Here is a 224,432-nt window from a genome sequence, read left to right on the forward strand (position 1 = left end):
ATACTAGAATAAACTGACTTAAAATATATAATTGTGTTAAATTTTTAAAATAAATTTTCTTTTATACATAATAATTTTATCATTCGAATAAAACTACCTCTAATAAAAATACTTATTTTCGATAAAAAAAGAATATGGTGGGGTCATGGTTGTTGTTAACTTGCCCACTTGTCTTTCATCATGTGACCCAAGATGGCCCCTAAAACCCTGTTGCTATTCCATTATGCCAATAGTCTTTCATGTACGGAAAGCCATTTTTCCCGTTAAAAAGTAATATATTATTGTGAATGATTTGCCTGAGCCCTGTGCCTCACGATTCTTTGCCTTTTTCCTCAATACAGAAAAGTTATACATTTTACTCACCAATGTAAAATTTTATCACTTTTATCAATGTGAAATGAAAATTGGAGGGTCTCTTTAATGGTAACTTTATCTTTCTTACTTGTAACTTGTTGTCAAATGTCAATGTTAAATAACGTCTTTCATATTTTCGTGTCTCCTCTATTTTCTTTCATCTTTTCTCATGCTCCTATATTTTTTAGTGAAGAGCCATCAACCCAACCAAGAAAGAACAAAAAAGTCATGTTTTTGGAAGTGGAAATTCAAGATTAGATGGTACTAACTTAATTATGATTTTGCTATAATGGAAGAAGGGTTGTGATTTGAATCTACCGAAATATAGAGAAACACAAAGGAGGTTATTTTATCCATGTCCTTTGCCACACGTCAGTCTCAGTGTCTATATCTCCAACTTACCATTGTCATTTTTGACAAACCTTCAAGGTTCAACAGAAGTGTGATTCGTCACACCATATGGGCACATTGCGAAAATAAAAAACAAATGTGTAAAAAAATGCAAACACAAGAACACCATAAGAATTAATGGTATAACAACACCCACAAGACCTAATAAGGGTCTCATAATAACACCCACAAGACCTAATAAGGGTCTCATACCCCTCAAAATATGAAAAAACACATACAAAAATCATACGAAAATGAAACACATAACGAATTCAACTCACCCTTCACTTCGCACGAAAAATTGCCTTTTTCCTCATAAAAAAAGCTTCAAGAAATTACTTGAGAATAAAATGAATGCTTTAGTGGCAAGAAAGAATGAATAATAATGATTGACGAGCTCATACATGAAGGGTCACGGGTTAACTAATTAAGGCTTAAAAGGAAGATCATTAACAATTTGTCTTTTACTTATCATTTAGTTCATTGTCATTTTGGGCCCAATTTTTGACATTTAAGTCCCTGATGATGTGTCCTTTATTGTGCCTCCAGATGACATGATATATTACTGTTAAATAGCAACTAAGGTGTTACATTACTACACCTTTAGCAATAAAGTTAGGGTTTGACTAATTAACTTGATTAACAAAATATAAAATCGGGAATTTTTATTTGATTTTTAAAAAAATATTAGAGACTATTATAACAATGCTCATAATTTTAGAACAAATGGCAGATTTTACTCAAATAATATTTATTCTTACATTTGTAAAAATTAAAATTAATTTTATATAAATAATTTTTTCTTTTATTTCTAAAATATACTTTCAAAATGATGATCATTTTTTACTTTGGAACATAATTTTTTTTATTGAATTGAAACGTAAAACTTATTCTATTCAATTTAATCATTTTCATGAAAATTATAAAATTTATTTTATTATTGAACCAAAAATTGTCATATAGTAGTATGTGATAAAAATGAAGTGAAAAATAAATCTAATGAACAACCAAAAAAGAATATGATATTTAGTTTTTTTTTTCTCGTTGAGTTCATTTAAGTAATTAATTAAATCTTTATTAATTTACGTTAACCATTATACTATACTTATTATATTTTATTTGATACTTATTAATATTACCTCCATTCTTTTTATAAGTCCAAACTTTCTAAACTTGTCTGTTTTTAATATAAGATAAAATTATATATTACCTCATGTAATAATTATTTTCAAACTAAAAAACCCCTAATTAAATAAGAGAGATTATAGTAATATGTATTTAGAAAAAAAAACATTAATAACATATTATTTTTAATTTTTTTTATAAATTTAAGATAAATTTATTATTATCAAATAAGTTAATTATTTTTTAATCTTAATGAATTAAATAATAAGGATTATAAATAAGAGGTAGTATATTATTTTATAAAAGAATTGTAATAAACTAAAAATATCTTAAAAAATAATACTTGACTCATTCCATTATTGATGTAATTTATTAGTGACACCCTTATCACCTTTGGGAGATGAGCAGGGAACAGTGTTTCGCCATAAAAGGGTATACTTTTTCCACTTTTGCCACACTTCCACACGCTCATCCTCTCTCTCTTTCCTTCATTGGTGGCTTTCAACCCAAAGCTGAAATCATCTAAACATGGCAAACCAAACCGAACCAAAAACCAACATTCCTAATATCAACGCCTTCCCCCAATAAGGAAAGTAAAAATCAACAAGTACATCCTTACTCACCTCTCTCTTTCAACAACATCCCACCACACACCAACACCAACTCCAACTCCAACTCCAACTCCAAGTCTTCCCCTAACTAACACCACTAACAACAATCACTAAAAAAAGAAAGAAAATTTACCCTGATCGCAGGATCTCCGAACAAAGCTTTGATTTCACAAAAGCTAAATTTAGATAAACACCTGCATATTAAATTTTTCTGCTCTATACATGCATCACATGTCCCTCACACTAAACAAAAGAAAAACACCACCACCCTTTGCTTTTGCTTTTCTATAAGTAGTCAACGGCTCAGCCTTAATTTCTTTGCTTTTTTTAGGTGGGTTTCTTCAATTTGTATGCTGGTTCGTTCTACATATCAGAGATATAAGATATAAGTATAACTCACTTGTCCCAGTAATTAAAGAGGATAAAGCTGTTTACTTTCTTTTTTCTGTTTTTCCTGTTTATCCAAATAAGGATAGGTTAAGGTACATGGTGAGGGAGAAGATTCAGATTAAGAAGATCGACAACGCCACGGCGAGGCAGGTCACGTTCTCCAAGCGTCGCAGAGGGCTCTTCAAGAAAGCTGAGGAGCTTTCGGTTATGTGTGATGCTGATGTTGCCCTCATAATCTTCTCTTCCACTGGGAAGCTCTTTGAGTACTCAAGCTCAAGGTATTTTTCTGTAACTTCTCTTTCTTTTCTTTTTTTCCCACACTATTTATGCCTCAAAAGGGTTGATGGGGTTTCAGTGTTTCTGTTTTTTTGGGGGTAGGGGTTAAGTTAAGATCTATATCTTTATGGTTTGCATAATGAGAATTTTTAGGACAACTTTGCTACGTTAAGTCATTGTAGCGGAAATATAAGGTTGACCAAAAGAGATGTTTTCATTTTTATAGATAAGTGAGTTTTCATTTTTATCTGGTCAACCAAAAAAAGAAAGAAAGAACATAACAATGTTTTGAAAGCTGAGTTAATGAGAGTTCTGACTACTGAGATGGTTCATGCGTTCATGGTTGGTTAACTTGCAATGTGGTTATATAATTGCTTCTAAGTTCTAAGACATTTATGTGTGCGTTTTGCTTAAAACACGGTTATCAACTCACCACTTTTGTTGTCTGTTTCTGTTTACTGTTTGGAATTTCTCCTTTGCTTCCTTGTTCTAGTAGTTTATTGCTTCATTTGGCACTGTTTGCAACGATTCGCGAGTTCTCGGAGGTAGATGAAAAAAGAAAATGATCACAACATCTATGAAAAAGCATGAACATATAGAACATGTGTAGATGAAGTTATAAGATTGACTTGTGGTTTAAATGAAAAATGAAAGAAGAAAGTTTTTAGGTTCTCTCCCTAAGATTCTAACAAAACTAATAACTAATATTTTTTGATAAAAAAAGAAAATATAACAAGTGTAGCTAATTGCTATTATGCTTTTGCGACCTTTTTAGTGTGTGTTTAGTTTAAGTATTTATCACATTCCAATACATCTTGAACATAATTTTACTTAGAGGAAGCTTTGGCCTTCAACGTGCTAAAAGTAAATACAAATACAGCCTAAATGTATGGTTTTGCATGTTTGTTACTGATTCCAAATTATATTATCCTGCTATGTAGCTTCTTTGATGCACTAATTTGTTTGATACTTTACTGGTGGTTTGAGTTTTAGTGGTGTTCAGACAGTAAAAGAAAAATTAGTTTATCCTATATAACCCCACACCATTAGTCTGAAAAAGGCATGGAATCAAACGTCATAATTTGTGAAAGAAGAGATAAAACGAGTCACTAGATCAATTTTATAAAGAAGAATTATATAGTTTGGACAGACCTAGCTCTATCTCTGATCAGAAAACTAGTATATATAAATCTGTTGTATAACCCCAACATAAAATTGCAATGTACAAAATCATCTGAACCTTTTCAGTTTCACATCTTTTGTTAACTATATATATATATATATATATATATCAAGCTATATATATAATTTAATAGCATATATATAGTGAGAGTCAGTTCTAGATCTATCTATTTCTTGTGTTGTTTTTCTCTTTGGATAGACAAAAAGCAGCTAAGTATAAAACTAAGTATGTTATACACTATTCCTCCTCCCCCTCGGTTTTCTATCGTCCTATATTTGTGGTCTTAAGGAGTTAACTTTTAGGAGAATAAATCCACCATCATTAACAATCCAGGAGGTTACTGGTAACCATGAAAGAACGAAGCCACAAATGCCATGGAAACTTGATGAAGTAGTACATGTCACTATCAACCTTGGTTTATGACATTTATTGTCTTCATTTCATTTCGCCATGTTGACACTTAAATTATCTTCATTCATGATTTAGAGAGGCTTCTTGCTTTCAAAAGTTGTAACTATGTGTTAGGCTTCAAGTAACTGGATTTGTTTATTTACATTTTAAGAGACTTCAAGTAACTGGATTTGTCTATTTCATTTTTAGACAATCTGAAAAACAACCTTAATCAATGTTTACGTGGATCGTTTGAGAGAACATACATCAACTACTATACATACATTCCATATTATACTTTGGACTCACTTAAAAACCCAAAGTGGATTGCTTAAGTGAGTAACATTGGAAATGCCTTAAAGATAGTATTATAGGTTGTGGAAAGTGGGAAGAATAGATGTATAAAGTTATTTATAATGTCGCTAGATGTTAAATGAATTGGTTAGATATATTAAGACTACGTTTATTTAGATTTTTTTCCTGCTTAACAGTTGTTCTTTCAAGTCTTCCATTCCAGGGATGCTTAGTTCCAATTCCAATTCCAAGAGAACCCCTTAGTCAATATGATTTTTTTATCGGCAACTGTTAATTGTTAGAATTATTAATGGGTAGATTTGAACTTGTGACCTCCTCATCCCTTCTTTCACTACTACATCAATTTTATATTTTTCCCCTTAGTCAAGATGTAAGAAGATGCCCTAGTTTTACACTAGTGATCTATAAGTGTTATGGAGGGGGGAGTCACTCCGATGTTGAGTTTATTTCAATGGGTTTTGGAATGATCCAATCAAGCCATAGTGTGGGTGGGTACAAAAGCAATTTTAAAATTTAAACTTCAAATTAGAGTTTTTTTAACAATTTTTTAAAATTTTAAAGTTGTTTGACAATTTTTTTCAATTTCTTTTTAACTTAATAAATATTAGTGATGTCCCGAGAAAGAGGAAATGGGAGGAGAGAATGGAGAGACAAGAAGAAAAGAAAGAGTGGGATCAGGGAGGGAGAGAAGTCAGCTATTTTTTAAGTTCCTTCACTTAATTTTTTTCCAAAATTTGCTTTTCTTTTTATATATATATTAAGCTTCTTATTTTTTAATTCTTTTTCAAATCCTTAGCTTTTTTTAAAAAAATAATAATCAAACAATAATTTAGTGCTACAAAAAAGGTAAGCAACCCATATTTGGTTTGTTCTTGTACATGTCACATGGCCATTTAGATTTTGAGGCCTACTTGGGAATATTAGCAACCCATAATAGGTTGGGTAGAGTAGGGACGTGAAAAGAAAACTTTTTTTCCTTAGGAAATTCTTTGAACGTCCTATATTGGTCAACACAGCTCATCTTTTCTCTATCTTTTCCCCCGTAATTCACGAAATCAGGACACACAAATTAATTAACGGCATATATGTGTCGGGGTGAATACATCATGATGTCTAGCCTCCTCCACATTTGATGATTTGATTAATTATTAATTTTGGTTTTGCTCATGTTTATTTCATCTAATTAACTCCACTTTAATCATATTTTTGTTGAAATCAAGTGGGACATATAGAACACCTTTGTGCAGTTAAGTTGGGTAAACTAAGTGGGACATATTAAAAGCATTAGAGTTTTTCCTTAATCAGCAAAGGCAACATGAAGTGGGACATATCTGAAAATTCTAGCCACATTCCATTATTCACTCTTTGTAAATGAAAATGATAGATATGAGCAAACTTCAGTGAAGTCCAAGACATGAGCGAAATCAAAATTCTCCTACTTATAGATACATGATGTTGTTTTGTTAACTTTTAACTTCAAAGTTATATATATATATATATATATATATATATATATATATATATATATATATATATATATTATGTACTTTTATTTTTCTTGTGGGTTTTCTGCGTAATTAATGTGATTCTGATATTGTCTTGTTATGAAGCATGAAGGAAATACTTGAAAGGCATCATTTGCACTCAAAGAACCTAGCAAGGATGGAACAACCATCTCTCGAGTTGCAGGTTGGTATAGTACTTGCATTCGGTACTATTGAATTGTTTTTCGTTACATCAGAGTTTTTTTATTAATAAATAAATTTATAATTGTACAATAGATCTATAAAAACAATATTAAAATAAATTTATTAAAAACTAAAGTCATATACTTTTTTTAGTATATAAACTAATAGTAAAGGTGTAACTTGAGCTGTGGCTTTTGTAAATGAAATGAAGTTACTATACTCCATATTGCAATCTGCGTTCAAAAATAGTAAGAAGTAAAATTCAAATTTAATGTCAATCATTAATTTCTTAAATGTTTACTGCAGCTAGTTGAAAACAGCAATTGCTCTAGATTGAGCAAGGAAGTGGCTGAAAAGAGCCATCAACTAAGGTACAAGTCTCACGAATTTCATATAACTGATTTAGTTTGTTTGTTGAAATGTAAAGTGTCATAACAATGAAAAAAAATACAGGCAGCTGAGAGGAGAGGATCTTCAAGGCTTAAACATAGAAGAATTGCAACAATTGGAGAGGTCTCTTGAAACTGGATTGGGCCGTGTAATAGAAAAGAAGGTCTTCAATAATTGTATTTTCTGTAGTGTCCGCCATAGCATAATTTACCTCATGACTTTCTATGATGAAAATCTTTTTGCTTTTCAGGGTGAGAAGATTATGAGTGAGATCACTGATCTCCAAAGAAAGGTTAGAAACTAGACATTCTGTTATCATTAATTTGAAGATTCACCAATTAATGGTGATACGTTAGTACTATATATTAATTCTTCCATTGGTCCTGGATTCCTGAATGACTTGAAACACCTATCTCGTATTTTATGAAAGCAATTCATGAAATCATTAGATTGTCAATTAATCAATTATTATCGATCTCTCTATATATGCATGTCTTGTTAAGTTTTATTTTCTTTCCTATAAACTAACAAGCTCGAACTGAACCTGCAGGGGATGCTATTGATGGAAGAGAACGAGCGACTTAAACGTCACGTATGATATACTTTTTATTTTCCACTCTTAATTTTTTTTTTTGGGTGTGTGCATATTTTTTTCTTCAAGCAAATTTGTCCCTGAATATGATTTATCTATTATGCAATTAATTATGAGAGCATATAATATAAAATTAAGCTGTATATATAATATGTATGTGTTGCACGTACGAAAGGTGGCGGGCATAATTAATGGCCAAAGGCATGGTGGTGCCGAATCTGAGAACTTTGTTATGGATGAAGGTCAGTCTTCAGAGTCTGTTACGTACGTTTGCAATTCCACTGGACCCCCCCAAGACTTTGAAAGCTCAGATACTTCCCTCAAATTGGGGTGAGTCTTCATTCACTTTACCACAAAATAAACTATAGTCGAATTTGTTCTACATTCTGGCATATCAGTGCAGTGCACTAAAGATATTAATAATGTAGTGTATGTTCTGTTATTTACCCAAAAAAAAAGTGTATGTTTTGTTAGCAAACACGTGAACTTCTCTCTTGTTTTATTTTTATTTTTTGTAAAAGAGGAGAATGATTTAAGCACCAACGTTTATAATGTTAATCAATCATAGAATTATCATGCATGTATGATTATGTTGTTGATTTTTATAATTAATTATTTTTGACAAGATTTATGATTAGTTGATGATATATAAAATTATTTTATGTATACTGACAATAAATTTTAAAGTCTTGTTAAAACGAGTTGAAAAACTTCTTTTTGTGAACTCAATGAAATTGCCAGTGACAAATCTGTTTTGTTGGTTACTTGCAGGCTACCTTATTACATATGCTTATTTATCTTAACTTTACTTAATTTATGTTTTGATTACTTGTAGGCTACCATACTCCGGCTGATGAGAAAGTGTGTGGGGCGATAAAATTAACCCAGGCAAAAATTCACAAGATTATGATCTAATTTTCATTAATGATTATGTCTCTGGTATGTCCCCTTGGTGTGTAGAGTTAGTATTATATATTAGTAAATTGTAAGGACTTATGTTATGGGGTACTCTAATGTCATTCGGAATTAATTGTTTTTAAAATTAAAAGAAACAAATTCCTAGTAATGTTTTTAATAATTGGATTTTTTTTGCCAATGTAATCCTTGCATCTCTGCCTTACACGAGTAAAAGTATTTTAGGCTTTAGATGATTTTTTATTAGTATTTATAGAAAATAAAATATAACATAATGAACTAGATTCTTTTCACAAATTAAAATTAATGTATGTATTTCAGTTTTTAGAGATGAATAAAATTCTTTATAAATGTTAAAATGAATAAGTTTATTTTAATTTTAAAAATATTAATTTATTTATCTTTTAAGTATTTATATAGAAAATTTATATAAATAAGATGTTCACCAAATTGTGGGTGAAGTGCATAAATTAATGTGTTAAAAGTGAACGAACTCGAGCTCCCTTGATCCTCTAGAAACATGACTTGAATCAATGATCTTCAATAAAATGTCTTTCTTTATGGTCTTCTCTATCAAGCCAACGAAGTTGAATGCTCTCTTTTGATTCATTAAGTACTAGTAAATGATATAAGCTTTAAAATCTTCCCTTATGAAGCTGTTTGAGAAGTGACATGGTTGAAAATTTTCATTCATATACAAGACAATGGCGAAAGTGATCCAAAATCTCATGAGGATTGGACCATAACCAAGTTACACCATATATATCAACAAATGGCGAAAGTGATCCAAAATTTCTTGTGTGTATGTGAGTAATTTCAACAAATGGTCAACTATTTCCTTGGTATCGATGCTTCTCTCAGTTTTATTCATGGTGAACAACTTTTTTTTATTGAATCTAAAACTGATAGTGACTTCTCATATATATCAGGATGATAAGCAGCATATATCAGAGCTTTTTTTATTATTATTAAAATTTACACACTTGTTTCATTTCCTATCACATTGTCTTCTCAGTATGAAAACAACAGTTTATTTCTGATTAGAAAATGAGTACACAATTAACTTCATTGGCCATGCATTGGCCAATTTTACGTCCCTTTATTCAATCAATAGCGTTAGTTGGAGGGCCTAAAAGGCTAGAACCATTGAAGTCTTGAATCCCATACTTTTTTTATGTGGACTCAAATATCGTATCTTGCAATTAGATCTTAACAGTGAAATTGCATTAAAGGCTGAAAATTAACACTTTTGTTTCTTTTAAGATAAAAAATGTTTATAAATCTAATCCTTTTAATATAAATTTAGTTTTTTATAAAGAATTAAATTGATCGATATTTTTATTCTTAAATAAAAAATAAATAAAATGGTTTTATCGAATTTTTTTGGCACAAATAGATCAACATTTAAGTCTTCTAACCAAAGTTTAGATTTGATCTCAGTTTGCGCATAAAGTTTAGATATACATTTTATTTTAAAATGGACCGATTTAGTGGAAAATAATTACCAGATTAATGGTTATTTTCTCTTGAATGTGTAGAGCGTTCCCAAAAGATGAAAATTTAAATTTTAGTCCCTGAAAGTGAAAAAATATATCAAACTCATTCATCCATTACCTTTAATGAAAGAGCCTACATGCATGGAGGGATAAAATGTCACAAATAATTGTAAACATGATTGGTGAATAGATTGGACCAATGTCACTAAGTTATTATTAGATCAAGATGTCAATAATTTTCCATTGGATCAAAATATCAGTATTTTTTTTTATCAAAATGTTAATAAGTTTTCATTAGATCAAAATGTTAGTACATTTTCATTAAACTAATCTCTCGGACCCCAAATTTTGTTTCATTTAAGGATAAAATATAATTTAATCTTCATCTTTCCCTTTTTTTTTATCATTGCAATCATAACATTATAATAAATACTTAAAAAATAGAGAAGCAAACATAAGTTAGAAGAAATCTAATAATAAGCATAATATTGATTAATAAGTATAACTTGTCTCTTGTTATGAATTTTCTAATGTCATAGTACTTTATCCAAAATATGAGATTTAAACAAAAATGCACAACCATTAACTTAATCCTTACAAAAAATGAGAGTCAACCTGATTTTGTCACTACTTAATACTGTCACAATAGAAATTTTTTAAAATAAACATTCTACCGAAGTGCAAAAATAAACACTCTAACAGTGTACCAATCATCACAAATTTATCCAAATTATAATAATTAGTCATAATCTACTATAAACAAAAGACAAACATATCTCAATTTCACTTATTCGAATCTTGGCGAATGGCGACGGGGCAACCCTGGTGTGGGTATAAAACTCATGAAATTGGTTCGTCCTATGAGATGGTACATCTGCGAATATAATTCGAATTGGTGCTGAATGCCTAACTGAATGTGGTCTAAACATAGTTGACAATGGCGGAGGTATGAATCTTATTTCCTACAACAATTATAAATAGTGACCAGTTATGCATAACACAATTTAACAATAATTAATCAGTTATATGTAAAAGTCACGTACAACACCAAAAGTTGGAACACTTCGAATGGTAGTTGGAATTGGAGCTCGACCACTTTCAACATTAGGAGTTGGAGTACTTTCAAAATTAACTAGAGGTTGTTCAACATGTGAAACAGATTGAAAGTAGTTAATTTCATCTTACAAATATGTAACATCTAACAAAAATAACTTGTAAGCAACAATAAAGATAATTAATCAAATTTTAAAAAATATGTTATTGGTGTTGTTATGATTGCATTTGAGTTACAATGTTTGTTAAAGTAATTATGCGTATTATTATGTTTGTTCTAACTTAAGTTAGTTTCTCTATTTTTTTAAGTGTTTATTGTAATGTTATGTTTACAACGTTAAAAAAGAAAAAAAATAAAGATCAAATTATATTTTACCCTTAAATGAAACAAAATTTGAGGTTTGACAAACTAGTCCAGTGAAAATGTTTTTAAATTTTGGTTCAATGAAAAATTATTAACATTTTAGTCAAATGGTAATTTAATGACATTTTTGTCAAATGAAAACGTACTAATATTTTGGTAAAAAAAAATTACTGATATTTTGGTTCAATGATAATTTACTAATATTTTGTATTTTGGTCCAATCTATTCAATAGTCATGTTGACATATAAATGAATTTGTTATACTTTTTTCACTCGGATATTGAAATTTGAATTTTATATTTTAGTGACAAATTTGTTAAAGTTGTATATATTTAAAGATAAAAATAATTATTTATCCATAATTAATTGGATGTGAATACATCTGGTAAAAGAAACAAATAAATTGGTATTTATGGGCTGGGCTGCTATGATCTTTTTAGGACTAGCATTTGCACCAAATGTGAGTCACGCAGCTCTTCACTTTGAAGACTGAAGACGGTGGCGTTTAGGGTTTCGGAAGAGCATGCAATTGAACCCAAATGGCGACGGCTGAAGATGCTCCAGTGCTCCCTGAGGACCTCATAGTGGAAATTCTGTCATGGGTTGAAGTGAAGAATCTCATGCGATTCAGGTGCGTTTCCAAGTCCTGGAATTCCCTCATCTTCAATCCCACATTCATTAAATTGCACCTTCAAAGGTCCTCCCAAAACATCCACATCCTGTTAACATTTGACCAAGATTCATCGAACCCCTACCCGTACCATGATGATAACTACATCTCCGTCGTTGCCGCACCCTGCTCTATACAGCGTTTACTTGAGAACCCATCATCCACTATTTATAATATAGTTCATTTTCTCGAGGCTCAGTCAACATCATCATCGTCCACTATTTATTTTGATGTTTGTTACCGATTTAAGCACACTTATTTGTTCTTGGGTGTATGCAATGGGTTGGTTTGCTTGCTTGATTGTTTGTATGAGGATGAATTTGAGGAATACTGGGTCCGATTTTGGAACCCGGCCACTAGGGCCATGTCCGCAGATTCGCCCCACTTGCGTGTCCATTCGAGCAATTATAAACTTGGAGACATTGCTGTGAAGCATGCGTTTGGGTACGATGATTCGAGTGACACTTACAAGGTGTTGGCGATCCTTTTTAACGTTAAATCACAAGATTGGGAGCTGAGAGTTCACTGCATGGGTGATGACACTGGTTGGAGAAATGTTTTGACTTGTTCTGCTTTTCCCATTTTGCAACAAGTTTATGGGCAGTTTGTGAGTGGCACTCTTAACTGGCTAGCACTTGACAATTCGTCGGGTTCTGATCATTATCAATGGGAAACTGTCACTGTCGATCAGTTAGTCATTTTTTCCTATGATCTGAAGAACGAGACATACAGTTATTTGTCGATGCCTGATGGTCTTTCTGAAATCTCTCTTGACGAGCCTTATCTTGGGGTTTTGAATGGCTGCCTTTGTCTTTCTCATGATCACAGGCGAACCAATCTTGTTGTTTGGCTAATGAGAGAGTTTGGAGCTGAAAAGTCTTGGACTCAGTTGCTGAATGTAAGCTATCATCATCTTCAAGTTCTAGATTTTCCACCTTGTCCAGTGGTACCTTTGTGCAAGTCTGAAAATGACGATGTCCTGTTGCTGGAAGACTATGGAGGTGGTGCAGAATTTGTTCTGGTTGATAAGAGAGATAATAGTATAGACCGCATGGAAGGTTTCAACAATGGATTATCGTCTTTCTCTGCATTTGTCTCTCATGATTATGTTCAAAGTTTGGTTTTGCCATATCGAAATTAAGCTACCTGCATTTGCTTATATTATGTAAGTGGTTTCAGAACCGTGGCATTTAACATTTGGACAGGAGAGATAGCTTGAATAATTTTGGTGGTTCCTTAGTTTAATTATTTTGTTGAATGATTCTATATTGGCTATTGCTTATGGTTGAATTTCTTTTGACTGAATAATTTATATTTATAATTGTTAGCTACTGCAATATCTTCCAAAAAGGAAGTTGATTCTCTCCGTAGTATTTTATTCTTGGGTTGGTTTTAAAATGTTTTAAACAAAATACAGAAAATGGGTAGGTATTTTAAATTTTCACTAAATATTAATGTCATTTGTTCTGTTATTTCCTTGTATATATGTAATACCCGAGTGTTATTATTTTTTTGTTCTTATGTTTTATATGTGAAAATCTCATTTTGATTGTATTGCACCTGTTGAAGATCTAAGAAGCATTAAAATTGGCATCATTCTAACATCTATGGGTGCTTGCAGACTAATAAAATTCATTGATGACAAACAATAGGTTCATTAAGCCCTTCCTAATAGCAACATCATATGATACGTAATTGTAATAAGATATTGCAGCTCAAATTGAAGTGTAGATGATCGGTTTTTCCTCCATATAAAGACTGAAGAAAATACAGTGTAAAGTACAGTAATAAACTCCGGCATGGTTCTTTTGCATATTATTTATGCACCCACAAAGTTGGTTGCAATGTCTCATAAGTCCTTATACGAGTCACTCAACTTACAATGTGCATAACTTGAACTAGAAAGAATCGTTTTTAATGAAACTAGAGTGGTTTCAAAGCTAATATAAGATGGTTTGTAACTGTTAAATTTCATAATTTTGGAGCATACGGTTTTTTCACAATGCATCGAAAACTATATCTGATCTATTTTGTGTTTTAATTTGGAATCAGTCCACTTTCTTTGACTGATCATGTTTTTGGCTAGGAATTTCAGATTTGTTCAATCTGAATCTTGTTAGAAAGCTTATGCTGTCTAGTTTAACGTGGAAAATTCTAATCCCTAGGAGATTTAAGAGTCATTCCCAGTCGTAGATTGATATTGAAATAGCTTTATTCAATGCATTTTTATGCTTTTATGGAGAAACTTGACATCTACATTACTTGAGTTATATACTAACCTAAACAGGGAAGTTCCATTGTCTACAGAATGTAGTTTCTTGAGTCGAAAATTTAGGTCCTAATTCCAAACGAGTTTAGTGTGTGGTGCATTTTCTAGTTTGGGACATTGTATTACACATTAGGAGTTGTGACTTTGGCCAAGTATCTATGCTCACGATTTTGTAATGGTTTATGGTATGTTGAAATAAGGTGCTTGAGGAGAACATGCATGCAATCTTTGACTAAATACCTTTGGTTGTTGATAAATTCTGTATCAATTGTGTTTCCATTTTCAATTCCAAACTGAATTCTTCTTACGTGCAATAATTCATGAACTGTTAAAGGTATGGGGCTGAGCAATCTGCCCTGTTCAAGGTATAAGATAGTCTGAGGTAGGGGGAAATTTCCTTTATTCTCATAAATTTTCAAGGGCCTATGATTGTGTATATGATTCATATATCTTATAAAAACCGGCGATTGTTTGTGATTGAAGAGGGTGAATGATTTGGATTGAAACGGGGTCAGAATAGAAAAAAAGATGTTGCATGTTATTGTTCTATTTACACCTAGCAAAATCGTTCTTGCATGTGGGATTAAAGGGGTCAGTCAATGTCCAAAGTTAAAAAAAAGTTGATTGATGTGTATTCTTATGCCTTGATATGTTTTTTTAAGGTTAAACATCTTTTTCGGATAATACATTTTTTGATGTGTATTCTCATGCCTTGATCTGTTGGGTTTTTGAGAAAAATTGTCTTTTATGGTTTAGTTTGAATTTCCACTTGGAGATATAAGGTTGGTTAGATTGTTAAGAAATAAGAAATAAGGGAATGAAAGAAAAAGCATGGTTTGATTTCTTGTGTTAAAAAAATTAATAAATTAATAAATAATATTTACCGATAAAAAGAAGGTGTTGTATCTTTTTAAATGTTGTAAAATTTAAAAAAAGGAACATTGAACCAGTTTGAAGAGCTAGTGTTATTTACCTTTTATGACAATCTTAAATTTTGTTAGCACCTTCATAGGTCTTCCGAAAACACCCATGTCCTATTAACGTACTCGAAGATAGTCAAGGTTGTAGATTAGGGTGATGTCTATAGATTCGCCACACTTACGTGTCCATTCATGCAATTATAAACCGGAATACAAAGTCGTCAAGTGTGGGTTTGGTTACGACGATGAGAGAGTGACACTTACAAGGTGGTGGTGGTCCTTTTCGATATTAAATCACAGTATCGGGAGCTGAGAGTTCACTGTTTGGAACAACAAGTTTATGGACAGTTTGTGAGTGACACTCTTAACTGGTTAGCACTTCCCACCCCGTCGAGTTATGATTATCAATAGAAAACTTTTAGTGTCAATCAGTTGGTAGCTTTTCGTATGACCTGAAGAGAGAGAGACATACAGATACTTGTCAATGCCTGATGGTCTCTCTAAAGTTTCTTTTGAGGAGCCTTGTCTTGGGGTTTTGAATGGTTGTCTGTGTCTTTCTCATGATTACAAGAGAACCTATTTTGTTATTTGGCTAATGAGGGAGTTTGGAGCTGAAAAATCTTGGACTCGGTTGCTGAATGTAAGCTTCCACCATCTTCAAGTTCCAAACTATTAGGTACCTTGTCCAGTGATATGTTAGTGCAAAACTGAAAATGATGATGCTCTGTTGCCGCCAAGCTATGAAGCACAAATTCTGACATTGACATTGTGACATAGTTAAATTCTAAAACATGAAACACGGGAACACAACATATAATAATAATAATAATAATAGACATAAAAAAATTATAATAAGTAGCATTATTATTATTCAAAAAAAAATTTCACAAGACAAAAACTGTTTCTTTAAAAAATAATCTAAAAACAAACTTGTTAATATATTTAATAAAGAGTCTCACCTAAAAAAATATTAAAATAAATCATCATAGTTGAAAAGATAAATTAAAAATTGTTAATCTTAATCTATCTAAGTTCTTCCTCTTCTTGATCATCATCATTGAAAAATACAACTTCTAATTATAGTTAATCAAGGGATAAATTAGCAACTTTGAGAATTTCATTCCCATCAAGTGATCCAAACTCATCTTCTGCAATGTTCTACATTTTAGTTTCTTCTTGATGATATTGTGAGAAATTTCTTGAAAGAAAATGAAGATTACTATGAAAAAAAATACTAGATCCTCTATCCGATGAGGTGTCATCTTATTTCTTTTGATTGAATGAATGAAAAAGCACTCCAGTTTTTTTCACAACATGACGATGAACAAGTTAAGAACAATCTTTTAAAGTGTTGGTGCATGAACACCTTGAATTAGTCACTAAGACTTTGCCTCCATTAGACCTCTATTCCTTAAAGAGTCAATATCATCAAAGCCTTCTCTTTCACTAGAAAGTTTGCAAACTCTACATTCACTTACCTTCTTTCATTATCATCATCAAAATACCTTTTGAAGCATTTCAATCTTTCACGAGCAAGTTCTCCATCTTGGTGTGGAGGAATACTATTCGAATCTTCACTTAACCATTCATGACTATAATATCTATAGTAAAAAAATGATTATAAATTAATATAACACATAAAAAGTATGGAAAAAATAGACTTTATAAATGAAAGAATATAATGTCTCACCTTGGGTTTAAAGAATGGGCTAAACAATGAAGAGGTTAGCTACTCTTAATCCAACAGTCAATTAATATTTCATGCATTACCTTATAAAAGGTAGATTCTTCACCTTCTCCCTTTTTTTCATGTCGATATATGATCTTTTTCACATTTTCAATCATTGAGTCCTACATTTCATACACCAAATGAAGACAAGTTGCATCTGTATCCGTTTTTCTAAGAACATCATAGATAGGAGTAGTGAAAGAAAGTATATAATCAATCTTGTCCTACCAAATGCCATCCAACAATGTCTCTTTCACAAATTTTGTCTTGTTAATATCATCTGCCTTATAAGAAGATCATTGCTCACTAATAACCATCTCTTGAAGTCCTTTTTTCAAATGTTTAAACCTCTTTAGTATCACTATGGTGGAAGCAAATCTTGTGAGAGCAAGAGCTAACAACTTCAATGTGTTGAATGAATTGAACATTGATAGTCTTATAGAATGACCCATGATAAAATTTTTAACATATATGACATCGTCAACAATCAGTGTGATCCAACAACATTCTTCATAAACCTCATTATTTTTTTTTTGTTCTTGGCTGCACATATATTTTTCAATGCAAGATTTAATGTGTGCACAACACAAGGAGTCCAATAGATGGAAGGAAACTTAGCCTCGATGATCAAACCTACTGCCTTACATACAAGTGCATTATCAGTAACAATTTGTATTACATTCGAGTGACCAACCTCCTTAATTACATCCCTCATTTGTTTAGCTATGAAATTCCTATCTTTTACCTTATCAGAACAATCCAAGGCTTTTAAAAACATCGGTCCACTCTCGATCACAACCCTGAAATTGATAAGAGGTCTTCTTTAAGGATTACTCCATCCATCACTTACAATGCTCACACCTTTTTCTTTCCATGTATTTTTTATTGGTTGTAATAGGTTCTCCACATGTCTTTTTTCATTTGCAAGTAAGGTTGTTCTCAACTTATTGTAACTTGGAGGTTGATACCCAGATATACAATTATTGTTGGCAGTAAAAGAGAATGCTTTCCTATAGTGAGGATTCCTTGCTAAATGAAATGATAGTTCTGAAAAATGAAACATTTTGGCAATTTCATAATCAAGGGTCCCTCTAGCTTGCATATTAAAAGAACCTTCAAGAGTCTTTCTCTTTTTTGGATCAACATTGGTTGTCTCTTGGTTAGACACCAGAAATAAAGAGACAAATTTTTTCTTTGACAACTTCTAACTCTTTTTCCTTATATGTTTAACAAGTGTGTCCTTACTCTAATGTAAGACCTATTAAAAACTATTTCACAAAAATTGCATCTAACTTCAAAATTTCCAGCACCTCCACTTAGACCTTTAATCTTTGAAACATAATTCGATAAAGGCTTGGTGTCATCACCTTGTTCTTTAACATGATTAGAAGTACTCATCTCTATAATTAATCAATATAATAAAATAAAAAATAAGAACACAATGATCAATTTAAAAATAAAAAAAAACTATGAATAGTTAACTGTTATATTTAAAAACTATTATCAAAATAGGATGTAAAATTAAAAATCAGAAAGTATTAAATGTATTAGTAGGTAAGAAAGTAAAGAAAAAAATATTAAACTAAAATTTCTTACGAGCTTACAAAAGATGAATAATAAATTATAAAAATTGAAAAGTAAAGAAAAAGTTTCAAAGATGCAAATCTTACAAAGTTACAATGCACCCAGCCAGAATCAAAACAGTAAGTCAAAGGTCAACAATCACAAACACAACAAGTATCAAGTTAGAGTCAACAACTGTAAACGCTATGAAGGCCATAAGCTGAACAAACGACGGTAACAACAAACTCAAATTAGTAACGAATAGGCATGAATAAGAGAACCAATGAAGATGTACTTGAATGAAAGAGTGTTGTTATTCTATTTTGATTTAATCTGAGATATAATATGTTATTATAATTTAAAATATGTTTAATCTTTAAAATTAAATAAAAAAGGAAACGTAAACGACGTGAAGATGAAATAATAAAAAATCCAATCTTTTATAATTTAAAATCTAATATTTTATCTTTTAAGATTAAAAAAAATGATTTTGAAAAGAAAAAATAAAAACCGTGTCATATCTTTTGACTTCTTGTGTCCAGAAGAACCGTGCCGAAGGTTTAAAAAAAAAGTTAGACACGACGAATGCTTGTCCGACATGAGTCTGGTGCGTGTTCGTGTTGTTGGCGTATCAAAAACAGGAAGACCGCTATTTGGGGCCGTGTAAGTGCTTCAGAGCTGCCAAGATATGGGGCTGAACATTTTCTTCTTCTTCTTCTTGACAAGAGAGATAATAGAATAGACCGCATTGAAGGTTTTGGCAACGAATTTACGTGTTTTGTTTCGTTTTTCTCTTATTATTATGTTCAAAGCTTGGTTTTGACATATCAAAATTAAGCTACCATGTATTTTCTTTTATTAAATTATATAAGTTGTTTCAAAACATTGCTATTTAATGTATGAACGGGTTAGATAGCGTGAATAGTTTCGGTGGTTCCTTAGTTTGTTTGAGTTGTTGAATATTTTCCAAAAAGGAAATTTATTTCCTCTCATATTTTATTCTTGGGTTGAGGTTTCTTTATTCTCTTTTTACAATGAACTTTCCTTTCCTTTTTTTTTTCTTTTTCTTTTTTTATGGTGAGATGCTGAACTTTTATTAATGAGAAAACAAGAGTACATCATTATTATTGATGATCTTTCCTCTTAAACATTAGCCAAATCCACTTTTTTTCATATTGAATGTGCATCTTTTTAAACTTTTTTTTTTTTTTTTAACTTTCAATTAGCCAAATCCACTTCTTTTTAATCTGATCTATCCTGTGTTCTATTTTGGAACCTGTCCACTTTGACTGATCATATATTTTTGGCTAGGAATTTCAGATTCAATCAATCTTGTTTGCAATCTTATGCTGTCTAATTTAACATGGAAAATTCTCATCCCTAGGAGATTTAAGAATCAGTCCCAGTTTTAGATTGACATTTAAATAACTTTATTCAATGTAATTTTCTGCTTTTATGGAGAAACTTGACATCTGCATAACTTGAGCTTTACTAACCTTAGCAGGGTAGTTCCAGTGGCTATAGAATGTTTATGGAATGTAGTTTCCTGAGTCAAAATTTTGTGCCCTAATTCAAAACAAGTTGAGTGTGGCGCCTTTGTTAGGTTGGGACTTTGAATTACAAATCTGGAGTTGTGATTTTTGGCCAAGTACCACTGCTCAGTTTTATAATGGTTTATGTATGTTGGATTAAGGTGCTTGACTGAATATCTTTGGTTGTTGATAAGTTTTGTATAAATTATGTTTCCGTTTACAATTCCAAACTGAACTTTTCTTCCAATGATTCATGAACTTTCCAAGGTATGGGGGGGAAGAATGTCCTTTATGGGCTGAGGAATCTTCCCTGTTCTTATTCTCTTCAACCGGATAGTCTGAGGTACGGGAAGAGTCCTTTATTCTCTCAAGAGTTCGTTTAAGACTTGGTTTTAAAAACGGTGATTGCTTGTGTGATTGAAGAAGGTCAATAATTTGGATTGAAAGGGGTTAGAATAGAAAAAGTTGTTGCATGTTCTTACACCTTTTATTGCAAAATCAGCCTTGCTTGTGGGATTAATGGGGGGGTCGATGTCCAGAGTTTTGAAAAAAAAATAATTTTGAGTGATGCCTTGAAGAATTCTATGAAGGTTGAATATCTTTTGCGGATAATACATTTCCTAATGTGTTTTCTTATATCTTGATGGTGTGGGAAAATGTCTTTTATGGTTAAGTTTGAATTTCCAGGGAAGGTGTTGTATCATTTTAGATTAGTTGTCTTGATATTTAAAAAGGAACTATTGAACCAGTTTGAAGAACTAATCTTATTTAGTTGCTGTTTTGATGACCTTCGAGCTAGTAAACGTCTCAAAATACAAGGATAATTGACTAATTATGGAAATATACATTGACATAAATTATATAAAAAGATACAACAGGTATTGAGAATCCTTAAAAAAATAAAATAAAAGGCATTGAGAATGAAAGCCAATTATCAATGAGAATTTAATAAACAAGGCTAATAATTATTGCAATTAATTTTGTATAACATTTTTTAAATTAATAATGAAATACATTAATGATATATAAATAATTTAGTTAATATATGTAAAATAATTTTTTAAATTCTATTTAAAAATTATATTTTACTCTATTTGGATTTTGGATTGAAAATTTATTTATGAAATTATCATAATAAATTTTGTTGATATTTCATTTTCAAATGATAATAGAATAAACTAATCTAACTATATTAAGTAATATATGATCATGATAAGATGCATTTATTTAGAAGAAAATAATTTATTCCTAATACTATACATTCACTAACTATTAATTTTTTTATAAAAAAAATACTTTTGTTACGGTGAGAAAATAATATTAGTAATCTTTTTCTGGTCAAGGTCAAACATAGCCTATTCATAACAGTTGCTCCTCTTTAAATACCAGCTTACCAAGTGTCGCGTCGCTGCTCTAAGCCAATAAACAAATTATAGATACATTATTAATTGATAATTTGATATTACAATTTCACATATTCAATAATATAAAAATAACCGTAAAAAAATCATAGAAAAATATTTTATCAAAGTTTGTATTATAATTTGTCTCTATCGATTTCCTGAAAAGGAGAAAGGGAAATTACAGAAGCTTGTTTCGTGTACAAAAATTGTTAATGAGTCATTTCTCTGTCAAATTGTTTAAAGAATAAAATCATTTAATTTTCTTTCTCTCTAGTGTTTTGAATTTAAGGATACACAAGCAAGAATAATGATTAAAAAAAAAGCAAAAATTTCTCGGATTAGATATATGAATCCAAACCAAGACATGTTCGTATCCTATGTTTGGAATAAAATCAACAAAAGTAAACACTGCAGATGTGATAGGAGCGAGAGGAATGGAAAGAGAAATGCCTTGAATTGGAGGCCAAGGAACCTCCTGTGCTAAACTATACTATTCGGGAATATTCTTTCTATGCTTTATTCATGCCTCAGGATATCCTTTTATACACTGAGTTATGGCTTTAACCAATAATAGCTTTTGCAATAACAACTAACAACTTCTTATGTCGTTATAACAAACAACGGACTCTCTCACTAACTATGGACATGCATGCAATACATCACGTGATCCTAGTTTACACGTAGTCTTCTAAATTCTTTGGACGTGCGATATCCCTTCGTGGGCGTGGACCTATGTCATCTTCTGCTACTTTGCTGGTGCTAACAAGATGCTACTCTACTCTTTGATTTTGATAGAGCTTTCTTCCTCTGTGCAAGCATGTAACTATACATGTGAGGGCTACCTGCATAGAATTATGCCATCTAATGGGAAACAAGCTTAATTAAGAAAAGGAAAATTAGGCAAAGTGCATTAGTGGTGAGAATTGAGTTCAAGCCTGGAACATAGATTCCCAATACAACATTAGCAGCACAAAAGTAATCAAATGAGAAGTTCCATTTGTTAGGCATCCTTATGCAGTACTTCTCAGATGCCTGAAACAAAAAGAGGGTCGGTCATTAACCTTAGTAATGAGAAAACACCATATCAAATAGTTTCACTTTCACAGTCAATCATGAGTGACAAACTATCAAGTCTCTTCCCATTTCTCTATTATCACTTCAGGAATCCCAAGAAACAGCAGGTGAGGTGGTCAAGGTTTCAAAAGACCAAGTAACATGAATGAAACTAAAAGCACCGTGGACATTTGCTGTTTTAATTCTTTACCTTAATGAATGGAAAGGCAATGTATATTAGACCAACTTCGCTGCTGATTCCTGTTGGATATAGCACTAAAAAGGTGCTATATCTGCTAGAAAAAAAAGTTGCAGTCAATATAACAGGAAGTCAGGAATATAAGAATTAACGATTACCATATTATATACAGAAGGCTCAACATTCAAACTTTATACCTGAGCCACAAAAGCCATGATGGGGCAGATCCAAATGCCTCTTTCAAGCCAAAGAAAAAAGAGCAAATGATCTGCAATTGCAACAACAATGATGATCTTTCCCTTCCCTTTTCAATCAATAATTACTTTGCCATCGAATACAAAGAGATATGTTTATCATGAGCAAAAGAAGAATTGTAGGGGGGGCAGGGAACCAGGCCTGAAAGCTTTGCTTGCAGTCACCCAGCTCATTGTCTTACATTGCAAACTGAAGGTTCTTATAACCATTAAATCACTATATTAACATTCTATGTAAATGTTTCTAATTGATGCCACCATGAGTCTCTATTTCACTATTTTTGTTTGTTTCACATCAATGACATCTCAGGACTATGATAGATCCCTTGTCCACTACACATCAATGACATATTTGACAAGGTCCAGGCCAAAGCACGCAGATACAAAGCATGCAGAAGCAGAGGTAGCGACAATTTAGATACTTATGTAATATAATTAGATAGGATTTGGTTCAGCTATTTAGTTTCCCTATTTTTCTAGATAGGATTTTTTTCCAATGGATGGTTAAACAGGAAAGGTGGGGCATATTGATTGAGTTGGCCAGCTTACTATTGTCGACAATTAATAATTGGGACGAGCTGAGTTCTAATATCCAAGACATTCAATTTTGGGACATATTTAAGGAACCCTCTTAGTTACTACTGCCTAAGAGTCAGGATCATTTGATATAATGTTAGGCCATAACGATATTTGTTCACACAGAAAAACACGATTAAGGAGCTTGTGCAAGAAATGTTAAAGGTTGGGGCCATCTGACCAAGTACTAACCTATTCTCAAGCCCATATTGTTAGTGCAAAAGTATCGCGGATGGTGGTTTTGCGTGAGCCGTGAAATACTGTGCTTTGAGAGCGAGTGACCATTTTGGACCAATTTCCAATACCAACTATAGACAAGGTATTGGATGAATTGGACAGTGTCACTATTATTTCCAAGTTGGAACTCAAATTTTGGTACACTAAATCCAAGTCAAACAGGAGGATGTGGAGAAGACAACTTTTCACAATTACAAGGGCCACTACAAGTTTCTCGTCATGCCCTTCAATCTCTCTAATGTGTCACTACCTTCCAATCCATTATGAATGACATTATTGTCCATTTTGGTTTATAATGATAACGAGGTTGAGCACAAGAAGCCCTGTGGAGGACATTTTGTCATATAGACGAGATATTGTAGGTTGTAGCGCAAGGTATTCTAGTTGGAAAGGAAGAAGGACATTACATGTTATGTGGCATTTTTTATCTCCTCATTTGAATCATAACTGAAACCCTACTTTCTCAATCACTTGTGCACACTATGTTATGAAGTTGGATCCACTGTTCTCCTTTCCAACGAACACCACCCTTCTCTGTTTCCGGATTCGAACCCATGACCAACAAGTCACCAAGGCACAACTTTACCGCTGCACCAGCCTTACCAGGGCAGTTTCGTTTAATACAAAGCAATAAATTTACTGTAGTTTTTGCAGTTTCATTTTCCATTATGATAGTTAAAATGAAATTACATAAACAGACAAGTGGAAATGAAAAATGACATGACAAAATACAAACACAATAACAAGCAAGCAATCATGAAAAACTTGCCTCGGTGATAGATCATCTGATAAATAGAGAGCACATGAGTCTGAGTCTGTCATTAACAGATATAGGTAACTTCTCAATAAAAGAGTATGGTCGAAAGTTTAACTAATTTACTGAAGGAAGCAAAATAAAGAAAAAAAGTTCAAGTTTGTCTTAACCACAGGGAAACTCCACAAGATTCCCCAAGCCAGCAACAACCTCGAACCTATCTGTGGCAAGGTTGCTGTTACTGGAGACCGCACCAGCCCTTTGCTCATAGGGGTAAGAAAAAGGAGAGAAAGTCCATAAACAAACAGATATGAACATTAATTCGTTTGTAAACAAAGATCAAGTTCCTTATACTGTTTCCATCAAGTTCTGACATATGAATCTTTTTCTGCATTGAATAGACTCTATTAAGAATACCTTGCGAAATTTTTACAAAAGAATAATAATACTCAATTGTTATTATTTGATTCAAGAAATTCAAATCATAACGACGATATAAGGAAATCGATATAAGCTTCTTTTTTTTTGAGCCAAGAAATCGATATAAGCTTGGTCTATACTTAATTCCCATTTTTATCAACCCTAAGTAATGACAATGAGCAAAGGCTTACTCACCTACTATACCATGAAGAATCTAGCACGCCACGCAATCCAACGCCACACCAAAAACCACATGAAATAAAAGTTGAAACTTAAGCTAATTCCCACAAGAAAACTTGGACTTTTTCCAATCAAACAAACAAAAGTGTATCTCCACAGCTAATAAAAATCAAGTTTTTTTTTAAAAAAAAAAAAAAAAACCAAAATAGAACCTCTAGCACAGCCGCGGTTTGGGCAAAAAGCAAAGGCTTTTCGGCTGCATGGTATATGCTTTCATGGCCCGATTCCTTCAACGTCTTCAAAACGATATACAGAACCTGAAACCTGTGCTACTCGACAGACAAACTTGAGCAGTTACATTCAGAAACGAGGTTGATGATGAAAAGAGAAAATTCTGAAATGTGTTGTTGGTTGATAAGAGAATTTGAGAGTGAGTGTATTATATATGACCATCCAACGAAAAGGGTGAAGTTGTAGGCGGTGAGGTAGAGGCGCCTGAGAAGGGAGAAGAAGCCCGCCATTGAGAGATGTGAATGTGAAGAGAATAAATCAAAGAATGGAAGAGATGAATGTTAAATGATAATAGAGATGTTGAAGTTGAACCGTGTTGATTATTAAGCAGGGGGACAATCCGATATAAGGGGTGATCGACTATCATAGCGAAGTATTGAGCATCATATATCACAATTTATCATGCAGAAGGTGTTGTTGCTTTAATCTTTATTATTACTGGGAGAGAAAGATTGTTGACACTTATTATTACAAGATAACACACATCACAATAGCATTCTAGTTTAAATCTATCAAACTGAAAAACCATAATTAATTAAGTGTCTCTATTTAACTTTTCTTCTAGTGACATTTTGATCAATTTCATGTGTGTCCTTTTGATCCATTTCATGTGTGTGAGTGTGTAACTGTTGCAAAATTTTAAGGTATATTAAATTAATTTTGTAAAGGCACAAGGGGAGTTTAATTCTGATTTCACTACTAGAAAACGCGTATTCTACATCGGTCGAAATCGCGATTCAACAACGGTGCTTGACCGTTTTTGATTATAATAATGGTGTTGAAACTTAAAAATTTCAACAACGATTCATAAACAAACGTTGTAGTAAGCTTTTTTTTTTCTAAATCGGTGCTATATTATTGACTGATGTAAAAACCTTAGTTAGAAATACGGTGCCAAGTTAACAAGCTTAGTTTCTACATCGTTTTTTAATTAAGAAACGTTGTAGTAAGACTAGTTTCTACATCCTTTTTTAATTAAGAAATGTTGTAGTAAGACTAGTTTCTAAGTCAACAAACTTAGTTTCTACATCGTTTTTTAATTAAGAAACGTTGTAGTAAGACTACTTTCTACATCCTTTTTTAATTAAGAAATGTTGTAGTAAGACTAGTTTCTACATCGTTTTTTAAATAAGAAACATTGTTGATCCCCTATTTTCTACATCGGTGCTAACATAGGCACCGATGTAGTAAGACTAGTTTCTACATCATTTTTTAATTAAGAAACGTTGTTGATCCCTTATTGTATACATCGGTGCTGACGTATGCACCGATGTAGTAAGCTGCGTTTTCTAAGTCATTTTTTAATAAAGCAACGACGTGGATCTCTTATTTTCTACATCGTTTAGAAGAAAGAAACGATGTTGAAAAATGATATTTCTACATCGGTGGTGACGTCAGCACCGATGTAAAATCATGTTTAACCTGCAGAATAATTTGAGGTTATTTAAAATAAATAATTTATAATATGATAAAATTATCTATAAATAAAATTATATAAGATATTAAAAAAAAACTTGAGTAGAGAAATTTACTAGCTAGTGAATACGCGATAGAGATGAAGAGGGCCATGAAAATGATAGTGGCATAGTTACTTATCTGTGAAGAAAAGAAAACAAAAAAAAAAGCATTGGTTTAAAGCACCATAAAGTGCATCACATTCTATGTTTATTGTTTAGAGAAATTCTTGAATTTTGTCTAAGCACAGTACCTAAAGCCACCGGTACTACTAATCAAAAGTTAAAGATAACTATATCTATATTATGATTTTAATACATCTTTAGCTTTTTGAGTGGTGGTGCCTAGAGGCTCTGTACTTATGCAAGAATTGCTCCTGTGTTTATGTATTCCTAGGATGTAACTTGAACTCAGTTTGAGGATTGTACTTATGCAAGAATTGCTCCTGTGTTTCAACAATTTTCTAAACCTTTTTCATAAACAACATACAATCATCTGTAATGGCTTTGATAAAATAGATAATAACAAATTTTAATAAAAGAACTAGATCAGATGATGATATCAGATTTTGCAACTGAAACATGTTTTCAAAAATAAAATCAAATTCAAACTCTAGGTTAGTTTAAGGCACAAGAAATACAAAAGACATATAAGACACAGAGAATTATATTTATTCGTCTCTAATGTTGTGTTTATGTCCAGTTCTGGGTAAACAACCAAGTTTCACTAACTTTTCAAAATTATAAGTATTAATCATTGTCACTTCTAACTCTATAAACCAAACTTAACATCAAGCTTAAAAAACCAATACTTTTTTTCTTCCTACTAAACCAGTGTTGATTCTAATATAAATCAAAATATTTGTTATTGGTTGACTCACTAACTAGTTCTTAATCATCTTACAAATAGATATACAATCTAAACACTTTGCCTTTTCACTCAAGATATCCAAAGTGTTTTGAGAGCTATAAACTTTACAAGTATAAACATAAAGCTTTTTACAAAAACATTTTGAATGTTAGCGTGTAGGTTCATAAATCATTTCTTCATAGTTTCTTTTATTTATAGGTCTTCATCTTCACGTGTTTGTTGTCTTTAAACAAATAGAAATAGTCACTTAAGGTCGCGTATGAAGCTTGTGGTTGTTGAAACATTTAATATTTGCATTAAATGCACATCCTTCTTCATGTTGAAAAATCACTCTTGTTTTCTTTCATGTTGAATATTTCAGCAAAAAATCACTTCCTTTGAGTCAGAACAAGTCTGTCACAACAAAACACATCTTTTGATAATGTTTAGTAATTTCACAAAACTTGAACTTCATTTGTTCTTTGTGGGATTTGAAAGATCATGGGAGACAAAGCAAATCTCAAATACATAATATTAAATGAAGTCTTAAATGTTTTCTTTAATGTTGTATCAGATCATACATTAAACTTGCTTCCGTTTGAAACTTCAAATGTAGGATCATGAAACATAATTTGATATCACATAAGACACAACTTTTAACTTTTGTATTTATTTTTATATAATCAGAATAATTAAAGGTTCGATCCATCAAGACACAAATGTATTTTCTCAACGTATTTCATATTAATTATATTTTGCATTAAATAAATAAGTTAATGTGTAAAATAATTGTAAATTTAAATTGAATTGAACTAACAAGTTCAATAGTATTATTCAGAACCTTAAAGCAAGTCAAGAATCAAGCTAAGTCAATTCTCATTAAATCGAGCTCAACTCATTTTCAACGCTAACATAATGTTTGGTTTGAGAGAAATGGTGGGGAGGAGAGAGGAGGGATTTTTTAAAAAAAAATTACGATTGTTTGGTTTAATTTTTAGGAGAAGATGAGAATGAAATTTCTCTTTATCTAATATTTACTCCCCTTCAATATTGGGAAACTAGGAAAGAGAGGAGAACAAGGTTTAAAAAAAATTGAATTAAAATGACTAAAATACCTCAATTTATATTTTGAAATTTAAATACAAAAATAAATTTATTTTTAAAACCCCTTTCTCCTCTTGTAAACCAAACAAAAAATGATTAACTCTCCTCCCTTCCTTTAAAATTCCTCCCCATCTCTCCTCCTTTGAACCAAACAGTCCATAAGGCTAATTAATTTGACTTTATACTTTGAGAACAAAGTATATGCACACTAATATTATTTCCAAAATGTCACCATCTTTTCATATTGCCAACTTTTCACATAAACAACCAAGCTTTCTTTGGAAGAAAAATGTCATATAAATATAGTTCCCTCATTCTCAAAAGTTTTGGTCCCAACCAATACCATATAATTCATTTTAAGATCAAATATGATTTTGATCCCTCATTCTCAAAAGTTTTGGTCCCAACCTCCTATAATTCATTTTAAGATTAAATATGATTTTGATCCTTCAAAAATAATTTCATTATATTTGATCTCCTTCTAAATCTTTTATTTAGTTCTGTTAATTGTTTCTAATAAATTTAAGTTACCTCCACCTATTGCAAACAATGTGACTAAGACTTCAGCTGTTACATTTTCTAATTTGTTCCCACAAATCATGCTCCACCAACAACTATGGTAATGAGTTCAATTATGTACTTTGAAAATAATAAAGCGGTAATCTGATATATTTCCCCTATTCTTGCAAAAAACACTAAATGCTAATGCTGTAAATGAAAACGCTAATGTTGGATTATACCAGAAAAAAATAATATTATTATAAATGAATGACTTAAAAGAATAATTTTAAAAAATTTAGGGACCAAATGCAATAAAATTGGAAGACTAAAACCAATATGAATCAATATTCGAAAGACCAAAATCATATTTAACACTTTATTTTATGTATGATTGCCTTAAGAAAAGAAAGGAAAATTTTGCATTTACTAATGGCCGTTGTACTTTTTTTTTTAATGAATGGAAAAAAATTATGGATGTAACATTAAGCTAACTTGGAGATCAAACTTTAGACAAACTTGTGTAAACGATTTTGAACAGATTTGCTCGAAATAACATGACCAAAGTCGAAGTTAAATCACTCAATACGGTAGTTCACATCACATTCTACCATTTTATATTTAACAAATAGTCTCATGTCCCTTCCCACATGCCAAATCAGTAATTATGGAGTTATTAAGCATTAATAATACAAACAAAAAAGCACAAAAATCAATTCATTTGAAATATTTAAGATCTGCTGCGTCTAAAACTAGTTTCAATTTAAGTATGTACATGAAGAAAAGTGGACCATTAGAAGAAACAATCACAGTCCAATGTATATAACCTACACCATTTCAGCTCTGACCACTATAATTTGGACAGATTTCTGATTTTATTTAATATTCAACAAGGCACTTGAACACCACTGATTTCATAGTGACCAACCGTGGAAATCGACAGAAGAGAACTTGCCAACATTGTCTGCTACTGACCAGAGTTCCCCAATAGCCGTTCAACTGCGGCATGAACATTACCTGAAGTGGCAATAAGGGCTCTAATGTTCTCTTGTGAATCAAAGAATCCCATCTCTTGAAGCTGTGAAAGTTGGGAGGCATACAGCTGCTCCGGTGGCTCTGACAAGACAACAAAACCAGTGAGAGGCTGAGCAGAGTATAAAATTTAGGTAAATAATACCCAGGTCCCTACGTTTTGGGGGGCATTTTTAGTACATCCCTATATTTTGAATGTTTATAATGCGATTGAGTTTCAAAATTTTCAAATTGGGTTCCTACTATTAAAGCACTGTTAAATTGGACCAAATAACAATCTGAGACTCCTTAGTTCAAAATATTTGAATAGTGTCCCGGAGTTCAGCTAACTGTTAGAAGCTTAAACTGCTCCTCTGAGGCAGGAACTTAATTGGAAATTGGAACTTTTTTAAAATTAGGGACCCAGTTATGAGCTTATAAAATATAGTGATGATCAAATTAAAAATCACCTAACAGTATAGGGAGCTACAGATTAAAATAATCTAGCCCATGTTTGGGAACAATTTTTCTCTGGGAAATAATTATTTTGTTTATCCAAGGTTCTCAGGAAGCTGAACAAAAAAAATTCTCCAAAACAAGTGAACCAAAGACTATTTAGAAAAAATAGAAGACAACAATGCTAACCATTTGATCTATTTGGAACAGCTAGGCTACCAGCTCCAAGTCCACCAAACATGCTCGATAACATCTCCAATCCCAAGTTGTTCATTGGTCCTACCAATAAAAATCATTCCATAGCAATTTCAATGAACTATTAAAATTCCATGCTTTAGTCAAATGGCAGTGGCATCATCCAAAACAGTCACCACCAAACTTGAACCCCCCTTCCCCCCCCCCCTCCCCCCTCCCCTTCATTAATAGGGATACAATCAGGCCAAAAGATTTTTTAATGCATCTGGTCCTTCTAATGGTAGCCCATGAATTAATGGGTCATAGCCTCAGGATTTGATAAGAAAAGGCTTAAATTTTATTTGGTTTTGAAAGGATTTTAGGAAGTGTCCTCTGCCACCCACACCCAGTTTTGTTATGAACCACCCAAAAATGAGCAAAGGAAGTAACTGAAGATCAAATTTCCATTCTCATTTTAAACAAAACAGGAATAAAAAAAAAACCCTGCTAACCTAAATATGATCTACATTACATTCTTAGATGTTCAACAGATTTATAAAAATTATAATTCATATAACTCAAGTATGATGATTAAGCAACACTGTAGCAACATCATAACAGTAAATAGTTTATATTAACAGAAACCAAGTGCATATAGGGATGTCTTGCATACCAGTGCCTCCGCCAGTTTGACCAGATTCCCTGCAGAAGCTTAGCAGGTTAATAGAAAATTAAGCAAGCAAAAAATGATGGGAAGATAAAGTCAATAAGGACAAACATGCATGTTGTATTTTAACAGATTATGCCAGCAAAAACATAAATCACCACCAAACTAATCTAAGCAATGACATTAACCATCCCAAACATTAACTGTGCCATCCACCACATCAAGTACTATTTTAAGTTACTGGGAAAAATCTCATTCAAGTGGCACAATGTTGAATGCAGATTTTTTTATATGCTTGTATTACAAGTACATATGCTTTAGTAAGAAGAATATCTAAATTTCAAGATCAAAAAGCAGCTTCACCTTTTAATAACATGTAATAGAATTAAAAACTTTCATATTTTTTACTTCCAAATACCTATGACATGATGCATAACAATGGACATCATCTATTACGGATCTTAAAATGATATCACACACATTAATCAAGCTATCTCTATTTCTGAAATTTCTTAAAACAATGGAAAGTAGAAACAGCCTCTTTGCATATGCAAGGGTAAAGCTGCATACAATGACCCTCCATCATACCTCTGCATAATGAGGAGCCTTCTAGCACCAGGGTCCGTTACTTTTTTACTCTTGGAAAGACAGATTCTTTCAATTAGTTTTACTGAGAAGATGTTAAAAAATCTTGGTTTTCAAGCATAGTATGTTATAAGCATGACCAGAAAAAAGAAGTTATAAATGAATAGCTTTTAGCAAAGTAATCATGAAAAAAAAAGAAGCAAAAATGCTAATACAACCACTTATTTATGGAATGTCAAATGGGGCATCTAGGTCTAAAAGGTCAGCTGTGATGGGTGTGCTAGTCACTGGGTCTTAGCAAATAACTACATCATTGAGCTAAAGGATAGACTTCAACAAATTCAAAGTTTATTTCTTTTCATGGATGAGCATGGAAAGGTCAGGATAGCAGCACTACTTACCATGTTGATTGTTGCTGGCCAAGCTGAGACATAAGAGTTTGCTGGAAAGACAAGAGTTGCTGAAATTATGCAATAAGGCAGAACTGTAAGAATATTAATGGAAATCAAGGAAGTATATAGTTACATAGCAGGCAAATGGGCAATATAGCCTCTTTATCATAATCATAATAGATCACAATTTATAGAATAAAATATTCTGCTGCGAGCCTGCAAATTTGTTTTTTAAAAAAGCCAATTTCCCCCAAAAATGCTTAGGTCCAAGGGTGTTTTCAACCATTTGAACTATGCTTCCCTTGGTCTAATTAGGTCCGGATGCTGATTATTTATTTCATACTAAGAACCACTAGAATTCATCAAAAAGAAACTATAGGCAAACATCTGTGGCAAACGATATTTCATTGAAATTCATCAACAGATATAGAACTTTAAATATGTCTACCTGCAATGTCTCAGGTGAAGAAAACAAACGAAGGAATTCTGGATTTTGCATTACTTCTCTAAGAGAATTTAAATCAGGCATGCCACGCTGCTCAGTATTAGCACCAAGAATCTAAGATGTAAATTAGATATTAGAAGGATCAGTTCAACACATGCACATAGCATGTTATACTTGTACTAGGTATGGTATATAAATACCTGATTCAATGTTTGTGGGTTGGAAAGCATACTTTGCATCATTTGTGAGATAGCTGGATTTTGCATTAGCTGGGTCAATAAAGCAGGATCTGGCATAGCACTACCACCCAGCATGCTTTCAAGGTCTGGCAGACCATGCCCTCCTAAGCCAGTAGGTCCTTGCTGTCTGGCATCCACACCAGTAGTCAACGACCTTCTGCTGTTATTTTGAGCCCCTCCGGCTACAAATAAAAATGTTCACCATCAATAATGACAATATGAATCATATTAGTCACAAGCTATGTTACACAGGTATGATACGTTTATCAGATTAGATACAATAAATATCCGATATGACAATACGATTTTTCTAAAAATATGTAGGATATAATACATGTAATATATCTATTCTAGATATCTAGATATGTATATAAAATATGAAGCATAATGAAATATATAATTGCAACTCTGCAAATCCAAATCAAGTTCATACTTAGAATTACTAAACAGAACGAAATATAAATTCTGATCATAAAATTACTTCCTATTATTTACAAATAAGAACAGTGCTATCAAACTCATTCCTATCTTGAAATCATCCATAAAGAAGATAATTTACATTTTTGGTTCATCAGGAGACAATGCTATTATACTTCTATATTATTCATGCTCATGTAGCAGTATTGGATTTTCATAAAAAAAATTAAAAGGCTTGGATACTTCACCAATACGTATCAATGAAGTATACTTTACCAATATGCATCAATGAAGTATCTAAGAGTATTGGTATCAAATATGGATAAATAAAGCAAATCAAGTATCAGTGCTTCATAGGTCACAAGCAACAAAAATTTGTAGCCAGTATCCTTAAAAGTGACAAAAATGTCAGCATAAGGAAAAATGCTTTTGAAAACAACTGGCGAAAAGATTCACTAAGTCATAGGATTCTGAGAAGAAAAATTTAGTATCAGAACTTACTTCCCGTAGAGGACCAAGGATTTGGAAGCGGGTTAGTATTGGGTAAAGGAGAACCAGCAGTTGCTTCAGAACTAGTGGTGGAGGGATTAGTTGAGGGGTCCCTTGCATGGCCACCATGAGTCCCTGAAACTGCTGCATTATTATTTCCTGTATTACCAGCCATTGTAGTGGCATTCAAAAATGGTTCTTGAATATTTTCATACATGCGCCTCAGCATGTTGAATCCCTCAGGAGAAGATTCAATGTTGCTCATTGCTCTGTCTGTATTTCTCATCATTTCACGCATGATCTCAGGGTTCCTTGTAGCTTCAAGGGTCTGGCGAAGAGTGCTGGGATCATTAAGTATGTGTGCTAGCTCCGGGTTTCGATCCATGAGCTCTTGCATTTGCGGATTATTCATTATAAGATTCCGCACTATTTCAGGATTATTTATTAGATTCTGCATGGTGGGTGAATTCATTATTTCTCTCACTAAATTGGGATTTGAAATAAATGGTTGCTGCATCTGTTCAAGATCAGGAAATCCCTCGCCAAATAAACCATTGCCCCCAGTCCCATTGACACCTAGTCCAGGGAATAGTGAAGCTCCAAAACCAAGCCCTCCCAAACCCTCACCTTCATTCGCACCAGCAACTCTAGCATTATCTGTTGGGATATTGGTATTGGTATTGGTATCGGTGCTACTAGTATTAGTCCCACCAGTTGGATTGGCAAGAGCAGAGCCACGAACCAAATGGACAGTGTGATCTGCCTCCAAACCTATAAAGATAAATAGAAATTTGAGTTATGTTCACTCATTTGAGGAATAGTTTCTCAATAACCTTAGAGTTCAGGGTGAACAGATGTAGGCTGCCTTTGAAGAACACAAAATAAAAATTACCTTTCTTCCTAATACAAGCTACGCCGGCAAAACATTATGTGGATTGTCAAAAAAGTTATCCTACATTATTACTAAGCCACACAGAAGCAAAGAAGAGAGTTGTTGCAGTCTAATGAATCTGTGTGTGTGTGTGACATGTTTGAAAAAATAATTACAATATAAAAACTACCTTAGTTAAAGACAAAATCTTTAGAAATGTGAGGTTGCTGCACGGATAGCACAATGCCATTTAGCTTAGTTAAAGACAAAATCTTTAGAAATGTTATTTATTAACAAATTCCTCCACTGTCCTTTGTCTCCCTCTCCCCCTTGGTTTCTCTCTCCCCTTTTTTATAAGACTAAAAATCATGCAATCTACTCTCCTCAATGTTGCTTCCAATGGCCTTTCCAAACCACCTTAACTGATTTTCTGTCATCTTATCAGTGCCATGCCAATAACTTGTTAGGATCTAATTCCAAAGTATAGTACTTGAGTTCTACATTGTTAGTATGAAATTCTGGTTTGGGGTTTATAAGGCTTTCGGCTCTCCAACTATAACAACTAGCTTTTGTGGTGTGGTTCTCCCAAGGTTCTTATCACAACTCTGCCTATGGTTTCATTTTCATAGTTAGTCCCAATCCAAAATAAAGGAAGAGTGCTGTATTAGGCCCTGGGCAGCTAATGTAAAACTCGTTGATATGTCGTCAAACATGGATCACTTGGAACAGATTTTTTTAAGGAAAAAGGAAACTCAAAAAAAGCTGGACCAAACACTATGTTAACTGAAACTCGAGACTAATCTCCCTCAGGGCGAGAAAATAGGTTAAAGAAACTGATACCATATTCCCTTTAAATCCTAACCCGTCATAACCCATACTCCAATTCAACTGGAGCCATTTTATTCATAAATTTAAATACAATCAGAATCGCATGAACACATTCATGAACTCAACAGAATCTATGGCATCTAACTTAACATCATTCAATTCATAAAAAAAATCATTTGTATTAAAAAAATAAATAACGCTGGCGATGTGGGATTATGGAAATACCGTAGCTTCGGAGGGTTTGATCATCCTTCAAGATGCGACCCTTGTATATGAGGCGTTGTTGCTCGGCAGGGATGTCGCAGCTGCAAGCGGCGGCATCTTTGAAGGAACTGACGGTGGAATCGACGGCAATCTGAACGGAAAACTTGGAACCGTTGGAGCAGCGAACGTTGATGTTGACGTTGACCCCTTCGGATTCCTCAACGGCACTGTCACCTCCCATGGCGTCTCTCGGGAGGAGCGTCTCTTGCAGAAATTGAAGCGAATTGAATAGGGACCTAACCCTAACCCTAGAACGATCGACACGAGGGTGAGGAAACCAGGAATGGGAGACTCTGCGACTGCGAGCTGCCGACTTGAGACACGGATCAACGGAGGAGAAGAAATAATAACAATGAATAACGGAATTAAATTACCCAATAAAATATATAAGAAGATAAAATGTAGTAACTTTCATATCATATTTTAAAAGATTCATTTTAATTTTCAGAAAATACACGGTTCAAAACAATTTTATATTATCAACTGCTTATAACCTTACAAACCTTACATATTTGAAAAAATATTATTTTCTCTGATAATTACTTTAAAGATCATACCGATAATCATAGTGATTTGATAACAATTAAAACTATTTTATACTATATTATTAGATGATTATTAAACTTTTTAATCTTTTATTTCTTAAATTTGACACATGTTTTATGTTTTGAATAAATGAAAACACACTTTACCAATAAAAAAACCCCAATTTAAAATTGAGAGCGATTGTTGTTTCACAAAGATAATATTGACTCAAATTTGATAAATAAAAGACTAAAACTGAATTTTTTGTAAAAAAAAAAGGAACTATATAAAAGTCTTACGGAAGAATATCTCACTCGGCTCTTTAGTGTATTCTCTCAAGATGAACAAAGTGTTTTGAGAGCTTTTTGATCTATATAAGAATTTATAGAAAACTTTACACAAGAAAGAATGAATGAATTTTGCACGTAAGATTGGTTCATGTCTTGTTCTTCAAAGTTTCTTCTATTTATAGTCTTCATCTTTAAGTGTTTGTTGTCTCTTATCAGATTAATTCTTCACGAAAATTCTTCATCTAATGAATTCTGGTCATTGGGGCATTTAATTCTAGTCACTTCTTCTATCATAGTAGGTTTGCATAGCAAAGCACACCTTTTGATAAAGATGAGCAATTTCAAATCTTAGACTTCATTTATTCTTCATATGATTTCGATAGATTCTAGGATAATGTTTTTTGCAAAATAGGATTTTAAACACAGAGTATTAAATGAAGATCTTAAATGCAACACTTAAATGTAGAGTTTGTGGATGACATGCTTAGAAGACTTCAAGTTCTTTTGAACAATCTGAAAGCCCTTGGATAGACATATTTCAAGACTCAAATAAACTTGAAGGTGTCGAACAACTTTCATAAGATGTGGGAACCAAAGACCACAACCATCCAAGAAGCAAGAGACCTAAAAAATCTTACATAAGGTGAGTTGCTTGGTATTTTAAGAGTTCATGAAGTTCATCTGAACATGGATCATTTTCAAAAGAATAATTTCACTACTCTCAAGTCTGAAGAATCAAACTTCAGAAGAGAAGAAAAGAAGAGCCTATCCAAAGCTTTTAAAGTGCAAATGTATTAATCTGATGGATCAAATGACTCTGATAGTTCCACAGATGATGAGGTAGCCCTTACAAATGACTTTGAAGAATGTTCTAAAGAAATCTAGAGTAGTTAGATCGAAATTTGTATGTATGCTTTCCAATGGCTTTTTAGCTCTTGAGTTAGACTCCTTTGAAAAGCTTTTATTGAATTGCTTTCCAAGTGAATATCCTTCACATACTTGATCAGGGTGACTAGTGTAAGACAATCCTTTCACCATTTTCTTCTTGGAGAGCAACTCTAATTCTCCAAAATTGAGATGCTCAAATCGAAGATGCTAAAGCCAATACGCATCTTTGTAGCACATATTGAGACATTTTGCAACATCATTTTGAAAGTTGAGCACAAACATTCTATTTTTGACATTGACACCTTAGTAATCAAGTTACTTGCATTGTCTCTTATAGAAAAGCTATTGCCTTTTAAGCGGATATCATAACCTTTCTCTAGGAACTGCCATAGGCTTAAGATATTACTTTTCATATTTGGCACATAATAAGCATTTGGGATTAATTGACGATCACCATTCTTCAAACGGATAAGAATGTTACCTTTTCCTTTCACTTCTACCTTGGATTCATCTCCAAAGGCCACATTGCTGCTCATCGATTCATCAAGCTCCACAAACATGTTTTTTTTCCCGCACATATGATTGCTTGCACCTGTGTGTAGGTATCATCTATTGTCTTCGTTTCTTTCATTACCCATTCAAGCCATCAATAAATTGTCACCTTCTTTAATTCTTTCTTTCACGTAGTTTGCCTTCTCTTCAACCTTATTGTTGCTAGAAACTCTACATTTGAAAGCATAATGACTAAACTTCTCACAATTGCAACATTTCACATTTGACTTATCATACCTTGTCCACGACCTCTTGCTGAACTTCCTCCTCTTTGAAAGTTGTTGTTGTTGTTGTCATATAGCCTCCAACTTTGTCATCTTCCTCGATCTCCACCACAACCTTGTCCTCGTTGGCTCCTATTATTGTGACTACTTTCTTCATTGGTTGAATTAACTTGTGTCTTGAGTAGTTGCTCCATGATCCCTTTCTTCTTTTTCTTTTCTTCATAAACTTGTAACGAGCCCAAAAGTTGCTCAATGGTCATAGCCTCCAAGTCTTTTGTTTTTTCAATGATGACGACAATATTAATTCCCTGACAATTGTTTTGTGTGGAAATTTCAATCAGTATGAAAGTATATAATAACTTTTTTGTTTTTATTTTCAGGGAACTGATAGGGTAGAGGCGATGCAAATAGATGTTTCTCGAATTCCAGATTTACCTTTAAAAGTAGACACTCTTAAAAAGATGTCTCGACTAAGATTTCTCAAATTTTATCTCCCATTGCATGTTGAGCTTACTGTGGCACCAAACGATCTCAACTTTCAGTCTCCAGGAAAACTAGATGTGTTGCTTTCATCTGCTTGGTGCAAAGAACTCTTGAGAGTTGCAAGCGAGATTCACATAAAATGTCATCACTACCTTCTTGTTTATAGTTGTTCAAATCCTTCACTAATGAGCAATGTTTCAACAACAAATAATGAAATAAACATGCAAATCATAACATAATACTATGAAGTGGAAACAATATTGAACTCATCCATTGGGTACCTCAGCAATCTTGAAAGCACAGATGTGGTTGATCAACAATTTATGAATCTGCCCAACGATGTACTTTGCTTGAGATCTATGTGTTACCTTAAGTTTTCTAAGGACACAGGACAAGACACGGCCAGGAAATCCAAGCTACACATTCTATTTGATGGCTCAAGGTATTATCAACGAATATCTGTCAGGGAGTTGTATAACTCAGGTTTCCAAGTTGCTGCTCGGGACTTATCATTATTAACTCAGTATTTTATTTCATCTCTCTTCCTTCACTAACTCATTATTTTTTCCGTTTTGCTTTTACTCTCGTATTCTTGCTCCTTTTCTTACTGGTTATCTCGTCTACCTACTACCACTATCCGATCCACCCCAATATTTTAGTTTAACATCACCTTTAGCAATATCTTTCCAGATTTTCTGTGTCTCTCTTTCTTTATCTCTTTATAGTATTTTTCTCTTCTATCAATCCTGTGCACAGGGCGAGCGATATTCCCCCAAATTCTTTACACTTTTTATTAACCGGACCAGACAACGGTGGAAAAATCTCTCATCATGTTCAGATATTTTACAATGATTAGATATAGGAGAGTTTAATTCATCGGTTAGGCATACTTTTGTGTACTTTACACTTCTTATTTGTTTCTTTTCACTTTTTTTATCTTCTCTTTTCTGAGTTACCTCTCTATCTGTTTTTCACTTCCTCCTTTTCTTTTTGTTCGGTTGTTCAGTTTTCTGTATGTCGAGGATATAAGGATGCTCTTCTTCCTCCTCATCCATTCTTCTTCTTTGCCCTTTCAAACCTTAGGACTGTCTGCAGAATTTACTCAAAATAATGTGTAACCGGGCTTCTCAGTTTGTATCTGAATATCTTATAATGAAAATAAGTTTGTTAAACTCTTATTTGAACAAAATTAGACATTTGTAAATAAATACAACAAGTGTTGGACGAGGATGAGACATGGAAAATTACTTTCATGAGAGGGATCCATCTTCGTAGATTGGCTTCAAACAAATGTGTTACAAGGAAAGAAAGAAAGAAAGCAAGCATGCAATAATAACACATTATTATGCCAGTATCTAGTATGGTTTTAAATTGCGGTCGTGGTCCGGTGAGCCAGAAAATCTTTACATTACAGGAAAATGCGACTGCAATTGCAGTCATGATGTGATTACGGCGTGTCAAAATATCATGAAGTTGCGATTGCAATTATGGTGGCGGACCGCAATTTAAAACCATGGTAGCTAGGTATATTCACCCTCCTCAATGGACTTGAGCAATTGATGTCCTCGATCAGTTTCAGTTTTGAGTTTGCAATTTTTAAAAACATGTTGCAAATTAAAAATAGATAGTACCCTTTAAGCTAAATAATAACAAATCAAGTGGAATCCTCTACTCCTGGAAACCAGAGAGAGATGTCTGTATAGCAATTGCTAAAGGTGAATGGAAGTGGTGTTTGACATGATGTGTGAAAAATATGGCTTGGTGCTTTCTTTTTAGTTTTTACGCTGCAAATATATACGTTGAAGGCTTCTATTACATAATAGAATTTCCCTGTTAATGTAATATGTTCATAGCACATGTTAGAAGTTGTGTCCAATTTTCAAATCGGAGAGACCAAGCTGAATGGACTTTGCATTGGGAGGTGATCATAACCATTAACAATATCGCAAACAGAATCCAAGGCACCCTCCTGTTCAATTTGTGAAAGCCACCATGACATAAAGTGAAAACCATTTCAAAACCATATGGAAAAACAACTCAACCCAATTTTATCTAAACAGGTTTAGGATTTAGGTTTTTTTTTTTTTTTAAAGAACAGGTTTTGTTTTTAAAAGTGTATTTTAAAACAAAAAAATTAAAAACTTCCGACCATCCCTAATAGGCCTAATTATTTATAAAAATTTACTTACATGTTTTGAAAAAGGAATAGCACGACTCACCCCCCCCCCCCCCCCCCCTCCCTCTTCTATTAAAAAAACGGTGACAAACTCTTAAAGAAAATAAAGCTCAAAATTTTATTTTTCAGTAATTTGTTAAATAAAAAATGGTGTTTTAAAGATTAATTTTTCTACAAAACTATAATAATTATTTATAAATATAAATCCTTTTTCAATTTTTATACTATTAATTTTAAGTTTTTTCCCCTATAAATGTGTTCGGTACAATTTATTTGAAGTGAATGGGTTCACAATCACATGATAGGAACGACAGAATAACTTTTGCGCGTAAACCTTCAGAGAATCCAATTCCATTTACTTTACTTTTCCTCAGTCCAGTTCATATTTAAATAATACAAATTACCACAAACATTCAAGCATAGGAAATAAAGCTTTCCACATTTCTCAAGTATCCATTGCTATATATACAGATTACAGAGATCCTTTCTTTCAATTATTTGGTGGCTTGACCGGTTTGTGTTGATCGTTAACTTTCTAGCAGAGGTATTGATCATTTTTGTAAGATTTTGTTAACTTTAACAACCAGGACAACTCCTTCAAATGTCTTTCTCCAAATCAGTATGCAAATACTTTCCTCTGGATCTAATTTTCACTTTGTGATGGGTTGTTTGCTCCTTCAATAATTTTTTTTTCAGGTTGCGGATAAAATAGAACATTTTTTTATCCGTTGGAATCATAGACATGTATCGGACTTTACAATAACTCACATATTCTGATCAACCAACTGAGTTAAAGTCCCTCAATAACAAAACATACTTATTTGTGTTGAGGGGGGATCAGCACCATTAAGACAGTTTTTGCTCTTGTTTCAGTCCAATTGATGGCATCCTCATCTTCTTGTCATGTTACTGAAATAAAACATGATGTCTTTATCAGCTTTAGAGGTACAGACGTCCGCAAAGGTCTGCTTAGCCATTTGAAAACCGAATTGCGCCGCAGACAGATTGATGCCTATGTGGATGAGAGACTTGACAGAGGAGATGAAATATCATCCTCACTTCTCAGAGCAATTGAAGAATCACAAATTTCATTGGTCATATTCTCAAAAGACTATGCTTCATCACAGTGGTGCTTGGAAGAGCTTGCCAAAATGATTGAATCCATGGAAATAAATAAACAGATTGTACTACCTGTTTTCTTCAATGTAGATCCATCACATGTGCGGCACCAATGTGGAGATTATGGAGATGCTTTAGCTAAACATGAAGAAAAACTCAAGGAAAACATGCTCAAGGTAAAGACCTGGAGATCTGCTATGAAAAAAGCGGCTGATTTATCAGGGTTTCATTACCCAACCAATTTTGAGTAAGTTTTTCTTTTAGTTTGTTTCTTCCGAATACACTTTTAATTAATGTATCTTTTTTACCAATTACTAAAATATGAAAAGAAAAGTGTTGGGAAAATATATTGCATGAATAAGATATATAATTCTTCCTTTTATAACTGCATTTCTAGCTAATCGTTTGGATTTTAACAAAAAATTTAGCCTCTGTTTTATATATGATTTTCTTTCATACACTTTTAATTAATGTATGTTTTCTTTTCTTTTTTCCTTTTCCAAATACACTTTACCATCATTTTTTTTTTCTACTTTTATCCATTATCTTTATATAATTTCTTTACTACTTCAATATGCAAGGGATGAATCAGATCTTGTCCATGGAATCGTCGAAGACATTTGGGAAAAATTGAGCAAGTTTTGCCCACGTGAATCAAATGGTCTTGTTGGAATTGATCAAAACATTGCACGGATTCAGTCCTTATTGTTAATGGAATCAAGTGAAGTTCTTTTTGTTGGAATTTGGGGCATGGGTGGCATAGGTAAGACAACCATTGCCCGTGCTGTTTTTGATAAATTTTCTTCTCAATACGATGGTTTATGCTTCTTGAATGTAAAAGAAGAGTTGGAACAACATGGATTGAGTCTTTTACGAGAGAAACTTATATCTGAACTATTTGAGGGAGAAGGACTCCATACAAGTGGCACAAGCAAAGCAAGATTCTTGAATTCTTCTATCAGAAGGATGGGTCGGAAAAAAGTTCTGGTTGTGCTCGATGATGTAAATACTTCTGAACAAATAAAAGATCTTGTTGGCGAACCAACTTGCTTTGGTGCAGGGAGTAGAGTGATCATAACAAGTAGAGATCAGAATGTGCTTACGAGTGGGGGTGTTCACCAAATTCATGAGGTCAAGGAAATGGACTCGCGAGATTCCCTCAAACTCTTTTGCTTAAATGCCTTCAATGAAAGCCAACCTAAAATGGGATATGAAAAACTAACTGAAGAGGTAGTTAAAATAGCCCAGGGCATTCCTTTAGCTTTAAGAGTTTTAGGTGCAGATTTCCGTTCCAGAAGCACTATAGACATGTGGGAGTCTGCATTAAGCAAAATCAAGAAGTATCCCAACAAGAAAATTCAGAGTGTGTTACGATTCAGTTTTGATGGACTGGAAGAATTAGAGAAAAAGGCATTTCTAGATATTGCATTCTTTTTCGAAGAAGACAGCAAAGACTACGTTATTACGCAACTGGATGCTTGGGGATTTTATGGTGCTGTAGGGATAGAGGTTCTCCAACGAAAAGCTCTGATAACAATTTCAAAAGACAACAGAATACAAATGCATGACTTGACACGACAAATGGGTTGCGAAATAGTTCGTCAAGAATCTATTACCAATCCAGGAAGACGCAGCCGATTGCGGGATATTGAGGAAGTATACAATGTATTGAGACATGAGCAGGTAAAAGTGTGAAAATTTGAATCAATATGAAAATACTTGAGTAATGTTATTTTGAATTTTTCAGGGAACTGATGAGGTGGAAGCCATGCAAATAGATGTGTCTCAAGCTATAGATTTACGTCTGGAATTAAGCACTTTTAAGAAGTTCTCAAACTTTAAAAAGATGCCTCGTCTAAGATTTCTAAAATTTTATCTCCCACTGGATCCTGAGACTGAGCGTTCATTGATGCCGCCAAGCCACGATGGAAACTTTTGGTATTTAGGATGTCAAGTTCCGTTGCTATTATCTGTAGGATGCAAAGAACTCATGACAGTTGCAAGCGAGATTCACGTAAAATGTGTCTACTACCATTTTATTGATGGCTGCTCAGATCCTTCACGACTGAACGAACTTTTAGAAACATCAACAAACTTTGGATGCTATGCAGTGGAAACATTATTGAGGTTATCCATGACGTTGAACGCATCCACTGGGCACCTCAGGAATCTTGAAAGCTCAGATATGCTTGATCAACAATTTTTGACTATGCCTGATGAGCTAATTTGCTTGAGATCTACGTATTATGTTAAGCTTTACAAGAAGACCACGGGACAAGACACCAAGTTACACATTCTATTTGATGGATTTAGGTTTTATGAACGAGTATCTGCCAGGGAGTTGGATAAGGCAGCTGGTGTCCGGGGTGGTATGATGCTGATTCTTTACTGTACAGCTGCTCTCTTTCTATTCCAACTCTTAGAGAGACCCAGGTTTCAATTTCTCTCTTCCTTTTCTGGTCAATTCTTTTTTTTTTTCTTCCTGTTTTTCTCTATGAAGCACGGACACTCTAGTCCCTTGCCGTGTCCGACACGCGTCCGTATCAATGTCCGACACCGACACGAGACCCGTACTACGTTCTATATTTTGAACATTACAGGTGTCCACATATCCGTGTCTGTGTCGTGTCCGGTGTCGTGTCGATGCTTCATAGGTTTTTCTTCTATGCTCCCCTTGCATTTTCCTTATCATGGATAGATGCTTTCTTTCTATTCATTTTCTTTTTTCTTTGTAAGTAAAATACATTCTTGGCGTTTCAAAAAGTTTTAAAATGTTACTTTTAGTTTCTGATAATGTTTTCCCTTAAATATAAGCACTAATTGTGCAGGCAGGGTTGGGGGACATTGAGAAAAGGATTGCTCTGGATAGGGATTGTAGCTTTGATCACATATCTGTTGATGAGGACATGACCAAGAGCAAGGGCAAGGATCCACTTGAAGGACTTGGAGGACCTATGACAAGGGCTAGAGAAAGGAAATCCAAGGAAGCTCTTCAACAAGTGTTGTCCATACTATTTGAATACAAGCCCAAGTTTCAAGGAGAAAAGTCCAAGGTTGTGAGTTGTATCATGGCCCAAATGGAGGAGGACTGAATGACACCACTTTGTCTCAATTTTAAAGTGTTTAGTTTGTCTAAATAATGGCCCAATCCTTGTAAAGTTGGCTGACCAAAATATGTTTTGGGTTAATCAACTAAAAGGGCTTTAGTTAGGTTTAGTTCAAGTTGTAATAAGGGCCCAATTGGCAACCTAGGCATCAGCCTTTTGGGAGACCAAATGGTGGCTGAAGTTGGCTGTTGGGGGTGACTTTTGGTTGCCACAATTTCAGTTACACTCAGCCATTAAGTTTTTTTTAATTCCCTAGGTTAATGGCATTAAATTATTTTAATTCTAGGTTAGTGGGTCATTACTAAAATCTGCTGTAAAGCTTCTATATAAGCTGAACCATTTTATCAATAAACACAAGTTGAGTTTTATTCAGAAAATTAGAGTTTATCTCTTTTATCTTAGTGAGAGTGATTCTCCTAAATTCTTGAGTGATTCAAGAACACATTGGCTGTATCAAAGGACTTTCACAACCTTTGTGTGTTGCCCTCGCTGGAAAGAGTGATTCTTTCCTTCCTTTCATCATCACCCTTGTTCTTTCAAACCACAATTCCAGAAAATCCACCTCTGCCCAGAATTATCTCGTGGCCATAACTCCCATTTTACGCACTCAAATTAAGTGATTCTTGAGCCTAAATTGAATTTCAAAACGAGACCTTTCACCTCGTTTTGGAATCACCTCATTTGGAGCCCTATAGCTTCAGTTATTGCCATTTCTATATTTCTGTTCAGCCACCACTTAACCTACGTTTTACCATCCCATTCATCCATTTTATGCCAAGAACCACCTTATTAAGACCCACGAAATTAGCCACCTTATTTTCCATCCTTTCCTTAATCAATTTCCGCATTTTCCATCAAGGTTTAATCCTAGACGATCCTAAGTCAGCCCTTGTGCCATGAGGGTTCATATCATTTGGTATCAGAGCTTCGGTTCTAGGATCAACACTTCCTTTGCTGGAAATATTGGGTAGCATCCTTCTTTATTCTCTTTGCCATTTATATTACCTTCTTATTCATATATTTTTTTTTTAGGCTGAACCATTGCAAAAGTTAAGCCTTTTGATCTCTTTGATATAAAAAAAAAAAGAAGCAGAATTTCGTATAAGCAAAATTTAAAAAAAAAATTGGGCTGAATGGTTCATGCTTGAAGAACTTTTAAAAAAAAATCTCTTTAAGGTAATATATTGGTTGCATGAAGGATTGTTACTTGAATTCCTAAATTTTGAATTTTATTTCCTTCATTTGTGCCTAAAAACATTGTTAGCCTTTTTCTTGGTTAACCTTTTCCTTGTCTCTAGCCTTACCTTACACATATTGGTGAATTGTTCTTTGTTGTGGCCATAATCTCTTGAATTGCCTAAGAACTCAAGGGGAATTAGAGTGGTAAAAGGCAAGAGTGTTTCATTAGAGAAAAGCCATAATTGTGTGATACACTTGAGTGGGTGAGGTATTCAAACAGAAACTATAATTGTCTTGTTACGTTTGATTTGTTTATTTGAGATGTCAGGTACTAATCCTAATGATGAAGTGGGGCTTTCGCAATTCCAAATGCAAGCTTTGATGCAGCATTTGGAGAGGTTAATGAAACAACGAGATGATGCGCTCCATGAGAGGTTGGATCAAATGGAGAATAGAGATCATAATGAAGAAGAAAGGAGGAGAAGAGGGAATGATGGTGTTCCTAGACAAAACCGAATTGATGGTATTAAACTCAACATTCCTCCATTTAAAGGAAAGAATGATCCGGAGGCCTACGTGGAGTGGGAGATGAAAATAGAGCATGTTTTCTCATGCAACAACTATGAGGAGGACCAGAAGGTAAAGCTTGCCGCCACGGAGTTTTCCGACTATGCTCTTGTGTGGTGGAACAAGCTACAAAAGGAGAGAGCAAGAAATGAAGAGCCAATGGTTGATACATGGACGGAGATGAAAAAGATCATGAGGAAGCGGTATGTGCCGGCTAGTTACTCAAGGGACTTGAAATTCAAGCTCCAAAAACTAACCCAAGGCAACAAGGGGGTTGAGGAGTATTTCAAGGAAATGGATGTGCTCATGATTCAAGCAAATATTGAAGAAGATGAGGAGGTAACTATGGCTCGATTTCTTAATGGTTTGACTAATGATATCCGTGATATTGTTGAGCTGCAGGAGTTTGTTGAAATGGATGATTTGCTTCACAAAGCAATCCAAGTGGAGCAACAATTAAAAAGGAAGGGAGTGGCTAAGAGGAGTTTTACCAACTTTGATTCTTCTGGTTGGAAACACAAAGGTAAGAAAGATGGGGCTGCTACTTCTAGTAGTTCCACACCTATCCCATCAAAAACTCGCTCAAATTCCCAAGAGGAACCCTCTAAAAGGAGTAGAGATGTGAAGTGTTTCAAGTGCCAAGGCCTAGGACACTATGCTTATGAGTGCCCTAACAAAAGGTCCATGGTTCTTAGAGATGGAGAATATATAAGTGAATCTGATGTTGAAGAGGAAGAGGAGAGTGAGTACGTAGAGGAAGAGGAGACTCCGGAGGGAGATTTGTTGATGATTAGGCGGTTACTTGGTGGTCAATTGAAGCATGAGGAGGAGAGCCAAAGAGAAAACATCTTTCACACTAGATGTTTAATCAATGGCAAGGTGTGCATGGTGATCATTGATGGAGGTAGTTGCACCAATGTGGCTAGTGCTAGATTAGTGTCAAAGCTAAATTTAGCTACTAAACCACATCCTAGGCCATACAAACTTCAATGGCTTAGTAAGGATGGGAAGGTGCAAGTGAGGCAGCAAGTGGAAGTGGACGTTTCCATTGGGAAATACAATGATAAGGTACTTTGTGATGTTGTTCCTATGGAGGCCAGTCACTTACTTTTGGGGAGACCATGGCAATTTGATAAAAGAGCCAATCATGACGGTTACACCAACAAGATCTCTTTCATGCACCAAGACAAAAAGATTGTGCTCAAGCCATTGAGTCCACAAGAAGTGTGTGAGGATCAAAAGAAAATGAGAGAAAAACTTCTTCAAGAGAAAAAAGAAAAAGAAAAAGTGAGCAAAACACTTGAGAGTGAGAAAAAGAGGGAAACACTTGAGAGGAAAAAGAGTGAACAAAAGAAGAGTGAAACACTTGAAGTGAGGGAGAGCTATTTAGCCACCAAAAGTGAGGTCAAGAGGTTGTTTCGTGCTAAACAGTCACTATATATCTTGTTTTGCAAAAATCAGATTTTGACCACTAACACTTTTGATGATTTTGAAGTTGTTTATGGTTTTAACCCACTAACTCCTCTTGATCTTTTGCCTATGCCTAATGTTTCTGTTTTTAAGCATAAAGAAGGTCAAGCAAAGGCGGACTATGTGAAGAAGCTTCATGGGAGAGTCAAAGATCAAATTGAGAGGAAAAATAAAAGCTATGCTAAACAAGCCAACAAAGGAAGAAAGAAGGTTGTCTTCGAACCCGGAGATTGGGTTTGGGTGCACATGAGAAAAGAAAGGCTTCCGGAACAGAGGAAATCAAAGCTTCAACCAAGGGGAGATGGACCATTTCAAGTGCTTGAAAGAATCAATGACAATGCTTACAAAGTTGAGCTGCCCGGTGAGTATAATGTTAGTTCCACCTTCAATGTCTCTGATTTACCTCTTTTTGATGCAGATGGAGAATCCGATTTGAGGACAAATCCTTCTCAAGAGGGAGAGAATGATGAGGACATGACCAAGAGCAAGGGCAAGGATCCACTTGAAGGACTTGGAGGACCTATGACAAGGGCTAGAGAAAGGAAATCCAAGGAAGCTCTTCAACAAGTGCTGTCCATACTATTTGAATACAAGCCCAAGTTTCAAGGAGAAAAGTCCAAGGTTGTGAGTTGTATCATGGCCCAAATGGAGGAGGACTGAATGACACCACTTTGTCTCAATTTTAGAGTGTTTAGTTTGTCTAAATAATGGCCCAATCCTTGTAAAGTTGGCTGACCAAAATATGTTTTGGGTTAATCAACTAAAAGGGCTTTAGTTAGGTTTAGTTCAAGTTGTAATAAGGGCCCAATTGGCAACCTAGGCATCAGCCTTTTGGGAGACCAAATGGTGGCTGAAGTTGGCTGTTGGGGGTGACTTTTGGTTGCCACAATTTCAGTTACACTCAGCCATTAAGTTTTTTTTAATTCCCTAGGTTAATGGCATTAAATTATTTTAATTCTAGGTTAGTGGGTCATTACTAAAATCTGCTGTAAAGCTTCTATATAAGCTGAACCATTTTATCAATAAACACAAGTTGAGTTTTATTCAGAAAATTAGAGTTTATCTCTTTTATCTTAGTGAGAGTGATTCTCCTAAATTCTTGAGTGATTCAAGAACACCTTGGCTGTATCAAAGGACTTTCACAACCTTTGTGTGTTGCCCTCGCTGGAAAGAGTGATTCTTTCCTTCCTTTCATCATCACCCTTGTTCTTTCAAACCACAATTCCAGAAAATCCACCTCTGCCCAGAATTATCTCGTGGCCATAACTCCCATTTTACGCACTCAAATTAAGTGATTCTTGAGCCTAAATTGAATTTCAAAACGAGACCTTTCACCTCGTTTTGGAATCACCTCATTTGGAGCCCTGTAGCTTCAGTTATTGCCATTTCTATATTTCTGTTCAGCCACCACTTAACCTACGTTTTACCATCCCATTCATCCATTTTATGCCAAGAACCACCTTATTAAGACCCACGAAATTAGCCACCTTATTTTCCATCCTTTCCTTAATCAATTTCCGCATTTTCCATCAAGGTTTAATCCTAGACGATCCTAAGTCAGCCCTTGTGCCATGAGGGTTCATATCATCTGTTGAAACGGACTCGCAGGAAATGGAATCACAATTTTGTCTTGTTCAAGACATTTTGAGATTTGCAGGAAATGGAATCACAATTTTATTCTCACCATGGTTTTAAATTGTACTTGTGGTTGCCGTTCAAGTGAGTCAGAAATTAAACAAATGTGGCTGATGTGGTCACAATTGCGGTTGTAATTGCGGTACAGTGAGTCAAAATACCTTGTCATTACGGTTGTGAATCACTATTTAAAATCATTTGTCACACACTCTTAGAAAAGGAAACCAGACTATAGATTCTCTCGCAAAATTTGTATTGGCCCTAATGGAGGACGTGTGTTTGAATTTCATCCTAACTTTTTATCTTATGGTCTTTTGGCAGATTTTACCAATGTAACTTTCTTTAGAGATTTTTGAGTAAGGGTTTTTCCCCTTTTGTTCACTAAATAAAAATATAATTTTAAAAAAGTAATATTATTAAATTAAGATATAGTTAATCAGTAATATAATTACATTTTAATTAAAGTAAATTACTTGTAAGAATCAAAGATAAATACTAAAGATTTATAATAATTCACACATGTTCAATCAAATTAAAATCTCTAGGAGATGTTTGTTTCAAGGATTTAATTATATATATTCTCTAAAATGCTATAATTAAAAATATTATTCTCATCAAAGATATTTACTACATACTTCTAATTTGTGAAAATATTTTTAAATTTAATTTAATTCAAAAATAAAAATATTAAATAAATGAGTATAAATAAAAAAAATGAAAAATTATTTTAAACATTCTCATGAGAATATAAAGTTCTGACCCTTTTACAAGAAAATATGAAAATAGAGAACATGTAAAATATGAATTTTTAGGAGAAAGTTACCACTAATTCTTTTATAACTTTCTAACAAACATAAAAAAATATATCATAATCTTCACAATCTAATAAGATTCCGAAAAATAAACGAAATTACGTCACCTTATGTTACATTTTGATTAACTTATTATATTCAATTAATAGTTAATATATTTTGCTAATCAAGTAAGCATCACTAAATTTTCATTTCCCCCATAGTTTATTATATAATGGTTTTGAGATACTTATGTGCGGCACGTGGGGTTAGAGAGGGGCAAAGACAAATATGAACCAAACACCTCCACTTCAGAAAAGGTCTGCAAATCACGTCGTTTCATTGCACTTGACCAACCCCACCAACCCCGTGTAGAAACTAGAATTGCAGTAACGTATTTTTAGTTATTTATTATTACTATTATATTTTGTTGACGCCTTTTAGGGTTTTAGTAAGGTTTTTTCTTAAGCGTGGAAAAATATTAACTTTTATTTGAAAAATGTGTTTTAAAACTATGCAAGTTATTTAATATAACTTTTTAATAAATTTAAAGCATTCAAATAACATTTGACCTCATATTATATTTTAAATATTATTATTAAGGTTAAAGTTAAAATTTAAAGTTTTATTTAATTTAAGTAAAAAGTGTATATATATGTATAAATTGAAATATCTATCCTGAATTAGAAAAAATTTAAGAATTACTCTTCAACAAAACCATTTCTTAGAGTTTTCCTTCACTAATAATGTTTTTACAGATTTTTCTTAATCTCTTATATCTTTCAATTTATTTATTTTTCATATTTATGTCTATATTTAATTTCAATATGTTCTTAAAGAAATTACTAATAGTGAAACACAATCTTGTATCACAATATAAATTATTTATTGTAAATATAAAATATAATTTATATGTTAAAAATATTTATTTATTATAAATTTTAATTATAATATAAATTATATATTTAAAATTAATTTTTTTATTATAAATTTAATTATATAAAATAAAAATTTACATTAAAATTTGCATAAACAAAAATACTAGTTTACTTTTTAAATTAAAAACTCTTGGACAATCTGTTAGTTAATCTTTAAGATTTGGGGTATAAGAAATGAGGAAAAGAAATTTATGAAATTAATTTATTAAAAAAATTATAATTCTTTCTTCATTAAATTTTTAAATTAAATTCTCGTTTTTTTTTCTTCCAATATTTGCAACCCCAAAGAATTCCCCTTCCGCAGATTTAGATCGTTACCAAACAAACAAAGACCTCCAAAATTTATTTAAGGAAACTTTGCGCGAAAAAGTTGTTCAGTTCTGAATCTCCTTTCCCTCATTTCTTTGTCTGCAAAGACACCCACCCTATAACCACCATGTCATCAATCTCAACCTCACCTCACTCACACCTTCTTCTTCCCCAAAACCAGAATCACTTTCTCTCCGAAAGTGGGACCCACGCCTCATTCACACCCTCTCCGCGCCCTTTCCGGCCCATCTCCATTAAATGCACCTCCACCCCGGCCCAAGTTCAGACCCATGACCCCCTCCCGGCCCAAACCCGGGCCCAAGAGCGCGTCTTCAACTTCGCCGCTGGGCCCGCCACCCTCCCGGAGACCGTCCTCCGCCGCGCCCAGTCGGAGCTCCACGTCTGGCGCGGATCCGGCATGAGCGTCATGGAGATGAGCCACCGCGGCAAGGAATTCAAGTCCATCATCGAAAAAGCCGAGTCCGATCTCCGTACCCTCCTCCAAATCCCGTCGGAATATTCCGTCCTCTTCCTCCAGGGCGGCGCCACCACCCAGTTCGCCGCCGTCCCGCTCAACCTCTGTTCCCCCGCCGACGCCGTCGATTATATCATCACCGGCTCCTGGAGCGACAAGGCCTTCAAGGAGGCCCAGAAATTCTCCAAGCCCACTATAATCTGGTCTGGAAAACCCGAAAAATACACAAAGGTTCCATCTTTCGAAGCTTTGCAGCAAAACCCAGATGCAAAGTATTTACACATATGCGCAAATGAGACAATTCATGGGGTTGAGTATAAGAACTACCCAACCCCAAAGAACCCTAATGCGGTTCTTGTTGCTGACATGTCTTCAAATTTCTGTTCCAAACCCGTGGACGTGTCAAAATTTGGTGTCATCTATGCTGGCGCGCAGAAGAACGTGGGGCCCTCTGGGGTCACCATTGTGATCATAAGAAACGATCTAATCGGACATGCACAAGAATCGACCCCAATAATGCTTGATTACAAGATTCACGCCGAGAACAATTCTCTCTACAACACCCCACCGTGCTACGGGATTTACATGTGTGGGTTGGTTTTTGAGGACTTGTTGGAGCAGGGTGGGTTGGGTGAGGTTGAGAAGAAGAATGTGAAGAAAGCTGAGGTTTTGTATAACACAATTGATGGAAGCAATGGTTTTTATAAGTGTCCGGTGGAGAAGTCGGTGAGGTCGTTGATGAATGTGCCGTTTACGTTGGAGAAGCCGGAGCTGGAGGGCGAGTTTATCAAGGAGGCTGCGAAGGAGAACATGGTTCAGCTTAAAGGGCATAGGTCTGTGGGAGGTATGAGAGCTTCTATTTACAATGCTATGCCTTTGGCTGGGGTTCAGAAATTGGTCGCTTTCATGAAGGATTTTCAGGCCAGGCATGCTTAGAGGAGGATGCCTCTTTTTTGTTCCTATATAAGTTTGGCTACACTTCACCGAAAAAGGGTCTTAAAAAGCCGGTTTGGATAGGAGTCATAAGTGCGTCCTTTCGAGAGCTTCTCTTTATAAGTATAAAGTTTTTTTCAGAAGAGAAGCTCTCCAAAACCCTTCTAACTTTGTATCCAAACTGGCTCAAATAGAAGTCTTGGTTTGTTACTTCTTTTTGTGTTATGTTTTGTTGTTCAAATTTGGGTTCTACTAGGTAGTATTTTCATCCACACTTTTTGGCATTGTTTGGGTTTGAGGAGAATTTTACTCTGACCTTAAGCATGTTTAGGAGTTTTGGTTTGAATTTATTAATAAATAATCCTCTGTTGTAAGTTTGTATGGGTTCGGTCCCTTGTGATACTAATGGATGTAAGCTGGAATGTACTCTCAATAAATCGAATGAGGACGCAATATATCGAAGTGTGGATGTGTGAAACGAAGCAGTATTGCTTTCAGCAATGCTATATACGTTAATTCTTACTAAAATTTTCATAATTTTCAAATGATAATATAAGAAAGCAAGGGGTTAGTCTAACTTAATCGATTAGGGGGCGTAGGGGGTAATTGCTTGGGGCCAGGTATAAGCGGTGTTACCAGTTAATCGATTATGTAGGTATGCATAATCTGAGCTTTAACGGAGGGCACTTCTTTGCATATTTGTGAAGAAATGTTTTTGTGTGGACTCTACAAATTTGAACGTTTCTTGCCTAATTCACTGCTACCAAACGAAAGGAATTAACTTTTTTCCCCATACACTTCCATCCCTTCTCTGCACTTCCACTGTGTTTCAATGCATCTCAATCATTCTATTAATTATTCTTGTTTTTGCATTGAATTAAAATACTTGGGAGGTATATTACAAATTTAAAACTGATCAAACATCTACATGACATCTTTTTGAGCTTCATCATTCGATCATTCTATCGATTATTCTCTGGTTTTGAGCTTAAATGGGCCTACTTATTCCTGCTTATTGTACTACTAACTTCTAATATTTAAGTTTGAGAGTTCAAACTTCAAACACTTTTTTCTTTGTTGAAATTTATTAAGAGGGTGATGTATCCTTCAACAATGCAAAGGTTGGGAGATCCCCTGTTGAGAGACTCCAATGCCAAGAATAAGACTCCCCATGACTGAGCTGTGCTCCAAAATTGTAAATGTACCAAACTCTTGTTGAAGCTTGAAAATTCAGTGAAAAAACTCAAGTACTTCAACCCGGGATTTCTATTTGCACTTCTCTTCTCTTGTCTATATTTTTTTTTTCAGCAACTCAAATTATGTAGTCATTTTCTGTGGTTCATCTTTGCTATAGAAAAAACTCCTCCGAAAGATGCTTATTTTCATCTTCCATTCATTTCAAAGTGTTATATACCTTCAATATCAAATAGTATCTTTGGAGAAGTCGTCAAAAATCTTAATTTTAACCCACTTAATAACAATAAAAGAAAGGAATTATCAATATCAATGGCAAGGCATGATCTTATTGCTTACCTTGCTGCATGGTTAAGGATGGATAATGCTCATGTACTCTTCCAATAACCTTTGCTGGTACACCAGCCACAATGCTTCAACAGAAGAAACATGCCCTTTATTACTAAACATATCTTGGTAGAAGTTGCAAGTACGAAACATTGTTAAAATTTCATCTAACATTTACCTGTGAGGAGGGACCTCTTGTAACACAAGAGAGCCAGCAGCTATCATCACACATTCACCAATTCTTATATTCCCAAGTATAGTTGCATGAGCTCCAATTAGCACACCTTCAGAAATTTTGGGATGCCGATCACCTGTTTCCTTTACCGTGCCACCTAAAGTTACACCCTGACAAATCAAATATATCATTGAATTTGTGCAATAAATATGAGAAAAATATGGTATGAGACACCATGTGTTTATAATCTCGACTAATCTTTACGTGACATATAATGAGTTTTATTAACTCTTTCTCGCAAGTTAAGATACTCAGTTATGTATCATGTGGAGATTGACCAAGACCATAAATACATGATGGTCACATATGATATAATGATTTCTTAGCATTTAACTATATCTTTAGTCCAAAATCTAGAAAAAGTTACATAATGAGGAAAAATTCAATTTTAAAAAAGAAAAGATCAACAGAGGAGTGCTAAAATGTTATATTAGATTAATTAGTTTTCAAAAAATTGTTTCAAGTATAATTATATTCATACATGCTTCACAACAGAGGACATAGAAAATTGAATTGAATGAACAAAAGAACTAGCCAAAAATGATAATAGAAGACATGAATGAAAAAACATCACTCACTTGCATCAATGAAACTCTGCTTCCAACAATAACTGTTTCACCAATAACAACACCTGTCCCATGATCTACTAAGATTCCATCCCCAATTTTCGCAGCTATAAAACCAACCATGAAAATGTAAAGTTTAATGAATTAAGTAACCATAATGCTTTCAATATCTTGAATAAGAGATATAGCAGGCTTAAAGAAGAAATTAACTGTTCTATTAAGGAAATTAATTATTTACATTTTACATTCTCCCATATATTAAAACATATAAGCCCTGTATACATAAAAATTAGTTGGCAGTGACAGAAAAACACTTTCTGCCACAATATATTGCAAATGCTTTCCTAGCAGTTCCCAAGAACATTGTCCCTTTAAATGATAAAATAGTCAAAATCATTCTTACTAAAGTATTTCTATGTTTGCATGCAAAGATTAACCTAACATACCGGGATGTATATCAACTCCAAAAACCTGCAGTAGAGAAAATAAAGGGATCGATCATCAGCAACAAAAATATGTAATACCCTTGTGTAGTATTTCTCCATTTTTTTTACCAAGTGCAAGCACTACCTCACTAACTCGACTTTGCAAAGCTGCGGCCAAAACCTTGCGTCCCTGCCTCCACAAAGCGTGAGCTACTCGATATACTTGCAAAGACTGGTAACCCTGTCAGAGAATAAAAATCCAATGAACGAAAAGAAAAAGTTGTGGAAGGGTCACAAAATATAGAAGAAAAATGTTTTGAATGTTCCATAAAGCATGAAGCACCATGCTATTCAATCAAATGCGTCACTATAATGAACAAGTTAGTACAATTATTAGATGATGCGGAAACATTGACTAAAGCACCCTCATCATAGTAAAGTACTTAGGATGTAAAAAGGTGACACTCCTTTGCATAAAAATTTATAGCATCATCAAAATGTTTGTATTTCTAACCTTCATTTTATAGTGGAGAGAGATGTCAATCGAATCCCTTTACCTAATGTTCATACTATAAAAAAAAAAATTTCGTACCCCATTGTCTAGAGGCTCTTCGCTATGCGAAGGTATGGGGGAGGGATGTTGTACGCAGCCTTACTCTTGCATATGCAAAGAGGCTGTTTCCGGATTCGAACCCATGACCAACAAGTCACCAAGGCACAACTTTACCGCTGCACCAGGGCTCGCCCTCAATGTTCATACTATAGGATTTAAAAAAACATAATAAAGCAAGTCATGAGCATAATACTTGAAACTTGATGAAATACAAAATGATTTACCTTCATAAATAAAAGTGCTGAGCAATATAACAAACAAGCAGGATTCCGATCTTTAAATGCCTGGTCAGAAAAATAGTACCAAAATGAATCAAATTAGATCAATATACAATCCAAATTCCAAAATTAACCAAGATGAACATTATGTCCTATTCCTATACATAAAGGGCATAAGTTACCTGAATATCCAAGCGAATCGATTGTTGGATACCTTTATCATGCTTCATCACATTAGAAAATATATCCATAAGCTGAGTAGCCAAAAGAGTAGGCTTTTGGAGACGGTTGGCAAGAGCAAAAGCCAATGCTTCCTCCAAGCAATCATGAGATAGAATAGTGGCATGGAAGAAGCTGCTTAATATTGGCTCCTTTTCTGCCTGCACACAAAATATGGTATATCATGATGCATAAAAAACATGTAAATGTTCTCCAACACTCATCAAATATGCAAAATGAAGCATCTAACTGCATATATCATCATATAACTATATAAAGTTTATACTCAGAGGAAAAAAGAACAGAACAATCCATGAACTTCTCAATTATCCAATTTTCAGCATCCAATATGCTAACAACAACAAAAGTCGTATCCTACAAGGTGAGGTTGATTACATAAATCACACAGCACCATTTGGTTTGATTAAAACTAAATCCTCAGAGATATTATTCATTATGAGATCCATCTTAACAACTTCCTCCAATGTCCTTCTCGATCTCGATCTCCCTCTCCCCTTTGAGTAAAAACCAAGCAATCTATCCTATCAGTGGTGTTTTCAGTAGCCTTCTTTGTATGTGTCCAAACTCCGAACCACCTTAACCGGTTTTTTGTCATCTTTTTTTTCAATTGGTGTCTCACTAAAATTTTCTCCTATAGAATCCTTTTGTATCCTATTCAACAATCCTTTCTTGCATGATCACACATTTATCTTAACATTCTCATTTCTGTTATTCTGACTTTTTTTTTTCTCTTGCTGTCCCTTTAGCCCAACATTCACTAGCATAGACAGCATCCAATCTGCAAGACTAGGAAAATGCAACCAAAGAAAAAGGTGGGGGAACATATAATGCATAAAAAAGAAGAAAAACTTTTATTGGTACCTCTAACTTGGCTTCTTCTCTGACAACATCCCAAATAGGATCAAGACAATCCGAAATGTGAAGTGAAGAATTCAAGACAGGGTTGGAAGTTCCCATGGCATAAACAGGGAAAACATTCTCCAAACGATGAGGCCAAGAAGAAATGGAACTAAGACTATTGGCTTGGCCTTCCTCAGCTTCATGTTCAGGCCTCATTTCAGGAAGATAAACCAAGGTCTTGTGGCTCAGATGAGACATAGTTATAGAAGAGAAAAGGAGATAAGAGAAAAATGAAAGTGTGCTATCTATGCAGCCGTTATTATTATAGTTGTATAATAGTGGTGGAGTTGTGTTTGCTGTTAGAAACAAAGTGCAGCAATTATTTATAATGAACAATGGAAAAGGGGGGGATGAAGGAAGGTACATGCAACCAAAAGTGCCATTTTCAGTGGTCATGGATATGCCACAGCTTGTCCTTTTGAGTTTTAACCCTTTTTTATTCCGACTCATGAATTGAATTCAAGAGGTAGGATGTGGAGTTGGTTTATCTGCGGTTCATGCATAACTTTCTAGTTATATTTTTTTATGGAATGTCTAAACGGATCATGAAACGATTTTAATTTTGTGAGAATAAAAAACATACTCAAAAATTTTAAAATTTTACATAAACAAATTTTAAAATTTTACATAAACAAATTTTAAATGTTTTCATATTTAGTACGAAGTAAAATATATTTTAGCTTTTTATTTATTTATTTATCCACGTATCATCGTTGGAATCGAATTTTATGAAGTCAAAAACATTGGTAAGAATACGGCACTAGTAAAAGCGGGATTCGAGTTTAAAATCAATCTTCCACTTTTTATATATATTTTTTTACAATGCATGCAATTTATCAAAATCGAATAGGAATCATTTACTATTGTTATTCAACTGTATACAATCACACTGAATAAAATAATCTAGTCTTTATGAACAAATAATTCCTTAAATTGACCTTTATATATTTTTTTTCCTTGAGATATTTTTAAGAGGGATTTTGGTGTGTGTGTATATCTTAGTATCTCACCCTTATCAAAGATGCTTGGACAAAGCGATCGTGTTTGATAAAGAAACGGAAATAACTGTTAAATAAGTTAATTTAAGTAGAATCAAAGCAACCAATAAGAAAGGAGAAGATGAATTAAAGTTGAAGAAAAATATATTAATAAATTTTTTTTGTTATTGATTACATTTTTTAAGTAACTAATTGAGTTAATTGTTTAAGATTAATTTTATTTAAAAAAAGTTTTTTTAAAAAAAGATGAATTAAATTAGCAATTTTATGTTTTTATGGTATGTTTCTCCAAATTGCTTTTACTTAAAATAAGTAGTTTTATGTTTCTTTTAATCAGCAAATCTTATTTCCTTCTTAAAAAGAACATTTTTAAAATATTTCTTTTAATTTTTTTTAAGTTTAAACAAACTCACCTATTGTCTAAGCTATCTTATTATAATACTACTCCTTCCTCTATCACAAAATAAGTGTTATGTTAGTTTTTTAATATAATATTAATTTTTTTTATTAATATCCCTAATAAGTATCACTTTAGTTTTTCAATATAATATTAATAATATGGTTAATTTTGTAAAATTATCACTCTTTTTCCATCTATATATTAATTTTTCTTAGTTTGTGTAAAATAAGCTAGGATACTTATTTTGAGACTAGAGAAAAAAATACATATGATACTATGTGAACGAAAAGAAAATTACCTTTTTAGGATTTCTTTTAAGATGGATGATAAAGCAAAAAATAATTTAATTTAACATTTAATAAAATTGATTTTGAGTCGTTGAATGTGATTTTTCATCTATAGAAATTAAACTCAAATATTAAGGTTTATAATAACTTGCATGAGCTGGATCTCCTTGGTAACTATGAGATTGATATTTATAAGAAAAATATCAATGCATTGAAATGTGTTCTTTTATTAGAAAACACAATAGTTTTATAGCTTTAAAATAAATAAGGATTAAAAAATATTTAAATTCATAAATGGTGTATATATAACTATTTTCATAATTTTTGAGTTTAATTATTTGAAAAAAATTATAAAAATATGATTGAAAATTATTTTTAACTTATTTCAAATATCCTTAAAACAAGAATTTATTTCAAATTTATAAATGAATTCTTATATAGTAGTTTTTATTAAATAAGTATTTATTAGTTAAAGTATTGAGTTGATACAACTTATTTCAACCTTGAATACATCGTTAGCTAGAGGATTGATTTGATTATCGTAATTTAATTTTTGGTCTTAAAGGTGATTTGGTGGGTTAAGAGAACATGATGTTTATTACCCTTACTTGTTAGCTAGAGGGTCTATAGTCCTTGTGTGTGACTTAGGTTCTCCTTCTAGCACCAATGTTTTAACATCAAATTTGTTACATGGATAGGGTCACTACTACATTTAATGTATTGTTTGCTTTAGTGTTAGATCTCATGAATTTCATAATCTTATCCTTAAAAGACATCTTTGTGAGTTAAAAAATGAGAATTAAGATAAATTATCATTAGTCTCAGTTCCTAAGCGTAATTATTTTAATATCTCATAACATAACTTAATTAAATACTCATGTAGCAAATTCCATCCACTATAGTAATGATGAATTTGGGTCGTACCGTTAATTTAAGAAATTTTATAAATACAAAAATAAAACATGATTATTTTATTAAATAAATTATTCTTCCACATATAAACTTTAGTGAAATCTTATATTACTATTGAACACTCTAAATTAAAATGAAAATTATATAAATTAGCGACTGAATCAATTTTTTTATAAGATTAAAAATTAAATTTAACTAATATTAATTTGAGTGATACTGAATTAAAAAAAACAATAATTGATAAGAAGTGAACAATAATTAAATATAACTCTTCTTCTGACGGTAGTCGATGTAGAGCCACTGTCCACTGTTTTCACCCATCTGCAACGCTTCAACTTCCTGCAACTCTTCATAACTACGAAATGGCTGGTTTTGGTTATGTGTTTTTTTATGCCTTTGTTTCTTTTGTCCCTTCAGAGTGATGATCTGGTTGTATAATTGTACGTGTACCCGTGCGCAGCAAGAAACATTTCCTCCAAAAGCGAAACGTTATTATAGTATAGAATAATCACACGTCATACGCAACCCACCCATCAACAGCAAATAATTAAAAAACTAAATATATATCTCTTTCTTTAAAATCATTAGTTTTTTTTTATCTACCTTTAAAACCATTTAGTTACAGTAATAGTAAATATATGTACACAAGAAAAAGTAATAAAAAATATATAGTAGTATGTGATACTTTTGATTTCAGTTTCTGAAATAACCAGAAATATATGCATAAAAAAGAATTTTATTGATAAAAGTAATGTTTTAGTGATCTTTATTATTTTTCAGAGAAGTTATCAATCAAAGAATATTTTTTACACCTACAAAAAAAGATCAATTTTTGAAAATAAAGTGATCTTTTAATATAATTTATTTTACATTAAAATGGTTCCCCTATATAATTTAATGTCAAATTTTGATATTAAAAAGTAAGTTTACTTTAGAGATTATTAAAGGACCGGTCATTGAAAAATAAAGTGATGGATTTTTTTATTTTAGTTAGCAAAAAGCCTCCAGTGAATATGATATTTTATGGGTTTAGGATAAATAGTGGATAATGTAACATTTCATTTCTCGTAAAATAAATTAAAAATAATTTTATTTAAAAATAAAAAAAAGTTTAAAGAAAATAATGAAAATTTTATAATTAAATAAATAAGAAGAGATAGTTTTATTAATTAAAATAATAATTTTAAGATAAATAAAATAAATATATGTTATTAGAAAATAAAAATAATATTTTATTTATTCATTTGATAGGGAGTAACATAAATTTTTGTGTTATAAAATAATAAAATAAAAAAATAAAGTAAATAATAGAAAGGAAGTACTCTAACTATAAATATAGATATATTAGGTCCATTTTTACATTTTATCGCAATGAGAGTTAGAATGAACATGTACAGAGATCTTTAAATGATTAAATTATAATTTATTTTGAGATATTTATTGAATTAGAATTCTTCTTTTACGATTTTAATTACGATATTGTTGTGTTTGACGAGTCAATTGATGTCCTGATGCGAATTGATTGATAAAATTGAGTATTATTGGTGTTTTTGTGTTTTTGACCTATGATTTTATTCCTTTGATTTTCATATGATTATGTGAAATTGTTTGAGGGTTTTTACCCCTCATGTTATGAGAAACATTTTTATATAATTTGTTTGTGTTGGACAAGATTTACTAGATTAGCATGATAAATTATTATATTGGGATCATGAAATTGTGATTGAAATTGTGTTGAAGTGATAAATTGAATATGTGATGAATTATGAAATACATGTGTATTGAGATGTTGTGTGCATTGAGTTATGAGCTATGAACCATACAATCACATGACTGTAAGACCCTTTAAGGGCGACAAGTTAATGTGCAACGAGTATTGTGATGGGAACCATTATGGGAACCCGATGAGTTTAATCACTTTGAGGTGTAACGAGATAAAACTATTTTGAAAACAATTGAAGAGTCGTGTGTTTTGTACAGTTCATAGATAGAGTCTATGTGTTAAAATATTTTTTGGGTTGAACTTGAATAAGGAAGGAGAGACCCTACTGGACTCTTCGGAGTCTAGGCCTTGGGGGTAAATACTCCCGATTTGAATGTTCATTTAAGTATGTGTCAATCCTACATAGTTGAAGCATTCTCACAAAACAATGTGATCCTGACTAGTCTCCCTATGATTTTACCTAGTGAGAGTGACCTGACTTACCAGTGTGTGGTCTGTCTTGTCATGTACTCCTAGGCGCTCGAAGAGGTTTTTCATTGACATGGTACCACATTGCATATAAGATTGAGTCTTAGTATATTTATTGCATAACACTTGTGTATTGATCATATTGACTGGTTGAGTGATATTGTGTTTTGATCCTTGAGTACGTGAATGATGTAAAAATGAATGAGACGCGTTGTGTTGAGATGTGATGTTACGCGACAAGTGGTGGAATGACGTGAGCTGTGTTTAAGTAAGTTGTATTTCATTTATATGATTTGTATATCTACATGTTGTCTCGTTTCTCTCTATTAGTTTGGAATGTGATCACTCACTCCTTATGTGCTGTTTGTATTTGAATCCCGTGATGATCTCGAGCCTTGTGTTTGTGATAGCAGATGACTAGGTGGATTGTTTTGAGGAACCTTGTGCTGGAGGACGTCATGACACAATGCTCTGATAGGATGTGACATTGGGACACAGGTTTCTGTATTAATTGCATGAAGTTCTGGACATATAATTTTTATCATTTTGTTTCACATATTGAGTCTTTAATTTTTCATAAGTAAGGTTGTCTTAGAGTAATCAACCATGTTTGAATGTATCCAACTATTCGACTAGCCAAGTCCAAATAATATGGTTGGTTAAATTTCCTTGATACATTAATCAAAGATACCATTATTTCAAATGCTCATTAGAAGATGTTGCAATTCTTTAGCATATTTAAGCACATGTAGGATAGTTGCTCCTACCATAAGGTGTGTGCTCAAAGATGAGGGAATGAGGATTAATTAAGAGCTAGACTAACCAAAATGGCAATTAGTGAATAGTTGGTTTACCTTAAGAATCTAATCCTATTTATACATACCATAATGAGTCTTGGACCATGGACCCTTGTACATGATTACCATTTTGGTTAATCTAACTTTAGTTATTGTTGTAATGATGGTTGTAAGGATAATCTCGATTATGATGTGCCTTTAGTTTGTAATAAGTAAGGTTGTCTTAGAGTATTCGACCATGTCTGAATGTATCCAACTATTCGGTTAGCCGAATCCAAATAATAAGGTCGGTTAAATTTCTTTGATACATCAATCAAAGATAACATTATTTTGGCTGCTCATAACTTTGTATAAGAATTTTAAAACGATTTTTTCAAGGTAGCTATTATTGTGGTTGGTAAGAACCATTTTTATGATAAGGAAAAGAATAACCTTTTTTTTACTAGGAGAGAGTGTCGAAACGTTATAAGTTTTTGAAGTCTTTCATGATCGAGAAAGAGTGAGAATACTTACTTGGCCTTCCTTGAGACACTCCCCCAAAAGCTCCTAGCTAAAGGATTACCAGCTTTGTTTAATTAAGTCTCCCAACTCGATAGTAGGCAAAAAGGGCAAGTTATCAGTTCTTTCTTCATCATCTTGACTAGAATTTTACTTCTACCATAGTGTTATCCTTTTCTTATTCTAGGGATTATGGCTGAAGCATGTGGTAACCCCCTAAACTTTCACAATGCTCGTAAAATCCGGGACATTGTTGTCTTGCAAGTCGAGACTGCTGCTATTGTAAATAAGAATTCACTAGTTGGTGACCCCCATACGGATGTTGTACCTCCTTTAGTGTTCAAGAAGAAAAACAAGGATAAGTTGAAAAGGAAACACCATAAACATCAAAAATCATTCGAGGATTCTTCCGACCACCATCGCTCAAAGTAATTGCATCAATAGACTTAGATGATGGTTGTTGGATTTTTCTCCAAGACTCTTAACCTTGTGGTCGTGGGTTCAAGTCCTATGGTGTGTGCCAAAACGTACTCGCCTAAAGGTAGTGAGGTAGTTTTCCTCACCTCAAATTTATTACGCTCATTATTCAGGAGGAAAACAATTGTTGAGATGTGCGAAGGAAATTACCTTACTACCCTTAGACATATACAATATTAAACATACTAGTCGGATTACCCATATCATGCACAAGTCATTATTTTAAATTATTGGCCATTTAATAAAACTTGTGAATTTCTCTTAACCTAACTACAATATTTATTATCGAAAGTTTTTTTCTTAAAAAAATAATTAGTGAGTATTTTTAGTAATCAAAATTAACAAAACACATACAGATGAAGGTCTTTCAATTTATTAATAGTTATTTTAACCAATAAAAAAAAAGTGTATTCATCATATAGTAATAGTTACAAATGAAAAAGATACAATTTTCTTGAAGATGCCTGAATTTTCAACATAAATGTCAAATTATATTTTGTTGCATACAGTGCCTAAACATTCTTGTCAAAATTCAAACTCATGACATTGATCTTAAAAATTTCTTCTACTTTGTAACACAAAAAAAGTTAAGTTATTTATTTTAAATTATGATGTTTGATGATATTTTTAATTCCTGAAAGAATTTTCATTGCTGTTAAAAATTTATAGCAAGACTGCAAATTTAGTAACATGTCTAAGAATTGAACTTTATGGATTTGTACATTTCTCCATTATATTTGTACATTTCTTTTACACTCAAGATATACAATTAAAGCTTAAGGTGCATTATAAATTTAAATAAATATTTGAATGTATAATTAATTCCTTGTTACTGATTTGTTTTATTAATAAGACAATAATTAATACAGATTATTTTAATAATAATACCAATATGTTATATGATTTACATGAAATTTTGAGCAAGATTTGTATGCAAAAAAAAGATGGAATTTTTTTAGAACTTTTTCTCTTTAATAATAAGAGATGGAGTTGTATTTAATAAATATAATAAAAATAATTTGTCACTCAAGGTTAAATATTGATTCCTTAAAGAATTATTATCATTAAAAAAAGGGATATAATAAATCGAAAAAAAAAGTGAGTCAAGTTCTTAGGAGCCACTACAATTTCCGTCCTTCCAATCATCCCGTGTTCTGGTCAACTTTTCTCTTTTCTCCCTTCTCCCCCATTTGTTCATTCTCCGACACCGCACAGCGACCAAATCCACCATTCATTCTTTTTTCCCTTTTTGCAACAGCGCAATGGCACGAAGATCCCTCCCTCTCCTAAAGCACCTCCTCCTCTCGCGGCGGATCCCGGCCCGATCCGTGACGTACATGCACCGGCCGGGCGACGGGTCTCCTCGGCCTGTGACGCTGATCCCTGGCGACGGGATCGGGCCGATGGTGACGGGCGCGGTGGAGCAGGTCATGGAGGCCATGCATGCGCCCGTCTACTTTGAGAAGTTCGAGGTCCACGGCCACATGAAGGCCGTGCCGCCGGAGGTCCTCGATTCGATTCGGAAGAACAAGGTCTGTCTCAAGGGTGGACTCGTCACCCCCATGGGCGGTGGCGTCAGTTCCCTCAATGTTCAGCTTCGGAAGGAGCTTGATCTCTATGCTTCTCTTGTTAATTGTTTCAACCTCCCTGGCCTTCCCACGCGCCATGATAATGTTGATATTGTTGTCATCAGGGAGAACACCGAAGGCGAGTACTCCGGCCTCGAACACGAGGTCGTTCCCGGCGTTGTTGAAAGCCTTAAGGTGTGCTCTTCCTCTCCTCTCGCTTTCTCACACTTTTTACATATAGGGTCTTGCTAAGGGTACTAGTTAACGAACTAAAAAGAGAAATCATTTACTTTGAAAATCATAAAAGAGCACAAAAAAAGATGATGAGCAGCAAAAAAATCATCAGCAGCCCAATTTTTCGCATCACAATAAAAATATTTATAATTTAAGTTGCGTAGGATTTACCATATATATATATATATTATCAACTTTATTTATTATGTGTTCCTATCATTTTTGTTTGTTTTGGTATCTGCACTTTCTGTCAGTTTTAGTCTTTGTAGTTTAAAATCAATCTGTTTGATCCTGATACTTTAAAAAAAACATAGGCGGATTTAGTCTCTGCTCACTGACGTGACGATTGAGGGACTAAATAGGAACCAAATCCACCCATTTTTTAAAATATAGGAACCAAATTAATCGAAGGACTAAAAACTAAATTTGACCAAAAAAGTACAGGAACCAAAGGCATATTTTACCTTATTCTTTTGTTGACTATGTTATTACTGTTATTATTGGTGCGAAGTACTTACGGCTTGATAATGACTAATAGTTGCTGGACTTGTTAAGTCTTCCCTTTTGACCTTTTTCTTTTTTTGTCCCCAACAAGAGGCTTGAACACCTTGGTTAAGGGATCCTAGTCCAATTCCACTTCCACTCGTAGTATATTTTTTAATTATTTGTAATTACTTTTAGGATAATAAATAGAATGAATCAAGAAATCAAATAATTTGTTATGAAAATTAGAATAAAACTAGAGAAAATAATATATGTACTAACAGTTGAATGATTCAGCTTGCTATAGATAAATAACTTGTTTTTATTTTTTTTTAGAGAGCTTTTGCAAATAATGATTGTTTTCTGGTGATATGTTAGCAAAACGTTCCCTATCGTGCTAGCAAAAGAAAGTGAACATATTTGGTATTCCTGTATTTTATGATTTCAAGAGGGCTAATTCATTTTATGTAAAGTTCTTTTCGCTTGGAATTTCTATCCAGTTTTTTTTCTTCTTTTCCATGTGATCTTTGATGTATATATGTCATGAAGGTATCACCTTGATACTGTCCTGATGCAGTATGGGTTTATGTTTGCTGTTGATACTCATATTTTACTAGGTAATAACAAAGTTTTGTTCAGAGCGAATTGCTAAATATGCATTCGAGTATGCTTACCTGAATAACAGAAAGAAGGTGACTGCCGTGCACAAAGCAAATATTATGAAGCTTGCTGATGGTTTATTCTTGGAATCTTGTCGAGAGGTTGCTACAAAGTACCCTGGAATCAAGTATAACGAAATTATTGTGGATAACTGCTGTATGCAGCTTGTTTCAAAGCCTGAACAGTTTGATGTCATGGTATGTGTATTTACATTTCAATCCTGGCTTGCAGCTATTTATGCACTTATGTAATTTGTCTAATGTATTTGTGCAGTAACCCCCCCGCCCCCCGCCCAAGTTTTTTTTTTATCAGCAAAAATAAGTATATATTGATAGAAAAGAAGTACCAGAGGTACTTAATACATAGATTAGATACCATGCTCATGGTTCCAAAATAAAACTGATGTAGTTTGAGTAGGAACCATAGCATGGCTACATATGAAATTATCTAATTATCTACTATAAATCCAAAAGGAGCTATTGTCTACTAATACATAAATCCCTGTCGGATGTGACTTGACCATTGGTTAAAGTGAAGCTTAAAATCTTTCTCCAAGTTTCTAAGCCAGGTCCAAGCTAAAAAACGAGTAGTTGCACAAAAGAGTGAAAAGTTATAACAAAAGCTAAGTTGCTTTAGGATAAATCATGTTGGCCTAATCAAAGAATATTTTAAGGTTAAATAATTAGAAAAAAATGGTAGGGATTGAGATGTTTCCAAATTTGGCTGTTATGTTCTTTTAAGATTGTTGGCAATGGGAAAATGGAAAGGAAGTGTATCACTTCTGCACATTGTCTTCAATGTCTTGGAAGTATTGACAGCATCTTTGTCAACAGTTCTATGTCGAACACTTAGCATGATACCTATCATTTTTTGTGCAACTCGTAGAGGATGGATGTCTAATTTTTTTTATAGAGTAGCATGTATTTGAAACAGGATTTGGACAGCCCTATTTTGCTATCTTGGAAAAAAAATGCGCTTTTCCATCTCCACAGCAGAAACAGTTCTTGTCTGTGTGGAGATGGATAAAGTAAGGATTTGTGATAATAAATGGTATAGAACTCTATGATGGAGGAGTTTGGGGGGAAAGGGGGGTGGGGGATTTTTTTTTTCCTTCAAACAAGAGGAATAAAATAAGATATTTTCATTCAACAATCTAATTATTTCTTATTTTATTAAGATTTAAAATATTCTCAATTTTAAATTGGAAAATAATCCCCCAATCCCTTTCTCCCCAGACACCTCCATCCCAACATATATCTAGGAGGATGTGGTTGTACTTTATACTATATTGAAGGGATAGCTAAATTTTTCCTTTCTTTTTTGTGTAAGTGAGAATCATTGCAAAGGGTTTCTCAATAACCTCAGGTCTTGATGTCTTTGTCTTGCAAACCACTGGTCTTAATTTGTTTCTGACTTTTAATAAGAGTGTTTTTGAAGTTCATGCATACTGTTTCCTCTTGCTAGGTGACCCCAAATCTTTATGGAAATCTAGTTGCAAACACTGCAGCAGGCATTGCTGGAGGCACTGGAGTCATGCCAGGAGGTACAGTTGTTAGTTGCTACTGTATTGTAACTTCAGTGCTATCATCTGATTATGTTGCTTTTTCAAATACCGCCTCGCTCATTTCTACCATGTTATCAATTTTTTTTACTAATGTTCAGAACTTGAAAAACTAGTCTGAGTTTAATTGTGTGCATGTCGAGATGATTATTCATTTATTCTGCATCTCAGGAGCATTTATACTCCTTGAAAAACTTGGCAAATAAAGGCATCTTATTGCATTAAACTCTATGATCATATATAGGACCTTGTATCAACCTGGGCATACACTTTTATTCAATAATATGGGAATTACTAGAGATGACGGCTTTCATTGGCTCATTAAGAAGGAAATGGAGTTGTTGATGGTGGTGACAACAGAAGTAGCTGTAGTGATATCAGTGACATGAAGATGATAGTGATGGTACAGTAGGATATAGATGATAGTGCTATTGTGGTGAGGATTAGCAGAAGGGGCTAAAATAGTGAGATAAAGCTGATGTTGTGAAGGTGTGGAAGGGCTTTTGGGAATAAATGATTATTGAGATTTGAGAAAAATTATTCTTTGTACTCAAATTACTTCTTGTGCTTGACTACCACAAACAATGCATGCCAATTTTGCAGGTAATGTTGGGGCTGAGCACGCTGTGTTTGAGCAAGGTGCATCAGCGGGAAATGTCGGTAGTGATAAAATAAGGGAACAAAAGAAAGCCAATCCAGTGGCGCTTCTTCTCTCGTCAGCTATGATGCTTAGGCATCTCCAGTTTCCTGCATTTGCTGACCGTTTGGAAACTGCTGTGGAAAAAGTCATCCTGGAGGGCAAATGCCGAACAAAGGATCTTGGAGGGACAAGCACCACCCAAGAGGTTGTGGATGCAGTGATAGATGCTTTAGATTGAGTAATTTTTGTTGCTGATTTCCCAAACGAAGTCAGTCTCGTTCCTTTCTAACCAATTTTGCCAACATTGTTTTGCACCCATCAAATGCAAAATAGTAATTTTTCGTCCTGAATAAAGTTTATGGAACACAGAAAGTGATAATTGTTTCCCTCCTATTTAAAGCTGCGATTTGGCGTTATTACAACCCAGCAATTCTTTTATAGTTCTGATTAGAAAGTGCATAAATTGTTTGATAGTACCTTCAAATATATTCCCATGTTAGAAATGGTTAACCAAATACCCCAACACTGTTGTCTTTGTTTTATTTACAGTCAGTCAAGGCGACATTAGAGTAACGCAGGTAAGAAAAGACGCCCTCATAAAAGATTATTATTTTTTTTTGTATTTTGATAATCGATTAGTTACAATCAGATAAGTTAATTTGATGATTTCACCCTTACATTTTAATTTGATTTGTAATTTGTTCCTGTCTGTTTATTCTCTAAACTGAGTGCTTTCAGGTCTTATTATTGGACAGTTTGATCTTATCTTCATTACTATTGATCATGATAGCTTTACTATGAGTTTTGATATTAATTTTTATTGAAAATATTTTTGAACTTATGAACTCTTCTTTATTTGCCCTTTGAACGGAGTAATCTTTGAATAACACATGTGGTGTCCTCGATGTAATGGATTACTCTTCAGTTACGTTTCGCAACCAGATTTATCAATTACGTGTTTCAATAATTTATTGTTTTGAGGGATTTTTTTTATTGGAGTAAACTAAAGTATACCAAAGACCTCAGAGTCTCCAACTCAATAATTCATCTAAAAACGTTAATAGTTTACTTCAAACACGTCATCGACGTCCATCTCAGATAATCACATGTTATATATATATATATATATATATATATTTTTTTTTTCTTTCTTTCTAAAGTCATGTTATATTTTCTCAAGGTTTAAATAATTAGACACTTAATTTTAAGAAATTAATCAAGTAAAATAAGACAGTTTCTTATATTTAATAGATTAAAAATTTAAAAGTGTTGTTCGGTTTGTTAAGATGAAGTAAATATGATTCTTTTTTTTTAATAGTCTTTTAAATTGATAAAGTTTTGGAGTAGGACCAATCTCTCTTTTCATCCTTATGCTCTAAACAAATTGTGTAGCGGATTCTTTCTTTGGGCTGTTCTCTTTCCATTTTTCGCTAAAACACAGCCTTAGCGTTAAGTATAGCCAATCTGATCCAGTCTGTCAGTGTCCCTTTCTGATCTGATTTTGTATTATTTTTATTTTGGCTGAAAAGGGACCACTAACATAGAGGGGTATGAAACTATGAATCAAGCAAGCATCCATCCATCCATGATTCTCTTTTTCTCTCTCTGTGTATACATTCTCATTATATCAATTGTTTGTTATTATCCTTTAAACTTACTAAATTAGTGAATCAACATTGTGTGACATTACATAGTTGATAGGTAACATTTTTTTTTTAGGAATGTGGTCAAGGATTAAATTCAGATCTCTGTGTATGAAAAAAATAAATGGTAGGAAAAATTAACTTCTTAAGTAAGTCTTATTCATTAAAAATAGATCACGTATAATTAAGTCATGTTGTTATAAAAATTTAACCGAGTCTCTTTTAAATTTTGATAGCAAATAAATAAATAAACAAATAAAAAATAAAAAGTACCAAAAAAATTATATTCTCAAGTTTATATAATTTATATAGTCTTTTCGAAGTCATGTTGTAGTTTATATAGTATTTTTTACTCAAGTTTGTTTGGCAAAATATTCTCTTTCAAATATTTTAATTATATATTTTTAAAAATTATTAATGGAAGTATACAAACACATTTACTCATTAAATAGAAAATATTATTATAAATATTGGATTAAAAATATTATATGAAATTTAACTTTATAATAAAAAATTAGTAATTAATGTTATTCTAACAATAAGATACTTATGTATCATAGTTCGATGAAATTATAATTAAAAATATTAAATAAAAAATATTTTTTTTGTACTGAAAAAATATTAGAATTTATTTCCAGCATAGGAGGACCACAAATTCTAATTTATCTCAGATACTTGAGTACGTGCATAAAACTGCCTCTGCAAGACAAAAACGAGCATCCAACTCAACATTGTAGTTTACGTGGGTGAACACGGATCAATATGCTACCTCAGGATTAGAATGACCTGTAGTCACTTTAAGTTGAAAATAAAATTTAGAATAAATAGTGATTTTTATCTCTAAAAATACAATGTGACAATTACATTTTATCTCTTCAATCAGATACAGATTTTCATTTATTCAAATACTAACATTGTTACTACTTTACACCTTTTGGGAATAAAGTCATTAGTTATTTATCATATATAAAGTTCTTCTATTAGAACCCCATGCATATATATAAACAAATAAATCAATGTCTTGATCAATGACCCCACTGATTCCATTGTTTAATTGATGCTTTCGTCAATAATACCCTCAATAAAATAAAGAAGCGTTACATAGCCGCATTGACTAAGTACTCACTGTATCTCTCTATTCTCCCAAAAAATAACAAAAAAATCACATAAATTATTCTCTTGGAGAGACTTGAATCCCTCTCCGATGTTTATATATATTTTCTGTGGATAAACTCTTCTCCATCACACTGAATTGACACCCTTATCCATTGAATGCACCATCAATGCGCCATGAGAAACAGCTTCAAGAAGACCATGTTCGGGGCTCGTTCTTCTCTGAGGGTTTTTATATCAAGTACCATCTACTCACATCATTCACGTAAAATTTGTAGCTTTTCGCAGGACCATGATCCGGGTTCGTGGGAATCAATGGAGGGTCTTCTTCGTTGCCCTGCGAATTTCGTTCCTCTGTCTCCCATCAGCTTCCTAGAGAGAGCAGCGAAGGTTTGCAGAGACAGAACCTCGCTTGTGTATGGTTCTTTGGAGTATAACTGGGGTGAGACCCATCAACGGTGCTTGAAACTCGCTTCTGCTATTACCCACTTGGGGATTTCACGTGGGGATGTGGTGAGTTCTTCTTCTGCCATTAATTCCTCACACCTTATCTTTGTTCTGTTTTGTGGTCACGCGTGTGCATGTTTATCAACTAACAAACCCTGCATTTACATGTGCGATCTATTCATCTATATTGCGGGAGAACTGTTCAGTTTTCTTTGTGTGAAAATTGTTTTTGAGCATGATTAGTCTTTGATCATTAGTGAGTTAAGAGACACTAGTGACATCTGACGGTTCAAAAAAAATAAAACTTGTTGCGTGTACATCCATGTTATATTGTATTGTTTACATGATTTTTTAGAGTTAGTTATTTATTTTAGAGGAAAGTTGGATCCAGAATATTTTGGGTCTCTGATTTCTTTCTTAGTTTTTAGTTTTAAAAACTATTTTTTTTAAACAAATCCATACTATTCAATAATCGAGTACTCATTCAAAGTCTATTAAGCTTCAAAACTTGTTTTCGAAATAAATAATTTTTTTAAAAAAAAAAAACAGAATTGGAGATGTTTTCCCACTCTCTTCTATACGAGTTTGTTGAATTTTATTGAAATAGGAAAGTTGGTTGATTATTCAGGGGCTAAAAACGACTTTATTTTAATTATATCAAATCAATCAAGTTCTATTGGCTTATTTTTCCAGTTCTCAGGGTATACGAGTATATTTCAACTTTATATGAAAAATTAAAAAAAGTGAAAACTAGTCTTTCCTATTAGAATGTTCATTGAAGGATCAAAACTCTTCATAGTTCATGTATGCCAATCTCATAAAGCTTAACTTGTTACTCGTTACTAGGATAAGACCTGGGATTCTAATGTTAATAGAAACTTTCTATTAACATCTCTGACTCACCAATTGATGGGAAAAACCTTTTAGACTTTAACCATGTGTGCAAAAAGCATGAGTCCACCCAAAACCTTGTGCTGAAATTTCAATTTTATTAGAAGAGAGGGTCAGCAAGGTTTGGACATTTGACCAATTACATGATTAGGCTCCTGAACTATACCAAAGACCAACTAGTCTTGAACCTTTAGCTCAGGTATGGTTTTTATTGAAAATCTCAGACTGTTACTATTCTATTACTAATAAGTCTTTCTAATCCATGAGGGCATTGCATAATAAACAAAAAAAGTTTTTGGTTGACCCAGGCCAAATGTGCTATAAGAGACAGAACACCACTTGTGTAAATGATGATAGAATCAACCTTGATTGAGTAGAAAATTTTGTAAAGATAACTAACAATATAAAAGCCATTTATCCTTGTCTTTAATTTTTTCTTTCTATTCTATATAGATTACCTTGCATGCATTCAACTTTCTTGATGTTTTCTTCTTTATTTCCTTTGACTTCTTTTTTTGGTAGCATATTTCCTTTCACTCTAGTGTAAGTCTTTTTTTTATTCATTTTAAGAAAGCACAAACTGAGGCTTCCAGCTCTCCTGACATGGCAATGCAAATCACAATAGTTACACTGATTCCCTAGAACATCACTCGTATATGAGCTGGTACCCATGAGCTTCAAATTGTTATGTGCTAGAAGCATTATAGTTTCAATTAAAGACACAAGTATACAGATTTAATATGCAAAGCTTTACTACATTGAGCTTCTGCTTTCAATATATCCCATTTCAATCTCAGGAAATACCTAAGTAGAAAAAACTACTTTAGGATCTTCACTAAAAAGGAAAAAATACAACAGAAAACACCCTGTTCTCCCACAGACACAAACACAAACACAACATAAAACAGAAACAGGAGGTAGTTAAGAATCACAACAGAAAATACAAACAGAAAAAATCACATACAAAGGCAGCTAGAAATTACAAGCCAGGTGGGGATTTGTGTGCACGTGGCAACCGTTCTTTTAGGGGAACTATCTTAGTGTTTCATACTTACATTTGCTCGAAGTCAAACACTCTCTCTAGATTTTCCATCATGTTTTTTAGTTACTATTTGTTGCTTTCAGAAATCACTACTTTCTGGATGCTACTTGATTTTTCATCTGCACTGCAATGCTTAGATGTTTCTACAAAATGTGCTGCACTTTTAACAATTCTAATTTGCGTTGATAAAACTTTTGCTAGGGAACAAATATCTGGAAGCATCTTGGGACTTCCAAAGGTAAATGAATCACTGATGATATTCCATGTTGTTTCTGCACAGGTTGCCACCCTATCACCTAATGTCCCTGCCATGTATGAGCTACATTTTGCTGTCCCAATGGCTGGAGCCATTCTTTGCACCCTTAACTCACGCTTAGATGCGGCTATAGTTTCAGTCCTTCTTGAGCATTCACAAGCCAAGGTCCTTTTTGTAGACTATCAACTACTTGAAATTGCACGAGGAGCATTGGACCTGTTAGGCAAAAAAGCTAGAGAATTGCCAATTTTAGTTCTAATTGCCGACAATGATTGCACATCTCACATTGACATTACTTCAGTTAGTTATGAGTATGAAAGGCTACTGGCTGATGGGCATAATGGTTTTGACATAGTGAGACCCCATTGCGAATTGGATCCTATAAGTATAAATTACACCTCTGGTACCACATCTAGGCCTAAAGGAGTAGTCTTCAGTCACAGGGGTGCTTATCTTAACTCTCTAGCAACGGTTTTGCTCTTTAGAATGGATCTTTTTCCTGTTTATCTTTGGAATGTTCCAATGTTCCACTGCAACGGGTGGTGCCTCCCTTGGGGAGTGGCATCACAATTTGGGACCAATGTTTGTGTTAGGAAGGTCACTCCAAAGAACATTTTTGACAATATAGCTCAGCATAAGGTGACACACATGGCAGGAGCACCAACAGTGCTTAACATGATTGTGAACTCTGCATTGACTGATCGAAAGCCACTCAATCACAAGGTGGAGGTGATGACAGGAGGTTCGCCTCCGCCACCACAAATTCTTGCCAAGATGGAGGAGATTGGCTTTAACATCTCTCACCTTTATGGCCTCACAGAAACATATGGTCCAGGAACTTTCTGTGCATGGAGACCTGAGTGGGACTTGTTGCCCCATGAAGAGAGATCAAAGATGAAAGCAAGGCAAGGGGTGCCCCATGTGGCTTTGGAGGAAATTGATGTGAAAGATCCTTCCACAATGGAAAGTGTTCCATCTGATGGCAAAACAATGGGGGAGGTAATGTTTAGAGGGAATACAGTGATGAGTGGATATTTGAGAGATTTGAAAGCAACAAAAGAAGCTTTCAAAGATGGGTGGTTTCATAGTGGGGATCTAGCTGTGAAACATTCTGATGGTTACATAGAAATCAAGGACAGGTTGAAGGACATAGTAGTCTCCGGGGGAGAGAATATTAGCTCGGTTGAGGTAGAAACAGTTTTGTATAGCCATCCAGCGGTTCTTGAAGCTGCAGTTGTTGCAAAGCCTGATGATCATTGGGGCCAAACTCCTTGTGCTTTTGTGAAGTTGAAAGAGGGGTTTGATTTAGATGCTCTAGAAATAATCAACTTTTGCAGGGACCATTTGCCCCATTACATGGCTCCTAAAACTGTCATTTTTCAAGATATGCCAAAAACTTCAACAGGGAAGATACAGAAGTTTGTTCTAAGGGAGAAAGCCAAGGCTTTTAGAGGCAACCAAGCATAATAAAAAACTGAGTTTAAGGGTCCTATCATCCTCTTTTATTTCTATCATCTCTATTTTAATCCTCTAAACCAAACACAACATTAAGAGTGTCGATTGGATCATTTTTCTTAACTTTTTCGGTCGGGTCCTCTATTCTCTGCGAGTTCCAATCTTTGAACTTTTGTTTTTGACAAATATTGTGGCTAAAACGTGGATCGATATTCTCATATTCTTACTCGGGATCAGGATTACTTGCGATCGATCACTCTTGGGCTCTTAGCACGAGCAATCCTAGCCATGATCATGTAGCTGAAAATTTTTCTTAATATTATTTGAAGTATTAATTTTATAAAACTTAAGAAAAAAAAAATTAAAGATTGAGATTTAAACTTTATTCCCTCTGTAACAACGGCGCCAGAAAATCTTCACCCCAAGTAGCTCATGAGTCATGCTTGTGCATTTTAAGCTTACTTTATAAATGAATGTCTTCATTAATTAATTACTCAACTTAACTCACTACTTCATATGTATTTGTTTTGACGTTTAAACTTCCTTTTAACGATTATCCATCGTTGTCAAAAAAAGGTTAATCCATCATTTCTCTCCAGAGTCAAGTCCCATTCAACTTCCCTAGAACATGTGAGAATTAATGGTTTTACAAATTAAAACGCAATCCATTGTTTAATTGATGCTTTAAAGAAGCGTATGTTATTATATATATATATATATATATATATATCCGCATTGCCTACGTACTCATCGCTGTATCTATACACTCTCCACAGAAAAAAAAAAAACAAGAAACAAAAATCATAGAAATGATTCTCGGACTTGAACCCCACTCCAATGTTCTTCTTTTCGGGATAAAAGTCTTGGCCATCACAATGAGTCGAAACTCGTATCCAATGAATGACCCATCAACTGTGCCATTGAGAAACAGCTTCAAGAAGACCATGTTCTGGACTCGTTCTTATCTGAGGCTTTTCAGATCAACTTCAACATACTCGTCTCGCCATCATTCACGTAAAATTTGTAGCATTTAGCAGGATCATGATCGGGTTTCGTGGGAATCAGTGGAGGGTCTTCTTCGTTGCCCTGCGAATTATGTCCCCTGTCTCCTATCACCTTCCTAGAGAGAGCAGCGAAGGATTGCAGAGACATAACCTCGGCTGTATACTGTTCTTGGGAGTCAGCCGGGACACATGATCAACGGCTCAGTGTCTTCATTTCCAGGGTTCACAACTTTTTTAAAAAATCTGGAAAAAAAATTATTAACTTTATTTTGATCAACTTTTTAATATATAAGAATTTTGTGTATTATTATTTTATGGTTGAATTTATAAATTTATGAATTTCGTTGTTTATGGATACTTTTTTTATTATTTCTTTTTGAGAGTTCAATAAGTCACATAATTGTTTTTTTTGTTTTTTCTCTTTTTTTTATTACTTTTTTTGTTTTTGTTTTTCTTTCTTTTTTTTACAGTTCCTTTTTTTTATTTTCTTATGTTTTTTTCTTTTTTACCGTTCCTTTTTCCTATTGTTTTTCTTTGTTCTTTTTTCTTCTTTTCATTTTATTTCTTTTCTTCTCTTTTTTTTTTTTTTGGGGGGGGGGGGGGGACTTAGACATGATTAGGGTTTGACACCTCCATTCCAATTTTATTGAGTGTTGAAAAAAATTTCAATTTTTTTGATGTTTTCAGTTCAAATGTGATATTAAATCATCTTTTTCATTTTTGCCCACTAAAAAATGTTATTGTCTTGAAAGACTAAATATTGAATTTATTGAAACTAAAAAAGAGAGTAATGATATTTTAGTAAAATTATCTCTTAATCTTGGAATCCTTAATTTTTTCTTAATCTATGTGAAAAACTTAAAACATTTGACATTTTGGAATGATGGGAGTAATTAAGGTAATATCTTGAATTTCTTCCCCATGGTAGTTTTCACTTTCTCTATGCTTTGCTTTATAGTCTGTGCCCATCGAGTAACTTTTCAATCCCCAAATTCGTGGTGACTTCTGAAAACAATTTGGAACCCATACACTACTTTTTGGCTAATTTGGAATCCATACACTTTGATGTTTCATTATCAAAGTCGCACAAGGACTTGTCTCAACTTCAACTTTATGTATCTTGTACTGTCGTTAACTTTGGTCTTCTCATAAATCCTCATTCATTGTGATTTTTATATGGAAGGCACGATGTTGCTTCATGCATCATTTTGATGTTGTCAACTTCAGTCTTCTAATGCAACCTTTTTACTTGTGAATCATATTCAAGACATGATGTTGCTTCATCATTTTGATGCTTCATTCTCAAAGTCCTTCAAGGTCTTGATTCCAATTTAGCTTTGCACGTCATTATGATGTTTCATTCTCAAAATCCTTCAATAATCTTGAATCTGGTTCAACTTTTGTACATCATTCTCATGTTATTTCCATTAAATCCTCTAATATTTCTTCTGAGTATGTGAGGTCTTTTTTATGTCCTTTGCAACTTACTTAGATTGAGATCTTCGAAGGAAGCTTTAAATAATCATTCTGATGAAGTTTCATTCAATCTTCTGATACTCTATTTCAATGTAGTGTAAAGACATCTTTTATGAGCTTCCTTTGATCTCATCAGAATACTTGTAATGATATGCTTTCTTTTACTTTCAACTAAAATACTTAGTAGATTTGTTAGCTTGCATAGCTTTTCTCAATCATCTTTATAATTTGTTTTAGTAATGATTTGTCATAATTAAAACTTGGGCATGGATTCAAAATCAGGAAGTTATGTTTGCATCTTATCCAACAACCAAGTACTTTGTTGCAAACAATAATCCACTACTCTCTTATCCAATTCCCCTAAGGTATGTTTGGTGTGACATTTTTTTTCCAATACCCTACCTCCTATAAGCTTATTATTCTTCCAGAAATACACGAGTGCCATTGCCAATTTGCCAAATACAATTTTCATGAAACTTATTCCACAAATTGCAAAGTCCTCTCCAAAAATTACAACCAACCCTATTCAAATCTAGTTTGGAAAACCCCTCTCCATTGCACTCGTATTTGTTCTTAATTATGTTGGAGCAAGCATTGTTCATGTTGAAATAACCTCCAACCTTCCCTCATCATAAAAGCCTGATTTATATCACACATTCTTCTAATCCCCAACCTCCAACAAATGTAATCATTATCATTATCCCCACCCCACCCCACACACACACATCTTCTGCAAGTTCGATTAATATCATCACAAAGCAATAAAATAGATTGCATGACATATGTGATAGCGCCTGAAGCACGAATTGGTGAGTGTGACCCCACTAGAAAAAGAGAGAGAATTATTGATTTCCAGGCATTGGGTCTTTGATTGACCTTGTCAAAAATGAATTGGTATGTATTTCTAGATGCTCTATCATGAATAATAGGTACCCCTAAATACTTGCCAAGGTACTTCGTTGTTGCGATTCCCAAACCATCACTTAGTTGTTGCCTCACTTGCCAACCCACATTCTTGGAAAAGAAAATAAGATTTGTCACAGCTGACTTTTTCTCAAAAGCTCCTGCAAAACAAATTAAGAATGGTCTATATAGCATTCGCATGATCCAGTGATGCTTCACCAAAAAGAATAAAATCATTTACAAAAGTGAAGTGGGTCGATTAGCTAGGGACCTCCTTTACCCGACCGGATTGGCTTCTTGATATAAGGAACAATCGTTCTATACAAAGCATAAAAATATAAGATTGTATTTTTTCAATTTTAATCTTTTAAAATGTGAACATATTAAGACTAAGACTAAAAATAAAAATTTTAAAATCTTAAAATCACTAAAATTGGACAATCATAAACTTTAAACTAAAACTAAACAAATTTTTTTTATCGAGACTGTAAAATTAAAAACGTGCATACTTACAGTACTAAATTCATATTAAAATCATTCTTAATTTATCACTACCCAATGTTTTCTTGATGCATGGAAAGTATTCCTCAACCCATAATCAATATATATAATAAATTTATCCAGCCGTCAATTATTAAATTACACATGTCAGTTGTTGTATTCTCACTTTCTTTTTCTCTTGCATTTTAGAAAACCGACCACTGTTTTATTTTTTTGTGCCATGCAAAGCGGGCCCATTGCTCTAGTTAACCATTAATCTCCTTCGAAACAGAAAAATCATTATGTCTAACCTCTCCCTCCAATAATCGATATTTAGATATTAAGCTCACTTATTTTTTTCCCAGTTTGAATTTAGATTTTCTTTAAACCTGTGTATTACACGATATAAATATTTTTCTTGTATAATTAAAATTTACAATAACCAAAAAATTTGTAAGTATATAAATATTATCATGATTATTATTATTATTAAAATTCATAATAAATATTTTTAAATATAAAAACATATGTTAGATTTACAATGAATTTTGACATGAATCCCCATTGTACGGCACCAACATGACAAGGCAGAAACTTAAAATTAGTTTCTAGATCACAACCTTACAAGATGTTCACTGTTGTTCAAACTGTGGGGAGAGCAGGGTACTTCTCAATATCAAAACGTGTTACAAAGGGGTAGAAAATGGAACCACCATATATATGATTCCCAATTTTAATCGCACTAGTCAATGATAATTTGGGATCATAATAATGTGCAGTTAGTTTTCCTTCTAAATCCACGACTAGAACTCCTCCATTCTTCGAGATAGGTAGACTCCCTACATACTTTGTAACAATTGCAAAAGTCTTCCTAATGAAAGGGTATCTATATGCCAATTCCAATTCAGGAGTAAGGGCCTGCCAGTAATGCACAAAAAAATATTTATTAGTACACAAGACAAAAGCATGCGTCATTTGTTTTTTTAGATAGTTTAGTTTAAGTGCCATGTCACAAGTCAAATTCCCTTAGTCAATAGTTTTGTATTTACGTTTATTTTTTAAAAGAAGTATTTTGGATATAATGTGTTCCCTTTTCTTTACAAAAATTGAATGATAGTTGCTGGCCAACCAATTGATGTTAAGGTTAATAATGAAACATGTGGATACATTACCGTGACCATTGCAATCAAATAGTGCCCTTGTCCATCATAATGAATGTTATCAGGCATGCCAGGTAGGTCACAAAACTTCTCTATGGTTCCTTTTTTAGGGCCCTGTACGTAATATTTCTCGCATATCATCCTGCAGAACCACCACATTTTAAGTAAGGCAACCAACTTTCCAAACTACTAGTATGCAAGAAGTTTGGATTGAGATCAATGAGATCCAATTCAGACAAAACACAACCTTTACTTACCCATTTAAGTCATAAATATAAGTGCCCTTAATTTCACACTCTGATAGAGATGGTAAATATAACAACAGTACATAATATTAAACGGACTTCAATATAATTTGATACTTTTACATTAATTTATACAATTTTAGTCCTCATTTCTTTTTTTACAGTGATCCTCATATTTCTAGGTAGCAATTTTATTCGCTAAATTTGATCATATGTTAAAATTGGATTAAAATTAGTGTAACTTCGAAATTGTAACAAAATTTGATGACACCAATCATCAAGTTAACACAGGTTAAAAAAGACCTCTAAGAAACTATTTCAACCATTGGAAATTACGATGTGTGAAAGGTAGTTAAAAAAACTTACATAAATCTAATATGATTTTTTTAGTACGTACTCTAAAGTGTACTATACGTCAATTAAGTACCATATGTCTAATATCCACAAATTCTATTTTATGAAACTTAAAAGGATTAATGTGGTATATGATGTTGAAGGATTAATGATTTATTAAAATGATTTACACTACGAGTAAGATTAATATTTGATCCACCGGAATGAAACACACTCGTGATCTTCGATCTCAAACAAAAAAATATCTCTTATGTGAGACTAAAGTAGGGAACCAATTAATTTAACATATGATAAAATTAAAAGATTAAAATCACTATATTAAAAGTATGAGGATCAAAATTGAATAAGTGTAAAAGTAAAAGGATGAAAATTATATCTAAGCCAATTAATTTCAATGTATTTAAGCCGGTAAATAACTTACAGGACAGATTCACAGAAGACCACAAATTGTTGATCTGCAGAAACTGCAACGCCATTGGCAAAGTAGAGATCTTTGGCAAGCAGGGTTGTCTTCTTTGTTGCTGGGTTATAGCTGAAGAATCTTCCATTTGGCTTCCCTTCCAAGATGTCTAACACAGCATCTTTCACAGGGTATTTGTGAGATGCATCTGTGAAATAAATGGTACCATCATCTGCTACATCAACACCATCTGTTAGTTTGAACTTTAAGCCCTCATACTCATCTACCAGCAGCTCAATCTCCCTTTCACTTGACACTCTCAGCAGTCCCTGCATCATTAATTAATTGGATTACTGAGTGCTCACAAATGATAATGTACACAAGAAGTAAAAAATAAATCAAAGAATAATTAAATGGATACCTATGTAAGTGCTAGGATTAACTTATTCTGAAATTAGAAAGGCTACTGTTTGTATCTTTATGGATAAACTTAGAAAAGAAACGATTTTCTAAACACAAAAGCTATTACCAATAATTAAAGATAAGTAAGTGAATAATATTATAATATAATAATTAGTTGCAGTAAAAAGAATAGTAATTATTATTCAATAAATATTTCATCAATTAAATTAATTCCCGTGAGAGTAAACTCTATTTAGTGACATATTTGATTATGCATAGAAAATACATTAGCATATTAAAATTTTGACTAAAAACTCAATTTGTAGAAATAAGACTTGGATTATTTTGTAAACTCACTTTACAAACTTAAATTTAACCCAAACTTAAATTTACAAACATTAATCTAAACACTAAGTATAAAAAAAAACTAATTTGAATGACCAATACATATTCAGAAACTTGTCGTAATTTTCATAATTTTCAGACTAATTACTTGAACTCTTTAAGTTTTTCTTATTATAGATCATCCTTTTTAATAGATGGTAATTACGTTCGATTTTTTTTAGGAGAATTACGTTCGAGTTAGAAACTGAGTATAAATCACTTAAATTAATCAATTATTGGTAAAAGTGATGGTGATGCATCCTTTTTATTTCTCCATCCAGCGTCTTTTATAACTGATTAAAATCTCAACTTCTTTTTCCTTTACCTCAAAATTAAGCATGACACTTTTTTTCCTTAACACTAATAATCAATGTACCTTTTCCGCGTCAGCAACTATGAGTTCACCATTCGGCTTCAGAGTTAGCCCAAGTGGCCTTCCTCCTGTGTTGACCCAATCTTCAACCGCCGAGTCAAGCACCGAGTCATTCACCGTGACTCGCTTGATCCACCCATCCTCACACCCAGTATAGACGACACGTGCCGCGGCGTCGTAGGCCAAGTCTTCGGGGCCCTCCAAGTGTCCCTCGCCCATAGCTTCCGATCCAACTCGCACGTGGCCGTTACTTGCCGGAACCGCCACGGTGGACCGGCCCAGCTGAACCGGCAAAAAACCCGGATCGAACGGTTCGAGCCGGAAGAAAAGCGCAGCCACCGCCACGGGGAGAATGATAACAAAGAATGGTGTGGAAAACCATAACCTAGACATTAGAAGAGTGGTGGTGGCTACAAGAAAGAATAATAATATTCAGGTATTGGAAGAGAGTGTGTACATAGTACTTTTCGATGGAGTTGTTGTGAATATGATATATGATAATTACGATGCCATAATCAAATATTATACTACGAATTGAAAATAGGCAGCAACATGTGTTTATTTTGTAGTGTAGCGTGTAGGTTCGGTATGAACGAATCAACGTGGAAAAGGATTCAGAAAAAGATAACGTTGGCATTTCGATTGAATTCATGAAAATAACGTCCAGAGTTTTTTTTTTCTTCCTATTTTTGAAGTTTAATTTTTGACATGAAATGACATCTATTGTTTTTTTTTTTTTTTTGGAACTGGACATCTATTGTTAAATATACAACCTCAATGTAGAAAGATTCCCGAGATTCTTATCTGGTAGACGATTTTACCTATAATTAAGACTTAAGAGATAAGGTTATCAAATTGTCCCTTTCTTTTAAAAAAATAAAAATCAAACTCCTTAATTTATCTTATTCATCTCGGTGGTAAAGATATTTATATAGAGTGAAAAGTTACACGAATTATATATGAATTAGTACATATGCATATTAGTTTTGAATTTATAAGATTTTTTTTAAAGATTTGAATTTTGAAGATGAAAATATATATGTCGAATACAAATTTTTAGATTGTTTAGTTGCTATTAAAAGTAGAATATAAGAATAAATAATGAACTCCATCACTTCATGAGAGAAGAATATACTCTCTAAAAAAAAGAGTATTTAAATAAGAGTGAATGTGTACTTTTTTCTGTAAATTGATGTATGGCATTTTTCTTTGTTATTTCTATGTTTAGACAGTGTAGACTCTTTTGTGTTTTGCATTGCATGTTTTGATTATCCTTTAGTCGTATGAATCTTCAAATGTCTGCTCCCTTGCCTATAGCTAACTCTAGATTCATGCTTCTAATCATACACAGTTTATGAGATCTGTACTTTGACTTAGAAAACATGATTGATCTTTTGCTTTTGCTATTCTACTTTTGAATTTGGACATATCCTAAGCTTGTAAACCTTTATAGGTCATTGTTTCGCACCTTTCTTCATTCTTCCAAATTAAGTCTTATCTAAATTCAAGTACTTAAAACAATCCATTAGTAACATCAGATGAAAATACTTAGAATTTACTTCTTAAAAGTTTGTTGTCATTAAAACAGCAAATTTTAGTTTAGAAAGGATCATGCTTCAACATTTTTCACCAACCAAGAACCAACTTCCAAATACAATAGGATAAGTTAAAAAAAAAAGTGGCTTGTCAAGCATTTTTTAAGAGAAATATTCTTTCATCCACGTCTTTTTGAAGAATTTCCTTAGAGCTTCCCTTTATATATAAGGTTATTTTTAACAATTATTTTTTAAAAAAATAATTCAAATTTAATTTTGGGATGGAGATAAAAAGAGGTTAAATTAAAATGGACTAGAAAATTGAGAAGATCAAATATAAAGTTAAAGATAAAAAAAGGATAGTTTGAAATAATTAAGTGAAACCATCTAATAGTGCCACTCCGATCCTCATTTAATAGTGACACCATCTAACAGCTTTTATAAATATAAAGTAACATATACAAGACTTTAATTAAGTGAGCCTATTTAAGTAATTTTGTGTGGCTGATATAATTTCGTCGTTCATATAAGGGAAGGGAGCAGGATATTGCTTCATGTCAAAACGTACTAAAAAGGGATACATAAGGGAGCCACAATATATATAATTTCCAATTTTTATCCCACTTGAGATTAATGATAATTCAGAATCATAATAGTGTGCAGTTGGTTTTCCTTCCAAATCCACAACAAGGACTCCTCCATTCTCCTTTGGTTGTAGTACATACTTTGTAACCATTGCCGCAACTTTTTGAATGAAAGGGTATCTAAGTAATAAATCCCATTCAGGAGTTAAGGACTGCCAATAACCCACAAAACACATTTATCAGTAGACAAGACACCAGCATTTTATATATATTGTTTGTTAATTTACTTTCAGAGAAAGGGTTATCAATGCCAATTCATAAAAACATATTTCACTTTTGGATTTTATCAATTTTATTTTGCATAACTACAAACCCAAAAGAAGTGACTATTTTTGTTGTTGTGTTAAGGTGGCCAATTTCATGTACTAATCATTCCATTCAGTTAATCCAAATAAACGTTTAACAAAATGTGAATGAAATTAGCACCTTTCACAACTATGTACCCATGCATGTCTCATGTTCTTCTATTATGATATAATTATGTTATGAATATATACCAACCGTAAATTTGGTTGTGTGGGTAAAGGGAAGGGAATTAATGGCACAAAATATCAATCCAATGCTTGATAATGTTAAGGTAAACAATAAAATTAATTAGTACTGCATTATACCGTGGCCATTGCAATATAATATTGTCCCTGTCCAACATAATGAATATTATCTGGCATGCCAGGTAGGTCGCGGCAAAATTCCCCTATTCTTCCCTTTTTAGGACCCTCTATATAATATTTTCTACACCTCTTCCTGCAGAATCAACACAAACCAAAAACAATTTTAGTCAATCCAAAACTTATATACATGTAGTGCTTGGCCTTCTTGAGCTTTAGGTAAATTTCAAATAAAAACAAACATATATATGCTTTATTTTTTTTATTTTTTTTGTGAATGTAGGGGGAAAAAGCATGCACATGCATTATTGATTATTACTCACCCAATTAAGAACCTTATATAATTGACTATAGGTGCACAAAACAAATTAACATTGATGGTACTTTAAACTAGCAAGTAATTAACTTACATGATAGTTTCACAGTATATCACGAAATGTTGATCATGTGAGACTACAACTCCATTAGGAAAGTACAGGTTGCGGGCAAGCACAGTTACCTTTTTTGTTTCTGGATTATAGTTCATGAACCTACCATGAGGCTTGCCTTCAATTATGTCATTGTAGTAATCATCCAAAGAGTGTTTGTATGTGGCATCTGTGAAATAAATGGTACCATCTTCTGCTACATCAACACCATCTGTTAAATTGAATTTCAAGCCCTCAACTTCATCTGCCAGTACCTCAACTTTCTTTTTCCTTGTCACTCTCAACAATCCCTGTATCATTGTTGTGCCAAATAATCAAATAAACTCGAGTTGAATAAGGTAATAATGACTTTAAATTATGATGAGTGCAAATAAAGTAAACTCAAAACAAGAAAGAAATTAGAAATGTATTTGTAAATCGACTATTGATAGCTATTCACATGCACGCAAAATAAATCCTCGTATATTAGAATAAAACTTTATGTTAATATAATTAGTTCTCACAAATCACAAACATTTGTTGAACAACTTGGATCTTATGAAATATCTTTAAATTCTTACCCTCGTGGAGAAAATACATGTTGGCAAGTATTTTTTACTTGATGCAATCCTTCTCTTTAATTAAGAATATTCATAACATGGTGATTAGATCGACTAACTCTTCTTATGTGAGTTTTTTCCATATACAACCTTTTGAATATGAGACTTTGTTTAAGGGGAATAAGGCATACACAGCTTAAACCAACCAATTAGTGGCAACTTATGGTTCTTATTGATATAATTTTAGCTTGATTGGTATCAAAGTGTGTTTCACACTACTATAAAAATACGATTTAACATTTTTCTGTTAACATCAATTTTGACAAAAATCGATATTACAAAATATGCGGTGACATTTTTAAAAATAAAATATTATTATTAACACAAGTTTTTTTAAAATTGATGTTAACAGAATGATTTTAACATTAACTTTTAAAAAATTAATGTTATAAATACTTACTAAATATCGATTTTTTTAAAAAATTGATGTTAAAATTCTAATCTCAACATCAATTTTTAAGGTTTTTAAAAAAGATATCCCTTTCTTTATTTCACCAACTCACTTCTACTTCTCTTAATCCTTTGTCTCTCAAACCCTAAGGCTGTCCCCCCCCCCCCCCACCCCCAAAGCCTCTCTCTCATGTGATTTTTCAACCATTCTTTTTCTTCTTCATCCTTTCTTTCTCTCACGCTCTCACTTCCAATTAATGGCTTCTTCTTCTCCCTTCATTATTAACATAACCCTTTTTTTTTTGTTTGTCATTTTTTGCTTCAGTGTTGTTGTCGTTTTGGAAAAATTTTAGGATGCCAAAGTGCTTATGGTTGGGGCTGGCAGAATTGGCTGCAAGCTTCTCAAGACCTCCGCTCTCTCTGGTTTCCTTGACATTCACATCGTTAGTTCTCTTCTCTATTTGGGTCTTTCAAAATTTTCTTTTCTCTCAAGGGTTTTTCGGTTATTTTTTTTATGATGAGTTTTTGAGTTTTTTGTTAGGGTTAATTAATTTTTTATTCTCTAAAATTTTTCAAAATTTGATTTTTAGTTCCTAAACTAAAATTTGATGGTTAAAGTTTTTTATTTATTTTATTAAGATTTTTAGTTGTTAAATTTTTGTTTGACAGATTAAGATCTTTAAATTTTTAATTTTTAATTTTTAATTCCTAAACTGATCCCATTATTTTTATTTATTTAATGAGATTTTAAGGATTAAAAATTAAAATTTTTAAAAATTTAAGAACTAAAATTCTTAGATAAAAATATTAAAACACCTTGATTAGTTAAATTTTGGCATAAAGATTAAAAATTGAATTTCAAAAAAATGAAAAGACTTTTATCGATCAAATTTTATTTAAAGATTAAAAATCAAAATTTTAAAAACTAAAAACTTAATTAATTCAATTATTAATCTCAGAGTTATAGGAACGTACCTTAAACGCGTCCGCAACCATGAGTTCCCCACTTTTTTCAAGAGCAAGTCCAAGAGGTCTTCCGCCCGTGTTGACCCAGTTTTTTACCACCGTGTCAGCCACCGAGTCAGTCACCGTGACTCGCTTGATCCACCCATCCTCGCAGCCGGTGTAAATCACGCGCCGTCTCTTGTCGTAAGCCAAGTCTTCGGGCCCCGACACCTCTCCCACCGCCACAACTTCTGATCCAATGGGCCGACTCCACTCATGGGCCGGGCCTAATGAGCCGAGCCAGTAGAGAACCGAAACCAACGCTACCATGAAAGCAATGGCAAATAAGGATGATAAAAGGCATGACCTTTGTTTTGTTCTTCTCTTCGTAGGGCTTTGAAAGTGAGAGTGATATGGTGAAGAAGAAGCTGAACCCACATGGCTTGACTGGGACATTCTTCAAGGATAATATGCTCATTTGTTACTCAACGATGTAGAAGGAAAGCATGAATCTGCTATGCATTTGATTTAATCCATGACGCATCAATACAATCCATGTTTTTAATTGTTGTTTGCAGCGATAATATATAATAAAAAAAAAAGTTGTAGTTTGCTACGCCAATTACAATAATAATTTAATAAATTACTGCTACACACAACAGTAACTGCAATTTATGATGCTTCGAAGGATTGATTTATGTTGTAACTAAATTAATAAATGACATTTGTGTTTGGCATGTACCTTAATTAATTGGGACTTTAAAGCTAGAGAGTAATTTACAGGAAGTTATATAGAAGATCGATCACGAAATATATGTTGATCTGGTGAGACTTACAACTCCACACTGGGAAAGTAGAGGTTGCGGGGAAGCAAGCTAAGCTACTTTTTCTGTTGCTGGATTATAGTTCACGAGTTTACCATGAGGCTTTTCTTCCATGATTCATTGTAGTAATGACCCAAAGAGTATTTAAATATAATGTTTAAATTGTACCGTCATCTGTCACATGCATTGCACCCTATGTTAAATGGAATTTCATGCTCTCATCCTATCCACTAGCAGCTCAACCTTCTTTAATTTTCCCATGTCACTGAGCAATCCACGTAGACCGTATCACTAATATTGTTGTGTGCCCGATAAAATAATCAAATTGAATTTAATTAATTAAAATCTACTAGGAGTATTAGTAGTGTAATTTGGTTAGGTTTATAAACAAAAATTCATGCAAACATGTTGGTAACCGAAATTTAAAAGTTCGGTAACTCAAACCGAAAGACCCAAAAGAAAATATAGGATACATGCATTAATTGAATTAGGCTATTGCTATTTCCACTTTCCCTTATTACTAGTTTCCCTTTTTTCATTTTTTTTCTTTTCAAAATACCCAGAAAATACACTCCCCTTTGCACACACTTATATAAGTCTTGCACGTCAGAGTTCATTCCAGAAATTCAAATATCGTGGTTATACATGCTTCATATATTTTACATTTTGTACTTTTTTTACAAACTAACAAAAGATTAAAATTATATTCAAGCTTGAGAAAATATGATCCACTATGACTTTCGTTACAATCCTAAACTCCCTCGAGTGACCATTGCCAAAGCAGATAGCAGAGTTATAACATCACAGTGTTGAGGTGATGAGTGGTAGAACAAAGGGAAGGGGGATATTGAAGTTTGAACAGAAGAAGGGGGAGATGACATAAGGTTTTGAAAGCTGAAAGAGAAAAACTTAACATAAATAAAGGGGAATGTATTCTGTAGGGTATTTTTGGAAAAGAAAATGAAAAGGGGAGTGTATTAAGTAATACAGTGGAGTGGAAATAATGCTCTCACCCGTCCCACTACTCCTGCTCCACTTAAAGTTGAAACTTTCATGCCTGTGTAGTGTGTAGATATGTAATTATGTACATAGGAAGTGGATTTCCTCGTGAGCCGTGAGAGAGAAATTAATGGGCAATTTTTAATTATCTAAAATCTTTACCATTTATTTTATAAATATTATATATATATATATATATATATATATATATATATATATATATATATACCCGTCCATTACACGATTACAAAGTCCAGTGAAATGTAAATGAAGAAAAACAGAAAAAGTATATGATGGCTGTCCGCCGAACTTCTTTTCGGGGGTGTGTATCTAAAAAAAAACAAGGTTAGGTATTTTTGTTGAAGATAATTCAGTAGAATTCTCAAGAGCTACAAATGGTGTATGAAGACCAAAACTGTTAACACAACTATATATTATATATTATGTATTTCTGTATTCAAACTCAAAATTATTAATTTGAGTTAAAAGAATTTTATACATATTCAGTAATAAATTACGGTCACGGTTGTGATGAGTAAAAAAAATTTCATATTTCAGATAATTATAAGAAAATGCGGCTGATGTAATAATAAAATTATAATCACAGTAGAATTAGGGAGAGTCAAAATACTTTGATACTGTAGCCACAATTTCAATTGCAGACGTTATTTAAAATCACGATTACAGTATAATTAATAGCTTCTTAATGATAATACGCATATCAGGTACTGTACGTATGCATGGCACATGAAGGGGCGGCAGGTACACTGCATTGTTGAGGCTGGCTGAAGCGTATAAGTGTCCTTTTAGGGAAAGTGGGAGTGCCTTGACTTACACGACACGGGAGTGCCTTAGCAGCCGCGTTTTGATCTTTTCTGCCTTATTAGTTGTCAAGGATGATGCAAGTAATATCACCATGCAACTAATGGTTTTCAATTCGGTTATTATGCTGAGAACAATGGTTGATCGATGAAATTAGACCACTTCTAAATTGAACGAGTCAATTTGTCACTTAAAATTACAAAATTTATATGCCACATAAGAATTCAAATTAAGTGGAAGTAACTAGTTTAACTAGTTAATTAGTTTCATGTCATGTGTTGGCAGCCAAAGTGGAACTATAGCAAGTTATTACTCAAACTAGCTAGCTAATTCATTCCATGTCATATGTATATCATTTTTTTTTCAAATGAGACTGGCTCTCATTTTAACATGCCACATGTTACTTGCCAACCAGAATAGTATAAAGGTAAATTTCAATTGGAAACTGATTCCATTTTTAAAAATTTATAATAAAATAATTAAAATAATATTATTTTAATTAAAATATTTATATACTTAAATATGATGATAAGGTAAATGTTGTGTTTAGTTTCACATAAAGAGAAATCAACTTGTGATAGTCTAAAGGTAGATTTTATAGTAAACAAAAAGAAGGTCCTGATGACATAATAATAATTTTAAATCATATGTCAGATCCTAATTTGAAAAAAAAAGTATAAAATAAAATAATAATTTTAATTTAATTATAAATTAAAAATAATAAAAAATTAAAAATTATTACATGATCCAGATTGGATCCTGATTTAATGCTAATAACTAAATTAATTAACTTTTAAACATGTGTGAATTAGTTAACAATTCTTATAACCAGTGACAAAGGATCAACTCATATCAAGAGTAAATCTAATAGAGTTATTTTTCATACTCATCATTCATTTTCTTGAAATCTAATGAATAAGATTAATAACTTATTACAATTATTAGATTTCAAGAGAAATATTAGTTAAAAAATAATATAACTTAATTTTCATGTATTAGTTTTTTGGTCAATATATGATAAATTAAATTGTATATAAAGACATATGATAAGATAAAAGCAAGATAATCTTTAATGCGATGTTAACTCGTTGGTAAGTGTACCAAATTTATCACAAGTACTAAAATACTCAAAAATCTGAGTGTCGAATCCACAAAGACTTTGTTTGTACTTAGATTAATACAAACCCAATTTAAAAATAATAGATAAAGAATTTAAAATAAAGATAAAGGAATATATTAGATAAGATAAAGATTTAAAAAAATATATAATAGATTTAAAGATAAAAATAGAAGATAGAGAAGATAAAATATTTAAATTAAGATATGACAAAGATAAAAGAAAAATAGAAGATAAAAGATAAGATAAGAAAAGTAAAAGATAAAAATAAAATAAAATCAGAATTTGATAATGTTGGGACCTAGCCTGCCTTATCTACCTGGGATGTATGATTTTAGGTTTTTCTCTATCAATTTGGTGAATTTTTCTTACCCACATCTATTAAAATACTTGCCCATGATGTCTCACGATGAGAAGCATATCTCACCTATCTATCTTCGAAATGTCTCTGCAAAGACTTAGATGAAATGCATGAAGTTCTAATTCTAGATGTTTGCTTTGATGCATGAGCATGATGCAATCACTCTATATCTAGAAATGATTTTATCAAGATATCTCTTCCTTTTAGTTCTATTAGAAATTATACTCTCTCGAGCGACTAATTCCTAAAACATATGCATGCAAAACCTTCATTGTTTTCGATTAAAAATTACCCTCTCTCGAGCACCTAACCCTCAAAGATGATGCCATGATGAATAATGCATGAAATTAAAAGTAAAAAATGATAATAGGAAAGAAAATACCTATTTACATTGATAAATATGAAGTGTACAATACATCTTTTAACTTTTAAGCCTACCAGACCCTAACTAGGAATTTAGCCACTCATGGCCATTGAGGGGCTTTACAATGGGTGGGGTATAAGAACAGATGGAATAAAATGGGTGAAAGAAAAGGAGAAAATAATTTCCCATAAAGGGGATTCTATAGTGGTGTGTTCTTTTCTACTTGATTTGATTTTTTTTTTTTATAGTTGTTGTAGGGGACTTGAACTTAATGCTAAAAATCTTTCTTTTTGATATTTTTTGGATTTGTTTAGCTTTTAATCATATCTTCATGAGATTTCCTGATATTTTGGATATTTTCTCAATCTTTTTCTCTTTTAATCTCTCAATTTCATATCTGCAAGCCATAAATAAGAAAAATATCAAATCTTAAATTTAAGCCAAAAATAACTGTTAAATAAATATTTTTAAAGATATTTTCAATATATTTTTATTATCAGAATAACTCATAGTAATGACAACAATGACAATGGTAATGATAGTAACGACAATAGTAATGGTGAATGCAATGACGGTAACAATGATAGCGTAGTAGTGACAATGATGACGATGATTGTGGTGATGATGACGGTGATTATGGTGATGATGATGACAAGATGGATGCAACAACAATGGTGACAACAACGATGATAGTGATCATGATGCTGATAATGATATTGACAATAATAATGATGATGTGATAACGACAAAGGTAATGGAGGAAATAATGGTACTGGCGATAATAATTAATGGTGGGATTGATGATACCAATGATGATAACAATGGTTGTAGTGATGGGGTTGTTATGATAGAGATAACAATGATAGTGACAATGATATAAAAATGACAATGCCAACAGATAACACTGATGATGATCATAATAATGATGACAATAACACTCACAATAAAGATGATAATAATGACAATAAGGGTGGTGAGATAGAAGAAGAAAGGAAGTGACTATCCTATTCTAGTTCTCACATTAAGATAATAAAAAATACATTACACGAATTAATAAAATAATAAAATAGTATAGTCAACAAGATAAATAAAAATAATTAATTGAGAGTACTGTTCATAGGCCGGATTAGACCGTGTTTGAGGAAACCCATGATTTAGATGCATATATACTAATATGTACTTATATTAAAATTAACATCATTAAAAAATCATAATATATATATATATATATATATATATATATATATATATAATATGTAATAATACGTGGAAGTCAAGGACATTCAAACAATGTCCATGTTTCTTTCCTCAAAATAAGGCAAGATTGATTGACAAGTCTGTCATTTCTTTCGTTATTTTTGACGGTCTAACACCGTTATTGTTTGGACATAACATAAAATATCCAATTAATTCAGGTAGAATTAGACAGAGCCATTACGAGTAATTTTAATAAAAAAATTCTTGATTTACATAATTTATTTTTCGTTTGCAATATAATCAATGTACTCTCTCTTCTGGAACGTCGTCAAATGATGAATATTACACCACAAAGTCATAGACAAGATAAAGATAGCAAAGTGGAATGGAAACATGCAGCAGCCAATGTTGAAAACAAGTAAATAATAAATAAAAAAAATACTCTCATCATAGCTCATCTATAAATATCGTCATTGCCCTAGTGCAACATATACCATTCACATCATACACCGTTTCTTTCACTTCACAAAAATGAAAAACATGAAATTGTGTTCGGTGATGCTATGCTTATCACTAGCGTTCCTTCTTGGGGCCACAGCAGAACAATGTGGCACACAAGCTGGTGGAGCGTTATGCCCAAATAGATTATGTTGCAGCAAATTTGGGTGGTGTGGTGACACAGATTCCTACTGTGGAGAAGGTTGCCAGAGCCAATGCAAATCTGCAACACCCTCAACACCAACTCCAACAACACCTAGTAGTGGTGGAGATATTAGCAGACTCATTAGCTCTTCTCTCTTTGATCAAATGCTTAAATACCGAAACGATGGCCGCTGTTCTGGCCATGGATTCTACAGATATGATGCTTTCATTGCCGCTGCTGGCTCTTTCAATGGCTTTGGCACAACCGGTGATGACAACACTCGCAAGAAGGAGATTGCTGCTTTCTTGGCTCAAACTTCTCATGAAACCACAGGTTAATTTCTATACGTTAGTACAAAATTTATACTATTAACTAATAAAAAAATTATTATATTAATTAATATAACTTTTAAAATAATTATTATAAAAATCAACCAACTTATTATATATGATAGTTAATAGTTTTTAATTAAATAATACAGTTAAGATATGCACTATTTATTCTTTAAAATATTTTTTGAATCTTTAAAAATTACAAAACAATGTATTTTTTTTCATGATTTTGTAATTTTTAGGAATTAAAAGTATAAACTGAATAATTTAAATAAGAATTGACAAAAAATAGTTTTTAAGACCAAAATTTTATTTAACATTAATTGGGTAGATAATTAAGATGAGTTGCAATCACACATTAAATTTCTTACTGTAAGTGATGTGGTTACATGATACATATATATAGTGAGGCAAAACCAGTAATCTAAATTGATTGTCAACATCAATTATATGTCAATGTTTTGGGCAGGTGGGTGGGCAAGTGCACCAGATGGTCCATATGCGTGGGGGTATTGTTTTATCAACGAACAAAACCAGGCAACTTATTGTGATGGTGGGAATTGGCCATGTGCTGCTGGTAAAAAATATTATGGCCGAGGACCAATCCAACTTACACAGTAAGTCACCCTTAATTTCTAGCATTTTAACCCCACCCCCAAGAAAGCAAGAAAAGAAGATGTTCTAAATTTCTTTGATTAATCAAATTTGGATGAAACCAATTTCATTAAGATTGTAATACAATAAAAAAATGTAAAACAAGGTTTAATATATTTCCTAGTCTTTGTAAATATGGAACATTTTAATTTTAATCTTTAATTTTTTTTATTGATTTTGATTTTTATATATTTTAAAAAATCCAGAATCATCTCTATCACTATTTGTTAATGTGATATACATTATCATGTCACATGGAGTTATTTTAGAGTAGTCATATTTGGCGTAACATGTCTATATATAGATACATATCATGTCATCATTATATATAATGATAAAGACTTTTGATAAGAAATTTTTTTATGAAAACTAAAATTAATAATTTTTAAAGATCTAAAATAAAAATTTATGATATATATAGGAACAAAAAATTGTTTAAATTTAAATAGTTATAAAAAAAATGTTTCAGTCACATTATATAATTTTATGCCCTACTTTTTATGCACTCTTTCTCTTTTGATAAAAAGTGAGAGAAAATTAATTTAATTTGAAAAGAAAAAAAAAACCCACTTTGTTTCTTTAGGAAGTTGTAAGATTAGAATGTAAAAATATAAGATAAGGATGTGGAAATATAAGTGCTTTATCATTATTAGATTACTTATAGAGTGGAAATATGAGTGATTTATGATTATTAGATAAGGAACTAATCAAGTGCATGATGAGAGTGGAGTAATTATGGATGGATCTTGACTCTTTGTAACAGCAACTACAATTACGGGCAAGCTGGCAAAGCACTTGGTCTGGATTTGATAAACAATCCGGATCTTGTAGCCACAGACGCAACCGTGTCATTCAAGACAGCCCTATGGTTTTGGATGACTGCACAGGGAAACAAGCCATCAAGCCATGATGTGATCACTGGAAGATGGACTCCATCTAGTGCTGACAGCTCAGCGGGTCGGGCTCCTGGCTACGGTGTCATCACCAACATAATCAACGGTGGCCTCGAATGCGGCCACGGCCAGGATAATCGGGTCCAAGATCGGATCGGCTTCTACCGAAGGTACTGCCAGATGATGGGAATAAGCCCCGGAGACAACTTGGATTGTAACAATCAAAGGCCATTTGCTTAAGCAAATTGCTCACATATATCATCCATATAGAGAATAAATAGTATGTAATAAAGGATCTACCATGATCTTACATGTACTGGGAAACTTGTTTCTAAAGAAGTTCCCCTTATCTTGATTAAATAAGAAACTTTAATATTTTACCACCTTTTATGACAAAGAGTTTCTGATGAACTATATAATTAGATAAACTAATGAACACCACCATATTTAAATTTTTAAATAATGAAAATTAGATAAACTAACAACTTATATCCTATGTTGAAATTTTGATAACTAATTTTTTTTAGTGTCATAATAGTTAAAATGAATTATACATTAATCATTATCACATCCTTGTCGTAAGCAAGGAATAAGTTTAGAGTTTAAGGATTGTGTTGTTAGTGTAAATTTTTTTACCCTAATAATTAATCAAAATTTATTGTTGGTATAATTTTTTAAGATATATAATTATTATAAAAACTAATAAAATTATCATATATAAAGATTTGTGATTAGATAGTGTGATAGTTTATTTTCTCATAATTTTATATCTCGAGCATGGATAACTTTTCAATATTGAGTCTCGCCTTAAATAAAATATGAGGTTTGATATATGTATATCAGTTAGTTTATTCAGTGCTTCAAGGAAGATGATAGTAATTGTTAAATATTGTTCATCAGTCATCACACTGAGCCCTAACAAGATTTATACTTTTCTTCAAGCTAGGTAGCGATCATAGGGATTTGAATTTGACTTGGAAAATGAACGAGCTGTTCATGTTAATTTTACTTTCTAGATTAGATGCATGTTAAAAGTATCCTCTAGAAACTCTGTTCATAGTCCTCCAAGAGCACATCCTGGCGTAATGGATCACTACCGGAAAGAACTTTCCATTGACTAGCCAAGTCAAGTCAAGGGAAATATCATAATCAAATGGATAGATGTGGGAGATTAAGATCTGAAAGATATGTATTGTATTTCCTCCGAGGGATCGAAAGCCTAGCCTCTTTTGTCAATGGTCAGAAAGTAACGCAAACAACACCACATCCTACAAGGTTACCCTTTGTTCTTTTCTTTATCATCAATCTTTCAAGCATATATTCCCTTCACGTCACGTTATTAAATACTAGTCACTGAATAAAGGGAACTGGTAATTAATTTGTTATTTGTTATATATGTACATATATAAAACAAATTAATGTAATTAAATCAAGAACTTTTTGCTTTAATGAATCATATTTTATTCACCTTCAACTTAAAAAAATATTTTATTTATAAAATATCATACTCTCATCTAGGATACGTTTCTTTTTAATAATTCAGCATATTACATCGAAACTAATGTGTAACATACGATTTTCAAGTATGGTCATGTTGACATATTTACTCATTTAAATCTTATGAAATTGAATATACGTCGAACATGAAATATAAATATATAATGGATAAATTATACTTTTAGTCATGTTTTCGATTATATTTAATTTGTTTTTTTATCTTTTAAGAAATTTAGTTTAATTTTTTATATTTTAAATCTAGTCAAAATATTCTTCTAAAATAATGATTATTTTCAATTTTAAGATACAATTTTAAATCATTTGAGTTTGATTTATTTGAGACATAAAACTTATCTTATTATATTTACTTTTATAAAAATTATAGAATCCATCCAATAAATAAAGATAAAAATTATCGTGAGACTCGTTAACAAGAGGTGGCAACCAAGTTGGTGCCTCCTTCACACACAAAATTTTCATACAAGGCGTCAACTTGAAAGTTGTCTCCTTCGTTAACATGATATTCAATTCATATATATATATGAATTGGTTGACAACAACAATGTTATCAAATATTAAATGTGAATGTTTAATTTGTGTAAGAGGGTGCCCAAGTGCACCAGATGGTCCATACGCGTGGGGCCATTTTAATTGCTTAAGCAAATTACTCATACATATAATGTATAGTACGTAATAAAGGGCCAACTATGATCCTATACATGTAACGGGAACCTTATTGCTAAAGATGAAGTTCCTTCTGTTATCATGTTTAAACAAAAAATAATTAATATATTACCATCTTCTATGACAAAGAGTTGCTGATGAATAACGACAGTGGATTAAGATTTTGGGGGAGCATTACCATTTAAAATCATGAAAATTAGATAATTAATAATTTATCATCAGTTTTTTTTTTACAAGATAGTTTGTCAAGTTAAAATGTTCAATTGATATTAAAGTATAAGATGATATATCAAAGTCATGTAAGGAACATGTTTGAATTTTAAATCAATCTATATATATATATATATATATATTAGTTATAGCTTGTTAAATATCATTCAATTGATATTAAAGAAATTAAATACAATATTTAAGAATTTATAATTGAGATAATCTCATTGCTCAAAAGTGTTGTTGAGTTTAAAATATCTATATTTTTTTAGATTTATATTTTTTAATGTTTTTAAATTTTATATAAGGATTTTTTTTTGGTGAATTTATATATAAGAATGTGCTAGTACATATGTTTATAAACATGTAAATATATATATATATATATATATATATATATATATATATATATATATATATATATATATAAATAGTTACAAATATTGTCATATATTTAAATAATTTTTAATAAACTACCCTCTCCTCTGCTCATCTCACCTCACCTCCTGAGAGACTTGAGATGTAAATATTACACTCCCCTTGAATTTTTTTCATGAACAGATTCAAATATATAAAATTTTACATTTAAAAAAAAATCGTTAAATTTCTGTTACCTTCTGTTAAAAATGTTTATTAATACTAAAACATCCTTTACACTATATAACATCCCCTCCTATATGCAAATATTGCACTGCCCTCCCTTCTTGTGATTAAATACACACACACTCCCCTCTCTTAACGTACAAATTTTTAAATCAATATATTTATTATATATTTATATTTTCATGATAGAAAAAAAAATAAGAGGAGAGGGAGACAGAGGTGGGGTAGGGAGAGGCGATGAGAGATTTCAGAGTGCTGATAGAAACAGGGGAGGGAAGAGCAATTGTGGAAACATAACATCATTCTTCTTTTCTAACCTTACGACATGTGGAAAATCTTCATTAGGCGAGGGAGAGTGTGGGAAGAATATATGGGAAAGTTTAATTTTGGCCACATTTGACGAACAAAGAACAAAATTGGGAGCAAAAGTAGATGATACGGTGTCTCTTTATTTACAGAAAGGGCTTCAATTAACAGTCCAATTGTGTTTATTTTAGGAATATAGGGGTTTGCATTTTGCAACAATTTTAATATCCTATCTCTACCATAATTCCCTCATCCCCCAAGCACGAGCTATATCCATGCCATTCTGATACACTATTTATAGATCAAATTGTCCAATTTAATCTCCAAAAAGTTTAATGCCAGTGATTCACTGAAATGACAGAATTTGGGGCCACAGTTGAAAAAAAATTTAAGCATTATATGCTTTTGAAAATTAAAAGTTTAATTATTCATTAATCTGTACAAACTTTATTTTTTACTCTTATACTTAAAAAATCATCATCCATTTTAGTTTTAATCTTCATGAATAGTATTTTATTTCACTTTAGTCCATATGAATTTACATAATAGGGACTAAGAGATAAAAGAGATTAAAAAATGATATGTATAAGAACAAAAAAGATTAAAAATAGTATGTATAAAGATAATAATATATGATTTTTAAGAGTAGAGTGAAACTAAAAGATAAGATTTTTACACTCTCATATGAGTAATTAAATTAAAATTAAAAGCTGATGAGTATTATGGTAAAAGGGCATTAGATGTCAAAGAAAAACAAACAGAATGTACAATTACATATTTAACAACTCAATTTGTACAACTGGAAAATGCCAGAAACTCTGGTATATGCACAAGGCCTTATTAGGCCTTGACTTCTTAACTACACATATATGCATATTCTATCCTAAGGAGAAAATATATTCAGAAAAGACACTCTAGTATTAATCAGGCGCTTAAACAAGCATTCCAATCCACTTTCAATCTCTTCAATGGCAACCACCAAAGCTTCTAACCTTCCATGTGCAGATTGAATCTTCTCAGCCTCAGCCTCAGCATCTTTGTTCAGATTGTCCAAAATCAAACTATTAAGTGCAAAATCAACCTTCTCCAGCTCATTTATATCTTCCTGATGATTGTTGTAAGCAAACACCCCCTTCTGCATCAATCTTGACACAACAAATGCCCACTTATTAGGCTTTAGTTTCAAGATTGGTGAAGAAAGGAACACAACAAGTGACTCAAAGATGGAGCTGGTGATGCAACTAGCTTCTCTGAGCACTCTTACCACTGCAGAGAGGTGGTCACTAAGATCCAAAGTTGGAGAGCCCCCAAATGACTCATTTTCCATCTGCTTCAACAAAAGCCAAGACTTTGTGCACTCCTTCCTCATGTTTCGTCTGAGCCTCCAATATGTAGAGAGATAACTCTCCATGTATAAATCTCCAACCCTTTTCCTTCTAAGTGCACTCTGAAGCTCTCCAACACTTCCTTTCATCAACAGAATGGAATCCCTTGTTTTGCCTAATAGGTCCAAGAATCCTACTGGGCAATCCAACAACTCATTGACCCATTTCTCATTTTGGTGCTGGCCTATTGCTTGTTGGGTCAATGGCAATTTCAAAAGATCTTCAATGCATTTGTACAATTCTGCAAGGCCAGATAGACCACAGCAAATTGTTTCCACCTTTGGTGTAGATGATGATGATGATGATGCCTCCAATGATTTAAGCTTGCTCAGCTCCTCTTCAACTCTAACTGTGCTTGGATGTGATCTTGTTGGCAAACTAATGGATCTAACACCATACTTGCTAGAATGTTTTGGAGAAAATGTAGCCATACTTGCCCTTTTCATCTTAAAGGGTGCTTAATTTGAACATAGACTCAATGGTGTATAATACTATAATCCAACCCTATTGTAGACCTCTAGACATTAGAAGGCAGAGAGAGGCCAAGAAGTTTCTTATTTTAGACCCTTATGCCATTTGATAAAAAAATTAACATGTTAAGGTGCTATTTAAGTATTTAGTGTTTGGTTTTTCTGTGACGTGGTTATGTTGTCACATCTTGATCATCGGTGCAAGTAGCCATCCATATATTTTAAATGAAACACTTTATAATTATTGTAACACATGGGATATGAATGTTTCTCATAATTATGTTATGTCTTCTACGATGAAGGGATAAAAAAGGACCAATCTTCAATGAATCTAAAGCTAAAGCCACCGTTAATGGTACGGTACATATGGTTTATGTTTCATTATGGTCGGTTACAATTAAAGCTTGTCTTCCAAAGTTCCTTGCACCTTGATTGAGTTAAATTTTCTTTCTTTGTTTTTGCATTCATTTTCATATATACTAAAATGAAAAAGAGAGAACTTTTATGGGGCACTAAATGTACGTTGTTACCACGATGTTTCTTCTGGGGATTACAACCTGCCAAAGTTTGAATTTGGTGTAGTACTTTAGGATTCTCTATATTATTCTTTCTATTATTATTGTTCTTATGCCTAAGGATAAGGATTAGTCTCTTTCAAAAGATCATACACAATAAATAGATCTTGTGTGTGAATGAATTGAGCCAATTCCTAACAAAAAGATTTATTCTATTACTTTTATTCCGCTAAAATATTATGAGAATACCAAAATTCATACTTTAATATGGTACATATTGCTACCAATTTCTAATCTTCCATACCCTGCCGGCCTTAAACGTAATATTTCTGTTTTACGTGATTTTAGAATATTAATTTATTTTGAATTCGATGTGACCGGAAGATTTCCAAATGCACGTACGCACGTATATTATTTAACTAATAGTACCATGTTTAAATTATAGTTTGTGAATTATGATTTTGTTTGACTTGATAGAGCATTTTTACTTAAATCATAGACTCAAAGTTACATTAAAACCTTCGTAAAAAAAGTTTGGATTTAAACACATATGACTAAATCATAAATTTGATAAAACCTATTTGTGGGTGAAATTTAATTACGCATCTTTGGAATATCTAGAGTATCTAAGCATACTATAATCCGACATACACTATGCATATGTTTTACCATGGGCTTGATTCAGGTAAAAGTTAACTAGGAGTCTGTGTAAAAAAAAAAAGTTAACTAGGAGTCTAGACCACATGGATGAAAATCCATAAATCACATTTATTTATTGTTTGTCCTTTAAAAAAAACATTTATTTGTTGTTTGTTTTTTAAAATAAAAGAAAAAAAAAAACAAATCACAGTTTGATGTGGTACCAGATTCTTTGCTACCCAAAAATATGGCTGAACTATACAACTTTTGACTTTTGGCAATGACTTTTGGGCTTTGGGTTAAGCTTGTGGTCCACATTTGTTGCATCAAGCATTATTTAATCCAAATTCCAAAGGCATGCTCTATATTACTTCAAAAGAAGAAGAAGAAGAAAATCAAAGGTATGCCTTGGAACAAATTACGTCATTTCAAAGATAACTACAAATAGATCTATAATTCCTAGAATTTTGTAAGAGGGAGGAAGGAATGATTTTTTTTTTTTTTATCAGCATGCAGGATGGAAGGAATGATATATATTTGGTTTGAAAAATTGTTTTTTATTTTTCTATTTTTACTTTTAATACAAATATGAGACATTGTTTTCAGTTTTATTTTTTATTCGTGGGTGAAAATCATTTTACGCATCTTTGAAATATCTACTGTATGATACTATAATATAAACATTTTTTAATATATTTTACGTCATTTCATAATGAATATAATTTACCACGGGCTTTGGTCCAAGAACGGAAATCAAGAAACACAGTTCTGTGACTGATATGGTGCCAGATTCTCCTAGTTACCGTAAAATATGGTCTTAACTTTTAAGAAGACCTGGGGAATGACTTTTTTAAGAATTTGGGCTATGCTTGTGGTCCATGTTTTGTGACATTAATCTTTATTTAATCCTAATGCATGCTTTACTTAAAAAAAAGACGAAAACAAAGGCATGGTTTGAAACAAATTCTGAAGTGTATTTGGTAGAATTTTTTACATAAATAATAAGTTTTTTATTATTTAAGTCAAGTTATTATTTATATTTATAATATAAATTGCTGTTCACGTGAGAAATCGATTTTCCTACACTAATTTCTTACTTCTCTTTTTTTTTTTTTTCAATTTTTAAGGAACTGATTTCACAATAAGTTATTTTTTTAAAAAAAAATTAGCTTCAATCAAACTAATGCCCAACCTTTCACTGCATAATTGTATTTTATTGTAAACTTTGTAATTATAATTTCTCTTCATTTTTGTAAAATTTTACATAACTAATACAAAAAATTTATTAATTATCCAAATGATGCAAATAAACTATTATTTACATTCATGATACAAAATTATTGTTCATAGATGAAAAATAATTCCCCCAAAAGAGAGATGAGAAATCGATTTGGGGGAAATTAATTTCTCACTTATAAATAATAATTTATATCATAAATATAAATAATAGTTCACATTTGGATAAATAATAAATTTTTTGTATTATTTATGTAAAAAATTCGTATTTAGTAAGAAGCCACCAAGGTGTTTGATCGATGAAGGAATAAAGCTGTTCCAGAGGTAGATTAGATCGAGAAAATGATGATGTTAGGCGTAGCTGTGGGATTAAGTTCAGCAAAGGCTTGATTGAAAGAGAGTTTGTCATCATTAGAATTGATCCAAAGGATTTTTTTTTATCTCTTTCCGGGATTGTGAGGAGAATAACTTCATTAGTTCTTCTGGTAACATCCGGATAAGCAGAGAGAAAGTTTGAAGGGAGGATCCAACTGTTGTTCTTCATTGAACACCCTTACTTTATTATTATTATTATTATTAAAAAGTTTAATTTTATACTGTTGGTGTAAAAATATTTATCATATCAATGCATCAGAAATCATAGTAAATAATTTTTTTAAGTAGTTATCGGAAAAATTAATAAATTTATTATATGATATTTTATTATTAATCAAATTCAATTTTAAGAGGAAGTTTAGGATAACCATTTATACTATGAATATATAGATTATTTTCTAATAATTATTTTTTTCTTAAACATGAAGATCTCAAAACCCACGGACATCTTCGCACAATTCTTTCACTGGAAAAGTTTGAATTGGGTAATTCGAGCTTCAAAGGAAAAGTAGTATCTTACATGCTTCTTGTTAGAAGTATTTTTAATAATTCGACATGGATCTTTTCCTATTACAAAAAATGTTCGGAATAAATAAAAATAAAATAAAACAATTCAATAAAAATGTGATTTTTGTAAAAAGCGCATAAAATTAATCATGTTGTGATCATTCTCTTGTGAATTTTATTTATTTTTATAGCAATGTTTTTACAATACCTTTGCATTTAAGGGGATTATGCTGTCTTAATTAGACCAATACAGTATAAATTTAAGGAAATTGTGGTATCTTAATTAGACCAATACAGTATAAATTTAAGAGAATTGTGGTGTCTTAATTTTAGACCAATACAATATAAACACATGTGTCATTATTTTGGTTAATTTTACCCTTCATATATTTTTTTATAAGTAAATTTTAGCTTCATTAAGATGTACATCTGATATTTGATTCCGTAATTTTTCTTCCTCCTCTTTTATCTATAATCATCAAATCAACCTTATAATTCCTTTTATCTATCATTTTAACTTTTTATGGCATTTTAAAAATTGAATAACTATGAAACAACTTAGTGGACATTTTAAAAAAAAATAGTGGATTAATTTGCTAAACTTTAAAATTTTATCCGAATTGAGCATGCCAATTTGCCATATATCAACCTTTATCAATACATGTCCAAAGCGTGTGGTGGATCATGTGCTTAGGTATGTATTCATTTGCAATTGTGGCAGAGTTGTGGGGATGGACCATGTGCTTGACAATTGACATAATGCCTCAATGAGCAAAAATAGATGACTGTTAAATTATGTACTGGATCCTTGGCCTAGTTTAGAGAATGGTCCATTTTCAAAACAGAATTACCCTCATAACTTTCATTTGAATTTATACCATGGCTGAGACCACTTTCCCAATTTGGTTGCCCTTAATAGACAGATACAATATAACAGATAAAATACACAGGGGAAAGGTCTTAGAACAGACAATTGCCAATTATAAACTATCCTTGCATAATCTATTATTTGTGGTCACAACATTAGTGTAGACAAGGACAACACTGTTCTCATGTAACTTCATATAATCTCAAATTAATTTGAAAGTACATTTGACGGTTCACCTTAATCGAAATACCCTGAGATTTTAGAAAAGATTTTCTGATCAACTTGTAATATGATTAAAGAATGGCAGCTTAGATAAATCAACTGTGTGGATCTTTGTTAAAGTTGAGGTGATAGAGTTTTGGATTTCCTACTGATTTCTAGTTCTACACTCAATTTTAGACCAAAAAGAAAAAAGAAAACTTATATCTTGAAGCTTCAAAGTAACAAATAACAAACTATTAAATCGTTGTCATGAGTAAATTTAATCAAAACTACTAGTGTGGCGAAATAAAAGGTGTCAAAAGCTAGCAGATATCCCGTTGATTCTGTATATGAAGTTCTAAAGAACTTATGTTCAAAGCTTCCCTTTGGACATTCCAATAACAAGCAGACCATTCAATTATTTTGTGAAAAAATCAAGAATAACAAAGTTTTACTGCTTTTATTTTTAAAAAAGCTATGGATGGACAAATCTGATTAATTATTAAAGATGAACACAGAAAATATCAAGAGTGTATAGGCAGAGAATATGTCAAATGTAAACATATGCTGTCTTGAGAAAATATGATTAACACAAGAAGACACCGTAATGTAGGGAACAAAGATTTCTCTTTTGTTTTTACATTTCAATATATTTCTTTTGAATTATACATATCTACAAATAATTGTAGGTTAAAATTTCATTCCTCAGCATACCCCTAAAATTTGGCTGCATTGCAGAATTTGGAGAAAAATATCTATTGAAAGTACTCTATTGGGAGATTATGTTCAAAAGGGAAGCTCTAGTTTTAATCAAGCGCCTAAACACACTCTCCAAGCCATTCTCAACACTTTCAATGGCATTCTCCAAAGCCTCCAATCTTTCATGAACTACCTGCATCTTCTCATCATTAATAGTGCCTTCATTTAGAAGGGTGCTCAAAGATGCTTCCACACACTGAAATTCATTGATATTCTCTGATTTGTCTTCACAAGGTTTTATCCCCCTGTGCATCAATTTTGTCACCAGCAACCATTTGGATGTCTTTGAGTTCGATGAAGACACGGTGAAGAATGACAAAAAAAATTGGAATAGTGACAAGTTCATCAGAATGACTTCCCTAAGCACTCTAATCACAGCAGCGAAGTGGTGATCAAGATCCAAAAGTGTGGACACCCCAAATTTGCCATCCATCTGCTTCAAAGATGTGATCAACTTAATGGCATCCTTCTTCATCTTTTTTGTGAACAACTTGTACTCAGCCACACTTGCTTCAACACATGAGTCTCCCTTTCTTCTTCTTAGAGAAGAGTGAAGGGCTTGGACATTTTCCTTAATTTGCAACATGGTGTCCCTTGTGATGCCACATATATCCAAAATTCTCACTGAACCATCCAACACCTCTTGCACACATTTTTCACCTCTATGGTGAGAAATCACCTTTTGGGTAGATGCCATGTTGAGAAGATCATCCAAGCAAATGTACAAATCTTCAATCAAGGATATGCCTGTGTGAATGGACCCTGATGTGGATGTGAATGTTCCTTCCCAAGTTTTGATCTTGCTAAGCTCCTCCTCAACTCTAATGGTGCTAGGATGAGATCTAGAAGGCAAACTAATAGAACGAACATGGTACTTATTTGCCATGATTGCTATTTTTATTTGGTGTTTGTTTCTCTCCAATAGAAGCTCAAATTTTGGATGCTCTTACAAAGTCCTCGTCTCTCTTTATATAAGAGCTATCCTCATCAATAATCCCAAATTAAAAGGTGGCACATATCACTTACTTAATTAACGTGTGGGGCATGTGGTACACGCATATGGGCTACGCTTAAATTTCGGTTAAATTGTCACATCACTAGCCGACATTGTTCTCTATTATATTATATATGATAATAATAATTTGATATTTATGTGTAGTGAAATGGGTTTGAGCCTTAAGGTGAATACCTGGCTTCTTCTCCGTGTGTTGGTAAACAGAAATCTTCATTAGTCATCACCTAGTTTGCCTCCTCTCTTGCCACATTACCGTGTTGATTTCAAATATAAAATTGGTATCCACTGCTTGGATTGTCTCAAATCTCAATATGAAGGAGCTTGAGCTGCTGAAACTGATTATTATTTATTAAAGAAAGATTAATGTAGAGGTTTTGAGATCCGCAATAATTTGATTGAGTTTTAGATAACCTTTTTAAAATTCCAAGAACAATGGGTCTATGAGAGTGTATATATTTAGTGTTTAATATTGTGTGCACGAGTGGCGTGTATCCTTGTACACGTCTACTTCGATTTTAACCATATGCCTGTTTAATTAATTGCATTACCAAGCTATATGAAGAATCTTGTCATTTTCTTTCCCTTCGATTTTCTTGAGCAATCTTGATGTACGCGAAGAAGGACGCGTATCTTGCTGGTAGGATTGACGCGCGTTCATATAATTGCTGGGTATCTTGTGAAAGATATATTCATGCCCCATTAGGTCTTTGGCATGCATGTGGCTGTGCTGTTGCTGAATTATTCATGGACCTAACTATAATCATGGCTTATACTCCATACTTGGTAAAACCTAAGACGTGTACGTGTACGTCTTAGTTGGGTAGGATCAATATGATAAATTCGGTAATGCATTTGATAATTTAATTTTAAGAGAGAAAAAGTTATGCAATATGAAAATATAAAATAATTTTATAATATTATTCAATGAGTTTATATTATAAATTTAAATATTAATTGTTTATCATAAATTTCTTAATTTTTATAAAATTATCTTTAAAATTATATCAATAATAATTTATAATTGAATGATTATGTAATTTACACTATTAATACAACATGGTCCATTAAACTCTAATTTTAAGTTAAACTAGTTCAATTAGTTTATGTTATAAATTTAAATATTAATTGTTTTGTGTCTAAAACAGGATCTGAATCAATTTGATTACGCGCACAACTCTTTTTTAACTAGATCTGAACGTACTTTAGTCATATTAAGTATTTGTTTTTCTTTGTGCTCTGTCTTATTTTCTTATAGCTTTATTTAGTGTTTAATTTAATGTATCTATAATCGGATTGGTAAAAATATTTTTTTTTTCCTGAAAGATTGGTACGTAAAGATGTTAATTCATGTCTTATTGGTTTAATTATGATTAGATTAAGATTCACAACAAAATATGGTTAGATTAAAAATTGGAGTCGTAATAATTAAAGGTATATTGTTTATTATTTTATTAAATTAAAGTGAAATTTATAAATAAAAAATGAGAAAAAATCAAATGAAGATAAAAAGAACATGCATATGATTACATAATTTATCATACGAAATATAAGATTAGTTGAATAGTTACGTGAGTGATACCCTTTAGTGCTTCCTTGAGTGTAGCATTTTGAAGCCTACCATAGGCTTGCTATGGTTTCGTATCCTTATATGCTATGTAGTTTTAGTTATTCTTTAGTTTTGAGTTTCATAGTGAGTGAATATAACATGCTGCCAACTAATAAATATTATGCGATTAGTTTTTGTTTAATTATAAACTTCCTAAAATTTAAAACACTCTTGTTTTATTTATAAGAAACAAATTAATTTTTTTATTTTGATCATAATTATAAAAAACATTGACTAAATTTTAAATTTATTCAGAATTAAATTTCTTTAATACCTTTAGTTTATTTATAACTTTAATTACTAGGTAATGAATTCTGAGTACTAATATTAAATATAGTCACCACTTAAAGCATTTAATCTTGAGGAAATTTTTAGAACAAAATTTGAATTAATTTTAGTATTAATTAAAAATAATTATTTTAACCATTTTTTTATCTTGATGATACTATGTTTCTGATAAATAAGATCGGAAGTAATACTACATAATGCTGGACATACTTTAAGTAATAAAAAAATAGAAAATGAGCATTTTCTTTACACTTCAATGTATTACTTATGAGTTGTACAAATCTATAAATTGTTATTAAATATTATATATTTTATCAGTAAAAAAAATATTATTTTCCTCGGCAGGTCCCTAAAATTTGGATGCATTGCAGGAATTGGAGAAAAGATGCTATTGAAAATACTCTACTGAGATATTATGTTCAAAAGGGAAGCTCTAGTCTTAATCAAATGCCTAAACAAACTCTCCAAACCATTCTCAAAACTTTCAATGGCATCCTCCAAAGCCTCCAACCTTTCATGTGCCACATGTATCTTGTCATCATTAGTCCCTTCATTTAGGAGGGAGCTCAAAGCTGCTTCCACACACTGCATCTCATCATTGGTGCCATCACATGGTTTTGCCCCCTTATGCATCAATTTTGCCACCAACGACCATTTGGATGTCTTTGAGTTCGATGAAGACACGGTCAAGAATGACAAAATAAATTGGAAGACTGACAAGTTGATTAGAATGACTTCCCTAAGAACTCTAATCGCAGCAGCAAAGTGGTGATCAAGATCCAAAAGTGGGGACACCCCAAATTTGCCATCCATCTGCTTCAAAGATGAGATCAACTTAATGGCATTCTTCTTCATCGTTTTTGTGAACAACTTGTACTCGGCCACACTTGCTTCAACACATGAGTCTCCTTTTCTTCTTCGAAGAGAAGAATGAAGGGCTTGGACATTTTCCTTAATTTGCAACATGGTGTCCCTTGTGATGCCACATATATCCAAAATTCTCACCGAACCATCCAACACTTCTTCCACACATTTGTCACCCCTATGGTGAGAAATCACCTTTTGGGTGGATGCCATGTTGAGAAGATCATCCAAGCAAATGTACAAATCTTCAAGCAATGAAAGGCCTGTGTGAATAGACTTTGATGTGGATATTGTGGATGTTCCTTCCCAAGTTTTGATCTTTCTCAGCTCCTCCTCTACTCTAACGGTGCTAGGATGAGATCTAGAAGGCAAACTTATTGAGCGAAGCTTATGGAACTTGTTTGCCATGGTAGATCTTTTAATTTGGTGGTTGCTTCTCTCCAATAGAAGCTCAATTTTGGGATGCTATTACAAAGTCTATGACTCTCCTTATATAGGGGCCAAAAAAAAAAAAAAAAAAGGTAGCATAAATCACCTTAATTAACGTGTGGGGAATGTGGTACACGCATGGGCTACGCTTAGATTTCGGTTAACTTGTCACATCTCTACCCTATATTTTTCTCTATAATAATATTATATGTAGTGAAATGGGTCTAAGCCTTAATTTAAGGTGTATACTTGGCCTTTTCTCCGTGTGTTGGTAAACAGAAATTTTCAGTAGTTAGTTATATATCACCTAGTTTTCCTCCTCTCTTGCCACATTACCTTGTGGATTTCAAATATAAAATTCCGCATTGCTTGGGTTGTCTCAATATGTAGGAGCTTAATTGAGCTGCAAAAACGGATTACCCTTGGGTGTCTCAATGTGGAGTGTTAATTAATTATTAAAGGTGACTTTAGGGGTTCTGAGATCCGCAATAATTTGATTGACTTTTAGATAACCTTTTCAAAATTCCAAGAACAATTTGTCTGAGAGCGTATTTAAGTAGTGTTTAATATTGTTTGCACGAGTGGCATGTATTCCTTGTAGGTTTGATGTACACGTCCACTTTGGTTTTAACCACGCTTTGCTTAATAATATTGCATTGCTGTTGAAGAATCTTGTCATTTTCTTGAGCATAACTTGAGGTACGTGAAGGAGGACTTGTATCTTGCTGGTAGTATTGACGCGTGTTCACATAATCGCTTTGGCATTTGGTTGTGTTGCTGCTTATTCATGGGCCTGCCTAACTATAATAATGTGGCTTGTTCTCTACATTTGGTCAAACCTAAAACATAGGTGTTAATTGGATCAGATCCATATGATAAATTCGGTACTAAATTTGATAATTTAAATATTAATTTGTTTTTTTTCTTCTAAAACTGGATTCGAACCAATGTATTGGCTTGATTTTTTAATTTGAAGTCCAAATTTTTAATTCAATTATTACACGCTCATTTTTTCTGAAAAAAAAACTTTTCAAAATTGATATTTTATTTCTAGTACCAAGTTACAATGAAGAGTAAATTGGAAAAAAAAAACTTATATTTTATTGAGATTAATATAATTAAATATGATTAATTAAATTTTTTAGTTAGTATGAATTATTATTAAAAATGACAACGTTATAATGAAAAATTCCTCTCCTCGTATATCATTTCAAAATAAATTTATGTATAAGAAATTAATTAAATATTTTCAATTAAAATGATAAATTTCTTCGTTAAATATTAGTTCATAATAATTTCCTTGCACAAAATTTTATTTGTATACCTTAATAACAAGGCTTAAATATATTTTTGTTTCTTAATAAATTAACAATTTTTATTTTAAGTTTCTAATAACTTTTTTTTTAGTCTCTAATAAAAAAAAATTGATCATTGTTTTTTGTTTTAGTACTTCTAATATATTTATTTTTCCATTTTAATCCTTATAAAAAAATTTATTTTGTATTAGTACTTTTGAAAAATATTTGATAGGGACTAATACCAAATTATCTACATATTATATTTTATATATATATATATATATATATATATATTATAGAAGGTTTGAAATAAATAATAAGGATCAAAAATAAATATTTTATTTTATTAGATACTCGATGTAATAAAAAAATTATTAAAGATCTAAATCAAAATTCACTGATTTATTCTGGTTATAAAAGATTTAAGTCTAATAATAATCGTTATTTAACTTTAATAATTCAAATGATTCATACTCTAACAATTACTTCAAAGTCTTACTATAGTATTCCACTTAATAACATTTTCGATAAAGCCTTCCTATAGTATTCCCAAAAAAAAATTCCCATAAAGTGATTTATTTACATAAATAATATTTTTTCCACATAAATATTATTCATTATAATATTTTTTGCGTAAAATTCTATTTATGTCACATGTATATCCAATATTTAACTTCAACAATTAAAAGTATTTACACTCCTAACTAATTAACTTTTAAAAGGAATATTTATTTTCTCACAAAATTACTCATAATAAGTAATTTATTCATTTACAATCAATTAATCATGTAGTAGAAGCAAATATAATTTGTCTCTCATCCATGTAAAAACGTGACTTTTAGGACTACTAGAGTCCAACATTTAACTTTTTATGTGTAGCATGAAATATTAATTTTCAAAATGATTTGTAATCATATTTATTTATTTACAAAAACAATAGCATTTCATATTTAAAATAATTTCAAAGTGACTTTTTTTTAATTCCACTTTTTATCTATATATTTAACACTTGAGAAGAATTAACGGCTCATCACATCCACCTCCCATCTTCTTCACACATGCGCGCGCCCATTATAAGGCCTAACTTCAACATGTTTCTAATTCATTTCCAGCACCACTTTTTATTCCAACAGCCAAATTATATTAATAGAAAGATGAAAAGGATTATATTTTTTTATCAATAAATATTACTTGTTATTTTTTTACTTTTCATTAGATAAATGGATCAAACTCTGATATTTTTTTTTTCCTTTTTTCTTTTTTCCTTCAACTGCTCTTATATCTGCATACGAAAGAATTACACGAGTCAGGTAAGATGTCACATGAAGTTCCATCCACCCTCAATACATATGACAGAGTATATTAAAACAAGATAACCACTACATCAGATTCCTTTCACCCCATTTACTTTCCCCAATGAGGATTAGCCATCTTACATGATACCCTTATACCTGTAACACCACCATGCACTTGTGACAGACCCGTAGGGTGTGTAAAAAAAAATGGATTCAGATGGAACTGGATTATAATCGCTTAAATCGAATGGTTTTTATCATCGGATCCAATTTTCAGGCATATATAAAGCGAGTAATTGAATCCCTTCATTTTGGCCTTCCACCAGCAGCACCAAAAATATTGCAGCTTCCCTACCACTGCCTCCATATCCCGATTAGCCTAGCCTAGCTCTTCAAATATAATTGCGTTTTGGTATTTTCAAATAGCCCACCAAACCAACTTCGCCTTCTTCCCTATTATATTTCCCTCATGCTGCAAGAAGTGTCCTTGAGTATCCCTTGGTCCACATGGTCGATCTACCCTTTGGGCTCAATTAATCCAATAGAGACTAGAAGATACACTACCCCTAGGCTAAAAAGTGCAATAGCACCAAGAGGCTAAAAGACACAATTTTTAGCTATGGATGCCTGAAGGGTACGTAACCCCTCAGCCTTAAGTGTGATTGGATGTAGATGCTAAAAGTAAAAGAATCTATAATAAATCATTAGACTCGACTCAAGGATGACCAGAGAGTATAGTTACAAAGTTAATAGATCCATTAAAATTGTATATTGCTTTTTTTATCTTCAAATTTCTTGTTTTTTATGTTAATTTCTTCTTTCACCCAATATCTCATTTGCATACACTCTTCCATTGATTATTTTCCATCACTCTTGTATATATTAAATAAAATACATTATTTTGGCAGTGACATAATATCTTATAATGAATACTTTTTTTTTCTTGAAGAATGACATCCTTAATTTACTCAGTAACAAGGGACCGCTAGTCCTTCCCTATGTATAGCCGTATAGGTATGCGCCGCCTCAAAAAAATCAGCGTTGACGACTACATTGAAATGTCGCCACAAGCAATCGTTGAATTTAAAATTTAGGCAGCGAGACGCTAAAAAAACAATAAAAGCCATGATAAATACACGTAGTAATAGAACAATTAATTTTGAATTTCTTCAAAGCCAAAGGAATATCGTAATTTTAAATTGAGGTTGCAGTGATGCTTGTACTATACTGTGATTGTGATGATGTGATACGCAAAATTACAAATAAATGTGACTCGATCTTGGGATGTGAATGCCAAGAAATTAAAAATATCACTACAATTGTGAGTGCGTGCCACAAATTAAAACCATAAAATGATGCTTATGGCTCCATGAACATATATTTATATACAATCGTACGACAATAATTTTATTTGATATGTATCATACGAAAATGATAACTTACATTGAAAGTAAGTGTGTTGTTATTCAATTCAGTAACTATATTTACATGAAAACATGATCTATAAATAAAGCACACACATACATAAAACTGTCAAACACGATCTATATTTGGCAATGGCACTTCTTGCTTAAGAACATTAATAACTTGTTCTGCCTTTGGCCTTTTCTTGTGGTCTTGGAGGGTACACCATAGTCCTACAGTGAGCAAGCATGTCATTTCAACGGCATCAAAATCCATCTTCAAATCCTTATCAGCAACATTCAAAATATTCCCTTCCACATAATGTTTCCATACCCTATTCACCAAAGGCACATCATGGTTATAAGTCTTCCTTCCACTTGCTATCTCCAACACAACCACCCCAAAACCGTACATGTCAGATTCCTTACTAACCCTTCCTTGGTTTATATATTCCGGAGCCAGGTACCCATATGTCCCCACCACCCTTGTCTTCTGAGTCCTCAATCTTGGATCCACCAACTTCGCTATCCCAAAGTCACTAATCTTAGTATTGAAATCTGCGTCTAACAAAACATTAGCTGACTTTATATCCCTATGAAGAACACACTGCTCCGCATCTTCGTGAAGATAACGAAGTGCCCTAGCCACACCTAACGCTATCTTGTATCTCACTCCCCATGTCAAAGTTCTTCTGCTGTTGTCGCCGAAAATATGAGTGTCAAGACTTCCATTAGTCATGTACTCGAAAACCAGCAATGACTCCCCTCGCTCGTGGCACCACCCTATGAATTGCACAAGGTTTCTATGTATAAGACGACTTATAATCTTCACCTCGTTTGCAAATATTTCCTCGGAGTCTTCAACATCAGAAAAAATCCTTTTCACCGCAACCACCCGCCCTAAATCACTCAGAAACCCTTTGTAGACTTGTCCATAGCCTCCTTCTCCGAGCCTTCTATCATCTGCAAACCCGTTCGTGGCTGCAACTAATTCCTTATAACCAAACCTTCTAGGCATAAACGCTAATTTATCCAAATCAAAACCATCCTCGGTTCTTCTCTTCTTGATAATCAACCAAGTAATTATACTAATAACCACGAGCACAACAATATTAGAACATATCACTGCAACAACTACTACTTTGACCTGAACCTTGTATTTGGTAATTATGATGAAATTCTCATTGTTTGCCTCTTGATTAGTGGAATTTAGATCTAGATTTGGACTGAATTCCCAGGAATGGATAACATTTTCCTCTTTGGATGACCCGGTTGCTCCCGAAAACCCAACAGTGACCCACTTTGGTAGAATTTCCATGAGGTCAATCTGGTGTGAGAGAGAATCATTAGGCGTAAAACCAGAACTTGTTCCCTCAAAGAACCACGAGACAGCAAGGAGTTTGGCAGAAGCATTGTAAGTTATCAACGCATGCCCCATTTTCCCTATGTTGCTCTCAATATCAAACTTCTTATATTCGAGGGATGCAACAGAGTTATTGTTGATCCCTACGTGCTGCATGGGTGGGTCAAACTCGTTTACGCAAGTGTCGAATTCGACAGCAACGATGTTATCTTGGCTGCCACCGTATAAGCCGAGACGGAAACCGTCAGATGAATTGGGTGGAGTCTGATAGTCAAAGGCAAGTGGTGCCATGTAGAAAGCAAGGCCATCACCATAGTTGGTTTTATTCCGCGCATCAATTGTGAATGAAAAACGAGTAGAAAAGTCAGTGACATTTCCTTTAGAAGAGTTTTTCAAGCGCAAAGGTTGGCCATAGATGGCTCGTCCAACTCCATTGTTGATGAGTGGATTGAGAACTATGGATCCGTTCTCAATTTTGGCTACGCCTGTGTATTGGATGCGGCTTGCGCTTTCAGGGTTGCTAAAGTTAGTTATGTTGAAGGAGAGCGGTTGAACTATTCGAAGGATCATAAAGATTATTGACAAAAGAAGACAAGTTTTGAGGTAGTGGAAATGTTCTGTGGTAGCCAACATGGTCTTTTTTACGGCTGAGTCTAGGCTTGAGAAAACTGATTTGGAGTTGTTCTTAGACATGAAACCGGTTTTTTTTTTATATAAAAAAGAAACCATGTTATACGATACATTAACCTGTGATTAAGAAGAGAAAAAAAATAAGAAAAGATTATTGTTACAAATCCCATCACTAACATTCCAATAAAAACTAACAATTAACATAAATTGATAAAAAAAAAAATTACCTAGCAAATAGAGGGATCAAAGCATGTGCAAAGGGATTAAAGCACTTTTTGCAAAACACAAGACTAGTAGCTAGCATCAAACGAGCAACCAGTGCTTCTTCCTGTTTTCAGCAATTGTGCTTCACATTGCTGGAACTGTTTTCTTCTCGTTACTGCTTGTGCCCCAATAAAAAGTTTTTATTTGACTGTTAAAAATAAAATAAAAAACAGTTGACAACACATCAATGACAGCAATACTTCCCCACCCAAGAAGGCATGACCATCAAACAAGTAACCAATTGACAAGACATCAATGGCAGCAACACTTCCCCACACAAGAAGGCATGACCAGGGTTTAGAGAGCCTCTTACGGACAACCTCTGCTCCTGTGGGACTCATCTTCCAGTGTTATCACCGCCTTCTCCACGCGCTTCACTTTCACTATTGCCCGAGCCACCAACGACACCATCAGTGACGGTTTCGCCAGCCCCTCGTGGCTACCGGATTCCTCCGAACCCAGCCGTTGGCACTTTAGGCCTCTTCAACGCCACCACCAACGTCTACATTCCCAATAACCACGTGCACGCGGTTGAGTTTGATACATTTAATGGCACCATTGATCCTCCCTTTCAGCACGTTGGCATAGACGACAACTCTCTCAAATCCGTGGCTGTTGCCGAGTTTGACATTGACAGAAACCTTGGAAACAAATGTAACGCTTTGATAAATTACACTGCTTCCAGCAAGACCCTCTTTGTGTCTTGGTCCTTTAACAATTCCAATTCCAATACTTCACTTTCTTACAAGATTGACCTCATGGACATTTTACCCGAGTGGGTGGATGTAGGCTTCTCCGCTGCAACGGGACAATATACCCAACGAAACGTTATTCACTCATGGGAGTTCAGTTCATCCACTGCTTCGAAAAAACACAATAATAATGTTTTGCTGATTGTTGTGGTAACCTGTTCAACGGTCTTGGTGGTCGTGGTCGTGGCCGTGAGTGTTGCAGTTTGGGCAATGATCACGAAAAAGAGAAAGGGTAAGTTGATAATGATAATAATGGTGAACGTGGAGCCACCCAGGTTAAGTTTGATTTGGATAGGGCAACTTTACCTAGAAGATTTGATTACAAAGAACTAGTTGTAGCTACCAAAGGGTTCGCGGATGATGTAAGGCTTGGACGAGGTAGCTCGGGACAGGTTTACAAAGGGTTTCTGAGTGGTTTGGGAAGGGTTGTTGCTGTGAAAAGGATTTTCACTAACTTTGAAAATTCAGAGAGAGTTTTTATCAATGAAGTTAGGATCATAAGCCGTCTTATACTTATGCACAGAAACTTGGTGCAGTTCATCGGGTGGTGCCATGAGCAAGGCGAGTTTCTGTTGGTTTTTGAGTTCATGCCTAATGGAAGCCTCGACACCCATCTCTTTGGGGAGAAAAAAACTTTGGCCTGGGATATTAGGTACGTTAGATAATTTAGCTTTATTTTCTTGTATGTATATTTTATTATTTATTATTCCTTGAGGGTTGTTTACTGTATATTTGGTAACACGTTTTGGTGGATGCAAATCCAATAGAAACTAAAAAAACCATTTTAACTTGCATAATCTAATTTAATCATATGGGAAAATCTTATTTTATTTTATCTTCTTCTTTTCTTTTTTAAGTGCTTATAAGAAAGATTATCCAACTAGGGTCACAATTATTTTCTTCCTAGTCTTTTTGCTTTGTACGTATATGTATTTCTTTTTTTTCTCTTGTAATGGAGTTAACTTATGCTATTGAAATTAAACATTTGTCACTATTTTATTAATTCTCTCTTTTCTTCTCAATTCCCTTTATAGGTACAAGGTAGCGTTAGGGGTGGTTTTGGCCTTTCGTTATCATCATGAGGATGCAGAGCAAAGTGTTCTTCATAGGGATATTAAATCAGCTAATGTGTTGTTGGACATGGATTTTAGCACCAAGCTTGGCGATTTTGGGATGGCAAAGATGGAGGGTCCGAGGTTGAGGACTCAGAGGACAGGGGTAGTGGGGACTTATGGGTACCTTGCCCCAGAATATATCAATGGAGGTAGGGTAGCAAGGAATCAGACATTTATAGTTTTGGGGTTGTGGCTCTTGAAATTGCATGTGGGAGAAGGATTTATCAAGACGGAGAGTTTCATGTACCTCTCGTGAACTGGGTGTGGCAACTATATGTAGAAGGGAATGTCCTGGGTGTTGTTGATGAGAGATTGAACAATGAGTTTGATGTGGATGAAATAACAAGCATGATTGTTGTGGGGCTATGGTGTACTAACCCAAACGACAAGGAAAGGCCCAAGGCTGCACAAGTAATAAAAGTTCTTCAGCTTGAAGCGCCATTGCCTGTGCTTCCGCTTGATATGCATAACGCTTCTCATCCTTCTCTAGTTACCGATGCACAATCCACTTACAATTCCTCATATTCAGTACCCTTCACTAATAGTTTTGTCAGTGTTGGACGCTAATTTTTTTAGCAAGGCTAAAAAAATCAATCTATTTCGGGCAGCAGGGCTTATGATGTTGTGTGCTTCTTATGTAGATTTCGTTTAGTTTTATGATTTTCATTACTTTTGTGGTGAAATGTTTAATGGCTTGTTATATATACATAAATGTCCAAAAATAATCTCTTTGCATATGTAAGGTTAGGCTAGGTATAATGACCCTTCCTCATATATTTGCAAAGTGAGAAGCCTTCTTCCATCAGGGTGCATTAGCTTTTATATATGTCTTCCTCGTAAGTAAATGTCATGTTCTAGTAAAATGGTGTTTTATTCTTTTTTTCTTTCAAAATTTAAAATAACGATAAAAAGAAACGGAGAATTTTTTTATTCCTATTAATATTTTTGATATTTTAATTAGACTTAAATAAATATTTTTGTTACCACTAGAAAAATCATATCATATTGATTAAAGAAGACTTTCTCATGATGTATCCTAGAAATTAAAGACTATTCTTCAATTGCATATATTACTGAAGAGGTTGTTGAGTTGTATAATTTATTATCTTTTGAATTTCGTCTACTCAGTTGTACGACTCAATTTTTTTTTTTATGAGAAATTTATGTGTTTAATTTACAAGATGACATTTTTATTGTTTTGGCCACTATCTTGTATGTTCTTTATCGTGAGTAGTGGTATGCCTACAAATGTAATAGAACGATTGCAGCTGACTCTGGGGTATTTCATTGCCTTGGATGTGAAGCAAATGCATGTTGTGGATGCTGCCCTATGTATAAGTTGAAGCTAGCTTGAAGTGTTTGATGGATTCAACACAGTTTTTTTTGTTGTCTTTGACAGTATAAAATTACTTGGCCAGTCATGTGCCTCTATGGTGGAAACTTTCAGGGTTCTTGGATGAATTTACCGAGGATATATTTTAGTTCATAGTTAAATTAATATGTTGTTAATTGAAATTTTGTATGAATATATATATATATATATATATATATATATATATATATATATATATATAAATTGATGAAGAAATTTGATACCTTGACTGGAGGTCAAGTTCTTTTCAAGGTGGAGAAGGATGTTATGAATTTCGATTTGATGACTCTTGCAGAGTTAAACATATGTGATGACTCCAGTATAATTGAAGAGTTCAAGGTGGAGGATAATGTAAGCACTCCACAAAAGGTAAATCAGAAGTTGTTACTGGCAATTTGCAACTTTCGTCATAATGTATTTTATAATTCTCTTGTCCAATGTGTACTTTTCGTACTTTTTTTTGTTTAAGTTCCTAATACCAATCCTTTTAATTAATTAATTGTATGCAGGTGAAAATTGGTTCCAAGATTGATGATTCAATTCCATAGAGGAATGTATGACTCAATCGATGTGTGTTCCCTCTAATGAATCAATTGTTTGTGATCCTAGTGGCTGGTTTGTTGGATACTGCTGATGAAGATGGCCCTTCTAATGGTTGTCCTCTCGATGATAATGGAAAGATGGATAGTGAACCTCTGAAGATTTTTTTTGTATGAGTTGCCAAAAAAAAAACTCAAGTACTAGCGGGTGAAGATATAGAAATGACTCTATGATGGTTTGTTGTATCATAAGAACACAAATTCAATACACGTGTATTGAATTTTTGTTCTTATGTAATGTTGTGTCTAAGTCCGTCTTACTATCATTTTTTTATCTTAAGTCACTTGGCATCCCATTGTGCTTTTTTTTTTAAGATTTCAAAGTTAACTCATTTCGTTCAAGATGACAGTTTGAATACAATATGGAATATAATTGAAAACTTTGGAGCTAGAATTCAACCGTGCCATCTTAGTCAAGGTATGAGCAATATAATTGACTTGTCTCCCAACAAAACTCACCACTGAGTTTGACAAAGATGTTAAAGCTTCTAAACATTTTCCTAGAATGACATAATTGTCTGTTACTCCCGCTGAGGAAGTATTAATGCCATATGTTATCGTCTTACAATCCAATTCAAGCACAACGTACATTGTCAAGATTCATCTCTGATGCCCAATTAACTGCTTGAAGTAGTCCCCATGCCTCAGCCAATTTTGGTTCTGGGATGCCTGATTGAGCTTGTGTTTTTGCTGCTATAAACGTTTCTTGGTCATTGTGAATTATCATACCCACTCCAAAGCTTTGATTGTCATTGAAAATGGTGGCGTCGACATTAGGTTTGATCCAACCTGCTTCAGGTTTCGTCCAAGATATTATCTGTCAAGTTGAAAGCTTGTTGTCTTGATATTGGTTCGTTATTTGTTGGGCTGCACTCCATTCATCAAAGTGCTGATATGCCAACAAAGATGCAGTAGCTGGACTCACTTCCTTTGATTCTCATATCTTTTCATTCCTACATCTCCAAATGCACCGTAGAATAATGACAATTTTTTGTTTGAAATTATCTATCATTGTGTTGAATCTTGGAAGCTAAAGAATTTCATAGTAGCGCGGCTGTCCATATGGCACGAGCTTGATGACATTGAGCAAAGATATGTCATTCGTTTTCTGGAATTGAGCTGCAATAACAACAGGAATTGTCACTCTGCACTCCTTTCTTCTGGATGTTTTGCTTACAAGGTAGACAACCCCTCAATATACTCCAAAGAAAGTGCTTGAATTTTGGTGGGATCTTCAATCTCCAAATTTGCATCCAGTCACCTTCCACCTTTAAATGTTCATTGCCCAACATATTCTCCATAAGGTGATGGCACTAAACGAACTAAGTAATCTCCATTGCTGCCAAGCCTCCAAATGATTTTATCTTGTCCAACAATGTTGACTAAAGGCATTTGTTGTATCTCTTTGACATCTTCATTGAATATCTGTTCGAGAATTTCACTTCTCCAACAATTAAAATCATGTCTGATGAGAGTGTTTACCTTGAGTTGTTCGAGGCCATTTGGTGGGATAGATGAAGGTCTGGAACTGATTCTAGAAGAGCAAATCCATGGTTGATTCCAAACAGAAATTGATTTGTCATTCCCTACTCTCCATTTTATTCCCTCTTTGATAATACCCGTGAAGCATGGATGCTACGCCAAACGAAACTAGGATTATGCTCAACATGGGAATCCACAAAATCACAATTTGCAAAATATTTAGCTTAAAAAACTTTGTAACCATAACATCTTGGTTGGTAGTTAATTTCCAGCCTTGCCTCCCTAGCATGACTAGATTGAAACCATGGAGATGTCTAAAACCCATGTCACCATTTTCATTTTTCAAACTCAGCTTCTCCCAAGATAACCAATTAATTCTTTTTCTTGCATTTCCATTTTTTCCCACCAAAATGAGTTTATCATTTTTTGCAGTTGATCTTCTAAGGTGGATGTGAGCAAAAAAACACTCATGCAATAGGTTGGAATTGTTTGAGCACAAGATTTAAGGATAATCTCTTTAGCTGCTTTAGATAAGCACTTCCTAGTCCTTTAAGAAAGCAAAGATAGACCTCTTCTTCCTTCCAATGATAGATGAGAGTCCTAAATAGGTGTCACTCCCAATGGTCTGTGAAACTCTAGTAGAACTTGAGATGTGTTGCCTCATAAAGTCTTAAGTGTTGGCACTGAAAAAGATTTCTAATTTCTGGTAGTTGATAAGTTGACCAGAAGCCTTTCCATATTTATCAAGAATGGATAATAAATTGGAAGTGTCTTGTTCGTCTGTCCTGCAAAATAGAAAACAATTGTCAGCAAATAAGAGGTGTGTAAGGAGGGGAGCCCCTTTACACACCTTGACACCATGGATGTCTCCTCACCTCATTTTTTTTAAGTAAAGATGACAGACCCTCAGTACAAAATATAAAAAGATAAGGTGACAGTCACACTGTCTTAGTCCTCTCATTTTTTTTCATGGCAAAAGCTTGGCTAATATCAATTTTGAGAGCCATATACCCAGCTTTCATTTTGATTTACACCTTAAATGGTGGATTATCTCAAATGCAACAAGAACATTGTCTAGGATAGATCTTCCTTCAATAGAGGCGGCATGTTCTTCGGAAATAAATTTTGGCAGCAAAATCTTAAGACGATTGACCAAAGATTTTGAAATAATTTTGTACAGCACATTACATAGAGATATTGGACGAAAATGACAATAGTTGTTTCAGTTACCCGTGAAGGAAAAACATCATTTTCTCACCAAGAAGTTGTCCGTTTGGCCCTGGTGACTTGTCAGAACTCATCTAGAAGAAAGCCTACTTGAGTTTGTCTAAGCTAAATGGTGCAATGAATGAAAAGAAAAGAGAAAAGAGAAAATGTGTGGAATATTTGTGTATCTGAATTACAACGAAATACACCTTGCAAGTTCTCTTCAATGGCTTAAGGAGATAGGAATATCATGGATACGATTCCACAGGCATCGCGACCGACAATTCCTCTTCTCCTCAATGCAATGCCGATTCCAATTTCTCTTTTTCCCCTCATCTTATAGTTGTTTAACTATTAATGCCCCCATTGTGCTTTTTATTTAGCTATTTTGCTTGTGTTAGTTAGTTCTCGTATAGTCAATAGTCATGGGGATTTGATTATGTTTCAAGATGTTATTTGTGAGTTGAAACTTTAAACCAATATTTCCCACTTGCTTAATTGTTTGTTCTGTTTTGTCTATTAAATTTCTTTAAATTTATTTTATGCCAAAGACTACAACTAGTTCTTTTTAACGAATATATATTTTTACCTCTAATTGTAAATGAAGTTTGAAAAAAAAAAAGTTAACTTATGAGTAATTAATACTGCTTCCATTTTTATATATAAGGAAGAAATGAGAAATTTCTTTTTTCTAAATATAAGAAATATATTATCAATTTTAAATGCATTAATTACTAATTTTCTTCTATACCCTTATATATTGTAAATAGGGATAGAAATGGGTTGGACAATCCATCAAGGACCAATCATCCGACTCATTTAAGGTATGACTTAATCCGATTTATAATAAAAAAGGTTAGGTCATGGGTCTTAAGAAAAACCTATTAGACTTGACATGCTTGTTCATTTAGCAATAATATTTATAAAAAAATATTATTATAATTATTTTATTTAAATTATAAAATTATTTTAGTAGTTTGACAATTTGAATTATTTTAACTAATGTTTGAAAGACATTAATTCCCATAAGCATAGATAGGTAGCAAAAATGATGACTCTTTTCTTTTGGTAAGACTTAAAAGACCTTAATAGCATGTTACATGAAATGTTTGTAGACAAATTTTGTCCATATCTTGTGATTTAAAATTGTCTTATTGTTTTTTATGAAAATCTTTAGTTTTGTTAAAAAAAAATATTTTTACACTTTTTAATATGAAATAAGATTTTAAATGAGTCAACAGGTTAGACAAACTTATATAAAAATCAGTCTCAAACTTAAAAATAGACTTATGACGAATAACAAACCTATGTTTGGACTCTAGAAATATAAAACAAGTTAGATCAGATTTAGATACTGATCTCGTCCAACCCATATTCATCCCTAAGTGTAAAGACTATTAATTATTTATGAAATAAATCATGCTCATTTGGTGGGGGAAAAAATATTCCTAGAAGAATAAATAGTGTCATTAATGAAACTACCACTTATACGATTTAATTTAATGGATATTTTTAGAATAAAATTCAAATTTATGATATTATTAATTAAAATTAATCAAATTAACTATTTTTTTATTTTTATAAATTAGTATTTATTTTTTATATATTGGAAGAGATGTTGCATATTCCCTTTAAATTTACTTTATGAATTTACTTTATGGCAAAGATTACAACACCATTTTAACGACTATATCCTGCAAATTAAACTTGTAAAAAAATCAAGTTTTGAGTAATTAATATCCTGCAAATTGTCTTTGAATTTATTTTATGACAAAGACTGTAACATGTTCTTTTTAATGGCTATATATGCTTTTACCTCTAAATAAAGTTGTCTACAAAGTCAACTTTTGAATAAATAATATCTCGCAGTTTTATCTATAAAAAAGAATAAAACATTATTATTTTATGGAGTATATTGCTCTACATATAAAAACAGTTTTTAATAAGGCAAGCAATTTAAGTCATCGTGAGAAACATATATGAAGTCCATCAAGTAATTAATTAACGTCTTTAAATTTATTTTATGACAAAGGCTAGCTATATGCTTTTATCTCTAAATGAAATTGTCTAAAAATACAACTAACAAAGTCTTTGACATTATTGAAAATGTTTTTTTTTTCTCAGCAAAACTTATTGCAAATGTAATAGGGCGGTTACAGACGACTTTGGGGTATTTAAATGTTGTGGATGTAATAGGGCTTTTGCTATATCCAGTTCCTTTTTCGCTAAATACGCTCTCATCTGTGTGTTTTTTTTGTAATTTTGATAATATATACACCACTTATACCCATAACATTGATACATAACCATTATTCAAAAATTTAATTTCTAAAACAATGTTTTGTCTATAACACTCCAGGAAGTACTTTCTGAAATACTATTTTGTGTTTTGGAAAATACTTTCTAAGATTAAGTTTCTTATGTATAGACAAGCGCATCTGTTGCATTTGTTTTAGCATCTTGATATATGTCTTCTTGTATTAGGGAGACTTTTGATTTTCTTTAACTGCGGGGTATGCCCCGTTTATTATTGTATCATTTTGGGTTTAATATAATTTACATTTTTTCCCAAAATGAAATAGAACACTAGGACCATTAAAAATCCTATATAAAGGAAAATTTAAACAATAGTGAAACAATTAAAGTGAAAAAAACATATAATTGATATCAATCTTTCAATTTGGACAACTCTTAGAGGTGCTCTATTGCAACCACTTGGACATTGCTACATATATAAAATGATAGTGGACAAAAATAAAAGAAAAAATAGTTTGGAGCATAAAAATACTACATAGTTCCAGAGATTACTTTCGAGAATAACATATACAAATTCCAAAAAGTAATTCTTAAAACTATGTTTTAATAAAATATACATAATTCTAGAAACTACTTTCTAAAACAACATATATATCAATCTTGAAAAGTATTACGTTTTAACCACCATACCTTTTTAAACCTTATTTTACATCTCTTCCCTTATATTTATATTTTTTATTACTAGTCATGCCTTTTTAAACCCTATCTTTATACCTTCGGTGTGTGTTTGTTACTTTTTAAATTTTTTCATCCTATTTTTATTATTATTTAAATCCTCATTTTGAACTCTCATCTTCATCCATATTCATTATTCTTTGATATGAAACCTATCATGCATAGTACCAATCATACTTTTTTTTTACACAATGAAAATGAGAGTAGCAATAATCACAAATCCAAATTGCAACACACCATTAGATATCTCCTCATGTTTCAACCATTGGAAATTTTAAATACCTGTTATCATTCCCTCAATATCTAATGTTGAAATAAGTATACATCTAACAATTAACTAATTATTATGGCTCTTGAAGGAAGATATGTTCAATGTTTTATATTCAATTTTGTTTATTACTATCAGAAATTATTTTCGGCAACAAATATCAACTTTGGAAAGTAATTTCTGGAATTATATTTATTTTGTTAAAATATAGTTTCAAAAATCACTTTTCGAATTGGATATATGTTGGTCTGAAAAGTAGTTTTCAGCCATGTGTATTTTGTTAAAACATAATTTCAAAATTTATTTGAAGGAAATGATATATATTGTTTTAGAAAGAAAAAAATTTGAAACTATGTTTTAACACATAGATGGTGTAATTGACATGAATTGAGGCAGGAAAAGAAAAACATTGAAAGAAAGTAGAAGAGTAGAGAGAGAAAATAATAAATATAATAAATGATGTAACGAAAACAAAAACAGAAAAGCATGAATTTTGCGCGAGAAATTCTTTCGGTTAAAACGCCGTGCGACTCAGAGGACATAAGACGAATTCCCTGGAAGAACAGCAGGATTCAGGGTCAGAGAATTCTTCGTTCCCTTTCGTGTGAATTCCCCTCTAATTTAGTCCACCACCAATTACCACAACCACACCTTACCTTTCAATTCGTCTCTTACCATCAAATAAAATGTGAATAAAAGAAAGGTATATTTAGTCCTCAAATTTTAAAAATGTATAGATTTAGTCTTTCTTCTCTAATAACTCATCATGTTTTTTTTAAGTTACAAGAAATTAAATTCAATAATCCATATATTTTTTTTAAATTAATGGACCAAATTCATCATTACCTATATTATTATAAAAATAGTCCAACCACCAATCATACTTACAGTGTTGTTTTATTGTGCCTACAAATCAGTTTTTTTTTTTTCTTTTAGTGTATCTGCTCTTTCTTGCTTTTTCTATGGTCGTGCTTTGCATGGTGGGACTGATTTAGTTAAAGTATATGGACCTTAATTATCTTTTTTTTATATAAAATTTAAGGACTAAAAACGCCTTTCTTTCATTAAATCAATCAACAAAGAAGTTATAACATTTTGTGAATTAAATTATTGCTGTCTTTAACAAATAAAAATATAGCAATAGTGACTTAAAGTTATATAGAAAGTAACTATCTGCCAAATGTTCATTACTAATTTGAGGGAAGGACTTTTGATGGTGTTCATAAGAAACCGATGATGCCGAAAAAAAAAAAGGAACCAGAATATGGAAATTTTAATAAGACACAATATAATTTAGAATCATTTTGATATTCAAACATGTATTGATTTTTGGAGAGCAAATCCTTTAAAATGCGGACTACATGAACACTCTCATTTACATTTACAAGGTACTGATATAGGCTTCACTCATCATTGTGCTAATGAGCAAGCATATTAAGAAATGACACTCTATTTTGAACTATACGTCTGAAAATGCAATCTAATCCACCGTCAAGACCATCAATGCTAACATTCAATGTCTCTAACACTCTTAGAGCAATTTGAACTTCAACCTTGGCATCACTGTGTTTTGCCCTTCCAAGGAGGGAGCACATAGCACTAAGGTCCACAACATTAGTGTTCTTCTGCCCTTTCTCTGAAGAAAACAATCTCATTGGCTTTAGCTTTGAGATCATGGAGGTCCCTTTTGTTCTGAGTCCTGGCATTGATAGAAACAACAAAAGAGAACGAAATATAGAGATAGTGATGGTGCTTGCTTCTCTTAGAACTCTTGCTAGGTAAATCAAATGCTGATCTTGAGATTGACCCATTAGAAAACAAGTATTAACTTTGTTCTCCGTTCTCTTCATTGCCCCTAGTTGCTTGGCAATTTCCTTCTTGGCCTTCTTCCTGAAGCCACCATATTCACAAATGCTGTTTTCGATGCTCGAATCTCCTCTTCTTCTGCGTATGGCGGATTGAAGAGTTTGCACATGTTCTTTTAGAGCCAACAATAAATCCCTTGCTGTGCCACATGCATCTAGGAGTGTCACTGAGCCACACAATGCCTCTTCCACTAGTTTCCCATTTTGGTAGTGCAAAAGTGCTTGTTGGGTCTGTGGAGAATTGAAGAGTTCCTCCATACAGTTGTACAACTCAGCAAGCACCACCAAATCGCTTTGAATTGTCTCTGCTTCCAAACATGTGTGAGGCTTAATTTGGTTCAAAAGTGCTTCAACTCTTTGAGAAGAAGGGTGCACTCTTGTGGGCAAACTAATGGACCTTACTGGTTGATGAGTCGTAGTACTTGGCATTGTAGAAATAGCTTCCATTTTTTTTTTCTTTGTTGTAGTGCACCAAACACAAGGGATGCTTGATTGGGAATTAGTATGACTTCAATCTATTTATAGGAACATGGTAGAAAATGAACCTAAACTTGGGAATTATAAGTGTGCGAGCCAACTATTTTTGTAGTATATGTGCATGCATGTGACAATAATGTGGGTCTCCCTACCTTTCCGATTGCTTTGTAATAGTTTAGGCCAACAATTCCGTAACTAAAGTGATTTAATTTATTCCATGGAGGTAAGATGAAGTGCTTTGAGGTTTGAGCAATAAGTGGTAGTACACAAACAAAGGACACTAGACATTGCCGGTATATGTTCCCTTCTTCCCCCTTTGTGATGAACCAATTCAATAATAATCCCATCTTCTCAACCATAATTCAATAGTATAACTTATCTCTAAATGGTTATGTGTATAATTGAAGTTGTTTTCTATTTGAATTAGTTTTGCACTTTGTGTCTTTCTTCAAAGTATAAGTGAGGGGTGGATTTAAATAATCCTAGCTAGCGCAAACAATGCTGTGAGTTATAGCCAAAAGTTTCCTTCATAAGCCTGGAATCTAGGCTAGCATTAAGATGTTGTTATTGGGGGACATATGAGCAAGGTTGGTTCAAATTGCTATAGTTTATGATTTAAGTGACTGAATAATGGAAAGCATGAGGTGTTGTGGTGGCAGTGTATTTAGTGATATTAGGAGACAAAGGGGGCAATCAACAGTGATGTTTCTTCTACCTTGGGAATTGATTTGTTAGCATAATGAAAACATTACAGCATATAAGTTCTGGTACTTGTGTTGGGTTGGTGGCTTGTGTTAGGAGTATAGAAGGCAAAAGGGTACTTAAGGAGTTGATTAAAGAGTAAGGGGAGCAGTATAGGAATCACATGTTAATTGTATGGCTGAGAAGGTGATTCTTCTTGTCTGTTTTTTTTTTTCTGCATGCATCTGCACCTTAAACAACGTTTCGTTTCAAGAGCAATGTACCTAGCAGACATATTTTCCCATAAACAGCATAACAGAGACTACAAACTTATGATAAATAAATTTACACATTGAACTTGGGATGTTCAAATAAAATATTTGCCAACATCCCCTATATTGTATTACCTTACTAATTCTTTTAACTAGAAAATTGTTATTTGATTCTTTTTTTTTTTTCCTCTACATGTATCTTTCTTGGAGAAAATCTTATTTGAGATATTATGAGACACTATTAAATGTGAACACCTCTCCTTATTTAGTTTGTTTTGTTATAACATCTATTGAAATAGAAAGGACAGAGAAGAACCTCAGAAGAATCACACTACAAAAATTAGTTACTTAAATTGGAGAGTCCAAAGCCCTGTAAACCTCACTCTAGAATGTGGGGGTCAAGTCTCTTATCTTTAATTAGATCCTAAGAAGTAAACTTACCAAAGATAAATGAAGAATAAGGTATAAGATATTTTAAAACTAAATTGTTAAAATTAGAATTGAAAATTTAAATGGACAAAACAAAACATGTATGTTTTCAAGGACTGAAATAATAATTTTCTTTTGTTAGTTAAGGGTGCACTATACAATTGTCCGTATATGCAAACTTCTTAATTAATGTGCCCAAACAAAGGTGGCGGGTTTCATTGGTATAGCTAGCCTATGACAAGATGTGATGTCCTAAACTTCACCTGCCATAACCATTTGAGTTAAATGCAAACCAAAAATCATTCTATTGTTATGCAACTTGCGATGGACTGTTGTGAATTGTGATAAGCCTGTTGTTTTACAGAAGGCATGGTGCTGTTGAATTTGTAAAGGAAACAACATTGTCATTTTGCATGTGATGCAAATTAAGCATCAGATGCTGCCTGCTCATAGCCAATTGAGACAAGTCTGGCTTGGCAAGTTGGCCCTGCAATGCATCCGGAGAGGCTTGCAAGCAAGCATTCTTCCATTTATTGCCACTGCCACTGCATGTGCCTTTTGGATCTTTTGAATCCTATGCCCATAACTACTAGCAATGCTGGTAAAAATTGATCAAAATTTCTATCAATGTGACATAAATTGTAAAATTTTGTGATTATCTTTAGCATTGTTTAGCAGAGTTCCAGATAGGTCTAATGGAATTGGTTCTGATTAAGCATGGCTTAATTATAACCAATACTTTGAGGGTAGAATTTGTAGAGAAAATTATTAAAAGGCTTGACCCTTTTTTGTATGGTAAAGTTTAGGTGAGTTGGGTGTAGGGGATTTATGAGGGTGAGAGTATGCTTCAAGATTCATTGAGGGTTTGTAAAAATACTTATAGATCGCTTATCAAATAGGTCCTCACAATAACAACGGGATTCAAATTCTCGTCTATGTGAGATATGAATATGATCCTTACCAACTAATCAACCAACTTTTGTTTGCTAAAGACTTGACCTTTAGGAATGATGCCATGTGAATTTAATTTAAAGCATGTGGATGATCCTCAGACGTTACAGGTCTTGTGATAGAGAAAAATTAAATGATGTCTCTTATTATATTAGGTTAGACAAGATTCATGGCTGCATATAAGAAAAAAATAATAGGACATTATTCAAGGTTGCATCATTGTCATTCAACTGAAACTCGGAAAAATAAAGCATATGTGGAAGACAGAAAATATAGAGCTTTAGCTCATCAATCATTATCAGTTCAAGAAAATATATATAAGAACAAGAAGACACTGAATTAACGCTCTAACAGAGTTTATTCTGATTCCCATATGACCGTCAAGAGTCAAGGCTCACTTTTCTGCCGTCCATGCATTATTTAATTCAAAGGGCTAGAAAGGGTCACACCACGTTCGTCAGAAGACGTTCATGAGAAGAAGACATACCTCATTTTTAGGAACTTGGCTCCTTTAGAAATGAAGAGAATACACAATAAGATTGTAATAATAATTATCAATTAAAAATTAATCTTTCAAGTTGTAATTAATTTTGGATTTTATTTAAATTCTCAACTATGAGATGTGTGACACTAACTAGAGAGAGATTGAGAGAAAAATAAAATAAAAGAAGAGAAAAAGATATATAAATTAATAGTATAAAAAGTATTACATAATCATTCTATTACAATTTATTATGTATAAAAGTTTATTAATTTTTAAAATAATTTAAATAATAATTTATAATTCAACGTGAGTACATCGGCGTTAACCTCATAAAAGATAAAAAGAGGATAAGAAAAAAAAAACTATACATGAATATAATTGATCCGATGTTTATATTGTTTCACCAACGGATCATATATTCTTTAATTAAAATTGTTTTACCATATATATTTTGTGCTTAGATTCAATTCCTGGTGGCCACATTCTCTAATCTCTACTGTTCCAAAACATCACGTCCATGTGGAAGTGGTGGGTGCCCATTTCTTCTAATACAAAATCATTGAATCACGCTGACCCAAGCTCTGTTTTTGTTTTAGACTTTTATTATTTAAACACCAAAAACAGAAAAATAATATATATAATCTTTTATCTTTTAATTTTTTTCATATATATAAATTGTAAAACCAAATGGGATAATATTTTAATTATTCTTAAAAAAAACATTATCCTTTATTTAAGGCTTATCTCACGAAATTAAGCATGACTCCTCGTAGTTCTTGGCGGCATCTGGCCGCCCCGTGACTTGCATGTGATCTGATACGTGAATTCATCAAAATTAATACTAAAAAAACCTTAAGTATATATGTTGCCTTAGATATTTTACATTCATTATTGTATAACTTCTCATGTCTATAACTTTTTTTTAAGAGGTCATCTATAACTTCTTCTAAATTAAATTAGTTTTTATAAATAAGTGATTAGACACAAATGATTATTAAATTAAAGTTAATGTTAAATTGTTTAAGTATTATATAAATTTGATTCTTTGTTTGAGTATTATTTAAATTTAATTTTTGACGGAAATAATTTTTTATTGTTTTTAAGAGAAAAGCTTTTATAAATTTCACTACCTAATAATCAAATGAACTCTCTTAAACTCGTTATACTCTTTTTTAAAAAATAGACAATTGTTGTTGTTGCTGTTGACTTAGTGTCAATATCAGAGTATTTGTTTTTGACAAAATATCAAAGTATTTGTTAATAGGTTAAATTCTTTGTTTTTAGTGGGTTTAAGTTTTATCAATGAAACAGTTAGGCAATTGTTATTCTTACCTCCCCTAATTATTCAGCATACATCCCTTCTTTTCATATATATTTTACTATCCATAATGTCCTTTTACATTTATTTCCTACCTCCTGATCCAAACTTTCTACACGTATGTGTTGCTAACGGAAAAAGCAACAATGAACTCTCGCGCATTGGCCCATGGTTCTTCATGTTCCTTCTTTTATAAACTAGTCACTATAGAGATTTATGAGAGTGGAGATTCCAATCATACCCAACACCTCTGGGGCGTGTGAAGCAAATTCAATCAATTGCCAAAAATTATTGTGTTTTGTATGTTTTTGTCTGAAGGAAGAACCTGGCTAACTACTTTTAATGGGGCATTGGAATTCTTTTCTCTCAATCATATTATTTTCATCTATAAGACTCAAATTCAAAATCTTATTTAAAGAGACTGAATTCAGTATCACTTGTACCAACGATTTGTTACTAATACCTCCAATGGCATGATGATTTCACAAAAACTAACTACCCCTCACTCTACTCATTGCAATCTTTGAATTGGATCAGAAAGAGCAGCCATCATATACTATGACACCCACTCCATCCTCTCCGACCGCACTTCCTTCAATGTCACCCACCTTGTGGCAGCCAAGTTACCATCGTCAAAAGGGAAGAGTTAATAGCCAAAAAGGAGGGAGGGTAATTAAGTAAAACAACCAATAAAAGAGAGGTATACTTAATAGTTGGGGGAGGTAAAAATAACAAAAGCCACAGTTAGGACTTCAAGCCCAAAGCTAATCCAACCCCAAAATTAGTCCCACATAGCCATCAGTCCAGAGAGAGGGAAAGAAAGAAAGAAAAAAAAATCAAAAACTGCAACATGACTCTCCCTTCAGTATACTTCTTCCACAAACACTTGTAATTCATTCGTTCCATTTTATCAATGAATCAATATTGGGTTCATTAATAACGTTTACAGTGGAATCTTCCCAGCATGTCCGATTTTCTGAGAATTTTCTAGCAAAACAACTCCCAAAACTCTCAACTAAGCCACCAAATTAATCATAAATTGATTTATAACAACAAACATCCCACAACAAAATTGATTTAAGGAAGCTCAACTTTAACACCGTAAGAGTTGACTAAGAATGGCAATGAGGTGGGTCAGAGACATATTTGACCCTTCTTGTCATTGTCCCGCAAGAGGTGAGAGGTGAGACAATACATGGTATAAAAAAATAAATTTATAATTTTAATACACATTTTCATATTTATTGGATTTTATTGAATTTAGATATATTTGCAAGTAATCCATTACACTCTTTTTATATTTTTAATTTACTTATATATTTTTAAATAAATTTTATATTAAGTTTTTAACTATATTTTAATTCAAACAACATATAAATTTAATGAATAACAAATAAATTAAAATTAAAAAATTAAGAATTCAATTATATTTTTAGTTAAATTTATATTTTTAAGTTTACTATTTAATCATTTAACTAATAACTAGTTGATTTATATTTTCAAAAATTATAACAATAATATATATATATATTGTGACAAAAAATTATAAAAAAAAATCTATTAGTGACAAATACAGGTACAAGTATAGGTGTAATTTGATATCCATCCTCATCTTCATCCCCGCTTAAACAATTCGGGTAATACTCGTACCCATATCCAATCAAAGCTAGTATTTCCGGTCGAAGTCGAGGTGGAACAGGTGAAAACTAGTTTATTTGGCATGCCTCTTCAAAGCTAGTTTATTTATATTTCTCTTTTACTTTCTATTTCTTTTATAGGTCTAAAATAACTTAAAATTCATGTGACCTCATGTTAAGCGGATCTTCTGGGCTTAGCGAGTATGACGATGATCACGTGCTTAATGCGAGATTCACGATAAACACGTCTTTGGGTTTCTTCATGGATCTTTTTCGCGTTAAGCGTGAACTGGCCACTAAGTGAAGAGACGTACTAAACGAGTTATCCCAATTTTCAACTTTGTTCTTCAAGACTTTTTTTGACGTTTTTACATCAATTTTTTCTTGAAAAACACTTGTAATTTTCTTCTTTTAAATTCTGCTGATAAAAAATTAACATGATGTTAAATTACTCTGTTCATTAAAAACAATAATAAAATAAAATAATTATAATCATTCTTAATCAAAATTAATTATCAATTAAACTCAAATTTTACAGTTATTAATAATTTAGAATCCTTTGACGAAAGAATCTTTAACCAATATACTTTTAAGATCAACAATTGTCCTTACAAACTAACATTTTCTTGAAAATCATGATAATAAATTAATAAAAAAAACATTCCCAATCTCAAAGTTTTGGAAAATTAAAAATCTTTCTTATACCAAACACCCGTTAAAAAAATAACTCAACCTTCATTCTAATATATTTATTTATGCATTTTACATATTTTTAATTAAGTTATAAGTTCCTTTAAAAAAATTGTTATAAGTTACTATGCTATTACACTTTTAATGAATGCTTTATATTTTATTATCTTATCAAATAATTACACTATGAGAAATAAAATACGATGCGAATATTAATTTCGATTCAACCGTATAAATACTCATAAATATCATAATTATTACAATATTCTGAATATAAATATATTTTGCGCAGACCATTTTTTTGGAAAATCTCCTTAACAAGCACGAATCCCTATGTCAGCAACGTGGCGTTTTGATGGATGTGGATTCGACAGCACAGGAACAGGACAGGCTCGGTGCAGTGCATAGGATTCCAGTAGAAGTAGAAGCTTCATTCTCATAACGGCTACATTTTCCCACAAAAATAATTTCCTTTTTAGAAGACCGTTACTCTTATCTTGTCTTCTCTTTCTCCCCTTAAACCCCGATCCATTACTCTCCTCCACCATCACCATGACGGTCGCCAGCACCAAGAGACTCTTCAAGATCACGCTCTCTCTCCTCCGCCTCGGCTTCAACTCCTCCAAATGGTACTACTCTTCGTCTTTCTCTTTCTCATTAAACGACACACAAATAACCCAAACGACTCTTGCAGCAAAACGGCAGCCAAGATGGCCGTGGCCAGGATCAAGCTGCTGAGGAACAAGCGAGAGGTGGTCGTGAGGCAGATGCGTCGCGACATTGCTCTTCTTCTCCAGTCTGGTCAAGACGCCACCGCTCGCATCAGGGTAATAATTTCAAAATACATTCTTTTTTTTAATGAAAATTAATACAAAAATGTCAATGCTTCTTCATTGTTCTTAACCTAATTCTTCTTGGACCCTTCCATGTTATTCTGCATCTGTTTCTTTGCTTCCCAAACCTTCCTTCTTCTTTTTTGTTGGTTCTCTTCTTCATTCTCTCTAAACTGCTCCTGAATCCTTCAAGGCTGGAGCTTTGATGCTAGTTGGTAGAATCTTGATAAAATTTTAGGGGGAAATTGCACATGTAAAACATGGCAGAACTTTGAGAGTCAACACCTCCCAATATCTGCATAAAGCTAATTAACTAATTAGTGGTAACTTATTAATGGTGTTATCTATAACAATTAACAAGATGAGGTCACGTTTAATTTTCTAATTCTTACCAAAAGTTATTCTTAAATGACAACTTTTCATGTCATGAAGAAAGAGCATTTTGTGGGAAGTTGTATCTAATGTAAAGATTCATGATAACTTATTGGCATGTTCTAGTCAAAAGACACGAGACATTAATTAGCAACTTTGACTTATATCATTATATTGGGCTTGGTAGTCGTAGGTTTCAAATGCTTAAGGTTGTAGATGCCGGTATTTTTAGTCACTTCGGGGATACTTAGAAAGGGTTAGAATTTGTAACGAGAGTATTTAGCTTTTATTTCAGTAAGGAACTTTTAAAGAGCGTCGTGATGAAGGTCAGTTGATAGTATCTTTTGATCGTCGCAATAGCTAAGCGTCACAAGATTTCTTTCCTATTTATGACTATTGTGGCATCTCGTGTCTCGATGCTTGAGACGTCTCAAGAACATTTTCTATGTTGAAGTGTGCCAAGCCACTTATTAAATCAGAATTCCTACTTCTCAATAAGCTTTTTCATCATGATATCCTTTTTAAACTAAACAAAGCTAACTAATAGTAAAGATGAGGCCACATGCAATTTTCTAGTATTTACCAAAAATTATCCTTAAATGATGAATTTTGATGTAATAAAGAAAGAGCATTTAGTTTGAAATTGTATCTAATGTATATATTCATGGGAATTAGTCCAACGATATAGTTTAACTGGGATTGATTATGATAGTTTTGTTTGGTTGTTTTCCTTTGTGACTGTGGTTAATAGCGATGAGAAATGCTCACTTTTTGAGTAGGTTATCAAATGCCAATTTTATTTGATAATTGAGATGACTATTTTGTGACTTTTACATAACGATTTTTGTGGCTTTGTAGGTTGAGCATGTCATGAGAGAGCAAAATGTTTTGGCTGCAAATGAGTTCATTGAACTCTTCTGTGAATTAGTGGTGGCCAGGCTCGCAATCATTTCAAAGCAAAAGTAAAGTGTTTCGGAACTCATTATCTTATTATAAAAGTGACAGGCTTGAAATTCTGATACTAATCCTACTTGTTTCAGGGAATGTCCAGCAGATTTGAAAGAAGGAATTGCTAGCTTGATATTTGCAGCCCCTAGGTGCTCTGAAATCCCAGAACTTGTGGCACTTAAGAATATCTTTGAGAAGAAATATGGGAAAGATTTTGTATCTGCAGCTGTTGATCTAAGACCTAGCTGCGGTGTAAATCGCCAGGTAAGCCTTTTTCTGACTGCAATTTGGCTTGTATTTGCTTACAAAGAAGCAGCCTTTTGGATTTTTGGATTTTGATGCTTGATTGTCAGTAAACTACTTAATTTCTATTAATCCTCAAGTATTCATACTAGTGTTGTGAATGGCCATGAATTTTTAGTTGATCGAAAAGCTCTCAGTACGAACACCACCTGGTGAAGTAAAATTGAAAGTGTTGAAGGAAATAGCTAAGGAACATCATATTGATTGGGATACTACAGATAGCGAGAAAGAACTTCTCAAGCCTCCAGAAGAGCTAATAGTACGTTTTGTGTCTTGGTCTCCCTTGCTTGCTTATGCTTTGTCTCAAATTTTCATTGATGATTTGGCTCTTTCTCTCGTCAGGTAGGGCCAAGTGCTTTTGTCAGTGCCAGCAGCCTACCAGTGAAGCCTTCTACAGTTATGTCGGTGGATTCAAATAAACCCGCTACTAGGTGATGCATATATTTATAGATTTTACCCTATTGGATATGTGCATTATATTGTCATCAACTTATTCTCTAATTGGATTTTCTGGTGATTTGTCAGATTATCGAGGGGTGGAAAACCCGATGCCGAGCATTACAAAGATTCTAAGTCTGCTGCCGAAGCAGCAGCTGAGGCAGCTAAGCAAGCAATTGCTGCTGCTGAAGTTGCTGCTTATATGGCTATGAAGGACTATAATAATGAAGCTCCTCAACCATATGCTTACAATGATAAGTTGTATAACTCAGGAGTCAACTCTGGGACCTTCCAATCAAACAATCCTGCAAAATGCACCCTGAACATGACACCTAAATCTTTAACTGAGGAGAAAATGTACAGGTCACAGAGCTTACCAAGATCTGATCATATGAACAATGAGGAGGATGCATTGCCTAACCAATATGGTGGAAATGATTATAGGAGGCACAGCTACCATCCAGCTTCCGCACATTCAGATATTAAGTTTGATGAATCAAGTTGTGATGAAGAAATTGAAGCAGAAGAGCCTCCTCCGGTTACTATGCCCCCTAATCGGCTTCCACCACCGGTACCCTCATCTCTGGCTAAACAGGAAAGCCACATTCGTGTTCATCCCAAATTGCCAGATTATGATGAACTTGCTGCCCGCTTTGATGCACTAAAATTCAAGAAGTCACAATCCTGAACCCACTTTAGCAACCAACCGTTTATGAATCTATTAAATTAATTTATACACAATAAATACATATAAGAATAGTATATTTTGTTATATAGAGATACTAAGAATGTATTGGATGCTAAACTTTGCTATGTATGGTTCTGCCTCAGCATGTTATAGTTGTTTCTGGTATAGTATTATTTTCTTCGTTTCGATTCTCAATAATAATATTCCATCATTCTGACTAGTGAAAAACATCACAATGTGAACTTTCTGAATGATTTTTGCGTTAAGCTTATTATTTTTTTACGGATCGAGGTCTACCTAGATCATCAAAATCAAGAAAAATAGTTAAATTAGTTATTTTTATATAATACTAATATAAATTCAATTTTTATTCCAAATGTATCGTTAAGAATAATTGGCTTAAGTGATAATTATAGACATAGTGACACTCCTCATAATTTAAGGAATATTTTTTCAACCAGAATGATTTATGTTGTTAATAACTCATTAAATGCATTCAATTTTATAAAGAATGATTAACATCTTAATACATTTAATGTCATGCTAACTAGTATTCTTAAATACTGGTTGGCATTTGTCTACATCTAAAATCATCATATATTTTTTATAATTGAGATAAAAAAAAATACTACCATTTGTCTTTTTAAATACATGTTATAAATAATATTTACACTTAAATATAATTGGGGGTATTAACCTTTTCTCAAGTCAATTCAATTCAACTCTTCTACGATATGTTTCCTTCTACAGTATGTTTTATTAAAATAATAAAGAAGTTCATGATGGGAAGCGGGCAAAAGTTTTTTACAATTTAACATTTCTTTTGAATTATACTGTTCGCGTTATCTACAATTATGGAGTAATATCTCTCATCTTATGACTACGTTTTTCGTTGTAGACTCTTTTAATTAATTTAAGTTTCTAAAAAAATATATAAATTATATTAAATTTGTTAATTATTTTGGAGATAGAATAATTAAGAATAATATATAATAAAAATAATAATTAATGTGTTTAAAAATTAAAAAATAATTTTATAAAAAGGGAAAAACAAATTTTTAAAAAGATCTTGTAATTAAAAAAAAAGAATATTATTTTGGTATCAATTTTAAAACAGGTAGATCAATTGACGTGAAATTATCCTACTTTAACAAAAAAATATCAAATTGGTCAAAAATATCGGATGTAAATATTTAAAGAAATTTTTTTATGATACACGGTAGTTTTATCGGCTCGAACATATCATCTCACGTGTAGGATAGGATGGTCTTAACCAAAAAAATTTAGGGATTTAAATTGTAAGAAAACTAAAAGTATAGAAGTTGTAAATTTAGTGGAAAGAAATCTTAAACCATTATTAGTTTCCAGATAACGCGAACAGCAAAGAGCCACCGCTTTACCAATAATCTCCTATTTCTTTTCCTACGCAATCACGACAAGTAAATTTCAAGTTTTTCTTTCATTTAAATATATACTTTACTGAAATTGTGACATCAAATTCCAACCATATTATAAAATAATTTTTGTGCAGAAGATGGAGTTAAGAGGTGGAAATTCGGGCCTCTGGGTTAGCTCACAGGTAGAAGAAATTTGGAAACTGGACGAGGTTTTGCTTTTAAGTGCAACTTGATGAGTTAGGAGATGGATATTTCGTACTAAACATTTTCCCATGGTTGATCATTTGATAGTATTCTGAACTTGGTAAGTTACATGGGAGAGATGTGGTTAAAGAGCTTGATGGTATTATCGTATACTAATTTATTGGATTGTAAGATTTGAAAGTAGAAAGACTGGGAAAATGAAACAGAATTGACAATTTAGATTTGTACGCATTGCACATGACTGCTTGGTGGGGTTTGAAGTATACATGCCAATGCTATGACATTTACATGGATTTGTTATTATTGAAGAATGTAATTGTTTGCAAAAGATAACTGCTTTTGCTCATCTTCTGAGATAAATATAAGCCAAATTCAATGTAATCCATGTCTCTGCTTCCTTTTATCTTGGTTTCATTGTACAACTTCCAATATTTGATATATTAGTCTCAATGGATACCCATCTTCTGATTGATTTTGATGTATACACAATGCACACGTATATTCCTCAATGCTTTTTAAGTTTTGACAAAATGAATAAATTCAGAATGAATACATAATGATTATGCTGGTGAATAATACTATACTTGAGTGGTGCGTTTGGAAAAGCTTGTTTATCTTATGACGCAAGTAATTTATGATCTGCTCATATTCTTTTCAACTTATTTCAGTAAACTCTCCAAAATAACTTAAAAAATAATTTAACCTTGTTTTTCTTTTGATTATAGAAACAAGTTATACATAAATACTTATTCAATATGTTAAGAAAAATTCAAATCTCATGTTAACTAAAAATAAAATAAAGTTAAAATATATAAATGAGAAATAACCCTTATTTTTTGAGTTAAATTAGACTTAAATCAACTTTATTAAATTCTTGTTTATAAAGGAGTGGAGTTAAGTTCCTATAAAAGTATCTCAAATAGTTATTTCTCACTTTCAGCTTTCACGAACATAAAGCAAACAAATATCCTCTGCTGATTTTTTTATATTTTCTTTTATCAGAAGCCAATATTATAAACCATGAACAGTGGAATTGTAAAATAATGCATATGTCCTCGTGAAAGTGTTAATCAGAAAAATTCATAAAAAAAGCTTTTAGGTTGAGAAAAATTAATCTCACATGGTGAAGTGTGTGCGTGTATCTGGCACTAAAGGCAATTTTAATTTGTTACAAGCTTAAAAAATAAAATAAAAAAGTTGTTTGAAACTGACGGACCTAATCAAAATTAGACACGATGATACCAATGATGTTAAAGCAAGACAAAGCATTGACAAGAAAACAACCATGTTTCATAATCAAAAGCTTTGGTAAATGTCATTTTGTTGTTTGAATGTATGACAATTTAATTTAATTTATGAAAGAATAAATATTTTAAATTTAATTTTTGAATGTGTAAAAAATGTGACAATTATATTTTAAATACAACTTATAATGGCAAATTGATATCTAAACTTTACAACTAAATATCAAATTAATCTTTAAAAAATATAAGTTAATAATAAATTCATTTTTAAATATTATAATTTAATAATAAAATGGTCTCATAAAACTAATAACAACACATAATTGTTTCCTTTTCCACGCATTTCAGATCTTAAATAAAAAATTTCATTTTTTAACGAATAAATTATCATTGGATTGCATGTTTATAGACCAAAATCATCGTTTACCCTCAAAAAGCTTTGCTATACTTTCTGTACTAAAAAAAACATTATTATACGCCATCATATTCTCCAGCTCAAATAAAACCATGCAGGCACAGGCAGTGAGGTACGTCATAAATTCTCTTTAGTAAAATTGTATTACCAAATTTTGGCATTAGACCCATGTCGCCGCTTAATTAACTTTTGCTTTTAAACGGTTATCCGCATCAAACAAATAAAGGATAAAATTTATATATATTTTTATTAAATTATAATTGTGGTTTCTTATAATACTTAATCTATGATTTTGATTTTCCTGCTTTTATTTTTGTGATTTTGATTCCACTATTTTAAAAAATTTATAATTTTAGTTCAATTTTCAATTTTTCAGAAGTTATTTATTTTATTTTTATATTTTAATTAATTAAATTCTATTTTTATGATATCTCAAGTGAATTTGTTAAGTTTATAGTTTAATTGGATTAAAATAAAAGGAAAAAAATATATGCAAAATTGAATATTAAACCAAAATTACATATTTTAAAACAGGGGATTAAAATCGTGAAAACATAAAAGGAAGATAAAAAAACATGAATTAAGAATTGTCGAGGAACCAAAATTGTAATTTACTTCCTCTTTTATCTTTTATAAGCAAAAAAAAAACATTTTTTCTATTTTATAATTAAATTTTGATTATTTTTTCTTCATTTAATAGATAATTTATGCTTAATATTAAGTTTCAATGAAGGATTATTTAAAAATTGTTTATTTTTCAGTTAAAAATGTCACAGTTTAATGAAGTAAATTAATTTTTTTTAATAATTGTGAAATATAATTTTTTTTGCTTATAAAAGATAATGTTTTTTTATTTAGAATTCAAGAATATTTAATGGTGGGCCACGTGTTGTATGATTTTGGAAAGGGGATTTTGTGTTTTCTTGAGATATGTATTTCTGTTGACTCACGCTGGTGGTACGTAGAGGGGGCTTTATTGGCATTGAATTGGTGATTATTGCTTATTTATGATCCTTTATTATTTTAGACTATTTTAATATAGATCAATAAAAATTAATAAATAAATAATAATAAATTTTATAAAATTAATCTTATTATTTTAATGTTTTTTTTTCTTATACTACAACAATATTATCTGATGTTGGATAGTCATCGTGTTGATGTAAGAAACCCTTCTAGCTGCCTTTTTTTATACCAGTGATATTGTATATTTATACCATAAATTTTCTATTGCCGATAAAAAAATTTACTAAATTTTTATTACTCAAATTATCAGGATAAAATCCTAATTTTAATTGAAAAAGAATACTAAAAATACATATAAAATTGTATCTAAGTTTTATCCATATAAACATATAAATTGTGAAACAATATTTTGACTATACTTTTTACAAAGAATAATAGTAACATTAACAAACAAACAAATAGGTTGCATTAATATATGCTTTGATCGGTTCCTGCTGATTATAACAAGGGCGGACAATGGTCGGCCATGTCGATGTCTTTGTTTCTATATAATCCTATAATACTTATTTGAGACAATGAACAATAATTTTAACCTTGCCCTTTTGGGTTTTTTTTACGTGTACCACTTTATATAAACTCAACGATTTTTGCATTTGGTACCAGAGATTAGAAACTAATTACTCTTGTGATATTCTCTCACAAGGGTGTGTAATTAAGGCATAGAAAATATGGCATCCTTTGCCAGCAATAATTATCCTTTGGTGTTTTTCTTTGTTCTCTTTTCACTGGCCATGCGCTTAGCTCATGGGACTAATTATGCACCAACATTATTCATATTTGGAGACTCAACTTTTGATGTTGGAACCAACAACTTTCTTAATTCTAAAGCAAAGGCCAACTTCCCCTACAATGGCATTGATTTTTATCCTCCATTTCCCACAGGAAGGTTTAGTAATGGCTTCAACACTGCTGACCAAATTGGTAAATTACATTTTAAGAATTAATTTTCATCTAAGTTATATGGAATATTGTACGTTTATATATTTTACTGAATCAATATTTTCTTGTATTGTATTTGTTTTGTGAAAACTAGCGAGACAATTCGGTTATAAGCAGAGCCCACCACCATTTTTAACTTTGGAGAAAGACCAATACAGCCTAAAGAAGAACATTCTGAAGGGTGTAAATTTTGCTTCAGGGGGATCTGGAATTCTTAGAGAAACAGGGCACTCAGAATGGGTAAGTAACGTATCTTTGCTCTTCCCTAGCTTATTATATAATCACCAAGAAAAATTGTCATTTGCTATTGCTAACATACAAAAAGTATAAAGTGTTTTTTTTTTACAAGCAAAGTATTAAGTGTTAAGATAGCATTCATTTTTTTTTACAAGAGTTAAGATAGCATTCATTAGGGTTTAAAAGATAGCATTCATTAGCACTATAACCTTTATTAAACGAAAATTAAATCGTTACCATTAATTTTTAAACAACGTCAGTAAAACATAAACTTATTCCTCAAAACTCTGCCAAAGAAAAGCATAAAAAAATCATAGACTTAATTTTTTTTATTCAGAAAAACATAGACTTAATGCCGTGAAGAGTTTCGGTAGTTGTAAATTTAATTATTTTCTTAGTGATCAATCTAAAATAGTATCGATAAAGGGGGAAAATTTGGTTAAAAGTAAAAAAGAGGATGTGAAAACGTGAAAATGAAGAAGGGTAGAAAAGATATACGACATATCTCGTCCAAAAAAATATATTATAAATTGATAAAGAATAAGGGAAAAAACATGATAAAAAAAATTTTTCTATTTTTTTTTAATTTGGAAATGAGCGTATGTGAAAATAGATTTGAATCAAAGCATATTATAATTAACATGATAAAATCATTACAAATTTCTGTACGCAATAAGTAATTTTTTTTATACATACTTCTTATTGGGACATGAATTTGATCTTTGTAGGGAGAAGTGGTTTTCTTTGAAAGGCAGGTGGAACAATTTGCATCGGTTGGTGGAAACATCAGTGAGATGTTGGGACATGCACAAGCTGCTAAATTTGTTTCCAAGGCTTTGTTTCTCATTAGCGTTGGAAGCAACGACATCTTCGATTATGCACGTAACGACAGTGGCTCCATTCATTTGGGCGCAGAAGAATACTTAGCTGTTGTACAACTCACATATTACTCTCATATAAAGGTACGTAGTTTTAAACTACTCTTGCATCACCCAATTATAGTATTAATTTAAATTCACGTAATAACATGTAGTTAGTCTTAGAACTTAACTTCATCTTCTTAAATAATATTTTTAGTTCGAACATTGTATGAAAAAATATAATTAAAAAAAATCCTATGGTCAATTTTTTTTATAAAAATTAATCATTAACAAAATTGATAAATATTTTATATAATGTCATAAAAAAAATTCTATGTATTTGACCATAAAAAACAAACATAAAATAGTCTTACTATAAATCTAACCTGCATAAAAAGGGTATGTCAAAAGAATAATATTTTAATTTACTTGTCCATTTTTTTATGTTATTAGTATAAAATATCTATTATTTTTAATTTATTTTAAAAAAAAATAAAATATTTATAAATTTTATCGATAATTAATCTTCGTCAAAGAGAATTTGACTGATGATGTGTGAAAAGTTTCTTTTCTTTCACTTAAGTGTTTTTTTTTTTATCCACAAAACTTTGAATTTGAAATTTTATTTAAGGAGATTGAGTCTAACATTGATCCATGAAAAATAAAGTGAGGAAGACATTGTTGATTAATTATTGGGATTAAATTGCAGAAACTATATGAGTTGGGGGCAAGGAAATTTGGCATCATAAGCGTTGCAACCGTAGGTTGCTGTCCTGCTGTAAGCTCTCTCAATGGAGGGAAGTGCGTGGAACCACTGAATGATTTTGCAGTTGCATTTTATTTAGCTACACAAGCTCTTCTGCAAAAGTTGAGTTCAGAATTGAAAGGGTTCAAGTACTCACTTGGCAACTCTTTTGAAATGACCTCGACCTTGTTAAAGAGTCCATCGTCCTTCGGTAAGCACCACATTTATGCACCTCACACTATTTTTATTTTTAATTTCAATCTAGTGATATTATTATTATCTAATGATCCTCTCGTCCCATGACTTCTATATTGTTCGGTTTTTAGATGATTGTTTACTTAATGATAAAAAAGGATTATGTATGAGGGTGTATAGTTTTACACTATTATTTAATCACAAATAATTTTTTAACATAAGTTTGTTGATTTTTCTAAAATCATCTTAAAAATTATATCAATTGAAATTTATGATTAATGACAGTTTTATATGATCAATGAATCATGATTAAACTTTTAGTTAATTAGTTAATCGAATTGATCTAATTGGGAGGGTTGTAAAATACTCCCTCCTATCCATTCACAAGAAACAAATGATTTTATTATTTTTATCATAATTATAAGAAACATAAATTCACTTAAAGATATATTACTTGTTAAATTTTTTTTATACCATTAATTTATTTATTGCGAAAGATGCTAAATTATTTTTCACACAAGTGGAGACATATATTGACCTATTAATAATACAAACACTTTCATTGGTGAAAAAAAACATCATTCCTTGAAAATTATGTGTAGTGCCATTAAATATTGATACTATTTTCTGTTGATATTTTTTGAAATAAAATTTAAATTTAAGAAGTGATGTACATACATAAGTACAGAATAGAAAAAATAAAAATATGTATTAACCGAAATATTTTTACATTGTCATTCAGTTATAAATCATATATATATATATATATATATATATATATATATATATATATATATATATATATATAAAAGTTGGTTAATTTTTATAATAAATATTTTAAAATTAATACTAACAGTGATCTCTAATTAATTGACTATATACAAGTTTTTATATTGATAATTTGTAATCATTAAACTCATGCAATAATTCTTCTCCCTTTAATAATCTAATAACACTTCTTGTAATCTTTTTTTTAACACACTTTTCCTATTAATAAAAATTCATGTGGGTCTCATTAATTTGGAATAGGACCCATCAAATGGAAAATAAGATTCACCTTTTTTTAACGTGAATTTCACTTAATAAAAAAAGCGTGTGATGAGAATATTAAAGGTAGTGTGTTGCCACATTTCTCATGTGAAGTTATGTATCAATTATTTAAATTTCGTTTCAATCTTGGCCAACATGTAGGGTTGAAGTATACACAGTCAGCATGCTGCGGAATTGGATATCTGAATGGGCAAGGTGGATGCATAAAAGCCCAAAACGCCAATCTTTGCACAAATCGCAATGAGTTCTTGTTTTGGGATTGGTTTCATCCCACTGAGATAGCTTCTTTGTTGGCAGCTAAGACATTATTTGAAGGAGACAAAGAGTTTGTAACTCCAGTGAATTTACGTCAGCTAGCTTATTCCTATTGATCATGTCTAAGCCATAACATAAGTAACCAATTACTATAATTTGAAGTGAAATAACGTAGCTGGCATCTCTCACTAGTGCCGGTTTTAGGCTCTTTTTTTCTTTTGTTGAGAAAAATTCTCATGCATAATCTAATGATATGCTAATAAGAGTTGCTATTTATAATTGGCATCCAGTGATTAACTTTTTTTTTCAAACTTCTATTATTTTAGTATTTTATAAGTTGACTGAAAACAAAATTACAATGTAGTCTTTTGTTTAGTGTTGAAATTGAACTAAGAAGAAGAATGGAAGTAAAGACGTCGATTTGGTCTGTTCTAATTTTCCACCGTATAACTTATTTACTTTGCTTATATGCAACAAAATTAAGGACATGGATTCTGTCCACAAATTGTCGATACTGTTTGATATCAAACAATCAGAACTCGTTGATCAACCACGGAAGTCTTGAGCTTAAAATGGTATTAAAAATGTGAACAGTTTTGTGACTTTGTGTGACATACGAAGTTATATAGATAGCAAAATGAATCACGATCCAACCTGCTCGATAAAATATAATCTGGTATGAACTTAGTCCGTTAAAAACACAAAAACTGAGCTTTTAACAAACTTGAACCTCATTTTAAGAGCACAAATGAAATGTAGATTTTTTAAATCTAACCGGTTATAGTTCAGAACCCGCTGAATAACCCCTTTTGCCACCTTTTACCATGTTTAAATATGTCATATTATGACAAAGACTATTTTAAAAAAATTAAGATTAGATTTAACCATAATTACAAAGAATATAATTTACCTTTAGATGTTTAAAGAACTAATTAAGTTCACTCTTAGAAACAAAAAAAAAAATCGACCAACTCACTACAAATAAAGGTCGAGTAACAAGTTCCTAAAACCTTCTGAAAGCTTTTATTTCCGAATTTCAGGAGCAGCAAACAAAGAAAGGCCAATCTTACGTAAGATGGAATGTCTCTTCAATGTTAGATTATCAACAATTGCCGTTGTTGGTCAAAGACGAAGCTCACATAAACGAAAGGAGAATTATGGCATGGCACTTGGAACGTACAGCGTATATTAACAATGTATGAAAACATTATGCCCCCAAAAATACAAAATTGATCTCTACAAGTAATCTATCTGCCAAAAACCCTCTTCGTTCCTCTAATACAATCAATGCTTTCTACGGCCTATTCATTTTATGTAATCCAATAATATAATTACAGCTGACGAGACCTGTCTTCGAGTATACAAAGAATAAAACCAAGGCAAAAATGTAAACACTGAAATGGGGAGCAATATCATAAACAAGAAAATAAAAACTGTCATCTCTAATGTCATTATTCAAGTGGCTTTTCAAGATTAGTGTCTTCCCGATCTGTCTGCAAAGTAGGGCCTTCTTCGGTGCCTTCTTCATTCACCTCTTCACTATTGACGGCTTCAGATTCTTTGGCATCAGGTGTTTCTCCATTTTCCATTTTTGGCGATTCGCCATTCTCAGCTACGCTCTTGGATTCTACATTGTTCACTGGTTTTGGGAGTTCTCTTGCAGAGGAAGTCTCTAATAAGCGGCTGATTCCATTGTATACATTCTTTGCATCCATAATGAGAGTTGCTCCACCCAGATAGCAACGCCCAAAACAAGTTGCACAATGAGGATAGGCAGCCTATAAATTGAATTTCAAGGTAATCAGTATTACAGAAAGTAACTGGGGTTGAACTAGTGGTGGAATGCTAGTTGTCTGCACAGGGTTATAAATTCAAATGTCTGACATCATTGCACTGAGATTTGAGATCAAGTAGTCAATATGTAGAGTAATTTATTGACGACTGCAGATCAGTTCCAAAGAGAATCAGCAATCAAGCTGTATTGTATAAGAGTTACAAAATACCTCTATAAATGCCCGACAGAGTGAGAGGAAAAGTCCTGACTCATTAGACCTTAGAACTCGAGTTGTATTGTACAGCAACAATGAATCAGAAACAGCCTGTAATCCCTTAATCAATTCTTGGGCAAGGACATGTTTTAGACTTATTGGGGCACATGGACGTAGCTCATTCATTGCTGCAGATACACCTGCAGCCATCAAAGAGACAGATATTAATGCAAATGGATAAAGGCTTTAGAATAGAGGAAGGAGGAATATGCAACAAAGCATACGTTATAAAGCATCATGGTATGACGTGATTAACATAACCTATTGAAGTTTAATATAAGATTCTTGAAACATGACCAATCAACCAAGAAAGTTTCCATTTTGTAATTGGTCCATATATGCAAGTGTTGTATATGAGAGGTTAGTGTGTGCACGTGCGTTAGCATGTGCGAAAAAAGGAAAAGGATAATAATGGGTAAGCATTTCCTCATGATATCTAGAGGAAAACATTTACTAGACTCACCATTAATAAAAACAGCAAGAGGTGGATGCTCCATCAAATTAGAGGGCGGAGTGACATCCTCATGATTTTCATCACCGACAGTATGTGCAGAAAAGCCAACTCCGGGAAGGGGAACCCATCGATGTGAATCCAAGACCAACTGAGAACAAATCAATTTTATAATCACTACATAAAATAGGCAACATGCTGGGAAAAGAAAGGAGGTCCCCAGATGTGTTAACTTGTTTGTATAAACGAAAATGATCAATTCATGAAATCAATTCTAGGTAACTAGCATGTAAAATATCTCAACTTCACTGCATTTACCTGAAAATTTTCTACTGCACTACTCATATTTTTGGAGAATAAGTTGAGAACAGCTCTGTAAAGAAACCATCTTATATATTAGAAAATGCTTTAAGTACAATTTAGCCTAATAGATCACAAAAAGGAGCATGTTTTACTCTTCAAAAAGTGATGGGAGCAAGCCTCGAAAATCCAGTCCAACCCAACCAAGTCCCATGGCACAGTACTGTTACAAAAGAAAATAAAAGAAAGTTAAGTGTAATTTCCTCTTGCGGTATAAGTTAAAATATAACATCCAAATGGATTTTCACCTTAGTAAGTGGGACTATCAGAGAGAATAACCTTTTTCTTTTTCTATGAGCTATTTTCCACAGGGAGGGGGTTTGCTAGAAATTTATTATAAATAAATTATGTAGTTCACATTTCTGAAACATATGTTTTAAGTCTTTGCAAATATCTTGTTTCTTTCCAATTTCAGAATCACCAGAATCAGATGGTAAAAGCTCACCATGCACTGATCCAAAATATTTGACAGTGATCCACCTTCAGTTATCTTTGGAAGCATAACTTTCAGAGTTTGTAGGTGTGAGGTAATTTGGTGCATTGCCCAACTAAAAAGAAGCCCACCGTCATAATTTTCCTCACTTCCTGATGTGTCATCCGCAAATATTGCTCGATATTGATTAACAACATCAAAAAGATGCATTCTGTGACAGTTGATCATCCCTTTTAAGTACTCATATGGATTTGCCTGGTCCAGATCCTCGAGTATACCAGTAAGCCATGCCTCTCGGCATCTTAAGAACTGACAATAAACAACCGTTGAGTCAAATGGAAGCCAGAAATTAAAAGTACCAAGGAGCTGCAACTAAACTGAAAATTTCAAGGTAAAAGACAAGCAACAAGGACAAAGAAAGTTTGTATGGAAAAAAATCATTAAACCTCACCAGCAAACGCATTCCATACTCACTAAATACTCCTATTCGCCGTAAATATCCAATAATGCGAAGGCATTCGGGTAACTAGCAAAGGAAGATACAGTAATAAGAAACTACATACAGAAACATTTTTCAAGAAAAATCAAGTGGCATTTCTTTGCATATTAAATATAATCACTGTATAAACCTGAATATTTGAGCGAAGTTTCTGAAGAAGCTGAGAAAGAAGTGATTGGGTAGTCAGCCTAACATCTGCAGCCAACGCTTGAATAACTGGTAACCTTTGCACCCAAGAAAAACATTTTAGTAACAAGAACAGAAAAATAAAATAATATTATAAAACTGGAAGAAAAAGAATCCTATTTAAAGGTATATTAATTGTAAACAGCATGGAAGAAGCATATAAACTTACTTTGGATGCATGGTTGAAAGTTTGCCAACAAATGCTTCCAAATCTAGGGCTTCATCATAATTCCCATTCCGTACACATCTGCAAAAATATAGGAATTTACAACGCTTCTCACAGAGGAAGTGATCATCATAATATGCAATAACATTAGTACATGGACATTCCAGGAGTGTAATTAAATAGTCTATATTTTTTAACATACGTGTCCATGAGTTGAGGAATTTCTAGCAAGTCAAGCAAAGTACTGTGATTAGTTAGCATTGTTTGGTTCATCTTCCTCTTCTCCAAAATCCGCTCAGCAGATTCTATGAACTCAGTGCATCCAGATGTCAGCTTTGGGATCTCATTTATCTGTGACAGAGGAGATAAATACTCAATGACAAATGCTTATAATCATACACACGCACACAAGAAATTCATTATGAGTTTATGACAAAGAGAAGGAAATTATATCATCACAAAAACTGGGAAAATTAAACAACAAAGAACAAGATAAAGCATTGAAGCAGCAGCAAAGCGGCTAATCTCTCCACATGTCTGTTAGGGAAGTCTCTTAGCGGACCTATTAAAAAGGTGAATGTTAAGAGGGATAAGGTGACATGGGGGATTAGACTTGGGTTGGTTTCTGTTATAAACAAACCAGGATCAGCTCAATTGTAACAGCGATTTAGTTAGAGATCATATGAGTCATGGGACAGAAACAGATGGATGCAGTGGGGGTCAGGTGGGGCCTTCCCCCTCCTTAAATTTTTTTACAATTGCTATATGTAATATTTTTGGGTATTGGAAACCCCCTCCCTCCCAGTTCATGTTGGCCCCCTCTTCTTATGAATTGGGTTAAACAAGTAGAGAGCATGCTTCTGTTTACAAAGCCCAGCAGCTCATTTATGAAACTTGTTCGAGTAATGAAATTTTGGATTCATCAGCTACAGCTTCTTAAAGAAGTTTCACCTCTGTGACTTTGTGTCCTGCTCAAAGAAGTTTGAGAACTACACAAGATTATTGTCTCTATTGAAGATTGCACAAAAGCACAGAGGTCATTTCCTGTCACTAAAGCTTCCACCATGTCTTTTTTGTCTACAACTCTGGGGCCACAACTATATTTTGAATGAGAAAGTGCAAGAGATTGGTTGCTAAACTATAGCAGTCAATGTTCAGTAGCTTACAAAGTAATTTTTCAACAGCATATGTATGATCCCCACCACTTCTAGAATAGTATTTCATTGTTATATGATATTTAACTTTCTTTAAACAATATTGTAGTTGTTATATTATAACAAATAAATTTCATTACGTACCTTTTATTTTGTTCTCAAAGTATAACTAATAGTCTATGATGTATTCAGCACCCATTAAATAATTTATGGATTCATCCCAGGGCAGAAATGACTACATATCTGTTTTTCACAATACCATATTTCTCAAAACATTTTATTCTACATATAGATGCATTGAATAAAGGGCTCAGGACTGTTTTGCTACATGAAGACCATCCAGTAGCTTTCCTCGGTCAGGCTTTATCAGAAAACTCGCAAACTAAGTCATTCCTTATCTCCTGCAGACCACTTGCAGATATTACTAATTCCCACTCACATACGGTCTCACATTTCCAAGGATTTTATCGAGGGATTACTCAAAGCTCAAGGAAGGCAAGGACATTTTCTTTGTGGTGGTGGATTGACTCAGAATATGCTCACTTTTTAAACATCTCACCTGAACCAATTAATTGCCTGAGATGTCGCCGAGGTTTTCCTTCAAGAAGTAGTCTGTTTACAAGGTATTCACGCCACCATTGTCTCAGACCAGAAAGACATTTTTTGGACTGGGTTATTTCTATGGCTGGTACCAACTATCAAGCATAGCAGTTGTGGAATAACAGCTTGGAGAGTGGAGACTAGGTTTTTCTTAAAACTACAGCCTTATATATGTAGATCATTGGCTTAGAAAATCAATGAGAAGCTGCTGAGCCCTAGATGGCCCATTTCAGATTTTGAATAAGATTGACAATGCTTCTTATCAGCTGCAATTTATCCATCCAGCATTTCATATCTCTCTCCTAAAGATGGGTATATCTCCCTATGAGAGATTGATCTCTGCAATTATTCTTGTTTCTAATTGCAAGTTTTCTTTCTTCTAGGTTCAGTAACCATGATGATTCAGATTGAGGAAAAGGAGTGATATTCAATACTAATATTATTCTTTCGTAGCTGCCCTTTACTTTTCTAATCGAATTCTATCAGTAACCTTCTTAAAAAAATACAATATTGAATTTGAACCCAATCGCCTAATCAGATCTTATCCCAACCAAACGAAATGCTCATAAGCAAAATCACACTCCAACCAATTCCAGATTGCAATTGCAACAATAAGCAAATACAATATTATAAAGCATGAATTTTAATACGAACCAAAATATTATTAAAAAAATGAATAGGAAATCGAGAATACCAGAGATTCAAGGTGGTTGTCAATGGAAGAAACTTCCTGGCGAATGGCGATTAAGGCGTCGGCGGCGGCAATGAAAGATCGGTAGTTGCCGACTGCGACCTCCTGCATTTGGCGGCGAATGCGGTCGGCGTCGACGCGGAGGAGTTCGGGTTCCTTGTGGAGGCGATCGAGCGTGAAGGAGAGAAGTTCGGAGACGTAGGGTTGCTGTGACTCCGACGCCAGAGGAAGAGGAAGCGCCGTCTCCGACTCCGATGATGATACCGTTGCTGACTCCATTGTTCTCTTCTCCGCAAAACTGCGAAATGAAACTCAGATCTGGATTCACACAAACTCAAACTCAAACTATCATCTTTATTTGTTGTTGCCAAATCAGCAACAAGGACCACTCACTCCTCCTCCGAATCTGGATTCGCTGCAAGCAAGTTTACTCTGTTAAGGTTTCAAGGTTCACTAATGGCGTTGGGTTAGCTGATAACATTTTGGTTTCAGACCAAATTAGTACACCGCACATTATGTTTTTTTATTTATTGCGTTTTAAAAAAACGTTTTTTGGAGATTTTTTTTTTGTTTTCTTTTTTTATGCGGAATAGGTTTTAAAAATTCGATTGGGTTGCCCGATTTATCCCCCAAACCGGCCTATTTTAATCGAATCATTTCGAACCAAATGAAAGATCGGTCCAACTACCAACTCAAATTGTTTAACAGAAGTTTTATACTAAAAAATTTGATAAAATCTATCAAAAATTTTCTTAAAAAACAATCCATACAATTTATATATTTTTTAATATCAAAAAACTTTTTTATAAGTTATAAAAAAAATTAATTAAATACCACTAAATTTTGTTGTTCTTCTTAAAAATCTTAATTCAATAACACTAAATTTATTTATATCATTTAAAAGTCTTAATTGAAGAACATAAAATTTATTTATATTATTTAAAAATCTTAATTAAATACCACAATACTTTTTTATAAAAAGAAATTTTTTAAATTTATTTGAATCTTAATTCAATACAACTCCTAAGTTTCTCATTCTATGATTCTCAAGAAACAAAAAATTTCTCGCTTATTAAACGTTCTAAAAGTGTTATCTAGCATGTTTTAAAAACTAAAAGCAAATCAAATATAACATGCAATGACTGAAAATAAAATAAAAATGTAAGAAAGAAAAAAAAATACTGAATTGTAAAAACTAAAAAAGTAAAACATTATATATTACACTGAAGAAAGGTGAATTTTTATATATTGATTTTCCTTTATTACATTCCATATTTCTCTGTCTTTGAATCCTACACAGAACTCTTTAAGACTTGTATAAAAAAATAATATAAGATTATCAATCTCCACATGAAGTTTCACAACTTCAATTTGAGGTTTTTCCAATGAAATTTTTTTTTTAGGAAAGGTTTTCTTTCAGGGGGCATTTGGAATAAGGAAAAATTTTAATTTCTTTAAAATCTCAAGTTGGAAAAGTTTGTTTTTCATATTGGTTTTTTTAAAAAAAATCATAAAAAAATAATGAAAAAAAATGAAAATTTAACTTTTTCGAGTTAAAAAATAAATTTTATTGTAATAAAAATATTATATTACTCTTATTAAATTATTTAATGTGATAAATAAATAAAGTTTGTCATAAAAATATTATATTATTTTTTTATTTCTAAAAAAAAACTTATATGATCAACTAATTAAATTTAAATTTAATAATTCTCGGGCTGGAAAAAAAGTTCCTGTATCAGACATTCTTTTTAAGGTCTTAATCTATGTGAAGTTTTTAACACTTCATTTGGTGTTTTGTCCAAGAGAAGGGGAACTTGAAGGGAGCAAAATTCCTCCTTAGCTACCTTTTACTCCCCTCCAATATTTGGAGGATTTTGAAGAAGCGAAAAAGGTTTAAAATATTTCAATTATAATAATTAAAATATTATTATGCTTTGAAATTTAAAAATATAAAAAGTAAATTAACTTTTAAGACCTCTCTCCTCCTTGCGAACAAAACATGGGTTACCTTTCCACTCTTTCATTGAAATTCATCTTCTCCCCTCCTCTTAATCAGATATAAAGTCTAAGAAAAATTCAAAATCATTTTCGTCCCTTTCCTTTTTCTCTTTTTCTTCCCATTAAAATTCTCTCTTTTTTTAACCAAACATTCTCTTGAATAAGAAATAAAAAAATATAGATAGTAACTTTTTTTTTGCTTGCACCCCTCAGTTTTTTTTTGCTGCAGATAATAAATTAATTAAAAATAAGGAAAGTAACAATCTCACTTTTTTTTTCTCGTCAAAAAAATAAAACAATCTCAACTTTCAAAATATGTAGTGTACTCTAAAATCTAAATCCTATGGTGAGAGTAAATATGATTAGAACCTCCTTGATTGTAATTAATATTCTCTATATTTCTATTTATATGATGAAAGTTTAAAATGATATTTATTTATTTTTATAAAATTTAATTTGTAATATTTTTAGTATTAACTATTTTTATACTAGAAATACTTCTAACTAAAAGAAGAGACAAAATATATTGATAAATACTTAAAAGAGATGAAAATATAAGTATTAATGATAATAATAATTTTTTTAAAAAAATTATAAATCTAAAATAAATTTATTAATATCAACTAAATTAATATTTTTTAAATCTTGAATTAGAGTCTTATATTTATATTTAAGAGGAAATATATATTTATGGTGCTTTACACATAGTTTATTTTGTAACCATCACGAGATTCCTACCAATCACCTCCTAACAAATAGGATTTCCATTTATTTATTTATTCATTATTTGATGTATATGACTTTGATTTTTAATTCATCAAAACGACTTTTGCAGTCAACCAATCCCAACAAAACAAACTTTCCTGATTTTTCGTCAAACAAATCTAGGATGAAAAACTTTTCCGACACGAAATCAAAGTCTTCCTTCAAGTCTTCTCTGTACTTTCGGTTTAATCTGCCTCTCACCTTCATGTAAACTCCCCCGTATCTTCTCTGAACCAAAACAAAAACCCTTTTGATAAAAGCCTTCAATAGAGTGATCAAGGGCACATACCAAGTTCCTTCTGCAAAATCTAACACACAAGGCAAAAAAAAAAAAGTGTCTGAACTTTGAAGCCATGGATGGCAAAGTAGATTGGTCTGAACTTCCCATAGAGCTATGGCCAAAGATTGGAAAATCTCTCGAGAACCACATGGATATTGTACGGTTTCGCAGTGTGTGTGAGTCATGTCGATCTTCCATGCCTCCCCCTCTTCCAAATTCTCCTTCTTTTCCTATGCAAATCCCCCACCCTTTGAACCATTCCATAGAAACCTTGCTCAATCAAGCCACGGTTTATGTTATTGAACCAACCGATGCAAATGGAGCCTCCAAGTTAGAGCCTTTGCCAGTTTCTTCCAAAGGGTGGTTGATCAAGGTTGAGGAATCAAAGAATCACAACCACAATCACCCCTTGACTTTGCTGAGTCCAATATCTGATCGCAAAATCGTGTACCCTCATGGCACCAATTCCCCCGTGTTGTGGAACTTGTTGGAATTTCGGGTCATTGAGTTGTGCAAATCATATACCACCAATATCTCATCTGCAGCAGTGAGCAAAGTTGTGTTCTTTCCCAATTCCCCTTGGATTGGTGCTCAAGATTCTGTGGCTTGCTGCATCTTTTTGGAGGGCAAGTTGGGGTTCATGAAACATGGGGATGAGAAATGGACCCTTGTGGATAACAAGAACTTCTTCTACGATGATGTTATTGTGTTCAAGGGTCAGTTTTATGTGACTGATGATCGGGGTACCATTTCATGGATTGATACCTCTTCCTTGAAGTTGGTTCAGTTTTCCCCTCCCTTGTGTGGGCTTGGGGACAAGAAGCATTTGGTGGAGTCATGTGGGAGTCTCTACGTTGTTGATAGGTACTACGAAAGTGAAACCTCAAGAAGAAGGAACTACGTTGGAGGACGAGAAGATCGTGTTGCTGCCGTGGTGTGTTTCAAGGTTTATAAGTTGGATGAAGAGTGGGGAAAATGGGTTGATGTGAAAAACTTGGGGGATAGAGCTTTTGTTTTGGGTAATAGTTGTAGCTTCTCTGTATCAGCTAAAGAGTTAACGGGGTATCAAGAGAATTGCATCTACTTCACGGATATCTTTGATGTTCGTGTGTACAACTTAGACGATCGTAGTATCGTGTCTATTGATTTTGATCCTTGCATTGACAAGTCCATGTGTTCTCATTCATCTTGGACGAGAATTGGACGAAACTAGCTTTGCAATAATGGATCATGAGTTTAAAGGTACACTTTAATTTATCATCCTATCTATCTATATGAACATATATATGCATGCATTTTTAGTAATGTTGTGTCCATCTTAAGCATACATGTGGAAGTCGTTCCATAAATGGCTGGATCTGCGTACTGTTCTCTCCCTAACACAGTAGTTGAGCACTATAGATATCAAAGGTCCTAGAAGTTTAACTGTGCGGATGACATGATATCGTGGGGTACAGTAGCCTGGTCATTATGGAAGTTCAGAAATGGTGTAGTGTTCAAGAATGAGGTGTCGGATGTAAATTCTTCTTTGGATAATAGAAGTTCGATGATGTGTTATTGGTTTACGACAAAAATGCCAGAATCTGTAATCCCCTTTAATGCATGGATTTGCAATCCAAGAACTTGTCATAAGGATTTCACGTAAAATGTATGATGTGCATTTGTTAAAGTTATATCAGATTATGGCTCCGTCGTCAAAGTATGTCCGGAATGATTTACAAGTAAAAGGAGCAAATTATTGCATTTGTTAATGCTGGTTACAGAGAAGATGGACAAGTTACAAGGAGTGATTGATGGTAAAAGGGGGACGGGTTATGCAGAAGGGACACAGTTAACTAGTTGTTTTTGGTGATCTTTGTATGGTTGTTAGACATTATGTGGTCAGTGGAATGCATTATAAAGTGGCACTTTATGCATTGGGTGGCAATGTTGTAAAGGTGGGGTAATTTAGGATGACTGGTTGTTACTGATATGGTAATATACATTTGTCATGACTTCGTAATTGGGGTTTTCTTTGTTGCTGATCCCATGATTTGTGTGATGACTTGGTTAAAATAAGGTATTTGTGTCCATGCATACACAAATACTTAATAACCGATAGTGCATCTAGGAACTTTTTTATCTTTCCATGTAATATGTTCTCAGATACTTCTGGTGCCTTTTGTAATTAATATATATGCTCTTTTTGGCTGATAAAAAAAACTTATCACTTCAAACACTCCATTAACATGTATCATTTCTCTCCATGTCTCTCTTCTTATCACTTGTTATGATCACTTTACTGATATGAAGTGATACTTGTTTTGATCACTTTTCTGATATGTGCTTTGTTGTGTCAGCAGTTGAAGACTTTTGTATGGATCCCTCTCCATGAAGAAGTGCAGAGTGCAGACACACTACTGAGTGGCATACAAATGGAGTATTGATCTTGATTTGTAGAAAATCACTTTGCCCTGTTGTGTAATTATTGGTTCATTTGCTGAATGATCCCGTGTCACGAGTTGGTTGAGATGAAAATCTTGATTAACTGGTTTGTTCTCCATGATCTCCTCGAGTTGGTTCAATTTGTGTTTCTACATGTTTTATTGCTACAATCAAGCATGTCTCTGGCTTTATTCATGATCAAATGAGAATTGCATTTTCAGTTCATACAAATTTTCTATACTGCTGGATATTCAGTTGCCACTGACTTTAGGACCACGTTTGAATAAATTTTCAATAAGTATTTATAGGATAAAATAAGAATACAAAATAAATTAAACTTTTCCTATGAATTAAAATCAGTTTATAATTTATAAGATTTCTTTTATTTAATTTTTTTAAAATAATTTATTTATATTTAATTTAATTTATAGAAAAAAAACTTGACTCATTTCGGGGAGTTAGGTTGACTGTCATCTGGAATTTTTGGTACAAAAAAAATGAAAATTATGAAATAAATATAAGAATTGAGTTAAACGGCTCCACTCTCGCTAAGTCATAAAAAACATTGGAAAAGTCAAGAAAGGCAACTTATGTTGAAAGACTTGAGAGAGGTTGTCAGTTTATTTATTTATTTTTTGTTGGAATGAGAGGTTGAGTTGTGACCAAAGTTTGCTTCTCCAAGACCCATCTGTCTCCACTTTATTAAATACGTTAGATTAGTTCCTAAAATTTCAAGCATTCAACAAATTAGTTTTTTTTAGAGGGTAAGCATATTTTTAGATAAAATATGTTTTTAATATTACTATTTATTTTTTAAATTACATTTTAATATTCAAAATTAGTGTCTTATTTTCATCGTTCAATTTGCAAATATTTAACTTTTTGTTCTTGAAATAGTTATAATTATCATTTAATAGCAGTTATAAACTATAAAAAGTATACTTTAAGGACTAAAACTAGACTATTTTCTAATTAGATGAACGAAAATAAAATATTTTTTCTTAGAAAATTGAAACTGAATTAGAATATTTTTAAGAGATTAAGCTTATATTTTACTATATATAAAAATAAAGGGAAATCTAGCTTTTAATTTTCACAATTATCGTTCAATTTAGTCTTTATAATGAATATCACCGATTATTACCAATTTAGTCTCATTTGACATATATAAGCTGATTTGTTTCCATGGTTTTTATACCAAATTAACTGTTGTACAATAAAATTAAGGACTAGGTTGACCTATATGAACACTGAAGTGGGGACAAAATGGCAGATATTTATCAAAGTCAAGAATCAAATTGATATACTTTTAATAAAAAAAATCAAATTGATATATCCTTGCTTATAAAGAAAGCCTGATTATTAATAGTTTTAAAGTTTTTCGTCACGCACGATTTTGTTCCCTTCCCTTCTTCCTTATAGTTTTCAACCAAAGAAACACTAAATGTAAACAAAGACTATTGGTATATATAGTCATATGAACACCTCTTCATTACAAACTCCCCATCAACACTCATTTTTTTCTTTATCTCTTTCTTTCTATCATATCATAATACCTATCATATTTAGGGAGTGTTTATTTCAAGAATAATTTTTTAGTCCTAGGAATACAGGGGTGGGAAAATTTATCAATATTTAATCCTGGTGAAGAGGATAGGAAAAAAATATTCACATGTGACATGAATGTCCCTTGACGAGTAAAAATCAAGATATAGCCTCCACTCCACTATCCTCTCAATGCTTCTTCGTGTTAAGTGCTATCATTTTTTCCTTTCCCACAAATTTCGGTCTTATATGTTGCGTCAATTTCATTCCCATAATTTCATTACTTTACTACCAATTACATGCCGAATGGTTAGCTCTATACTGATAGATAGGAAACTTGTTTAGCATTTATGTGCATACAGTTTAATGAAGGAAGATTTTAGAGAACTGTTTTGCAAAAGGGAAAAAGAGGCAGAATATTTACTTAAAAAGGGGATCAAAAGGAAAATAAAGATGCATATCTTTTTCAATTACAAATAACATATACATTTGCTTTAGGATTTTGAAGAATTGATATGTTTCAGCATAGCCTTGGCAGATTCATTAGCAAAGTATTTCTGCCTAAGCATCACATATGGGTACCCAACAAACGATAAAATGTTGGCAGGCTTTGAGAAAGAAAGCACTTCATACCAAACTTGATTGTTCTTATCAATCTCAATTGAAAAGCGCTCTTCCCCTGCCTGTGGCCAAAAAGATAACACATGATCACGGCTTGCCCATTTTTTAGTAGCTTGTTTGCTAAAAGGTTCATATACAAGGTACTAATCAAGGTAAGAGAAACTCATTGAAACCATTTCCACAAAGATTAACATATTAAAACTATTTAATTTCCCCATATTTGTGTGGTTTTTGAAATGACCATAACTTGGTTTTTGAAATGACCAATCCAAAAGATAAAAAAAAAAAAAAAACAAACATTCCAGAAAGGATGCAGGAAAAAACTTGGAGGTGCAGGAAGTAACGACCATAACTTGGGTCTAAGGGTTTACGTTGGAATTCAAGTCCAAGCCAGACTTGTGGTCTTGCTCTGGTCTAAGGGTTTAGAACCCAATGGAATAACTATTTTATTTTTGAAAGAAGAATATAATTAATTCATCAAATTTAATCCTTTCAACTAAGGTGTGGTAGAAAGTTAGGATAGATGTATGAAATTTCTAGTGATGAAAAGTTAGAATAGATGTATGAAATCATTTAGATTCAATCCTCATTAATGTTATTGTAAAAAAAAACCCATGAAATTCAATTCTTTCATCCACAAACGATTGACAATATTGCAAGTAATAGATTGATAGAACAAACAGATAGATCCCCAAATGGTAAAATAGTTTATTTGACAACCATCCTCCATTCAATCAAAAAATGGTTTTTCATGTATGTTGCTTAGGATTTAATTAGTTGGATTTTGGTGAAAAGAAATCGAAACCAATAAAAAGAAAATAGTTTGACGCCGTTTGACTTTTAAAAATTATAATGAATTAAATTAAGTTAAACCAATTAAGAATGAATTATTTAATTTGATTTTTTTTTAGTTTTATATATATTTAATTTAAAAATTAGAAAGGGATTTTGAGTTGGTTGATTTAGATAGCTCACCGTTTTAACTAAAATGACGATGTATATCACACATGTAAGCAAAAACAAAATAAAATTAAAGAAGAAATATAAGTTCTTATAAATATTTATTTTATTTACTTGAAATGACATCTTATTGTACATTTAAGTAAAGAAAACAATAGAAGAAGAAATTGTGAGTCATACTCGGATAAAACATGACTGAATTTATTTGTTAGTTTAACTTATAGCCAAATTTGCAAATTAAACTAAATTAACTTAATAATCAGTTTGATTAGTTAATTAGAATAAGTCATGTAACTGATAGCGGATAGAATATGATTGAAATTTATAGCCTATATATATATATTTAAGCCAATGAAACCCCTAGAATAGAGTAATGATATTATTTAATTTTTGCCTGGGACACTCTGATTATAAAAAAATTGGTCGTATTTTATTTTAATTTTCGGTCAAAGGACATTTTATTTTGAAGCGTCTGATTTTAAGTGTAGGTAAGTCTAGCATCTTCGTATCAAAAAAAAAATAGCAAAAAAAAAAAAAACATTTGCAAATAATTGTTCTTATAATTTGAATATATATGAGAGAAACAGGATTTATCAGGGACCATCTGATATGCACTTTATTTTATTAATAGTTTTATGATTTAATTTGTTAATTATATTTCTAAGAATAAATTACATTACATTTTTTTACGGACACTCCTCTATTGAGAGCTGTTTAAATTGCAATCTCTCTTCCTATTATTATTATTATTGTTTTTTTGTGTGCAAAGGAACTATTAGGATCAATTAGCCTAATAGAGGAAGGTTTGAGTAATATATAGGTATTATTCTCAATTTTTTGTTTTGACCAAATCCTGAATTTAAAAAAATAATAATTTAATTACTCCATTTTTAAACATTTATCATTTTAAAATTAGCAGTTATGTATAAGAGATTTTTAAAAATGTGAAACTCATTCTTGTTAACTTAATTGATTAACCTTTTATTCTAATACATGTGAATATAAAACATTTGCATTGCTTGATCAATTTCACTTTCGCATCAGCACAATGGTTGTTGATCAAAATACTTTTGTACTTTCAATATCTACACTTAAATGTTGGATTTGGATCCTCTCCATCAAAATAACTCTGTCCAGCTCTACAACTCTCTCAAGCAAGGATGAGGACCGTAGGATTAATCTTATGGTTGAGATTAAAATCCAATAAGATACACAAACCACGTACTGCTACGTATACCGCATAAACAAATGGAATGTAGGTTTTACTAAATGGAAAGCTGGAACTGAAGTAAAAGTTTTACTAAATTAATGTTATTCTTATAATTTTCTTTCATTTATCTTTTATCTTTTATGATAAAAATACTACAAAAAAGAAAACACATTTTCTATTATTTTAATTTCTTTTATAAAAGATACAAGTATAAAAGAAATTGTAAAGATTCAAACATAAATAAAAAAATTATTTGCGAATAAATAAATAAAACCCTTTGCCATTCCTTGTGGTATGCTGTGTCTTACAGGATGTCTTTTCATTGTCATGCATTCTTACTCACTTGTTTGTAGGGGAACAATACAGTTTCCTTTCATTTTGTTTCTTCAGCTTATTTTCTAGTAAGAAAAGCCTCCTATTCATCATCATCATCATCAGGCTTTCACTTCTTGTTTCTGATTTTTTCACTTAAACAAAAAAAATAAACTCTTACCACCTAGAAGTAATAATTAATCTCCTATTCACCAGGCATTTTCACCCAACCATATGGTCCATATCCAAAGTACAAGCGAATAATTTAATATGACATGAGAAGAGGACAAACAAACCTTTGCTTTTGAGGTTGTCTTTCTACAGTCCTAGGTATCATTTGCAAACATGAAATAGCACTGAGATATTGGCACGGCTCAATCAAACCCAAAACCACAATCACAACATGTATTTTGTTTTAAATCTTTCTAGCAAGGACACAACCGTGCCGTGGTATACATGTCTGAGTGAACCAGGCCAATATCACAATAACTACTTCATATACTTGTGTCTGAACGAGGCTGCTGTGTTTGCAGAGAAGAGAAGAAGCCAAGAAGGCACAGGGCAAAGAGAAAAGAGAGGAGATAGTGTTCCATTGAAGGTTGTGTTGTGTGAGCGTTGAGAATGTCTTGGCTGGGATTTAAGATTTTTCAAGAGGGTCTCTGAACATAGCATTTAAAACCCCGACTACCAAAGCATAAAGCTGGGACATAGCATTTAAATCCATACTTCTCCCTCCATCCCACTTTTTATTTTCCCCCTTTTTTTCACTCATAAGTTGGTCACATATATAATAATGTTGCTGCTTTCCTTTAAGAATAATAAAGTTATATATCCTTTTCACAATAACTTCTTGTCAATTTTTAACATTTAATAGTGTTATATCAACTTTTATACTTTTCATCAATCACAATTTATCATCAGTATCAATCTTAAAATGGTTATTTTTATAAAAATTAATAAATTTGTCATATATATCATAGTTCCTCTAAACTCATATATAAACAAAATAATTAATTTTATATTAATTAAAAAAATTAATTAACATCATTTAATTTTATTAATCTCAAATAAAAATAAGATTATTTTTAAAATGTCATTTTTTAAACTTAATATCATGAATAAAAAAGAGTAACTGAAAATAAAATTGTAATTAAATAAAGAATTTTAGAAATGATAGCATTAAATTAAACAAAATTAGTTAGATTTGTTTGTATTTAAGTCTATCATATCAAACAATTTTTTTTATTATATATGAGACTAGAGAAGATACTAATTAAGTAATAATATAAATTTATTTTATATTTTCAAGTGCATAAATTTTTTCTCTATTTATAACCAATATTAGATAAAAAAAAAAGGAATTTAATAGATTTGTGGTTTTCAATGTAAAAGAGCTTGACAAAGTTTTGTCAACAAGGTTTGATGCATCTAATCAAGTCTTCTACTCGTACTAATTCTTATTTGAGTTCAATCTTTATATGTTTTTATGATGATCTACACTTTTTCATTATTGCGTATAAGCTTGTACGTAAGAGAGCATACCTTTCTAACCTAAACTTATATATATATATATATATATATATATAAAAGAAATGTAAAAGTTTTTAAATTGACCACCAATAATATGAAATCATGCTTAATTAAGATGAATTTGAAAGATTTATGATTTAATGACAATATAAAATTTTATTACATATGGAAAAAATCATGCTCCAAGTGGTTAGTCACTTATTCCAAGAAAGATTAATCATACATAAAACTAAACTAGTGAATAAAAAAAATAATGGTAGGAGGTGAAAACTAACCCCATTTCAGGATTTGGATTGGTGGGTGGAGGAAGGAAGGGTAGAAGTGTAATTGTGGGGACTGACATGGGCACATTTGGTTAGGGTCAAGAGTGGGCAGAGGGGCAAGAAAGAGGTTGGGCATGATGATGGCGATACTGGTTGTCATAGAGGAACCAGAAAAGACCACCCCCATTAAATGAGGGAATCTCTCCCTCTAGAGTAGACAGGCTGCAACATTAATAGCCAAGGTAGTAGTAGTAGTATCCATGAAACTGTGTCTTAGAACTGTCAAAAACACCATTTCTCTCTATCCATCCCCACTCTATACTATTTTTTTCCTTTCGGTTGAGATGAGTTATATGGTACATACAGGGTGGGGTTGACTTGCAGTGGAGGAAAAGCTAAGCAATTCCAATGTCTTAAAGGCTCTTTGATGTTTGCTCAATATGGCAAAGCAGTATCTCTGTTGCAATTGGGAACTCTTTGTTTTATATACCCACTTATTATTATAAGCTTGTGAGGGTTTGGTTGATATGGTATTTATGGGAACAATTAATAATACCCCATTAATATCTTCACCCCTTTTTCCCTAGCTCTGTGAAATTTATGATCAGGACAAGTGGACGCACAACAACCGCTTTCACATTGGGGCATTTGTGTAAGGGTTTTTATGTGGTAGTGTGATGGGAATATACTACAAGAATATTAGAATTGGAAAAACTTATATGAGCTATAACAAACTTGAAAATGAACTCGAGGAGACTTTCTTGAGATCTGAAAGTTGTGGTGGATCTATGTATAAAAAGAAAGTGTATATGAACTTCCATGTTGTTAAGAAATGATGTAGAAGAGGCTATTTTGTTATCCATGGATTGGGATTTGAGAAATATGCAACCAAAACAATAAATAATTAAGGGACAAAGAAATTATATGTCGTGATGTAAATGTAACATCCCATAAAATGAAAACGAAAGCGCATTGCAATTGGTCATGAAGGATTTCTCCCGAACAATTAAAACCAAATAATAAAAAAAATGGATAAATAGTTATTTTTGTCCCTAAATGTATAAATTGCTGACAAATTTATCTTCAAAAGTGAAAAAGTGAGACAAATTTATTCATCCGTTAACTTTCATCCATTACCGTTAACAAAAGAACTTACATGACACATTCAGGAATACATGATTTGTCAATGTTCTATACATTCAGAGACGAAGATGATTATTTATTCAAAATATAATTTAATCTTCATCTTTTTTCATTTCTAATCGTTACAAGGATAACACTATAATAAACACTTAAAAAAATAGGAAAGCAAACATAAATTAAAACAAATATAATATTGATTAATAAGCATAATCTGTATATTATTTAAAAATTTATAATGTAATAATACCTTATCCAAAATATGGGACTCAAACAAAAATGCACAACCATTAAGTTAATCCTTAAAAAAGTGATACTCAACTTGATTTTGTGACTACATAACGTTGTTACAATAGAAATTTCACAACAACTATTAATCAATATTTTGTTTATTATTATGTTAGTTTTAACTTATGTTTGCTTTCTCATTTTTTTAGGTGCTTGTTATAATGTTATGATTAAAAGAAGGAAGGAAGATCACAATTAAATTATATTTTGAGTAAATAATCATTTTTATCCCTGAGTGTGTCACATAGGTTCTTTCATTAATGATAACGAACACAAATTAACGGATTGATGGTTTTGTCGCTTTTTTTTTTTCACTTTTGGGGATTAAAATTTTAATTTTCATATTTCGCGAATGAATTTATCAGCATTCTATGCATTCAGAGACCAAAATGATTATTTATTCTAAAAAATTAGAGTTATAACTTATAACAGTTAATAAAAAAAAAGTTAATTTAAACAAAGTTAAAGGTGTGGATCGTTGAAAATAAAAAAGTTAATCAAAAGAAAAATCAATCTAAATTCTTTCAAAAAAATTGTTAATCTAAACAAACTTGAAGGTGTGGAGTGTTCAAAATAACGTATGTATGTGTAAATCTCGTGTTCTTGAGAGCTTTGTGCACCTCGCAAATAATTCTTTGAGAATCGGTGATAGTGGTTTGTGATTTTTTCTTTTTTCTTTTTTCTTTTTTTATGAATTGGCCAGCATGCAAGAGTCTTTAATTCCTATCTAGACGCAGCAAGAAATTAAATTAGTACTTACGAACTAGTAACAAAAGTAATTTCGTAGCTAATTCATAATTTTCATAACTAATATGCAATTTTTTCGTAGTCAATCTCGTAAAGGTCTCTTACTAGTCTTCATGAAGAAAATCAGGTTGAAAATTGCGGAGATGGTGAGATTAAAGAAAGACGGGGATTTCAATACAAGATGCAGTTTCTAAAATGTTTTTTTGTTGTGATATTATCTAATTAATAAGTTTTACTTTAAGAATCTATACTAATGCAAATTTTTATACAAAGATTCCTGTAATAAAGATTCATATTTAAAGCAGAATAATATTAAAAAAATTAGGGAACTATGTATAAATTTTGTCCCAAATCATTTTGTTTTTAATCCCGTTTAGCCTCAAGCGTTAATAAATTATTACTGGGCCAATTCTGTCATAGTGTACGTTCTGATTATTCCTACCAGCCACAAAAAACATGCGCGAATAACATTGCAGCAATGCAGCCCCTTGCTCTCTAGTTCTAGCTAAAATTTTGAAATGGACGTGGAAACCAGCTAGTTATCGTCTCATTAATAATATACTTTAACCAGATTTTTTTTGCTTTAAGTATGTCATATGTAACAACTACGTGACCCACTTCCATTAATAATAATAAATAATTTTTGGGGGGGCAATACAATAATAATTAAGCTACGAGATTTTGTCCATCATGACATCAATTATTTATTTATTTAATTAACCTATATATCCAGAAAACTAGATAAAATTCGAACACGAAGAGTTGAAAGTTGAAACGAAATCATACATGAAAGCGATTAGAACTAAGCCCCTAACGTCACAAGTGAATTGCTTATATCCCCCGTCTCAATTGCAAATTATTAAATATAAAGAGAAATGCTGGGAATATTTTTCAGATTTAGTTTTTTAATACACTTTTTTATTCGTTGAAATTCATTAAAATTTTATATATAGATCTTACATTATATTAAAAAAGTGTGTCTAAAAATATGTACGCAATATGAAGTAAAACTTTAACCTGAAACTTCTTTGAAGAAGTGGCTTAAGATTCTCGAGTTTAGCTTCTATATGACAGAATTTTCAAATGAATCTAATTGCGTCGACAGCATAGAATGTCGAATCACCGCAACAAGAAACCACACCTTAGCGATAATTCCAAAGATTCCTTAACAAAATGTCCAAAAATGTGTCACTCTTTAAATTCCAAACTCCACCACACCATCCAGAAAATTTTCGAAATTCTCGAGTGACATTAATTTGGTTTCATTATTATTACTATGAGTTCTAGTTCTTATGATATCCCTTTGCCATCGTCCCTTTTGCCAAGCGAGGCATCGCCGGAGTGGAACAACAAAGCAGACAACGCGTGGCAGCTCACGGCGGCAACCCTAGTGGGCCTCCAGAGCGTTCCCGGGCTCGTGATCCTATATGGCAGCATGGTAAAGCGCAAATGGGCCGTGAACTCGGCGTTCATGGCCCTGTACGCCTTCGCGTGTGTGCTCATTTGTTGGGTTTCATGGGCACACCGCATGGCGTTCGGGGCCAGGCTTTTACCCTTTGTGGGAGCGCCCAACCATGCCTTGGCCGAGAAGTTTCTCCTCGCAAAGTCAACAATTGGGTATTTTCCAATGGCTGACTTTGTGTTCTACCAGTTTGCTTTTGCCGCAATTACTCTTGTGTTGCTTGCAGGGTCCTTGCTTGGGAGAATGAACTTCTATGCGTGGATGATGTTTGTCCCTTTGTGGCTTACGTTGTCTTATACCGTTGGTGCCTTCAGCATATGGGACGATGATGGGTTCCTTCAGGGAAAAATAATTGACTATGCTGGTGGGTTTGTCATTCATTTGTCTTCTGGCGTTGCGGGTTTCACAGCTGCTTATTGGGTACATACATAACATTGAAATTGTAACCTTTAATTTGATTCATTCAGTATTTGTCCAACACCATGGCTTGAAGAGTCATCATCAAACATCGATCTAATATGGCATGCAGGTTGGTCCAAGAATTTCACAGGACAGGCAAAACTTTCCACCAAACAACATAATTCACGTGCTTGGAGGTGCAGGGTTTTTGTGGATGGGTTGGACAGGTTTCAATGGTGGAGCTCCATTTCAAGTGGGAGAAATCGCATCCTTGGCCATTTACAATACCCATCTTTGCACTGCCACAAGCCTACTCGTTTGGCTTACGCTTGACATGATTGTATATACCAAGAGCTCAGTCATAGGTGCTGTCCAGGGAATGATCACTGGCCTCGTCTGCATCACACCAGGTGCAGGTAATTAATTAAGCTCACATTGCACACCCCCTCCTTAAAAAACAAAACTTATTTTAAGAACAAATTTTAGCATATATAATTGTATTAATAAATTAAAATATTCTAACAGATTTATAAAATATTAGACCTTACATATGTAAAGTTTAATTTATATATATCATCAATGTAAAGTAATTTTACAATTGCATAAAACGTAATTTACCTTTACATTACATCATATTAAAAAATAAGATAATGTGATAGATGATCAAAACTTATTGGGTGTCTTTACAAAAGTGTTTTACTCTGTATAAATTCATTAAAAAAAAGGGGAAAAGGGAATTCTTTTATCCTCTCGAATTCTATCTTTTCATCATACAAATAATACGGGGTGATTTTAATTTTCCTACACATTTTATCAATATTAAAAAATTTAGACTTACAAGATCCAAATAATGTATGGTGCATAACAATTTATAATTAAATATAAAAACTTATATTATAAATAAATTCTAATTAAATTTATATAACATTTATTATTGAATTAATAAAATTTATGTAATTCATATTATAGTATTTAATAGGCAAAATTGCATTTTTGATTTCCCAGTTTATCTCCAGTTTTGGATTTGGTCCCTCACTAATTTAATTCACGAATTTGATTCTCCTATTTTATAAAATCGTGCAATGTTGGTTCCTCAAACCACAATTGGATGTTGACAATCAGAACATGACACGTAACAGTTATCATCCAATAAGAACGTGACACATAGCAGTCAATATCATTTGTTAACCGTCAACTTCCAACTGTGGTATGAGGAACCAACATTGAACGATTTTACAAAATAGGAAAATCAAATTGGTGAATTAAATTATTGGTGGACCAAATCCGAAACTCGAGATAAGCTAGAGGATCAAATTTACAATTTTGTCTATTTAATAATAAATTAATGTTGTACATGCATTTAGTATGATAAACATCAATTAGTACCAATAAGAAAACAATTAGTAAAAAAATTGTGTTACGCTGTGTTTCAAACATTAATTATACATTTACAAAGGCTTTCCACTTTTCACTTTTCGAATTGAAAGACATATGTTGTTGGCATTCTAACCTTTTACCTATGTATGTGAAAAGGCTTGGTGGATCCATGGGCAGCAGTATTGATGGGAGCATTGTCTGGTTCCATTCCATGGTACACAATGATGGTGCTACACAAAAAATCCGCATTCTTTCAAAGTGTAGATGACACATTAGGAGTCTTTCACACTCATGCTGTGGCTGGTCTTCTTGGGGGTATCCTTTCTGGCGTGTTTGCCAAACCCGACCTTCTAAGAATAATGTATCAAGATACAAATTATTGCCCCGGCTTATTCTACACCTTTTTTAAGGGGGAAGTGGACCATGGCTTTAGGCAAATTTGGTACCAATTACTTGGAGCAGGTTTTATTATTGTTTGGAATGTTGTTATTACTAGCCTCATTTGTATTCTCATAAGCCGCATTGTGGATCTTAGGATGAAAGAAGAGGATCTTGAGGTTGGTGATGATGCTGCCCATGGGGAAGAAGCATATGCATTGTGGGGTGATGGAGAGAGAATGAGGATCCCTCTTCGTCTTCATATAGGTCCAACAATTCCTTCCTTGTGCCGAAAAAGGTTTTCAATTCCTCTCACTAGGAAAGAAGGAGAATAGATGTTGCATACTTGCATTTGCATTTGCCTTTGGATTATTCGAATTTTATGCTAAGTTCATTAAATGGTATTGAAGGCATTTTTGCAATGTGAATTGCTTTTTCGGTAAGAAAATTGCTTACACAAAATTTGCTTAAAAGAATTTGGATACTTTTAAATCATTTGAAATAACAAATTCAAAATCTAAACTTTAGGGGTGTATTGGATTAGAATTTTAAAAGATTATTTTAACATAAAAAATTGTAAGAATTTTAAAGATTATGTAAGGATATGATGACTTATCAGATTTCTTTACAAAAATTTTATTATAGCTTGAATTTTAATTGATTTATATTATAATAATTTAAAATTTTTGAAATAAATTAATAGATTTATAAGATTTGAAAGAATTTTGTAAATTTTTAAAACACATTCAAAATTACAAGAGTTAGTGAAAAAAAAATAAGAAATGATGAATTTTAGATAAAAAAAAATGTAAAAAATCAATATAGTTTTTTTAATAGCTAAATTGTTTCTACCTTTATGTCATCCTATATACTAATCCTTCTTATAATAACATTTTCTCATTCTCACTTTTGAATTTGAACAATAGATTAAAAATTATACGTTGGTTTTCTTATTTTTTTTAATAATTATTACAATTATTTCATCATAAATTCAATGACATGTTTAAATGAAATAGAAGGGAGTGAAGAGGGCAAAAAATTTGTAAAAGAATTACTCATGTGGATGACGAAATTAAGAATAATAGTTACAAAAGAATTGTGTCGAGCAATTGATGAGAATAGTTAATATAAGGAAGACATGGTTAGCAAAACCAAAGAAAAAATGTAAAGGGGAGGAATGTAATTGATATTTTTTATTCTAAAAGAATAAGAGAAACATATATGACACACACTTGAAGATTATTAAAGAGGGAATACGGTATGTGCGATATGAAAAAAGAAAATCTGATAATCAATAAAAAAAAAGGAAAAGAATTTAGTAAAATTTCAAGAGTTTGGGTGAGATTATTTGATATATGTTTTGTATTAAAAAGTCTAATAAAATTCATCCAAATTTGTATATTTTTTAATACCCAAAAACTTTTTATAAGTGATAAAAAAATTTAATTGAATATCATCAAATTTTATTGCTTTCATTAAAAAATCTTAAAAGTCTTAATTGAATATCACCAGACTTATTTATACTATTTAAAAATCTTAATTAAATATCACAAGATTTTTTTATATATATATAAAAAAAATCTTTTTAAAATCCTTTGAAATCCTAATCCTTTACCCCACCAATAAAAGCTTAGCCAAGAACTTGAACAAAAATCACGGGGGAGATCCAAATAAAATATATTTATAAATTACTGACTATCAATAGTTTCATGTAAATTCTAAGATTTCTCCCTCTAATTTGTGTTAAAAGAAAAAGAAAAAATAAAATTTTAAAATTACTCATGATGTGATTATTTTTTTACCATGTTCTTTTATGCAATTTCCATGTTACTAACATCAGCCCAAATTAAAAATAAAAAAGAGTTAAAAAGAAGCTTGTAGAAAAATTATACTTAAACAAATAGTTTAATAGATGGCTAAGCAATATGTAATAGTAGGGTAAATTTAAAAATAACTTTTTAAGTTGTTATCTTATGATACTAAATCTTGACTGTCCAAATATAATTATATGACTATTTTTTTAAGGATGTTAATCATAATATTAAATCAAGAAGAAGAAAAAATCTAATTATTATGAGAAGAATAAATATTGATCATTGATTTTATTATCAATTATACAGATTAAAACACAACCTTTTAAATCTTGACAATTCATATGTAATTATATGATTAATATTTAATTTTTTCACTTTCATATAAATTGACTCTTTCATTATGGTGGATGAAAATAATGCAGGCTGGATGCAAAAAAGTTAGGATGTTTAGAAAAAAGAAATAAGGTGGAAATAATTTAAAAAATGTTGAGACTCATTGTATTATTTCTCACTTATTTATATTAATCTTTTCTTATTCTATTTCTTTTCAACTAAACACCTTTAATTTTTATTATGTTTTTCATCTATTTCTCCTCATTATTTTTATTTTCATCTATCTTATTTTTCTCCACTATACCAAACGAACCTTAAATATAAAGATAAAGATGTATAAAAATATATAAAGACATAGATTTCTTTTCTTATATAGTATGATACAATTGTTATTTAATTAAAATAAAAATATTTTAAAAAGGAAATTATATATATATATATATATATGTATATATATATATATATATATATATATATATATATGTATATATATATGTATATAGAAAGAGAGAAAAGTAAATTAGACTTGAAAAGAAATATTAATATAATATTTAGTTCCATTGATGTAATATTTATCTGAATTCAATTCAAATTAAAAATGTATATAAATTTGTTTGATGATTTTTGGACCAAAAAAGATTGTTTGATGAATTTGGTAAAACTTACTGATAGTGTGAAGATTTTCTTACAATAATATAGTAGTAATATTATAAAAGTAAGACTATTGATTTTTATAATAATTTATTTTAAAAGTCGTATCTAAAATGATTTCTAATTTATTAATAAGGTAAAAATCTTCTAACAATCTTTACATTAATAAGGTAAAAATATTTCTATTATGTGATTCCAAACTTTAAAAACTGATTAGTGTCAAAAATACTAATTAGTTTCTCCAGAGTCTCAAAAATACTCAACGATATACAAACCAACCCACTCCTCTATATGATGAATGTCGACCATGTTGTTTCTCCAATTTTCCCTTATTCTCTCTCTGACTAGTTAATGTCATTTGCAGCTTGCTCCAAAGTCTTTTATATCCCGTGCCTTATTTATTGTCTAGCATGGCACCATATTCATAATCATAGATAGATTAACAACATAATCAGATCCATTGAGGTCATTAACCTATGATGGATAAATTGTCTCAAATGAAAAACAACTTGTTCAAGTTCTTGCCAAATCAACCCTTAGCTTCTTTTCAAAACCCTAATCTGAGTCCTAGTGGAAGTGTTACCCCAGGGGCAGGTCGAACACCAACACATAGGGTCTCAATTGTTCCCAAAGAAGCTCGAAGAAGGCACAAAACTGAAAGTTTTAGTGGATGGGAGCCCAATTCGCCCAAGGTGTCTTGTATGGGCCAAGTGAAGAGCAAGAAGAAGAGAAAGGCCCATGAACAGATAAAGGTTCAAACACAAGAGAGTGAAAATAAGAGGTTTTTGCGTTGGATTTTCATGAGAAATGGTGAGGGCACAAAAGAAAGTGGGAATTTGGAAGAGAAGGCATCAACCACAGAGGTAGCTCCATCGTTGGGTACAATGAAGAAATTTGCAAGTGGGCGAGAAGGATCATTGCGTGATTTCGATGTCGCACTTATGGAAAGGTAAATGTCACTTTCAAAGTAGCATTGGTAGAGAAGTGAATTGTGACTTGTGATTTAGAATGTGGTATAAGAATGTTATGATTTGTCACACTAAACTTAGGTTTGAGCCTACTCGCACTTTTTTGTGCTCCTCTTGAAGGATCTATTATAAAGAGACAAAAGTCAAATCATTTTCATAAACTCAAAGCGTGTTATCAACTAAGTTATATCTATTGAATACGATTATGTTTAGTATAATTATAAGCAATTAAGTTCAGTTTTAATATATGCAATTTGAAGGAATTTTTATGTAGGTTGATTTGAAAATTCAACTATTTTGATTTTTTAAAATTAATATAAGTGATAGAACAAAGAGACACTCACTCAATGGATAATATAATCAAGGTTTCAGTCAAGACCTACTTAAAAGGCCCACCTAAAGGATTATATAATTTTTAGTTGATTTTGATGTCTTAATAATGGATTATGGATTTTTTAAAAATATAAATTACGAAATTAATAATCAATAAACACTATAAAAATTATTATTTTTAGTTTTTGATATATATTTATATATTTGTAAACAAAATAATTTTATTATAAATTAGTCAATTAGTACAGCCGATAAATTATTAGGTGATTCAGAATCATCACATCATTTATGGTCTCAACCAATAATCACATAATGATCTTGGATCACCTAATAATTTCTTGAACTCTAGATGATAAAATTCATGTTCTAGTTCACAAAATTAATGTGTGTTGTGAGATGAATTACACTCATTAAATATCAAATCCTTCTTTTTTATTAAAAAATAATCACAGGAAAACAACAATAAATAATATTTTGATTATTGAATTCTAATCATATATTTATAGTAAAAAGTTAAAACATCACACTCAAATTATAAATTTAATATAAATAAAAATAATTAATAAATTAAAAATAGATCAAATTGATAAATTAAACATTTATTTTTCTTAATTAGATTCATTAATCATATTAATAGAGTTTGATTAATAACTCTAAAAAAAAAGTTTGATTAATAATCAATTGCTTGATGCATTGAATATTTTTAGTTTAAAATTATATACTAATTAAAAAACATTAATTGTTACGTTAGTAATTTTTTTATACATCATAAATATAAAAAGTGAAGACTAACACCTTTTTTTTAAGGGAAGCAAAGAGTAACACATAAGGTACATAAGTTCCAATTTGAATATATAATCAATCCGAATATAAAGGTGATTGGTTTCCAAGTTAACCGGTTGAACCAGTCGATTCTGAGTCGAGTCTGATAAAACTTTTAAGAAGCAACGCTCACTACTCATTCCTTGCACCAGCGCACATCGTTAAGGTCAACATGCATCATTTTTCACCATCTGCCATCGACAAAGTCCAAATTAAGCCTACACAACTGATGTCATAGCGCATTAATCAAACACCATATTAGCGCCATATACGTTGTTGCTGCAAAACAATGAATAAAAAGGAATGGCTCTTCAGTCGTCACTCTCTTTTTATTAGGGAAGTAATAGAAATAGTAAGAAAGAAGAAGAAAGAATATGTGCACAATTCTATTGTCAGGATTGTGTATGTTTACACAACAAAATCTTGATTTCATTGAAATCTACAACTTAAAAGAAGAAAAAAAAAACTAATCTTTAATGACGGTGGGCCAACGATACTGTCACAACGGTGTGATGGCATTCTTGTGGCAAGCTTGGCAATCGACAAAAATGACCAGGAAGGGGATGTTGTGAAAATAGGAAAAGAGGGAAAGTGAGGGGAAGGGTTTAAGGAAATAGGACAGGGATACAAATGTGTTTTTCATATATTTTTTTAAAGGCTTAAGTGAGAAAAAATAAATGGAGTAAACAATGAGACCCATCCATAGGTTAAGTGAGGACATAAACTGTATATTGAGCAAGGGATATCACAATTAAAAAGATGTATTCACAATATTGATTTGTTTTGCTTCGTGTTATACCTATTGTCATGAAAATCATTCATCACCATTTCATTCACTGACATTGGCAGAAGCTTCTAAATCATCATCGAATTTAATTCACAACAATCCTTGTGAGAAACCTTGAACAAATTACAAGCTTCAAATGCACTTATCTGAGTAACTGTTTAATTTCATCCCTTCAAGCAAAAATTCATGTTATGTGGATTTTCACCAGACCCTCCTTTTAAATCCATCACGTATACTTGTAATTTTTACATAATGAAACTACCTTACTGAAGTCTAACCATTGGTACATATCAGGGACAGGAAGGGATTCTTCCATTAATGATTAATTTACCTAGAGTATTAATTAATTCCTATTATAGAGTATTAGAGCAGCTTCTGTAAATTCGTGATCATCTGAGGACAGATGCAATTATCAGCTCTGATAACTAACATTCTTACAAATATGGAAAAGTTAGGGATGCTTTCTAAACTCAGAAAATGTACATGATATCTCCTCTTACTCTAAAAACTAGCACTAAATAAAAATAAATAAATAAATGCTTTTAATATCTTGGAAACATAAAATATGCAAAGTCCAGGTTGTATTGGTAAATTATTAGCATGGTGGCGATGACAGGTCTCTTTCCCATGGTTGGATATACCCGCTATATCCACCATTTCCTACAAAATGGCATCACATTGCACGAGTTTCTTTCCCCATAATCCTATCTAAGCTATGCAAGATCTGGAAGATCTGTGTTGTATGCACATGAGTCTCATCATTTACCCCAAATTTCTGATGACCAGATTCCAGCTCTACGGAGCTATACCCAATTGGCTTCTTTATTTCTTTGTCCTTGACTACTTTCCTCACCCTGGCCGCATCCTGCCATCGCTCTGCATCTTCGTACATCTGTGCTAGAATCACATAACGCCCGGCATTATCAGGGTCCAAGACAAACAACTTCTCCGCGGCCAATTCAGCAAGCTCCATATTTTTGTGTATTCTACAAGCACCCAGCAATGCACCATAAATGTTTTTCCCGGGTTGGATAGGCATAGACTGAATAAACTCCACTGCTTTCTCCAAATCCCCAGCTCTCCCCAACAGATCCACAATGCAAGCATAATGTGCCTCACTCTTCGCCACTCCATAAGTTTCCATGGCATTAAAAAGGTGCCAGCCCTGCTCAAGCAAACCTGCATGACTGCACGCAGATAACAAACACAAAAACACAACACCATCAGGGCGCAAGCCAGCCCCAACCAATTGCCGGAACAAAGCAAGCGCCTCCTGCGCAAGACCATGTGTTCCATAGCACCTAATTATTGCACTCCACACTATAACACTTCTATCAGAGATCCTGTCAAAGATGGCTCGTGCCATTCTTACATAACCACAATTTGAGTACAACGATATAAGTCCAGTCCCCACAGCAGAATCAAGTCCCATCCTTGTCTTCACAATATAACAATGAATCCAATACCCTGCATGAATATCCGCTGCCTGAGCAAACGCCGGAAGAACAGTTACAAACGTGGCATGATCAGGACCCCCCACACTTTCATCTCTTAACATATCATAGAAAAGCAAAATAGCATCATCCACATATCCATTCACAGTATACCCCGAAATCATTGAGTTCCAAGAAACAATATCTCTGTGAGGAATTTCGTCAAACACTTTTCTGGACACTTCAACATCTTGACACTTAGCGTAAAACGCAACAAGGGCATTGCCCACAAACAAATCCAAGTCCATTCCACACTTCACTGCGTGCCCATGAATCACTCGACCCTTTTTAGAAGCTCCCTCGGCGCCGCAAGCCTTGAGCACAAACGGGTAAGTGTAGTAGTTCGGGGTGATGCCACGCCAACGCATCGCATCGTAAACCTTCAAAGCCTCACCGAAGGGATCCGCATTGGCGTAAACCTTGATGACCACGTTACAACAGAAAACATCTGGTTCGGACAAATTGTCGAACACCTTGCGTGCGTGGTGTAGGTTGGAGAAGTGAGAGTACTTATCGATGAGCCTTGCGGCAATGAAGGGGTCTTGCTCGTGGCCTCGGACCACAACCTGGGCGTGCGCTTTTTTAACGTTGTCGGTGGTTTTGCAAAGGTTCAACAGTTCTGTGTAATAGAACGAGTCTTTGTGAAGTTTGGGTCTCAAAAGTTGTTGCACTCTTCGAGATACGCCACGCATTGGAGCTCATTGAGGTCTTTGGAAGCTCTTCATGGCATTTGGACGAGAAAGCGTTGGCATTCAGTGACTTAAGGATCTGTTGGGTACTGCGGAGAAAGGAAATAGGTGAGAGAAACATTTAATGAAAATAAAGATGAATCAAAAATAAATAAGAAATAAAAGTATATGATTTTAGAAATAAGGAAAGAGTAAATGAATTACCAGAAAGAAATACTCAAATAACTCACAAGTGAAATACAGATAACTAGAGGTCTCGTAATTTAAAATTTTTCTCATCTCTCACTTCTTTTCTGCTACCTAACGGCGCCAATAATATACTTCTCCTAACACATCTTATAGGCTAAAATTTATTAAGATTATAAAATAAGAAAAAAATCATTAAATAATTTTTTTTACTAAAGTTTGACTTTCAATAAATTTTAATAGAAAATATATTTAAAATGGAATATTTAAAACTATAGTACTAATATTCCTCAATACATTAAGCTTTGTATTTTTAAGATATTTCTCTCGTCACCATTATATTTCCCTTCATCAAATAAATTATGAGAGTTTGTACAATAACTAATGGAATTGGGTGAATTAGCAGTAAATTGAATTGTGCATCATGGTTTGGAATTATCATGATTGAGAATAACCTTTGTTAAGAGGATAAGATAAGAGACTTATAAAATAAAAATCTCATATGCTTCAAAAAAACAAGTGAGTTAGGTGATGAAAATGGTGAGATAAGACCCTTGCAGATAATTCATAGTTTATAGAAAATAATTAATAGATAATTGTAAAATAAAGCTATAGATAATGGTAAGATAACGTGTATATTAGAATGTCATGTAACTGACACGCGTATTTTGTGAATTTTAAACCGTAAATATGTTTACAAAGATAATGTACCAATATATTTATAATAGTGTTAAATATCAACTACTGCATAAATTGTTATTGTATTACAAAAAAATTGATAATATTATTTTATAATAAAGCTAATTAAAATTAAAAATAATATTTTTTTGTTAAAATATGTTAAATAAAATTTAATAAAAAATAAATTTATTTTGAAATAATATAACATTATAATTAATTATATAAGTTTAATCAATAGATTTTAAATATTTATAATAGATAAAAAAATTAAAAAACCATAAAATCAATTTAAATGATAAATGATTGATTTTTTCTGACAAAATTATAAATTTGACCCCTCAATTTGTTTTTAATTTCAAATTTTATCTTCAGGTAAATTAATTCACAAATTTTGTCTTCCTATCTTTTAAAATCATGCAATATTGGTTGGTCCCTAACTCATAATTGGACGTTGATGGTAATAAAGAAATTTTCACTACCACATTGTGTTGACATTTTATCGAAACATGACACATGTGATATCGTCTAATAAAAAAATGACACGTGACCGTTAATTCAGATTTTTAATTTATGAATTAATTTATTGAAGAAAAAAATCCAAAATTAAAGACAAATGGATCAAAAATATAATTTTACTTTTTTTTTAATTCAGATTTAATATTATATATAAATTGAATCAAATTAAATCACACTATTTGATTCATTTTTTTCTTCTATAAATCAAATTAAATCGTATTACAAAATCTTACTTATAAATTTTTTTTTTTTTTATTGACACAGACCAATTGAAAGTCGTACCCTATAGATAACACTAACACCCGTGCTGATTTCGTTAATTCATTTGGGCAGCCTCTCTGTTCCAAAACCCTAATCCTTCGTCTTCCAAGGAGATGGCAAGTTCTCTGTCTCAAACCTCAACAACGCTCTTCACATTCGTAATTCTTCCTTCAACACAATCTAACACTTTTATAATTTCACTTTGCAGGCTGATTCTCCCCTCGCAAGGTAAACCCTAAAACTCTCTTTGGATTCGATATTCCTCTCGCGCATTCCCCCAATTATGCCTCGGCCATTGATAATTGGCAGATCTGAGTTCACGCATGCATTTTTTTTTTCTAACATGATCTGCGATGGACGTTTTTTTTTTGTTTTATTCGTACTTTTATGGTTTTATAAAACAAAAGAAAAATAAAAAGAATTCTTAATAGTTTTAATGAGAATTATTGGTTTCATGTGATCATTTGAAGGAACGTGTAGTCGTGAATTAATTGTGTTGCTGTTTGATGGAAAGTGATCACTCTGAGTTTTAGATGCTGGGTTAATGAAGCCATGTTTTTATCTTTTAAACTCTTTCTATGGATTGTACTTGCTGTGTAGCTATTTTATCTGGCCGTGATGGTATTTCAGGAACTCAAGGTCACCTTCCCCATGGAAAGCTCAGTCGAGATCGAGATCTAGGTCAAGGTCGAGATCTAGGTCGAGGTCTAGGCCTAGACAAAGGCCAAGATCGCGTTCTAGAAGTCGTGGCAGGTTAGTGACAATTGTTGTTTAGTTTGAGAGTATTGAGGCAGGTGACTATGCCACTCAAGGTTTTAAATTGTGCACTATGATTACTGAAATTATGAAAAAAATTACGGCCAAATGTAGATAGTAGATAACATTTTTTTTATTATATATATATATTTGTCGTTCTGAAAGTACCTGAAGCTTATTCCTTTTGTGCCTTTTGTTTCTTACCACTTTCTGGGTCTGTACTTCTTCAGGTCAAGGTCACCAATTCGTGGAAGGTTGGCCTTTTTCAATTTTGTATATATTTTGTCTTTCTGAAAGTAACTGAAACTAATTCCTTTTGTGTCTTCTGTTTTTACCACTTTCTGGGTCTTTACTTCTTCAGGTCAAGGTCACCAATTCATGGAAGGTTGGTCTTTTTCAATTTTGTATATATTCATGGAAGGCTTACATATAATCTCACAAGTATTTCTGAAAGAGTTAACTGTGTTTTTATGTTGACTATTGTATATTGTATAGTGATGTGCTCATAAAGTTACAATTTTTTTTTTCTTCTCTTGGGTTCGATGATGCCTGTGAGATTTGTAAATATGAACTCATGCCAGCTACCCAAGTTTCTCACTACTAGTTCAATTCTAGTGGCTTCTAATCTTCTAAAATATATTGTAGGTCTGAACCTACAAATCCTGGTGACACACTTTATGTAACTGGTCTATCTTCGAGGGTCACCGAAAGAGACCTAGAGGAGCATTTCTCCAAGGAAGGAAAGGTGAAGTATCATACTGGTTTACTCTTCAATTTTTTTTGCTGAATTTTATTATTCATCCCTCCAATGATTGTTTCCTTTTGTAGGTTTCTTCATGTTTTCTTGTGGTGGAGCCCCGTACACGGATTTCTCGTGGTTTTGCTTTTGTTACAATGGAATCTGCTGAAGATGCGGAGCGCTGTATCAAGTATCTCAATCAATCAGTTTTAGAGGGTCGTTACATCACTGTTGAGCGGGTAATGGATTTTTCTATGGTAGTAGTTGTTAAAACAATTGTACTCGTCATTTTTTTCTTGACTTGAAGGTTTTCTGGTTATATTCAGAATGAATTGCATCAGCTATGTTGGCAGCGATCAGATGATCAGTTCATCCATGTGAACTTTAGTGAAACAGCTTGATCAATGGCAAACTTAAACAGCTAATCAAATGCGTCTGATCAACTAAACATAGCAACTATATTGCCCAACAACTTTACAACTTCAGCATTCACTTTCAACTCTCTACTAAACAACGGACATTATCAACAACTTTCTAATCAGGCTTTTATGGTATCTCACACCAGGCATTAATCTTGTGTGTGGATATAAATATTTTACACTCTTCTCAGACGCTAGATTCTGTATTTGGATGAAATTTTCTTACTGAGGATTCTCTTAATATAATGTAAAATGTTACTCTCTAGAATTTATAGAAGCAAGAAAGATGTCACTAATTCAAGTTTATTAGCTGTTTAGTGTGGTATTTGGATGTTATGTCCTTTATCAAGGAAGCACTAAAGATTAACTCCTGCATTTTCATTTCAGTCACGAAGAAAACGTGCAAGAACTCCAACCCCAGGGCACTATCTTGGACTGAAAAACACAAGGGAGTATGGTAAGTTTAACTTAAGGGATATCTTATCATAAATGGATAATCTAGTCTGTGTTTGTTTTATTAAAGTTCTCAATAATTTTTTACTGAATTGTATCTTAAATTTTGTTAGGCTATCGTGGTGACCGAGGTGGTGACCGGGGAAGGTATCGCGATGGTCCTGACCGTGACAATTACTCACGTCGTAGGTCTCCGAGGCGTTCACCATACAGAGGTGGCCAAGATTATTCTCCCCAGCGCTCACCCTATGGTGGAAGGTCTAGGAGGGAAAGGTCTAGGTCACTTCCTTATTCTCCACATGGTAGCCCAGACAGGAAGTATGCTCGCGGATCTAGGTGATGTTTATCTTAGCATTCTACTATTTGAACAAGGTAAGCAAAAATTTGTTGACTATATGGTGCTGTGACTACCAGTTTGCGCCTATATACAATGTATACGTTTATTGGTGGAAGCTGCTGTTCCTGTGTGACTATCAGTGTGCCTTTTCTCGAAGTCACACAGAAAGTTAGAGTGGACAAAAGTGTGGAAATCTGAATTTGAAGTATGTAAGCATTTGCTATAGGGAATTGAGACTCTGGCTTAAAAAAATTTTCTGTGTGCGTATGCCTCAAACGTTTTTGCATGTGATGCTGTCTACGATTTCAACACCTATTTTTACCCGAACCATAACTCAAATATTATACCCGAACTATTCCATTTGGGTTCAACAGTTGCAGCAGTCTCACAAAGGTTACCCTTGATCCATCACCTGCTGGTGAATTGAGTGTTGAAAAATGCTATCATTCCTCAAACTTTCCCCTAATTAAAGTTCATTTGCTTGATTCTTGAAAGAATATATTTGTCAATCATTGTAGGCTCATCATTAATCAATGTCTCTGTTAAAATTTAACAACATACTAAATTTTAGTTCGTGGTTAATTTCAAATCTATGTATTTTGTAAGCTTGGTCTGACACGTTATTACCTAAATGATATTTTTTAAATTATTTAATTGCTAATAAGTTTAATTTATTAAAAAAGTACATAGTCAAGTCTCAAATTAACAAAGGGACTAAAATCTTAGATTTTTAAAAGTGTAGGACAAATTGTTTTAATTAAAAAATTTGAGGATTAAAATTACGGATTTGAAAAATAAGAGGATGAAATTTGCATTTTAGCCTAGAATATATAAATTTTGATTAAATTTTTTAATAGTTGAGAAATTTAATTGAAATTTTTAATGATTGGGGGATGTATTTATTTATTTTTTATAATAATTAAAAGATTTGGTTGATTTTTTTAACCATTGAAAGATTCAATTGATTTTTTAAATTAATTTAAGGATTTTCTTAAACTTTTTTTAAATAATTAAGGAATTAAATTTAATTTTTAATTATAATTGAGGGATAAATCATATAATTAAGCCTACTTTTAGACGTGATGTACTATCCATTATAAGTATACTGTATTTAGGCCATTCATCCCAGCTTCAATCTTATTCAAGCCATTCATGCAGTTCATGCGGATGAGGGCAGCATTGTCTGAAATCACATCCTAAGACTGATAAATTGGATAAACATGCTTTGAATGTTGATGGTATTTATAATGTTTATTCTTTTTCTCCAGACTTTATTGTTCCTAAAACTAAGAGCTGATTTAGCTCAAGTTTGCTTCCCTAGCCTCTCTTAATATTATTCATTAAAAAAAAATTCTTTTACTAACGATTAGGCAGATATTAACGGAGTTTATTTTAATATAGCATTTAGTAAATTAATAGGTATATCTCTAAATATGTTAATGTGCCTATATATTTATCTAAATTAGTGTATTCAAGCCTATAAAAATAGGTAAATAAGGGTAGTACGTCACCCACAGGAAAGTGTGATTTTTATTTTTTCTTGAAGTGCAAACTGGTTAAAAGGTTTCATGTTTTAAGAAGAAGAATAATCATACACAATCACTTAATTATTTTAAAAACTCTTTCAATATTTTTTATTTTTCTTCATCTCTTTATTCTTACCATCCCTCTAGGTGTTATATAACACATTGAGTATTGATGTAACATTTTTCTAAAAAGAAACTCTTAGCACTTGTTTTTCATACTCTGAACGTGACCCACACATGACACATCCTTCTTGCTTCCATTTTTATAATTATCCATTATGTTTTTTTTTCTTAATTCTTCATATTATTAATACTTACCTGTTTTTTGGCCTACATCTATTTTGTTTTTGTTTTATATCAACAATTTTTATTTGTTTGAATAAATATTTTTTAAAATTTTCAAAGAGAAAATAAAAAGATTAAATTGGGTACGTCTAGAAATTTGTAGTCCAAAAATAATCCAAATCAAATAGATCAACGTACAATTCAAACAAAAATATTTATATAATAAATGGTATTGATCTCAAACACACAATTAGTAATCTTGAAATAAAATTGTTTTTTTAATATATCTAAAGAATAGTATATAAAAATTATAAAAACATAAGTAAATTTGAAACTTTATCTATTCAAATATAACATAAACTAAATACTTTCCCGCAAGAAAATTAAATATAATTTTAAATGATAATGATGATAGCAATAATTGAATTATGATTGAGAAAAAAAGTTAGCAAGCCATCACTTACAAGTTACAATATATGATTTTTAGCTAATTAAACGAAAGAATTTTTAATTATCATGATTTAAGAAATTACTTTCAAACGCTAATGTTCACATGCAACGGGTGAGAAACTAGTAAGATACAAGAGATAATGACAATAACACAAATCCACTGCATTCATAAATGGGACACCAGACAAAAAAGAATCCGTGAATCATTGTTTTGTGCCACTTCATACAATGTGCTGATTAATATGTAAAATTAAATCACCTTAACCAATAAGATCCTTTATCTTGATATGCCCAAACAAGACACCTCCACTACTTCCTCAAATCACCATATAATCTTATATTGCATCTCCTGCTCCCTTATCCCATGTTAACTCATGCACCCCTTCTTCCTTAGAGATGAAGAACATGTGAGAATAATATTATATGTACATAACATTATACTATGTTTAGGGTTGTACAAATAATTTACTTGGTAGGAAAATGATAAGGAATTTACCACTAGTCGTAGGACTCATGTTCATATAAACTATATATATTTTTCCAACTTAGGGAAATAGAACCATCCTGACTAGAGATACAGATTTGTTGAGAAGTCATTGCGGCTGAAAGCGAGATTAGTGAGAGATTTCCGAAGATTCTTCCATCAATTAGACAACGCACGAGTCCCAAAAACATCTTTTGTAGAGCAGAACTAGGTAGGTCACTCAGATTGTTGTGTCTTCGCTTGTCTAGTCCATTGATATCACCAAACAAAAGTTACGTAAATTTTCATCAAATTTAACATGAAGAATTAAATTGTTCACAATCATGTCATTTAAAAAAATTATGGTATTTTATTTTAACTTTAATTAGTGATAAATTATATATATAAGTATATTTTTTAATTTAATTATTTTACAATATGTTCTTATAAATAATAAATATATGTTATATTTGATAAAATTAACTGAAAAAACAAACTAAAAATTAAAAAGTTACCTTATTAAAGTATAACCATTCAAGAAAAATTGATTGTTGAAACTGTTAAAAAATATAAAATGACTAAAAAATAATAAAATTATAATTTATTTAAAAAGAATAAGAATGAAATTTAATAAATATATTAAAGATAAAAAAAATGTATAAAAAAATAGAAGTTAAAAGCTATCATTTTTAAAAACGTATTTTAAGTTACGTTTCAAAAAATACAAATGATAGAAACTACCAAGGAGATAATTAAAAAAAAAAACTTATTTATCAGTGAAATGAAATGTTTTGCGAAACTTAATCATAACAATAAATAATTATAACAATAACATTGAATATTATATATATTTTTATATATTATCTATCTATCTACTATATATGTAAATGAAACTTAAACTTGGATCGAAATTTTAATTTGTTAACAATTATTAATTTGATTTAATCATATTTAGCGAAGATTACTTAAACTAATATCAACTGATAAAAAATATGTTACAATTAACAATAACCATTGATTAAATTTCATCATATTTAACATTATCGAAGGATTAAAATATTTTAAAGTAACTAATATTAGAATGATTTATCATTAAATAGCATATATTAAATATTCCATGAACAATAATGATTAATAATAAGGATTTTATAATTAAAAATATACATTTTATAAATATGTAATTAAATTTAAATTAATTTATAATTAAAGCTACATATTTTTTAAAGTTAATAATTTATAATTAATATAATTTATAAATAACTAACAAATTTTGAATCATATAAGACGTTAATTCACCAATGTCTATTACAATAAAAACAGAAGAATAATCAAATTTTTAACCAACGTCTTTGAATTTAAAATTAGTATAATTGAAAAAATATATTTTATAAATATGTAATTAAACTATATTTAAAATGATTGTAAAAAATTAAGTTAATTCATAAAATAATTCATAAATTTATATATATATATATTGTTGGAAAATATTTTCTTATTATAATTTAAATTTTAAAGTTAAAAATATATTTCTTAATTACCTTTGTTTTTTAAACATTAAATATGTTTTTAGATTAGTTTTTCCGTAAAACTAAAAGCACACATGTAGCTTCTTCCATTCCTATCTTTTAGGATGTCGTAGTTTTACTTGAGTTAAATTATTTTTTTAACGTTATAAGTCTTTACACTTTAACGAGATTTAATTGTTTCCTTTTATTATTTTCTTAACGTTACAAGTGTATTTGCATGTTAGTGCCTTAGTAGTTGTTTCACGTGAGGTTGTCATTTTACTGCACTATCTTTCTCTGGAGGTCTACATATAGTGTACTCCCAGCTGAAAAATGACATACAAAACATAGCACACAAAGCAGTAAAAACACGTGTATATATATATATATATATATATATATATATATATATATATATATATATATATATATATATATATATATATATATATATATATTATCGTATAATTTCTTTACCAGTATATAGTATAATTTCTCTCTAAGGACAAAATAAAACAATGTGTGCTTCAACCAAGGTCTTCCTAAACTCTTCTCTATTTTATTAATTAATTGTAAAATCATTTTGTGCTTTAATTCTATATAAATTTATACCCCTGCAATGTTTTGTTGTGTTTTATTTCCTAATTTTTTATCTAATGTATATATAATATAAAGATACATAAATATATTTATAAAGGATTTTATACATTTTTAATTAAATTTAAAATTATTTATAACTAAAGCTACATATTTTAAATTAACAAAATTTAAATAATATATGAGACATTAATTTAATAACATATTTCAGAATATTCTATAAGAAAAACATCTTTCTGAATATATAAAAAAACACAATAAAAAAATACTGACGTGCCTAATCAAATTTAATTATATTAAATTAGTATTTAATGACATTAAAACAAAAAAATGTTTTAAAATTTAATATTATTTATAGCTATTAATTTATATTAAATTTAAAATATATTTTTTGTTTTTATAAATATATTAAAATTTATTTTTTATTCCTAAAAAAATTGTCAGCTTTTTCTCTCTATAAAATTATAATATATTATTTTTTAACTCAGAGTTAAGTTTAAAATAACACATTATAATTTTATAAAGATAAAAAAACAAACAAGAAACTTTATGCGATAAAAAGTTTTACTGGAATAATTTTTTTTGGGATATATTTACAGAAAAAAACATATTTTAACTTTGTATTAATAATATGTTACCGTTTTTAACCATTGACCATTAAATTAGTTGTTTAAAAATCTTTATATAAGTTTGAGCTACTTTTTTTTTTGGTAACGTACGAATACAAAAAAAAGAAAACTAAAAGAACCAGAGGGGAGTCCAACAGAAGACTCTCTACCATGTCTGGTGCCAATCTTGATTCCTCCTCTCCCAACCAGCCAGAACGTTCTAATTTTATTTGAGCCAAATGCTATGAGAGTAACTATTTTATTTGTTTTGATTCTAATTTCAGTAATTTCTTATTATAAATTTTGGAAGATCGAGGTACACATTTTCCCTTAAAATTTGTTGAGAAGGATCGTGCCTCATTAAGAAAAATCCTGGTAAGTATCCTTTATCATATACTTTTTTTTTCCAACGTATTCTTTGTGCTAAATATCATACTTTTCTTTTGGTAATGTAAACTGATCCTATTTGTGCTTTTTAAGATTTCTTTTAAATTGAAAATCTGGAAAAAATAAAGCCAATTTATAATTGTTACTGAGTTTTTTTTTTCTGAATATATATATATATATATATATATATATATATATATATATATATATATATATATATATATATATAAAATATATTTACTGAGTTGTTGATAATGTTATAAATATATTTTATATCTAATAATTTTATAATATTTCTATTAATTCAAAATTTCCTATCAAATATATATCACCTAATTAAAGGTTAGGTGACAGACTTCTTCTTTCTCACTTCCTCTCATTAATTTGTCATTAGTTTTATTTTTAACCTTAATTTCTCATTAGTATCGATTCCCACATTGAGATAGAAGGTAAAAAAAATTGTTATTTTTTAACAATTACATATTCAGGCAAAACTATCCCACCATTCGCCCCTTTCTATCCAACAATTACATCATATTTTCTTTCATCTCTGTTATATTTCATCATCTTTTGCTTCCTCCTCTTAGTGAATTTTCTTTATCTATATCTTATTTTTCTTACAAAACCATGTTTTTTTTACCTCCAATCTCAATGATTTTTTCTTTTATATAAACCTATATCTCATTTATCTTACATATTTTTGTTTTGTATGTAGAAACATATTTCAATTTAGGAAAGAGGATTTTGGTGAATGTATTTGAATATAACCATCCTTATCTCTAATATTTTGCAACAATCTATATTTTTAAAATTAAGCAAGTATCCTTATCTCTTAAATAAACATGTCTTCTTCTTCTTTTTTTTTTTTTTGAAGTTTTTCCCACTTACTATGATGCTTTTATCTGAACATATATAGACAACAAAATACAATAAGGTAGGCAATAAATATTTTGTTTAGGAGCTTTGAAAAAAAAGTGAAGCCAAAAAATTGATTTTTTTTTTTTACTTTGATATGGAAAGAAAAACCTTTTGTTGCGTTTTAATTCTAATAGTAGGAATTTATTATTATCTTATGATTAATTTTTTTATTTAAACCAATATTAATTTTTTTAATTTGTAAATTATATTTTTTTTGACAAATTGTAAATTATATTGTTAAAAATTTAGTTGTCGAGACTCTTTTTTATTCTCTCTTCTCTATTGGTTGGAAAATGCAATTGAAAATTACAAGTAATAAAAGCAGCACCATGACTAAAAAAAAAAGCAGCATCATGACAAAAAAACCGATTCAAGTACATGTTAACATAGAAAAAAATAACACTCAAATTTAAATAATTATATAATAATATTGATCACATTTATATTTTTTCAATTTAAACATTTCATATAGATTTTGCATGACTTTAAACTTAAATAAAGAATAAATCATAATAAATTTCAATAGACTACATATGTTTTATAACACAATATATGTTTACATAAAACTTTAATTAATCATCTTTTCTCAATAATAAAAATATGTAATATTTCACTTGATATTTTAACAATTGATAATTTTATGTATGGTAAGAAAATAAATACATATATAATAATTATATAATTTAAACAAACTTGTGTAATGCATGGTTTAAAATTTAGTATATCTAAGTAAAATTCACTTTTGAATAAAATTAATAAATATTATATTGATTGAATATAATATATAGTCAATTCAAACAATATGGTCAAATATAATATTTACTAAACATAATATATTATTAATTTTCTATCAAATGTAACTATTAATTATAGAAAAAAGATATTATGATAATGATTAACAAAAATAACAAACTAAAATTATAATTAATGGATATAGGAGGAGGACAAGTCCAATAGTAATAAGTACTTTTTATGAGGAATTTGTTTGTGAATTGTACTTAATAATAAGATTAATTAAAAAGTGTCTTTCTCCTTTTCCTCATCACTCTTTAAAAAGAAGCGCGGGAACAGAGATTAATTATTCTCCTTCTATATTTCCTTAATTAAATTTTTAGATCTCACTTGTTCAGCGTAGCATTGCCTGGTTGGTTCACATACACACAAATGGTGAAAGGGAGGCAGTCTCGGCTAGGGCACCGGAAACCGTCGAGGGGGTCGTCGTGGCCGGTGATGCTGACATTGCTGGCAACGTGCTCGTTTCTCATTCTCATTCTGCTCGCTCTCCCTATTCTCTCAAATTCCAATGCCAACTCCTCTGGTCGCTTAATTATTAAACCCAACGATCTCAACTCCATTGCTCTCAACACTACTACTCACATGTATGTATATATTATGCACCCTATTTATGGATCTATTCATTCAACTCCATTTCCTTCTCATGTTTCTCTGATCTTTTTTCTTTCTTCTGTGCAGAAGCGAAGCTGAATACGACCAGTTGGGAGAGCGGTGGGTTGAAATAATATCATGGGAGCCTAGAATTTTTCTCTACCACAATTTTCTGGTCAGTTTTAATTCTTTCAGTTTCAATGGTTATCCCCCGGAAAATCCAATTCTAATAATGGTAGAATGTATAATAACACAAACTAACAAAATGGAAGGGAAAATAATAATAATAATAATCTCTACATATAATAAAGGCCATACTCATATTTGGTTTTCACTTTTTTTTTACCTATTTACCTTTTAACTGCTATAAATCACTCACCACTCTTTTAATCTCATTTTTTCATTTTTTTTTATTTAGTCTCTTGCTGCTTCTCATATTTGATATATCTCTTCATCTATATTTTAACGTTCATATTTTTTGTAAATAATAACAATAACAAGGAAATATGTGAAGAAGTTAGAGAGAGAGAGAGAGAGATGGTTGTGTTCCTTTAGGCACTTTCCTCACACAAGAATTGGTCATTAATTGTTAATGATCTTGTGCTTGTCACCGGATTTGTACATGTTAAGACTTGCTAAAAGGGGCGGGCTTAATTTGTATGTGTCTCTAGAAAATGGCGTGGTGGGTGAAGTGTGAAGGGGAGTAAAAATGGAGTGTCTTGGCAAATGGAATGTGAAGGGGAGTAAAGTTGGAGTAACTAGAAATTATGAAGCTGAGTACAAATGGACACTGTTCTATTCTGAGCATCCTCACAATTTTCTGATACAATCGAGAATCAAGTAATTTGCATTGCAAATATTATGTTTATCTTTTTTCCACTTGCAAGCCTGTAATCTTTACCATAGGTGAAGATTTTCTTTTTAATTATAGCCGTGATTGTATTTGAAGATAATTGATAAAGTATCAATTGCGGAAAAGATATAACACAAAATTAATTAAGGTGATTTAGACCTGTACAAAATAATCCTGAGTCATCAAATGAGAATAATAGATTGTATAGTTTTAGTCTTGCTAAGAAGAGGAGAAGGAAGTCAAGAAGGACATTAGAGAAATTGGTCAAGAGATAACGTGTGCGTCACGCTAAATAACATAGTTGAAACTTTTGTTTTTAAGTGAGGTAAGTAACGTCGCTTATCCATTTAATCAACTTTATTTAGTGAGATAAAATTTTGTTATTTTTTATTTTCATTGTTATTGTATAGTCACGGTTAAGGAAGTATTAGAAAAATGGAGAACCTCTGCTCATCACCTCTCTAGCATTTCTCTTCGAATATATATCACTTTAACATCATATGGTTATATTGTGTTTAACCATTTTTTTAGGTTAGTGCTCAGCTAGCTATATTATTAATATTTCAGTGCCTCCACTTTTTTTTTAAAATACTGAAATTTGGCTGATTAATCTTAATTAACAGACCAAGGAGGAATGCGAGCATCTAATTAATATAGCCAAGCCAAACATGCGAAAGTCAACAGTTATTGAAAGTGAAACTGGAATGAGTATAGAAAGCAGGTTGGTTATCTCTCATTATTTTCTTGTCAAATTGTCCTTTGAGTTCATTTAGTATTGAAAATAAATATCTTTTATAGCTTGTTTAGACTGCCCTTGCCACACTTTGTTTATGACAAACCTTATACTTATTTATTCCTTTTGCATTTAGAGTACGGACAAGCTCTGGTACTTTTCTGGCTAGAGGACGTGATAAAATTGTGAGGAATATTGAGAACAGAATTGCTGATTTTACTTTTATACCTGTAGGTATGTACTTTCTTCCTTTGCCACTTTTTATGAGTTTTAATTGTTGATAAAATAAAAAAATTCATTGCTTTTAATTTGTTAGTTTTTCTAGTTCACCAATGTATCAAGTTAATGGTATAGCTTGGGACGTATAGTGACACTGCCCTCAAAGACATATATGAGTGTGGTGTGCAATACAGCTCATCCAAATAAAAGTTGGGACAACAAAACACGTAGACTTTTCTTATTATAAACCCAGAAACTCAGAGAAACGGGAGTTAAAGAATGATGTGAGATAGACTCGTATATAAAAACCTTCTAAAGTATAAATATTTATAAAGAAAAAGATGGTTGAGGTTCTTGATAAATATTTTTTTTTAATCCTTAATAAACTTTTGTATTACATTAGATCTCTAATATATTAAAATTTTTATTTTGAGTTCTTTTATTAGTTAAGTGATAACATCATAGATTTTTGTGATTTTTCTAGCAATGTTGTGAATAGGTTTTTCAAATATATCTTGAATTCAGAATAAAATTTTTAATATGTTACAAATTTAATGTAACACAAAAATTTATTAGAGATTTAAAATAAAAATTGATTATTTATCAAGAAACTTAAACCTAAAGAAAAATTAGGATTTTTAAAATTATCTCAACTGGCCAAGTCTACATATATGGTGAGACCAAGTCTAAAAAACTAATTAAAAAAATCTAATTTTGATAATCACTAAATTAATATCAAAATGATTTTCTAAGTTAAGTTAAAATGAATTGTTTAAATTTAGGTAAATAAATATGTTAACCATTTGAAATATCAAACTATATATATATATATATATATATATATATATATATATATATATATATATATATATATATATATATATATATATGACTGCTAAAAAAACCATCCCTGCATCCTGTACCCAAAGTTTCCATGAACCAGCCTCATTGGGTTCCCTTCTTGTGTTTGGAGAATCCCGGGATATATAAATTTAGAACAATGTTGGACCCGTAAAACTTGGGTTGTAATAACAACAAATAAACAATATGTACGCATAAGAAACAAATTTTCAAACCTTCATATTTACATTAATAACTGCAATAATGTGTAATATGAGGAGTTTAATTTTATTCACATGTAGAACTTTTTTACATTACTTGCAATATCATCAAGAGTTTGATATTTAATTGGATAATAACCTAAATATTATTACATTCTTTTTTATTTGTAGGAATGAAAAACAGATATTTATAATAACTCACTTAGTTCAATCAACTAAATTAGATTTATTTGATTAAATAGTTTTACATTCATTGTGGATTAAAATTAAATTGTAAAAGAATATATAGAAGATAAATTGACAATTGTTCTAAGTAATTTTGTATTTTAAATATCAAATAATTACGCATTAGTAAAACAATAATTCGTCTTTTATAAGCTTGCTTGTCAGAATTTAAAATATTTTTAGTGGTCAAATTTTAAATTAATCCGGCACTTAAAGTTTGTGTACGTACTATGTTGTGCATGTGTCAATTGAATATTTTTTCAAGCCTGCATGAGACTGACATGTCAATAATGTGGAGTTGAAGTTGTGTTTGTGCTCCTTTATTCTGCTAGCTATTCCTTGTGAATCTCTAGGCTTTTCTTTTGTTTAAGAATTGTAAACAAAAATCATGTATGATAAATTCTTGGTTTAAATAAATTTTTAGTGTTGGTAATTTAATATTTTTTTTGTTGCCTTTTGTTTTTGGATTTTTTTTTTAGTTTTCGTAAATTGTGTTTGTTTTATTTTTTCACTTTTATAGTATTTTATAGTGATTTTTTATTATTTAAAACATTATTGATAGTATTTTAAGGAAAAAAATAAAACAAATATAATGAATAATTTTTTTTTTGTAAGAATGAAAAACAAATAAAATGTGATAATATCCATTTTTTTCAATTAATTTGCTTTATGAAATTGAAATATTAATTGTATAATTATGTAAGAAATATATCTAGGTTGTGCTTCTACTTTCAATGAGATATGTTCGAATTCCATCTAGTTGCCTCGACATTGCTATGCTTACATTTTTTTCTATGCTTGAATTTGTTAAATGTTGAAAAACTATAGCTAAAGCTAGCTAGCAATGATCATCATGTTATGTGACTATTTCACTCAATTTATAAAGTGCTTTTAGATAATGGATATTTTAAAATTGATTTTCTATTGAGCAAACAAGATGAGGCATTTTTTGTTGTCTTTGGCTTATAGATTTTGATGCTCAGATGATAAGTTATTTATCATATACTTAAAAAAGCATTAATTACGTAAGCTATATGTGTCACAATATGCAGATAATGGTGAAGAACTTCAGGTCCTGCATTATCAAGTTGGAGAAAAGTATGTGCCTCATCATGACTACTTTATGGACGATATTAACACTGCGAATGGGGGTGATCGTATCGCAACAATGTTGATGTACCTGTAAGTGACATCAATTACCTCTTATTTGTTAACTTCAATTTGTCTTGGATATGAAACCATGCTCATGTTAAGCACTTTTGTATTTTAATGATACAGTTCAGATGTTGAAGAAGGGGGTGAGACGGTGTTTCCAGATGCCAAGGGAAATTTTAGCTCTATGCCTGGCTGGAATGAGCTTTCTGTTTGTGGAAAAAAGGGACTTTCAATTAAGCCAAAGATGCGCAATGCTTTACTTTTTTGGAGCATAAAGCCTGATGCAACTTATGATCCATTAAGTTTACATGGTTAGTTGTTATTATTATTATTATTATTATTATTATTATTATTATTATTATTATTATTATTATTACGTAAATGCTAACTCATGTTCTTTAAGAAAATAAAAAAGATTTTTTTATTCTAATGTGTAAAATTCTGTTTTTCATAATTTTTTACCTACTGCTGCTGCTGTTACGTAAATGCTAACTCATGTTCTTTAAGAAAATAAAACATATTTTTTTATTCTAATGTGTAAAATTCTGTTTTTCATAATTTTTTACTTTTTCATGTAATTTTTATAATAAATACTTTTTTTTTTCATTTTCTTAACCAATACTTGAAGACAATGATTAACCAAATTAATATTAATATTAATATTATTATTACAGATTTTGTAAGATATATTAACAAGCCTATCCGTTTTTATGATAATTTTCAGGTTCTTGTCCAGTAATTAAGGGCAATAAGTGGTCAAGTACAAAATGGATACGCATTGGTGAACACAAACTTTAAATAGGCATTACTATTTGTATTTATCTCCACTTTCTTGTTTTACTATTTAACTAGTATTGAAACCGTGCATGCACCAATTTTGAAAGTAAAAAAAGTAAAATAACAAATAATAAATTAAATAATTTAATAAAATAAATGAAAAAAATTATCCATGGCAATGACTGGACAATTTTAATAATATTATTGATGACATAAATATAACTTTACGATCAAGGTTACACAACAATGTTTATTACACAATGCTTTACTTTGTTGGTAATTTAAGTCGAATAAGTTGATAGAATGCTTACATACAATTTCATGTAAAAAGTTGTCAAGTCATTTTTTTTTTCTCTTGCACAATTATATTTATTGATTTCCGTTGTTGGACATGGTTACAAAAATATATATATATTTTTTTAGCATTTTTTGTCCTTCTAAAATGTTTCATTTTTAGTCCTTTGTTTATTTCCAATATTCAAAATGAATTCTTATTTTGTCTATTAATTTTTTTTTATCATTTTTTGTCCTTCTAAAATGTTTGTTCATTTTTAGTCTTTCGTTTATTTCCAATAGTCAAAATGAATTCTTATTTTGTTTATTTTTAATCATTTACTTATGTTATATTTGAGACTAATTTTGAACAATAAAAATAAATAAATAACTTAAAATAAAAAATAAAGGAATTAAAAATGTTGAGGAAAAATTAATAAAGAACTAAAATTTGTCAACAAATTTTTTAGAAAATAAAATTATAATCTAAAAAATTAGGAACTACAAACTTAATTAATCTTAAATTTTTAAATAAGAATTATAAAAAGGTTAATATTCACAAAAAATGAGATTAAAAATTATATATATTTAACGCACACATATTAATTTTGATTATATTCAATTTTCATTAATTTTCAAGATCTAATATTTTTATTAGATTTAATTATTCTTTTAATTCTTATGATTGAAAAAACTTTTTCTTCTAGTTTCTATAGTTTAAAATATTTCATTTTAGTCTTATAATTACAATTTTTTTACTTTTCTGGTCTTCATTGTCTAAAGTCGGCTAACATAATTACAATCAAATATTTATAAACTACTACAAAATTAAAAATGGCAGTGCAAAACTGCAAAAAAAGAAAAAAAAAAAAAAGTAACAAGGTTGTTAAAGGGTTTGTCTCAAAGCTAATAAGACTCTCGAGTCTCGACTCATTCACGAAAGTTGTCGCGTGATACAGCCTTTTTTTTATATTAGTTTTACACAATTAGTTTTAGTTTTGTATCACTTTTAAAAAATCTAAATTTAACGAGTTAAACAATTTTAGACGTCAAAGATAAAAAAAAAAATTAAAAAATTACAACCGTAGAATCAATATGAGATGCTTTGAACTAGTGGGAGCAAAAGAAAAAGTATTTTCAGCTATAGTTATTAATTAAAAAAAGTGAGCAGAAGATCCATTAAGTTTATTGGAAGGGCAAATAAGAGCAGCACTATGATTAATTGAATGGTGCAGATTGTTGAAGTGAAAGGAGGGAAAACGTAGTTAAATTAGTCTTGATAGAACAAGGTCCATTCGAAGCGTAGAATGCTTATTATTCTTCCGATTAATAATAATATTCCAACAGGCAGAGCCCACAGAACAAAAGGCAATAATAAAGTCTTTGTCTTTCTCTCTTTCCTTCAATAACACAAATGGTGAAAGCCAGACAGTGTTCTCGGCTGTGGCCTCGCAAATCATGGTGGCGGGTTTCGTCTCCGGCCACGCTCACTCTGCTGCTGCTGACTTGCTCCTTCCTCACTCTCATTCTTCTAGCTCTCCACATTCTCTCCACTCCCCATGCCAATGCCAACTCCTCCGTTTCTCGCAACACTCACATGTATCGTATCTCTACTCTGCTTCATTCTGCTACATTTCCTTCACTCTTTCTCTGTTTTATGCCTATGCAGCGAAGCTGAAGAAGACGACCAGGTAGCGTTGCGGATGGAAGTAATATCCTGGCAGCCCAGAGCTTTTCTCTATCATAACTTTCTGGTCAGTTTCTATATATGCCTCCCTATCTAACTTCAATTATAATCCAATTTCAATGGTATCATGTGCTTTGTATCTCCATAAAACCGATACCAAAGATTGGAAGAGAACGTAATAATACTACTAAAGACAAAAAATTAGATGTAGTTTGCCACTTAATGTTGTTTGTTCTCTTATTAGAATTACAAGTTTATCTAGTAATCTGCATTATAAATGTTTGTATAAAATATTAATATATGTTTTTTTTTTTATTAGCAAATGTTAAATGTTAATTCGTTAGTTTTTTACATGGGAGGAATTTAAATCCATAACCTCTCTCTCGTCTCTTTTCTCTTCTACCACCAGGTCCAACAACCTTATAACTCTATTAGTATATGTAATTGAAGTGAAACTTTAATTTTTAAAGACAAATAATACTAAAAAGTTTTAAAAATTGCCCCTATGTTTCGTTCTAAAAATAACAATAATGAAGTCTATCCTGAGCTTATCTAAATAATATATATAGCTTTTGATTGGTTGTTCATATTGGTACGTTGCTCACGCAAGAATTTGTCATTGTTAATGATCTTGTGCTTGTCATTGGATTTGTACATAATAGACTTGTTAAGCAGGGATGTGGGTCTAGTTTGTTTGAGTCGCTAGAAAATTGTGAGGTGGGAACTGTGAAGGGGAGTAAAAATGGAGTGACATGGCTGATGGAAAGGAAGGTTTTGGTTTTTACTCTTTGATGCTTAATAGGGGAGTTTGAAATCTTTTTCAACTCACTTTTACAGTATTGGAGGAGTGATAAAAAATTATGAAGTGGAGTACAAATTGATAGTGTTTCACTTTGAGCATTCCCACATTTTTCTTATACCAAACAAGCATCAAGAATTGCCATTCCAAATGTTCTATTTATCCTTTTTTCCACTTGCTAGCCCGTGATCACCAAAGGTGAAGTTTTTTACTTAATTATAGTCATGCTTTAGGAAATATTAGAAGAATGGACTACCTAGGCTCACTTCTCTTAATTAGTTATTGAAACGCGGTGTACGTTATTCTAAATTTTGAATACCAATTAGCATGATATGGTTATATTGCGTTTAACCATTGTTTAAGGTTAGTGCCCAATTGTGGTACTAATATTTAGGTGTCTCCATTTTGAAATACTGAAATTTGGCTGATTAATCTTTACAGACCAAGGAGGAATGTGAATATCTAATTAATATTGCCACACCACACATGCAAAAATCAACAGTTGCTGATAATCAATCTGGACAGAGTGTAGTCCACGAGTTGGATTCCCTCCTTTATACTTTTCTGTCATTTGAGTTCATTCATTATTGAAAATAAATATCTAATTATCTTTGCTTATTTCTTTTGCGTTAGCGTACGGAAAAGCACTGGTGCTTTTCTGGACAGAGGACAAGATGAAATTGTGAGGAATATTGAGAAGAGAATAGCTGATGTTACTTTTATACCCATAGGTATGTACTTGCTGTCTTTTGCCACTTTTTCATGAGTTTTAATTGTTAATAAAACTAAGGAATCATTGCTTTTTTTTTTCCTGCTTCACATGTGTATCAAAGTTTTTTTTTTTTTATCAAAAATTTTAATTTGTTATAATATTAATTTTGTTAGTAAGGAAAGATTGAACTCATAATCTTTTCGTCCTTTTTTTTTTATCCATAGTCACATGTATCAAAGTAAATAATGAGTGACAAGAAGGCCATCATGGCATCCAATACCCAATGTTTCATGAACTTCCTTGGTTCTTCCTTGATTTAGAAAAGTCATAATTTTGGGTTGTAATCCTAATAAAATTAAGGACTATATAGTTTAGGAAATAAATTTTTAAACCTTCGTATTTACATAAAATAATTCAATATGATAAGTTTAATTTTGATTCCTATATATAATTTTTTTACACTACTTGCAACATCACCTGAAGAGTTTTATATATAAGGTAGTTGTCATCAGGTGAGACCCTTTTTTGTTTTAGTGATGTCGTAACATAATTGGATGATAGTTTCTTAAAAATTGGATGATATATTTAAGGTTAAATAAGAGTTTATTAAATTGACTGTTGTAAAAGAATAATAGAAGATAAATTATCAATTGTTTCATAATTAATTTCATATTTTGAAAGCATGCAATGTTATCAAATATTTATGCCTATGTATATTGCAAAACAACTATTCATCTAAATTAATTTAGATGCTTGTATAAGAAATTTCTAAAGCGATCTAAACATGCATGTTAATAATAACAATACGCTCACATCAAAACTCTGGCGGAAGCGTTATTAGATGAGAATACTAACCTCCAACCACTGTCATTTGACGTTTAGTGTTTGTATATGGAAAGAAAAATAGCTTCAGTGACCCAAAGAAAAAGCAATGCACTCCTTTTATATAGAGAGTTCAGGCCATCATAAAATCTTAACATATATGTGCAACAAATCATGGGATTTAATTACCCAATCTACCGAGAAAATTTGCATATATATCAGTTACTTGTAATAAGAATATTTGTATATTACAGTTACTTAATATTTGCATATGTCAAGTTAATAATGAAAATATTTAATCTAAAAATAGACCATATCATAAATGGATTTCCCATAAAAAAGGAAGATTTCAAATTAAAATCCACACCTAAAATCAATTAACCACGTCTGCACCTAAAAAAGGGAAATTCTATCACTTAATTAACTAAGAGAAATCCTATCAGCTTGCTCATTGGAATTTAAAGTATTTTTAATTGCTTAATGTTCAGTCACTTTATTTGGGTGCTATGCATTTAAATTTAATGAATATTTTTTTCAGCATGAGACTGACTTTTTGTGAATTTTGTGGAGTTGAAGACTTGAAGTTGTCTTTGTGCTTCATTATTCTGCTTGATATTCCTTGTGGATTTCTAGGTTTTTGTTTTGTTTCTGAAAAGGAAATGAAAATCATGTACAAAAAAAAAATACTCGAAATCACATCGACGATGAGATCCATATTATATTTTAGCAGCTAATTTGCTTCAAGAAATTGAAATATTAATTGCAAGAATTTGTTAAATTCAATGAGATATGTTTGAATCCATGTATCAACTCTAGACATTGTCATTCTTACATGTTTTGCCTTTGCTTTGTTTGAAAGTTTGAAACATCTATAGCTAAAGCAACCGATCATCATGTTGTATGAAGTGTAAAGGATAAGAGATATTTTAAAACTGATTTTCCACCAAGAAAGTAAGATGGAACATGCTTAGTTGTCTTTGCCTTTTGGATGATGCTTACTTAGATAGGATGTTATTTTTCATCATACAGTTAAAAACCACTATATATAAGTTGTATCTCGCGATATGCAGAGAATGGTGAACCAATTTATGTTATCCATTATGAAGTTGGACAATATTATGATCCTCATTATGACTACTTTATTGACGATTTTAACATTGAGAACGGGGGTCAGCGGATAGCAACAATGTTGATGTACCTGTAAGTGACTTCAGTTGCCTATTATTTGTTAACCTTAATATGTGTTGGATATGAAAACAAATGCTCATGCAACAGTCCACTTTTTGTATTCTAATGATACAGTTCAAATGTTGAAGAAGGGGGTGAGACAATGTTCCCACGTGCCAAAGCAAATTTTAGCTCTGTGCCTTGGTGGAATGAGCTTTCTAATTGTGGAAAAATGGGACTTTCAATTAAGCCAAAGATGGGTGATGCTTTACTTTTCTGGAGCATGAAGCCTAATGCAACTTTAGATGCATTGACTTTGCATAGTTAGTTGCTCTTTTTATTTATTTATTTATTATTATTAAGCTTAAATATATTTAAAATCCTTGATAAATAATCAAATTTTATTATTGATTCCTAATAAAAAATTGTTGTTTGAAGTCCTTAAAATATTAAAATTTTATTTTGAATCTCTGTCATTTAAGTGATAATGTGGTATCATTATATCATTGGTAAGATTGAAAAATCAATTTGTAAGATGACACATCATCATTTAGCTGGTGACAGAAACTTAAAATAAAATTTTAATATATCAGAAACTCAAAACAATGAAAAATTTATTAGAGACTCTAATAAAATTTAATCATTTATAGGGAACTAACACATTTAATCATTATTATTATTATTATTATTATTATTATTATTATTATTATTTCTGAGTTGTGTTACGTTTTAGAAGGTTTCAATTTTAGAGAAGATAAATTAACAAACTTATCTATTTTTATGATAACTTTCAGGTGCTTGTCCGGTGATTAAGGGTAATAAGTGGTCATGTACCAAATGGATGCATCCCACTGAATTCAAAATGGTTTAAATAGGGATTACTATAGGAGTTTATCTCCCATTTCTTGTTTTTACCGTATATTAACATAAATATAACTTTACAGTTAAGGTTAGACAACAATGTTTATTTTACAATGTTAAGTTTTACGTTATTGTTAATTGAGACTATTGTAAATGGGAAAAATATCTTAAGGGTTTTTTTTTCCATGTATTTTCTTCCTTGTTTCCTTTATTTCTCATATTTTTTACATTTCCTTTTATTACGGACAATTGCTTCCCTGTAATAACAGGAAGCTTAGAGGATGTTATTGGTGTGGCACATATTAATAAAATAAGTGTCCTTTCAACTTGGTATTAGAGTTCCCAATCTTGGGAGCTCTGTTTTCACTGCCCGCTCCTCCCCAATCAGTTCCATTGGTTGGAGTTGTTCGTCCCAATCTCTTGAGATAAATTAACTGTTGTTTAGTATTGCCTTTCTCACTATTAATTAATGTGTGTCAAGTAGAACAAGTAATACTTTTTCACATTATTTTGGCTAATTTGACGTGAATCTATACAAGAATGTGGATCCTTAAAGTGGATTCAGACATGTTCTTTTTTCTTTTTCCTTTTGAATCATGTTAAAGTTAATATCTATTAAATTGCGTGAAGATTGTTAATATCTATTAAATTTATCCTCTTTAACATGTGCCATACCCTTACATTCAATGTCTACAAATAATTACAAATACGTATATTAAATTAATTTTAAAAAACAAAACTATAAAAATGTGTGTGTGTGAGAATTTAGTAAAAATCTTTGTGATGGATGGTGGAAATTAAAGTCACTCTAAAGTTTTTAATAATTAAAGAGAATTCAAGGCCTATGGCATTGCTATGAACAAACAGAACATTACGTCCAATCAGGTTAAGACATGCATGCATGGGTTGTTCAAGTGGAACCCATGGAATCATGTGTGTAGGACAGTAGCTTCCCCCATGCACCACAATTTTTATGCAGGATCATATCCTACCATTGCATGTACGTACCTCTGACTCTAAGCCGCGCAATTAATAATCAGTAATTACCATTTCTATTTCTCGTGACCCATTCTCAACGACTCCCTTCTAATGCACCTAACACTGTACTGTCTTAATAAGATATTGTTGCACTATATCAAAATATTGGTGAAATATTGATATAAAAGCTTTTTTTCTTGCACTGATCGACTTACTGATTCAGTTTTACTGCACTTTTATCAATGCATGATTCAGTTTTTAATGTCTTTCTTTTCTTAATTCTTAAAAGTGATTCTCTATCTCTATCTCTCTATATATGCGGTGTTTTTTTTTTTTCTTTTCTAAGAATGGAAAAATATTTGTGTATGTGTTTTCTTATTCTCCAGCACATCCCTTATACAGAGTGGTCTCTCAGAAAATTATAGTAATTGCGCACATATGCTCAGGAAAACATCTGGTAACTACTCATCACCATTATTGGAGAAAGAGGAGAAAGATTTATTTCAAATTTATTCGTTGTTTATCAAAAGTAACCTTTCACTAACTTTCAATTGCAATTATGCCTGACAATAATCACATTGGGCCACCTTTTATTCAAAATCATTTTGTTAGTTACATGAGCTACTAGCAAATATTAAAATAGTCTAATAACCTCTAACAGTGTGTACCGTAAAAAAAAAACCCTCTAAAAATGTGTTTATTACGGTCATATAAATTTATTCTTGAGAATATAACATTTTTATGTTCTTTTGATCTTGACCACATGTATTATGTTTAAGCTTAGGATAACATTCTCATTTTGATATAAGTTATAAAAAATTATTATCAGACATGATATATTCTCATGAATCTATGTGACATCAAAATTTACTAATGTGACAACTTGAAAATTCAACATTGTAAGTATCTGTAGCATATGTTGAGATCATATTAAGTCATTATCTTTAGTTAAATTGAAATGATTGGATCATAGCAATCACAATTTGTCCAATCTACATGATTTCTTAATTGTATATGGTATCACAAATCAACTCAACTTAAACAACAACAAATTGATAGCTTTTGTCTTTAATGTTTTTCGCATAACACATTTTTAATCACACCAAAACATTGCAAGTAATCCTATAATATGAATAACATGAAACAAAGCAAAAACATGTTTAATTGAATTCACAAATGTCATACTAGGATTGATCTTGAGATTTTCTGGGTCCTGGACCAACCAAAAAAGAAAAATTATCCTTGTAACTAATGAATTTTTCCTTGTATTTTTTTTGTTTACATAATTATGTTAATGCTAATATAAATGGAAGGATATTATATTTCATACTGATCTTTGCTTTTATGTTTAACATTATAACTAAATTGTAAAAAAAAAATCCAAAATTATTGATATAATTTTGTTTGATGATTGAGTACATCACTATTAGTTGACTAATTACTAATATGTAATTGTTTCCCTAAAAAAAGTTTATTGAAATTTTTATTTTTTATAATAAATTCTTTATATAATTGTAAAATTATATTAAAAAAAATATTTTAATACTTACTTAAATTAAATAAAAAAAAAATTAGTATCCCTTTAAAAATAGAACCCTGGGCGGTCTCTTATCTTCGTTGTGCTCAGATCCACCACTGTATCATACGATACAAGTAATGTAATCTTACATGCATGGATATCAATCAAGTTGTAAAATTAACCAGTCTCTTACATTCATAACGTTTGTCCCTACACGGGCAATAAATGTCTTGAGAAATGTACTATCATCAACTATATACCAGTGTGCTAAATTATCACTTTACAATTTTGACCTTCTTTAATCAACAAATATTTTAAATCTATGTATCAATATTTTGCACCCTTCAAGTACTTATAATTATTAGAGAATGCAAAGTTATGAAAGTGAATTCACTGTGACATAGCTATGTAGTCGATGATCTTAAGCCCTATGAAAATAAAATATAAAATAAAACAAAATGTCCAACCAAATAAAGTGTAAAATGAACAAAATATAAGAAATAAATTAGTCAATAAAAGAAAAAAAATCACGACAGCTAAACAACTGAAAGCATCGGGTCAAATTATAAAATTAGGGAGAAAAAAATAACAACACTAGTTATATATCCTTACGTTTTTTTTTTTTTTTTCTCAAAGCCAGTGCGCACCCCTCAAATAGCCTTGGTCTGCCGCCGAGGACAACAAAAAGAACTACATGGACTAAAATAATAATAATAATAATAATAAAAGTATTTAATAAGGATTAATAATAATAAGCCATGTTATAAAAATATATTCTTAAACTTTATTTTTGAATTGTTACATTTTTCTCTATATTATATTGTTGACAAAAATAATCCCACTTATAGTTTTAAGTAATATAGTTTTAAGTAATCCTTATTGATGGACTCTTAAATGACATTAAAATGGAAAGAAAATATAGTTTTAGATTTTTAGTTATAAGCAATTGTTGTTTATAGAAATAACCAAAAGGCTTAATTTTAAGCCATCCAATATGAAAAGTAGACTTTCTCTATAAAATAATTTAAGCAATGAGTGCCGGAGACGCTATTAATTGTATATTGTTACAAAATTTATAACAGAATAAAAGAGAAACAAAAATAAAAACAAATCACAATTACTAGTAGTACTATTTAAAATCCACCAATCTTAGCTCAATACTCAGTGTGTGGCCCGACAAGGAGGCCAAAGCTATGAGCAGTGCAAACGTCAAAGAGGCGACCAACAAACATAATCAATCAGTAAGATTCAAGTTCAACAATGTTTTAATATGAACAATTTTTTGTTCCATTTTCGTTAATGATTTTTTATTAGTCGATCATACATTTATGGATAAAAACGAATTCCTGCGACCATTTGCATGTGGTGAGTATGCACCTGAGGCTGCGCCATCCCCATTTGTCAAAAGAAAGCTTACTTTTCTCTTTTTTTGTCACTGTCTCGTTCCCTTTTGAAAGCGAATGTGGTGTGTTGGTTTTCTTTATGGTTTAAACGAACCAACAGATTTTGGTCGCAACCTTGAGAAGAAAAGTTGACACACCCCTAGTGCAATAATGGCATGAGATTTTATTTTTTATCGTGTGGTTCTTGAAAATGTGTTTCATGTAAATACTTTATTTATTAAAAATTAAAAATTATTAGAATATATTCAAAGTGTAAAATTTATTTACACTTTTATTGGACCATAAATTGTAATGCATGGTAAGATTGTTAAATGGCTTATAAGTTTATATATAATAAATAATTGTTACGTATAGTTTTAAAATTCCTATCAAGCAATTATAAACACAACAGAAAAAGAAAACCTCTTAATAATAGTGCAACTTTATTAACCATAGTAAGTTTTTTTTTTCTTTCTTAGCAAAGTGGATACTAATTAAAATGAGTGTGCCACTGTGGCATTAAGGGACACCAGCTTTAAATGCGAGTTGGTTGAAGGTAGTTTCATTCCATGTTCTCTCTTGTCTTACACAGTATTTATGAAATAGAAGGGATAAAGTTCGTTATCTTCATCCTCTTGTAGACATTACTATATTGTTGTATTTATTTATATATATAACTCTTCCTTAAACCAAATCTGTGACAGAACAAACGTAACTGGAATTTCTGAAATACCCACATGGAGTTTGTACCAAATCAATGCCCTTGGATGGGTTCCTTCGGGAATTTCGTTGAGAGGGTCAAAAGGGTGGGTGCCCTCTTCGTCTCTGCCATCATTGGGAACATCTTCTCCGCGATCTTGACCTTCTGCTTTGCATTAGGTACAACACCATTCTCTTTTCGCCAAATTTTCGATCTACTATGAAGAATTTGGTTTTGCCATTGTGATTGTCAATGTCGTGCTATGTACGAGGTTGTCTTTGAGGATGTTGGCAATTATAATTTTTACAGACACATTTTTTTTTTGTTTAATTTTGTTCTGTTTTATGGGGAGCAGAAAAATGTGAGAACTTAGATGTTGGTTTGTGTTGGATTGTTCTGCAATTGGCATATGTTCTTTACATGTCTTGTCTTGTGTCCATTTCCTGAATCACCTGAAGTTTGTGTACATTTTACACGTCTTTGTCTTGTGTAAATTTTCAATATCATCTGAAATCAATGGTTTTTTTTCTTTTTATAATTTTTGTTTTGAAATTCCAAACTGAGACAATATTTGAGGCTAATAAGGTTTAATGGATTGTTTGTTATATTTGCAGTTGGCACTTTGTTGGGGGCTATGACTGGAGCCTTGATAGGCCAAGAGACAGAGAGTGGTTTCATTCGAGGGGCCGCTATAGGTGCCATATCAGGAGCTGTTTTTTCCATTGAAGTGTTTGAATCTTCCCTTGTTCTTTGGAAATCTGACGAATCTGGAATTGGGTGTGTCTTATACTTGGTGAGTTAGTCACTTGGTTTTCATTTTCAAGACCTTGTCAAATATGGGATATAGAAATTGCTGAGTTCTTGAGAGTTATAAGATTAGGCTTGGAGGTTTGAAAAAGAGAAAGGAGAGAGAGAAGTCGTGACTTTAAATTTCTTCCAATAATAAACTAATAATTAATATTTTCCCATAAAAAAACAATTATTGAGTTCTTTGCATAGTCCCGTGAGATTTTATTGTCATTTTCACTAGCAAGTTGTGTAGTCTAATCATTTTAAGTTATGTAATGCAGATTGATGTTATTTCTAGCCTATTGAATGGGAGACTAGTGCGTGAAAGGATAGGTCCAGCCATGTTGAGTGCTGTCCAAAGTCAGGTATTTTTTGTATTTATTTTGTAAATGAAATTAGGTTATGCACTTGGATCATCTTGCTTATGATGCCTTTGCCACTTCATTTCTCAGATGGGTGCGGTTGAAATAAGCTTTGATGAGGTACAAAACCTCTTTGACATTGGTGGCGCCAAAGGTTTATCGAGAGATTCAGTTGAAAAGATCCCAAAGATCACAATTACAAGTGACAACAATGTTCATGCTTCTGGGGAGAAAGATTCATGTTCAGTTTGCCTCCAGGTTTTTTATGATGATACAATTTTTCTTTTTCTCTTTTTACCAGTAAATGTTATTTTTTTGTTAGAATATTAATTCTTTTAGGAGAGAAAATCGACAAATGACTTTTTCTCTTCTTTTTTTTTTTCACCATCTAACTTATTTTATATCTCTCGTATAATTTTTCTTGTTAACACGCGTGTATACCTTCTTGAAGTGTTGATAATGTTAAGCATGGACAGATACAGAGGGGGCAGGTGGAGGGCACTGGCCTTTAAGTTGGCCAATATAAAATTAGTTGTATTTATTGTTATTATAATAATGGTTAAAGTTATCGAGCATATGATTTAACTAGTTGCTTATGTTATTGCTATTGATTATACTCCATACTTTATTTGTAATTGTTTAAATACCTAAATATTTATCCATACAGAGGGAGTAATGTTTAAGTCTATAGAATTAGAACTAGTGTAAAATTAATTATATTTGTTGTTAACGGTTAAAGTTATTATTATTTAAAATAAAAATTAGTTTTAATTTTATGTATAAAATATTAAAATTAGTAAATATTTTTCTAAAATTATTTTTTATTAGAAATTAGGTATTTAAACAATTACAAATAAAGAAGAAGAAAAATCAGCCCCCTTAATAGAAAAAAAAACTTAGGTATTTGATTTTATTTTATTTCTGGTGGTGATAAAGAAAAGTTGCTAAGCTTGTTTATTTTATTGTGAATTTTTGCATTTGCAGGACTTTCAGCTTGGGGAGACTGGTAGAAGTTTGCCTCATTGTCATCACATTTTTCACCTACCTTGCATTGATAAGTGGCTGATCAAGCATGGTTCTTGCCCATTATGCAGAAGGGATCTGTAATTTTGTATCTGCAAAGTATACAAACCGTAAAAATAGCTAGGTTAACTCTTTCATTTTTTATATATAAGGGAATCTACTTTTAGGAATGTACACTATGGATAAATGTAGTCGGAACTAGGAACCAACCATCCCATGTCATTCATGAGTGGCATAATTGTAATAAGTTACTAGAAAGAAAGTTTTGACATAAATCAGCTGCTATTTCTTGTATATGGACTATTTTTTTGGCCTTGGAGTAAAGAACATGAAACAGTAGACTAGGGAGCACAAATCTTTCGTTTATTCGTGGGAAAGGGTAGAGGGGACGAGGGTATAGTAGTTTGTGGTTAGATTAGCAGTGAGAGAAAAAATTCAACAATTTTTTTAGATATATTATTTTAATAATTGATGGTGTCTATATAATCAATTATTGTTATTTCAATTATAAAAAAAAAAGAAATTATATATTTTTAAAGGGACGACCAGCCGATAAAAGCATATGCCATTTTTTTTTACATTTATATCACTTAATTTTTTTAAAATACAAAATTAATCAATCGACCATTGAATATATAGTTTGATAATATGTTTTTGATGATGTATGGTAAATTTCATAATGATTGGACATTTGTTTGTAGGTTGTTTAGTGGTAATAAATATTTATCCATATTTTAAATAACATATTATATATATATATATATATATATATATATATATATATATATATATATATATATATATAAATGAAGTTTATTGATAAAGTAATAATTATTTTTGGATTTGTATGAAATTTTACTTGATTTACGAAAACTTTCAATTTAATTGTTGGATTGGTTAAATTTAAATACTATATAGTATAAAATTATTAAGTAGTGTAAGTACAAAAGTTTGACATCTGATGTCAATTAAGAGAAAATTAATTTTAAGAATTTATATTATTTAGATTGTAAAAAAAATAATTGCAAAATTATACCTTATTATTTTCTGTTTATTAAAAAAATCATAAACCGTGGATATTATTAAATAAATTCAGTATGTCAAAAATGAATATGAAATGATTTTTAATAGTTGTTTTTGTATTTAAATATTTAATTATCAAGAAAAATGAGAAAATAAAAATAATTCAATAGATTTTGATGATTAATTACTTAGTTTTTTTTTTGTAGAACATCAATTTTTCAAAAAAATTATGATGAAAATATTGTTTTTCATAGAATTAGTTCTTTATATGATTTAAGTATTTGACTAAATATAACATTTAAAAAAATCTCCATAAAATGCTGCTTACACTCCTAAAATAATCTTATCCAGAACCTACTGTTAATTTTAACCATGAGATAATTTAGACAAAGATAATTCACTCATTTTCTTTGTAACCTTAGGATAGAAATTGTATAGTAATGGCCAAATAAGAAATATTAAAGAGAATGGTGCAATTAGTTTGCACCTTGACCTTAGGATGGCAACTGTCTAATTCTAAATATAATAAATAAATCCTTTTTTTAATTTTTTTATAAGATTTTGTTTCGATCAAGCTTATAGTTTGACTTGTATAATGGGTTATCTTGCACTAAAACAACATCTTTAAAACTACAATTGTCGAAGTCAATGTTTAGGTGCAGAATGTTTAAGATATAATTTATCATATAAGTATTTAAATACATTATTATTCTGGTAAAATTCTTACTAATGTGAGTATCAAAGTGCCTTTTATAAGTACACATTCTTTTTTGTATGGTGTCTCCTTCTTTTTCTTTAACGGATTTTTTTTCTTTTCATGGTCTCTTATATAGTTGCAGTGAAATACCAATTGACCTCAGAAGATCTCAGGTTTCGACATATTGAAACACATAAGAGTCAACACTATTCAAGAATTCAATGCCAAATCACTAGTCTGTATATCTTAGACAAATCAACAATTCACCTTAGAAGACACATCATCCATATGATCATATCCATTTCATATAGATCAACTTTATTATATTGGGATGGAGAAGCCATACTCCAGGCCTATTTACTGTACTAAAGCTGTGTGAGATACCTCTCACAATTTCTGTAACACTTGTAGCACCTCTAGTGCAATTAATATATTATTCATATTGCTGAAAAAAAAGATCAACTTTATTATATGAAAAATCTATTTATATCTCTATCTCTATAAATATTTATATAAAAGATAAACATAGAAAAATCCACACAATAAAGTCATATAAAAAATTAATATGAGAACATTCATCTTGATCGTGAGATCGCGTGCTTGCTACTTATTTTCTTAGTCATACAATTATATTTCCCTTTAAACTAAAAAATTATCTTCATAATAAGATTTGACGAGTCATGTAACAAAAAAGTAGACAAATAATCGTTTTCGCATTGATGCAAATTTTCCCTATTTAAACAACGCAAACAACTCTCTTTTTTTAGTATTGAAAAATTTAAGATGAGGGAGGCTAAGGGTCTTTAGTCTAAATAAATAAGAATATATATCAGAACTTAAAAAATTATATACGTTTCTTTTTTTAAAAAAAAAGTTAAGTAAAACCAAAATTGCCAAAGAGAAAGTTTTATCTTAATATTCTGATAATTAAAAGATAAAATAACTAAAGCTTTTATTTTAGACATACCAATAAAAATATATTTACTATTAGAATTTATAAAAGAATTTTTAGGTCTTACTAGTAAGCATGCTCAGTGCAAATGACTAATTGGTTGAAATTGACAAACAACTCATCTACCAATTTATTGCGAGACACTGTAATAACAAAAGTAGGTATAATAATCATTAATCCAATCGACATCATCTTAAATGCACCATATAAAGCGTCCTTCATCAGTATCAAAAAGGAAAGGAAGAAAGACCCATCTCATTAATGTGAAGTTGGTCATGGTCAAGAACACCGTTAGCATTAGAAAAAGATAAAGAAAAGGCCAAATAAATATCAATCATTTCATAGGTATGGTCCATTATTATTAAAACGTACAACTCGGATAAGTCCAGGGGTTCACGAGTCTGAGCTAACCCAGGGATGTTGTCTAGTTCGGATTGGATGCTTGCCTAAAACATTGGCCACACATTGATTCTTTTTGGGGAACCATAAAAAGCATAGTGATCTTCAATTTAAGAGGGGTAATTTTTTTACATTATTTTATTTTCATAAATCTCTTACATATTTTAATATAGCTTCACTGTCCATTCAAAAGAAGATAATAATAGCAATTTGTTGTCCTATTCGTGATTATTAAATAATAATGTAAGGATCGAAGAAGAGACAAGTTAAATATATATATATATATATATATATATATATATATATATATATATATATATATATATATATATATATATATATATAATATATGGAGTAGCACATAGGGGTCTGTCTCATTTGAAAATCCATTTTTTTTCTAAGAATAATTTCTAAAAATATCTTCAAATGGAGAATTGCTTAATTTACAATTTTGTGATGATCTTATAAAGCTATATTATATTTTTTTTCTACAATTTAAGTAACTCTCTCCTCTAACTATACAATTTTAAAGAGACAAATCACTCCACGTTTTTATTAAAATTGTTAACTTTGAGACAATTTCTACCCACCCATGCATGGGCCTTCCAGGCTTCGATTTTTTTTCGTAAATATACAGATTTTTTTTATTTTTTTTTTATCAAAACATACATCTCTCCCGTTATTTAAAAAACATATATTTTTACTCTTCACAATGTAATTTGGGATTGAGGAACCCAATTTCATTATGTTTTTCAAATACTTTTTGGAAATTATTTGAGAATTCGTGTCTCCTCAACCTGAATTCTCAAACGTGACGTGGAGTCTGTGATGTTGGTGAAGAAACAATGGCTGAGTTGCTGCGACGATGGTTCAGCTTCACGTGAAGATGAGACTCCCCCGCGTGGAAACGTTACTTGTTGAGATTCAAAACCTTAGTCTCTTCGTTGTCAATAGCAGTGTCCTACCTTCCCGGGACTCCATACTTGACATAACCACTGTTGTTCAGGTATCTATAATTAAATTGCACATAGTCTAAAAATAAAATTATATTAAAATGTATAGATAAGAAGTAATCTTCATCTTTTAAATTAATTTTTGAAATTGAGTTAAATTTATCGTATTATTCATTCTAACATGGGCGTGCAGGACATTATTTTGGTAAATAATCGAGAAAATTATGTTTTGATAAATATCTTTTTTCTGTATGTTTACGAAAAAAAAAATCTTCCACTCTACTCAATAGTCAACATTTCTCACTCTCTACTAAATTTCAAACCAAACCCTCCCAAAGATTCCTAATTTTTTAGTGCAAGTAAACCAAGCAACTACACTAGAGACCATTCAAGTATATGTGCTAATTACTACATTCATTTCAATCTATTCTTCATTTTATAATCTCTACTCGTTCTGCTTGTGCATGCTATCTTTGGTGTACATTGATAAGGCCTTCAATTTGCCATGCTTCTACCTTTTCTGTTGTTTCAAATTTTGGCCTCTATCTTCTGTTGCTCTGTTATATTTAGTACAAGTCGGGCCCCATTTTCCCCAATGCAACGGTTGTTCATAAGTGCAATTGTTTCAATAGTTGTTGGTATGCAGGTCACTTGCCTTCATGGAGTAAACCCTAAAAATTATAAATGTCCACTTACTTTGTTTAATTTATTATTTTATTTTTGCTTCTATAATTTTCTTTTTTAATTGGAGATATCAAAGTGAATTTCAACTAATTAGTCAATTTGATTCATAAACTAAAAAGGTTGAAAAAATGTTGACTCACTTTTTTAAAGGTTGATTTGGCTCAAGTAACTTGTTAGTTGAGTTGAGCCAAGTAGCCAACTTGTATTAATTTTTTTTAAAAAAATTATTTTTTATTCTTCTGTTTGGTTTTAAATTTCTTTGACAATTTAATTTTCATTGTATATTTTTTTTTTTTATTATTTGAGCTTATTGTGTTTATGCTTTTCTACTTTTCTATATTATTCTTTTTTTATAACTTTTATTTTTTTAAGTTAGATAAGTCAACTCGCAAGTCAACCCACTTTAACCTATCAACATATGATGGGTTGAGTTGAATTGTATTTTTATTTTTTACTCACGAAAAAAGTGACCCAAACCAAGTTCACTTTTTAGTGACTCATAGTGATTTGGAATGACAACAGGGTAAGATAGGCACCGATAGTAGTTACTCACCCCGCTGGATAAACTTCCTTCTTGTGCCCATCCCATACTTGGAAAAGTACCCATTAAATGAATTCCTGTGAACTTTTAATATATGGAAATATCCATGGATATTTATTAAAAATAAAAAAAAATATTTAAAAATATAATTTTATTATAGTTTTTATTTATTCTAACATTTTATTCAAAAAATAGTTTAAGAGGTTAAACATAAAATTATTCAAATATTTTACACAGTTATACTAATCAAGATTATTTAATTTAAAAATTAATCCAAAATTAAAATTCTTCAATCGCTCTAGTCTAAACAAAAATTATTAAGGTATAATAGTTGAATCTCACACGTCCAAACAAAATTATTTAAACAAGGACATTTAAGTAATTATGTTATAACAGGTATTTAATGAATGTGGGGTAGGTACCTTGATATTTGATGTTCTATATAAATATGACCATATATATTATAGATACAATCAGATAGGAGTTAATTAAGAGTTTGTGAGTAGATAATTACTAGCTGGTTACTCCTTTACTCTATATAAGTCATCAGGAGCTTGTTAGCATCATGTTGTTTATGTTAAGTGGTTAAGCCTTAAGTTTTGATCTGATTTTTGCATAATGATTAAGTTTTTTCCTATTTGGATCTCATGATTTCAAATTCTTCCCTGTACGGTGGTTAAGTGTTTTGATATTATTTTTTGCTCTGGTCTTGAGTATATATAGCTTTTGCTTCTGATGGCTAAGTTTTGATAAATTTTTGCCTCGATTATGTGATCAAGCTTTGCTCATGTGGTTCTTCTTAATTATATTTCATATTAATTTCCTTTGATTTGATATGCATTTGTATTGTTATTCCATGTTGAAAGTGTTGTGAACACCTACTAACCTCCTAACCTGTGGGGATTATTAGAGATGTAATTAACTACGCATAAGTGAAGAGTTTGTTAGTAAATAATTACTAATTAGTTACTTCTTACTCTGTATAAGTCATATAGTGTAAGTGCCTTCCTCATTTTTAATACAATTCCATTTTAGTTTTATATATTTAATTTCTATTCTTCTTTTAAGCTCTGCCATGTTTTCTAATCTATATTCTATAACAACTATAATGATGTTACTCGCTATTCGTCTCCACATTTTTTGACTATTTTACCCCTAACTAACATAATACATCACTCCACACTAATTGCATCTTAATTATCTTCTATATATATTTAATCTGCTCTGTCATCCCTCTTTTATTTTCCTAAAAATATAGGCAGGCGTGAAATTCCTCTTTTCCTCTAGTATTCATCAAATTAGAATTAGAATAACTATCTTGAATAAAAATATTTGAGTCTTTCTTTAATCATGATGTTTTTAGGAGTTTTTTTTTTCTTTCAACGAGAGTATTTTAGGAAACTTTCTTAACTTATTATTTTTTAGTTTCATGATGATGCATTGATAGTATTAAATAATTGGTATAACTTTTAATATTTTATAAAAATTAATAAATTTATCATAAATGATAACTTATGATTAGATGATAATGTATAATTTTTTTCTTATCTTTTTTAATTTATAATTTTCAATGTATTTAATTAAAATTGAATTTTTATATTTTATAAAAAGTATCCAGAGTTAAAAATAACATCATATCATATAATACAATATAAATTATTTATCATAAATTTAAAATGTTTATGATAAATAATTTTTAAAAAAATAAAAATATGTGACCGGCCAGTAGCCTATAAAAGTACCAATGTACCAAAAGATCAAAAACCCCCTATAAAAATGTCGGAGTTTAAAGATGAGATAATTTTCTATTCACAAACAAACCCAGAACAAAAAAGTTCAAAAAGGAAAGTTGATAAGGCATAAAGATAAATCAGAGGTTTAAGTATGAAAGTTTGAAAATTAAACCACCCGTAAATAAGTTTAAAAAGAACAAACGAAACAGTGTATCAAGTATCAACCTTACACGAATAAGCAAAAGAGAAGAAAGGAGAGTTTCATCTCCAAAGAATAATGGGAACAACGTCACTTTGTGGCCGAGTGAATTCAATGGCGATAGCGCCATCCATATACCCTCTTTCACTATCCCAAACAATGCTACCATTGATGATCTTTTCAGGTTCATGATCCCTTGCTATGCCAAATAGAAGAACCCTACCAACCATTGCTCCAACAAGTGACCGTACCGACAATGCTTTCTACAATGCCACCACTCAGGCTCCTGCTATTCCGAGTTACAGAACTTGTCGGTGCACAACGGTTGTTCGTCGGCACCGGGTCGGCGCAAGAAAAGAGAATTATGGACTGAGGAAGAACACAGGTGTTATCAAGAAGACTTTTGATATCTAATGTTTGTCCTTAAACCCTAAACGTGTTTGACCTTTTTTTTTTTTGTTAGTTTATGATCTCTTTAAAAAGGGAAGCAAGACCAAACATTTTTTTCTTAAAAAATTAAGTAACTTATCTCTATAGAATAAAAATTGAAAAAAAAAACATTTTCACATAAATTAGTTAGGGGCCTTTTGTTTTCAGCTTACACAGAAATAATTCAGGTAGTATTCTCTTCGAATTTTATCACAACTTAAAATGTCTTTATTATTATTCAGTTTTCACTCACTTCCCAATATATTTGAGTGCATCACCGATTTATGTATTTTGGTTCTTATTTAGGATGTGAAGAAGAAGAAAGATGTGTTTCCTCGTCTCGTTCAGTGAAAAAATGCGTCTTCCATTTTAAATTATTATTTACTTTTACTCGGCTAGGTTTTTACTATATATTGTACACACAAACACTTGATTTGCATGTTTGGTTCCTAATAAACACTCAGGAAAAGGTTGAAAATTCCTAATTGAAAAAACACTTATTAACTATTATTATTATTATTATTCAAAAAACGCTTTGAATTTTGTATAGAATTCAGATTAATGTTTTATGTTTTTTTAGGGGAGGTTTATGTTAAAAATATCACGTTGCATTTGCCATTCTTCAATAGGTTTTTTCTCTTTGGCCTTCGTAAATATGGCAAGGGACATTGGACAGACATTTCAAGATATGTTCGAACAAGAACTCCAAATCAAGTTGCTATGCTTAAAAAAATTTCCTTCGCCACATTGTCCCACAAGAAAAATTTTCCTATAGCTTATTAATATGTTTTTAAATGCATTTATTATTAATTTTTTTTAATTTGTTGAAGTAGTGTATTTTTATTAAATAGATATAGTTATTAATTATTTTAAAATAATATTTTTTATTATTTTAAAGATATTAGTCTTAATTATGTGATATTATTAAAGATTTGAATTGATTAAATTTATCATATCATAAATTGAGCACTTTGGTTTAGTATAATTTAAAAAAATGAAGGTAGTATAATTAAAACTGTATATAATTATTAGGCTTAAATATATTTTTTACATATAATATGTCCTTTTTACAGTTTATTATCAAAAGAATTTTTTTTTTATTTTACTAACATTTTGAAACTTTTGTTTTTCATATATGCAAACTAACAAAATATTATATCATTAATTAAATATAATGTGACAAACTAGCAAAGTCAGTGTATCATTTACCAAACTTCAAAGGTATATAATAAAAAAAGATTAAAAATAATTTAAAATTTAATTAAGATTTAGATGACTATGATAAATGAATGAATTATAAATGAAGGAAATATTTGATGGCCATAAAAAATAATAATAAACAAATTCAATATTTGAATTAATTTATAATTATTTTCAAGATAAGATTTTAAACAATACAAGATTACTATATAAAAAAGTAATAATTTTAAATTTCGAAAGAATATATCTCGATGCATACTTTGGTGTTCCATGACGTGCCCTCGCCATCCCATGTGAATACTTTGGTGTTCCTTGACTGTGCAGGGGAGAGGGTTGCACGATTTATTTTAACATCTTTTATTGTAAGTGTGGCGTGAACTCCCACATGAACTAGAAATGAAAAAAAAAATTAAGTATTATATAAGTAAAGAAAAAATTCATCCTAACCTTAAACCTTAACATATTAGGTTAAAGTATGATATTAAATTCCTTTATCTAATTATTCATGGATAAATCTCCCTATATTTACTATTTCAGCTGCCATCACTGTTCTGCTCCACATGATGAAATTTACGCACACCCAATTGTTTTGACTCTCTCATTTTTTCCTGTTTTGACATTTCTTAATATTAAGCTTTCCTTTGGTTTTATTACCAAGATTAAAATATTTGCATCTTGGAGATCTGAAAGACCGGTACACCTATCAACCCAAGATTGTACTTTCTACTCCAAATCTTGTTTCAATCACATTCATAGAGAGTTTCTTTCGTACTTATCATAAACTCTCTTCAATGAGTCACCTTTCGCTCCCGTTTACATATAGATGGTTCAGTCGTCGTAAGTTGGTTGCAAGTTCTCTCTAATGTAAAGATGTTGACACTCTTCTTTTATCCTTAATATCATACTAAAGGTAAGTTACTTTATTGTGTATTCTCTTTTTATTTTCATAATGCTCGCTGATAAGATGTCTGCATTATTTTGTAAATATTCAATCTTGCATTTCAACATATCCATTCAAATATGTCTTTCAATCCACTCTAATTGTGTAGGATTTATCAAATCTTGCTGTAATGGAAATTCAACCTCGGCGCTTTGTTAGATTGGAGTTATTGAAAATCAAAATGGTTCCATATAGAAGGATATCCAAAGAAGAAATAATCAGGACATTGAAGTATTTACTTCATAACTCTTCTCCACTAACCATCAGAGTTGATGTCATAAATTGGTGAAAGTTATATCCCTATTTCATGCTGAACTATTCAGTTTTCACTTCCTTTATTTTATGTTTCCCTTTCTCCCCGGTACTCTATCCACACAATAAATTATACTGTGATTGTGTTGATTATATATATATGGTTTATTATATATTTGTTTTCTTATTTGTCTTTGTTAGATGAAAAGTTTTAAGAAACCATACCTACAATTTTTATTATGATGGGGTTAGTAAAATTCATGATTAAACTCTTTTGGTGGAGACTTACTTCATTATGACTACCTTTCCTTCCCTGACACTCTTACAGCAAATGATAGATTGCTACATTGTCACTTTATCAGTGCGGGTTTATACCTTGTTAAAAAAAATTATCAGGCTTTAACATATGAAATTTTTAAATGTAAGAAACTGTCATGAGCAACATGACCAAAATCCAGTATTAATATCAAGAAATACGTTCTTGGGTGATGCAGAAACAACTCAGTGACAGTTTTAGTTTAAAGAACATCATTAGGAGAGAAAATAGGATCAAATAATGACATGATTGAGGAAATAACATGGGATAAAACAGAAAAGGAAAGAAATAGCATGGGAAACACAAGATTTTGAATATGAACAGAAATAAAAGTTGAGCATGTAAATCAACAACAAAAGAAATAGTAAATGATGAGCAAGTGAATAAAGGGCAGAAAGCAAGTAAGAAAGAAATGAGAAAGTGCCTGTGATGAATATAACATTGGAAGGGACACTATCTTATCGCTGTACTCCAAACCAGACATGAGATTCAACAGTTTAAGAAGGCATTAAAAACATATTTATCAAATGGCAAACTGGAAAAACATTTGTGTCACATAATGCCTAACTGCAGACTGTGGATGTTAATTCAAATTTTGAACATGGTTTTAAATTACACCCTTTCATTTTTTATTTTTTTTCCCGTCACTCAACATTTCTTAATTTTTCTATTTGGTTCGTCCCTTACATGACAATAAAAATACAAAAAAAATATAAGATATGATGGGTAAGATTTGATCTTAAGAATGGAAATAAATGCTAGCCTGGGTTTCAATTGTGGCCTCTCGGGTATCTGTGACACTTTGTGAACCTTTCCGATGTTAATCGGAAAACAAAGGTTTTGTTTGGCAATCGACAAAACTAGTTGGAAGTGAAAAATTAATTGATAGCTGGAAATTAAAAAATTAATTTATTAAATTATAAGTGTTCGATAAAATTAACAGTTAAAATAATTAAAAAATAAAAAATAAAAAAAAAAATCATGATATACTTAAAAAAAGATAACAAGAAAATGAATAAATATATTGAAAATAAAAATAAAAGAAAATATACAAAACTAAAAGTTAAAAATTAACGTTTTGAAAAATACTATAAATTACTAAAAAAAATTTATTTACCGAACAATCAAACAAAATTTTCAAATAATAAAAAAAAAAGTTAAAAACTAATTCGAATATCTTATCAAATATAATCAAAATTTCACAAAAGACAAAAATATACAATTAACTTAAGTCACACCCAACAGATATTTTAACCCATATGCTGTAATTGAAAAGTGAAAAAGGAAACATGTTTCAGCTCTTTCTATGTTTTGGTTTTTAAAACAGTTTTTATAACTTAATAGACTTTAGATGATAAATTGATTGATAAGTGAAGGAAAAATGTTTTTAAAACAAACAAAAAAAGGAAAAGTAAATCAAACAAACCCTGAATTTTCTTAATCTTGAAAATAGAAAAACTTAATTGACTAAAAAACTTGAAGGACCATGGCCTAAACTCTACTTCCATGGGTTAAAATATGTTAATTTCAAATATTCAAGGTCACCTTTTGCTTTGGTACTCTACTTCCATGATGGTTTACTCACTCAAGCTACATACTCCAAGTCACTTGTTAGTTGTTACATTCTACTAATTAACATAACGTTTTTTCAATCTCTATTAAATTGGATATAGAATCTGGTAGTGGTAGGTTTTCGGAGCTCAATCATCTTTGCTAAGGGTACAACACTATATACAAGCATATATCAGATCATACAGCTAGCCTCATCGATATAAACTAAGTGTCCTTGCATAGTTTTAGCTAGACCAGCATTAGGGGGAAAAAAATTAACTTATTTTCACGCTTAATAACTTATATATGTAGTTAATTTGTATTATCATAACTCTGTACGTTAATAACTATTTTATTTTTATCATTGTAATTTAATAACTATTTTATGTAAGTTAAGAAGCTCTAGAGGTTTTGATTAAAAGTCTTGCAACTTCTCTCAGGTCTAAACGCCAGATCGATCTTTTGTGACATTTCATAGATATCCTACGGTACTCCATTACGTTTCTAAATTATGGCTTTCTAGCAGTGAACATGTTACATTATCTGGTTTGATCCTCAAATTTTAAGTATG

The 224,432-nt window shown here is 31.6% G+C and overlaps 28 protein-coding genes, 1 long non-coding RNA gene and 1 pseudogene across 44 annotated transcripts; 17 read left to right on the plus strand and 13 right to left on the minus strand.

Moving 5' to 3' along the window:
• The first annotated feature begins 2,305 nt into the window (after positions 1 to 2,305).
• On the plus strand, positions 2,306 to 8,805 carry LOC114380951 (MADS-box protein JOINTLESS-like). Of its 4 annotated transcripts, none has more exons than XM_028340103.1 (9): positions 2,306 to 2,836; positions 2,957 to 3,148; positions 6,645 to 6,723; positions 7,029 to 7,093; positions 7,176 to 7,275; positions 7,363 to 7,404; positions 7,663 to 7,704; positions 7,880 to 8,034; positions 8,540 to 8,797. In XM_028340103.1, the coding sequence occupies exons 2-9, from the start codon at positions 2,967 to 2,969 to the stop codon at positions 8,556 to 8,558; spliced, it is 684 nt and encodes a 227-aa protein (XP_028195904.1). In that variant the 5' UTR covers positions 2,306 to 2,836; positions 2,957 to 2,966; the 3' UTR covers positions 8,559 to 8,797. The 4 variants fall into 4 exon arrangements, with proteins under 4 accessions (XP_028195904.1, XP_028195913.1, XP_028195895.1 ...); XM_028340112.1 differs by having other exon boundaries at positions 2,306 to 2,809; positions 2,954 to 3,148; XM_028340094.1 differs by having other exon boundaries at positions 2,307 to 2,811.
• Positions 8,806 to 11,967: 3,162 nt separating this feature from the next.
• Positions 11,968 to 13,533, plus strand: LOC114380969 (F-box/kelch-repeat protein At3g23880-like). Its single transcript, XM_028340131.1, has one exon. The coding sequence runs from the start codon at positions 12,072 to 12,074 to the stop codon at positions 13,341 to 13,343; it is 1,272 nt and encodes a 423-aa protein (XP_028195932.1). The 5' UTR covers positions 11,968 to 12,071; the 3' UTR covers positions 13,344 to 13,533.
• Positions 13,534 to 22,312: 8,779 nt separating this feature from the next.
• Positions 22,313 to 25,812, minus strand: LOC114370453 (very-long-chain (3R)-3-hydroxyacyl-CoA dehydratase PASTICCINO 2A-like). Its single transcript, XM_028327812.1, has 8 exons — positions 25,742 to 25,812; positions 25,504 to 25,615; positions 25,307 to 25,325; positions 24,818 to 24,950; positions 23,068 to 23,163; positions 22,883 to 22,964; positions 22,554 to 22,650; positions 22,313 to 22,460 (listed from the first exon to the last, which is right to left on the minus strand). The coding sequence occupies exons 1-8, from the start codon at positions 25,810 to 25,812 to the stop codon at positions 22,378 to 22,380; spliced, it is 693 nt and encodes a 230-aa protein (XP_028183613.1). The 3' UTR covers positions 22,313 to 22,377.
• A 4,310-nt stretch (positions 25,813 to 30,122) lies between these two features.
• LOC114380979 (ubiquitin domain-containing protein DSK2a-like) lies at positions 30,123 to 36,685 on the minus strand. The gene is made up of 8 exons (XM_028340141.1): positions 36,288 to 36,685; positions 34,376 to 35,134; positions 33,419 to 33,639; positions 33,222 to 33,332; positions 32,783 to 32,841; positions 31,803 to 31,831; positions 31,145 to 31,234; positions 30,123 to 30,604 (listed from the first exon to the last, which is right to left on the minus strand). The coding sequence occupies exons 1-8, from the start codon at positions 36,505 to 36,507 to the stop codon at positions 30,456 to 30,458; spliced, it is 1,638 nt and encodes a 545-aa protein (XP_028195942.1). The 5' UTR covers positions 36,508 to 36,685; the 3' UTR covers positions 30,123 to 30,455.
• Positions 36,686 to 37,009: 324 nt separating this feature from the next.
• LOC114380988 lies at positions 37,010 to 40,074 on the minus strand. 2 transcript variants are annotated; one of them, XR_003659913.1, is made up of 4 exons: positions 39,570 to 40,074; positions 39,241 to 39,470; positions 38,819 to 39,113; positions 37,011 to 38,752 (listed from the first exon to the last, which is right to left on the minus strand). It is a non-coding gene; the product is annotated as an uncharacterized LOC114380988 (long non-coding RNA). The 2 variants fall into 2 exon arrangements; XR_003659910.1 differs by having other exon boundaries at positions 37,010 to 39,113.
• Positions 40,075 to 41,761: 1,687 nt separating this feature from the next.
• On the plus strand, positions 41,762 to 50,806 carry LOC114380997 (TMV resistance protein N-like). Of its 4 annotated transcripts, XM_028340182.1 has the most exons (6): positions 41,762 to 42,008; positions 42,161 to 42,830; positions 43,165 to 44,266; positions 44,331 to 45,016; positions 45,412 to 45,473; positions 50,493 to 50,806. In XM_028340182.1, the coding sequence occupies exons 2-6, from the start codon at positions 42,346 to 42,348 to the stop codon at positions 50,552 to 50,554; spliced, it is 2,397 nt and encodes a 798-aa protein (XP_028195983.1). In that variant the 5' UTR covers positions 41,762 to 42,008; positions 42,161 to 42,345; the 3' UTR covers positions 50,555 to 50,806. The 4 variants fall into 4 exon arrangements, with proteins under 4 accessions (XP_028195983.1, XP_028195961.1, XP_028195973.1 ...); XM_028340160.1 differs by lacking the exons at positions 45,412 to 45,473; positions 50,493 to 50,806 and having other exon boundaries at positions 44,331 to 45,364; XM_028340172.1 differs by lacking the exons at positions 45,412 to 45,473; positions 50,493 to 50,806 and having other exon boundaries at positions 43,165 to 44,248; positions 44,331 to 45,364.
• Positions 50,807 to 52,594: 1,788 nt separating this feature from the next.
• On the plus strand, positions 52,595 to 54,442 carry LOC114381016 (phosphoserine aminotransferase 2, chloroplastic-like). Its single transcript, XM_028340194.1, has one exon. The coding sequence runs from the start codon at positions 52,707 to 52,709 to the stop codon at positions 53,988 to 53,990; it is 1,284 nt and encodes a 427-aa protein (XP_028195995.1). The 5' UTR covers positions 52,595 to 52,706; the 3' UTR covers positions 53,991 to 54,442.
• Positions 54,443 to 54,820: 378 nt separating this feature from the next.
• Positions 54,821 to 59,211, minus strand: LOC114381026 (serine acetyltransferase 2-like). Of its 3 annotated transcripts, none has more exons than XM_028340203.1 (9): positions 58,667 to 59,211; positions 57,748 to 57,945; positions 57,572 to 57,631; positions 56,880 to 56,975; positions 56,756 to 56,780; positions 56,322 to 56,416; positions 55,687 to 55,853; positions 55,521 to 55,594; positions 54,821 to 55,373 (listed from the first exon to the last, which is right to left on the minus strand). In XM_028340203.1, exons 1-9 carry the CDS (start codon positions 59,153 to 59,155, stop codon positions 55,336 to 55,338), a joined length of 1,242 nt encoding a protein of 413 aa, XP_028196004.1. In that variant the 5' UTR covers positions 59,156 to 59,211; the 3' UTR covers positions 54,821 to 55,335. The 3 variants fall into 3 exon arrangements, with proteins under 3 accessions (XP_028196004.1, XP_028196017.1, XP_028196009.1); XM_028340216.1 differs by having other exon boundaries at positions 54,833 to 55,401; positions 58,667 to 59,210; XM_028340208.1 differs by having other exon boundaries at positions 54,833 to 55,420; positions 58,667 to 59,210.
• A 7,155-nt stretch (positions 59,212 to 66,366) lies between these two features.
• LOC114381046 (isocitrate dehydrogenase [NAD] regulatory subunit 1, mitochondrial-like) lies at positions 66,367 to 70,928 on the plus strand. The gene is made up of 4 exons (XM_028340225.1): positions 66,367 to 67,028; positions 68,168 to 68,407; positions 69,675 to 69,753; positions 70,375 to 70,928. Exons 1-4 carry the CDS (start codon positions 66,528 to 66,530, stop codon positions 70,647 to 70,649), a joined length of 1,095 nt encoding a protein of 364 aa, XP_028196026.1. The 5' UTR covers positions 66,367 to 66,527; the 3' UTR covers positions 70,650 to 70,928.
• Positions 70,929 to 73,144: 2,216 nt separating this feature from the next.
• LOC114381055 (probable acyl-activating enzyme 2) lies at positions 73,145 to 77,484 on the plus strand. 2 transcript variants are annotated; one of them, XM_028340235.1, is made up of 2 exons: positions 73,145 to 73,680; positions 75,828 to 77,484. In XM_028340235.1, exons 1-2 carry the CDS (start codon positions 73,327 to 73,329, stop codon positions 77,268 to 77,270), a joined length of 1,797 nt encoding a protein of 598 aa, XP_028196036.1. In that variant the 5' UTR covers positions 73,145 to 73,326; the 3' UTR covers positions 77,271 to 77,484. The 2 variants fall into 2 exon arrangements, with proteins under 2 accessions (XP_028196036.1, XP_028196043.1); XM_028340242.1 differs by having other exon boundaries at positions 73,551 to 73,680; positions 75,749 to 77,484.
• A 4,143-nt stretch (positions 77,485 to 81,627) lies between these two features.
• LOC114381070 (protein STRICTOSIDINE SYNTHASE-LIKE 5-like) lies at positions 81,628 to 84,930 on the minus strand. The gene is made up of 4 exons (XM_028340252.1): positions 84,443 to 84,930; positions 83,302 to 83,609; positions 82,294 to 82,423; positions 81,628 to 82,039 (listed from the first exon to the last, which is right to left on the minus strand). The coding sequence occupies exons 1-4, from the start codon at positions 84,830 to 84,832 to the stop codon at positions 81,764 to 81,766; spliced, it is 1,104 nt and encodes a 367-aa protein (XP_028196053.1). The 5' UTR covers positions 84,833 to 84,930; the 3' UTR covers positions 81,628 to 81,763.
• A 1,365-nt stretch (positions 84,931 to 86,295) lies between these two features.
• On the minus strand, positions 86,296 to 90,340 carry LOC114381080 (protein STRICTOSIDINE SYNTHASE-LIKE 6-like). 2 transcript variants are annotated; one of them, XM_028340260.1, is made up of 4 exons: positions 89,619 to 90,340; positions 87,637 to 87,944; positions 87,230 to 87,362; positions 86,296 to 86,770 (listed from the first exon to the last, which is right to left on the minus strand). In XM_028340260.1, the coding sequence occupies exons 1-4, from the start codon at positions 90,042 to 90,044 to the stop codon at positions 86,447 to 86,449; spliced, it is 1,191 nt and encodes a 396-aa protein (XP_028196061.1). In that variant the 5' UTR covers positions 90,045 to 90,340; the 3' UTR covers positions 86,296 to 86,446. The 2 variants fall into 2 exon arrangements, with proteins under 2 accessions (XP_028196061.1, XP_028196069.1); XM_028340268.1 differs by lacking the exon at positions 86,296 to 86,770 and having other exon boundaries at positions 87,255 to 87,362; positions 87,726 to 87,944.
• Positions 90,341 to 95,751: 5,411 nt separating this feature from the next.
• LOC114381093 (endochitinase) lies at positions 95,752 to 98,184 on the plus strand. The gene is made up of 3 exons (XM_028340280.1): positions 95,752 to 96,248; positions 96,717 to 96,864; positions 97,665 to 98,184. The coding sequence occupies exons 1-3, from the start codon at positions 95,804 to 95,806 to the stop codon at positions 98,032 to 98,034; spliced, it is 963 nt and encodes a 320-aa protein (XP_028196081.1). The 5' UTR covers positions 95,752 to 95,803; the 3' UTR covers positions 98,035 to 98,184.
• A 3,599-nt stretch (positions 98,185 to 101,783) lies between these two features.
• LOC114381103 lies at positions 101,784 to 103,048 on the minus strand. Its single transcript, XM_028340288.1, has one exon. The coding sequence runs from the start codon at positions 102,923 to 102,925 to the stop codon at positions 101,978 to 101,980; it is 948 nt and encodes a 315-aa protein (XP_028196089.1). The 5' UTR covers positions 102,926 to 103,048; the 3' UTR covers positions 101,784 to 101,977.
• A 4,842-nt stretch (positions 103,049 to 107,890) lies between these two features.
• On the minus strand, positions 107,891 to 109,003 carry LOC114381114. The gene has a single exon (XM_028340298.1). The coding sequence runs from the start codon at positions 108,933 to 108,935 to the stop codon at positions 108,060 to 108,062; it is 876 nt and encodes a 291-aa protein (XP_028196099.1). The 5' UTR covers positions 108,936 to 109,003; the 3' UTR covers positions 107,891 to 108,059.
• A 2,180-nt stretch (positions 109,004 to 111,183) lies between these two features.
• LOC114381124 lies at positions 111,184 to 112,295 on the minus strand. Its single transcript, XM_028340308.1, has one exon. It carries the CDS (start codon positions 112,228 to 112,230, stop codon positions 111,361 to 111,363), a length of 870 nt encoding a protein of 289 aa, XP_028196109.1. The 5' UTR covers positions 112,231 to 112,295; the 3' UTR covers positions 111,184 to 111,360.
• A 4,019-nt stretch (positions 112,296 to 116,314) lies between these two features.
• LOC114370460 (L-type lectin-domain containing receptor kinase IX.1-like) lies at positions 116,315 to 118,218 on the minus strand. The gene has a single exon (XM_028327823.1). The coding sequence runs from the start codon at positions 118,178 to 118,180 to the stop codon at positions 116,378 to 116,380; it is 1,803 nt and encodes a 600-aa protein (XP_028183624.1). The 5' UTR covers positions 118,181 to 118,218; the 3' UTR covers positions 116,315 to 116,377.
• A 572-nt stretch (positions 118,219 to 118,790) lies between these two features.
• Positions 118,791 to 121,059, plus strand: LOC114369640 (annotated as a pseudogene).
• An 8,571-nt stretch (positions 121,060 to 129,630) lies between these two features.
• On the minus strand, positions 129,631 to 130,621 carry LOC114370468. The gene has a single exon (XM_028327832.1). It carries the CDS (start codon positions 130,599 to 130,601, stop codon positions 129,708 to 129,710), a length of 894 nt encoding a protein of 297 aa, XP_028183633.1. The 5' UTR covers positions 130,602 to 130,621; the 3' UTR covers positions 129,631 to 129,707.
• Positions 130,622 to 137,460: 6,839 nt separating this feature from the next.
• Positions 137,461 to 140,895, plus strand: LOC114381130 (IST1-like protein). Its single transcript, XM_028340314.1, has 7 exons — positions 137,461 to 137,722; positions 137,788 to 137,920; positions 139,157 to 139,260; positions 139,339 to 139,510; positions 139,668 to 139,808; positions 139,892 to 139,980; positions 140,075 to 140,895. The coding sequence occupies exons 1-7, from the start codon at positions 137,646 to 137,648 to the stop codon at positions 140,673 to 140,675; spliced, it is 1,317 nt and encodes a 438-aa protein (XP_028196115.1). The 5' UTR covers positions 137,461 to 137,645; the 3' UTR covers positions 140,676 to 140,895.
• Positions 140,896 to 145,544: 4,649 nt separating this feature from the next.
• On the plus strand, positions 145,545 to 149,533 carry LOC114381135 (GDSL esterase/lipase At4g16230-like). Its single transcript, XM_028340320.1, has 5 exons — positions 145,545 to 145,882; positions 145,995 to 146,140; positions 146,866 to 147,099; positions 147,707 to 147,953; positions 149,129 to 149,533. Exons 1-5 carry the CDS (start codon positions 145,630 to 145,632, stop codon positions 149,356 to 149,358), a joined length of 1,110 nt encoding a protein of 369 aa, XP_028196121.1. The 5' UTR covers positions 145,545 to 145,629; the 3' UTR covers positions 149,359 to 149,533.
• Positions 149,534 to 150,382: 849 nt separating this feature from the next.
• LOC114381145 (conserved oligomeric Golgi complex subunit 8-like) lies at positions 150,383 to 156,338 on the minus strand. The gene is made up of 11 exons (XM_028340331.1): positions 155,834 to 156,338; positions 153,588 to 153,736; positions 153,389 to 153,466; positions 153,164 to 153,257; positions 152,986 to 153,060; positions 152,547 to 152,843; positions 152,197 to 152,264; positions 152,060 to 152,114; positions 151,754 to 151,892; positions 151,246 to 151,430; positions 150,383 to 151,020 (listed from the first exon to the last, which is right to left on the minus strand). Exons 1-11 carry the CDS (start codon positions 156,107 to 156,109, stop codon positions 150,694 to 150,696), a joined length of 1,743 nt encoding a protein of 580 aa, XP_028196132.1. The 5' UTR covers positions 156,110 to 156,338; the 3' UTR covers positions 150,383 to 150,693.
• A 2,374-nt stretch (positions 156,339 to 158,712) lies between these two features.
• LOC114381155 (F-box protein At2g26160-like) lies at positions 158,713 to 161,531 on the plus strand. 2 transcript variants are annotated; one of them, XM_028340349.1, is made up of 2 exons: positions 158,713 to 160,118; positions 161,216 to 161,531. In XM_028340349.1, the coding sequence occupies exon 1, from the start codon at positions 158,950 to 158,952 to the stop codon at positions 160,087 to 160,089; it is 1,140 nt and encodes a 379-aa protein (XP_028196150.1). In that variant the 5' UTR covers positions 158,713 to 158,949; the 3' UTR covers positions 160,090 to 160,118; positions 161,216 to 161,531. The 2 variants fall into 2 exon arrangements, with proteins under 2 accessions (XP_028196150.1, XP_028196144.1); XM_028340343.1 differs by having other exon boundaries at positions 158,715 to 160,118; positions 161,219 to 161,531.
• A 9,590-nt stretch (positions 161,532 to 171,121) lies between these two features.
• Positions 171,122 to 173,889, plus strand: LOC114370477 (ammonium transporter 3 member 1-like). Its single transcript, XM_028327839.1, has 3 exons — positions 171,122 to 171,798; positions 171,908 to 172,193; positions 173,311 to 173,889. Exons 1-3 carry the CDS (start codon positions 171,193 to 171,195, stop codon positions 173,865 to 173,867), a joined length of 1,449 nt encoding a protein of 482 aa, XP_028183640.1. The 5' UTR covers positions 171,122 to 171,192; the 3' UTR covers positions 173,868 to 173,889.
• A 2,920-nt stretch (positions 173,890 to 176,809) lies between these two features.
• LOC114369649 (uncharacterized protein At1g76070-like) lies at positions 176,810 to 177,283 on the plus strand. Its single transcript, XM_028326887.1, has one exon. The coding sequence runs from the start codon at positions 176,810 to 176,812 to the stop codon at positions 177,281 to 177,283; it is 474 nt and encodes a 157-aa protein (XP_028182688.1).
• Positions 177,284 to 179,736: 2,453 nt separating this feature from the next.
• LOC114381170 (pentatricopeptide repeat-containing protein At3g24000, mitochondrial-like) lies at positions 179,737 to 181,719 on the minus strand. 2 transcript variants are annotated; one of them, XM_028340369.1, is made up of 2 exons: positions 181,653 to 181,719; positions 179,737 to 181,511 (listed from the first exon to the last, which is right to left on the minus strand). In XM_028340369.1, the coding sequence occupies exon 2, from the start codon at positions 181,423 to 181,425 to the stop codon at positions 179,914 to 179,916; it is 1,512 nt and encodes a 503-aa protein (XP_028196170.1). In that variant the 5' UTR covers positions 181,426 to 181,511; positions 181,653 to 181,719; the 3' UTR covers positions 179,737 to 179,913. The 2 variants fall into 2 exon arrangements, with proteins under 2 accessions (XP_028196170.1, XP_028196161.1); XM_028340360.1 differs by having other exon boundaries at positions 181,627 to 181,712.
• Positions 181,720 to 183,074: 1,355 nt separating this feature from the next.
• Positions 183,075 to 186,056, plus strand: LOC114381184 (serine/arginine-rich splicing factor SR45a-like). 2 transcript variants are annotated; one of them, XR_003659969.1, is made up of 10 exons: positions 183,075 to 183,182; positions 183,275 to 183,294; positions 183,697 to 183,819; positions 184,053 to 184,076; positions 184,184 to 184,207; positions 184,468 to 184,567; positions 184,651 to 184,800; positions 184,888 to 185,112; positions 185,368 to 185,437; positions 185,547 to 186,056. XR_003659969.1 is itself a non-coding variant. In XM_028340380.1 (9 exons), the coding sequence occupies exons 1-9, from the start codon at positions 183,180 to 183,182 to the stop codon at positions 185,771 to 185,773; spliced, it is 741 nt and encodes a 246-aa protein (XP_028196181.1). In that variant the 5' UTR covers positions 183,075 to 183,179; the 3' UTR covers positions 185,774 to 186,056. The 2 variants fall into 2 exon arrangements, 1 of the variants encoding a protein (XP_028196181.1); XM_028340380.1 differs by lacking the exon at positions 184,888 to 185,112.
• Positions 186,057 to 193,673: 7,617 nt separating this feature from the next.
• On the plus strand, positions 193,674 to 198,939 carry LOC114370486 (probable prolyl 4-hydroxylase 10). 2 transcript variants are annotated; one of them, XM_028327847.1, is made up of 7 exons: positions 193,674 to 193,888; positions 193,983 to 194,070; positions 195,372 to 195,469; positions 195,618 to 195,715; positions 198,039 to 198,168; positions 198,265 to 198,452; positions 198,866 to 198,939. In XM_028327847.1, the coding sequence occupies exons 1-7, from the start codon at positions 193,674 to 193,676 to the stop codon at positions 198,937 to 198,939; spliced, it is 891 nt and encodes a 296-aa protein (XP_028183648.1). The 2 variants fall into 2 exon arrangements, with proteins under 2 accessions (XP_028183648.1, XP_028183655.1); XM_028327854.1 differs by having other exon boundaries at positions 193,683 to 193,888; positions 193,986 to 194,070.
• A 1,559-nt stretch (positions 198,940 to 200,498) lies between these two features.
• LOC114381196 (probable prolyl 4-hydroxylase 10) lies at positions 200,499 to 205,429 on the plus strand. The gene is made up of 7 exons (XM_028340396.1): positions 200,499 to 200,790; positions 200,861 to 200,945; positions 202,119 to 202,216; positions 202,311 to 202,408; positions 204,282 to 204,411; positions 204,514 to 204,701; positions 205,173 to 205,429. The coding sequence occupies exons 1-7, from the start codon at positions 200,606 to 200,608 to the stop codon at positions 205,247 to 205,249; spliced, it is 861 nt and encodes a 286-aa protein (XP_028196197.1). The 5' UTR covers positions 200,499 to 200,605; the 3' UTR covers positions 205,250 to 205,429.
• Positions 205,430 to 209,725: 4,296 nt separating this feature from the next.
• Positions 209,726 to 212,288, plus strand: LOC114381206 (NEP1-interacting protein 2-like). The gene is made up of 5 exons (XM_028340407.1): positions 209,726 to 209,997; positions 210,433 to 210,611; positions 210,889 to 210,972; positions 211,060 to 211,227; positions 211,954 to 212,288. Exons 1-5 carry the CDS (start codon positions 209,856 to 209,858, stop codon positions 212,074 to 212,076), a joined length of 696 nt encoding a protein of 231 aa, XP_028196208.1. The 5' UTR covers positions 209,726 to 209,855; the 3' UTR covers positions 212,077 to 212,288.
• The last annotated feature ends 12,144 nt before the right edge of the window (positions 212,289 to 224,432 follow it).

This window comes from Glycine soja, chromosome 2 (assembly GCF_004193775.1).
Source record: "Glycine soja cultivar W05 chromosome 2, ASM419377v2, whole genome shotgun sequence".
Classification (NCBI taxonomy): Eukaryota; Viridiplantae; Streptophyta; class Magnoliopsida; order Fabales; family Fabaceae; genus Glycine; species Glycine soja.

Bases quoted from the DNA above. Each gene is read 5' to 3' on its own strand.
- LOC114380951 (XM_028340103.1), top strand. From the start codon at position 2,967: ATGGTGAGGGAGAAGATTCAGATTAAGAAGATCGACAACGCCACGGCG. The intron at 3,149-6,644 runs GTATTTTTCTGT...CTTGTTATGAAG, and splicing joins TTTGAGTACTCAAGCTCAAG to CATGAAGGAAATACTTGAAA. The intron at 7,276-7,362 runs GTCTTCAATAAT...TTTGCTTTTCAG, and splicing joins GCCGTGTAATAGAAAAGAAG to GGTGAGAAGATTATGAGTGA.
- LOC114380969 (XM_028340131.1), top strand. From the start codon at position 12,072: ATGGCGACGGCTGAAGATGCTCCAGTGCTCCCTGAGGACCTCATAGTG.
- LOC114370453 (XM_028327812.1), bottom strand. From the start codon at position 25,812: ATGGCGGGCTTCTTCTCCCTTCTCAGGCGCCTCTACCTCACCGCCTAC. The intron at 22,965-23,067 runs GTATAAAGTTTG...TTTTTCTAGCAG, and splicing joins TCATGGCTTTTGTGGCTCAG to ATATAGCACCTTTTTAGTGC. The intron at 22,461-22,553 runs GCTTGAACTCAA...AATTCTATGCAG, and splicing joins ATTGGGAATCTATGTTCCAG to GTAGCCCTCACATGTATAGT.
- LOC114380979 (XM_028340141.1), bottom strand. From the start codon at position 36,507: ATGGGAGGTGACAGTGCCGTTGAGGAATCCGAAGGGGTCAACGTCAAC. The intron at 32,842-33,221 runs GTAGACATATTT...GCATAATTTCAG, and splicing joins CTTCACCTGAGACATTGCAG to CAACTCTTGTCTTTCCAGCA. The intron at 31,235-31,802 runs GTATGCAAGACA...TTTTATTGGTAG, and splicing joins TCAAACTGGCGGAGGCACTG to GACCAATGAACAACTTGGGA.
- LOC114380997 (XM_028340165.1), top strand. From the start codon at position 42,346: ATGGCATCCTCATCTTCTTGTCATGTTACTGAAATAAAACATGATGTC. The intron at 42,831-43,164 runs GTAAGTTTTTCT...TCAATATGCAAG, and splicing joins CATTACCCAACCAATTTTGA to GGATGAATCAGATCTTGTCC. The intron at 44,267-44,330 runs GTAAAAGTGTGA...TGAATTTTTCAG, and splicing joins ATGTATTGAGACATGAGCAG to GGAACTGATGAGGTGGAAGC.
- LOC114381016 (XM_028340194.1), top strand. From the start codon at position 52,707: ATGTCATCAATCTCAACCTCACCTCACTCACACCTTCTTCTTCCCCAA.
- LOC114381026 (XM_028340203.1), bottom strand. From the start codon at position 59,155: ATGAGTCGGAATAAAAAAGGGTTAAAACTCAAAAGGACAAGCTGTGGC. The intron at 55,854-56,321 runs GTGAGTGATGTT...TTGATTTGTCAG, and splicing joins GCAGAGTTTCATTGATGCAA to GGTGTAACTTTAGGTGGCAC. The intron at 55,374-55,520 runs GTAAGCAATAAG...AATGAATGGAAG, and splicing joins ATCCTTAACCATGCAGCAAG to ATGAAAATAAGCATCTTTCG.
- LOC114381046 (XM_028340225.1), top strand. From the start codon at position 66,528: ATGGCACGAAGATCCCTCCCTCTCCTAAAGCACCTCCTCCTCTCGCGG. The intron at 67,029-68,167 runs GTGTGCTCTTCC...ATATTTTACTAG, and splicing joins GCGTTGTTGAAAGCCTTAAG to GTAATAACAAAGTTTTGTTC. The intron at 69,754-70,374 runs GTACAGTTGTTA...CCAATTTTGCAG, and splicing joins CACTGGAGTCATGCCAGGAG to GTAATGTTGGGGCTGAGCAC.
- LOC114381055 (XM_028340235.1), top strand. From the start codon at position 73,327: ATGCACCATCAATGCGCCATGAGAAACAGCTTCAAGAAGACCATGTTC. The intron at 73,681-75,827 runs GTGAGTTCTTCT...GTTTCTGCACAG, and splicing joins GGATTTCACGTGGGGATGTG to GTTGCCACCCTATCACCTAA.
- LOC114381070 (XM_028340252.1), bottom strand. From the start codon at position 84,832: ATGTCTAGGTTATGGTTTTCCACACCATTCTTTGTTATCATTCTCCCC. The intron at 82,424-83,301 runs GTAAGTTATTTA...GTGGTTCTGCAG, and splicing joins GTCTTCTGTGAATCTGTCCT to GATGATATGCGAGAAATATT. The intron at 82,040-82,293 runs GTAATGTATCCA...CATTACTGGCAG, and splicing joins ATTTGATTGCAATGGTCACG to GCCCTTACTCCTGAATTGGA.
- LOC114381080 (XM_028340260.1), bottom strand. From the start codon at position 90,044: ATGTCCCAGTCAAGCCATGTGGGTTCAGCTTCTTCTTCACCATATCAC. The intron at 87,945-89,618 runs GTACGTTCCTAT...ACAATGATACAG, and splicing joins TGGTTGCGGACGCGTTTAAG to GGATTGTTGAGAGTGACAAG. The intron at 86,771-87,229 runs GTATAATGCAGT...GGTTATTGGCAG, and splicing joins ATTATATTGCAATGGCCACG to TCCTTAACTCCTGAATGGGA.
- LOC114381093 (XM_028340280.1), top strand. From the start codon at position 95,804: ATGAAAAACATGAAATTGTGTTCGGTGATGCTATGCTTATCACTAGCG. The intron at 96,249-96,716 runs GTTAATTTCTAT...TGTTTTGGGCAG, and splicing joins AACTTCTCATGAAACCACAG to GTGGGTGGGCAAGTGCACCA. The intron at 96,865-97,664 runs GTAAGTCACCCT...TCTTTGTAACAG, and splicing joins GGACCAATCCAACTTACACA to CAACTACAATTACGGGCAAG.
- LOC114381103 (XM_028340288.1), bottom strand. From the start codon at position 102,925: ATGAAAAGGGCAAGTATGGCTACATTTTCTCCAAAACATTCTAGCAAG.
- LOC114381114 (XM_028340298.1), bottom strand. From the start codon at position 108,935: ATGGCAAATAAGTACCATGTTCGTTCTATTAGTTTGCCTTCTAGATCT.
- LOC114381124 (XM_028340308.1), bottom strand. From the start codon at position 112,230: ATGGCAAACAAGTTCCATAAGCTTCGCTCAATAAGTTTGCCTTCTAGA.
- LOC114370460 (XM_028327823.1), bottom strand. From the start codon at position 118,180: ATGATCCTTCGAATAGTTCAACCGCTCTCCTTCAACATAACTAACTTT.
- LOC114370468 (XM_028327832.1), bottom strand. From the start codon at position 130,601: ATGGAAGCTATTTCTACAATGCCAAGTACTACGACTCATCAACCAGTA.
- LOC114381130 (XM_028340314.1), top strand. From the start codon at position 137,646: ATGACGGTCGCCAGCACCAAGAGACTCTTCAAGATCACGCTCTCTCTC. The intron at 137,921-139,156 runs GTAATAATTTCA...GTGGCTTTGTAG, and splicing joins ACGCCACCGCTCGCATCAGG to GTTGAGCATGTCATGAGAGA. The intron at 139,809-139,891 runs GTACGTTTTGTG...TTCTCTCGTCAG, and splicing joins AGCCTCCAGAAGAGCTAATA to GTAGGGCCAAGTGCTTTTGT.
- LOC114381135 (XM_028340320.1), top strand. From the start codon at position 145,630: ATGGCATCCTTTGCCAGCAATAATTATCCTTTGGTGTTTTTCTTTGTT. The intron at 145,883-145,994 runs GTAAATTACATT...TGTGAAAACTAG, and splicing joins CAACACTGCTGACCAAATTG to CGAGACAATTCGGTTATAAG. The intron at 146,141-146,865 runs GTAAGTAACGTA...TGATCTTTGTAG, and splicing joins AAACAGGGCACTCAGAATGG to GGAGAAGTGGTTTTCTTTGA.
- LOC114381145 (XM_028340331.1), bottom strand. From the start codon at position 156,109: ATGGAGTCAGCAACGGTATCATCATCGGAGTCGGAGACGGCGCTTCCT. The intron at 152,115-152,196 runs GTAAAACATGCT...GTTTCTTTACAG, and splicing joins CTCCCATCACTTTTTGAAGA to AGCTGTTCTCAACTTATTCT. The intron at 151,431-151,753 runs GTGAGTCTAGTA...TGATGGCTGCAG, and splicing joins TCTTGCTGTTTTTATTAATG to GTGTATCTGCAGCAATGAAT.
- LOC114381155 (XM_028340349.1), top strand. From the start codon at position 158,950: ATGGATGGCAAAGTAGATTGGTCTGAACTTCCCATAGAGCTATGGCCA.
- LOC114370477 (XM_028327839.1), top strand. From the start codon at position 171,193: ATGAGTTCTAGTTCTTATGATATCCCTTTGCCATCGTCCCTTTTGCCA. The intron at 171,799-171,907 runs GTACATACATAA...TATGGCATGCAG, and splicing joins GTTTCACAGCTGCTTATTGG to GTTGGTCCAAGAATTTCACA. The intron at 172,194-173,310 runs GTAATTAATTAA...GTATGTGAAAAG, and splicing joins CTGCATCACACCAGGTGCAG to GCTTGGTGGATCCATGGGCA.
- LOC114369649 (XM_028326887.1), top strand. From the start codon at position 176,810: ATGGATAAATTGTCTCAAATGAAAAACAACTTGTTCAAGTTCTTGCCA.
- LOC114381170 (XM_028340369.1), bottom strand. From the start codon at position 181,425: ATGCGTGGCGTATCTCGAAGAGTGCAACAACTTTTGAGACCCAAACTT.
- LOC114381184 (XM_028340380.1), top strand. The intron at 184,208-184,467 runs GTTGGTCTTTTT...AATATATTGTAG, and splicing joins AGGTCACCAATTCATGGAAG to GTCTGAACCTACAAATCCTG. The intron at 184,568-184,650 runs GTGAAGTATCAT...TTCCTTTTGTAG, and splicing joins ATTTCTCCAAGGAAGGAAAG to GTTTCTTCATGTTTTCTTGT.
- LOC114370486 (XM_028327847.1), top strand. From the start codon at position 193,674: ATGGTGAAAGGGAGGCAGTCTCGGCTAGGGCACCGGAAACCGTCGAGG. The intron at 195,716-198,038 runs GTATGTACTTTC...CACAATATGCAG, and splicing joins TTTTACTTTTATACCTGTAG to ATAATGGTGAAGAACTTCAG. The intron at 198,169-198,264 runs GTAAGTGACATC...TTAATGATACAG, and splicing joins GCAACAATGTTGATGTACCT to TTCAGATGTTGAAGAAGGGG.
- LOC114381196 (XM_028340396.1), top strand. From the start codon at position 200,606: ATGGTGAAAGCCAGACAGTGTTCTCGGCTGTGGCCTCGCAAATCATGG. The intron at 204,412-204,513 runs GTAAGTGACTTC...CTAATGATACAG, and splicing joins GCAACAATGTTGATGTACCT to TTCAAATGTTGAAGAAGGGG. The intron at 204,702-205,172 runs GTTAGTTGCTCT...GATAACTTTCAG, and splicing joins AGATGCATTGACTTTGCATA to GTGCTTGTCCGGTGATTAAG.
- LOC114381206 (XM_028340407.1), top strand. From the start codon at position 209,856: ATGGAGTTTGTACCAAATCAATGCCCTTGGATGGGTTCCTTCGGGAAT. The intron at 210,973-211,059 runs GTATTTTTTGTA...TTCATTTCTCAG, and splicing joins TGAGTGCTGTCCAAAGTCAG to ATGGGTGCGGTTGAAATAAG. The intron at 211,228-211,953 runs GTTTTTTATGAT...TTGCATTTGCAG, and splicing joins CATGTTCAGTTTGCCTCCAG to GACTTTCAGCTTGGGGAGAC.